Source organism: Pelodiscus sinensis, chromosome 3, assembly GCF_049634645.1.
Source record: "Pelodiscus sinensis isolate JC-2024 chromosome 3, ASM4963464v1, whole genome shotgun sequence".
Taxonomy (NCBI): Eukaryota; Metazoa; Chordata; order Testudines; family Trionychidae; genus Pelodiscus; species Pelodiscus sinensis.
Genome location: NC_134713.1, coordinates 127176557 through 127414326, shown reverse-complemented (window position 1 = coordinate 127414326; position 237770 = coordinate 127176557). Strand labels below are relative to the sequence as shown.

The 237770-nt window shown below is 42.5% G+C and overlaps 4 protein-coding genes across 9 annotated transcripts; 2 read left to right on the top strand and 2 right to left on the bottom strand.

The window, feature by feature from the left end:
• Positions 1–18126: 18126 nt before the first annotated feature.
• HEATR1 (HEAT repeat containing 1) lies at positions 18127–73215 on the top strand. Its single transcript, XM_075924808.1, has 45 exons — positions 18127–18265; positions 18606–18760; positions 21012–21228; positions 22172–22313; positions 22841–22942; positions 24751–24891; positions 25593–25804; positions 27144–27277; positions 28858–28966; positions 29588–29698; positions 33841–33958; positions 34953–35060; positions 35454–35549; positions 36328–36416; positions 36556–36767; positions 37394–37515; positions 38149–38346; positions 39549–39732; positions 40234–40382; positions 42704–42896; positions 43473–43645; positions 45504–45671; positions 47126–47368; positions 47998–48129; positions 48660–48766; positions 50144–50287; positions 51813–51934; positions 52092–52213; positions 53720–53848; positions 55186–55416; positions 56559–56685; positions 58215–58378; positions 60963–61009; positions 62231–62354; positions 63257–63397; positions 63638–63930; positions 64584–64734; positions 65888–66046; positions 67102–67236; positions 67544–67648; positions 67738–67906; positions 69204–69358; positions 70173–70331; positions 72218–72326; positions 72935–73215. Exons 2-45 carry the CDS (start codon positions 18619–18621, stop codon positions 73021–73023), a joined length of 6477 nt encoding a protein of 2158 aa, XP_075780923.1. The 5' UTR covers positions 18127–18265; positions 18606–18618; the 3' UTR covers positions 73024–73215.
• Positions 67900–103442, bottom strand: LGALS8 (galectin 8). 5 transcript variants are annotated; one of them, XM_075924811.1, is made up of 11 exons: positions 100669–100827; positions 97157–97272; positions 95526–95614; positions 94109–94319; positions 87725–87844; positions 84286–84342; positions 84173–84199; positions 83364–83452; positions 76623–76788; positions 76018–76152; positions 67900–68063 (listed from the first exon to the last, which is right to left on the bottom strand). In XM_075924811.1, the coding sequence occupies exons 2-11, from the start codon at positions 97214–97216 to the stop codon at positions 68055–68057; spliced, it is 963 nt and encodes a 320-aa protein (XP_075780926.1). In that variant the 5' UTR covers positions 97217–97272; positions 100669–100827; the 3' UTR covers positions 67900–68054. The 5 variants fall into 5 exon arrangements, with proteins under 5 accessions (XP_075780926.1, XP_025039915.2, XP_025039913.2 ...); XM_025184130.2 differs by lacking the exon at positions 67900–68063 and adding an exon at positions 72721–74457; XM_025184128.2 differs by lacking the exons at positions 67900–68063; positions 100669–100827 and adding an exon at positions 103170–103442 and having other exon boundaries at positions 72721–76152.
• A 7897-nt stretch (positions 103443–111339) lies between these two features.
• On the bottom strand, positions 111340–138572 carry EDARADD (EDAR associated via death domain). The gene is made up of 6 exons (XM_006122070.4): positions 138406–138572; positions 131422–131480; positions 128477–128516; positions 123406–123494; positions 120572–120617; positions 111340–117193 (listed from the first exon to the last, which is right to left on the bottom strand). The coding sequence occupies exons 1-6, from the start codon at positions 138434–138436 to the stop codon at positions 116826–116828; spliced, it is 633 nt and encodes a 210-aa protein (XP_006122132.1). The 5' UTR covers positions 138437–138572; the 3' UTR covers positions 111340–116825.
• A 32442-nt stretch (positions 138573–171014) lies between these two features.
• Positions 171015–221102, top strand: ERO1B (endoplasmic reticulum oxidoreductase 1 beta). Of its 2 annotated transcripts, XM_075924806.1 has the most exons (16): positions 171015–171374; positions 178201–178320; positions 189127–189210; positions 191192–191233; positions 198781–198863; positions 201301–201374; positions 205362–205482; positions 205575–205621; positions 207006–207017; positions 209714–209740; positions 211660–211752; positions 211943–212189; positions 213293–213362; positions 215925–216011; positions 218002–218135; positions 218828–221102. In XM_075924806.1, the coding sequence occupies exons 1-16, from the start codon at positions 171273–171275 to the stop codon at positions 218886–218888; spliced, it is 1404 nt and encodes a 467-aa protein (XP_075780921.1). In that variant the 5' UTR covers positions 171015–171272; the 3' UTR covers positions 218889–221102. The 2 variants fall into 2 exon arrangements, with proteins under 2 accessions (XP_075780921.1, XP_075780922.1); XM_075924807.1 differs by lacking the exon at positions 207006–207017.
• Positions 221103–237770: the final 16668 nt, after the last annotated feature.

The window sequence follows — 237770 nt, the reverse complement described above, 5'->3', positions numbered from 1 at the left end:
AGCTGCGGAGTCCCCCTCTGGGAGTCCCCAGCTGACCCCAGGCTCCATGTGGCATTTCAAAGCAGCAGTGCAGCATGGAGCCCTGGGTCAGCGGGGGACTCTGAGTTCGCTGCTGACCCCAGGCTCCATGTGGGCGCTTTCACTTTGAAATGCACAAGAGCCCCTGCTGGGGACTCTTGTACATTTCAATGCTGGCATGCCATGTGCAGCCCGGAGTCAGCGGGACTTCCTGCTGGCCTTGGGCTGCATGTGGAGTTCCACATTCCTCCTTTGAAATGTACAAGAGCCCCAGCCCACATTTCAAAGGAGGAATGCGGAAGTGCCTATCAACTAGTTGAGTAGTCAATGGAAATTCCATCAACTACTCAACTATAATAAGGATGTTAAGTATTGAGTAATTTACTAAATTAAGGTGACTGCTAAAACAATAATTTAGAAAAAGTCTGTTGGAAAATTCAGCGGGGAAGCTTTTTGTTCTCTGTATGGCACATTGTGAACAATGAAAATGCAGGACTGTACTCAAGATACACACAGGCACATCCCATGCTTCCTATGTCATATAATTTTAATATTCCTGAAGTGGAACACTTCTCTTGGAAACTGGCAAGCAAGTTTACTTTGTTCTTTATCTAGTCTATGTGTATTGGACACAAATCTGTCTTCATCTACAAAGACAGAATGCTCCCCAAAGGTGACCACAAATAAATTAGGTCAGATTTAGGGCTACTGTATGAAGTGGCAAGTGTTCCTTGAGATGCTGAGAGAGAACTGTGAGAGTTAATGTAATATTAGGAAGTCTGAAGCAGACTATAGGCAGTCATCCGAAAGGAACACAGTTTAGAAATATGCACCTTTTTAATATGTTGACATATTCTGTGATAATTATATAAAGTTGGGGGAATCACATGAGCATAAAGCTGGTGTTAGCGAGGGAAGAGTCAGGCTAAAAGTGAAGCAAGTGGTGCTAGAGAGAAGGATGTGTGGAACAGGAAACAAGAACCCAGTAACAGGCAAGATCAATCAGAATGAACCTAGAAAGGGAGGATGAGGCATTTGACTGTGATGTGGAAAGGGACTTGAAGCCAGTAAACAGATTTAAAGTGGAAGCAACACACTTTAGCCATAGTGTGAGCCCAGGGTGGGCAATAAAATGGTGGTGATTCACCAGGGTTAGCCCCCGTGGGCTGCCACTACCATATTTACCTGCAATTTTGCATGTATGGGCAATCACAGCTCCCATTGGCCAGGAATGGTGAACCACAGCCAATGGGAGCTATGATCCCTCAAACCTGTGGAGGCGCGGGTAAATATGGTGGTTTGGGAGACCCCCAGGAGCTAATCTTGGCAGCCCATAGGCTGGTATTTGCCCACCCATGATGTGAGGAGAAGACGATTTTCAGAGTGGTATTTTGAAAATTGGATAAAATGAGGTTCACTTCTGGGAGATGAGAGATGGAGAATGTAGCAGGAAATTGTCATGGCCCAACTTCCTCTCCCCCAATCTTAAATCCCTCCCAGGAAGACACTGTAATGGTAGGATGTGATTGTCACCTCCCTTGTTCCAATGCAATATAGGAAACTAACGCGTTCCAAAATAAGTAAGTTAAGTGTAAAGCCTGGGCATTAACTCAGTCAGCATCTGCTCACAATGCTTCTTACCCATGGAGCATTTCTGAAATTCATGTTATCAAAGGGAAGACATTGGTAACACTGCTTGCTCTCCCTTACATTGAACCTTCTGTGGCGATCTGCATATTGTATTTACATCCACACATTTAAGTAATGATCTTTGTACAAAATATGTCTTGTGAGGAATCATTTGAAAACTCATAACTTGCTTGTTAGTGTTATCATAGTGAAACATATGTAGCAACACTGTATGTGAAGTTATAAGATTCCAATGTTCCATGTTATTAACACATGTACCAAATCCCACAGCCCGGCCCAGGCAGAAGCTGGCAAACACATCTGTCTTTAGAAAAGGAATCCATGTTTTGCTTTAGTTTGCATTTAAGCAGTACACAGAGTCATCATGCAGAAAGGGAGGAAACCTGCATGCAAGCATACACAGGTGAAAAAACCCAGCAGGCAACATCCTTCCATATAGACTCTTTGTCTCCTGGCTCTCAGAAGGAAAAAATTTTCAAGATGGTGACTGAAACTATAAAAAGGAGTTGCAAACACCCCTAGATTCAAGGTTCAAGAAAGAACTAGATAAAGAATAGATGTAGGTTATATCCATCAATACTTATTAGCCAGGATGGAATGGTGCCCCTAGCCTCTGTTTGTCAGGAGCTGGAAATTGATCACAAGACAGGGATCACTTGATGATTACCTGTTTCTATTCACTCTCTCTGGGGCATATGACATTGGCCACTGTTAGAAGACAGGATACTGAGCTAGATGTACCTTTGGTCTGACCCTGTATGGCTGCTTTTATGTTCTTAAGATACATCTCCTATCACTTCCTGTCCATTTCACTCTTTGCACCTGCAAAGACAAAAGCAGCATTCTTTGACTCTTGCGGAGAGATCCTGATGGAAAAAAATTGGTAACACTCATGGAAACATGGTGAGAAACTGTGCTTTAAACCTAATATAGTTTGAAAAGTTAGATGCTAGACTGCTTTTTATCTTTATTTTTCTTATAACCATTTCTTACTCTTATCCCTTGTTACATATACTCATTTAAAATATCTCTCTCTCTCTGTAGTTAATAAACTTGTTTTGTTGTTTTCTCTAATCCATTATGTTAAACTTACGGCATCTGGGAAACACTATTTAAGCTAATAAGATGTATATAAATTCTCTTAAAGAAATAATAGACTTAATATCTTTGGACTGGCTAGGAGAGGGATGGGCAGTATAATTTGTACATTTAGAGTGGGAGGGTGGGAAATCCTGGACTGGGAGGGCTTGTCTACACTACGTGTAAGAGCTACTGCAGTCAATCTTCAGGGTTCAAATTAGCGGGTCTAGTGAAGACCCCTAGTTCAAACTGAGAGGATGCCCCTGTCAGTGCCGGTAGTCTTGCTTCTCATGAGGAATAAGGGAAGTTCTTATTCCTCCTGCTATGTGGATGGCATGAACACACGATTTAAGATCAGTCGACTCCAGCTACATAATTAACGCAGCTGGAGTTGTGTATCTTACGTCAATTTTCCCCTGTAGTGTAGACCAGGTCAGAGTTTATTTGGGTCACCCCGCAGAAGTAAACCAGGTTGATAAAAGCCAGAGGATAACCTAAGCATAACTGGCAGGATGCAGTTACACACAGGCACTCAGGATGTGGCTTGCATGCTCAAAGGCTGTTTGTGAGCAGCCCAAGTGGGAGTTACTGCAGCAAGACATTGAAAGGCACCTAAAGTTGCAGAACAATGATGACACACCTCCTCCCTGGTCTGGATTGCATGCTAGTATGTTCCATCTCCTGACAGTCAAAGAACTGTTCTCACTGAGTTAGATGCAATGTTCACCTCCCTGTACCAGCTTTAAGCAAACTGGCTCATTGTATCATTTTAAATGAAATAGGCATCCTATTTCATGTAACTCATTTTTTTAAATCCTGCTCCGCCTTGCTGAGATTTTTTATTTCCCCCATCAACGTCTCACAGAAAACTTCCAGTGTTCACTAGGCCTTTCAATTTATTTTTTTCCATCCTCTCACCTTCAGAATACTCCCATATGCTATACCTTTGTTTCAACCATAAAACCAAAATCTTATAACCTTAGTCCTATAGATCATTCTTTCAAATTAATCAAAATATACTAAACAAAAAATTAAACATTTCTGCTAAATCAATCACCAATGAAATAGTTAACAGTGACATTTAAATTATTATAATTAAGTTTCAGAGTCAACACCCCAGATTGTTAATGGAGCAGTTCACCTCTACCAGAGCAGTTTCAGGGACGACAAAAGATCCTCTGAAAGTTCCAAAATTTTCCACTTGAGTTGTTAAGGACTCCTGCAGCCACGACAGGGCTTGTCCCTCTCACAAAAACCTGGGCTTCCCAATCTCATGAATTATGGGATTTCTCAAAAATCATAGTACATCTAGGGTAACCATATCTCCCTATGCTGAATTACTTTTATTCAAGTGAGTTCAATGACACTCAATCAGAACTATGCAGTACAAATGTTCAAATTAACATCAAGTTGACAGGAGTCCCTGCTTGTCCATAAATGCAGTCCTCATCATTTTGTGCATATAGTTGGGATTATGTTTTCTAATATGTATTACTTTGCATTTATCAACATTAAACATCATTTGCCATTTTGTTATCTAGTCACCTAGTTTTGTGAGGTCCTTTTGAAGCTCTTCACAAGTCTGCTTTGATTTTAACTATCTTGACCAGTTTGGTATCAACTGCAAATGTTGCCACCATTCGGAAAACTTATCATTTACTCCTACATTTGTTTCCTGTCTTTTAACCAGTTATCAAACCATGAGATGACCTTCCCTTTAATCCCATCATAACTTAATGTACTTAAGAGCCTTTGGTAAGGGACCTTGTGAAAGGCTTTCTGGAAATCTAAGTATATTATATCTATTGGAGTCCCTCTTGTCCACATGCTTGTTGATGCCCTCAAAGAACGCTAGTAGATTAATAATGCATGATTTCCCTTTACAGAAAACCATGATGACTTTTCCCCAGCAAATCATGTTCATCTATGTGTCTGAGAATTCTATTCTTTTAGTTACAGCTAATTTGCCCAGTACTAACATTAGACTTACAGGTCTGTAATTGCCAGGATCACCTCTAGAGTCCCTTTTAAAGACTGGCATCACATTAGATACCTTCCAGTCATTTGGTACAGAAGCTGATTTAAAGCATAGGTTACAAACCACAGCTAGTAGTTCTGCGATTTCACATTTCAGGTTTTTCAGAATGCTTGGGTGAATGCCATCTGGTCCCAGTGACTTGTTTCTATTCAGTTTATCAATTTATTCCAAAATCTCCTTTGCCAGAGTCTTTCACTGTGGAGGAAGGAGGACTCCAGCAGCATACATGCTGAAAATAGGAGGGAGTCACTGCTTGAGCATATGGAGAGGCAAGCAGAGTGTATACCCTTGGGCTACATCTAGACTACATCCCTTTTTCGGAAAAGGGATGTAAATTAGACGTATCACATTTGCTAATGAAGCGGGGATTTAAATCTCCTGCGCTTCATTAGCATAAAAATGGCTGCCGCTTTTTTTCGGCACAGAGCTTTGTTGGAGAAAAGCACCAATCTAGACACTGATCTTTCGAAAAATAAAGCCTTTTTCAAAAGATCCCTTATTCCTCATGAAATAAGGGATTTAAGTCCCTGCTTCATTAGCAATTGCGATACGTCTAATTTACATCCCTTTTCCGAAAAAGGGATGTAGTCTAGATGTAGCCCAGGAGTTAGGTATGTAGGATACTATACAGGGTACACTTAAACTGTGCCTACCCATCCACATTGTCCTGCCTGTTGACAGGGAAAGCAAAGGGGCAATTGCCTCAGAGCCCAATGATACAAAAGGGCCCAGAGCTCTTGGACACTGCTATTGTTGCAGCATCTGGAGCCCCTGGCCCTTTAAATTGCTGCAAGAGTGCTGCATGCCATGCTTTGGGCAGCACTGAGGGCTGCCTGTGGGAAGCACAGTGCTCTGCCAGTGGTGCTAACAGCTACCTATTCCCTTCCACCCTAGGCACCGCCCCTCCCACCCTGCCCAAGGGCCCAGCGAGGCTGTCGGATACACTGCATACTGCTATTTACACCCATGCTAGATGGGTGCGCAGTGTCTGTACTCTACATGCTGCTATGAGCATAAACATACCTGTTTATGAGTAGGGGCTTCTCTGGAGGCAAAAGAAAAAGAGATGATGCCCTCTGACAAATGTGGTATAATTTTTGTGGGTTTTCTCCCATTTTCATCCCTTTTGCAGTGAAATAGAGATGAATTTGAAGACTCAGTAAGACAGGCCTGCAATGAGTCACATAAAGAAAAACAGCTTTGCAACCAGAAATATACAGAGTTTGAATTAAAAAAATGAGTGAACCAAGTTTTGTGGAGTATTTAGACTCTCTCCATCAGAGCTAATCTACCCTAAAGTTAGGTCAGCTTAACTATATTGAGCAATCTAAGACCCACTACAGGCACTGCTGTTTTGAGGGAAGAATTCTTCCACTGATCTTGCTGCTACCTCTTGAAGAGGAGTGTAACGGGGACGCTCCAGCACCCCGCTATGGAGCTGCGCCATCCCCGGCCCTCTGGGGGGAGGCAGCCCTCCGGCCGCAGCCCCGGCGCTGCCGCATCTGCGTCCAGGCCGTGACGGGCAGGACACCGGAGGCTGGGGTAGGACACCTGGGGCAGGACACCTGGGGCAGAGTAGCTGGGGTGCTGCCGGGTTGGTCCAGTGCTGAGGAGCGGCGCTACTGGACCTACCCGGCAGCACCCCAGCTGCTCTGCCCCAGGCGTCCCCAAGTCAGCCGCTGCTGAAACTGACCAGTGGCTGACTACAGGAAGCCAGAGGCAGAGTTGCTCTGCCCCGGGCTTCCTGGAATCAGCCGCTGATCAGTTTCAGCAGCAGCTGACTTGGGGACACCTGGGGTAGAGCAGCTGGGGTGCTGCCGGGTAGGTCCCCGCAGCACCGAGGTGCGGCGCTGCGGGGACCTACCCGGCAGCGCCCCAGCTGCTCTGTTCCAAGCGTCCAGATTCAGCCACTGTTGAAACTGATCAGCGGCTGATTCCAGGAAGCCCGGGGCAGAGAAACTCTGCCTCAGGCTTCCTGAAGTCAGCCGCTGGTCAGTTTCAGCAGCGGCTGAATCTAGATGCCAGTTCCGACTTACATACAAATTCAACTTAAGAACAAACCTACAGTCCCTATCTTGTACATAACCTGGGGACTGCCTGTACATGCCTCTGCCGGGAGAGGCATGTAGTCTAGACATACCCTTACAGAGATCATTGCAGAGTATGGCTCTATATCTTATTTCTGAAATCAGTTTTAGTAAGTTACAGTTTTATTAGTTATGTAAAAACTGACTATTATTTTAACTAGGGACAGTGTGACTTTAAAAAGTGAAATAGAGCATGATTATAAAAGTCTAATAGAAAAACTTTTGAAGTCGAGAAAATAATTTTTGAAAGAAGTGTTGGTAATTTCTCAACACAGTGAGGAGATATATAAAATCTCATATTATTCTTATTAGAAAGAGTTATAATACTTAAGACATGTTTCAAAGTAAAAAAAAACTATATTGAGTATTAGACACGTCTGGTTCATAACAACCAATGTTGTCAAAGGATCCCAAAGTGTTTACAAGCTATATATAGATATATAGGAATAATTTTGTCTGATGCTGAAATACAACCATGGATGAAATGTGGCAGGAAATACTTATAAACTATTCAAATACTACCAAAGCATAATAGCATCTTTAAGAGTACAAAGCAGATGCTGATGAGACTGCAATCAAGTTTTGCCAACTTTCTTGAATGCAGAAGGAAGGTTGTGTGGTCTCAAGCATAGCCAGATTTCCTATCTGACATTGAGCAGGTCACTTAGAGTGACATTTCAAAAGAGCTTGCTTGGTACTGGCCCAACAGCTTCCACTACAATAAGTGATCTCTCTGTGCCTCCATTCCTTCATTTGTTAGACAGGGTAAATAACGCTTCTCAGTATTATTTACTACTTCTCATAATGCAAAAACAAGGGGTCATCAAATGAAATCAACAGGCAGCAGATTTAAAACAATCCAAAAGAAGCATTTCTTCACACAACACATACTCAACCTGTGGAACTCTCTGCCAGAGGATGTTGTGAAGGCCAAGACTGTACCAGGGTTCAAAACAGAGATAAGTTTATGGACTTCAATGGCTATTAGACAGGATGGGCAAGGATGATGTCCCTAGACTCTGTTTGCTAGAAGCTGGGAATGAGCAACAAAGGATAGCTCACTTGATAGTTACCTGTCCTGTTCACTCCCTCTGGGGCATCTGGCATTCACTATTGGAAGATAGGATACTGAGCTAGATGGATCTTTGGTCTGATACAGTATGGCTATTCTTGTATTCTATTCTTTGTCATGCCCTTTTAGATTGTGAGAAATTTGGGGCAGAGACTTCTTTTCACTCTGTGTTTTGTAACTTGCCTAAGCACTACTGCAACACATTATAAAATAAAATAATAAACTGCACTGTGAATGTTGAAAGATTTAATATAAAGGTGTACAAACCCCTTAACAGTGATTGGACATGTTGGAAATTTAGAACTGAGATTAGACAAATATTGTTACTTTTATGAATCAGAGGAATCCTCAGCTCTTAAACTTCTCTCTTCTCCCTTCTAAAATTCCACCCTTGAGAGGCCATTACACCTTGGTTCCATAGTCCTACCTGGGTGACTACAGATGTATCTCATCATAGTGACGTGAAGTGGTAGTCAAAGGGTCTTTGCGTGTATTGGAATTATAACACCAAAGCTGGGAAATTTATATGGTAATTTATACACAGCATACCTAGTCTGTTAAAGTACTATAACTACAGCAGCACTAGACAGACATTACAATGTAATACACATGACGACAGGTGGGAAACTACAAATAGTGTTGGCATAAGATTGGAAAAAATGGTCAGACAGATCCAGGGTTTTAAAAATGATTCAATGATGAGAATGCATGGGGCAGGAGCAGAGGTATAAAATAGCCTATTACAAACTTTCAGAGGAACAGACATGTGTTCTCAGAACTTTGGCTGTGTTCCTGAGTCGTGCTGGCTTAGTCTCAGCTCACACAGATTTTAAATAAGGAAGAAATTACAGTTTTAGAGCAATGCTAAAACCTGTAATAGGCCTATAAAATATTCAGGAATGTCAGCTGATTTTAAAAGTCCATCTTTGAGCTATATTATGGGTTATACCTGATTTATTTGGAATAGTCTCAAAGATGTGCTATGCTGTTGAGCCATGGTTTGGGGTATCATTGAACAAGGAGAGCAGGTATGTGTATCAGGTAACGAGGACATGAACAATTCCATAAACTGTGCTGTACCTAGAATAAATTGGCAATAAATGCTGACAATCAGAATTCCCAAGCAATAACTAACTATGATGGTAATTATAGGTAGGGTTGGATTTAGAATTACTGCAGTGTGATCTAAAGGTTAGAAGTGGGATAGGAGGAAAATCAGACCTAATGAGTTCTATACCCAGCTCATATAATGAATCCCTCAGTGACCTTCGCCAAGTTATGACATCTCTGATCTAAACCAATGCAATCCCACTGAAGTAAATTAGAAGATCACTTGCCTTGAAAACCCAAAATGGATATGATTACTTCTTACATATTCCACAGGGATGATGTGAGGATCAGTTAATGGGCCAAATTCACCTTGGATAAATGCCACGAAAGTCAAATGAGTTACAGAGGGTTGACTTGGAATCATCATCAAGCATTTGGAGGTATAAGGTTTTATCTTCTCTTTGGAACACATATGTAGTACAAGCTGCTGTTGTCCAAAGATGAATTCAGTCTTGGAGAGCTTTGCTTGAACATTCCGCTGTATTCTTTTAATAGTCAGTGGAGAGAACTAAGCAATACTGCTGTGACATGGGGGGATAAAATTTCTCAGGTCTCGAGTTCTCCAATTCCTGTTTTGATAAGCAAAGGAAGATGAGTCAGGAGGTGGCTCTGTCTGTCCAGCACCTATCAGTACCACATTTATCTTATTCTTGTCCCCATCTCAGGAGCACTGGGCAACATATTGCCCTTCCTACTGTCTATTGCAAGAGTGGTAGCTAATGAATTCACTATCCCCAACTATAATTTTTTCATGCAGGAGTCATTCATGACTTTGCTTGTAAAACCAAGCCTTGTCACCTGGTTCTTTATTGGCTTCTCTCTTTCTTAACAGATACTTGGTTTATCTTAAGTCAAAGGAGGAGGGAGAATATGTTATTTGTAGATAATTTCAGCTGTAGGAAGTGGTTTGTTCACTTTGAATCAAATTCATCTCGAGTGTAAATGCACAGAGGCTGCACCAGTCATGAATTTGGTCTCTTATCTGGGGGGACATAACACAGGATTACACTTGGAAGAGAGTGGTGCACACGTCTCCTCAGATTTTGTATCAGAAGCTGACCAGACATTTTGTCTTAGGACAGGTGATCTTAACATCCCAATGGACAATAGTTCCTATGGTTGACCCAGGGTCTACCTTAACATGACAATCATGAGCCTATCGCCAGAGCTTCCAGGCTCTTCACATAAATGTGAGTAAACTCCAGAACTCATTTCTGAACTGAGATGGGGAATTATGGTCATACCATCGTATCTTTACTTACTGAAGTAAAGGAATCATTTTGCTCCCATCAAGAAATGCATTTTGGAAATGCAGATCACTGAGCATATTTGTTTAAAGCTGGGGTCGGGAACCTCAGGCTCATGGGTTGGATGCAGCCCCTAGCTTGCCTGGATCTGGCCCCCAACACTAGTGAGTCCATGCCGGCACTCCAGCCCCTCCCTCCCGCCACCATCCTACTGCAGGACAGAAGCACACAAAATCTACAAGCCTCTACTCCCCTACCCTCTGGTGTGCTAGGGAAATGTGGGGAATGTCTTTCTACTTATCAGTCAGGGGCCACGCCAATGAGGGAACATTTTGTTTCTCACTTATGCATAGGCCCTGACTAATTTTTCTGTGGGCCAGCGGCCTCCAACCCAAAAAAGGTTCCCCACCCCTGGTTTAAATTTTGCATGAATCAAGTATGGGTTCTTCCAAGGCCAGATATAAATTATACATGAATGCAAATCTTACAAACAGGAATATCATAGCTCTCAGGAGAATTTTAATCCCAAAAAAAGATATTAACTTTAAATTTAGTCTTCTGTGGGCCTTTCCATGGTTTTTTGTTTGTTTGTGTAGTCTTTTCAAAAGTGAGCCAATGTGTGAACAGTGGGAAAGGGATCATAACATGTGCTAGAATATATGAAGGACTATATACAGTATATTGGAAACGATCTATCACAAAATATAGACTTTGTTTCTATGTTAATTGTCTTACTGCTAATATTTAAAATCAATAAAGTATAGGGGAAAATTGCACAAATAGGACAAACTAATACAAAAGTATATTTTATTTAGTATGTAATATATGTTTAACTGAATTCCTATATTTGTGGTTAATCTGTTATATTTGCATTGTGGACAATTCCTAAAAATAAAAACCCTTAGGCAAAGATATTCAGAATTAACTGGTAACTCTGGGTGTGTAATCTGAGACATCGCAGATGCGCACAGGATGTGAACTTTATACTTTCTGAACATCATACTAGGTTTAGGAGTGAAGCTGAGCACCCAAAATTTGGGGCACACAGAATTCAGTCATTCTTGAAAATCTTGCCATGGAAGTCTGAATCTGCAACCCTATCTCATATGGGTAATCCCTTACTAACACAGTCAGTGGAACTATTTGTGTAAACAAAGGTTGCAGGACTGACTGAATTTGTTTTGTTTTGTTTTCTACTCTCTGTGATAGGTTTGCAGCTGGACAAATAGCTTCAGCTTCTTGTTCCATGTTTTGAAATACCAGAAGACTAAATTTCTCCATCCCCTCTCACCTTTGTCACCTTACTGGCAAGTTGCCATTCTTCCAGATATGGTAGATACATGCTTGAAGAATAACTGGCTTATTACATGAAGTTTATCTGCAAAGTTTACACATCAAGCAAAGCTAAAGATACTAGCCAATATTTTGGAAAGAGCAATAGAGAGTACATCTGTAACTACTGCTTTCCCCTACAACATATTGGTTGAAAGGAAATAAACATCTTAATTATTCTAAGTACACCAGATAGTGTGACATATTATCATGGAATCATAGAATACTAGAACTGGAAGGGACCTCAGGAGGCCATTAAGTCCCACTTGCATATCCTCTTTCAAAAATACAGCATAGTTTAAATGTACCCTTGCTGTAATTTAAGCCTGTTTCTTCTTATCCTATCATTAGAAGTCAAGGAGAATAATTTTTCTCCCTTCTCTTTATAACACCCATTTAGGTTCTTAAAAGCTGTTATGTCCTCTCTCTGTCATCTCTTTTCTCTTCTCTTTATGAAAGTTGCTCAATATTTACCATAAAAAAGGCCTTGTTTTCAATAGCTTATGACTTCACTAAACTTTAAGCAGATGAGCTGAAATTTTATGCTGGATGTCTCCCTCAGTCTCATTTTCCCCCCCACAAAATTTCACCCAGAACAGTTTAGCCATTTCAAGAATGAGGCTAGTAAAAGATATGCTCTTTTGCCCATGTTAAAAAATTTGGTAAATTCTCTTTGACAACCTCTGGAGACTCATTGTTTGTAGCAGAAACTTTAAACCTGGAAGAGGGGTGCTTTTTTGTCACAGATGTGCCTTCTATTTTCTCTGTGAAAACTGTCCAAATTTGGCCAAGTTATGAGTCGTTGGGGGTAAGTGGAATCAAAGTTCACACATGCTCAACAGAGACTTACTAAATTCCCTCTAAGTTGTTTGCATTGAGCATCTTCCAGCTATTGAGGGCTGAGTGGAACTTTCCCTGCAACTGCAAGCTTTAGACCACTACAAGCCATGCTGAGTCCCCTAAACTTTGGGGAAAGCAGTGTCTATTTTCTGTTCTTAATGACACCGCCACTCAGCCCAATCATCAATCACAAAGTTGCCTGATCCAAAAGTAGAGAGGAAAAGCATCAGACTTTCTGGGACAAGGAGTATGGGACTGGCTGGGCAGAGACTGGGACATAGTCAGACTGTTATAACTAAAGTTCTACCTAATTCATGGTCTACTTTGGTCAATTTCACTGTCATAGGATTTTAAAAACAGTAATTTTCATTCTGTCAAATATTTAAATCTGAAATGTTATGGTGGTATAATTGTTGGGGTTCCGACCCAAAAAGGAGTAGTGGGGAGTTGCAAGATTATCGTACAGGGTCTGTGTATTGGCTATTTTTGCTTTTGTGAGGCTGCTGCCTTCTGAGTTGGGCAGCCAGAGAGCACTGGGCTGCTGATCAGGAGCCCACTTCAGAAGGTAGAGCCACTGCCAGCAATCGTGCTGGAGTAAGGATGATATGGGATAGTATTGCCAACCTTACTTCTGCCTGCTGCTGGCAAGGTGCTATCTTTAGTGTTGGGAACCTGGCTAACAGCTGCCACCTTACATCTTCCCAGCTCTAAAGGCAGTGTAACAGTAAGGCCAGCAATACTGTGACCTCCTACACACAACCACCTTTAGGGTCAGGACTCCCAGGACTGTCAAATGTGTATAATGTAGGCTAAAGGCACACAAAAAGACATGCTTTCACAGTCCAAGATGCATGTTTCATGGCCATGAATTTGGTAGGGCCCTAGTTAATAACTCTTCAGTGGGGCAAACAATAGATACATTCCTCTGTCCTTTGCTGCTCAAAAAGAAACTGTAGGAACCTTCAACAATGAAATATGTTGGGGGCAGGTAGTATCACCTATGCTGCACTTCTAGCTCAAACTCTCTGCTGACCAGTTATGGAAAAGTCTAAATGACAACGGCAGTTGAAGGAATGAGAAATGGTAATAACTTGGACAAGCAGTCTGACAAAAAGGATCATTATTTATATTTAGCACTTATATAGAGAACAGTATTTTTCTTTCATGGAAAGAACTGAAGTTCACCCTAACCCTTCAAAATATCTAGCAACTGGCAAGCTGAATAGTAAATAGAAGCTCAAACAGCTGTGCCCTAGGAATGGACAGTTGTACCATAAGAGATCTGCTGCTAAACCATATGTTGTGAACACGACACATGGTTGGCTGGATTACTGGTGGGAGAGAAAGGTGGCTTTGGGTGCAGAGGGCAGAAAAAACCCTAGAAACCTGAGATGTTATACTACAGAAGACATATAATAAAAAGCAAACTTACATTCTTTACTTCTTTACCTTTAATTGCTGTAATTTATATGTTGTTTCAGTGACCACAAGTGGCATCTTGACTAGTTTCCAGGAAACAAGAGAGATGTATACCAGCTAAGAAAAATAAATCTGCCATTAATCTATACTTACTCGACTACAAAAACAGATCATTAATATTTTAGACACTCATACATAACACAATGTGTGGCAAAACAAAATACATCCTTCAACTAGATGTTGACCCTATCTTGCAAGAAATTTACCAGATACATCAACTACCGAAGGACATGGATTGACTTACTACTCAGTCATACCAATAAGACACAAATGAATGCAAACATGCACAAATGAATGCAAACATGAACTTCTTGCTTTTCTAAAAAATTCTTCATATTTTAGTAACCACAAAAATTTAGAACATAATAGATACTAAAGAGGTTACAGTCCCTTTTACATGTCTTAAAGAGACTTTAAGACCTTATAATTTCCTTGTGATGCGTCAAATTTCAGACACTATGCATGGTCATTTTCAGTAACCAATGGCCTTGGAAACTTCATGGAACATATAATGCTGAGGTGTCCAATATGCTAGCCACTAGTGGCAATTTGGCCAGTTGAGCATGGCTAATTCACTATAGCAGTAACCACTATAGTTGCTACTGCTTCAGAACAAGCTGGACACAATAGATGTAAGGGATACAGTAAGTGGTAAGGATGATTCCTTCTATGTCAGCACTGTGTTAGTGCTCCAAAATAATCTGATATTTTGGGATATTGCTGATGCAGAAGAAACACAAAATTAATCTACTTAATTAAAGCAATCTAAAAACTTCTGACCCATTTCATCAGTGTGGGCTACATATCACCAATATCCTGACCAAATTCTAATTTGGAGAGTTACTTCCTGTTTACTTACTTACCCTCTGCAGTTTTAGCAGAATACATATTCACAGATTCTTCTTTTTTGTTGCCATGCACGGTCATTGCATGTTCTAAAACAGCTGTTGCATACTACCCCAGAAGTGACTGCATTTCAGCTCCAGATGAACAGACTCCCTTTCTATAGTTTGAAAGTCAATACAGTTGGTGAAGTGTTTGGGGAGAAATGGGATCTGTATGAATAAGGACACTGTTACATGTCCTTCAGCAATAATCAAGCATATCCAAATATGAAGGAAATCAAACATTTCCAGATTTTGCATCTCTTAAAGAAATCTTGTCAGACATGGCCTGTGTATTAGTTCTCACAGGGGACGAAGTTAGTCACAAATACAGATACTGTTAGAGAAGAAACAGGCGACACAAGAGTGGATGGGGTACACAGAACTGCTTTATTGCCTATGCACTTTTACCTTGGACATACAACACAACATCTAAGAGGCAACAAATTGGCTTTAGTCAGATGCTTTTATCTATTTTAGTATGTTAATTCACATGTCATCACTACTTTTCCTAAAACCTTATTTAGTAATATTTACTCCCATAAAATGAATAGTAATTAGCAAATAATTAATACAATTATACTCACCCCTAATTACTATTTATATAATTTCTAATTGAATCAACAGTTTCCTATACTACACACTAACAGGTTACAGAGATTACAAGGAATTTGACCCTGAAGATGTTATGCAGAGCCAATGAGGATAATCAAGACACATAAAAAATAAAGCTGCATGCTTATCTATTTTTCTAGGATGCAAAAATGAAGGGAAACAGCATGTCCAAGGGTAATACCTATTGTGGCTGAACTCCTGAACAACTAATATAGAGCCATTTCAGACCTATTCATTTTTACATACCCCAACAGATACTTAAAGCGAGCCGTTTTCTAATTATGAAATCACAAAAAGCACAAAGATTTTAAAATATAAAGAATTGTTTTACCCCAAACTTAGAATTAAAAAATGGCTTATTAGCTGATTTATTTCAGTCTTCAAAAGTGATTAACAGTAACTACCGTAAATTAACGTATATAACCCGCATTCGTGTATAACCCGTGGTTTTTCCTGAATGTAAAGAAAAAAAGTCTTAGATAACCCACGCACCTGTATAGCCCATGGGTTATATATGCTACTTTAAGGTACCTGGTAATTGCACATACCAGCCGCAGCCTCCGGGAGGGGGGAACAGAGAGCGCAGCGCAGGCAAGCTGGCTGGCCTGCAGGAGGGAAGCCGCACTCATTCCCAGGTTCCACGCAGCTGCAGCCAGGCGCAACCCACCCTCCTCCAGAAGGGGGGAACAGAGAGCGCATCACAGGCAAGTAAAAATAAACTTGCATGCCCCGCAGACATGTATACCCCACGGGGGCGTTGCAGGGTTTGTAAAAATTTGTATAACCCGCGGGTTATATGTGCTAAAACACAGTAGTTACAGGCTTAATCTGGGGCATGATAACTTCACCATAACCAATATTAGGGCTATGTATTAGCAGCAAAGTATGAGCAACTAGAAGAGACAGATCACAGAAGGCCCAGGCTTAAACATGAAAAAAGGCCCTCTGAAATTCAAGTTTTTCTCAGGAGTCCTAGTTTAATACAAATAATACAAGCTGAGAAACATCTCTGTTTATATTAAGCTTTACTGTTAGGGAATTACAAATCCAGACAACTTTCCCCATTGTCCCTACATTTGTATATTTCTCTAGCATTCCCTATGATCAACAACACCTCCATATCCCCACAGGGGGAAAGGCTCAGTCAGCTCCTCTTTAAAGTACACCTAATTAATTCCATCTGGGAGTTCTTGAGATAAACTGGAAGCAGCAAGAGTTCAGAATTAATAAAAGAAAACATCAGAGACTACAGGCTCAATAAGGCATTTTTCTAGAGGTACATGAGAAACCTGTACAACTTTCATAATCTGTAACAGAGCACTTCCCATTTGCCTTTTCCAAGCAAGAATATTTGAAATAACCATATTGTTAATAAATAATTGATTTAAATGGTAGGTCCATGGTAAACTGATAAGTACCTTTTAAAACAGAACTGTCTTTTTTTCAAAAAGTATACACTTCAAATAATATGCAAGTTTAAAACATAGCTTTATTAAGAATACAAAGAGTTAAACTATTTTTAGTAAAAGAGGTTTGCAGGACCCCTGTAGAGGAAAAATATGTACATAACAGTAAGCTATGCAGAAAAATGTGAAAGTGGTATTTTGATTTGCATCAGAGCATATCATCTAATATGCCAGAACAAGCACCATACATGCCATTAACCATATAAACCCAGGGGCTACGTCTAGACTACATCCCTTTTTCGTTGACAAAATGGGTGCAGGAGGAGGTTTGATGACAAAATGGGTGCAGGAGGAGGTGGGAGGCAGTGTTTGGCCAAGAGGTAGGGTGTAGGAGTGGGCTAAGGATGGGAGGTAGGGGACAGAACCAGGAGGAGGCGTGAGGAGAGTAGGAATGCAGGGTCTAAGCATGAGGAGAATGGGGGGGAGGCAGTTACCTGGATCCATGCCCCCTGCTGCTCCCAGGCACCACCCCCACAGCTCCCATTGGCAGTGATTCTGGCCAATGGGCAGGGCAGGGAAAGGCTCCTGGCTGCGCTGCTGTCTCCCAGTTGTGGGGAAGGGGAGCGGTAGCGCCCCCCGAGTCTCAGGGCTCTGCCACTCCCAGTACCCACAACCCTTGACCCTGTTTTTTTGATCATTTGTCCCACCGAATTAGTTGCACCCCAGGTCCAGTCACCCCTCCCGCAAGGCTGGGGGAGGGGCTTTTAGAAGTGGGCTTTCAAATAGACCAGTAGTGGGATGCTGGCACTGGTGTGACAATCACAGTGGGGGGGGGGGGTAGATTGGCATGTCAGTGTCAGCTCCTCTCTGTGGGGAACCCCAGGCCTGCGGCCCACCTGCAAGAGGCCGGGGCCCGCGCTGTAGAACCACTGGCTGCATGCGCAGAACCCCCGACGCCATTGGCATGAGCGGGGGCCCCGCGCCAGCACTCAGGAGGCCCAGAGCAGCCCCGCCCGCCCCGGCACAGAGCCAGGGACACGCTCCCCGCTAAGGAGAGCGACGCGCTTATTGGCCCGCCCCCGCGAGTTTGCTGCAGGGCCGCAGCGCCTCCCGCCGCTAGGGGGCGCGCGCCCCCCACAGCCACGGAGAGGGAGCAGGGACGCGCGCCTGCTTCCACAGGCAACCCGAGCGCTTCCGCTCGCCCCGCCCCGAGCGTGTTATTCTGGGGCGCGCATGCTCAGTCCATGAACAGGCGGGGATGCCCGGTTGTGGGTTTTTTTTCCCCCCCGGTCGTTTCAGCCCATCACTTCCGGGTCAAGGGTGAAGTCTCTTTACGCACGTGGCCGCGGGGACCGCTCGCCTCGCGTCTCTGCTGCGTTGCAAGCCGCGTGCGGCGGCGGGGGCTCGGTAGGGACCCGCCCCCTCCAGTCCCCGCGTGCCTGGGCTGCGCCCGGAGACCCCGGCAGGGCACCCGGGGGGGGACAGATTGTTAGGGAGTCGCCGGGCGCGCCGCCGTGTGAACGCGCAAGGACTTGGCATCCCCCCCCCCCCGTGGCACCCCCCTGTGTCCCCGCACGCGCCCATTTCTCGCCTTGCTGCCCCCGGCAGGGCCGTGTCGCTGGCTGCATTGAGTTCTGTAACCTCTGGCTTGGGTGACAACTGGGCAAAAGGCCGTTTGATCCAGGGTTGCTTTATTTGTGTGGGGGTGCGTTGTTTAAAGTTTGTTTGTTTTTTCCCCCCGCCGCAGAAATATTTCAACTATGACATCCCTCGCCCACCAGCTGAAACGGCTCGCTCTCCCTCAGAATGATCCCAGCCTTCTGTCTCGAAGTGAAGCAGCATCCTTGCTGTTTGATTGCAAGGAAGCTGCTAATATTGACCGAGACACCTTCTTTGCAATAGGTAAGTGTTACTGTAGGGGCACCAACAGGTTAAAATCCACATGTCTATCAGAAAATGACAAAGTGATTTGGGGGGGAATTCTGTTTTCCTCTTTGTGCCTTTGAGGCCACTTCAAGTTTAGTAGTTTCTTTTTTTCCATTTTATAGTCACTCTGCTTGCATAAGTCTTTCCCATTGGAATATAGGAGAGTAAAACTTCTTAAAATACAAATGTGTGTACAACATCAATAATTATCAGAGACATTGGGATGCACTGTCCTCATTTTAATGTAATGGTGCCCTTTTTATTCTCTCTCTCTCTCTCTCCATAAATAAAATGTACCATAGATATGTCTAAGGTGCCTGTTAGCTTTATATTTAAGCACCAAGGGAATCCCTGTATTCAGAGCTGGTGACATAATTTGCCAGGCCCTGAGCAGTGTGTGTGTGGGTGGGGGAGAGGAAAGTTTCTGGGCCTCCGACACAAGGAACTGAGGTAGACTCCCCAAGCCAGCCACCACCTAGACCCGTGGTCGCCGACCGGTAGATAGCGATTTACCGGTCGATCTCAAGGGCTCTGAGTCACTCTTGAGCCCTCTCTGAACTGCGCATCTGCTCAGTACATTTAAATTTGATTTCCTCATTTGAGGAGTAGCTACTCACCGAGCAACAACACTAGTGGGAGCTGGGAGGTCGGGAGGGCTGAAACACCCCGGCCAGCTGGCTGTGGCTTTCAGCTGAAAGAGGCTTCCCCGTGCTCCAGCTGACCAGGTGGCTTCTCCTCTGTGCCTGCCCACGTGGAGCGTGGGGCACCGTGGCTGAGTGTCATGGCGAGCTGGCCAGGCAGCTTCCCCTCTGCACCAGCCCATGTGGAGCATGGTGCACTTTGGCTGAGCGCCATGGCCAGCTGACCGGGCAGCCGCTTCTCTTTGCTCCAGCCCAGCTACCCTGCGGTCAGCCCGGAGGGAGAATGGGATGGAGGCTTCCCTCCTTGGCTGGTGTAGGGAACTCCCTGCCCCCAACCTTGTTCCCTCTTCCCTGCTTTGGTTTCCTTTCTTTACTTATACACTGGGGTCTTCAGACGTAGTGGCTGTGTCTAGACTGGCAAGTTTTTCCACCAAATCATCTGATTTTGCGGAAAAACTTGCCAGCTGTCTACACTGGCCGCTTGAATTTCCGGAAAAGCACTGACGATCTCATGTAAAATCATACTATGCTGCTCCTGTTCAGGCAAAAGTCTTTTTCCAAAAGACTTTTGCGCAAAAGGGCCAGTGTAGACAGCATAGTACTGTTTTCCGCAAAAAAAGCCCCAATCGCGAAAATGGCGATCAGGGCTTTTTTGCGGAAAACCGCGTCTAGACTGGCCACGGACGCTTTTCCGCAAAAAGTGTTTTTGCGGAAAAGCATCCTGCCAATCTAGACGCGATTTTTCCGAAAATGCTTTTAACGGAAAACTTTTCTGTTAAAAGCATTTCCGGAAAATCGTGCCAGTGTAGACATAGCCAGTGTGTACTATTTACAATCCTGTTTTACAGTAATGAAATAGTTCTCATGATTTTTACTGTGCTGTAAAAGATAAAACCAATGTATTTGCTATATATGCTGTGCTTTGCATCTTTCGTGACTATATATTTCATACATCAGAAAATAATGTATTGTAGGTTAGTTCTTAAAGGTTTTCCCTTTCATTTTTTATGCTTTATTAGTGAAAAGTAATGCTTTTTCTTCTCCAACTTAAAAACTGTCTAAATGCAGCAAAGCTCTGCTGTTAGATATGTTTACCAGTCATCTATAGAAAATTTTGTATTGGTTTTTCTGCTGTATGTTCTATACGTAGTACATAATATTTCTTACTATAGTTATGGTATTGTGCACCTTTTAACGCTCCTGTGACGCAGGAGCCATAAATATTGGATTTATTGTTGAAGAAACTGAGACAGAGGGAGGGTATGACATGTCCAGATTCACAGGTGACACTACTATCAGAACAGGGATTAGAGTTCTGAAGTTCTTGGTGTTGAGTACTGTGCCCAGATCTCTAGTAAAGAATGATTGCCTGTTTGAATTGTTATGGCTATCTCTAATATGGCAAAATATACTTTGGAAGGGGGAGGGGGAGTTGTAACATAATAGTTCAGTTTGTATGACTCGTTCTGTGAAGGAGTGCAGAAGGAAATATTTCAGATTATTTGTGATGATTCTTGGATGGGAAGGAGAAAAATTTTTGAGGTAGAGAACTGCTGTGTTAAACCATTTTCACATATTTCTCATAGGTTGCACTGGCCTGGAAGAGCTGATGGGGATTGATCCTTCCTTTGAGATGTTTCATTCCACTTTGTTCAGTCTCGCGTCAAAGGGCCTGGAGCGCAGTGTTCAGACTAAAGCAGTAAATGAACAATTGGATGAGAATATTTCATCATTTCTGATTCATTTGTCTCCTTACTTCATGCTTAAACCAGCACAAAAGTGCCTTGAGTGGCTAATTCATAGGTAAATAAATCACATGCACGTCTACAGATAAATTTATGACACAAGGTTTTTTTCTGTAAGCCTAGTTTGGGTATGATTTGGCCCTCGATTCCTTGAACTGAGACTTAAATCCTAGCACTGCCAACTCAATCCTTCCTCTTTATTAGGCAAGATAAGTTTAGTTCCTTGCCAATTCCTGTATGGGTCAGTTGCAGGAGAACATAACAAGGGTCTGTATTCTCTTTGTAGCCATTGAAGATTCTGTGGCATTCTAAAAAAAACTAGGAGTCCTGTGGCGCCTTAAAGACTTAACAAGTTGGGCACAAACTTTTTGTCAGCTGCAGGACATTGAGGCATTTATTTGGAGTGTTATGTCAAATTGCTGTATTTTTAATCTAAGTGAACTCTGAGCAATATGATCTAGTCTATAGTGTAATATTTTAGTATGTGTTAATTATTTTTGAATTCTAAGATACTAAAAAGAGTGGAAGAGAAAATGGACCACATATATTATGATGTCCTTATTTACATAAAATAGTTACACCTTAAGAAAGTGGAAAGTATTTCATACCTCTAAAGTGTGAATGACTGTTACACGTGCTTCCATTGGGTTGCAGAATTGCGCTGGTCTGTGTTATGCCGAAGATCAAACTAGATGATCATAATGATTCTCACTGATTTTAAAATTTGTGGAAATGAGACATTTGTTTCCCTTGAACTAGTTAAGGTAGAACATTTCTTCGATCAGGTTATTCCATAACTGCTGGTTGCAGGATCTCTTGCTGCTTCATCTAAGTATGGTGCTGAATGCTGTTGGAGACTGTGTAGAGGGCTAGATGGACTCAGGCCTGATTCAACATGGCATTCTATGTTTCAGGTTTTTATTTTAAACCTGTGTTGTGAGAATAATACGTATGGACCTCATACTATGAAATTTCTGATTGTATTGGCTTTTTTTTCTTAGGTTTCATATCCATCTTTACAACCAGGACAGTTTGGTTGGTTGTGTGTTACCATACCATGAGACTAAATTGTTTGTGAGAGTTATTCAGCTGTTAAAAATTGGAGACCCAACTCATAAATGGAATTGGTTGCATCCGATTACGGTAAGTAGTTACAGGATACAGTTCAGGTGATGTCTGGCTGAGAAATCATACTATTAAGGTCCTGGTTTTGATATTGTATCTGTTGACAAATTTTCCTACCACCGTTGGCAGCCCCATGGATGTGGGTCTTGGCTAAAAGATTCGGTTGCTGGCTCGAGGTTCCAGTGTTCCCATATTGTTCCTGATCTCTCTTTTTAAAGGAAAATTTATTGTAGTGATTGGTTTGACAAAGGGAAAAATCTGCTTTTTATTGTGCAGCATGTTGGCAGTCAAATTGGAAAGATATATGTAAAAATATCAATTACTAGTAGATATAACTTTATAAAATGAAGGGGAAGAAATGAAGTTCAATGCAAGGACATTACTGCTTATTTTAATTTACATCAGGATATCTGTGATCAGTCTAGTTTGGAAGTTTGGAGAGGTGACTGAAGCTTGTGTGTGTATTTGTATTTGATTTTACTTGAGAATATTCTAATTTTATTAAAATTTAAAAATCTCTTTTCTTTGTTTTTTATCATGGACAGAAACCAGGAGTCCCCCTTGCTAGAGGTGCTTTGATTACACACTGCTACAAAGACCTGGGTTTCATGGATTTCATTTGCAGTCTGGTGACAAAATCTGTAAAGGTTGTTAAATTGTTCAAGTTCTGTCTATCTCTCATTCCCCTCCCTCTTATGTATTTGTGTTATAGTGTGCTGTTCGTGCTCATTTTTTATCTTGTATCACTAAACATTCTCAGTACATAGAAGCAGGCTGATAATCTGTTTTTGAGCTCACTGATTTACACAGAACCTAGCATGAATGAGCAGGGCTCGACAAATGATTAAAGATTTTAAGCTGGCGGGGCCGTGCAGCGCGGTCTGCGCATGCGCAGCGTGCGCTTCCCCAAGCGAATGAGTATAATGTTGTCATTGGGAACAGAATTTTGAAGATTGGATCAGACCATTGTTGGGATGTTAAAATGCATTTATTTGTGTAAATGTGTAACCACTGAAAATTTCAATGGTTACATGTTTACAAAGTGGGAGGAAGCAGCTCTATAGGAGCCATTACATGCTTTGCTGCCTCTGATAGAGAGGCAGCAGTGCATGGGGAAGCCTGCATGTAACCATGCATGTTAACCGATGAGAAATGTGTACATGAGTACACATTCACATCCCTAGGCCACTGGTCCTTCCTCTCTGATATTTTGCTTCTAGAGGTGGCCAGTATCTGAAGCACCAGAAGAATCCCAAGTGGGAGAGACAAAATGAAGTTAGCCAACTGTGCAGTGCTTTGTATACAATGGGAGGAGAGGGCGCTGGAAAAAGTAGGGGCAAAGATGTTTTGGGTGTTTTATGCAGGAAATTGGCTGGTGTCCTAGAATAGCTCCAAAATATGTTTACTGTAATGGTTATGGAGAAAACTGAGTTGCTTTTAGTTGGGGAAAAAAAAGCCATCTAATTCCTGCCCCTTATTGGTAGATAATTTTTGAACTTGGGAACCTCTTCTTATAGTTTTCATGGCTATTTTAAGTGTGTGCTTTAAAATATTAACAATAGTTTTAAATTGTGTATTAGACCCATTGATCTCAGGATGGTAGAATCAATCATTTGGCCAAAAATCTCAACCAAAAAATGGGGTATTAAAAATGATGGATGTAGCTGTTACAGTTTCTTAAACTTCTGGAACATCCCAAAATAAGCAAAATGTACAAACAGTGGATTCCACTTTTTAGGAACTTCTCAGTCCTTGACAAAATTGCTATTATCCAGAAGTTGCCAAATAAGTGGCAAAGCAGCTTTATCAGGATGCAGCCAGGAAACAAAGGCCTGCGATGTGCCAAACACCAGCTATAGGCACGCTTGCAGAGTTGCGGCTAGGAAAGGCATGTCCCTTCTTTTCCTTCCATAGCTGTAGCTCTTCAAACCTGCCAGTGGTCAGGTCTTTATTCCAAAATAGTGCAGTCAGTGGTATGCCATTGCCAATATCTAGCTCTCATTAACATTAAAGTCAGTGGGACAGGACTGGTGCTGGCAAAATGTTGTTAACATCAGAAGTGATAGTAAACAGAATCTACGTAGTAACAAGAACTCTTAATATGAGGCCTTAAATATATATTTTATCTTCAATACTTGAATACCTATTACGGATGTTTACCCATAACTGGTTAACTGGCAGCCCCAGTTACGTGGGCAGGGGGGCAGCCCCAGGCTGGCTGGTTCCACCATGCTGTGGGTGGGGGTCTGCTTCAGGCTGGCCAGGCCCATCTCACCGTGGGCAGGCTGGAGTGGCCCGGCAGGCTGGAGTGGCCCAGCATGCTGTGAGATCCCGATTAACCAGTCAAACTAAATGTTTAACATTCTGTCTAACTAGTTAACTTTTTAACCGAGATTTTATATCTCCAGTAAATACTATTAATTACTAATGGTTAAGTATTTCTCCTTTATTCTAGACCTTTTCTGTACATCGTGACAGCGTTTCTCAGTTGAGAGTCCTGTTTACTTTTTATGCCTCCACCATTGTGTCTGCTCTTGGGGCTGTAGAGAAGATAACAGATACTATAGTCTCCAAACTGCTGCCTTATATACAAAAGGTACCCAGTATTTCATTCTTTTGCATGATATGACATGGCTTATTTTGTAACTAGAACCAAGAGGGATTTTCACCCTTGAATAAATTAGAAGAGGGACTAGATAAACAGAGCCCACCTCACTTTTCTGTCTTCCTTTTGCTGCTTCTGCTAACTATTAAAAATGTACAATATGTCTTGTCTTCATGATCCTATGTGGCGGACCAAAATTTGACCAGGAATGCTATTGTTAGGCTGCCTAGGAAACTGGGTCTGCTTTGCTTCAGTCTGATACACTTGATATAATATGGCACATTGAGGCTAAGGGAGTGTGGATAACCATAGTGTATTGCTATGAGAAGACCTTGAGAGACATGTACACAACCAAAATTGTCGTCTTCATATTATTATGGCTAAGGGTGATAAAATGGTGCCTTATAACTGATTGTGCAGCATAAGGGAATGTCAGTGTTAATGAGCATGTCGTCTTTTTCTCCATTTAGAGTTGAGGTTTAACTAGCTCAATAAGGGCACGTCTATACTACATTCCCCTTTCGAAAGAGGAATATAGTCTAAACATAGCCTAAAGCATAAACATGATGAAATGGGGATAATGCAGATGCATGAATGTTGGTCAAAAAGTATCCTGTACCATTATTTAGACCAACTGTTTTTAAACTTACACGTGGCAGAAATGCACTTTTCAATTCTTTCCCTCTTGGTAGGGTTTAAAATCCTCTCTAGTGGATTACAAAGCTGCAACCTACATGATCATTTGCCAGTTGGCAATGAAAGTGACAATGGAGACCTCCTTGGTGCAGTCCCTGACGTTACAGATCAGCAAGAATTTGACCAAAACCCCTTCTCTAGCCAGGGAAGGGCTCTCCTGCCTGCTCGTTCTTCTACAGAACCAAAAGGGAGAGTGCCTTGGGAAAAAGTAAGTATGTATGAGTTCACCAATAGGACATAGCTAGGTCCTAAATATCTTCATATTAGTTTCCATCTTCAAAAGGATTCTGTCATTACCGTAGGGTGGTCACACCACTGTAGTTGCAACTGCCGTCCTGTATAATAGTATTTCAAAATGCTCTGAAATTTACCTGCATAATCAAGATGAAGATTGCTGTGCTTCATAAGCAGGGTCAAGGATCAAGTTAGTGGTACAAGTTTGTGGTCTTTTTGTCCAGCTGTTCCTCAGATATAGCCCCCAAGGCATGTATCAGAGGGGTAGCCGTGTTAGTCTGAATCTGCAAAAGTGGAGAGGATTCCTGTGGCACCTTACAGACTAACAGAAGTGGAGGAACATAAGCTTTCGTGGCAAAGACCCATTTCGTCAGATGCATGTAGTGAAAATTTCCAGAGGCTGGTATAAATATGCAGTCCAGAATCAGGCTAGAGATAACGAGGTGAATCCAATCAGGGAGGATGAGGCCCACTTCTAGTAGCTGATCTGGAGGTGTGAATACAAAGAGAGGAGAAATAATAGAGATGTAGCCATGTCAGTCTAGTATAGCTGAAACAAAAAACAGGACTATGTAGCACTTTAAAGACTAAAGAGAAGGTTTATTAGGTGATGAGATTTCGTGGTCCAGACCTGCTTCCTCAGATCAAATTGTGGAAGAAAATAGGCATGACCATATATACCAAAGGGATACAATGAAAAAAAGTGAACCTACACAAAAAGGACAAATCAAATTTCAGAACAGGGGAGGGATGTGGGGGGGAGGTAAATGTCTGTGAGCTAATGATATTTGAGGTGATAATTGGGGAAGCTATCTTTGTAATAGGTAAGATAATTAGTGTCTTTGTTAAGACCCCGGTGTAAAGTGTCAAATTTAAGCATGAATGACAGTTCAGAGGTTTCTCTTTCAAGTCTGGTGTTAAAATGTCTTTGAAGCAATATGCAGGTAATCAAGTCATTGAGACAGTGCCCTTTCTGGTTGAAATGGCAAGCAACTGTTTTTTCTTTGTGATACTGTCTGACATCCGTTTTGTGGGCATTGATTCTTTGGCAAAGTGTCTGAGACGTTTGTCCAATGTACATAGCAGACGGACACTGTCGGCACATGTTGACATAAATTATATTTCTGGATGAGCAGGAATATGTGTACTACACTTCGCCAAAGAACCCAGTAATCCCTTTTTATATTTTTTAAACTGAGGCTAAGCCACTTGATGGTATAATACAAACAGTAGAAATTTCTATATAATAGAAAGTGATGGCTGAGCTATAACCCAGAGTGATATTCGGTCTTCTCGTGTTCTCCTTTGTGCAGGCCATTTCGTTACCTATGTAACGTTCCAGACCTGGTTACTATTCTGCATGGCATTTCAGCTGTCTACGATATCACCCCCCTTCTGCGTTACCTGCTGCCGCACCTCGTTTGTTCCATTATTGACTGCGGTACTGGTATGTCTGCATGTGCATGTATACATTTTCTGAGTAGACTGTTGTAGCAGCTTTGCTAGAACTAGTTTTCATTGTTCCTGATAGACTGCTCCAGAGTGAGGGGAACTGCTCATGGTCTACTTTCTGTTAGGTTTGTGGAATAGTTCGGTTGCTATGCTAGGTGCCTAGATATTCATTTGCAGTGCTCCAGTGAAAGCATAAGAATGGCCGTACTGGGTCAGACCAAAGGTCCATCTAGCCTAGTAGCCTGTCTGCCGACAGTGGCCAGCACCAGGTGCCTCAGAGAACTAGGTAGTTCGGATTAGGCTTCTTCGTTACCGTTCCACGAGGAGTAACGGTAGTTCGGAATAGGAAGCCTAGTCTGAACTACCTAGTCCGTGCCGCATGTAGCCGTGGGCACGGAGTCCGAACTAGCGGACATTTAAAAATGGCGGAGCCCGGCAACATGCAAATCAAGCCTGGGAAATTCAAATCCCGGGCTTCATTTGTTACCTACATTACCACCGTAGTTCGAACTAGGGTGGTAATGTACACATACCCTAATAGATTATTAAGACATGATTTTTCTTTACACAAACCATGTTGACTTTTGTCCAACAAATTATGTTCTTCTACATGCCTCACAATTTTATTCTTTACTATTGTTTCGACTAATTTGCCCGGTGCTGAAGTTAGACTTACTGGTCTGTAATTGCCAGGATCACCTCTAGAGCCCTTTTTAAATATTGGTGTCATGTTGGTTACCTTCCAGTCATTAGGTACGGAAGCCGATTTCAAGAATAGATGATCTAGTGAGAACTAGTGTAACCTTATGAAGATCCTTGACTTGTCAAGCGCTACACGTAGAACATCATTTGATAGACTAGATATAACATTGCTAGGGATGTTAAATTGCGGGTAATTGACTAATCGAATAGTCGATATGGCGTCTTCACCTTTGAAGTGAAGAAACAGCCCTAGGGCTGTTTCTTCACCTTTGAAGTGAAGAAACAGCCCTAGGGCTGTTGCTACACTTGAAAGGTGAAAGTGCCATGTGGAGCCCGGGGTCAGCTATGGGCTCCCTCCTGATGCTAGACTCCCGCGGCGGCGGTTAAAAGCGGCAGCTTTTGGTCTAGCCCCAGGCTCCACGTGGCACTGCCTTTAAGTACCCTCTTGGTCTCCTCTCTCCCCTCTTCTGCCCTCCCCTGCTACCTCTTTCTGATAGAGGCAGCAAAGCGGGGAACGGGAAGGCGACTAGTCCTTCACATCCCTCATTTTTACTCCAGGCACATAGCAGTAATACTGAGCAACTCATAACATTTAATCATATCATTTATGTGAAATAAATAAGCTTAATGGACTTGGTTTTACAGGTGGGGGAAGTAGGATACTGCATGTGGATACTAGGCTTGATCAAAGGCATACAGCAGTTTAGTGTTACAGATGGGGAATGTTCCTTTCTCCTAGTTATGTGCTTAGTCCACTAGACTTCTTGCTGTTTGTTTTCTTTCATGGGTGGTTGTGTAATAAGTGTAGAAAGTTTATTTAAACAACTTTTCATCTTTCTTTCAAAATTGTCTAATGATGTGTTTCTTATTAAGAGAGTCATGAGGAATCTGAAGTGGCAGATAACCAAATATTTACAAGTCATCTAGAAGCCATACTTACAAATATAGCCCTGGAAAAGGATTTAGATCGCTTATTGGCCATGTGAGTTAATTTTGATTATTTTCCACACTGTATGTTAATTTTAGCTGCAATAGGCATAATTTGTGACAGTCTTTGTGTCACGTTTATTGCCCCCACATTCATGGTCCTGATCCTAACTTCATCCTGAAAATCTATTGGTGCCTAAACATAGAGTTTTTACCTTCACTAGGATTACTTACTTAAGCAGAATTTAAACCATGGATGAATCTTTGCCAGATTGGAGCCTTATAAAGAAAAATTGGGGGGGGGGGCTGAAATTTCAACTCAAAAGAGAAGCTGTAGTCATAAATACGTGAACCACACAAACTATCACAATGATTAAATGTTATGGGTGACGGGAGGGATCACGTGAGGATTACCTGTTGGGGTCCCTCCCTTTGGAGCATCTGGTGATGGCCACTGTTGTCAGACAGGATACTGGACTAGATGGACCGTTGGTCTGACCCAGTATGGCCATTGTTATCCTGTTGGTCTAAGAGGTGCCACAGGATTTCTCGTTGGGATTTTTTAGATACTAGTTAACACTGCTACTTCTGAGACAAACTATCGTTTTTGCCTCTAATACTGATGATTAGTCTTGTTTTGTTGATATGTCTGTTGCATTTGTGTTTGTTGTTTTAGTAAATTTCTTGAAGGATTTATTTCCTATGGTGTGGAGAATGATTCTGATTCCACCAAATTGACTGTGCTCAATAAACAACTTCTTCCCCTTGTCAGACTTCTTGAAAGAAAGTAAGTTACTTTTTATTTCCTGTGCCTTCTGTGCAGTATGAAAGTATGTTACATCACTTGTGAATCTTTATATTCATTTTAGTTATATGTGTTCATATAGTGTTGACCTAGGGCACCTTTATCTTAATTGTGTCTTCATACTTGTTACTTAGATATGTTGAGGGATTTGTAGAAGCAAAGTCTTTATGGTACTAAAGCCAAATCCTGGGGCATTCCCCATCACCTCAGCTGCTAGCCTCCCCTTGTGTTCCTAAATTATACTGAGCCTTCTCTATTCATAATTTACAATCATGGTCTGCTTATTATTGACCTGTTTTATGAAAATACTTCAGAATTACTTGCTATAATTTATTGGATCAGGCTTTTTAAAAACAAACAAACAAAAAAACAAGTAACAATCATCCAAAGCATAGCACTAGGTGGTGATGGTGAACTTCAACTACAGTAGAACTCCATTAGTCCGGCATCCAATGCTCCGGTACTCCTGATGGTCCGGCACCATCAGGAACCCGGAAGTGCTGGGGCAGCCGGACAGGCTTCCCACATTCAGCTGCTGCTGAAACTGACCAGCAGCTGAATTGGGGAAGCCGGGAGCAGAGCAGCTGGGGTGCTGCTGGGTTGGTCCCGCAGCGCCGAGGGGCGGCGCTACGGGACCAACCGGGCAGTACCCCAGCTGCTCTGTCCCAGGCGTCCCCAAGAGCAGTGGGAGTGCTGCTGGGTTGGTGCTGTAGCGCCGCCCCTCGGCGCTGCGGGACCAACCCGGCAGCACCCCAGCTGCTCTATTGCAGGCATCCCCGATTCAGCTGCTGCTGAAACTGACCAGCAGCGGCTGAATCAGGGACGCCTGGGGCAGAGCCGGACTATCGTAAGGGGGGGGCTATGAGGGGTCTGGGGTGGCATCCCCTCCCACCCTACTCCAGACCCCTCATAGCCCCCCCTTCTAATAGTCCGGCATATCTGATAATCCGGCACCCCCTGGGTCCTAAAGGTGCCGGATTATCAGAAGTTTACTGTACCAAGACATCTGTTGGTAAAATAACCTAAAAGGGCACACAAAGTTCTTGGAATATATTGGAGACTGTGTTTTTGTTTTGTTTTTTGTTTTTATTTATTTTAGAAGGTAGAGAAAGCTACTAAGGGAAGAGGCTGTTATAGGTTTGATTTTTGAGAAATAGGGAGGAGTTTGTTGAGAATTTGAAAGTGGAAGGAAGCTTGGGTGAAAATGATTATGAAAGAGTAGTAGTCATGATTCTAAGGAATAGGAAGAGGCAAAACAGCACAATAAAGGGGGATGCCCAGAAGTCCCCTTAAGAATCTCTGTTTACCTCCTATAACTAAACCTGCCTTTCCTTAAGCACCAGCATTCAAGTTTAAGTAAAAAACTATTACTCTATATTTTTAAAGAAAAATAGAAGAATCTCAGCTACATTATGGCTTATTAGCATTTGTGGGACAGTTTGGGGGCCTAGATAGCATACATAAAATTGTTTCTATGGGAAAATGCCTTCTGAGTTCCAAACAACTGACTTACAAACGAACTTTTGGAAGACAGTTGTTTGTAAGTTGGGGACTTTGTGTAAATGGCAGTGAAAATGAGGTAAGATCAGAAGCTAAAATAGGGGAAAGAACAAGTTAAGATTACCTAGACAAGTTAGATGCCTTTCAGGACATCAGGGCCAGATGAAATACATACTAGAATACTCAAGGAGTTGACTGAAGAGATATCTGAGCCATTTGTGATTCTATTAAAAAAGTCATAGAAGATGAGGGAGATTTCAGAGGATTGGAAAAGGAGCAGAAATAATCCCCATCCATGAAAAGGGTCAGTAAGGACAATCGTAGAGGATTGCAGATCGGTTAACTTCAGTATCTGGAAATGTAATGAACAGATAATGAAGTGACCTGTTTTCAAACACCTAAAAGATAAGAAGACAAGTAACAGCATGGATTTGTTAAAAAGAAATCATGTTAAACCAATCTAATAGCATTTTTGACAGAGTACCAAGCTTTGTGGACAGGGGCCAAGGGCTAGATATAGTATAGCTTGATTTTAGTAAGGCTTTTGATACTGTATTGCACAATCTTATAAACTAGCCAATTAGCCCATCATAAGAAGAGATTTTCAGGTCTCTCCTCCATGTCGGTCTTCTCTCCTGAGCCTCCGGTCTCCTGCTCCGTGTGTCTCTCTCTCTCTCTTTCTCCTACTGCCTCTCCCCCCCCCTCTCAGCTCTCTTCTGCCTCTCTCTCAGTCTCTCTCTCTCTCTTCTCCCCCTCCTGCCTCTCACTGTCTCTCCACTCTCTTCTGTCTCCATCGGGGATGCACGCTTTTCCAGGTCCTGCCCCATGGATGTGTACATCACCGCCCTGCCCCCCTTCACCTCTCGCATGGTGCTCTGCTGACGTCTGCGCTGGTCAGCCAGCTCGCTGCACGGGCGCAAGCGGTGCAATCGGCTCCTCTTTCTCTCCTCCTCCTACTGCCTCCCCTTCTCTCTCTCTCAGCTCTCCTCCGCCTTCTGCCTCTCTCTCCATCTCTCTCTCTCTCTCTCTCTCTCTCTCTCGCTGTCCTCCGCCTCCTCTGTTCTCCTCTGTCTCTTCCACATCCTCTGTGTCTGCTCTGCTTTCCTTCTTTTGAATCCTCACCCGTTCCTGATGTCAGAGATGCACGCTCGTCCTTGCCCTGCCCCTGGCTGTTCCCTCTGGGCGGCGCTGTTGCCTCCCTCCGTGGCAACAGCACCGCCCAGAGGGAACAGCCAGTGTTTCAGCGTTAGTCAGAGACATTGGACTACTGTGTATATGACTAGGGAAATATACCTTAGTGTGCATTGAAAAATGGGTGTGTAACTGGTTTGGAAACCATACACAGGGAGTATTTATCATTGTTTCACAGTTAAGTTTGAAGGGCATATCAAGTGGGCTCCAGCAGGGATCCGTTCTGATGAATATTTTCGCCCATGGTTTAGATCAGTGGTTCCCAATTTTTTGGGGCTGCTGGGCACCTGGGGGTGGGGCCACTCACTCACTGGGCACCGGGGAGCGGGGCCACCCATATGTTACACTCCGGGGCTGGCGCCAGCGCTGCTCCTGTGCCACGCACCCAAGGGCGGGGACGCCCATATGCCGCGCGCCTGAGGCTGGCGCCGCTGCTGGGCCGTGTGCCCAGGAGCGGGGATGCCCATACGCCGCGCGCTCAGGGCCAGCCCCAATCACTCAGTGGGCACACGGAAATGGCCCGGCAGGCAACATGGCGCCCATGGGCACCACGTTGGGGACCACTGGTTTAGATAATGGCATAGGAAGTACACTTATGAAGATTGTGGTTGATACCAAGTTGGGAAGGGTTGCAAGTGCTTTGAAACATAGGATTAAAATGGAATGTTATATGGACAAGCTGCAGAAAGGACAAATGCTAAGTGCTCCATTTACAAGGGGACCATTTGTCCATATTTAAAATAGGAAATGACTGCCTAGGAAAGAGAACTGCAGAAAGGGATTTGGGGTTCATAATGGGCCACATGCTAAATGAGTCAACAATGTAACGCTGTTACCAAAGAGAAACAAAAAACAAATTACCATCATTCTGGGGTGTAGAAGCAGAAATACTGTAAGCAAGACACAAGAAGTAATTCTGCTCCAGAGGGCACTGATTAGGCCTCAACTGGAGTATTATGCCAGGTCTCTGTGCCACATTTCAGGATAGTTGGGCATAAATTGGAGAGAGTCCAGAGGAAAGCAATAAAAATTAAGTCTAGAAAATATGATCAGAGTAGGAGGGAGAAAATTTGTTCTTAATTTCTGGGGGTAGGACAAGAAACAGTAGGCTTAAATGCAAGAAGGAAGATTTTAGGTTGAATGTTAGGGAAAAGCTTGATTAAAACACTGGAATAAATTGCCTTGGCAGGTTGTGGAATCTGTCATTGTTTAACGTGCTTTGAAAAATCTCCAAACAGAGATGGTCTAGGTTATACTTAGTCCTGCTTTGAGTGCAAGCGACTGGAGTAGAAGACTTTTTGGAGTTCCCTCCAGTCTTGTGGTTCAAACAAGCATTCTAAAATTCTGTGTCCTCTGCATGTATTTCTGTTTTAATTGGTGCATAACTTCTGTGGTAATTCTGTATAGAACCTGTTTCATTTGGTTGTTGGCAGATATCCTAAAGCCCTAGACATGGTGCTGGAAGACCATTTGCAAGACGTTGCAAATCAGAGGGAGCAAGATCTTTTCCACCAATTTATCTCTCTCTCTGTGAGTGGCAGTAAATATCAGGTAGGTAAAAGCATAATTTATGGATGTAAATCACTGCTGGTATGCTGCCTCAAAGTCAGCAGTATTTTACTTCCTTCCCATCCTTCCTTTTTTCTCTTGTCACTGATTTCTGTGATTTGTACTTGATCAAAACTGATGTCTACAAACGTAAAAAGCAACTTGAATAAATAAGCATTAGCTTATATTGTGCTGCTTTGGTCATGATCTTTGGTCACAAGGTTGTTATAATCAGGGCTTGACAAACAGCGGCGAAATCTGCTTGCCAGCCATGCACTGTGCATGTGCAAGACCCGCATTGCGCATGTGCGCGCCGCCAGCAAACGGGGTGACCAGCTAAAATCTATTTGCCATGGGCGAGTAGATTCAATGATTTGTCAAGCTCTGGTTATGAAAAAACATCTGTTTTTGTGCAAAAACCTGCGCATCATCCACATTTCAAGCGCAGTTTTGCTCAAGAAAATCTACAGTTAGTTGACAGAACAGAGGGCTTTTTGTGGTGTAGGTATAACGCCTTCTACGAGGCATAACTCCTTTTTGCGCTACAGCTCTTGTGCAAAAAAGGCATGTGTGGATGCTCCACAGAGGATTCTTGCGCAAAAAGAGCCTATCTGAAAAAGCACAGGTGGGGTGGCCATCAGAGCTTTCTTGCGCAACAGCGTCCATGCAGTGTGGATGCTCTTGTGCAAAAGTGATGTGCTTTGAGGTGTGGACACGCTTTTGCGCAAGAGGTTTTTGTGCAAGAACTCTTCCGCAAAAGATTTCTTGTGCAAAAACCTTGCAGTGCAGATGTACCCTTAGGGTATAATTTAGGAAATGCACTAAGTGCATATATAGGGCAATTGTATTATTCTGAAGGTGACATTTTACAATTTGAATTATACAATTTCTATTCTGGATTTATAGTTACCATATTTTTTCTTACTTTATGATTAATACGTATACTATAATTCAATAATTTTCAATATGTATTAAGTAACTGTAATGTGCACTTCAGTTTCTGGCAGACTCGGATACTTCTCTGGTGCTCAGCCTGAATCATCCACAGCCAGCAGTCAGGATCTTGGCTGTTCAGCATTTGAAGGAGATCATTGCATCATCAAAAGTGAGTACCTCTAAGTCTCTCATGGACAGAACTTAATTGATGTCTGTTGTCTTCAAATTTCTATAAAAAGATCTTCGGAAGACAAGACAAACATCCCATTTAAAATATGACAGTCACATATCTTTAATGTTGTTTTCAATCAGTTCACTTAACTATTTCTTTAAACTTGGATTCTGTCATCCAGAATCTCGGATTAATTCTTGTTTATGAAGCTGTTTGTAGTCCCTCCGCGGAGTGACTTGGTGTTTATTTCTTCCATTGATATTGGCAGTTGGCTTCTCCCTAGCTGAGGTTTCTGTTCTCCTGTGTTGTAGTTCATATGTCATGTCAGTTACGCTGCCAAGAAGGCTTTGGAAACTAATGGTCCTTAGCGGCTTTTCTCTTTTTGTACAGGAGGGCTTTGACAAGACCTTCATAGAAGAAGCCATTTTTGCACGACTTAAGGATGACAATCTGGAGGTTGTTATGACTGCTCTCGGTGCCTTGGAGGTAAGTCAGTATTTCTTGGTATGTCAAGTAAGATGTTACTATTTCTCTATATTCAGAAGCAGTCTGAAATTAATGCTGTGCATTGTCATCCTCTCCGCTCACCTCTGGCATTGGTGAGGAGGATGTGTGCATAGCCTTTATTCTTGAATGGGACAAAGAAGCAAAAATCTACCTGACTGCTGCTTAATTTACAATTTTTCTCTCTTGAGGCAGTTACAACCAGTCAGAGAAAAGATTAAACCCAGGATACAGCCTGGATCTAGTCACTAAGACCTATTTTATTTCAGAATTGTTCCTGATGCAGAGTTCTGCTCATCCTACAAGCTGCTCTGTCCCTTTTCTAGAAATAAATAAGGAGCATTTGGCCCACTGCCATAACATCTGTAGCTCATTTTTGGGGGCAAGATGTTTGTCAATATTCATTTTCTATCATGATGCCGATAAGTATGCATTGTTACTTTTTTAATGAAGTTGATTGTAGCCATACTTATTCAAGTCCTGCCTAATATTTCTGTATCAGACAATACTAAGTCTTGGGGGAGAAAAAAATTTTCCCCACTCAAATATGCGTTCAGACCATATTCTTCATGGATCTAGCAAACCCAGTGGATATAAGAAGTTACTATATTTATCTTTTTCCTTAATAATAATCATGCTACCTGATCAATAGAAGTTCACTCAGCAGTGTTTCATTTTTGTACTTAATAGGATCAGTTATGCACTTGCCATTATAGTTTTGTAGGTTGATCATTTCACTTTTGCATTTGTTGATTTGTAGGTTTTCAAGGGACAAATGAGTACAGAAATAATTGTTTCAAGTCTGTTGACTCTCTTTCAAAGAGTTGATCTTTCAAAGGATGGGAAGTGGTATGTGCTTGTATTTTCCTTTCTCTTACCCCAGCTTTTAATATTAATGGCTGGAGCTTTGGTTGAGGGGCTGTTGTCGGGTTGTGGTGATGATGGAATCAAGTGGTGGTGCTTCAGCTTTTTTTTCCCCCCGTTTTAGGCATAAGGCTCTGGAGGGAGCAATAAACATCTTATTCAAAGAAGAAATTCTGAGTGAGAAGGAAGAGCTATTAAATCAAGTAGTAATTCAGTTGCTACCATTTATGGTCGTCATTAATAATAATTCAAAATCTGCAGAATGGAAAATAGCAGTTTCTCTATCACAGTCTGGCTTCTGCTCCCTACATCCTTTATTGAAGGGCTGGCCAGAAGGTAGGCTATTGAAAACAATTGGTTTGAGAAAAGAAAAATTATTGAACATGAGAATTTGATGCTCATATAAGACAGTAGAGATCTCTGGTCCACCACTAAGAAGTTGCCATCCATAATGTGTGCCTAAATGCCTTGGAAAGTAGTTGTTTAATCATACATCAAACTCTTGTGGGGGGGTTTAGTCAAATTTAGAGAAGCATGTTGCTACGAAATGTGTTTTTGTTGTTCAGTGGTGTTAACTGTAACTGATATGAGGAGTCTATTCTTGGGATGTCGGTTTGCCATTTTGAGGCCAAGTCATCTGGACTTTAATGTGGCAAAATTCCAGTTGAACTTAAAGAGAACTCTCAACGATAGATTAAACAGTAAAACAGTGAGTGTGACATGTTGAGTAGTGGGATTCTTTTTTTGAAACAATAGTATGTTCTTAAAATAAGCTCTTCTGATTCAGACACAAGAGAGGGCTCATAGAAAGCAACAATAGTTTGAGTGCTTAGTAGAGAAAAGCAAGAACATTAGTGATAAGAAAATTACTTACAGTGTCAAAATATTTCTAAACATCATCAAGCTTGTCAGTATTTTCACTTGTGATTAATTTATTCACCTTTTCTGTTTTATGGTTATAGCTTTTGAAAAAGTGATAAAATCCTGTAAGTCGGTAGATTTGGCTGGTGAGGCCAACCAGAAAATGATTCTGCTGTTTTCTGATAACATAACTTCAGGGAATCCTGACTTAACATTACAGATGGTAGGTGCACAATTTAAAATGTATTCATTTTAATGGTAGCCCAGACTTATTTACAGATAATTGCTATGGCAGACTGAATGAGATTTGTTAGAACTTGAAATACGCAGTTTGCTACATTTTTCAGCATTATCCAGCTTCTGGTACAATATATTTATGGCAGAGTCCCTTATGTAATAATACATTAAACACCTATTAACTCTCTCATGACAAGAAAAGCCTTCTATACAACACATTAATGTACTCCTATAGGTGCCTTATTAGTGTAACCATAGCTAAACTACTTTGTGAGCATTCTGTGCCCCTAAGCCAATCAGAAAATAAATATATAATGAGTTTGAAAGTCTCTGCACAGTTTGGACAGAGAGATGTCAATGGACAAATGTTGGCATAGCTTATTGCGATAGTATTTTCTATATGGATTAGTATCCATGGTGGAAGAGAAGAAAAGGACTGAATTGGCTATAGAGACAGAACTCTATTCTACTTCTACTGTCTGTGCTGGGACATTGATGGAAATACAGGACTTCACTCTCCCAGACTTCTAGTCACATACCTTTCCACTGTTTTAGATCCAGAACAAGGACATAAAAAGTCTCTTATGCTGCCATGGATGTTTGTGTTTTGTTCTAATAGGTGGAAGGTCTGATCCACATAGCTGAAAATGAATCTGATAGTGTGAGACAGAAAGTAACTGCTCATGTTATCAGCTTTGTGCTTGTCCAGTGTTGTTGTAATTCACAAACGGAAGAAAGCTATTGGTCATTGGCTCTCAGAGTCTTCAGTCTTCTGGAAGGAAAAATTAGAAAACTTGAAGGCAGTCATTCTGCAGAGGTAAGCATTAAGTAATTTTGGAGATCATACTTTTTGTGTGTGTGAGGTCTCTTTCATAAGTGGAGTTGCAAGATCAGCAACTTTGGGATGTACAGAAAAATCTTGTTTCTGTTCTTAAAAATATACTTGTCAACATTTTCTTAAAGTATTAAGACTTCAGAGTTTCTTTTTGTAGTCATTGAAGTGTATGCACAGATAGAATTAAGGAATTGAGCTTTACAATTGCGTATCCTATTAAAATGTAGTGTTCTTAGTATTTTTCTATTAATTACTTCTCATCAACTCCTTAATTACTTTGTTACACTGCTATAAACATTCCATGCTCAAGTAAGTCCCATTGAACTAAATGGGACTACTCCAGTACATGATATTTGTTGTGCATATGAGTATTTGGAGAAATTGGCTGAGTACAGAGTAAGCAAATAGAGAAAAAGCTGCTATTAATTGCACATAACTTCTAAAAGGAGAAATTTGTTCTTTTTATTGGTATAACTGTGTACTGCTTGTAACTGTAGTAATAGTATATGCAGATTTTCCAATAGAAGGTATCAGATTTTCAGCCAGAAATCTTTTATGGCAATACTCCTTTTAACAGGCATGAAATTTTGCCATTGGAAAACAAAGTACTAGTAAACTTTATGTAGCGAAGATAATCTTGTGACTTGTTCTTTTACAGTTTTTGGGCATTTTAACTGCTGCCAATAATCTTTTGTTTGGCTAGCCAAACAATCAGTGCAAGCTTCTGGCATGCCTCATTACCTGCTGCGGTATGAAGGAATTCTCCTTCCCTTTTTTTAAGTGTTATACAAATTAGTACATGATTTTATTTCCCTAAAGACATTTAATTACAGGTAACTTCTTAGGAGTGGATTCCTATGTTTATTTGTGTGTTCTTGGAAATAGTATTGAATCACAGAAGAGACTGTTATCAGAATTCTAATGGTGGCACTTGATGCTATTTTAATGTAACTTCTGGTTGATTTGGTTGTATCAAACAGAATTGTGACTCCAAATGCAAAAACCTGTTGGTTTGTTTTCTGTGCTCTAAGTAGTTAATTTCTGTAATGCTCTGAAAATATCAAATGCTGTACATAAGTGCTACAGTAAGTATGAGCATGAAAAAAGGATAGATACACACAGGTCATTTCATAATAACCTATGGAGTTGTATGGGTGTCCATTTACGTTTGCTTTCATTTTCAGATGATTCCTGCAAAATGGCTTACCGAGTCAGTGCCTGGGGGCTTGGTGTCAGTTGAGCTGTTGACTAAATACATAGAAAAGCTCAACAGTGGCCAGGCTGTTGATGCAGAAGATTCAGCCATGCTTGTGCTTCTGTTGAAAGGCTTTGTTAGTGGTCTGAAGCCTCCTGTATTGTGTCTGAAAGGTAAGCTTCAGAACTCAGATGGCAAACCTTCAGAGACCATGTGAAGTAAGGAAGAAAAACATTCATTTTTTCCCAGATAAAATTTTTTCTTAGAAACATAAACTTTGTTTTATTTTTACATAGATGTATAAACATTTCCTTTCTCTAGACTTGAAAACAGCCCCATTTCTTCAGCTGTAAAGCTGTTGAGGGGATTGTCAGCATTATGGCTAAGTTGGGGGCTTGGGCTTCAGTTGCAGAGCAACATAGTACATACATTTGAGCTTTCAGCTGGAGATTGGACTTTGCGACCCTGCAAAGGAGTTGGCTTCAAGACCTCAGGCTGCATCCTAAGCCCAAATGTGAACATTGCGATTTTTTATGTCCCACAGCCCAAGCTCTGTAAGCCTGAGTCAGCAGACCTGTGCTGGCCATGGCCATGCTTTGGGTCCTTGTGTGGACATACCTTGAATGTACTTACATAGTTTTTGGTTTTTTTTTCCACCCTTCATGTGCCTATAGATGAAACCTGGTGGAATCCTGAAAGTATGAATGACAAGAGCAGAGACTATTTACACCTGCTGTTGGGGCTGTTTGACATCACTGTCTGTAGAGCCAGTGAGGGAGCTGATGCTCTTCAGTTCAGAGCGCTGCTCAGCCTTTTATTCAAGGTATTGTTTGTTTGCAAGTTTGTGCTTAATGAATATTGTGAATTATTTCTTCAATAACATATTTTGAATCCCTGTGTAATCTTTAAAAAAAAAAAAAAACCTGAGAACTGTTCCATGGGATCTCTTGCTTACATATTGATTTGCTTCATGGAGTACTTGAGAGAGAAAGGAAGCCTGTTGGAGCACTGAGGAAGCAATGCATTTCTATAAAAGGTGGTGGGTTGCTCGAAGTCCTTTACTCTTCCTGAATATACTCTTCAGACTAAATATTGAATAGTACAATTCAGAGTGTTTTTATAGCAACTATGATTGCCGGAATGAGGAAATGTTTAATACTGCAAAGCGGACCTGCTCTAGATAATAAGAGAAAAGTAGACATGCTTAACTATGTCCACTCTAGCTAACTAGATTTAATGGGTTATATTAACTTTTTGGTTTTCCATACAACATGCTAAGAATGCATGTAACATTTGCAGAAGAGGAGAGAAAATGAGCTGCTACTGAGTAGGGCGCCTCTTCCCATCCAGTTTTGTTTGTAAGTACTGTATTCCTGTGCAACGTATGGCCTTGGTTAGGGGTGCTCCCTCTCCTCATGGGCAAGAGCGTGGAGTGGGCCAAAGCTGGGACCATAGATGCCTAGACCTCTCTCAGCCCCGGGCTCAGCCTCAGGCTGCATGGTGTGAGTGGGGTGCCAGTGCCGGTGCAGGGAGCCACTATCCTTCCCTGGCTGCAGAGTTTCCTGTAAGCAACCAAGCTCAGACTGTGTGCTCAGTGGCCAGTCAGCGTAGAGGGAGCCCAGGATGTTGTGCTAGGATTGGGAAGAAAAGGCCAGGTTGAGACTGCCCAAAAAGTGGAGCAAAAGCCAGACAGTGTTAGTAGATGCAGGTAGAGGTCACTACCAAATTTCCCAGGCTCCCCCATTTCCTCACTGTCCCTATCTTCTGTCTACTTCCCTACCAGGACATCCCATGTCCAGCTCCTCTTTTCCACTGGGACTCCGCTTCCTTAGCTGTCCCCCACCCTTCCGCCCTCCCCTTTCCCCGTACTTCTACATACACCTTTTTGTAGTGATCTCTGTTATGTAATAGGTAAACTATATGGTGGCACCATAGACCAGTGGTCCCCAACCTTTCCAGGTTGTCGGGCGCCAGGGGGCGTGGCCGTTCGCCGGCCGGGTGCCAGGGGGCGGGGACACTTGCGCCCCAGGGGCGCCCCCCCCCATAGCTGTATGCCCGGGGCCGGCGCTCCCCCCGCCCAGCGCCCCCCCCCTTGGGCCTGCGCTCCCCCCGCCCAGCGCCCGGGGCCGGCGCTCCCCCCCACCCAGCGCCGCGCGCCCGGTGCCAGGCCAGCCCCGAGCACCTGGCGGGCGCATGGAAATGCCCCCGCGGGCGCCATGGCGCCTGCTGGCACCGTGTTGGGGACCACGGCCATAGACGATGGTGCCATATTGTCTTGCAGTACTTTACTCTCAAATAAGCTGTTTGATGTAAGGGCTGTGTTTGTACAGCACTTAGCTCAGTGTTGCCTAAAAGCTGATTCGGAGCTTTGGGCACCACAGTACAAGTGCAGGTTGAACCTCTCTAGTCTGGGACCCCTGGGACCTGACTGATTCTGAAACAGAATTTTCCGGACCCAGGGACCATTGTCTAGCAACATTACCAACTCTTCGACTGCTTACTGGGCTGTTAGAGAGGACATGTAGCGGTAAATTAGAGCTAAATAACAGTACTGAACACTGAGTGAGGACTGGTGGCTGTAAACAAACTTTGAGACTGTGGGAAACATGGCCACATCCATGAAAAGTGGACATCCAGCTAGCTAAAATCATTCTGGATAATGCATGTTTTCAGACTAGAGAGATTCAACCTGTATTAAATAATAATTGTATGTTAGAACAGATCATTGATTTGTGTCATTTAAAAGAGACTGTTTCAGTTTATATTAAAAGCACAAGAACTTGAGAAATCCTTGCATCAAATGACATTGAATTCCATAGTTTCTGAAAGCATAAAAAAACAAGTCTCAACTCTAGAAGTCTTCAGCTGAATAAAACAATAGAAAGCTCTCAGGATGGCATAAAGGATGCTTCACTCAGACAGGGGTTAATTGATGGCAGAAAAAGAATGGAATCCTTAAACAAGAAATACAATTTCTAATGTTCACTTTATATCATGCCCAGCACTTTTAGTATCAATCAAAATGAAGTGGGTGTTTTTGTAAATACCTTTTCATACTAAGTTATAATAGCGAGAGAAAAGGTACGTTGCATAAAATAATGTGAAGGAGAAGTGTAACAAATGTATATAACACTTATTTTAAAGGTACATTTAGAAGACTCAGAGGATCTGTTCAAGTTCTTTTCAGTCTTATGGACCTATAACTATAATCTCTCAAATCAGCTAAACTACACAGTAAATGCAATGCTGCAGACTCGAGCTTTGTATATAGGGTGTGCAATGCTGATGTCACAGGCTGCCCAAAAGAAGAAACAACTGGTGTCGACCTCCTCCCCAGGTACTGGAAAACCATAAACTTTCCATATGCCTAATCGTGTGTTGTTAAAAATATTTATGCTCTAGAACAAGTGCTAACATATGACAAGAAAATGAATGTTTCTTTCTTTCTGCATTATGAATGCTACATTTCTTGTTAAAACTGTACATTTGAATTTCCTGATGTTTTGTCTCTATCAAATCATAACCATAACAGAGCCAGATGTTATTTTGGCATAGAATGTGCATGCAATTGTGCAACAGCCAAGGGCTTTTGAAATTTGACTCTGAGAAATCACACCATGTTTTTTATGTAGAACGGAATACAAATTTAAAAAAATAAAAGGCTGTTGTATAGGCTTACGTTTTTTACTACTGAAGTTTTTCATTTAAAAAAAATACAAAGTATAAGCACGTTGGTGATTAAATTGATGGATTACATGTGGTTCATATTAAATATAGTTAGATCCCTCAAGATCTAAAAGGAAAAGCAGACCCTTCAAATGCAAAGGAATCTGTTGATGCTGCTATAGATAGAATTTTTACATTATTATCAACTGCTCCTTTTTAAACATACTTTTTCTATTTTAATTTTTAGTGGTAATATCTTTGCTGATTAATTTGGGGAATCCTGTGAGTGAAGTGCGAAGGGCTGCTCTTAACTGTCTTCATTCCCTGAGTGGGATAAAGGAGTCTCCATTTCATCCCATTCTTCATAATCTGGTACAAAAAGCAGAGGAGATCATAAATGACCCCATCTATGTGACCCAGGTAACATTTTTGTTGAGGAGCATATTGGCAAAGTAAATTTTCAGGGTCCTACTTGGAATTCCAAATTCTGTATTTGTAGATCCGTACAACTCCACAGCTGTGAACATGGGTAGCCGCAGCTCATTTTTTGTGGATACAGATTAGGGATGTGAACGACTAGTCAACTATCTGATAAGCAAATGCTGACCCTAGTTGATCTCGGGCTCATGCGGTGCTGCCACTTTGAAACGCTGCGGGGAGCACGGAGCCAGCAGGTGACTGCTTGAGTCCCCTACTGGCCCCATGCTCCCCACAGTGCTTTCGCCTTTGAAGTGTAGCAACAGTCCTTACGAATAATTGAAATTGCACTGACTGATTAGCCAAATAATCGAAATTTTACATCCTAATGCAGATGTAAATACAAATTTTGTATCCATCAGAGGCAGCAGGCCTGGAGTGAGGGCGAGGGCGGGGAGACTGCTGCAAAGCAGCCCTGCCAGTGGCGGGCCCTGGCTCGTCGCCATGGACACAGGCTGCTCTTCATCCTGTGGAGCAGCCTCTGTCTGTGATGAGCCTGGGCCCACTGCGGGAAGAGGCCGCTTTGCAGCAGCAGCCCCTATCCATGGGGGGGAGGGGGACCCTTCTCCCCGTGAACAGGGGCTGCTTTGTGGCTGTCCCACTCTTCCCCCCCCCCACACGCACCCCCAGCAGTCTCTGTAAGTGGGGAGCTAGGACTCCCACAGACAGGGGCTGCTGCCTCTGATACAGAGGCAGCAGCGTGGGGAAGCAGGCAGATGGTGTGCTAGGGGAGCTGATTTTTAAACTGGCTCTCCTTGCGGACCAGCTCCCATCTGACACCCTGCACTGCTGCTTCGAATACAAAGGCAGCAACGCAGGGTAGCAGGGGGCTCCCCAGGAGTGTGGGGCCAGAGCACATTGGCTGCTGGCCCCACCCCTGAAGACTACAGAATAGTCAACTAACCACTAAGAAATCATGTGGTTAGTTGACTATTCAATTAACCGATAGCTAACATCCCTAGAGCTCACTTAATACTTGATGATTGAATGCATTTTGTTTAAGCCACTGTTCATATTGAGAAAAATTAAATACAACTTGGAAATCAGTCTGCGTGGCTATTATAGAATTATGTAATTTGCAGATAATTTGTATTTAAAAACCATAATAATTTAAGATCCTTTCAAGAGATTCTCTTTGAATAAATAGCTACACTTTCATGGACAATAATTACTAATAACACTAGATGTGGAAGACAGGATGAGGCCATTGCTCAGAAAACTAGCATTATTGAAAAAATAGGGTTGTTACAGCTCTGCATCATTTTCCCACAAAATCCCAGGCAATTTCTGCTGGGCCATTGGAGAGAAAAGGCACTCCAAAGACTGTTACCTTCTCTAGAAGTTACTCTTGGTTGGAAGAATAAGGAATAAGAACTTATCTGTTTTCCCCCAGAGAGAAGCTGGTAAAGATAAAAGTAGACATTGAAGCCTCTTCCCACAGTCCAAAAGATGTAAAGGATTGCAAAGAAAGACAGTCCCAACAATTTAAAAAACATGTTGATTATGCATTATTCTTTCAAGCAGCAAATGGACTGTGTTGCTAATGTCATTTGAACTTGCTAGATTTTTGTATAGAGCAATAGATTAATAAAAGTAATAAAAACTTCAGTTTGTAGAGTACACAAATTATTTGTATGTGGAGTGTTTATGCATTTGTCATCTAAGAGTGTTTATTTCTGACTGAAGGAGAATAATTAAGAAAGGAAAAAAATTACTTCACATTGCATTCACTTGAAAATATTTCATTTTTTTTAAGGGACTTCTGTGGCAGGTACTTACTTTTTTTTTTAAAATACACTAGAATTTGGGAAGCTTATTTGAGGAGCTGCAAGCACAAAGTCAACAGAAATCCCAACAAAAAAGGTTGTCGGAAGCTTTGGAACACATACTTGACAGTATAAGAGCCCCTGGTTGTCCTTCATATGTTTCAAGAAGCTTGATGAAGATTCTTCAGCAGGTTAATGGTGAGGTATGTGTTGGCTTTCTGGTTTCTCTAAATTTGTTTTATGGATAGAATGTAAGGTATATTTGTGTTTTCTCATTTAAACGATGGAAGTATCTTAAAACTGCATCTTTTGAGTTTTCTACATTTCATCACCAATAACTTTGAGATACTCCTAGATATTTGGGTGAAGCACTATGCTATGCAAAGATTACATGTCTGAAAAATATAATTAAAAAATTATCACAAACATTTCCATGCTCCAGCCATGAACTTTTTCTATTGTAGGACACTGCATTCAAGTCCTTGGACAAATTTAAACTCTGGAATCAAGTCTCAAGAACATTTTTCTATAAAGATTTCACTAGGAAATTCAGTTTGTCATGTAATAACAAATGGCCTGTGCATTTATTCAGTATTTTAGAATGAGATTTATTTTTGTTTATTTTACTCCTTTTTAAGCAGTCTGTTCAGAATTCACTTCTCCGTACTGCTGATGCATGCATTAGTTCATTGTATGTTGATGGATATGATGATGATATATTCAGAGGATTGTAAATGGCATCTGGATGATTGCTATGGTTGCAAGAAATTTTGGTTTGTTAGGAGCTGTAATAAATCATAAATATTCTGAAAAACCAAGCACAGATTTATGCAGTGGTGTTGGATCCTTGTCCTTCTAGGTGGACATTAGAGAGATTAGGTTGGTGAGATGAAAATACAGCCTTTTCTCGACTTACAAACCAGTTATGGACCAAGCAATGGACCCCATTGAGTTACACGTGACCACGCTGTTCGTAAGCGCAGATCGCGTTTGTAACTCGGGGTCCGCCATTTATGACAGCTTTGGTCGTAACTGCGAATGGTCATAAGTCAACGGTTCGCAACTCGGAGACCGGCTGTATTTTATTTCAAGCTCTCTCAGATCTTTTCTTCAGGTCTGGAAGAAAAAGAGCACTACGTACGTTCAAAGCCTCTCTCTCTGTTGTACCAGCAGAAGTTGGACCACTTAAAAGATACTACCTCACCCACCTTGTGTCTCTAATACCATGGCACCAACACAGCTATAACAGCACTACATAGTTCCAGTCTTTCTATTCAGTCTAAGATTTTTTGTGTCTAGCATTATTCATTCATAACTTTGCTAGACACTAAAAATCAGGGACTGGATTTATGGCTTATTACAACATTATGTAACCCCTGAACTTGTCTGTGCCCCAGCTGCCTTTCTCTCTTTTCCTTTGCTCCTTGTTACTGGAGGGGTATTAATAGGCAAGGTCCCCTGCAATGCCACATTCAAGTTAGAAGGTGCATCCAGGAGATAAGGACGTGCCCTGATTATATAGGTATAATACAAAGTAATGCACACTGTGATGTTGGTGATTGATATTGTATTAAAAATTAAACTGTTGTTCTGAAAGTTGGTTAAAACAGCTGTTAAAAAAAACAAAAAACCTTTTGTAAATAATCTTCACTTGTAGAAGATACTGTGTTACCTGTTGCCTGCAATAGATAGATTGCTGGAGAAAGTCCTAAAGGAACCTGAGAACATGCTGAAAGATGAAGTTGTTCTTCTGCATCTCATCCTTGGAAAATACACGGAACATTCAGCTGCCCTCTTGTGCAAGGATCAGCGAAGTCTGGATTTGTTCATCAAAAGTCTGCATATCGCAAAGGAGCTTTACAAAGGAATTCCTACTTTCCAGATCACAGCACTTGGACAGGTAGGTATTTCTGAACAAAATTTTCCATGTTATTGATTTATGTATGTTGTTTCAAATAGAAGATCTGAATGTTGATGAGTGAATTTAAAAGGACTCTTTCAAAATTAGAAGGCCCTAAATTCTGAAGGAAACTTTGTGCCACTTTTCCCAGATCCGTTTAGCTCTTTTGAAGAGTTATCCAAACAGCAGATGCCTTTTAGTTTTTAACATGTTGAAAGGTAAAAACGTGTTTCCTTTTTTGTGGGTATGTGTGTTTTGTTGTTTGTTTTGTTTTGTTTGTTTATTTAATGAGAAGTATCCAGGGTTGCTCCTGGCTGTGGTTGCTGCTCCATTTTCTTTACTTCTCACCAAGCTACTGCAATGACTTTCCATCCGATTTTTGTTTTTTGAGAAACAGAAAATATGTAATTAAGATGAGTGAGAAATATCTTTGCTTGGAATATAAATCAACACTTTGTCTTTCAAATATTGTGCTATAGTCACAAAAGGGGCAGAAATGTCACATTGTGTGCAGAAATCTTACATATACATATAGATAATTTAGATTTTTCTCATGTTTCACTTTTGCCATTAAAAAGTGTACCTCTTTAGGGCTTCGTTAAAAATGCATTTATTTTTTAAATTTGCAGATTACTAAACCATTCTTTGCTGCATTGCCAGATGGGAAGGTGCAACAGAAGCTATTGACCATTCTGTTTGATTTACTATTAAATTGCAAAAATCCACTTTGCGCCCAGACGATTAGCAGTGTTTTTAAAGGGGTAAGTTGCAGTCTGCTAGGACTTTGTAATCTAGTAAGGATTGTTAAGATGACTTGAGGTTAAACTACAGTCAATAATTTAATTTTTATTGCTTGCAGATTTCTTAGAATGATAATCATCACATGCTGGATAAACCATATTATAATGTAATTGAACATGCAAGCATTAAAGATGAATTAAAATATTTTTCCTACAAAAATAAGTATCATGTTTGTATGTATTTGTTATGTTGTAGTAATGAACTTTAGAGGAAGGAGAAACATTCCACTGTGCTTCATGTTTATCTTCAAAAAGTAACTTATTGAAAAACAAAAAATGGTCCTCCAAATAAATTGAGTATCTGTTGCTTTAATATCAGTTTGTTTGTTGTAATACATAAAAACTGTTCTTATGTTTTAATTGACATGAGAAACGTGTGTAAGACAGGCATTCGTAGCTATTATGATAACTGAGGCCAGATAAATACTTGGGTAGGTGGATAGATATTTGTTGCTCATATGTACTTAGTGTTTTCTTTTATTCTACTCTAGATTTCAGTTGATGCTGAGCAGATTAGTATAGAGCTAGAACCTCCTGAGAGAGCCAAAGCTCCAGCTACTGTTCAGCAAACTAGAAGACAGAAAATACAGCAGCAGAGGTAAAAGAGGCATAGAGATGTAAAAGCTACAGTCTTTGTCTATATAATATTAGAAAAAAACACTTGTTGAGGAAAATGTCATAAAATACATAGAAAGTATGAGAACTTCTCTGACTGTGTCTGTAAAGAAAGGGGAGAAATCCCAATGACTTAAGAGTTTTATTCTACTGCTCTCTTTCCTTCCTTTCTTTGGAATCATGAAATTGGTTTCATGATCGCTTTCACTCAAATTGTCTGTCATCTTCAGATTTGGTACCAGTTCCTCCCTGTTCATCAGAATCAAGTCTAAATGAATATCCCCCTGGCTGCTGCTGTTACTTTCTGGAACAAAAAGTTGTCAGTACATTCCAAGAACTTAATGGAAATTATGTATGTTGTCATATTACTTTTTCCAAGAGATGTCCAAGTAAAGACACCCTCCCCCACACACACAACTTCCAAATCTTCTGTTTAGAAATGACTCCTTTCTCCCACCACCTGCTCCAGATTTGTGATCTGTAGTAGGCCCCTATCAAAATGTCACCCTCAGGGTTTTTTTAAATATTTTTCCACGGACTTCCAACTGGTTTGTCTTCCACCTCCTTCCCTTTTTACTAAGCCTGTTCTTCCTGAACAGGCTGTGCCCCACTATACCAGTATTCCAGTCATGAGACTTATCCCAGCACATCTCAGGGATGCTATTCAAGTTATAATTTAGTTTGTGCACAAATGCTTCTAGTTCTTCCCATTTATTCCCTATACTCCTTTCATTTGTGAATAGCTATCTAAAATATTGAGCATATTTTCTCACTGATTTTCCTCTTGTCACTTCTGTGACCTTGCTGAAATTGTTAGTTTCCTTCCTCCAAACATCTAAACCTCAGTTAAAGTTACCTTCTTTTATACTTCATCTTTTTCTGTTTGGTTGATTGGTTGGTTTTTTGGCCTTCTACTTTGAGTCTGGTTTAAAACCTTCCTTATTAGATTAGGAAGTCAGTGAGTGAAGATGCCCTTCCCCTTCTTGGTCAAATATATCGAGTTGAGTCCGTGCCTAGTCAGTAGTAGTTAAAATGAAATTATTCTTCATTGGCTGGAGGCCCAGTGGGTCAGCATCGAGACAACTGATCAATAACAGGAAAAAATTTCAATCACGGGGGCCTATCTCAGGTTATAGAATTGTGTTGGGAGTATGTATCTGTACAGTAGACACACAGTACTTTTACAATTGGATTTGTTTTTATTTTGATACTTCCTGAGATTGATTGATTGATTGTTTGCAAAGGTGTTGTTTGTCCCTCCAGTTTCAACCCAAGTCGTGTTGTTTTCTAACAGCGAGCTGTGCTCATTTCTTTTTCTTTGAATGAATCCATCTTGATTTTCCTAAGTTCTAATCTTTAGGAAATCCCAAGTGCCAGACTCAGTGCAAGAAATAAGCAGTGTGAACTGGCAGAGAGTTACACTCATCCTGGAATTGTTACAGCACAAGAAAAAGCTCAAGCATCCTCAGCTGCTAGTACCTACACTTTTTAATCTGCTGGCCAGGTAATGGAGCCTCATTAAAAATTAGTACGAAACATCAGTCATTATCTATCCTTTCCTCACTAGCAGAGGATATAAACCAGAGCTACTCAACATGCGGCCCGTGGTGTGGTTTGGTTTGGGTTTACACAGGGCTCATCACGTGGCCTGCGGGTGGGATCCTTTGAACATGCCCTCCACTGGGAACACACTCCACAGTGGCGAGTCAATACAATGGTCTTCTGTTGATATGCATTTTAGTAGTTAAATTCCTGAACTGCCATTTTTCATTAACAGTAGTGTCATGGGTGGAAATTGGGTAAATATTGCATTTTATTAATATTAGCAGAACTGACTTAAATGGTGGCTGTGTTATATAGCCTTGCCTTAATCTTTGTATTGATGCTTATTGAGTGTGAAAAACTATTTGCATATATATATTTGCATGTACATGCAACCACGCTTAAGTGGCATGTGCTGTGAGTATCATTGTGTCCTCCAGGGCTTCCAAAGTTGAGTAGCCCTGATGTAAACCATTAAGGCTATAGCTACACAGCAGCATTATTTCAGAATAACTGATGTTATTCTGAAATCACATAGTGCACATCTACATTACAAGCCTTTATTTTGAAATAATGTCAAGCTGGAGGACTTCTTACTCTGCATCCTGGTAACCCTCATTTCATGAGGAGTAAGGGAAGTTGAAGGAAGAGTGTTCTTCCTTCCACTTCCTGCTGTGTAGTCAGTGCCAAAAGCCAAATGAAGCTATTGCGACTTCAGGTATGCATTTAACTTAGCTGAAGTTGCATAGCTTAATTCGACTGTACCCCTAAAATTTGATTTTCTGCATGGCCATGTAGACCTCTGATGGTAGTGACACCACTGACCTTGAGGTTCCTAGTTCAGGCTTGATAAAAGATGATTTACACAACGTAGTAATGTGGCCCTTTTTAAAGCAGCCTCGTGAAATTAGTGCTGTTGCTCTTTTGCCCCATTTCTAGCTGTTTACTGATTTTTTTTTTTTTTTTTACAAGTACCTTCCCAACCCCCAAAAAGCACTCAAAGCCAGATGTTACTCAAATGTATGGTATCTTAGGAAGAGCATTGCTGAATTATCTGTCTGTCTCCATGGGACCCAGTCTATGAAAACTAAACCCCTTTTAACAGATTTGGTGTTTAGTTTTCAAACCTTTAAATTGACTTTTTAAAGTCAAAGGAAGATGAGTACTTCAAAGGGAAGTGGGTGATTCAGTGACGTTAAGTGTGCACTGAAGTGTCATATGAGCAACAGTGATTGTTTTCTTAGAGGCCTATAATGAAATTCTTAGTTTGAAACTTCTGATAGTTTTTGTAAAAAGAATACTGGATTAAATAGGAAAATTCTCTGCATGCTATGAAAGAGTAGTAGATTTTGGAATTCTCCTTCTTGTAACATGAAGACATTATCTCTAGGTTGGTTTTTTTTTTAAACGTGTGACTTGTCCACTAATTTATCTGAATTTTATTTTTCATCCTCCTTCCTGCTCTTGACTATCTCCTGAACCTTTAGATGCCTGGAAACATCAACAACAACAGAACAGGAAAATACGGAATATACAAAGCAGTTAATCCTTAGCTGCTTGCTAAACATCTGTCAGAAACTGTCCCCAGATGGCAGCCGGATCCAATCAGGTGAAAATTTACAGATTCCAGTTCCGAACACAAAAACTTCCCTTAGTTTTTGTATGTTACCTGTCCTTAGGATTGCAATAATATATCAGTTCATGCTTAACACTGGAAATATTTTAAAAAAACAATTACTAAGCAAGGGTTTTTTTTTCTTCTGCAGATGTCCTTGACAAAGAGAAATTCAATGTGGAGCTGGTAGTTCAGTGTGTCAGGGTATCAGAAATGCCTCAGACACATCACCATGGACTGCTACTGCTTGGTACTGCTGCTAGCATGTTCCCTGTAAGTAATGTGCAAGGTGTATTACCAACTCTTGGGTCTCTGATTTTTAAGAGAGCAGAAGATAGAGAGAATTCAGGAGAGAAAACTACTTCCTGAAAGAATTACAACAAAATTACATGTCCCTTAAATTCTTTTGGGTAGATACCCACGCCCATTTATTTATTTAGAAACAGAAAGATACTTTGTCATGTTGTTCTTAATCATTAATTATCAAGGGTCATCTTATTCCTCCCACTGAAAAGCTCATGGGGAAAGGAACACTTATTACGAAAAGGCAATATGGTTAAACATGACATTATTCCCTTTAGGTTAAATGTCTCACCCATCCTTCTCTTGTGTTCAGGGCCTTTTGCACTTCCTTTTGTTCTTTCTCTCCTCCACACCATGCAGCATAGGAGAGCAATGTTTTAAGTGTTTGAAACTGCTTCTGAAATAGTTCTTTTCTATAAGTTACACAAGTAGCGTTGAAGCCTATCAGTACATATACAAAGACATATTTCCCCTGTTACTCAGCCTACCTGATGAGAAGTGGAAAAATCAAGCGCTTCTCCTCACGATTAACTGAAATGTTTTGATGGCTAGTTTTTAATTTTTTTATGGGAACCCTATATACAACGTGTGAACAATTTTTCATCCTTCTTTAATACTGGGCCAGTGACTGGTTTTCGTGTTTTATATAAAGTATTTATTGTTTACCTGGAATATTAAATATCCTTCTAAGCATGTCATCTTTATTCTGCTTATTAAGTCTGGATTGGAAACCTGTTCACAGCCTCTTATCTTAAAAAGGTATATCTACACAGAAGCATTATTTTGGAGTAACTGAGGTTATTCTGAAATAACAAAGAGTGTATCTACACTGCAAGCCATTATTTTGAAATAATGGCGAGCTGGAGGACTTCTTACTCTGACTCCTGTAATCCTCATTTTATGAGGAGTAAGGGAAGTCGAAGTAAGAGTGTTATTCTTTCGACTTCCTGTTGTGTAGTCCATGCCAAAAGCTGAATTAAGCTATTTTGACTTAAGTTATGCAATTGACATAACTCAAGTTGCATAGTTTAATCCAACAGTAGCCCTGCTGTGTAGACATACCAGCAGACTAGAGTCACAAAGGCTTTAGCAAGGTTGTGCCGTTAGCAAGACTCTAAAAAGAACTTCTGACAGTTCTTAAGAGATTTCATGCCACTATGTTACATTAAACTGAAGTTTCAAATTGAATTTGTGTTTTCCTCCCAATCATGGTATGAGTTTATCCTAGTCAGTTTAAAATTGAATGAAGAACCATTTTCTCTAATTTCTTTCAGTTTATAGTAAACTTATATATTATTTATGGATGAAAAATCTAGACAAAGAAAGGGTCAAAAATCCTTGGTGTATGGGGGAATGGCTGGGAATTGAGGAAAAACAACACTACAGACACATATACACCCCTTGCAAGAGTTAGTAGCTTTAGTATCTAAAACTGAAAACACTAATCTTTTAGTTTTTCGGGGAATTGTTTTTCAGGATAAAGTTCTCCACAACATCATGCCCATTTTTACATTCATGGGGGCAAATGTCATGCGTCTGGATGATACTTACAGTTTCCAAATAATTACTAAGACAGTGAAGATGGTTATTCCAGCTCTTATACAGGTGAGATTTGTTTTCTTTCATTAGAAGCAGGAGGGAGTCTCTGAACTAGGATGTCCGCGACTAGTCAGCTACCCAATATGCTTTGGCTTATTGGGTAGTCGAGTTACTATCGACCAGTCACTTCTCCCCACTTGCTGCCTCTGTATCAGAGGCACCAGGGGGAGCAGGAGTCAGTGCTAGGGGGAGCCGGCTTAACAGCCGGTTCCCCCCGCATTGTCTCCATGGGGGAGGAAGAGGCGCAGCGGGTGAAACGATGCAACTCGGGACTGATGTAGTCTCTTGCACAGGTTCTTGACTGCTGCTCCTCTTCCTTTGAAATGTACAAGGGCTGCTGGCAGCTCTTGTACCTTTCAGAGGCAGAGGCACAGCAGGATTACGAGCACCCTCCTTACTGAATAATCTAGTAGTTGACGGAAATTCCAGTGACTACTCAATTAGCTGATTAATTGAAATTTAACATCCCTATTCTAAATGGTGTTTTGTGTATGGGTTTTTTGTTTGTTTTGTTTTAAAGGCACTAATTAAATAATTCATAGCATGTTCCTTGTGATTTCTACATGACATGACCAGCCCCTACGGTCCAGTAAAAAGTATACTGAAAAAGCATCCTCCTTAGCTAATGGAGTGGAAAATGGATTTTACAAGAGATGGAGTGAAAGTGATGACTTGAGTTAAGGATGTTAAAACAATGAACCTATTAAATACTACCACTTACCCAGTTAACCATTTAACTTAGGGTTTGTTACCTGGCTCGCCATGGGGGCCCACCAGCCTCTTTGAGGCCAGGATGCTCCTACCTGACAGAGCTGGCTGTTCCCAGAGTTCACTGACAAGGGCCAGTTAACCATTTAGCATCCCTAACTTACATAGCTAGTATGGAGCATGTTTTGGTGTATAAGTCTTTGACATACGTAAAGGCCTTTAATCAAATCGCTACAAACACCGTATGTTACTAGTTTGCATAACTGAATGTGGCCTGAAATGATGAAACAAAAGTATTTTCTAACTTTATTTATCAAAAAATACCAAATCTGATCTTCCTTGCTTTTGTTGGACTAATTGGAGATCACAGATGTAATACTGCCCTTATCTGATGGTCGTGGGAATGTCACTTCTAATGCCTTTTCTTTTTCTGACCATTGAGCTAAACAAATGTAAACCCAAAACAAACATACACTGTAAGTTGGAAGTCCTAAAAGCATTTATTCCTGAATCTGATTTCACTTGACATTGTCCCTGTTCTCTAGTTGTCCATGGCTGTGTCTACAGTGGCAAGATTTTGCGCAAAAGCAATTGCTTTTAAGATAATTATGTTGTAACTCCTAACTTGTTGATAGGCTGAAGATGGTAGCTCTCCAGAAGCTGCCCAGAATATGGAGGAAGTAGTTAATAAAATCATTCATGTGTTTGTGGATGCGTTGCCTCATGTGCCTGAGCACAGACGCCTGCCCATCCTGGCTCAGCTGATTGATACGTTGGGAGGGGAACGATTCCTCTGGGTTCTTCTGGTGCTCCTGTTTGAACAGCATGTGACCAAAACAGTGACTGCAGTAGCCAATGGAGAAAAGGTCAGAACACAGAGGGGAGAATTGTTTTCCTGTAAAAATGTTGAAACTGAATATAACAGCATGTTTTCAGTGCACAGGTGGTGTAGCCTTGTTGATCCCAAGATATTAGAGACATGATGGGTGAGATGGTTTAGTAAAAGATACTATCTTGTGTAGGTGGGAGACACAAGCTTTGGATTTAAAGTAAGCTCAATGGTTTGGCCCTATAAAAGGTATTATTTTACCTACCTTGTCTCTTCTAGCATGTATTCCATTCAGTTGTGAGATGAGGCCATTGCCTATCCTACACAAGTAACTATCTGTGTAAGAAGTGATGCTGCCAAAACATGAGGAGGGTGTTTTTCATGTGTTTTGTAATAACACAAAGGTGCCCCAATCATAGACTAGAACCCATTCTTCTAGGTGCCATACAGACATGACAAAAAAAGCAGTCCCTGCCTCTGAGAACTTGCAGTCTTAAGTAATTATGTGTGACACAAGTGTGAGGGAAAATAGGAAGCTGTGTATGTTCTGAATAATTCCTTGCTTTTTTCTTTCCAGCCCGTTCCACTGTTCCTTTCCAATACTGTATATTGTCTCTGTTAAGACAATGTTTTAACAAACTCCTCCATTTCTTGCTAGGCCCAGGTCTACCACTACATAATCAGAGAACAAAAACAATCCTATTCATCCTGTGTCTGTCTTTGCACATATACCTTTAGCCTGCTGATAAACAGAAATAGAAAGCCCAGAACTGGCAAGGAGCAAGAGTTGGTAGTTAGGCTGGACAGACTGAAGCCATTTAATTCATTTTTATGAAACTGCAAGTGCAGTTGTATCATATTTGTGGCAAGATTTTATTTTTAAACTATTTTTAAATGAGAAATGTAGTATTGGGTTGTTTAAAAACATAAAGTCTGAATTAAATTTAAAACAGATTTTTTTTAAAATATTGACTTTTATCCACTCTGATGTGAAATGAGCTGTTGGTCTCTGTCCATTCCTAGTGGACATGAGTCCACCAATACATTTTGCTGCTGTTAATAAGAGTCCTCACTGTGACCAAAAGTTCCCTAGCACTGTATATTCACACACATTCAACAATTGAAGTTTTTTCTCTTATCTCAAGAACTAAAAATATTTCCCCTTTAATCCCTGCACAGGATGCTGTTTTGGAGACAGACATTGAATTTTGGATTTCGGTTTGTTGTGAGTTTAGTGTTCAACATCAATTCCAGAGCTTGATGAAAATAATCCAGTACTTAACAAAACTGCCAGAGAACAAAGAAGGTAACGTCAAAACAGATTTGCTGGGCAGAGCCAATAGATGCATATGAATCTTACTGTTACTTCTGATGTTGAAGGTTTTGGGCTGTGCAATTATGCTAATTGCATCTCTCTCCTGGTCATTCAATTACAGCTAGGCTATGTCTAGACTGGTCCCTTCTTCGGAAGAGGCATGCTAATTTCGAACTTTGGAATAGGGAAATCCGCGGGGAATTTAAATATCCCCTGCGGGATTTAAATAAACATGGCCGCCGCTTTTTTCCGGCTTTTCCCCAAGCTGGAAAAAAAGCGGTGGCCATGTTTATTTAAATCCCACGGGGGATATTTAAATCCCCCGTGGATTTCCCTATTCCAAAGTTCGAAATTAGCATGCCTCTTCCAAAGAAGGGGCCAGTCTAGAAGTAGCCCTATAGTTAAGAAGCATATACCACTTTTGTGCCCAAAAATTTCATTTCAAAATACTTTGAATTAGTATTCAGGGCCAAATAGTATTTGTGCTTCACAGAATATGGTAAGAGTCTCCAAAGAAGTTCAACTTAAAATAAAAAGGTTCCAACCATAAGAATTTGTGTGTACAACATAGCATGTGTAATATAGCAGGCTAATTTCATGATGCTGTTCTTGAAAGAAAAAAAGTTACAGGAACTTAACTCAAATTTATAATGAACTTTTTTTAAATGCAGATTTTGGTTGGAGTACCTCTTGAACAGTATGTCATGATGCTTTAAACTAACCATTATTTAAATATTGTAAGGAGTTCTCTCTTCTTTGTTGATGTTTCCATGACACTTTTCAAGAAAGGGAGACTAGACAGGCCAGAAAGCAACATCTCCAAATATGGTCAGTCTAGAATTTTATGAACCAAGCTGCCACCCACATTCCTCGCCAGCAAAGGCCTCTTGGTGCCATTCTGTTTGTGGCCCATTTCTCATACAGCTATTTCACAAGACACAAATGAAAAGATAAAATGTATAAAATTTATGGTACAGAAATGCATGTTAAGATTGCTTGATTCTATTAAAAGTTAATGAAAGGGAGACCTGGTCTCTCCTGTATTTCAGTGTCTTCTTCAGAGTTAATGTAAGGATTATTCTGGGTTTTTTGTAAAATGAATAGAGCTAACACCAAGCTGAATGGAGTTCAGAACCATGCCCCTACTATTATGCTTGAGCCCTTGGCTGCTTGTACAGTATCACTATATGATGATGAAAAAGTTAACAGTGGGAAGTGAAAACTTCAGGCTTTCAGATGGCAAATATCTTGAAAAATATCCAACTTTTGAGCCCAGTCCTTCCATTCTTATACAAGCCAACTTCCTGTTGAAGTCAATGGGGATTTTGCCATTTTGAGAACTGTAGGATTGAACCCTAAATTCAGTTACCAAGTTTACCTCAACTACTAAACAGTTCAGCATGGATTTGCCTCTTTAACTGTTTCAACATTTTATTTAAGTTATAGTAATTGGCAATCAAAAGCCTTTCTCCTGATTATGATTGAGAATAAAACTTTCTGGGGATGGGCTGTTTTATCAGATGATCCAGGACACAAAAAATCAACACCACACAAGATGAAAACACAAGATGAAGTGCAGCTTTTTAATGTGGAGTCTCACACAGACAAACAATTGCGACATTTTAAATTTTTATCTGTCTCCTTCATGGCACAGCTTTTGGCTTCTCAACATTTTGTGAAAAAGGTAATGCAATTTTTTGGTGAAGTTCTCATCTACAGTGTCCTAATTGTGGTATGGTTTTCTTTTTAGCTTTCTGTAGTATATTTGGCTGATTGCCATTTACAGTTACAGTTTGTTAGTAAAAGTTTGTTTATTTTATTTATTTTTGCAATTCTCTTTCAGAGACTTAGGCTGTGTCTAGACTACATCCCTCTTTTGAAAGAGGAATGTAAATGAAGCACTTTGAAAGTGCAAATGAAACAGGGATTTAAATATCCCGTGCTTCATTTGCATAATCGTGTCCAACGGTCTTTTGAAAAAGGGTGTTTCGAAAGTGAAACTGCAGTCTAGATGTAGTTCTTTCAGGGGGGAAAAAATAATTCCCTTTTTCGAAAGATCCCGTACTCCTCATTTTTTCAGGTGTACGGGATCTTTTGAAAAAAAAAAAATCTAGACTGAGGTTTCGCTTTAGAAACACCCTTTTTCGAAAGACCGTTGGGACACGATTATGGAAATGAAGCACGGGATATTCAAAAGTGCAAATGAAGGGGGAATTTGAATATCCCGTGCTTCATTTCCATAATCGTGTCCCAAAGGTCTTTCGAAAAAGGGTGTTTCTAAAGCGAAACCTCAGTCTAGATTTTTTTTCAAAAGATCCCGTACACCTGAAAAAATGAGGAGTACGGGATCTTTCGAAAAAGGGAATTATTTTTTCCCCCTGAAAGAACTACATCTAGACTGCAGTTTCACTTTCGAAACACCCTTTTTCAAAAGACCGTTGGACACGATTATGCAAATGAAGCACGGGATATTTAAATCCCTGTTTCATTTGCACTTTCAAAGTGCTTCATTTACATTCCTCTTTCAAAAGAGGGATGTAGTCTAGACGAGCCCTAGTCTGTGTGATTGAACATTAGGTAAAAGGGTAAATCCTGGCCAGAGGGGTGTTAATGGCAAATAGTCTCAATAGCTGATTAATTTCACACTATCTGGATTCACCAGAGTCCAGCACTGTAACTCAAAGGTATCTTTTGGATTTGGTTTTTTATTCTATATAAGGTATCTGAGTTAATGTTGTGATCTGATGAATTGCACTATGGTAAAACTCATAAGTCAGAGGGGAGAAATTATACTGTTAAATCTTTAAAGAACCAAAAAAAGTTTTAAAAAAACCCTCAGTTTAAAGAAACAGGGTGCTCAGCAGAGAAGTGCATTGATTCAAATCCTGCCCTTGTTTGTAGCATTTTCAATCCATTTCTTTGCATTTTGGCAGCTTATGTGAAATGAGTCAGTGGTCTGTCTGTTTCTAGTGGATAAAGTGGCCAATCACAAATCCACCATTGCAATTGCTATGAGTAGAACGGACACTGTTGCTTAGGGTATGTCTACACTACAGAGAAGATCAGAGCTGCTGCTGTCAATCTTCCAGGGTTTGCATTCGCAGGTATAGTGAAGACACACTAAATCGAACTGAGAGGGGTGCTCTGATCGATGCCGGTAGTCCTGCTTCCACGACGAATAAGGGAAGTAGAAGGGAGCGTGTGCTCCCTTCGACTTCCTGCAGTGCGGACCATAGTTCCCCCCAAGAAACGCACCTACGCGGCCATACACAAAAAATTCTTGCTTCGCCCAGCTCCTCTGGAGAGCTGTGCAGCAGCACTCGTTTGGCTGGCAGTTGCTCCAGTGAGTGGGGCCTGCTGAGACAGCGTGATGAGTGAGCGGATGGGGTGGGGCACCAAGACCTGTGGCAGGGTGGGAAGAGACCTGCTCCAGTGGCCAGGTGATGCCATGTGGTGCGGGGGCCCAGGCCTGTTCCGGTGGCTGGGGCCAGGAACAGGACCTGCCGCATGGCAGGGAGCAGAGTGTCTGTTGCAGAACTCAGGAACAGGACATGCCATATGGCCGGGGAGTGGCAAGAGGGATGTCTACTCCAGCACTGGAAATGGGACATGCTGCATGGCGAGGGAGCGGAAGTTTCTGCTCCGGCAGCCAGGAACATGTGTGTGTTAATAAATTGTGGCACACATCCAAACCGGCACACATGACCTCAATATTGATGCACAAGCCAAAACTCACTCTGCTCATGGTAGAAAATCTTAGAGGAAACACTGGTGTGGACAGCGCCAAAAATCGAGTTGAGGTACTTCGACTTCAGCTGTGCCATTCACCTAGCTGAAGTTGTATATCTTAATTTGACCTTATCCTGTAGTGTAGACATACCCTTACAGTCTCAGCAGAGAGGCCAAGGACTGAAGGGGCATGGAAACTCAACTCCTCTTCTTAGAGATGATCCCTCTAGCTCAGGTTTGAAGCATATTGATAGAATAGAATGAGGTAAGCTTGCGCTGGTGGTGCCACTCCTTGGCTTGCCCTGAGGATGTCAGTTACCTGAGATCTTAATCCAGTGCCATTCATTAGCAATAAATGTACTATAAAAATGTTACAGCAATCTTGAGTTGAGTTTCTTGGATTTAATCCTGTCATTAATGTTTTTATGGTTAAATTACAGCTGTGAAAAAATTCTATTTGAAATGTTCACATACCCTTTATGGAAGTTGCTCTAATGTGTTACTGTAATCCAGTCTTAACAATTTTTTTAATTAATCAGATCGTCGAATGTGATGGAGTTGAAGATCTACAGGAGTTGGAGCAGAGGTACACAAACAAAGAGAAGAACCTACAGATTTCTTGTGTTTGTTACAGTATTGCTAAGTGGGCTCTCTTCAGAGCGTTTGAAAAACTATTTCTTTTTAATGTGTCTCTGGAGGTGAAACACCAAACAGTGTTTGTTAAAAGATGGTTGTTCTCAGTCCATTTAACTGTTGTTTATTCTTGACAAGTGAAATACTTTTTAAAAAAAACTAATTCTGTCTGCTTTGGGTAAGTTCATGTATTTACGTCAGTGTTTACATGAGCATATAGCTTACATGATAGCAGGGTCTCTAAGGCTACGTCTACACTGCACAGTTATTTCGGAATATGCTATTCTGAAATAGCTTATTTTGAAATAGCACATCTACACTGCAGGGAAGTCTCAAAATTAGTCCAAGGCAGGCTACTCTAATGACCTGCTATCTCGATTTAGAGCCCCAGGAGAAATAACTTGGAATGGCTTTGCTGAGGGTCTATTTCGAAATAACAGAAGTGGAGCATCTAAACACGCCTTATTTCAAAATAGCTGTTTCGGAATAGGCGTTATTCTTCCTAGAATAAAGTTTACAGAAGTCGGAATAAGCCGTCCGCTATTTCAAAATTATTTCAAAATAACGGAATTGCTGTGTAGACGCTCGCATAGTTATTTTGGAATAATGGACGTTATTCCAAAAAAACTTCGCTGTGTAGACATACCCTAAAAATCTGAAATAGTATTTGAAATTCATCAAGTCAAAACACTTCACACTCAGGAAAAATCCCTAATCGATGGAAGCCCTTTTGTCAAAATGAAAGAATTATGATCGTCACAGACGTAATTTAAAAGAGATGAATGTAGTAGCTGTTTCAAGGACATTACAATTTAGGTTTTTGGGAGGAGATGTAACTTGCATGTGATGATAGTAAGAAAGAAGGGATGTATGCACAAGTGAAGTGCTACACCCCTACCTTTTTTCTAGGCCTTCATACATTTCCAGAGGTGTGGGGTAGTTTTTGTTTGTTTGGTTTTTTTCCAAAATTATTATTCTGTGGAAACGATGATAAATGATTGGAGGGCTAGATGGACTTCTCTTAATATGTGCTCTCTATTTCATAACAGGGGTTTTGTTTTTTAATATCTAGATCTAATATAAATAGTTTTCTGTAACCCTCATTGTCTGTGAAATTTCCTGCCCTCCAGGAATAAAACTGCTTTGTAAATGTTACTCACGTTTCTCCATGTAGATTATTAGAAGCAGTTATTTGCTACATAAATGTTGTGGCACACTCAGTGGAAGAAAATGCAGACAAACCGACAGCAAAGTTTTGGAGGGCTCTGCTCAACAAGTCTTACGATATGCTAGATAAAGTGAGTTTTCATTACTCCACTTGCCAGCTTTGCTTTTCCTCCTCCTCTTTAGCATGATTATAACATTTCTGTTCCATTTTTATTTTTTTGAGAGAGAAAGTGAGTGAGCCAATATCTTTTGTTGGGCCAACTTCTGTTGCTGAGAGACGGGCTTCTTGTGTTAACACAAAGCTCTTTTCTTCTTTCAGGTATTCGTAAGCTCAAAAGTGTCTCCCAATAAAAGAAACTATCCAGCCCACCTTGTCTCGCAAATATCTTGGGTCCAACACAGCTACAACAGCACTGAATAATGACATTTTATTTTTGTAATATTAGTATGAGGAATTTTTGTGGGTGGTTTAATGTTACATAATTCATTAATACTCCTTTCCAACTAACTTGCAGCCTGATGGATTGTTTATTTATCTTACTACATTTAAAATGCAGAGCCGCAGTAAAGGTGGCTCTTGGAAATGGCACGAGCCGGGGACTGCTCAGTCCCAGCTCAGGCCAGTTCTGGGAGCTACCGCTGCTGCAGCTCTGTGGAGCGGTCATTATCACCTACCATATACTCGATACAAATTGTATCAACTACACGATTAGCCAGATAACTGCAATTTAACATCCTTAGTGGGAATCCTCAAGGATCAAATGAGGCAGAGCAAGTAATAGATGGCTACCCAATTAGGAAATAAACTTGCAGTTCATGTAAGAAGTTCAGTGATGTAGCAGGAACTGTAACTTTCTCTTTTTCCTTTCCTAAACAAAGCACTATCAGTGCATGCTTTCCTTTCTTTTCTATCCCTTTTTTGCTCTCAGACGGCCCATGCTGCTTTACTTTTTTTTTTTTTTTTGGGTGGGAGGAAGGGTGTCAGGATGGTGCGGTTCAGGAAAGAACACTTCTTTTGCTGCTGTTTATACAGGTCAATGGCTTGTTGCCGACGCAGACATTTATCCCTGTCATAAGGGGGCTAATGACCAACCAGCTGCCTTCAGTGAGGCGTAAAGCAATGGATCTCTTGAACAATAAATTGCAGCAGCGCACATGTTGGCAGAAGATCCAGGTAAGGCAAAAGTGTTAAACTCATTGTTTCTGTTGAAACTATTTTCATATTTCAGTTCAAATACAAATGAGATGTCAGGTATATAAGAGGTGTAGAATTTTCAGGTGGAAATCCAAGTCTCATAGTAGTGAAGTACCTTTTGAGTAGCAAAATGTGGTCTGCTAGCCCACAGTAACTTGCAGGATCTGGACCCAGGTATGATTTTTAATTTCATATTTGTGTGTTCTTTTGTTCTCTTAGGTTCAGCAGCTCTTAGAACTAATTCCAGAGCTAATCACTATTGCACAGCATAAAATAAATGAAGAGAAGGAGGAGCAAGCCATCAACAGACAGACTGCTTTGTTCAGCCTCAAATTACTTTGCAGATGTTTTGGCACAGAACATCCAGAACCTTTGGTGCCTGTGCTTAAAGCCTCCATTGATCTTATTTCTTCAGGAAAGAAAGAAGAAAAGAATGTGATGGGAAGTGCTTTGCTGTGTATAGCTGAGGTCACCCATACACTGAAAGCACTAGCAGTACCTCAGCTTCCAAGGTATCGTAATTGTCATAAAAGGATTCAATGTGTCAGACGTATACCAGATCCTAGTAATACATTTAAGGCAGGCTGACACTCTTGTTAAACTAATTGGCAGTCTGTACATGAACACAATGCTTTGTGGAAGTTGATGAAAGGCTTTCCAATGCCTGAGAGTTCTCCTGAGTACTGACAGTGAGAGAACTCTGAAGCAAATGTGTTAATTGTGTAAGAATTGGAGATCATTTAGCTCTTGAAGAATCTGTCAAATGGCCTATGTTATCACTGTAAGCCAGACTGTATTTAAAACATAAAACCCCAGTTCAGCAGAGTTAGAAAATAGCGATAGAGCACTGTTTAGTCCTTCCTTATCACATGGAACTCAAGCGTTTAAACCAACAACTTGTTAAGAATGCCCGAGGCTTGATAAATTCTGTGTCATAGTGAAGTAGGCCCTTTAAAATGAGCATTCTTCTCGATTTAGAAATAGAATAGACAAATGAATCCAAGCAGGCCAGATTTTCAAAAAATAGACTGAATTTGTGCATGTCTACATTTTAAACATGAAAGTTGTGCCTGTAGTTTATAGGCTGGATTGGGGCCTATTTGCCTCCAAATTTACAACTGACAGTGTATTTACCTTTCTGTATGTTACACTTGCTTGTTTTCAGGCTGATGCCGGCATTACTGAAGACCCTGAAACACAAAAAGGAACTCCTCTCCAATGAGATTTACTTACTTAGCGCAGTCACTGCCCTGTTACAAGTTGTGGCAACACTAGCACACTTCCTTAGTCCCTATCTGTTGGATACTTTGTTGCAGGTGAGGTATCATTATCGTAATATGGAGGAAAGGGCAAGAATAAGGAGGCTCAAATTAGGGAGGTCGTGCAGGATTTTGCATGGAATTAAAATTATAATTTTGCCATTGGGATGGCCGGGGAAATCTAACTTCTACTCAGCCTCTTTAATGGAATTATGCAGCTGATGTTTTATTCTAAACATTCAGAGACTTAGCTTGCTACTTTAGGATATGGGTGTAAATTTTGAGAATTTTTCTTTCACCCCAGTCGGTTGATCAAATACATATATTAATAAAAACTCCATCTTCTATACATAGAATGGATGTGATGATTAAAATGGTAATAGACAGCTGAACTAATCAAGAATCCAATATGAGTCAGCTAAGATGTCTTCGTTTTTAATAGTTGTTCTTACCAATAATGTAGTGTTTTTCATTTCCAAAATGCTTTTCCATGTGCTAATTAAACTAAGGCCACCTCTCCACTAGGGGTGTGAATGGGTAACCAGTTACCTAGTACCTGGGAGCAGCACTCTTTCCTCCCCCCTCCCCGCCACACACACACACATCTCTCACTGCGGTTGCTTCCACCTTGCATGAGGCTGCCAACTCCCTGCCTGTGTGCATGGGGGCTGCTCCATCCCAGCCATGGGGGGGAGTGGGAGGAGATGGCTTCAGCAGGCTGGAATCTACCCCCACTGTCCTGCCAGCCCCCATTTAATCAGTTAACCTGTTAAACTTCAACTTAGTTAACAGGTTAACTAATGAAACAGAATTTTACATCCCTAGTCTTCACTTGCGAGAAGATCGACAGTCTATTAAAGACCCACTAAATCGAACGCTGAAGGTGCTTCCATTGGCTCCAGTACTCCTACTCCTCGCAATGAGTGAGGGAAGTCAACAGGAGTATTTCTCCCATCCACCTCCCTCTGTGAGGATGGTGCTGAAGTTTGGCTTAAGGTACATTTATTCCAACTATGTTTTTTACATAGCTGGAATTGCGTACCTTAAGATGACCTTCCCCTGTAGTGTGGACCTGGCTTAAGTATAAGTCTTGTAAAATTAGGTAGGTGTTTGCTTTTTTGGGTTCTAGACTGAAATATTTTTCTGGAAGAGGTTTTTGTGAAATCTGCTCTTAAAAGATTCATTTTACTGTTCTTGGATTTTCTGATAGGTTGTCCGCTTGGAAAGGATTGTAGTGGAAATGGGTCCTTCATCCCAGCTTAATCTCCGTATAACATCACTGAAAACCACGTTAGCTACAAAGCTTGGTCCCAGAGTTCTCTTGCCAGCGATTACCAAGTGTTACAGTGAACTTGCAAATGTTTGGAAGGTTACAATTTTTTTAATTCATTAGTAAAGTGAATGGAAATGTAATTGTAGTTTAAATATGCATTTTTGTCCTGAACCAGAGAAGTTAGAACAGGGGGGAATCCACCAGCCTAGAGTATTGACAGGCGAGATGGCAAGTATAAGAAACAATTCTGTTCATGAAGGCTTTTGATTATTTGCTAGGGACATACAGTAGACTTCTGATAATCCGGCACCTTTGGGACCTTGGTGGTGCCGGAGTATCGGGAGGTCCTGGTACAGCTGCACAGCTTAACAGCTGGCTGGGACACAATCTTCCTCCCTCTCCCCTCCCCTTTCCTCTTCACTTCTACTCCCTGCTGTAACCTGATCCTCCTCCTCCTCCACTCTCCTTTCCCCTTCGCTGAAGCAAAACGCTCTTCTCCATACTGTAACACCATCCCGATCCCACTCCCCTCTCCTCCCCCCCCCCCCCCATGCTCAGTCCGGGTACAGCCTGCACATGTGCTGAGCGGCTGGTTTTTTTAATTCGCTGGACAGGAGTTCTTGACATTTTGATGCCAGACTATTGGAGTTTTACTGTACATTAGAAATCACAACTTTCCTTTGAGCCTTGGTACTATCTCATGTGAGGGCATTTTAAGTTTTGTTGTCAGGACTGGGGAGGGAAGCCAAACTCTATAAAGGGACACTGTCTATTTAAGTAATAAATTGTTTAAAAAAACCCATACATTTCTTGACCCTTTATTGATAGTTCTTTAGATTAGTAGAAGTAGGGAGAGAATTAAACCCTGGTTATTTACATCCTGTCAACATTTTTATTTTTCTCTTGGTTTGGGCAATGAAAATCAGTTTTGTGTTTAGTCAGATGCACCTTTTGGGTTCTTAATGGTGCAGATTCAGAGCTTCTAATATTGTGAATGGAAAGTTTTGTTTAAAGACAATGATTTCTCACCTATATATATATATATATATATATATTTTTTAATTGTGGAAGGAGTTCATTTGATCTGATGATCTATGGATATTAATTCTTTTTAACCATGGGGTAACACAGCTGTGTTTGATCTTGTACAGAACCGTGTGGGTCCCCTTATGGACATTCTTAAAGAGCACATTGCAGCTATGGAGAGAAACCAGCTCATCTCCCATCAGTCTGAGTTGACAGCATTTTTCATGAAAGCCCTGGACTTCAGAACAGAGCACTCACAGGTGGAGTATTGTCAATTCTTAGAGCAAGAATGGGTATAATTATATACTATATGTTAATTTTAGAAGTTCTTTATAGGACTGTGTCATAGGGTTCCTGCTTAAATGCGTTTTCTGCACCTTTTGAGAATTGTGTATTCAGTTACAAGAAAAGTGCAGTGAGAGATTGCTCCTTGTGAATAGAAAATTTTAGCTACACAAGTATCTTGGACCTAAACATAGTAGCAATAAAGTCAAACTTTGTTAAAGGTTGCTCGTCAGAGTGAGTCTTACTGTATAGATTTTGAATTGTATCTTCTACTTGTTCTAGGATGATCTGGAGGAAGTCAGTAGAACAGAGACTCATATTATTAGCTGTTTAATTAGCATGGTCATGAAGCTTTCGGAGGTTTCTTTTAGACCCCTCTTCTTCAAGGTAGGAATTTTGAATATAGCCCATTGGTGTTTGCACATCTGCATTTACAGCTGTGTAAATGTAGCAAAAACTTCTTTCTCTCTCTTCAGTTATATGATTGGTCCAAATCAGAGGGCACCTCAAAAGACAGACTGTTGACATTCTATCGGTTAGCTGATTGTATTGCAGACAAGCTCAAGGGTCTTTTCACCCTGTTTGCTGGTAATTTAGTGAAGCCTTTTGCTGACACCCTGAACCAGATAAACATCTCCAAAACTGGTAAGTCTCCGATTATTATATAATTGTAAAAGAAGGAACAGTTGAAATATAATATCACTGTAAATCTGCGATGTCTGCGTGCTCCCCGCCACCTTGTTTTGTAAAATGTTTTCTTCCTGCTTTCTCTTGCATCTTGCACCATGGTGACTTACTCGTTCTGGGGGATGCAAAAGGACATCTTCATTAGGAGCGTGTGGGACAGAAATCCCAAGGAAGAATATTCTTTATCTAAGGGAAAAGTCATTCCACTCAGGAAATTTCTCTTGAAGTCAGCCAAAGTTGCACTTGTGGGATGAATGCAGGCTATTTCAATCCCCTGCTCTCTTGTATTTCCCTCATTGCCTTCTCTGACATGCCCACATACAACACACCAGCCATGCTCAGGCCTCCAACTTACTCAGTGAAATATCTAGTGCTGGTTTTGTTTCATTTCCCTTCCCCATTTCAAAACTCAGGCTCTAGAAAACCAGCTAGTAGGTCAGTAGTGCTGATTGTCAAGTTCTTTAGCTAATCCATACCCCCTTTCCCACAAGCTTTGTGTTCCCCTTCCTCCCCAGCTATAGTCCACATCCAGCAGCAGCAACAAAGCAGCGGTTCTCAAATTGTGGATTATGACCCCATTTTGGATTGCCAGGGCCGGAATAGTAGACTTGCTGGGGGCTGAGTCCCACTGCCTGGGGTTGAAGCCAAAGCCAAGCCTGAGGACTTTAGCCCAGGGTGTGGGATCAGTTTACAGGCCCAGATCTGAGACCTTGGGGCTCTGGCCCGTCCTCCTGGGATTGTGTAGTAATTTTTTGTCAGAAGTGGGTTGCAGTGTAATGAAGTTGGAAACTCCAGGTTGAAGCACTGTTCTAAACTGCAGTAGTGTTCCCAGTAAACTGCACTTGGGCCACCACCCAGGAGAGGTTCAGGTTCCACCCAGCTGATTAACAAAGCACCCACAGCTGACAGCATTGGTGGTGAGCATTGACACGTGCCTCTGCACATAACAAAATTTGTTGTGCACATGGATGGAAAAAAATTAAGAGGGTAAATTGAAATGCAGTGAGCTAAAAGGCCGAATTGCATATTGTATTTCACAGGGATGTGTGGATTGGATATAATCACATATAATATCCAGGCCATGGGCCGTTTACTTCTCATTTCTTTGAGCGTGATGGTAACACTGCCTGCTAAGTAATCTCTCCCTTCATTATTGCCAGTTCCAGTATGATGAACAGCTAATAATTCTAATTCCCAGTGTTTGCAGAGGAAGTGGCTTCTTCATGGTTTCTTCCCTTTTTTCCCCCATATACAGATGAAGCTTTCTTTGATTCCGAGAACAGCACTGAGAAGAGCTGCTTATTGCTGCAGTTCATCCTAGACTGTTTGTACAAAATATTCCTCTTTGACACCCAGCGTTTTGTAAGCAAAGAGAGAGCAGAAACCTTGATGGTGCCCCTAGTTGATCAGGTACTTACACATATATTGAAAGGACATGATTGCTGGATTATTTAAGTATTGTTTTCCCATTTCATTTAAAATGTGTATTGTTGACTGTTAAAGGTTCATATTATATTCTAATAAGTCATAGATTTGTCCTTATTTGGATTAATCTCTCCCTGTTCCCATTTTATTTTTAATAATCATGTTATTTAGTATTTGTCTTCAAAGCAATTCAGCATGTTACTTAAATAATCCCTGCACCTGTTTTCTCATCTACAAAATAGAAAAATTTAATAGTTACCTACCTCAATGGCGTACTGGCAGGATTAAGTGACTTGCTCAAAGCTCAGGAGTTTCTGGCTCCCTTCTCACTGGCTCATACCTTTTTAAACTGCTCTGTCATGCAACACCACTGCCCACTTGGATGAGTCACTCCTGCACAGTGAGGTGCTTTCTGTCTCCTCCCCCAATTCCTGCATGCCAAGTGCACTACCTCTACAGGCACTCAGACCATATTTATCAGTCAAAGATATGGTGTCTCAATGGACTAACCCTGAATTTTTCACACGCTAGTAAACAGTGGTATTAAATCCTAATCCCAGGAGGGAGTTCATAGCTGAGAATTTAGGAGAATCAGTACTTTTAAAGCTAACTTTTTAGATTACCATCTTTATATTCATTAATACTTTGGCCTTTAAAATCTCACTCCACTAGGCTCCAAATTCGCGTTGAGAAAAGTGAACCTGATGTTGGAGAGTGAGGGCAGCAGAGGTTTTTATACCTCAGTTAAACATTTAGGTGTTTGTGTCTTACTTGCTTTGTGATCGTTTTACTCCTGCAGCTAGAAAACATGCTTGGAGGAGAAGAGAAGTTCCAAGAAAGAGTGACCATGCACTTAATTCCATGTATAGCTCAGTTTTCAATTGCAATGGCAGATGATTCTCTATGGAAACCACTAAACTACCAAATTCTGCTGAAGACAAGGCACACCTTACCTAAGGTATGAAGTTAGATTATCTTGGTTGAATATTTTCAACTGCTGTACATACATAGCAGATTGTGGGTTGGCTGGGTCATTGCTTGACATGAAATTTGCTCTTTATGATAACACGTTGTTGTTAATACAAATGATCCTTTTTGTAGTGTGAATGGAATAGCTTCAGAATGGATGCCAGAAAACAATTCTGGGCAACTGTTCATCAGTAGGGCCCAGCAAATTTGTGGATATCTGCAGCTTATGTTTGCAGGATCTATTCTTCAGCCTTCCATGATTCAGCTATGGTTTAGCATGGGTCTGCTGTGTCTTTTGCTCATGTTCCATATTTATAATACAATAAAAGCTTTTTTTATTTGGCACATTGAGGAATCTGGTGTGCTGCTAAATGGAAAAATGACAATTAACTGAAAGGGAGTGAGTTTGGATGCAGGAGTGTACTGGATCTGAGGGATGCTCACCCTGGGCAGCTATCTGCAAGCAGCAACCTTCTCAGAGGCATGGGTAGGCAGTAACACACACATCAAAATACACAAAGTAAATATTCTTAAACTCTCATGTTCCCATTTAGCCTTTTTCTTTCTTTGCCAATCTGTACATTTTGATTGCCAAAGGAAATAATTTGTTTTCTTTGGGGGAGGGGGGGAGTGTATGGGCTGAAATCTACATTTATGGGTAAAAATCTAATCTATGCCAAAGTATATCGGGCCCTACGGGTGGATAATGAGGTGGGGCAGGCTGTGAGGTCTTCAGTAAATTGATAACACCCAGCTCTACTTCTGGTAGACATGCTGATGCAGCAACTGTTTTGTGTTGAGGACAAACTGGCTAAGGCTGGGCTAGTTTTGATAGGTTGTGGAACACAAATGGAAGAATTAGTAAATGTTGTCACAACTTCAAAAGCTAATACAGCCTATGTAGTCTAAGTCTCATTGGACCCCAATCTAGGATTAGGAGCCCACCTTTCCTTTCTTGTACATAGACCTCTTATTTTGTGTGTGTGAACTTCGTTACGTTTATTTGTCCTTTTTGTTGTGAAATGACTTCTATAATGCATTCCATTTGGTGCTATCCTTGAGACAAGCTCGAGTCTAAAACTGACATGGAATGCAGCAGTTGTTTTATTAAGAGGGCTGATATATCAAGAGCACAAACATCAAGGCTCCATAAACCATGCTGGATGTTTATAGGCCCCCATGATGTGTGTCTTGACACTTAGGGTATGTCTACCCAGGCCACTGAAGTGAGCCTCCCATCCTGAATTGACACTTAGGATAGTGCTCTAAAACTAGCTCTGTAGTGTAGACCGTACTTAAGTTGCAGCTTGGGCCTACACTTGAAGTTCTAAATGATCTGGAATTATTCCCTTAAAAATAAATGTCTCTCTCATCTCGGATTCACAACTGTAGTCCGTAGAAGTGCTAAAACTCAACCGAGCTAATGTAGAGGTGTTCTAGATGAGGATCTTTTCATTCTGTCATTCCCTGTGGCCCAGAATTAACAACCTGCTGGGTATGCTTCAGGACTCACTGCAAGTGGAAAATTTTTTGTAACTTCAAAAAGGAGTTCAGATAACTTTTAAAAATGTCTTCCTGCCAGCAGACCCACCCCCTCCTTTATCCCTTCAAGTAGGCTTAATTCTTGGCTGATTTTCTGTTTTCTTCCATGTGAGGTGTGACTGTATATGTTAGAATGAAATGCATTAGTCTCTCCAGCTCAGTCACTTAGCAAACTTCAGTTCCCAGAAATCACTACACCAAGTAAAAGCCCTGGGCAGAGAATGGAGAAGGAACTAAATTGGTCAAAGATGTATATTAAAAGGTATGTTTCAGAGAATATGGTGTAATGCTTGTTTCCATATATAGTGTTTGTTTGTTTGTTTTTAATTACAGGTCCGATTTGCAGCTTTGCTTACTTTGGTAGACCTTGCAGGGAAACTAAAAGAGAACTATATGGTGCTGTTGCCAGAATCCATCCCGTTCTTAGCTGAGCTAATGGAAGGTAATGTCCTACAATGCTTCAGTTGATAACCAGGAGATTTGCAATGTTCATGCTGAAATACTTGCATAATACAAAACAACCTTTAACAAAAGCAGTGGTCCACCATGGGAAAAAAAATCACTGTTTTGAGTGTTAGTCACTTTTTTTAAAGAATTAAGTTAGCCATCATATTAACTCATTGCATTAATTAGTATACTGAGCCTTGCCATCTGAGGTGCCAGTGGAATTTTAATTTCTTAACTACTGGACACAGCTATAAACTGATGGGAATTCACCTCTGTGCCTTTGGCCTCTGCACCACTTAAGTCTCAAACAGTTACTATGGCACTGCTTTTACAACCGGCTTTTATGAAAGGTTACTACATTTACAGCACTTCCGTAAGTCAAAAAACACTTTACTTCAAAATTATTTTTATTGCACTAGTCTTTAATGCCCCAAAACAGTAAGTGCTTCCTAAATACTATAGACAGTCCCCGCCCACAAATGTATACAATGTGAAAAGACATATACAAAAAACGGGTTGTGTGGAGATCTTACAACATAAAAGCTGTGAGGGTGGAGATGGGCATACATGTTAGTTATATCTTCATTAATGTTTGCTTTTTAGATGAATGTGAAGAAGTAGAACACCAGTGCCAGAAGACAATTCAGCAACTAGAAGTCATTTTAGGAGAATCACTCCAAAGCTACTTCTAAGAAACACCCTTACTTGTTTGTCGTGAAGCCTAAATTATAAGAGGTGAAAGTTTTATAAGAACTAATAAGACTGTCACAAAGTTACTATATCGTTCCAATTAAGAGTAATGTTATAGAATGCTAAGATCTTACCTGTACATTATACAGAGTCATTAAAATTTCCAGAATTAATAAACTGTACATTTTACAAGATGGCTTTTTGTAACTTTGTCTTTGATCTTCTATATTCAGAATTCAGTTTAGGAAAGACAATGGGAGTGAATTCTCATAAAATGTGCTGCAAGGTTTTAGAAGGGACAGACTTTTTTTTTTCCCCCCCTCTTAATAGGAAAAAAAAACTAAGTTCATATTGCAGCTTTTTAGTCATTCATGGTGACAGAGCATTTTCCAATAGCAGAGTCCCTGACTACTTGAAGCTACATTTTTTGTGAGATGTTTTCTTCACAGGGACTAACTTGAATATAAATCACTCATCCTTTATATGCTGTGGGATTTGAGTCTCAATTATACCAGATTAGACATATAATCTCAAATAATAAACAGGTACAGAAAATATTAATTTTGCTTTAAAACATGATTACTCTAATCACCATTATGCCATAAATCCAATATGCCACAAGGGTGTGCACGTGTTACCATGCGAATGTATTAAGTTCTTAAACTATGTGCACACCTATCTATTAGTCAGGCATTCTGTCTATATGTGCTAGTTTTCTACCTGGGTTTCAGATTTTCAATGAAGGATGAATAGACAGAAATTATCTGTTCTAGTCCTGTTCTTTCTTTTTAACTATGAAAGAAAATAAGTGAAGAAGCCAGCAATACTCATTTAAGACTGACCATACTTGAGACAGATGACTGTAAGAGATTCCAACTTTAAAGGTGTTTACAAAATAAGAACTTTGTAAATCCTTCAGTTGGAACAGTATAAAGTCAAACTTAGGCAGAGACTTCAGGAGAAAAGTGAACTGATAATGATGTTCACCTGTTGTTCTTTAGCTAGCCAAGCAATGCCAGTTCTATAACTGCCAGCTTTTCTTAGGGTGAGATTAAATGTTTTTAGAGGAGGCTGTTTAACAGAAGCATGTTTTAGCTGGAATGTACTTTTAATTAAAAGAATGGTGAAAAGTAAACATACATTATATGCCAGTGTAACATACCGTGCAGTATAGGCATTTTTAAATTGGCCTAATACAAAAATTTCCTCAGGCAATGTTGTTAATAGCTTTGGGGATCCATATATATGCTAATCAGCATTTTCTTACAAATGTATGTCAGCATATTATAGTGCAACTTAATCAAAAGTTTAGTTACTATCCCATTGATGAAAAACATACTGAATATTTGCTCTCAGATCAGATTTAATGCATATTATCCATGGATCCACATCCTTTAAATAACCAGATATGATAGCTACTTCTATTCTTGAGCAACCTGAATTAAAAAGGAAGATAAGAGCTCTTTAACATCTCTTCTGTAGTCCGGCATCTCCAAAATTTGAAAAGAGCTAGCAAAATTGCAGGACCGTGATATTTGACTTTGTTCTCAGCTAAAATTACAGAATTCTATCATAAAAGCCAGGACTTTTTGTACGGGCTAACCTTAGGCCACTTGGGTACAGGACTGACATGACTACCAAAGTCAAGGAAAAGGCTTAGAGTATCGTGTTCTAGTACTATAGTGCAACAGACAAGAAAATACCATTAGGAAAGGGGTCAAAATTTTTTAGCCAAGCTGCCATGTTGTGTGAGGTAGCTTCAGTTAAATATTTTAAGCTTGGGATTGAATTATCTATTCAAGATGTATAGAGAACACTAACATTAGCTACTTTAATATAGCTGGGTTCTGATTCACCATTGCATTTCTTCAGGTTTACACTGGTCCAATGCTACTAATTTCAACAGTTAAATCAGCATTTTTAAAAAAATAAAGCACCTAGGCTTGAAATATGCTTTCCCTAAATTAGAGTACATTATTTCTATGTAATTTCCAATTAACTTTGCATATAAACAATGAGGGTTAAAATACACTTAGAACTTGATTAGATCCCTTAAGGGTTGACAATCCATTTTCAGATGTTCCAATCCAACTTTTATCAACAGACAATACTGACTTTATAGTTATTAGCATGTTATAACAATGGTTCCCAACTGCCAGGCCGTAAACCGCTTGCTTCTGGACCACAGCAGCTCAGGGGGCTGGACAACACCACCCAGCACCTCACCGCCTGCTGCGCCTGCTGGGAGAGGCATGACCTGCCCCGCCTCTCAGCCAACCAGGGACAGGATCTCCTCTCAGATGCTGAGGAGGCCTGAGGGGAGGGTTGGATGCAGGGGACTCCTGGGTCAGTAGCTAGTGCTGGGGGGCTGAAGGGGTTAGGGCTGGCACTGGAAGGCTTAAGGGGCTGGGGTGTACCCTATCCCCCAGAGATGCCATAAACAGTTGGCTTCAGCTGCCCCCCACATCGCATGTGCTGGAGCTGAAGCTGGCTGTTTGCAGCAGCTCGGGGGCCCAGGGCTTCAGGCCAACTGGTAACATTATTTGCATTTTCAGTATTTGCATAATGAATGTGAATTTGCAAACATTACCAGTCTGCCAAAAGTTTGTGATTGGGTTTGTTGGTCTGCAGTATAACAAAGATTGGGAACCAGTTTTAGTATACAAAATATTTTGCACTTATTAGGAATACTGTAAATATTGCATTATATTAAGTATAATAACAATTCTTCATATGTCAGGAGATCTATGACTAGTGAAGCAGATAATGTGACTTTAGTTTGCCACAATACTGAAAACTGAGGAAGACTTAATCTAATAGGATTATAACTCCTGGTGCTCAACTTTCTGATCAGCACCAGTACAGAAACTTAGATAGGACAAGGATCTGGACTATTCAATACCGGTACGTACTTGAGGGAGAGACATGGGGGCCGGGGAGGAAGAATTACAGGTTAACATATGGTGAAAATCTGTATAATGCTACCAGCTCCTTACATCCAATAACTGAATGTCTCCAGTAACTTCCAATACGTTGATCTTTTCAAGCTGTTTAAATCTATGTTTATACTCCAGGATGTGCACACCATTTATGGCAACCTTGTAATGATGAACATCACAAAAAAGTAACAGCTGAAAGCAAAAAGAGGGAACAGATTTTTAGTTAGGTTTTAACTTGATTAAAGTGAAGACTGGTGGTCTAATTCAGAAGCAGAGAATCCTGGTTTCTGCTTGTGAAAAATGTGCTTGTATAAAAACACTTGGCTAGGTAGGACCTTAAAGTTAAAAAAAATTAAAATTGCAAAGGAAATAACCCAAGTTGGACAGAGTACAATTTGCTGAAGATACTGTTTACAACTATTAAAGGTTAATTCAGGCACTTTCTCTTTTGTCTGAACATGAGAGAGGATTGAAATTTTTCACAGCAATAAGATTTGGAATCAAGTTTATCTTCAGTTGCTTTTTAGTTTGTCCCAAACGGTTACTGTACCAGTAATTCTAACTCATGCTAGCTACATGAAATTGAAAGGGTATCATTTAACTGTTTTCATTCAATACAAAGACATTGTTGAGTTTTTCTATCCTAATTGAAGTAGCCTTACCTCAAAGTACATTCCTGGACTGAAAGGGAAATGAATGACATCCTTTTCTTCTTCTCCCCAGCTATCATAAAGATAGGAATTTCTCACAAAAACTTTTGTTTTTATTCGGGGATTCAGATGCAATGCAATATCCTTTGAGTCGCTTGATTTCAGATTAACAGCAAAGCTGAAAAACATTAAGATTACATATAGCAACAGGCAGCATATATGCCAGATGTGTGCAGCATATTTAATGAAAAAAAATCTAGGCATAAATGCTAGTTGGAAAAATTGCAAATCTAGTGCCTTGATCTTGCTAGTAACTGAACATGCGCACAACTGTTTAAGATTGCACTCTTACAGTTTTCTTAGTGTACTTCTTTCCTGCTACACCTCATTTATTGTGGATCAGTTTTAAAAGATCACACATTTGTGAGATCACATTTGTCTTCTGTCAGCATCATAGCATCATACTGAAAATGTGTTGCCTGTGACAGGAAAAACTATTTAATGCTGTGTCCAACTGGCACATGTGCGGTGCTTACAGTGTAATAGATTTGTAGCATTTATTGATACTGTGTTAAAGGAAGACATTCCCCAAATCCCATTTTCTCTCTGAAACACTCAGTTTGGTTGAAATATTCCGGGCCTGGTCCTAACACAAAAGGAGAGTAACTAGTCTGTGCAGTAACTTGAGCGCTTCAAGATGTGTGCGCTCGTGTGCTCCACTTAAGGGGTATGTCTAGACTACAGGACTCCTTTGACGGAGCCATGTAGATGAGTTTACTAGACATAGGAAAATGAAGCGGCTCCGATATCCCTCATTTCACGAGGCATACCGGAGCGGTCGACAAAGGCTTCTGTTGTCAACCGCAAAAGGTCCAGACGGCCCCGCTGTGCCGCCAAACAGCTGATCAGCACAGTGTAGCGGCCATTTTGATGTAAATGAAGCGGCGATTTTTTAAATCACCGCTTCATTTTCCTATGTCTAGTAAACTCATCTGCATGGCTCTGTCGACGGAGCCATGTAGTCTAGACATACACAAGGTGTGCATGCACGTCCAGTACTTTATAAGAGTGAGAAACACTGCTCTAAAGTACCCCTTTTTAAGAAAGAGTACCCTCCTCCCCCCCTTTAAAAAAAAAAATACGCCCAGTACCTATAGTTTTCAGACATTTTTTTTCTACCATTGCAACACATTTGTTTAAACAACTGTACCCAGAGGAGTAGTGATTTTTTTGGTGTAAAAAGTACAAAAATAATAAAAGCACTACAAAACTTAAATTTGATTTTCTCCAAATTTCAGTTGTGTTGATGTACCCCCCAGCCTTCTCTCGAGTACTCCTGAGGGTACTCATACCACTAGTTGAGAAACACTGCCTTAGAGGTCTGTCATCCCCGCACCTCCTTGGCCCATGCATGTACCCTTCATGCCCCATACTAAGGCTATATAGGGCTGCATGGGTGAACTCCCTTAAGGTACTTCTATACTTGCTGCCTAGTTTGAGCTAAGGGTGCAATATATAGCCAACCGAAATTGCTAATGAAGCGGGATTTAAATATCCTGTGCTTCATTAGCATAATCTCGCCCGTGCGCTATTCTGCTCGCCAGCTGATTCGAACCAGGAAGTGCGCTCCGTGACACGTTAGTTCGAATGTCACAGAGCGCACTTCCTGATTCGAATCAGCTGGCGAGCAGAATAGCGTACCGGCGAGATTATGCTAATGAAGCACAGGATATTTAAATCCCCGCTTCATTAGCAATTTCGGTTGGCTACATCTGCATCCCTAGCTCGAACTAGGGAGCAAGTGTAGACGTAGTCTTTGTTCCTTCTCTCACACGATCCCGCAGAAGAAACTGATGCAGTGGGGAAGGAGGGGACCTATGCCCTTAAGTGGAGTACCCATTTGGGTGACCTTTCAAACTCCAGTTACTACACCAGGCGAATAATCTCTCCTCCATTGAATAGTGTCCCCATGAGTGTTCCTTTGACAGTGATTCCAGAGCAGTGTCCCCGCAGATGAAATCTCTGGAAGTCTACTACTGAAGACAAAACAGCATTGCTACCTGTAACAACTCTAAAGAGACATGAACAAAGCACAGTAGTTTGAAAAACTATGTACTGAAGTCCAGACAGCAGCTCTGCTTATTTTAGTAATTGAACATTCATGACTAATGCCATGAGACTGTACTGCAACCTTGTATAGTGGGCTAGCAATCTACAAGGGGACTGAAGGCTGACAGTCCTAACATGAGATAATGCATCCAGGGATCCATCTTGAAAGTCTGGGTGGAGATTGTGGGTCCTTTTGTTTGAATTCTAAATAAATCCAACAGTCAGTCACTTTCTGAATGGCTTGATTCTGTCCAAAGAAAAGGCTAATACCCTTATTCCATCCAAGGCAACTTCCTTGTCTGATGCAGTTTTGAGGGACAAAACAAAACTGGAGATGAATGGTCCAACATGAAGTTAGTCAACACTTCAGGTAGAAACTTAGGATGTGGCCCCAAGAAGACCTTTTCCTTAAAGAAGATGGTGAACATGTGAAAGAGAGGGGCGGACAGTAAAGCTCCCAATTCTCACCCTCCTGTGAGTAGTGATAGCCACCAAAAAAGCTATTTTCATGGATAGATCAAGCAACAAACAAAGTCAATGGTTCAAAGTGATGTTGCATAAGAATAAGGTTCAAGTAGGGAATGCTGGGGAGGAGGGGGCACATGCTCCCTTCAAGGTGGGAGGGGCTGGCCAGCCACTGGTGAGGGGACTAGCAGGGCCAGTACTGGCCCGAAGACTACAAACAGCCCCTAACTTGCAGGGAAAGCAAAGCAAGGTAGCCCCAACTCACACTGCTCTCTAGCCATGCCATGCTGTTTCTGGTGATTAGAGGAACGGTCCCACCCCTACCTCTACCCCAGACCAATGTGGCTTGAGAGCAGTGCGAGGTACAGCCACCTTGCTTGAAGGGCTGGCCAGCAATCAGCAGGTGTACTATGGGGTTGGAGGGTGAGCGCCAGCAGCAGGAATCCATGGCCTCCCCGACCTACCAGCACTGCTGCAGCAGGAAAAGCACAGCCAGCTGATTGTAGATCACACTGCTCTAGGGCACTCACTAGAAGCACCACAGCACAGCCAAAGGGGTGAGGGTGGGGTTTTTGTCAGGGGTGTTTTAGCCCTTTGCCAGGCTGGGGGCAGGGTGTATGTGGCCGGTGTCCCCTGGGGCGCTCCCCTCTGGGTTCAAATCCTGTATAGGGAGTATGTTTGTTTTCTAATGTGTAGAAAAAGATTTCAGATCTCAGCAGTCTGAACCCAGAGAATGAGCAAAACCCCCAAAAAAGTCTTCTGCCTGTAAATGAAAGATTATCATAGCTGCTAAGTATACCTTAAGAACTTTCTCCCAGCAGGAGGGTTACCCACCAGGAAAGGTCTGTGCCTACTGCAGGAGAATCTGTACTTTTAGGATTGGATTCCTGAGCAATCTCAGGATCCATATGTAAATCTAGGATAGAAATCAACTTTGAATAGAGGAATCATTGATGAACACATAACAAGAACTCCTAGTAAAAGCTGATTTTTAAAAAAATCCAATGGGTAGTCTAGAGCCAGGGAAAGAGGAGCAGACACTGGAAACGTCTTAGCAGCTATGCCAGAGGCAGTATCTCCTCCCCTTCTGATGTTGTGTGTTTCATGGACTTCTTTCTGGAGTTAACAGCACATGTTGAACAGGAAGTCTCTAACCCAGAGAACCATCAAAGAGCATGCCTGGAGCCACAGAACATCCAGTTTGGGATAAAGGGTCTGTCTGGCATCCTGTGACAACACATGACAACTGATTTGAAGTCAACACAAGAAGAAAAGCAAATGAGACCAGGATAACAAGTTTGTCTTGACCAAGTTGGTGCAATTAAAATGACCTTGGTTTTGTCCTGCTTGATTATGTTGAGAAGTGAAATGAGAAAAGCATTTAGAGATTGTGGATCAAGAGCCACTGTTCATCAAAACTTCTTGCCACTGCACCCAATGCAAAGTTCAAGAAATTTAAAAAAAAAAAAAGTTAGAACTGTGCTAATGAGGACTCATGCATTCAATTCCCACTCAAAATTCTGGCAGAGGTGCTACCATGGTCAACAGTCTTCTGTATACCCAGAAGCTGAGAACCACATCTGTGTAGCTATGCACAAATTTCAGAGTTTTATTACTTCAGCACAAAGTAAGGAGTGTTCTCTGCCCTGTCAATTGGTGTAGAATAGGTGGACCACGCTGTCACAATCTTGATGGATTTGGCTTGAATCAATGGCAGATATGGAAGCATCCTGACTCCTCTCAGAAAGCGGATATGCAGAAGACTCTCCTGTGAAGACCATTTTCCCTGGATTTGCTCTCCCCACTCCAAGAAGGATGAGTCTGAAGTGACAATAGCAGTTGGAGGATCTTGGAAAAAAGGGAACTCTTGCACAGACTTTGCACAACTGGTCAAGTCCCAATGGGGAACAAAGACCTGTCTGAGTCAGCTTATTAGGCTGCAGATGATTCTGAGCCACCTGTGGAAACAATGGCACTGTAGCGTGGCATGCCTGGATCATGAAGACTCATGCTGCCATATGACCCAATGGCTTAAGAAATGGGTCCTGAAGATCAAGATACATAAGTCCATCCCTGGAATCTAGAAAGGGAATTATAACTGCAAGGATCACCATCTTGAATTTGCTGTTTCTGCTAATATTGGCCTTTATCTCCCATTCTTTTTCCAGACCAGAAGGTATTTTGAATAAAACCCTTTGCTGCTGAGCAGAAGTGGAACTGGAATGTGCATAGGAAAGAAAATTTCCTGACTCAGGAATAGGGATGTAAACTCCCATTTAATTGGTTAAACATTGTTTAACCAGTTAACCATTTAAAGAAGGTGCAGGTGGGGCTGCTCATGTTAAAACCTCCAGAACCCATTTGTAAGATGTTAGGTTTTCCCGGGCAGATTGAAATTGGAAAGGGACGGGGGGGGGGGGGAGGGAATAATGCTGCAGTATATCTCTGTGGTTCAGACTCTTGACCAAGCCATCAAAACTCATACTTGGATGACAGGGTGGCTGGAATGAAATAGTTATGGCAGCCGCAGTCTTTGTTGTTAAGTATTCAGGGCTCATGGCTGAGAGCTTGGGTGGCCTACAGAAGCTAGAAAAATGAGCTGGGTGAGATATCTGATGTCTGAGACTAGCTAAACTTTGTTTACAGACATATAAATCCCAGTGAATTGAAGAGCAGCCTTCAAGTCTTTCAAGGTGTGAAAGGAGTAGTTAGTAGACTCCAAAAATCTATGTGATCATCCAAAAGAAGGTCTTCAAGCATATTCTCTACAGTATCTTCATAGGGAAGCCTTGACAGTTGGAGCTGTGGCTTGTTACATCATGATTACAGTGGAAATGGACCATGCAGCAGTATCAGTTTCTTTTAAGGATGCTTGTCATGAGGATCTCACTAAGAACTGACCCTCCTTGCTGCTGATCTTGAATTGCTCACAACGCATCTCTCTCAAATACACAATAAAAGTGTTAAATTTATGGCAGTCTTAGCTTGACGGAAGTGCCTGATCGTTTAGTTGTAAGGATTATCCTCAGCAAAGAGATTGAGCTGCTTCTGGTCCTTATTTTAAAGGGTAGATTTAGCATAATGTTGGCTATTGTGCTCATTTACCGCTTCCATTATCAAAGGTTGGTGATGGATGAGAGAATAAAAACTCTGAATCTCTGGCTCGGATGTAGTATTGTTTTTCAGCATGCTTACAGAGGGTGAGGCTGTCACTGCAGTCAGTGATCTTAGAAAGCTCCAATAAAGCTTCATTGATCAGAGGGCTACATGTGTAGAATAAGTATGCAAAAATGCATTTATGATGGGAATCCTGGACATTTCCAAGATAGTTGGAGAGTAACAATGATGCATTTCATCATTTGAAGTAAATCTGCCCCAGAAGGGAAGGTGTTAGAACTGAAGCATCATGCACCTATGTAGAATAGGGCTTGATGAAGACTAGTTTCCATCACTGGTATTTGGCTGGCTGGCAAATTTTGTCAACACATTACACAACTGATATTTTGTAGAGCTCAACGTAAGTTTTAAACTGATCAGCTATGGCCCGAACTTACACAGAGTGCAGATCTGCTAGGTACAATATCTTTTTTAAGTCACTTGTCAGGGAACAACTCCACTTCAAGCTGACTCTGGAGCAGCGTTTCCTCTGAGCTGCATGGCAACACAGCCCTGCGGCTGCTTAATGAGCCCCGCCCAGGCAGGGGCTCAGGACTTGTGCACAGAGCTGCCTGGCCCGGGGAGGAGGGGCACTTCTCTCTCAGCGATAGCAGCAGCTCCCTGCTGAGGACAGAGCCATGAGTCTTTCCCAATCAGTAAAGAGGGGATGTGTCCCTAGTGGCAGGGTCTCTGTCTTCAGTAGGGAAAAGTGCCTCTCTCCACACTAGGCAGCTCTGTGCACAAGTCCTGAGCCCCTGGTTGGGTGGGGCTCATTAAGCAGCTGTGGGGCTGTTCTGCCATCAGCACTGAAGCAGTACTGATGGCTCATGAGACAACTACATCCAGATCTCTTCTCATAATACTGAGGAGATGTGTCCTCTGGCAGCTGCAGCAGGTAGGGAAGAATCAGACTGGCAGAATAACTCAGATATTAAATTATAGTAGTAATGAAGAGTGACAGAATTACACGTTAAAATGTAAACTGCTATTAGGATGTAAGAACACTCGTATCTATCTACTGACCTGTTTGCGTTTTTATTCACTTCCCCTTTGATGACAATTGTACGTCCAGAACGAAGTGCAGAATTAAGCCTTGCAACGTAAGGAACCACCTGGAAAGGCAACCCTATGCAGTTATAATCTGTGGCTTTAAGTATACATTGATGACCTCTATCTGTCACCTCCCTATTGCCTTTCTCTGCTTTTGTACTTTTAAAATAATCTGAAAAACATGTTAAAAAAAAATCTGTCTTTCAAAGTTGCCATGTCTTTTAATTAATTATTTTCACAAACCATTGGAATGATCTAGTTATGGTTGGAAGGCAAATATGCATGTTCATTTCAGGATCTCTTTTTTTTAATATACATAATTATTTTTAAAATCTTTTGACTAACCAGTGGGATTTTAAAATACTCCAGACAGATACCACAAGTAGTTATATCCAGCAGACTTTCTCTAAGGGCGTTCTCTGCATCCATGGCTACTGCTGGACAGCATAACAAAATAAAGTTTTATTTTCCTTAGCTCAGAAACATGTCCTGCCTGTAGCATCAGCTTGGCGTTTCCCTTCCTGGAATTGATTTGTGCTGTGGACTGAGCTGCAATAAGCTCATGGTTAAAATTACAGCCCTGGAGTTGTGAAAAATGTACCACTAGGCTTCTGATTCTGCAATCAGCCGCCTGTGCTGGTCTGGAGTATCACCTAGATGTCATATAGGCAGCCTCAGCTGCCTGCAAGGATGAGCCAGCAGGGACAAGGTCTGTTGCTTTTAATGATCCAGATGTTTTAATCATTTCACATTTGCAATTTACATATACAAAAGATACTTACAAATTGTGAACCATCAGGAACTTCTCCCTACAAAAAATAACACACACTAAAATTAACTACAATATCAATGAATGGGAAGATCATATAACCACAGTACGTACATACATACATACATTTGCTGAGTTTATCTTTGTTATTCCTAGAGATGATGACTGAGAGCCTTGTAAAAACTGCAGAGAAAAGGTATTTAGAGATCATTGCTCGCATTTACTAGAATTCTTATTCTAAAGTTTGTTAGAACTGTACAAAAAGGGGTGTGGCTTTGGACTACTATGGAAAGCCTGAGACTATGGTTAAAGTTATTCAAAAGACTATTTATGAACCCACATTGTGCTATCTAAAAGAATCTAGCCCTATGTTGGCCCTTCTCTGGACAGGCATGTGACTGGTCACCCTGAATGTTTCTGATCAGGCAGATCCTCAGAATACTGATGTGATTTGTTTGGAAGATACTACATTTAAGTGCTCCTAAATGGAATGAGGAAGGCAGTTATGCAAAAGCTTTAAGGGATAAAATCCTAGAGGACCTTAAGATTTTAGCAATCTGGGGTTTTTTACATGACATATAACTTGACTCTTAAATAAGATGATGTTAAATGGGAACAAGCTTTGACCTAGCCACTTTCAGGCCAGACATAACCTCAAATTGTTTGGTTCAGTGCCCCCTCTCTTCTCCACTGCATAAGATAGCAGACTGTCCCCATTTGTCGTGAAGGAAAACAGAAAAGTGGAGACAATGAAATGGCTATAGTCAGCCTCAAAACAGCAAAAAAAAAAAAAAAATTATGAAAGCACAAAAGCAGAAAATTTGTAATTTCTTAATCACTGAAGTATCAGAGGGGTAGCCGTGTTAATCTGGATCTGCAAAGTGACAAGGAGTCCTGTGGCACCTTATAGACTAACAGATGTATTGGAGCATAAGCTTTCACGGGCAAAGATCCACGTCTACATGCATCTGACTACGTGGGTCTTTGCCCATGAAAGCTTATGCTCCAGTACATCTGTTAGTTTATAAGGTGCCACAGGACTCCTTAATCACTGAAGAAAATGATTGTGTAAAGTTATATGTTTTTCTTTTCGTATTGTACTTTGAGGCAGATGTCCAAATGTTCAACATCTGCTAGCCCCAAAACTACTCCCAGAATCAGTTTTCCAAAACGGAAACCTTCAGCTTCAAGTTAATATTTAATCAGGTTTTTAGATGTTGAGGGCCATATAAGTACCCAGATATAGAGCTACATACATGCTGCATACATAAAAGAGCTTGGTGGACATCTCTGAGTTCAGTCCCTGTTTCTCTCAGGCCCAGGTCTACCTCCCTTCAATACACTTATTACCCTGAGCATTTAAATTAGACTAGAGGTTGGGCAGAAAATAAGGAAGATTAAACTTCAATTAGGATGTAAAAATCCAGGGAGCTCCCACATAGGAAAGAAAAAAAACCATCTGAATTTTCCGAGGAATTTTATTTCATAGGCAAACGGCAGGCCTGACAGTCACCATGTGCCCTGGAGCAAGACATGGCTCCATGCCCCCAGAAGGGAAGGGGACGAGGGCAGAAGAGGTGGGGCTGAGAGTACACAGTGCTTAGTGCTGCCCAGATCACAGTGTGCCCCCCCTCCCAGCCCACAGAGCTACAGGGAGCAGCATTCTGGTGGCAATTCAGTGGGGCCTGAGGCTCCGGTTGCCAAGCTCCGGGCACCAGGGCAGTTGCCCCCTTTCTTCCCCTATGTAGGTGGACTTGTAGGCAGTTAAAAGGAAGCATCAGAGTTGAATATGGAGGCAGAGAGAACCATTGTCCCACCTAACTACATTTCTGGACTGCTCCCCAATCCATTGTGCTGTGCTGCCTTGTTGCATTCACTAGCCAGTGTCTGCACTGGTGGCAGGAGGGACAATTCCCTCGCTGTTTTGCTGATAATCCCCATTCTGCTGTCTACTGCAGCAAATTTAATCTGATTCTGAATAAACATGGAGAACAGTACTATGTTCTAATTATCTCAAAGAATTACAGCACAGCCTCAAAACCTAAAAAGGTACACTCACCATCCAATCAGCCAATTTAGAGTTGTTTTGGTAGGTAAAGTAAGATCACCTCTACAAGTAAAAGCTCTGTAAAGAATGCTAACTCTGTTTTAGTACAAGTGTTTGGAATTAGATTATTCTGAGAAGGATGCTCCAAGAATCATTCTGAAGTACAAGCAGCTGAACGTTCTGGTCTGTGTGTCCAGCTGCGAGGTTGGGGGGCAGGAAATTACGCCTATTTCTGCATATAATTTGATTTTCATATTAACTGTGATGTAAGTTTTCAGTCTGGGCTTCCCTCCCCAACAAAGTAGATTCAAATCCAAAATAGTAGGAAAAAAAAAAAAAAAAAAAAACCATTCTGACACTGAGTAATTTGACAAGACTAGAGACAAGACTCTGACTCGTACAACATAACACTGTTTATCTGACATTTAAGGAAGAAGACATTATCTGACATTAAGAAGACATTAAGTATATAAAAGAAGACACTTCAGTATATAAAATATAGATTTTGCTTCTGTATTACAGGCAGTCCCCGGGTTACGTACAAGATAGGGACTGTAGGTTTGTTCTTAAGTTGAATCTGTATGTAAGTCGGAACTGGCATCCAGATTCAGCTGCTGAATCTGTACACCAGTTCTGACTTACATACAGATTCAACTTAAGAACCCCAGGCGTCCCCAAGTCAGCTGCTGCTGAAACTGATCAGCAGCTGATTCCAGGAAGCCTGGGGCAGAGCAACTCTGCCTCGGGCTTCCTGTAGTCAGCCGCTGGTCAGTTTCAGCAGCGGCTAACTTGGGGACGCCTGGGGCAGAGCAGCTCGGGTGCTGCTGGGTTGGTCCAGTAGCGCGGCCGCTCCTCGGCGCTACTGGACCAACCCAGCAGCACCCCAGCTGCTCTGCCCCAGGCGTCCTGATTCAGCCACTGCTGAAACTGATCAGCAGCAGCTGAATCAGGACTCCTGGGGCAGAGTAGCTGGGGTGCTGCCGGGTTGGTCCAGTAGCGCCAAGGAGCGGTGCTGTGGGACCAACCGGCAGCGCCCCACCTGCTCTACCACAGGCCCCAGGCTTTGCTCCACATCTCCCTGGTCTGCTGAGGGGAGCACTAGCTGCGTCCCCCCCAGCAGACCAGAGAGACGCGGAGCAAAGCGGCGGAGGACCTGGGCCGGACCCGCTGCGCTTCCAGATCAGCTGGAAGCGCCGCGGTCCGGCCCGGGTCCTCCGCCGCTTTGCTCAGCGTCTCCCTGGTCTGCTGGCTCCCGCAGCAGACCAGGGAGACGGGGAGCAGCTTTTCTCGCCCCGGAGGAGGCGGGCGGCGGGACCAGGCGTCCCGCCACTCCAGTCCTCCGGGGCGAGAAAATCCCCGTTCGTATCTGCGGATCCGACATAAGTCGGATCCGCGTAACTCGGGGACTGCCTGTACTTCATTTTCACTGTTGATATCTTACTTAAGAATAGCATAATGTACAGTAGGATGACATAAGGAAAAGCACCCCAAAATCAGTTATCCAATTCAGATACTTACATTATTAGAAACAAACCCTATAGTCTGAATCTGTACTTTTCCATATATCCCGAGTGTATCTATTCTTTCCAGGTTAACTCTGTGGTTGTACAGCAACAAATGGTTTTTATTTACAGACACCTAAAAAGGCAGAAAAAGGCAGAAATGAACTGGTATCTTAAATAATGTATATGCTTGACAAAAGAACACTACTAAACCTTTAATTTTTTCTCAACTTTAATCAATTATGTTCAGAAGCTTTGGGGGGTAGCCAAGTTAGTCTGCTATAGGAAAAAAAAAAACAAAAAAAAACAAGCAAATGGTCTGGTAGCACTTCATAGACTAACAAAACATGTAGATGGTATCATGAGCTTTCATGGGCACAGCCCACTTCTTCAGATGACCGGAGTTATGATTAGAGGATAAGGAAACTCGAAATAAATAGGAGAAGGGAAGTGTGTGGGAGGGAGCGGGGGAGAATGTTCTGTCGCCCACTTCCCCAACTCTATGCATAAAGTCTCAGGAGAAAGGGTGCTACACCTGGAGTAGATAAAGATCAAAGTCAGTGGATAGATAAGGCAGGAAGGATACCATTCAGAAAGTAGTTAGCACCTTCATTGATAAAGGTTCCACCACCCCATATCTTAAGTCCATAATTAATTGAATTGAATTTGCATATGTATTGTAATTCCAAGCTTTCCCTGTGGATTTGGCTTGAGGAACTGGCCTGTGACAAGACCGCCACCTTCAGATCTGTGAGACTATGGTTAGGTAAACAGAAATGTTCTGCCACTGGCTTCTGAGTATTTTCTTTACATATATCCGATTTGTGTCCATTGATTCTTTCACGTAGAGAACGTCCAGTTTGACCAATATATATAGTAGAGGGGCACTGTTGGCATTTGCTGGTATAGATCAAATTACTAGAGGAGCAGTCAAATGACCCTTTGATTTTTGTGGCTAGTGTTGTTTGCTTCGGTGATGAATTGGTCAGTGTAGATATGTGGGCAGAGTTGATATCTTTTCTGGTTGCAGGGCCGGATTCCTGGAGGCTTATGATGTAGTTGTGTGGCATGGTTATCAGAAAGAATACGTTTCAGGTTTGGGGGTTATCTGAGAAGCCCTGGGAGAAAAACCTATTCTTGCTTACAGACAACCCCCTAAACTTCTCCTAATTATTTCGAGTTTCCTTATCCTCTAATCATAACTCCGGTCATCTGAAGAAGTGGTCTGTGCCCACAAAAGCTCATGATACCATTTACATGTTTTGTCAATCCATAAAGTGCTACCAGACCATTTGCTTGCTGTTTTTAATCCATCATGTTTAGTTTTGTTTAGCTTCTTGCTTTTGAACATACCTTTAACAACAAAGAACTTAGGTTTGAATTCATGTTCTTTTCCTTCACATTTTGAAATTGAATTAGTGAACATTATGAGTAATATGACAATTATGGTTAAGTTGCACAAAATCTATTAGTCTCAGAGGGATAGCTGTGTCAGTCTGTATGTGCAAAAACAATGAGGAGTCCTGTGGCACCTTTAGAGACAAAACGGTTACCTACCTCATAACTGTTGTTCTTCGAGATGTGTTGCTTATGTCCATTCCACTTAGGTGTGCATGTGCTGCGTGCACAAGTTCTGGATGCTTTTTACCCTTAGCAGTACCCGTTGGGCCAGCCCGTGAGCCCTCTGAAGTGGCGCCGGCATATTGGCGCCGGACGTTCCGATGAAAAGGAGGTAGTTGGGATTGGAATGGACATAAGCAACACATCTCAAAGAACAACCGTTATGAGGTAAGTAATCATTTTTTCTTCAAGTGCTTGCTTATGTCCATTCCACTTAGGTGATTCCCAAGCCATACCTACCGAGGCGGGGTTGGAACCTAAGGACAAATAGACTGCAGCACCACTCTGCCAACAGCCACATCCTGTCTAGCCTGCATAATGGTTAGTAAAAGTATGGATCGATGACCACATAGCCACTCCACAGAGGTCTAGGATTGGCACCTATGCTAGGAATGCCATTGAGGAGGCCTGGGTTCTGGTAGAATGGGCCATGGAGGGGGGGGGAAGACGGCTTTCCCCTTAGATCATAACACGCCTTAAAGCATGCCATGAGGACAGGCACTGAGCCAACACAGGGAGGCCCTTCATCCTCTCTGTCATAGAGACGAAGAGCTGGGTCTGCCTATGAAACTGCTTTGTCCTCTCCAAAGAAAAGCTGAGAGCCCTCCTGACATCTAATGTATGAAGCGCTTACCCTAAGCTGCACGCAAATGAAAAAGAGCAAAAGACCAGTGGGAAAATCTCTTGGGACATATGGAACAGGGACACTACTTTAGGTAGAAAGGCGGGGTGTGGACGCAATCTCACCCTGTCCTTAGAGAACAGGTTATATGGTGGCACCAAAGAAAGGGCTCACAACTCAGACATCCTCCTAGTTGAGGGGATAGCCACGAGAAAGACTACCTTCCATGAGAGAGGGAACATGTAGCTATTGGTTCGAATGGGGGTCTCATGAGTCCCTGGAGCACTAGAGTCAGGTCCCACTGTGGAAAAGGTTGCCTAACCTAGGGATAGAGCCTATCAAGACCCTGCAGAAAGTGCTCAACCATCACATGGGTGAAGATAGAGCTTCCCCTTCCCCCTGGTGAAAAGCCACAAGGGCTACCAGGTGTATTCTCACCGAAGAGATGAACAACCCCTGTTGCCTGAGGTCAAGGAGGTAGTCTAAGATCATGGGGATGGGGCTCAAAAGGGGTCCCCCCTTTTCTGACTGACTGACTGACAAGTGGAAAACCTCCTCCATTTGGCCTGAGAGGTCACCCTGGTGGAGAGCTTTCTACCCTCCATCAGTACCCATCTGACCAGGTCTGCACAGAGGAGCTCTCTTCCCCCTCAATCACGGATCTTCCAAGCCGTGAGTCTTATCTGGGTCCCTGTTGGTATGGTCTCTGTGACCTGGGATTCAATGGGTGACGCTGGGGAGCAGGGGTGTGGATGCCCAAAGACTTGAACATCACCCTCACGTCCTTCCGACTGCAATTTACTGACAGTCTGCTCTGAGATGAGCCCTGAGCCTTTGAAGGGCAAGTCCTGCAGCATAGTCTGGACTTCAGGCGGGATGCCCGAGACCTAAAGCCACAAGTTCCTCCACAAGACAATGCCCTTGGCCACTAAGCATTCCACAGAGTCTACTGCATCCAGTGTGGCCTGAAGGGCGGTGCAGGATACCACCTTGCCTTCCTCTGTCAAAGCCCCAAACTTCTTCTGCGACTCCTTCAGGAGCTTGGACTTGAACTTCTCAACCGCCACCCAGGAGTTATAGGCATATCTGCTGAGCATTACTTGCTGGTTAGCAATCCTCAGCTGTAGTTTCGCTGTTGTGTATGTGATTTGCCCCAAGAAGTCAAGCTTTCTGGGCTCCTTGCTCTTAGGAGTGGGCCTGGGCTGCCCCTGCCTCTCTTTAGAAAGCAGCATAGGCCACCACCAAGCCCAGGGGCGGGTGGGAAAACAGATGTTCGTGACCTGACTGTGGCATGAAATACCTCCTCTCCACCCCTTACCTCCAAAGGTTTTTCATAATTTTGGCCACCGTCTTAAGGGGGAGGGCAGTCCTAGCAGGAACATCCACCATCAGGACGTCCACCATGGGATCATATTCTTCCACCACTTCCTCGGCCTGCACCCCTAATTTTTGTGCCAACCTCCTGAAGAGGTCTTGATGGGTGCACATGTCCATGGTGGGCATAGCCAGGGACGGGTTTGCCAGAGCCACATCGGAGAAAGAGGACAAGGAGTCCCTCGGCAACAGTGGCTCCTCTGGGTAGGATTCACTGTGGCTGGCTGTCGAGCCGGGAGATCGTGGTCCCCTGCTGGTCCCGAAGGACTGTCCCTGGATGCTGAGGTTCGGGCCTGTGTGAGTGTGGTGGCCAAGGGAGTCAACCTGTGGCCTGAGTACACTGAAGCCAAGGCTGACCCCAACCTCGAAAGCTTCAGTCAGTGGGCTTGTTGATACGCCCAGGGAATCCAAAAGGGCCACTGGGCTAGCGGCTGCTATTGTGAAGGCCATGTCTGAGACGGTGGTGGGCTGACCTTTCGCAAGTGATGCCTCGAGCGGGATTAGTGCCAGGATCAGTGCCGGGACCGGTGTAGAGACCTTGACCAACCTGACCTTGATGATCAGTGCGATGAAGCCCTTGAAGTGAATGACTCTGTGTCTGATTCAGAGGAGTACTCTGACACGAACCTTGGTGGTGCTACCGATGCCTCCTGCTCCCGGTGCTGGCTGTGGTGCACCATGGCCATCGGTTTGCCTCAGAGCAGTGGTGGCGGTGTCGGGGGAGGCATGACTGCATTCTCTGGTGCCAACAGTGCCGGTGCTGACGGAGCCGAAGTCGATGGTGCTGGTGTTGGGATGGTTCCGCTCCGCACAGAACCTGGCTCCTATACCAGGGGAGCCAGTGTCGCTACTACCGGCAGTGGCAGACCAGAATCCCTCACCGGTAGTAAGGAGGGTGGCACCATGTGTGTCGTCGGCCCCATTCTAAGTCTTTGGTGCTCACGGCCTTTATATGGCTTCGCACCGTGCAGTGCTGATCCCGGGGATGAGGTAAGGTCGATCAGCTCCGAGGCCACAACAAAGGTGTCTGGGGTCAACGGCCGAGGACCTCTTCCACTAACAGGTCCCGAACCTTGGGACTACTTGCCCGAGTGGTGCTCAACCTATGCCTGTGGTGTACGGAAGCCTCTCTGCATCTGGGCAGTGATAAAGTCTTGGGGTGTCCCTCTCACGGATGCACCCCCTGGTCCCGCCTTGAAGGCAATCTCCCTTTCCGTGCCTTCTTGCGAGCACTCAGTACCAGGGACTGGGAACAGTACCACGGTGCCGAATGACGGTCCAATGCCACAGAGTGTCTGGGTGCAAATCCCGTACCCTGCACCAACCCTTGGGCACTCCTCACGGACGGTACTGGTGCCACCGGTTGAAGCACAGACTCCATCAGCAGCACCTTGAGTCTGGAGTCGCGCGCATATTTGGTCCTTGGTTTAAAGGACTTGCAGATCGTACATGAGTCTGTCAGATGGCCTTCTCCAAGACACTTCAAACACACCTTGTGTGGATCTCTACAGGGCATAAGCTTCAGGCACCGCACACAGGGTTTGAAGCCTTGAGGCCCCAGCATTCCCCACTCGAGGCAGGGGAGAGGAAAAAAACAACTTACTAAGCACTTCTAATCAACAAGCAACTAGGAAAGCACTAAACTACTGAAGAAGGTGCACTTGCATGAAACAAGCCAAGAGTTCCAGCAACAGTCACAGGCGGTAAGAAGGAACTGAGGGGGTGGAGGACCAGCAGGGTTATATATGCGCCGGTATGTTGGCGCCACTCCAGGGAGCTTCAACAGGTACTGCTAAAGGTAAAAAGCAGCCAGAACTCATGCACGTGGTATGCACACACCTAAGTGGAATGGACATAAGCAAGCACTCGAAGAAGAACAGATTTATTAGGGCATAAGTAACTTGCGGCTTGATTTTGTTGTTTTAATTTGTAATTGCTGACTTCATTTATTTTTCCTAATATATTATGTTTAAATATTCCCTTCTCCCCAGCCACACTCAAACACTTCCCCTTCCATATTAGCACAAGACCAAAATGACCCTATCACAGACCCTCAGTAGTGTTACTTGAGATGAATATGGTTTTCTATTTAACTCAAGAACTACAACAGAATCCTTGAATACAGTGAAAAAAGCTGTACTCCGTTCTCTGAAAAACCCCGAAGATATAACCAATCAAGAGAAGACTAGAAGGACTAACCAGGAATTAAACAGTGATGGAGATGGAAATATTTTCTTCTTCCTCTTCCAAAACAAGAGGAAAGCACACCATGATCCATGGGATTTGGTGGAAAACCAGAAATACTTGCCTGGATAGGTTTCTTTACCAATAGTGTGGAATATTTAATGGCATTCAATCACAAAAGTATATTTACTGCACATATGTACTTTGGGTTTGATACTGCATCACTTATCACATTTTGATTCTCTCAGCACATCAGCATTTGTTGACATACAGACTATAGACTTGTTTCTTTTTAGTGCTTCCTCTGACCGATGCAGACAGAAGGCTGCTGTGTTCAGCAGAAGCCCTTTGGGCATAGGAAAGGGAGGGTCTGGGTAACAGCTAGTATAATCAGGAAGGTATTTACTCACTCAACACACAACTTTCCAGGCACAAGTATATAAAATGAAAGGCCTACATTATTCAACAGTACCCCTCTTTCAGCCTATAGTTTCTCTTTGTAAATAAAGCGTACATAGCCATAAACAATACTGATGCTTCCATAATACTGTGTTTATGGCATGACAAGTGGCTAAATACTCATGTTTCTTAGGAACTCACCTGAAATTTATCCTTCAAAACCATAAAGACAATCTCAAATGGCTTCCCTTTTTGAAAAGGCATCTCATAAGTGATCTCCTCCCAACCCCATCTTTCTTTTTCCAGAGTGTTACAAACTATGAGGCCAGATCTTTTGAAGCGGGGATTGAAGTGAAAGGCCACATCAGCCCGAGGTTTTGTGCTATTGCCACACTGGAAGTCCACCTGGAACCTGATCAGAAATTAAAAACACACATTAGTTCAGCTCATCTAGAAGTGTTCTCTTCTAAAATATTTAATTACGTTTTAATAATATACAAACTTTGTATTAAATCTCGTTATGGTGATTACAAATTAATGACAAGTAAAGTGTTAGATACATAATACTAATTTATGACTAACCAAACACAGGAAGATTGTTAAAGGCACAGTGGGCAGTTATGCAACCAGCTCCCACTGGGAAAAAAAACAAAAACAAAAAAGAAAAAACAATGGAAGTTGGGAGCCTTACTCTCATGTGTTTTCAAAAATCTCCTTAATCTATTACCAAGAAGTAGAATAACCTATAAGTATTTCTCTGGTGCTAATCACCATAGCATCTGAGCATGGTATGTACTTTATTAAATTAATCCTTATTACTCCTTCTAAATAATGCTCATTCCCATTTTAAAGATGGGGAAATAAATTAAATGACCAAATCCACAGTGGAAACTTGTGGAAGAACAGGTAACGGAACCTAGATTTCAATTCTCTATCTTTGACCCCCATCGCCACCAGATTACGATTCCTTCCCCTCATGTGAAGCCTGATTCTTCTGAGTGACGAAACACTTCTATTGTTTCAGATACTGCCCTTAGAAAGGAAAGGTTTCTGGATCATAGGAAGCAGATTATGATCCAAAGAGGAAGGAAACAAAGGGAACCAAGAGACCAGACAAAAAAAAGTGAGCACAGAGCAGAGAGCAAGATGAGGAGTGACTTATCTTCCTTAAATCTCACTTTGAAACCTGCATTTATCCTTTGCTTCCTACTTACACGCACACATTCAGCATTATGTAACTCTACTACATATATTCAGAGCATTTTATAAATCAACATGTCAACAGGTGTCTACTGTGGCAAAGATCAGTTTTTAAATATAAATTCATTACTTTTTCAAATCTGAATTTTTTTTTCTATTAAGGCTGTGGTTTTGCTTCCAAAGATTTCAGTCAATTTCAGTCACACGTCTTGGGGTCTCCTCCAATGTCCATTAATGAGCTTCTCCATTGATAGATGCAGGGTCAGGTTCATAATGCCCCAATTTTATGATGGAAAAATTAAAATATTTCCAGTGAATGTGTATCCCACAAGATATAAAAATCCATTTACCAGCATGGCTCCTTAAAGACTCATTCAAAATATAACCACTTGAGAGTCAGGTGACTTTAGCAAATTACCTGTCAGAATCATCAGGAACATTCCCTCGTATTAAAACTAATTCTCCAGGATGAAGACCACCAAGAATTGTCCCAGTGTATGGAACAGCCTATGAGAAAGAGGAAAACATTCAAAAAACATTTGGGGATGTTTGGGTAAAAAAGAAAAAGAAAAAATATGGTAAAATCCGCCATTCTAACTAATAATATTGAAGGGGAAAATTCTAAATAACCAACATAAGATGACCCACATAGTTAAAAAACAACTTGGTTTAGTGAGAAAGTGAAAGCAACTATAGAAAATAAAAAGTAAGTAACAAATGAAAGAAAAGGGAAATTGACAGTAATAGATATAAAACAGAAACTAGGAATTGTAGAGAGAGACACAAGAAAAATCTATGGCCTGCAGAATTAAGGACAAGAAAGAAGCTTTGGAATCCATGAATCACTGGAAACAGTTCTAACCCTTCCTCATAATGGGGAGTGTAAAAATAAAACAGAAACTAGGAACTGTAGAGAGAGACACAAGAAAAATCTATGGCCTGCAGAATTAAGGACAAGAAAGAAGCTTTGGAATCCATGAATCACTGGAAACAGTTCTAACCCTTCCTCATAATGGGGAGTGTAAAAATAAAACAGAAACTAGGAACTGTAGAGAGAGACACAAGAAAAATCTATGGCCTGCAGAATTAAGGACAAGAAAGAAGCTTTGGAATCCATGAATCACTGGAAACAGTTCTAACCCTTCCTCGTAATGGGGAGTGTAAAAAAACCAATCAAGTTGCTAAAGGTATTAGAAAAAATGAATTTAAATTAATTTAAATGTTATTTTTATGTTAGGGGTATCTCAAATTTGTAACTGCACTGCACTACCCCCGCCATGAAAATCTAAGTAAAACCTTCCATTTCTACATGCAGCATAGAAGTGGATTGGATTGGATTGGATTGGAGAGTAAAAAAATATATTTCAGGAGAAAATATCTTTGAGGCTCTTTCTGGTAGGGGAACCCGAGAAACCACCCCTTGTATGGCACATTCAAGGAGAGATTGTTATGAGAAAGAACTGCTTAATCTTGTTCCCTCTGCAGAGTGAATCACATATGAAAACAGAGTTGGGGGAGAGGCAACTCACATTCCTTCACTTTCCCTGACTCACAAAAGATAACCTAACACACATGCTGTGGGTGAACATAAGGCTGGGGGAGGCAAGCCCTCACCCCCTCCTTCCGGAGGGCCTGCCTTTTACAGAAGCCAAGCTCACTCCCCATCCCCACCGCAGGGGCAGGCCTCAAGCACAGGGAGAGTGGGCAGTGCATGGTGTCCCCAACCTCAGTGCAGCTGAAGACCCATGCTGGGCAAGCTTTAAGCCTAGCCCTGGAGTACAGATGTATGAGTATTCTCTCCTTTTTGGATATACTGTACTTTAACAACAAGATACACACAGCTCCAAGTTCCCTACCTTATTAATAAGAACTGTACTGAAAGCAGCAAGTTATTCTCGTGTGCATGAGAAATGCGGAGATTTTGCAGTAATCCTATCACCGCACAAAAAACACTCGGCTCTGACTAGCTGACATGTAAGAGCAAAGTCCTAATAGGGTAAAATTGCCCACTGCCTGCAGGGAGAAGCTGTTTACATGATGGGAAGTTACCGGTTTATGGGTTGTGTTCTGCAGTTGGTCCAAGGACATCATCTTCCCTCCTCCAGCCATGGATTTTGAATATAGTTAAAGTTCTCACTGTTTTCTTGGCATTGAAGAAAAAATCCCTTTGGAAAACCAAAACTTATTAATTAAAAACATTGAATGAATCAATCCTTGTTCTGTTTTCAAAATATTAAATTACTGATTTTGACATACCTAACGAACATGTTTTAAAAGCCATGTGCTTGCTTAATTTTATAGTTTTTACAAAATTATGTGTTTAGTGGTCCCAATAAGACACATCCATCAATACAGGGCAATGTATAGATAGCTCACTTGAGAACTCTGGGCATGATTGGTGTTCAATAGACATAATCGCTCCCACAGCTCCTTACTGAGGATTGTGGACATGCACAGTCCTTAAGCATGGTCAACCCTTTTGCTTTCTACACAGCTCTCTTGATCTTTTGGTCAGCATAGAAACTGTGAGAGAAGAAAAGAGTTATCATCCCACAAAGACCTGAGGCATAGCTCCTGCACTCAGGAACTGCAGCTGTGCCTGATTCTTACATGGGAGTGCTAGAGGGGAAGGTTCTTTGCACAGTCCTACTTCCTACACAAGAACAAGTTAAAAACCTGGCTTAAAAACAAGCAAGAGAGCAATTTTATTTTCTTCTTTTGTAAAATCCTTAATCTCCTAAGGGAGAGAGTCTGTAGGCCAGTGGTAGGCAACCTGAGGCCCACAGGCTGCACACAGTTCATCAGGATAAACTACCTGCAGCTTCCATTGGCCGCAGTTTTCCGTGCCTGACCACTGGGAGCTGCAGGAAGCAATACAGGACACAGGGACTTGCTGGCCACTGCTTCTCTCAGCTCTCATTGGCCAGTGAACAGCCAATAGGAGCTGTGAGCAGCCCATACATGCAAAACACAAGGTAAACAATCTGTCTGGCAGCCTGCCAGGGGCTTACTCTGACAAGCCATATGTGGCCTACAGGCCTCAGGTTGCCCACCACTGCTGTAAGATGACCTTTGCTTTCTCCTGCCAAATTAAAAGGGGCCAGAAGTTCTCTTACCTTCCATACTATGAAAAGACTAGCAAAAACTACAAGAAAGACGCAAAGTTTCTGTTTTCTATGTCTCTCAGCATACACAATTCCTGGTACAAATTAACAGTTCCAGGACAGTACTGACAGATTCACTGAACAGACAGCGCTGAACAACAATGAAATTTCAGCTTCTTAGTGCAGTGGTTCTCAACCAGGGGTACAGGTAACCCTGGGAGTACACAGAGACCTGTCAGTATCCATTCATTTATTTAGATATTTTCCTAGTTTTGTAACAGGCCACATACAAAGCACTAGCGAAGTCACTACAAACTAAAATTTCACATAGACAATGACTTGTTAGTACTCTATAAACTGACATGCAAGTGCGATTTTATAATTATACAGTAAAAATTATAAAGTAAGCAATTTTTCAGTAATAGTGTGCTGTGACACTTTTGTGTTTTTATGTCTGATTTTGTAAGTAAGTAGTTTTTAAGGGAGGTGAAACTTGAGGGTATTCAAGACAAATCAGATTCCTGAAGAGTACACTAGTCTGGATAGATCGAGAGCCACTATTTTAGTGTATTCTGTACTAAACAGCAATCCCTCCCTTCTTCAGAAAGGTATCCCATCGTGACCAGAATGCAATACCTAAACATTAACCAACAGACAGTAATATTAATAATATTATGTATTGTTCTCTATTATGCAAAAAAAGGCGATTTCATTTAAGCAGATTTAATGGGGCCTACCTTTGCTGCATTGCTGCCTGATACCTGTTACAATATATTTGACCAATCAGAACAAAGTCCATTCTTATACTTATGCATCGTGATTTATCTACATCAGTCTCCGTGGAGGTATGACTCATTGTAACTCTTTAATAATATTTTCATTTTTTCTATATGTGATTATTAAGTGGCAACAACACTTAGCTCTTATATATCGTTTTTCATCCATTAATCACAAAGCAGTTTATAAAGAAATCCAAATATCATTAGCCTGATCTTAGAAATGGGATAAGAGAGGCACAGAAGAGACATATTCCCTGGACAAAGAAGGCTAGTAAGAGAGCCAGAAATGGAACTCAATCTTATGACTCCTAACTTGGTAGCCCAGTGTTTCTCAACCAGTGGTACAAGTACCCTTAGGGGTACTCGAGAGAAGTCTGGGGGGGGGGGGGTACATCAACACAACTGAAATTTGGAGAAAACTTAATTTTTGTTTTAGGTTTTACAGCTCTTTATTATTTTTATACTTTTTACATCCAAAAATTTAATTGCTCGCCTGGCTACTATTAAGTTGTTTAAACAAATGTGTTGCAATGGTAGAAAAAAAATGTGCATTTCTGAAAACTGTAGGTATTGGGGGTACTTTATTTAAAAAGGTTGAGAAACACTGGTAGCCTATTCACTGGACCATGCTGCTTCCCATGAAAGTGTGGTGCATTTGAAATCTTGGAAATGTTGCTTGATACCACAGACAATAAGTCAATTCCATACAAAGAAAGCAGGGCAATAACATGGAGAGAAAGTTGGAATTTAGGTATTTCAGTATTTTAGGAATGAGGGAATGTTGTATAATTGCTGGGTTCTGGATGTGGGTGGGAATTCACTGATAGAAATGCATAGCAGATCCTCTCTGACAAAGAGAAAAATTACTTTCAGTATTCATTAAGCTGATGTCTCCAAACAATACTCAAACTGCTGAGTGCCATTATTTCTATTTCTAAATGTGGAGCATGACTAAAGTTAGAGTTTTCTAAGACTGGTAAACACCTACAGGGGTTCCCCGCCCCCATTTTGTAGCAGAAAAACTGAAATTTAATGTCACTATGTATTATCTCACTAACTCCAAAATATTCCTGGTAATAAACACCAGATAGGCAGAAAATCCTGCCATTCACTAAAGTCAGTCAGATTATCATTTAAGAATTTCTTAAAGAGATGTAGTCAGGGCTATTTAAACACAAAGCACAGATATTATTTTTAAAAAACAAGTTTTACATAATAATGATAGTAAGAGAAATGTCCACCTTTAAAAATAAAGCAGTGCAGTAAAATTAATTTGCTTGGCTCTAAACGTTCCCATGCAATGTCTGTTCCCTGAATTTTCCAAAATTGTGTTAGTACATCAGAAGTAGAAAGTGAATACAGAGTGTATAAAGTGAATGACTCATTTGAGAAAAACCTAAAAAGTAAACAAAAGAAGACCTTCATGAAAAATAAATTAATTTTAAAGGTTTAAATTTTAATGATCAGAGGAGTTTAATAACATAAGACATTTTTAAAATACAATTTTAACCTTGCCATTTTAGTTTTCTTGCTTTGTTTCTTCTGTATGGTCCCCCTCACTGGATTCAATCCTTTTTCTCTGCCTCCACACACACCTGGATTTTAAACATTTCAACTTTTTTTCCAGAAAGGATACTGTCAATCTGTTTTAATCATATTTAATTTATATTTAACTTACCTTTGTAACTAATAACCTCTTCCAAGCTTCAAACTGAAATCTGACTGTAAAGCATATGCATCTATATCCATTTCTGACGGCTTTAATTCAGCTGGTTACTCTGCTTTGCACAGGAAAAATGGTTCCTCCACTTCTACTTCCTAATTCCCATGGACCAACACAATGACATCACCACATGCATGTGGCTCAGAAAGCCTGACTTCTTTCTACCGACATTTCTTAAAGGACCAGTGTAAGTTTCTCAGCTCCCATGCTGACAATGTGGGTTTATTTTTTATTGTGCCTCTGTTTCTGCTAGAGGTAGGTTACTGTTTAAAACTGCCTTTTGAAACCAATTGCATTATTCATTTCATACTTTAATTTCTTTGTATGCACTTTAAAATAGTAGTATGAATTTAATCCTGGGGAAAATTGCTGCCTAGGAGAATGACATTCTTTCTTTAGCTGCTTACTAGCTCTCCTTCTAGCATCCTGCTTGGTATAGAGTTGGGAACTTAAATCAGCCCCATGTCTGTCTTCTGCTACCTTGCTTCCAAAAAATGATCAGGAGGACACAGATTTTGCAGGACACTAGTATCTACAGCAGGGGTCAGCAACCTATGGCTCACGGTTCAGCACCAAACATGGCCTAGTGGAGCTGTGTGGTGGGCAGCAGCCCTGTATGTCAGAGCTGGAGTCGGGCCACGGTGCAGTTGTCTGTACTGGGACAGCTGCACCACGTTCCTGGTTCCAGCTCCAGCGGCTGCCATGCGGTCTAGCGGAGCTGCATGGTGGGTAACTGCCCCGTGTTCCAGAGCTGGAGCTGAGCTGTGGTGTGTCCGCTCCTGGGACCAGGGCCATAGTGCAGCTCCAGGAGCAGCTGCACTTTGGCTCCAGCTCCAGCCTCAGCACATGGGGCAGCCACCAACCTCACCTCTCTGATGCCATCTGGCTGCAGCGTCCTGGCCCTTGCCCTGATCCTGGGGCAAGCCCCATAGTCCAGCCCCCATCTGGCCTCAGGAAGGGCTGGGGGTAGCCTCCACTCCTGCTGCAGCATGGGTAGGAGGGGCGGCCATGATCCTGCTGCGATAATCCTGGCCCAGCCCCTCGTCCAGCCACTGCTGCCCAGGTACAGTAGCCCAACCCCAACCAGACAAGGTAATCCATCCCAAGGGCCCCTCCACATACTCTGTTTCCCACCCCCAACACCTGGCTTGCGTCCTGCATCCCATCCCTGACTCTTGCACCCCCACATCCACAGACCCCTACCATAACACTCCTGCACCCCCCATACACCCCAACCCTGTGCCTTGAGCCCATCATGCAGCCAAACCCCCCTGAATCATGTCAAAGGTACTTTGCGCTCAGGATTGACAGAGGACAGCCTGAATGCATGCATGAGGCTGAATTTGAACAGTTATGATGTAAACTTCAAAGAAATGTGCGAAAAGATGCAGCAGCAGAAGTCCCATTAAATAAAGTCTGTGAGTACAATGTTTCATGTATACTATTATTAATCATCACCAGGGCTTGCCAAACCACGGCGAGCCCCGCTCGCCAGCCACACTGTCCAGCAATCTGCGCATGCGTAGATAGTTCTGCGCATACGTAGATCGCCCAAACCCAGCTCTTCTGGATTACAATCTACTCGCCCGTCGAGCCCTGATCATCACATCAATTATCAATAATATGAAGTTGCATATTTTCAGCCAGGTAAATGAGCATTCTTTGTTGACCACTTGTTCTGAATTTTTTGATGTAGTTTGGCTCTGTGGTTTGAAAAGGTTGCCAACCCCTGATCTCCAGTCTTGTCTTACCAGCTCACCACTGAACTTTTTACAAGTAGCAAGCATTTGGCATCTCTCCCATGCCATCTCCTCAGGCAGCCAGGTAACCCCCCTCTTCATCTGGAGACTGAGACTTAGCTTCAGCAGGACAGGTAAAAAGGCCCCAAAATTGGCCCTAGACTCCCCACCCCTCCCAGGTTTCACTCTATCACAAATCCTAACCCAGTAACCCAGGTACCCAATCCCCTCGCAAAGCGAACTCAACAATATATAAAACATGTTTAGTCTTTAAGGTGCTACTTGTCTATTTGTTGTTTTTTAAGTTTTTCTGTTACGGACTAACTCGGCTACCCCTCTGAAGCTTTTCAGTGATATATGACAGTTTCTTTCCTGTGTGGGGGTCCCTTGTCACAGCTTATGGAGTGCTGTTTGGTGTTTAGTTGCCTCTCCAGAACTCCTTTTTTAAGGTACACGGAGACAAGTGAAAGCTCCAAGCCTGAGCGAGAAAAACCTCACCCAACCAGAAAGCCTGGTCAGAGCCCAGCAGCTCCTGGCACAAGGTGGGATTTCCATCATTTCCCACTGGCATATCAGCTGCAGGAAGCCAGACAGACACAGGCTGCAAAAATATCTGCTACACGTAGTATGTAATGCAGCAGCAGGATAACATATGGGTCCTTGTCCTTCTCCAGATTTCTGTTCCCTGACAGTTCTCTGAATCTGCTGTTAACCTACCTTCATTTGCAGCCTGGGATTGGGGTTGGAAACTGGTGAGCTTTTCCTGTTTCCACTCTATTGCCATGGCCACCAGGGAGCTGTCTGCACTGCAGCTGGGAGGCGTAATTGCCAGTTTAGATTGCTATGGATGTGCTAGCTCTGCTCAAGCTAGTGCAATAAATTAGCAGTGTGGCCTGAGTAGCATGGGCAGGCTTGTACTGGTGACCCTGTGCAAATATTAAGGTGGCTACATATTACCCCCTATCCCACACAGCACTGCTCTCCTGCCAGCTGCACAACTGTCATCTCCAACTGTTATGGAACCTTCTGGCTCTAGCATTCCGTTACTGTTGGAGTGAAATGCATCAAAACGGCCTTTCCTCCTCAGCACTGAAACGTGGTGTTTACACAGGTGCAAACTCTGGCCCCCTTGCTGCTTAATGCAAATTGTATTAATTTTAACAAAAAAATTTTTAAGGTAGATTAGGGAATTGCTGAGAGCCTCATAAATCTGTGTCCATCACAACTCCCTCAGTTTGGGTTGCCAGGTGTCTGGCTTTCCCCTGGCACACCCAGCTGGAAAGGGACAGTGGCAGCTCCAATTAAAAGTCCAGTTGGCACAAAGATGACAGGCTCCCTTCCTGGCTCCTCACAGCTCCCAGAAGCAGTGACCTGACCTGTGGCTCCTAGGGGGAGGGATGGTCACAGAAGCTATGGGGCAGGCAATATGCAGATTCAGGGTTTGAGATGCAGTGTGGCTGCCTGGCCACACTTCTGCCAAGGAACTGAGGTACATGTCACTGCTTCCGAGGAGCCCCCCATGGTAAGCACCACCCAGAACCCACATCTCAAAATCCCTCCCTGTGCCCCAACCCTCTGCCCCAGCCAGGACACCCCCATCACACCCAAACCCCCTCCCACACTCTGAACCCCTCAGACCCAGCCCAGAACCTCCTCCTACACCACAAATCGCTCTTCTCCAGACCCACCCCAAAGCTCCAGCCATCACCCTCATCCCAACCCTCTGCCCCTGTCCGACGAAAATGAGGGTGGGGGAGAGCAAGAACAGAGACAGGGCTGGCCCTACCTTGAGGTGAACTGAGGCAATCGCCTCAGGTGCCAGACTTGGGGGGAGGGGTGCTACTGGGACCCAGAGTGTAGAAAATTGTGTCTGCTGCTGGTGCATATGTAGGTAGCAGAGCAGTACCATGAGAGGAGTACAACAAGTAGAAGGCAGAATTGAGACCTTTCAAAGTTTTGGCCCAAGCAAGGAGGCATGGGGCGTCATTTCAGCTCCCCGCCTCAGGTGCCAAAATGTTGTGGGCCGGCCCTGGACAGAGGGAGGGCAGAAAAAGTGAGCATGTAGCCTCAAAGAATAGAAAAGGCAGGGAGTGGGGTAAGGGTCTTTGGCTTTTAGAAAGTTGACAGTCCAACCCGCACAAACATTCTCTTTGAGCAGGAGCGGCCCGAGGCCAGCTGCAGCAGCTGGCGCCCTAGGCGGAGCGGCGCAATCGCCGCCTCTGCCTGCACGGTCGTCAATGGCTGTGACGTCATCACAGGGTGCATGGGGCAGCGGCACCCTAGGCAACTGCCTAGCTCGCCTAGGCTCACAGGCCGCCCCGTCTTTGAGGCAAAAACTCCTGCCCGCTTTGTATGTTCTTGCAGCCCAGTTAGTGGGAGGCTGAGGTGTAACAGAGAAGAATATAATGAACTTTTAATATAGCTGTTAAGTTCCTGATTACATGGACCTTGCTCTGCCCTAAATTTGTATATTCCATGCCAACATATCTGATAGGGGATGGAAGTATTTTGTGAGCAAAAGTGCCCACAAACAGCATTCACACATGCTGATGGCAACGTGGGGTCTGAAAGAGAAGCAGCATGGGCAGCGGGTATGCTAGGTGGGGCAAGGCATTGCCTTTCCCAACTGCCAGCCTGGGTCCACCCATACTTTGCCTCCAGAACACCTACTGTAGGTGTACTGGGGGGGAGGGGGAAGAGTGTTGCTGCCCCCAAGTGCCTGCCCTCCCTGTGCTCAAGACCTGGGGAGACTTGGGCTGCATGCCCTCTGCCCTCCTCATGTTCTGGGACCAGGGAGGCTCAGGCCACACGCCCTTTGCCCTCCCCCTGCTCTGGGGCTGGAGAGGCTTGGGCCGCATGCCATTCCACTTCCCCGTGATGGGGGATGGGGCCTCGGAAGAATGGGCAGAGCTGGAGGTGCACCTGTTCTGAGGATAATTAGGACATCAGTCTCCACTGCTGTCCAGCTATTAAAATGAAACCTTGTTGCAATTGTTAATTTTTAAAATGGAATGTTCAGAGTAGTTGTTTTTGGTTAATTGGTTTATTTACTTATTTTGGATTGTTCCAAAGTTTGACAAAATATAAGTTTCAAAGAAAAAGCAACCCTCCCTCCCCCCCTGGCTGTTGCTGACTGTGAATGAAATGCACCCACAGGGTTTGAGATGCAGTGTGCTCCAACCCTGTATCCCTGCCCTGGATGCACCCCAGGAGGCAAGGATAAGAGGTTGTAGGAAGGTGTGGGGACATTTTGGGGATGAGTCCCATTCACTGCACTTACACCGCATGCTAACTAGGCACCCCAGCACACGCAACTTCTGGAAGATCAGGGACGGAGGAGCTGGGAGCAAGGGCAGGACCAAGCAGCTGCTCTCCTCAGCACAGCTGGGGGAGGGATGATCCCCACCATCCTGGCAGCCAAGAGCTGCCTCCCACCTTTCAATTTTGCACCCTGCTCCAGGCAAGCTCTGTTCAGCAGCAAGGAGCCAACTGCAGGAAGCTGAGGGCAGATTTTGGGGCAGGCTCCCATTTGCTTCCTGGGCACACCTACCCACGCAACCCCTGGGAGCACAGCAGGGGCCAGAATGTAAAGTGGAGATCTGGCAACTGCACTGAAGGGAGCAACTGAGGCATGCACAGTGGATGAATATAGGGCTGGAGGAGGTAAGACCCCACCCTACTCCTTCTGCCTGTAGCCCCACCCCTGCTGCTCAGGTCCTTGTGGGAGCTAAGCTGCCCCGCACCGTAGGAGCAGGCCACCGTCGTCTCCAATGGGAAGTGCGCATCTCCAGCCCTCCCCAGCCCTGGGAACACATAGGTGTACAGCAAACCAGGGTTTAACACTGTTCTGACTTGTTCCCATTGGCACTGCCAATAGACTACATCAAGGATTGTTGGCATAGAGAAGACTAAGAAATTTGCTCCAAAGAGTCTGGGATAGCAGAAGTCCTCTGTATGTGTCTAAGTCAAGCGAGGGCTGCATACATGCAGAAAAGCCACTGGGCTTGGACCTCCAGCTCTGCAGGATCCAGGAATTCTAGGTTTGAGCCCTAGAGTCAGAGGTGCTGCAACACTTTGTATAGTGGGTGTGCTGAGAGCAGTTGAACCAAACTTGAAATCCTGTCAATATTGGAAACCACTTCAAGCCAGGGGTGCAGAAGCACCCCTGGTTCTAGCACCTATACCTAGATTAATAAAGCTAGTGTGTGGATGCAAGGGAGGGGTGGGCTTGAGTGCAGGCTCAAACATGTGCTGGCTGAACTTACCCTAAGAGTCTTGAAAGCTTTAATTGGATATAATAATGGATCATCAATAATGGATAATAATGGATCATCAATATTGTTATATTAGGAATCGATTAAATAAGTTGATAGCCTATCCCATTTACACACTTTTCTTGGCTGAGAGTTTTTAGTGGCCTCTTGTGATTCTTCTTTGGTAAGTTAATGTTTTAGCCCTGACTAATGTTCTAGATTTGCCTTGTAGATTAGTGATTTTTGAAAAATATCAGTCCTATGAGTCAGACCCTGCACCAACTAGTACAGGTACTTAAAAAAAATGCCCCTGTTACTTCACCAGTTCCAGCAGGCACCATGACATTCATAGCCTCCTCCCATCTGAGAAGGCTGTTCACTGGTATTCCTTTAAACCAGGGGTTGGGAACCTCAGGCCCAGGGGCTTGATGCAACCCTTGGCTTGCCTGGATTCGGCCCCCAAGGCTCAGCTCCTCCCCCAGCATTGGGAAGCCCATGCTGGTGCTCCAGTTCCCCCACCATCCCACAAAATCTACTAGGATGGACACCCCTAAGCTCTAGTGTGTGAAGGAAATGTTCAGAGTGTCTTTTTCCTTCTCAGGCCAGGGGCCACATCAGTGAGGGGTTTTTTGTTTTTGTTTGTATGTTTGCTTCTCATTTGTGTGCAGCCTCCAACTGATTTTTTTTTCTGTGGGTCAGTGGCCCCCAACCCAAAAAAGGTTCCCCGCCCCTGCTTTAAGCATACCATTGCTGTGTTGTGTCAGGTAGTACTAGTTAATTTATCCAATACACATGGTGTACGTAATGCCAGTGTTAGTTCAAGTGAAAGGATACTGAAAGCTGTTTCACTGTCTTACTTTTTAAAATCAATAGGCAACATTGTAATTTATTTTTAAAATCAGACGTACCTGGAGGAGTTCTGATTACAAACCAATGGTATAATAGCTTTTTAATTTTTATTATGGTATTCTGTCTTAATACAAAGAATTAATGGTAAAAATTGTATCTTATTTATCTGCATTACAGTAATACCTAGAGGTCCTGAACAAGATCAGGGCTCCCTTTTGCTAGATGCTATCCAAACACTTAGCAAGAGATAGTCCCTGCTCCCAAAGAGCTTACAATCTAAACAGATATGAGAGACGGGAAATAGTAATAGCCCCATTTTGCCCAGGGGAAACTGAGATACAGTGAGATTGAGTAACTCGTTCAAGGTCATAGAGGAAGTTTGTGGCTCAGCAGAGATTTGAACAAAAGTCTTGAGTCTGAGTGCCATACCATACCTACAGGACCATCCTGTCTTTTGAGTTTTTAAATGTTGCATATCTTCTTGTTGAGAGATTGCTGAAAAATATTTAGCTATTTTTCATTTCAAGAAGTGATCACATTTTTGACTACTGAAGACTAAAAGATTGCAATACCATATTGTACCACGAGGTGGTACGGGTTGTCTGATAATTACTGTCGCCAGATAATATCTGAAAACCCTCTGGGTGTGAAGTATTTCCCAATTTACACAAAAAAGCCGTTTGGAATTAAGAAAATATGTCAGTTTGGGTAAATCATTCTTGTCAATGAGTGAGCCAAACATAAGGTGGCTTGCAAATGTTTTGTGACATGACACAACATTAAGAGCCTGGTAGGAGTTGGATGTGTTCTCCACATCCTCACCCATGCAGTTCCTCTACCAACCACATTGGCCACACACACACCTCTGTTTGACACATGAATTCACATGAATTATCAATTGACACCTACTGAAAAAAGTATCTCCGAATCAAGCAATGTTTGTTTTACATGTTAAGCTATGTATAGCGTTTGCAAAGTGATTTGTCTTCCCAAGCATTTTCAAACATGAAAGTATGTTTTTATGCTTTAAATGGTAACCATTCCTTTTTTTGTACATATGCATACAATTTTATAGCTTGCTCCTTGATTATTGCATCTTGTGGATCTCAAACACATGCAGACTTGTTTGCACCTACAGGTATATCTTATCTATACAGAAGGCTTTATTTCTGGGTTTTTACAATTGAAAACATTGAATGATGTAACTATATGGATTGGGTGTTGACCTAATAAACTGCTTTTCTGCTTCTCAAGAGGAAGTTAACGCCTTGTTCCACCTATGGGTTTCATTTCCCAGTTGAGGCTTTTGAAAGAAAACTTCTCTCTCACTCTTTTCATGCCATTTTTCTGCCACTCAACCTCTGGTTACCTAGCCTTTTGAAAGTCTAAACAAATCAGGCATACCCACTCTTCTTAATGTTAAATTTCCATGAATGAGTTTAATAAAGCTGACATAGTGAGGCAAAATTCATCCTATAAAACCTATATGCTATCTAACATGCTTATATGGCCCTCAATACTATAGCATTTGAGTGTCTCGCCATAATCCCAAGATGAGCAGGGATCAGCTCTGGCTTCCCACAGCATGGCACTGTGGGATACATACCCATTGCTCATGTTGTTGAAGTTGGTGCCCCTAGTGTGTACACGATCCATTGAGAAAGGGAGCAAGTGTGAACACTCTCTGGAGATTTTTGTTTTGCTGACTTTTGGGTGTCGACATAAGTTTTGTTGCCAAAACTTGGTAATGTAGACATACCCTAAGAACCAGATTTTCAATGGTGTATAGATGTCATAAGATGCAGGTAGATATCTAGTGGGACTTACAAAAGCACTTAGACTAGTGGTTTTAAAAAAAAATCCCAGTAGGCATTTATCTGCATCTTTAGGTGCCTGAATACCTTTGAAAACTCTGGCACTAAGTGACTTCTCCATAGTCACATAGGAAATCGGTGGCTGAGCAGGTAACCGAACCCCAGTCTCCCACATCAGAGGCTAATTATCAAATTATCCTACCGTTGTTCCCTTGGATCACTCTTAAGCTGTATCTAGACTACATCCCTATTTCGACAGATATATATTAGACACTTTGAAATTGCAAATGAAGCGGGGATTTAAATATCCCATGCTTCATTTGCATAATTGCATCATGGTGCTCTTTCAAAAAAGTGCAATTTCGAAAGGGAAACTTCAGTCTAGACGTGGTTCTTTCAAAAACAGCAGACTTTTTCGAAAGATCGTATAAACCTCATTTTTTGAGGAGTACAGGATCTTTCAAGAAAGCCTGCCGTTTTCAAAAGAACTGTGTCTAGACTGCAGTTTTACTTTTCGAAATGGCGCTTTTTTGAAAGAGCGCCAGGACTCAATTATGCAAATGAAGCATGGGATATTTAAATCCCTGCTTCATTTGCAATTTCAAAGTGTCTAATTTACATCTCTCTGTTGAAAGAGGGATGTAGTCTAGACACAGCTTTAGATTTTTTTTCTAAGATAGTCAGCATTGTACCCTATTTCTCACACTATTTATAATGACTTAACATATTTTTAATAGCTTGCCTGCTTGAGTCTTCCATTTTCTCAAGTCTTTTGGCTAAACAGTGGCTGGTTCTTGTGACTCACTGTACAACTTTTTTTGGGGGGGGAGGGGGGCTGAGAGATGGTGATAGTACAACACTATTGGGGAAAGCATCACAGAGTAACTCTAATCTATATTTGACTTAATTGACCTTCATTGCAATGGAGATTTACAGAATCTTTCTTTTCATTAAAGGGTACATTAAAATGATGTATGATGGCAATTATTTCACTGGAAGCAGATCTTGGGGAATTCTGCAATTTTACTATGGCTCCAAATGCAGAATCCTCCCATGACTAGTTGGAAGGCATTGGAACATAGGACAGTAACACAATAGGTGCAACCAAATCTCAAAAGTGTCTCTCCAACAGTTGAACAGATTTAATCTACTAAATAGAAAACAAAACAAATTTCTCTTTATGAGCTCAAACATGTTGGGTTTCATCCAAAGTGAACAGTTTTTAGGAATTTCTCTCAGACTCAATTATCGAGTTGATTACCATGAATGCTTTACTCCACAAAAACATGAGACTCATATTAGAAATCTAAAATACAAAAGCAGCTGTAAATTTATTTATTTTATTTTACTTATTTTTACCCCGCCTCTGTATTTAAAATATTCGAGGCAGCTTGCAAAAGTTTTTTAAATGAAATACAATTGGAAAAACATATTCCATGAAATCTCTGGTTACTTTTACCAAACTAAAATGATTTAGCCAGGATCAACAGGTATCATGATTGATGATAAAGTGATTCAACACAGGCAGCTAGAGTAACCCATTTTTAATTTGATGAAATATGTTCCTTAGCCATCTGCATGCATGAAACTGCAGACTGGACTTGCAGTCCTATTATGGATCTCCTTGATCTATTGACAGAGCTAAGGTATGAAGGATCATCTTGCATTTATTAACAAGGAACAATACATTATGGGCACTCCGAGCTATATCAAGAGGCACAGTGGTTGTCATTAAAAAGTCATTATTTATTTTGGTGAGACAAGCTAGATGTGATATCTCTTATTAGATACACTTCTGTTGGTGAGAAAGATAAGCTTTTTATCTGACACAGAACTCTTCATTTATTCAGCTCTGTGTCAGCTCAAAAGTTCACTTACTTTTTGTCGCCTTAATATCTTGGGACCAGCATGCCTATATCACTGCATACCATACTTCAGTTAGTTATCTTAATTACCCTATTTTCTTTTAAAAAAAAAAAACATTGAATTTCAGATGCTTATGTGTGATGTTGATTTTTGAATGATGACTCCTGTAATTTATGCCAGAAGATACACAAAACATGACTATGTCTACACTGCAGAGCCTGGTCAAAGGAACATGTCCAGTTTTTCAGAACAGTTTCCAAAAAAGTGGACGCATTCTTTCGCCATCTCTGTAATCCTCATTGTATGAGGAAGAAGGGATGTGCCGAAAGAGGAGGTTTTTCTGAATTTTGGCCCCATGTAGATAGGCCAAATTTCAAAAACGCTTCTTCCAAAAGAAAAGTGGAAAAAGATATGCAAACTGCAATTTGTGTATCTTTTTCCAACATATCTGTGTAGTCTAGACATAGCCCAAAATACCAGGGGTGATTTGTACCTCTAAAAACCATCTCTGCTTTTTTTATAATGAACATAGCCATGCAGAAGTAGGGCAGAGTGAAACTGTTTCTTTTCACATTATGACTGATTTCTGTTTCACTCTGCAAAATTTCAAGGGCCCATTCCCCATCACTGATCAACTCAAAGTGCATACTTGAAAGTTCAGACAAACCTGTGGAAATATCTATGGCAACATTTACTTGTGTAAAGAGCACACACACATTCTTGGGACTTATACAAAATGCACCAGGTCAAACAGACACAGAAATAGCTGAGGATAAATTCGCTAGCAGATGTACCACAGATTTGTGGCAGGTCTTGAGATGCCCAAGTTTCTCTCCACCCCCTGCCATTGTTTGGATAGAGCAAAGAGTCAAGCATAGAGCACTGGCAGCTTCTGGGGGACAGCTACCATATCCCTCTCCAGAATGGGTGCATTTTGTGGCCTAGGTGAGAGCAGGCTCTTAATATGGTCACAACATAAATAGACAGTGGAAGAATTCTATACTGGATTGACCCAATGCCTGAAACTTGAAAACAGTATTGAACAGAATGATGCTTACTCTTCTTTAAAGAATGGTGGTTTGAGGAAGGAAAATCCATGCTGAATTACAGGTGTCAGTGGTCTGTAACATGTCCTCATGCTTGTTAAAGGACAAACACTTTCTTTATACAGAGATCATCAGTCAAGAGCAATTACTGAAATTGCCAAATACATTTGGTCACAGGCCAGCAAGTTTAGCCAAGTCAAAACTCCTGTGAATCAAATAGTCTCAAGATACATGATGCATCACTTGCATATAGGTTGGCTCAAAATTGGAAAGGGGACAGGCTAAATGGGGCTGTGCAAAACCGTTCTCAGAGTTCCAAGTGGTTTTTATTTGTTTGTTTCACTATAAAAGCCTCTATATATATCTGAGGGGAAGGGACTGTCCCATAGATGCTATCTAGAGCAATGTTTCTTAAACTTTGAGACCACAGAACACCAAACAATAATATTTTTTTATGCGGAACACTTACGAAAATTTTCTTCAAAAAAAAAATTGTTGTCAGACAAAAATAGACAAAAACAAAGAAGAGGTCGCGGCACACCTCGAGTTGTTCACAGAACACCAGTGTTCCACGGAACATAGTTTAAGAAACACTGATCTAGAGAGATTTCAAAAAACAGACTGAAGTTACATTTTATGTAGGTGACTTTTCTGCTTCATTGCTACTGCTGTCAGGCTATCTATCATAAAATGCCACAGGTTAAAGAGGAATAAACTAATTTGCTGTCCTTGAAGACCTATTGGAAAAGGGCTGTCCTGAAGCCACCAGGGTGATAGGGAAGGTAGCCAGTAGCTCTCCTGGCAAAAGTTAAGTTGGCAGGCTCTGACCTTGTGGGGGAGGATAAGAAGAAGGTAATGAAATTTCAGGTCTAGGTACAATGTGCAAACCATTGAAGAGCCCAGGCTCTCAAAACAACTTCTCATATAAGCCCAACCTATGGAAGTTTTACACCTCCCTAGTCCCAATCTAAAAAAGATGCAGCAGCATTAAACAGTCCATGTGTGTTTATCTCCTTATCTCAACTTTCTTGAGAAGAAGGAAAGGGATGCATAATGTTTGCATGATGATACATGCTAATAAGAGTAAGGCAATATTTGTTGCCCGCATAAAGAATCTTGATTCCAAATTTCTGATTTTTTTTCAGTACAAATCCACTTGCTGGTATTTTGGCGGTACACAATAATTGCTGACTTTGAATACATCAACACCAACTATCTATGCATCTGTATTATTTTAAAATTAATTTTACTTACCATAGAAATGAGAACAAACAATAAAATCAAACATCTAAAGTTTGTTTGGTTTTTTTACTAACATAGTATATATTATAACAGAGATATTAAACTTATTCAAAGACTGATCAGGTCAATGTCTTGTAGACTGGATATTCAAGTAAGAAAGTATTTGAAGTGTCTAACCCAGTTCATGCTAGGGATATGAAGGTATAGTTGACTAATCGCTCCCTCCACCCTTGCTGCCTCTATCAGAACGAGGCAGCAAGGGGGGAGGGGGAGCAAAGGGAGGCTTCAGAGCGGCAGCGGTGAGTGGACCCTGGGCTCCATGCGGCACTGCCACTTTGAAATGCCATGTGGGGCTCCCCGCAGCATTTCAAAGAGGCAGCGCCACATAGAACCAGGGTTAGCTGGGGACTCGCCTGATGACCCATAGCAATGCTGCTTTGAAACATTGCAGGGAGCTGGGGAGCCAGCTGGGGACTCCAGCTGACTCCGGCTCCATGCGGCACTGCCACTTTGAAATGGTGCAGGGAGCCCCATGCGATGTTTCAAAGCAGCAACGCCATGTAGAACCGAGGTCAGCAGAGGAGTGCCCAGCTGGACCCCAGCTCCATGCAGTGCTGCCACTTTGAAACGCAGCAAAGAGCAAGAGGCCAACAGGGGACTCAATTCGTCTCCCACTGGCCCAGTGCTCCCCAGATCACTTTTGCCTTTGAAGTGTAGCAACAGCCTTGGGGCTGTTGCTACACTTCAAAGGTGAGGCTCCCTTCTAGACTAATTGAATAGTTGATGCAATTTGCATCGACTATTCGATTAGCCTATTAATCTAAATTTAACATCCCTAGGTCGTGCCATATCAAGGATACAAACATTAAATAAATCCTATTATGTCAACTACAGTTATAATGAGCAACTACAGGTGTAAAAGTTTAAGAATAACCTTTTCAAACCAACGAGCCTAATGTTAAGCTAAATTCATGCTTGGGCTCATAAATAAAAGTGACCTTCTCTTCAGAGGTGCTGAACACATACAGCTTACACTGACTTCAGTGAGAACTGCAAGGGCTCAGAACTACAGCTGGTTGGGAGATGAAGTGCGTGTCCCCTCCATGGAAAATTATGATTAAATGAGATTTGTTTTTCTAAAAAAAAATATTTATGGAAGAACTAGCATGTCTGCTGACAACTGAAATATTTTGATTTGGAAATGCCAATGCAGTACATCATGCACCCATTCTCAAGAAGTCAGGCTTCCAGGTTGGACTACAATGTCCCATGAGAAAACATATTCCCTTTAGGTGAGAATATGACAGTGCCATGGGTACAGAATGCCATGGGAGATTAAGCCTGGCTGAGGACCTCAGCCCACAGAGGAGAATAGCTCCCATGAGGTAACACAGCAACATTTCAGATTCAAAATATTTTAGTTTTCTGCTAAAAGCGTCTCACTTTTTAATCACTCAGTTTTTTCGATTAAAAAAACAAACCCCAGTGTTTTCCTGCAGAAATCAGATTAAATTTCATGAAAATTAGTCAATCCAATTTCTCTTCCAAAAAACGATTGTGATGGAAAATTTGACCCTTACTACCCAGCCTCTGAAATCAGGTTACTTTATTCTCATCTTTACTGAAGTCAATGCAACAACACTGATTTATGATGCCTGTAGATCTGGCCCCTGTTTGAAATGGACAGCTTTTACCTCCAACTACTTTCTAACCACGCCCACTGATATAAAATATACACAGTATAATATGTATTAGGCCTTGTGTTGTCTTGAAGTAGAGATTTCAATGCACAATCCCACTTTTGCTATATACCTCTTTGCTTCTAAAATTGAGTGATGAGTCCTAATTTATGAAACTAAATGGTACATGAGCCATAACCCCATCCTAGATTTAGCCTATGTTTTGGTACATTGTCCACTGTTATTTTGCTATATATGTTCAGGTACAAACTCAAGATGCTTTAGTTAACATAAAAGAATGTCTAAAACTACTGGAATAGTGTTACTAAATGGTTAATAGCATTCTCATAATTCTTATTGTGACACTATAGCAATAAGTGCTCTGTTGTAACAGATTTTTTAAAATAACTTTAAAAAATTATAGGGAAAAGAGCAATATCACTTATTCCTTATCCCTTTTAAAATGTTTTAAATTTAACCATTTAAATTCAAAGGAGCAACAAGATCAAATCCCTAGGGGTGACTGATAAATCTTAAATCCTCTTAAACTCTCCAGTAGTTATCCATATTGACTCCTTTAAGCTATAATGGTGGCTTAAGTGGTACATAAGCCTTGTTCTGTTTTACAGGCAGGAAATAGTCTGAGCGGAAAATGGCTCAGCCCACAGGTCTGTTTTGTGATCTCTTAGAGAAGACCACAATCTTTGATCGGGAAAGTCATTGTGGGTACTGAGGATGCTGAGGGTGACGCTAGAGCTGTTTCCCACTCCAGAACAAGAAGCATTTGAGGAAAAAATAAATAATCCTCCCACTAAATGTTTCCTTCAGAATTCTTGGAACTAATTTTTAATGTAAGACATTTTCTTAATTGTTTTTTTGTCCTCACTCATGTGCGCCTTGGAAATTCTCTCTGAATTACATGTGATTTTCCATAATCAATATGTAATTTTAATGTAGTATAGTACTATATTGTAATATGTCTTTTTTATAAATAAGTATCCAAATTATTTTTTTGCAAAATGGGGGTATTCAGACATTAAATTAATCTAATAATGCAAAAGCAAACTGATCTTGGAAATACATGAGGTGTTCCTATACAAAATATATTTAAACATTTCTAACAGTCCTTTTATTCCTTCTGCTAGACCTGAAATATTACCAAACACCTATTAGGTAGAAGCTGACATAAAAGACAGGAACATGGTCACCAGTGAGGTAAGGACAACAGTTCAAGGGTCTCAGCTGCTAATCAAAACTTTACAAAACAACACCAGTGGGCAACTGAAATGGTTGTCAGTTTCATTCCTTCCAAGGTTCTAAATTGCAAGGGCCATACTGCTCAATGTTATGTTATTTTTCACTCTGCTCCTGCTTGGGAAATATATGAGCATTGACAAAGATTCAAGATGTTTGATGACTCAGGAAGACAACGCAGTATTAGTAATATTCCATTCACATTTGGAAGGTTATCTTTGCAACCAAAAGGGCTTGAAATGCATATATAATAAAAGCTTATATTCTGCGTAAACTGATGGTTTGTGCCCTGCCACTGACAGAGAAAGCTTCCCTTTCGCTAGTGGTAATTAGACAAGTAAATTTTTCAAGCTAACAATTTTTCTGTGATCTAGAAGTGAGTTCCATTCACTCTCTTTGGCCATTCTTCCTCCACCCACTTCAGCAGCACTTTTACAACATCAATTCTTTGATATAATTTGCATAGCTCAATCAATTGTTCCACAGTCCTGTCACTGTTCCGCAACAAAAATTCCAGTGTAGGGCTTTGTTGTTTCTGTTCCAGGAAACACAATTCATCATAGGTCATTCCCCACTTGCTTGCAAAATTTCTCCAGTTTTTTACTGTAGGGTGGCATGGATCCAACTTTAGCCTCATTGTGTACAACAAGTCCTCATCATTGAGTAAGTCACCGATGGTTGGAGCTCGTAACAAGCATAAGGAGCAGGTGCCATTTTCTTTGCAGGACCTCCTCATATCTACAATTATAAATATTACATTGAAAGTTTAGAATATATTCTATTTTCCATGGCTTCTTTTTCTGACACAAACCTTCATGCACTGATGAGGAACATGATGTTGTTCAAAACTACTTCTAAAATAATAATGGGGATTTAAAATATCTTCTCCTACTGAATTAAATTACTTTTTAATTTTTGTTGATGTTTTTCTTTGTTGTACACTGAAGATAAAATCAAAACACAGTAACTTTTAAAATATACACTCATTTATAACAAGGTTGTCAGATTGACTCCACTTTTCACTGTGGAATGTGGGCTACTCCCTGGCCTGAAGAATTATCCCCTTTACTTCATGAAAACCATCATAACTGACACTTTCACAGCCATGAGTACTAAACAGAAAGAAACTCTCTTAACATCTCAACAAGATAAATAGTAGGATTATGTTGGTAGATGTCACAGCCTAGTTTACTGCACTTAAGGTGCCATCTTTATAATAGTGCAGACTTAAGAAAATATTTGACAGTCATATTTCAGTAAAGATTGTGCTAATGGACACACACAAATCAAATGCCTAATATTTCCATTGATATTAATGTGCCTCTTTCTGTTGTATTCTATGAAGGGAGATTATTTCAAATAGATATAAATGAAGCAATGAGGAATGTAAGGAATGTCTTCCTTTCGAAAGAGGAATGTAAATTAGGCAAATTGAAAGTGCAAATGAAGCGCGGAGTTAAATATCCCGTGCTTCATTTGCGTATTCATGTCTGATTGCTGTTTCGAAAAAGAGTATTTCAAAAGTGAAACCGCAGTCTAGACGCGGTTCTTTCAGAAAAAAAAAAAATAACTTTCAGAAGAACCCGTACTCCTGAAAAAACGAGGGGAACCGGTTCTTTCGAAAAAGGTTTTTTTCGAAAGAACCACGTCTAGACTGCAGTTTCACTTTTGAAATACCCTTTTTTGAAACAGCAATCAGACATGAATACGCAAATGAAGCACAGGATATTTAAATCCGTGCTTCATTTGCACTTTCGATCGGGCTCATTTACATTCCTCTTTCAAAAGACGACTGTAGTCTAGATGAGTTGGAATTTTGGTGGCAAATGGGTAAACCTTTAAACTGGCCATATACTGAATAAAGAGAGAGAGCAGCCCACAATGGTCTAACTGACCTTACCACAGAAAGGTGCATAATGTGCACAGCTTATAACTGCTAGACCTTTTAAAAATTCAGTTTACCATACTAGTTTGAAAGAGGAATATAAAACCAACGATATTGAAATTAAGACTGGAAAAAGGGATGCTGCTGGAGGACGTATTGATCAGATGACTGATGGAAACAGTGAGTGCGCAATTTCAAGGACTGGTTACGTTACAATTAGAATAAGAGTAGGGAAGAGCTTATAACCGCAAAAAAGCAAATCACATATTCAGAAAGACCTACTCTCATAGCTATCACACTTGTTAATTCTTTTCTATTTTCAGAGACTTATGCCATCTCACAAATGGATTTTGAAAGTTTTTGAAATAACTTGAATTTGAATCTTAGTGCTAATGAAAATGATCAAGCTGAACTTATCTTTTGTATGCATTTTATCTTTCCAGTTCTGCAAAGAAAGAATATGCTCTTGCTGTTTTTGTGATGTCACTTAATTAGCTTTTTTCCAGTCTTCTTTTTAGCAGGCTGAATAATACTTCTTACAATTTGCAGGGGGTTATAATGTGCAACAACTCAATTTTATGATAATTCATAATTTCCATGGAAGGGAACACACAAGCTCTTGTGACTTGCACCACAGAACTGTAGGGCTAGAAGGGACCTGGAGAGATCATCAAGTGCAGCCCCCTGTGCTGAGGCAGGACTATGTGAACCTAGACCATCTCTGATAGGTGTCTGTCCAACCTTTTCTTGAGACCCTCCAATGACAGGCATGCCATAATCTCTCTTTTGGAAGCTTATCCCAGAAATTAACTACCCTTATAATTACATTTTCCTAATAAAACTTACAAAAAATGGTTCTGTAGCACCTGAAGGTATGTCTACACTACAGTATTATTTCAAAATATCTAATTTCAAAATAGTTATTTTGAAATATCTTATTTTGAAATAATGCGTCTACACAGAAAATGCATTTCAAAATAGCTTTTTGCTATTTCAAAATAGCACGTCCACACTGATTGAACGCTGAATCGCATTTAAGACCAGCCAGAACTGATTCCGGCAGGGCCTCAGGTCAGAAGTTACCTTGTGGCCAGGGCTTCCAGCAGGGCACCTTGGGAAGGGCTGGAGGCCCCCTATTTCGAAATAAGTGTCTACACTGCGCTTATTTCGAAATAGCAATTTCAAAATTGGCGCTATTTCTCGCGGAATGAGGTTTACCAATTTCGAAATAAGCCCTCCACTATTTAGAATTAATTTCGAAATAGCAGTTGGCTTGTGTAGATGCTAGGAAAGTTATTTTGAAATAACGGCTGTTATTATTAAATAACTTTGCTATGTAGACATACCCTAAGAGACTAACCAAAATATATAGATAGTATATTTAGTACAGTATTTTTTCGGCAGTCTAAAAGGTGCTACAGGACCTTTGTTGTTTTTTTAATTATGGACTAACACAGCTACCCCTCTGACCAAAATCTCCCTTGCTACAGATTAAGCCCACTACTTCATTTCTGGCCTTTGTGGATGTGGAGAATAATTTATCATTATCCTCCTTAGAACAGCCCTTACCATATTTGAGGATTGCAATCAGGCCCTGTTGGGCTTCTTTGCACAAGGCTAAACCTGCCCCCTTTTCCTTATAGGTCAGTTTTTCTAAATCTTGTATCAATTTTGCCATCTTCTGGACTCTCTCTAATTCATTTATATCCTTCCTAAAGTGTGGTGCCCAGACTTGGTCACAATACTCCATCTGAGGTCTCAGTAGAGGGAGACATTTCTGCTCTGAGGCATTCCGTAAGCCCTTGCAGTTTTTAAAATAGCTAAATATAAAGGTATATAATTTATACTGCTGTTGTGCTATAATGAAGTCAGTGGGCCAAAATCTCACTTTATGAGCAATGCTAACTCCATTTCACCTAACTGAAGTGCTCGCTGTGCTGAGAGAACATTATTGGCTCTTATCTTAATTTCATTTCATTCTGCTGTGTCTGCTCGGTGAACGGAATGGCATAAAAAAGAAATCAACAAGAATAGTTTATACCTATCTATAGATCAGATAAACTCATGGCTCTGTACCCTGCCACAGAATATTAAAAGCTAAAGAGTGAAGCCTCATACACTCTGGAGTTGCAAGTCCTTTCTAGGTAATTCCAAGCATCATCCTCGCAAAGAATTTTTCTGAAAAAAATTAATAAAAATAACATACATGTATGGTAAAGCCTATACATTACCTGAAAGTGATTCTCCAGTATTGTTTTGACTATCACTCTCTTCTTGCTACAAACAAAAAGTAACCTTGAATTAAAAGCATGTATTCAAATAACACACAATAACTTTATGGGTCTAATTTACAAAGTGAAGAATCTGTTTAGAAATATACTTATGTAATGGAACAGAAAAAAACCTGTTGGGTAGACGAGGGAACCGATCATCAGCAATTCCTGACAATTTGCAAACTTTTTATGCAACAGTTACATTTTGACTTCTGATGAGATAGGGATAGTATTTTAAACAGTTCTCCTTGCACTGACGTATCATTTTCACACTCAGTAGTGACAGGTTTATGTTAAAGTATTTGTGAACAAGAACAGAAAAGAACAGCACCTTGTGTGTAACTGCAGGTTGGACCTCCCTGGTCCAGCACCTTCAGGACCTGAGTGGACCTGAATGAGGGAATATTCCAGATCAAGGGAGGATCCTGCTCCCCCTCACCCCCACCTTTCCCCGCATTCCATCACCAGTCAGCGCCACCAGCTTCCCTTTCACCCCAGCCAGTCCCTTGCCTCAGGCGCTCATAATGCTGGGGCTGCTGGCCACATTGCCACAGGCACTTGGCCCCAGCCAGGCTGCTCGCAAGGCTGCCAGCTCTGCTGTTGCAGGCTGCCACAGGCTCAGGCCCCAGCCCTGCTGACATGAGCTGCCATGGGCTCTGGCTCCAGCCCTGCTGCTGCAGGCTCAAGCCCCCTGACAGTTTGCTGATCCTGCTGCTTCCAGCCCTCCAGCCACTAGGCTCTCAGGGCTCTGTGGTCTAAGAACATCCATAGTTCTACTGGACCACAGATGTTGCCAGACGAGAGAGTGTCAGTTTTGGGAGGTGCAACCTGTATAAATCCATCAGCCCTGGGGTTGCTCCCAAAGAAATTTATGACAACAATGGATAATTGGTTAAATGAAAACATCTACAATCTTTGGGCTAATTTCACCTCTCATTTATGCCAGTACAACTGGAGTAATGCCTTACTGTTACTCTGGTGTAAAAGACCCCAAAACTGTTTCTTTTGATTACAGACATGATGAATGATTCATGTTGATGGACACACTTCACCTCATATATTTGGAATAGTTCACACTCTCTCTCCTACACTATCCAGGCTTGTCTAATTTTCCTGAATGATATTTTATTGATGTTAGTATATTAAGTACTCAGCATCTGAAAATGATTGGTTGGGCATGTATAGAGGTCACAAAGTTACTTCCTAGGACATAGTCATGAAATATTATTGCAGAATTGCAATTAAGAGTCTCCAATGTGCCATAGTCATGGGGTGAAAAGTCCTTAGGACTTTTTTTGTAGAGTACCTACAGCTTTGCAGCGATTCAGATTGTCTGACTTAGATTTCCATGCTCCTTGTTTTTATTAGAGGCTGGGTCAGATCCTCAGCTGGTCCACTGTTAGGGATGTTAAATAGCGGGTAATTGGGTAAATATATAACAGCTGAAAAACTCAGCAGTTACACGGTTGCCTGCACCTGCAGTGCAGGGTGGCAGCCAGCTACTGCCTGCAGCCTCACTCTGATACTGAGGCAGCAGTGTAGGGCGGGAGCCTGTGTGTAACTGTGAATGTCAACCAATACACCCAAGGTCATCAGTTAACCATTTACACAGTTAAACTTTGCATCCCTACTGTCTGTTACATGCAACAAAAAGGGATTATTCCTCTGACTCTATGGAATTTGGAGGAGCTTCTTTAAAAACTTTTGATATGAAGAAAAGAGTTCTAGATAAGGACTGGAATTGAATATTTCTGCTAATTCAATTCTAGCCCTTCTTTCTTTCAAAGCTGTGTTTACTTAGCTCCTTTTAACCTGCTAATTAGATGAGGAGAAAATAACCTAATAGTCTGAGGTGTCAATATACGTTATTGCAACATTTATATTCTTTGAAAGCAACATCTATCATCCGAAGGAAGGCACTGTGACTCTGTGGCTGAGACAAACTGAAATCGTTGATGGAGAAAGAAGTCATAAGTAGCTGCCTTCTCTCATTGGGCGGATGCAAGTCCTTCCTTTTTTTTGAAGGACTGAAGATGAAAGCAGAACGGGTTTTCCCCTTTAGACAAATGTAGTTAAAATAAAGCTGACTTTTGTATAGCATCATTCATCCAGTGTCATTCATCCAGAATTATCTCAGAGCACTTCCCTTGAAGGCTCTGCATGCATATACAAGTAAACTATGTACTTTATAATACATTATAACAAGATGCCCCGTTCTTACTGCCACTTACTGTATCATTAAATCCACTACAAGCAGCTGTGTTTACAAGGATTAGATTATTATTTGTAAATGTCAATTTCACCATAGAGACACAAACTGACAAATATATTTTCACTGAATAAAAATCAAGATTTACGGATAGGCAAAGTAAAAAAAATGCTGCTTGAGCATTTATTCCAGTTTCATTTAAGTATATTTACTTTGTGTATTTTCACAAGTGCTGTTGCCAATCTGGATTTTAATAGTAATAAAGTTTTAACTTTTTGAATCTCACATCTACTGTCATGACATAATTATGGTTTGACCAACCCAATTGTCTGACATACACTCGTAACTTCCCATAACTGTTAACATTTAAATACATAACATTTTAAAAAATGCTTAAAATCATTAATATTGCCCACTAAAATTTTTTTTAAAAATGGTTTTTGCTAAGCCTACAGCTAGTTTAAACACACGCATGCTCAAATGCAATTACTGGGATGGTAAATTTGTCCAAAATAGTCTACCAAAGTTTCCCCATGTTTCCCCTGAAAAAGGAACATTTGCATGTTCTTTTCACTGTTCTTACCTGTTGTATTAGGCCAGAATCTGATGTAAGACTCCTGATGTTAATAGATGCTATCTCCAATGTCACTTTATCTGTTAAGTACTCCTCATCTACGGCAAAGAGATCCTGAAAGGTTGGTCTTTCATCCAAATATAAGCTTAAGTTACAAAACTCTCAAACAAAAATACAACAAGCTTCATAAAAGTCTAACACAAAGATATGATACCATGCGATAATGGGTCATTGGGAAACGTAAAATAGAGGGAAAATAATCTTAAATTCTTAATGACTGGACTGTGAAAAGAGACAGCACTATCAAAGGTTAGGCATCAGGGCATAGTAAAATGTTTCCTCTGCATCTCCAATATCCTGTTACTAATGGCAGGGTTACACTCTTCCTTCAGCAGATATACCAGGAGCAGCACCAACATAGTGTTAACCTAGCCAATGCATTAAAGGTATCTGAAAAAGTGAAATAACCTGACAGTCAACACAATTCTTCTTTCCACTTTGTTTTAGTGACTTTCTAAAAAATTCTAGATATTATGCCTTCTCCTTTCCTCATGTTCAGATTATGCTCATCCTGCTCAGGACCCTTCCTGAAGAACATATACACAACCTAAGATTTTACTCGCAGCAGCTTAAAAGTTGTCTACATACCTTTGTAAGTATAGAGACATAGGTTGAAATTCACCCTTATGCAGAGAGATGGCACAAAGGCCGGTAACCTTTCATGTGCCACTTGGGCCCTCAACATAGGACTTAAGTGATGCATAAACCTTTTGCTGGTCCTGTGCACAGGGTTAAATTTCATTCTGTGATTAGTAAGGCCCTAGTCCATTTCAGCATATGTGTACCTTTGAGTAAATGTGTAAATCCATGTGTTAATTGCTCTGCTGACTAGGGATGAACTGCTGATGTGGGGCTCAAAGAAGGTTATCCTAGACACATCAGAATCCTCTAAGACTTTTATAATATTGAAGGACTTTTTAGGGACCAAAGTGCATATCAGTTATTTGCTCACTTTAGCAATAAGAATCCTTTAAGAAACAGTGCATTGCCCCAACTGTTCTTGTCTTCTCTATTATTCCTGGGAGGGAGCATGCACAGAATTCACATCCCCCAAAGATTTCTTTGCTTTCTGACAGAGAAGCAAAGGGAAGTGCAAGAGCAGTCATGCACCATTCCCTAGCAGTGTGGCTACATTGGTTTGAGCACGTGGTAGAAGAGGTAAATCACCATGTGGTTGGGGACAGCCCAGCCAGTGACACCTATCCTGAGCTAAAATAAGCTTCAAGTTCTAGGCTGGAGAGGATAGGATATCCTATTCCCCTGCAAGGAGTGGCTGGGGCTGTGTCATACTGTCCCCCAGCTGCAGGAAGCTCAGCATCCTTCTCTACTTCTTGCCTCCATCACCCCTCAGCTGTGCATGGAAGGATCGCTGTACCAGGAGCTGTTCCCCCATTCACCCAACCCCTGTACACCTGGACTTCTTATACTCAGACATCCCTGTCAAGCCTCATCTGGTACATCCAGAACCCCTTCGTCCTCTATATCCAAACCTCCACCCACTGAACCTCAGCCTCTGCATCTGGCATCCATCTTCACCTAGACCACCTCACAATGAACTCTTTGCATTCAAACTCCCATACTGATGAGCTCCACACCTCTGCACTACCCTGAGCCGCTACATCTAGACCCCCAGATCACTGATCCCCAACTAGCTGCACCCAGACTCCCACCACATCGAGCACTCCCCTAGTACCAACCCCCACATTGAGACCCCACACACACCCAGACTCCTCTGAGGAGCCCCCAACCACCTACACCTGGAACCCTGCTCCAATGAGCATCCATATCCCCACACACCTAGACTCCTCACTAAGCTACCTGCACTCAGAGGTTCTGCACAGATTCATCTCACTGCACATATGGATACCCCCACACTGAGCCCCTCAACACTTGGATCCTGCTTGGTTGAGCCTGCTTACTCCACACCTGATGTACCTGTCACAGTGTGGCAAGGTCCAAAGGTGTTTCTGGGGCAGACCCAGGCCTTGTTTATGTCAGGGTTGGGTGCAGCCTCACTGCTGAATCTGTATCAGGGTGGGAGGTGGGTTTGTTGCAGGGTGATTTCCCACCTTTATGCAGTCAGGGCCTGTGTTCTCCACTGCCATGCTGGAGCCTCTGCATTTATTTATTGACAAATAAAACGTGTAGAATTTTGCAGAGTTTTAAAATATTGTGCACAGAATTCTTAATTGTTTGATACAGAATGCCCTCAGGATACTCTAGTTAGAGAAACAGGACATACATACTGATAGGGTTGCCAGATAGTTTAACCAAAAATACCGAACACTCCCTCCCCTCCCAAAAAAACACCAGGAAAAAAATTCTGTTGAGAAAGAAAGAAGGGGGAGACCAAAGTTGTTGAGCAAATAAAAATAAAAATCAGCATGGCCCTTTAAGAAGACGCTTTTTTTCCCACCGGCCATTTTGTTTTTCTATTCCAACCGCAAGACAAGCCTCTGCGGAACCAGGTAAGCAGGGGACGGGGGGTCCAGGGGCTGGACCTGGTTGTTGAGTGTGTCATAGTATTTGGTATTTTTGCCTCCTGTCAGGGAAAAAAAAATCAGAAAATACCAGACATTTTAAGTGTCCAGTATTTTCTGAATATTTTTTACCGGACAAGAGGCGAAAATACCAGACTGTCCGGGTCAATACCTGACACTTGGCAACCCTACATACTGACTTCCTTATCTCAGTGTCCCTTTCTGATGTAAAGAGTGCAGCCTTACATTTAGACCAAAAAAAAATTCCCCCTTATTTCCCTTAGAATTTTCCATTATTTATTAGACCGTTGATCCCTAAAATCCAATAGCTTTCCTCTGGCTGCGGCTGTGGTATCTGACACAGGTTCCTTATTGATTAAGTTAGGATTCAATGGCAAAGAATTCAGCTGACATTACAGAACACAACCTCCAGAATTTCTTGATTTATTCTTTTGGCTGTTGCCTCTAATATTTGGGAGAGGGCATAACTAAGTGAACTTTGAGAAAAAAAATATAAGGCCTACTCCTGCAAGATGTTGAGCACCCTCCACTCCCATTAACTTTACTGAACAAGAGGGTTGCGCCCAAGAAAGCTCATGATACCATCTACATGTTTTGTTAGTCTTTAAAGTGCTACTAGACAATTTGTTGGTTGTTTAAGTTTTTCCTCTTACAGGCTAACTCGTCTACCCCTCTGAAATTTATTAACTTTAATATGAGTCGAGGGTGCACAACGTTTTAAGGGATCTGGCCCTAAGATGTCACATGATTTTTAAAGGAGGGCCAGATCCTGTACTCTGTTTAGACAAAATTTTCATTAAAGCCAACTGGAATTTTCCCTAGATACTGACTTAAGACTCAGGCCCTTACGCTGTATGAAGTAAACTCTTGTAACACATTTTATTCACTTAGGGTACATTTACACAGCTCGCTTATTTCAAAATAAGCTATTTTGGATTTTTTTTTCCCTGAAATAGCTTATTTCGAAATAGCATGTCTACAGTACAGAGAAGCCTCAAAATTAGTCCAAGGCAGGTTTCCCTAATTTGGGTGTGCTACCTCAATTAAGAGCCCCAGGAGGGCTCTAATGTTGCTTTTTATTTCAAATCATGTTTAATAGTGATGAAAATGTATGCTCTTGAGCAGACTAACAGGCCAATATCTAAGGAACAATCTAAGGTTAACGTCATTCAGTTTCCAAACCCACAACAGTGGTAGACTTAGCAGAAAATTATAAGAAAAACTTGAGATTGCAATAGTTAACAGGACATTAGTAAGTGTTTCACATCAATTCCCATTCTGAGACAGGAAATACTAAGCTCCATTAATGCTTTTTATATCTTTACATGATGATGATGAAATAGGCACTAAAATTTCCTTTCAAAAGAAAGTGCAACAATTTCCATTTCCCTTTCATTTTACTTAGAATTCACTGCATTAAAACATCATATTTTAAACAACTTTGGAAAAGTTACATTTTTATTTAGCAATCTGATTTTCCTTGGAGAGGAAGATATTCTTAAGGCATTAGTTCATTGTAAGAAAAATACAATTTAGATGGAAAAGCAATAAGGAAACTACAAAAATTTAAGCTTCAGAGGGGTTAATTGCGTTAGGCTGTTTCAGCAAAAACAACAAGGAGTCCTGTGTCACCTTAGCCTTTGAGGTGCCACAGGACTCTGTTGTTTTCACAAAAATTTAAGAAAGTTTAAGGAATATCACTTTGAAGAGGTGAGCAGTCTGCCTGCAACTAAACTGGTTCGAAGTGTCCTTCCTTCTCCCCTCTAATCTATTTCCCTTCTTCTCTTGGTATCCTCAGTGGCACCCCATTTCTATTGCTAGCTCTTTTAAGTCTCCTAAATAATACTCAATCCTCCTTTGGAACCCGTTTTAGTTTACCCAGCTCATTAGTCTTTATCCTAACTTTTTCAGTGGGTCTTCCCAATTGGATCATGAATCCCTCTTCAGGCTTTACATGAGGGGATTCAGAACAATATGCTTGGAAGAGTTCTAAAGCCCAAGACACTCTCAGGGCATTCCTTGGAAGGAAGCCTGCAGAAAGGTCTGGGATGCAGAAAAAAAAAATTAAAAAATAAAAAAGAAGTCAAGGCAGCTGGTATGGTAGAAGGACTAAAGAGTTAATCATGGAATGGTTGCAGCACTCAGGATTTGATCAAGACATGTGACCAGTGGATATTTCTGGGCTCCCAAATGAATTCCTGATTACCTGCAAGCACACAGCTAACCCTTTCAAAGTCACTTTTAAATTATTTTTATTTCCCTCTAATCTGTCTTCTCAATCCTATTTTTCTTTTGTGGTTTTGGCCTATTAGAGCTTACTTCAAAAGGTGAGAAACAAGATCTTCTGTTGATATCATCAGCTTTTAGATCAAAGCTGAGCTCAATTGGCAAACAGAGCCAATATTAACAGCCAACTTTTAAAACAAATTTAACTGCATAAACTTTTACCAGGTACAAATACAAATACAAAACTACCGTAATATCCCAGATTTATAATAGCTGGAATTTGCTGTGCTTACGTTTAGGTAGCCGTGTGTCTTGGACAGGATACTTTTCTGTCTGTTCAAAAAGACAAATGTTTGTTATTTCTGGTATTAGATAAAAAAGTACATTGAAAACCTTATAATTATCACTATGACTTTTTAAAATGGCATTTCAGTTCGCATAAATATAGTAATGAATAATTAGAGATCGGCAGATATTAACACAGTTAGTTTGTGGATTATTTACAATCCGAAACTATATAGTTTGATGTTTTGCTGCAGTTTCTTGAAATACAGTGTGGCTTAGTGGAGTAAGCACAAGACTTGGAATCAAGAAATGCTGAATTTTAATTTTAACACTGCCACTGGCCTCAATTTGTCCAGGTCAGATTCTCAGTTTATTAGTGTAGTGGTTCCCAACAACTGATCCGTGGACTGGTGGTAGGCCGCTAACCTCTGCCTGCCGGGCTGCAGCACTCTGTCAGGCCACACCCTCAGCTGTGAGCTGCAGCTGGAGCCAAGCCACGGTGCGGCTGTCTCTACTGGGGCAGCCTCACCATTGCCCTGGTTCCAGTTCTATGGCAGCTATGTGGCCTGGCCAGCGGGGCCACATGACTGGTGGCTGCTCCAGAGGGTGGAGCTGTTCCTGGGGCAGCCAGACTGCATGGCGGAGCAGAGCTGCCTGGCTGCGCTCAGCCCCAGGAAGTGGCTTGGGGACCTCTGGCAGATGTGGCTGGGGTGGAATAAGGGGCCAAGTCAGGAGAAGCCCTCTGATCCAGAGTCAGCACCCCACCAATTTCAGCCTAGCCTCTCCTGGCTTTGTGCCCCATGTCTTTTCCTTCCCTCCCTTCTTCCTCTTGGTCACAGTCCCGTTTCTCCTGCCCTGCATGCTGTACCCCTTTGCCTGTCTCCACAAATTAGTGAAAACTAGAACTATTCTGCAAAACATCTCATCTGTTTAACAATGTATGCTTTTGATCTTCCCAGCCACACAATGACATGTATTGTGTGCTTGCAGATGCAATGTAAAATAACACGTCACCGCTTAAAACTAATTACCATAATAATCATGCAAATAAGTTAATTACCACAATGAATATGCAAATGTTTCTGTGCCAGTCTGCCAATAGTTTTTGAATGAGTTTGCTGGTCCGCAGTATAAAAAAGGTTGGGAATCGCTGTACTAGTGTGTATCAAGAGTAACTACAGTGAAATCTTTGTTATCCAGCACTCTGTTAACCGGGAAATTCTGTTAACTGGCATTGCCCAAAGCCACAATACTGCTAGGTCTTCAGGCTCCTGTCCAGCTGGGATGTCATCAGCAGGCGCCTCCTTCCCCCTCAGCCTGCCTCCTGCTGCCAGGAGATGGATCAAATAAGCTTTGTCATCTGGCTCTTTCAATTAACTGGCAACCCCCATTCCCCATGCGTGCAGGATAACAAAGCTTTAACTCTATATTGATTTCAAAAGAGTTTTATCTGGGATAAAGCTGGTTATTACAAGCATTCTTTATTACAAGTATTCCTTACTAAAGAACAACGTTCCCTTTTTGAAAATTAAAATTAAAACCTGATTAAAATGCAAACTAAAATACAGCTGATCAATTTATGGATATATCTTCTGATTTACAGCATAGACATTCAGATTCAAGACTCTAGTTTACTAATAGATCTGACATCTTCTTGCCCCCATGGTACCTCTAGTAGCTTCCCTCTACTTTTTATAAAATGCTTCCCTCAGCGTTTTATAGAATTTCTCCTCATTTAAAAATTGATTTGCATTTGTATCAACCAGACATAATAACTGTACCCCAATTAAATATCACACTCTTTAATTTAAACAATCACAAGCCACAGAATAGCCATTCCTTCATCAAGGTCTACTAGCATGGCCCTTTGCAGCAACCCATTAACTTCAGTGAGACTCAGCATGCACTCCTGGGTCAGCTCTAATGGATCGCACTACAGGATCAGGATCTAAATTATTGAACTGTTTTTCCAAAAAAAGCCACAAACTATCCTCTCTGTTTTCTGCTGATACTTCGGTACTAGGCTTCTGAATGGGAAGAGGACACCCCAGGGAAAGGAATATTTTAAATTCTCATTATTCATGTTGCTGCATGACAAATCTGCCATTTACAAATAAGTTAATGTTCATTTAAAAACCCTATGCTGCAACATTTACATGAATATACTCTAGGCTGCATAATCTAATATTATAATCAGCCTCTTTTTTATTTACTATTTCCCAGAGTAAACAACCTAGAGTCAAACTCAAAAAGTCCTCTTAAAGATTACAGAACAGTTGAATATTCCATTGACCCAATATATTCCATGTGCCGACATAAGATTTGCTTGTCTGAATATATTAGGACATACCAACAAAGAAACGCATGTACTGAATGCTAGTCAGAGAAATATCTCTTCACTCAGTTCACCTTACAGCCTTGGTTTTTGTCACATGCTTTTCTAACACATTATCTAGCAATCAGCCACAATTTAAAGGAAGCACATAGGCTGTATATAAACAATATTTAAGTTTCTGGATGAAAATCTCATACCAATTTCCGGGGAGATCACAGTACTATGATGACAGTATTATAACACTACTTAGAATACCCAACAGCAAACATGACCCCATTGTGCTAGGCACTGTATAAGGACATTGTGAGAAAAAGTCCCATCCAAAAGAGATTACAATGTGAATATGGTTTTCACCCATGATTATTTTCTGATGTATTCAAGATATGTTTGATAAGTTTTTTTTTTTTTAATTTACAACTGGTAGATGCTCCCTCCATAAAATTTCAATAAGTACAATGGTGCTAATTTCCTAAAAAATCATGTATGTGGCCAGTTTCAGTCAATCATAATTTAGAGTTTTTGACAGTATCCCAAAATTAAATAACCATAAAAACTATAAACTAAATAATAAATAACAAAATATTAAAGATATATTGGAAGCAAACTAGATGCACCTACCATTTCTAAGGAAAAAGTACTTGGATCTGTATCTTCTATTGGCTCTTTTGCAGCATGATCTGCCAAAAACATATAAGTAAACTCTTTCATATTATGCTTCTCAAACTGTGTCTATTGGGTCACATATGCACCTTCCATCACCATCTCACCAAGATGAAACTGTATAGCAATTACGCAGGAGTTCATTTGTAATGGGAAAACATGTGATAAAGTGCAAAGGATTAGTCATAGGTGAGAGCTATGTAACCGTGCCATTAGTTACATTTAACAACAAGGAGGCACACATAACTATTTTAAAATATTATTTTTTAAAAGTAATTAACAGTTCAACAATAAATAATTAAACCCAGAAAACAGCTAAAATGGATAAAACATTCCTTTCTCTGAATAATATATTTAGTTGTGCATTAGCAGCCTTCTCCAAAGTAGAAAGTAAGGGAAAGTAAAATTGGACTAAAGATGAACTACATTTAACTGCTTCTGTTTTACAGAATTTATTAATTTCAGTAGGGGAGTATTTTTAGCAATTTTTGAACTTTATGTAAATATTCAAAAATTGAGATTTGGGGGACTTTCTCTTTGAATATGCTGTAACATATACTCTATTGAGTAATGTCTCCATAGTGTTATCTAGTGTGGCTTAATGTTGTATTGTTTCAATCAGCACTATGTTAAAATGCACTAAGAAGCCATTAGTATACACCAGCAGGTTCTATGTAGACCAATTAACGTGCAATATTTTAGCGTGTTTTTTAAAAAATATACCCCATAGCGCACATTACAGTAGACAAGCTCCTTAAATACAAGTAACCATTTATGGGATTCTTCTGTTAATTACTGGATGAACACCAATTCTTTTGGGAGTGCTTTAGTGGTGTTTATTGATTAAAACTGAAAATTAAAACCAGAAACTTAATGATTCCTTCACCAAAGTATATGTAAATACTCGGCAAATTAATCCTCATCATCCCCCTGACAAATCATTAACTATCATCCCACTTTTACATAGTGCTAAACTGAGGCATAAGAGGTGCATCTTGACCGAGGTTACACAATAAGTAAGTGGCAAAGCCACAACCTGAAACCTGAATTTGAAACTCCCTGTTCCCCTTTTCAGTCACTACACAACATTCCCTAGGACTGCCTATTCCACTACGCCCAGTACCTACATACTATTAGAACAGGCTCTCTTCTCCTGGCAAGAAGGATGTCAACATAATTAAAAATATTTGAATATACTGTGGTGGGATTTGGAGGGTCAATGGGTGCTTTTCATCCTTCTGGTTTCCCCTTCCCCCAAAAAGACCCCATATCACAGCAATCCTCCTCACCATCAAGGAATACTTGATGCCATGTCGTTAATCTGCCAGAGAAGATTAATTGAAAACAAATACTAGAGGCTCAATTCCTGCCAAACCTAAACATCTGCTCACTCCTGGATACATCTCACAGACATTTGGAAGCAAGTCTTCCGATCCTAGTTTTCAGACTTGTGCTAGTGGGGCTTGTGCTGGCATGCTAAAAATAGCTGTATAGGCATTGCATTAATGTTGCAGCTTGGGCTTTCAGGCCCTCGCAAGCTTGAAAGCCTGAGCTACAGTCCAACCTAGTATCTACACAGCTAGGGTTAGGGTTAGGGTTAGCACACTGGCACAGTCTTTGAACCTTTGCAGGGAGGCTTGCTCCCAGATGAAGTGTAGCCATACCTTTCAAGCCCAGTTAACCTGGGAAGTGAATGACAAAGCTCATAAGATAAACTCTGAGCTCTACATTGGCAACGGGCAGGGTGGTCACTGACACGTCCTCAAAATACCTGACATTTGGATACTTCCAGGAATATTGTTGATCTGCCCTCACCTACATGACCCAGCCTCCACTGCTGTGACTTCCTACATATAATGCCCTTGACAAGTGACAAACTCTTCAAAATGCTTCCTCCATTCAGCTTTGTCTCACTACCAGGCAGGGTGAAATCACAGAAAGACAGAACTATCTGACTTAAAACTAAACAAATGGCCTGTCTAGAAATGTACTGCATGGCTACTAGTCTGTCAGCTTAGTCCAAACATATTTTTAATTAAAAGTGGCATTTCTGGACCTACTTTGACTGCATGTGTGACACTGGCAATAAGGAATTCAGATCAATTCAGTGATTTTACTGGCACAAAGTGTCCAGTGTTGATGAAGTGTAAGAAAATATCAGAGATATGAAGTAGGCCTAAGAAAATTGGTGCCATGGAAAAGGGCTCCTAGGTATTCCAAAGACATAGTTTGTTTTAAAAAAATTATACTCGACAAAAAACCAAGCGCACTTGGAAAAAAATAAGTGCACTTCTAAGTACCATATTGATACTGTTTCATTATTAAGTAGATGCTACTATCATTGGCCTAACCAAGAAGGTGACATGATGCCCTGCACCTTTAAGAGCAGTAGAGAGCCAGGGCCAGCCAATCTTGTTCCAAGGTGCTTCCCCTTGAAGTCTCCTATGCATCAGAGGGCTCCTACTGGCCTTACTTGAGACACTTTTTTTAATTCTTAATGAAGTCATTCTTTGTTTACAAGTCCTCTCATTTCTCCATTTTCTTCCTTCTCCTGTGTAAAATCATGATATACTTGCAGTGCTGCCCAGGCCTGCTACTTGTTGGAAGAATATCATTGCCTGTACTTCAGAAGCCAGATTCTCAGCTGTTCTAAATCAAGATACTTCCCTGTCTCTCAGGGTATTCTCCTTTCCAATGAGAGAAACCTCAAACTCTTGCTTAAGCAGTGAAGCTAACGGACTTGAAATAATATTTCTAGCTTGATGTAATTTCTTCTAATACCATGCAAGATTTAACAAGCATTCGGGAGTCAGGTTCATTAAGCAAGAAGGCAATGCTCTTCTTTTAACTGCACAAGCACTCATTTTGCATTGAATCTGTTCAGACACTTTCAATTAGCTGAGCAAGGTCAAGTTCTAGCTCAGATTAGTATCCTCACTGCCACTATTATTCTTCATTATTTTCAAAACAATAGCATCTGGAGACCCCAATGGCAATGGAGATCTCATTGTGTTAAGTGCTGTACTTCAGGAATGAGCAGTAAATGACATGTCGGCAATGGTTTGCTCACCCCGGCCAATGGGAATTGCAGGAAGCACTGTGGGCTAGGCCATCACTTCCTGCTGCTCCCATGGTCGTACCTGCAGACATGCTGGTAAATAAAGCATCTGATGAACCACCAGGGGCTAACCCTGATGAACCATGTTAATTGGTAGGGGCTGAAGCAGCTACCCACTCGCCGTGGCCCACCACAGGAAGGGGCTGCTCCTGCCAGCCAGCTGAAGTAGCCCTTGTCCATGGTGGGCCTGCAAAAAGGGGCACTAGACTGGACCAGGCCTGCCATGGAACCCTATCCATCGCCCTTTTAGTCGGTTAACCGGTTAAATGATGTTTAACTGGTTAACCAATTAAATGGGATTATACATCCTTAGTTCAGTTTGTGTACTGCTTAATGCCCACCCCTGCTGTACATAGTAAGAAGCAATCACTGTGTGGTATAGTTTGCACTGTACACAGACATTACTATCAGTTATTTTCACAGCCAGAGGAATGCTAATAATGCGATGCGTTATTGGCATAAGTTCTTGCAAATGATGTCAGAAGTCTATTTCTATATTTATTTAGAATTAGAAATATTTAGATTTTTCTACCCATTAGCTCTTCCCAGTGACAGCTTTAAGGTACCTCAGCATTATGAACTGGGTTTACACCTGCAAAGAATAATTGGTTATGTTGACACATTTTTTGTGAGAATTTATACCACAGGCCTCCTTTACTGTTGCTCCTGTTTGGACTAGGATTCTTGAGTCTGATTCTCAGTTACATTAGGCTTTTTGTGCACCATTTTAAATGGGAGTCTTATGGAAATGGGCCCCTCCTTTGCAGCAGGCCTGTCAACCTAGGGTGGGGCAAATGCAGCAGCTGCCCCACGGCCCTGTGATACAAAAGGACCTGAGACTTCCAGCAAGTGGCCAGAGCCCTGGGCCCTTTAAATGGCCACTGCAGTGCTGGATGGCACATTCCAGAAAGCACGAAAGGGCTGGTGGGGAGGGCTATTCCCCACCTTGCTCCTTTCACCCGAGACCCTGTCCCTTCTGGGTGCGCAGAGCTGCCCCACCCTGCCCAAGGGTCCAGCAATTCTGTCTGCCTCCCAGCTTTGCTCAGAGAGTTTTTCTGGCTGGTAGAACTGGCATAGAAATCTACACCACCCATGCTGGAAATATAAGGAATGTATTGGGTGCTGTTATGGTCATGGCAATAGCTTTATTGCATCTGCTTAGAGTCTCCACCAGGATGAGAAGAGTAGCTGGAGTCGACAGGAGAGCAGCCCCATGCTGACCTTACCGCATAGAAGCCACTGCGGTAAGTACGTTGACTTCAGCTATGCTATTTGTGTAGTTGAAGTTGTGTAGGATAGATCAATGCAGGGAGGAGGGAAGTGTAGTGTAGACTAAGCCAGAGAATCAGTTCCATGATGTCTTTCTGACTCACTGACTCCTTAGTTTTAAATATAATCTGAAAACATACCTCCTTCCTTTCTTCCTGCTAATATTTTTTTTTGTTAAACTTGTAGTATTTAACAACGAATTAAGCAATTAAAATTAGTGTGGTCACAAAATACTGTATGAGTCATATTGCACAGCTGGAGAAGTAAGAGTCAAAGGAGAGGAAAGGAAGTGACATATCTCCAAGTACTTTTCACTGAAATCCCCATAACTTTAAAAGTTTCAAAGATATTAAGGTAAGGAAGGCCTATAGATCATCTAGTCTAACCTTCTGTATAACACAGACTATAGAATTTCTCCAAGTTACTCCTGCACTGAGCCCAATAGCTTGTGTAATTTTGGTATCTTGAAATCCTACGGTCTCTGTGTTGGAGAGAGCTCAAGTTTTGTTCACCTACACTACTTCAATGTCTACACTAGCAGGTAGTAAATGTTACACTGTCTTAGCATAATTATCAAATTAAACTGCACTGGTGTTGTAAGCCCCACTTAGTTACACTGAAACAATCTCAGTGTAATTAGACTAGTACAAATAGACAAGCCTGGTGATATATTACCCTAATCAACAATGAGGCTGTGATCAGGCAAAGACCATAATAAACACAATGGAGCATTATGTACAATTATACTACAGTGCATTATATTCTGCCTCTCGATTAACCTGTTTACTTTTGGTAGTACATCTCTCAGTTTGTTACAAATGGTTTAAACTCTGCCACTGACTGGACAGAAGTTGTTGAAGCTGAAATAGTCAAACTCAACAGCCTATTTTAAAGGTCAGTGCTCATCAACTTTGAAAATGTTAACCTTCACCACTTCCTCAAACTTTGGTTTGACTAGGACAGAGGTTCTCAAACTGTAGGCCAGGACCCCAAAATGGGTTGCAACCCCCTTTGACTGGGGTTTCTAGAACTAGCTTAGACTTGCTGGGACCCAGGGCCAAATCCCAAGCCCCACACTGCCCAGGACCAAAGCCAAAAGCTTTCAATCCTAGGTAGCAGGTCTCAAGTTACAAGCCCCCCTGCCTGGAGATGAAGCCCTTGAGCTTCTGCTTTGCTCCCCCTCACCCCACCCCACCCTCATGGTGGAGCTCAGGCTTTGGCCCCCTCACCTGGGACAGTGAGGCTTAGGCAGGCTCAGGATTTAGTCCCTCCTCCTGGGGTCCTAAAGTAGTTTTTCTTGTCAGTAAGTGGTTGTGGTGAATGATGTTTGAGAACCCCTTGACTAGAATAAAACAGATTTGTGTGTGTGGGGGGGGGGGAGTTAGCACATATTAGCTAGCACAAACTAGTCTATATTATAACTCTAGAACAGACAAGGTGTATTTCAGCATATGCTAAATTCCACCAGCTCAGAACAAGCTAAACTGTTAGCTAGCACAATTGGGGGGGGGGGGGGGACGACTCCCAGCCCTTCTTGTCCAGACAAGGCCAGGAGTCCTTGGTTAACTCCCAGAAAACTGATAATATAGTTTAAAATGTTAATACTGCAAGATCTAGAATCTGCAAAAGTTCCCTGAGGCAGACAACTTTTTGGACCTCTTTGTAACAGCCAGCCTGTGTTGTACCTTTCAGGGGTGCTGCCAGGTTTAATTTATTCTTGTCTGAGCATATGAATCACCAAACACCTTCAGGTCCTCAGAGACTATGCAAATGCAAAGAATGATTTTTAATATTCTTCCAAAGCTCTCCTTCATGCACAGTGCTGGGAGAGGAGGAGGGCTTGGGGCAGCCTACCTCAAAAACAAGGCTGCTTGCTGAGCTTAGTTTTTCCTTTTGTTTAAGCTAGACAAACTATGTAACAGTTTAAAGACTAACAAGATGGTTTAATAGGCGATGAGCTTCCGTGGGTCTGGCCCAGGAAAGCTCATCACCTATTAAACCATCTTGTTCGTCTTTAAAGTGCTACATAGTTTTTCCTTTTGTTTTAGCAAGATCAGACTAACACGGCTCCCTCCCTATTACTATTTGTCTAGCTTGAGAGTTTTAATAGGCAAATAGTGATAGAAATGTAGCCGTGTTAGTCTGGGGTAGCTGAAGCAAAATGCAGGACAATGTAGCACTTTGAAGACGAACAAGATGGTTTAGTTTCCTTCGGGAGAAAATCTGCGAGCACTGATCCCATCCCCAGAGTGGTGGGGAGAGCCCCTCGCACCGATCAGCTGTGCGCAGAGAACCCAGCCAGGCGCACGAAGCAAACACACAGGGCCAGACGCAGAGCCCCCTCTCCACTCGCATCTCAAGAGAGACAGAAAAGCCGCCCGGCCCTGAGCAGGGTCAGGAGGCTCTGACCAGCCTAGCCGCCCTCCCGCAGCTCCCCACAGACTCCAGATTCCCTCCTTCTCCTCCAGCCCTGCCCCGGCTGCACAGAGCTGCCTCTCCGCCCTGGCGGCGCGCACACGCCCCCAGACTCCCAGCCGCCGCTCGGGGCACTTTACCTGCAGGCAGAGGGTCCTGGAGAGAAGCCATCGGGTGGGTGCCGAGGGGAGACTGCAGCCGTGCCCAGCGAAGACTGAGGCTGAGCGTGTGTGTGGAGCTGGAAAATCCCCTCTAGGCCGGCCGGGCAACCCCCACCCTAAATCCGAGCGGGCGCTACTGCCTCCCTCTTTCTTCTCCACTTCCTGGTTGGGTGTTGAGCAAGTCGCGGCTCTCTCCCTGGGGAGCGGAAGCTGCAGGTAGAGCTGAGGCTGAAAGCTAGCAGAGGAGTGTGAAAGAGAGAGAGAGAGAGAGAGAGAGAGAGCGGTGTCTCCCCTGCCCCCGGTTCTGGGCCGTCCCTTGGAGAGGCTTTTCCCCTGCCACCAACTCTCATTCAGCCTTCATCTAAACCCATGCGGATTTTATTTGATTTTCAGGTGCATGAGTTTGCTCTTCCTCTATAATGAGCGACAATGTTCGTTCTCCCCTATAGATAGTTGGGTTTTCTTTAGATGTATACATATCAAAATTAGATTCAGGAGAAGTAAGTGTGTGTGTGTGTGTGTGTGTGTGTGTGTGAGAGAGAGAGAGAGTCTCTGTGTACAAAAGTATGCATGTTATAAAAACGGACATATGTGTGTGTATAAAAAATACATGTGAGCATTTAATATTCCAACTCATTTTTCTCGGTTATGTGAAGATAATGAATAAATGTATAGTTGCTTTTTTTAAAAAGCATAATGTATCTGCGTTAATTTGACTATCTATTTTCCAAATGTGCGTCTCTCTGTGTGTCCATCTGTGATTCTGTTTGTTCAAAAACTCCTCCTACATGGCAAGACCACCAAATTTGGTAAGCAGCTTCCTTTTATCTTAACTTAAAGCAAGGGTGAGGTTTGGTTGTGTCAGGACCATAGGCGTGTGCACGGGGTGTGCCCAGGCACACCCTAATGTCTGGGACCAGCCAGCAGCTACTGGAGGAAGAGGGGGATTTGTGACGAAGCGCCACAGCTCCTCACTTTAAATTCCCCACAGCCATCTAAGTGGGCACTGTGGAGCAGAGAGAGCGCATACGTGGCGTCCTCAAACGCCGTGCAACAGGTGAGAGGGGAAACGCTGGGAACTTTAAAACCCAGTGGCCCAGCTCCAAAAGCAGCTGGGGCCCGACTACAGATGGTGGCCTGAGCTATTTTTGCAGCCCAGCCCCCGCCCTACAGCACCATGCTGCGCTCTGGGGGTGCCCCCGCCCATCCCGGCAGCACCACATGGCGCCCATCCCGGCAGCACCCAGCCCTGCTGCACCACGCAGCACCCCAGGGGTGCCCCACCCCGGCCCTGCAGCTTGGGCTGGCTCTGACTCCAGCCCTGCAAGCTGTAAGGCAAAAGCTGAAGGTAAGGCGGAGGGGGAGGGAATAAGAGAGAGGGGTGGGAGAGGAAGGGGCTTTTGTGGTGGGGGAGGGTGGAGGAGGAAGAAAGGGGAAGAGGTGGAAGGGGCTTGTACGGAGGGGGTGGAGAGGGGGAAGAAAGGGGAAGGCACCAAAGGGACAGGGTAGAGGAGACACAAATGCTAGGGGGAAGTGGAGACAATGAGGAAAAGGGCAGGAGGGGAGGTGTCAGTGGAAGGGGGTACAGGGTGATTCTGGAAGAGGAGAGGGTAAGGGCATTGGGGATTGGAGGGGGAGGTGCTGGGAGAAGGCTTGACAGAAGGGGAGGGCATGAGGAAGGTGGGGTTGGAGCAAGTCATATGTGAGGGCACAGGGGCATGAGGGGAATGGGGCAGATGGTGGTGAGGGGATGGGCATCAGGAAAAAAGGGCAAAGGGGGCAGGGGCAGTGAGGGAAGGGGGAGTCACCAGGAGGGCGCAGGAGTAAAGGAAGGTTCAGGTGCCAGGGAATTCTGGGGGTGAAGCAGAAGGGCAGACATCTGCAGGGGAGGGACCAGCACCAGAGGAGAGAGGCAGGGCAGGTGTGTAGAGGGAGTTGTTAGGAGAGGGGATGAGGAGGGGTAGCTCACATGATCAGAGTGGGGCTACTGGAATAGTGGGCATAGGGGGGAGAGAAGGGCTAGTGGAGAGAGGCAGGTCTCAGGAAGGCTGAGGGCAGTGAGAAGGGCAGGAGTCAGGACAGCAGAGGAGGGTGAGGGGTTGTGGGGGGAGCAGGCACCAGTGGAGTTGATGGAGCAAGGGGAGGAGACATGGCAGCAGAGGGAAAAGGTAGAGGTTTATACGATATTTATTAATAACTTGGGTGCCACAATGGCACATCCAAACAAGCCACAGGAACTCAGTACTGGTGCACAACACAAAATTCATTCTGCTCATGGGAGGAAATTCTTAGAGAGAACACTTCCCCCAGCCTCTCCACCTCTGTATTAATGTCACACACATTGGGTTAATGCAATTGCAGGATAGTTGCATAGGGGAGGATTGGGGGGCCAAACTAATCCCTATTGGTAGGAGGATGGTGGGAAAAGTCCTTGTGGGGGGGGGGAGGAGTCACATAACACTTTTTACTTTTGGTCATGTGCCCATCTTGCCCGGAGAGGGTTACCTCCAGAGGCGTGGCTAATGGGGGTCAGGGGCGTGGTTAACAGGGGTCAGGGGTGTGGCTAATGGGGGGGGGGGTCAAAGTACATTTTTTAAAAAATTCTTTGGGTGCACACCCTAATGAAATGTGCTGTGCACGCCTATGGTCAGGACGATGGGGTATGCCTGGAATTCGACTGTTTCTAATCAAATGGAAAGGGAGCAGGAGCAAAGTGACCAGCTGGGGGTGGCACCTGGTGGCTTCCACTGCCCAGGCCAGCCTTGGGGAGACTAGGGTTGCCAAGTGTCCGGTTTTTGCCTGGATAGTCCGGTAATTGCATCTTCTGTCTGGTGAAAAAACAAAACAGAAAATACAGGTATTTTCTGTTTTTCTCGGAAGAAAGGCCAGCAGGGACATTTTTCCCCTGCTGTGTCTGACAGGTCCTTTTTTTTTTTTTTTTTTTTTCTTTTTCCCCCTCAAAGTTTGGTCCCCCAGTGGTCTTTTTTGGTTTGGTTTGGTTTGGTTTGGTTTGGTTTGGTTTGGTTTGGTTTGGTTTTCCCGCTCAACCAATCTTTCCCCCGCAATGTTCAGGATTTTTTCTGAAAGTATCTGGCAACCCTAGGGGAGAATCCAGCTGGACACTGCAGGCTCTGCCAGCCCCATGGAGTCTTTGTCCAGCCAGTGCACCCACTGGCCAGCTTTGGGGAGATGGCAGCTGTGTAGCAAGGCCCCCCCAATCCCTCACCTGACTCCTGTAACCCCCAGCCCTGCACCGAGCCCTCCCCTGCTTTCACTCCTGCTCCTCACACCCCACACACAGCCCCGGACCTGAGCCTCTCCTAGAGTACCCGAGCAATGCTAGGTAACTGTGCTAGTATGATATACAGGCAGTCCCCGGGTTACATACAAGATAGGGACTGTAGGTTTGTTCTTAAGTTGAATTTGTATGTAAGTCAGAACTGGTACATATTGTAGGGGAAACTCTAGCCAAACATTTCTCCAGAGCTCAGTTTTATTCTCCCACACCTCACTTCCCTCAGTCCTTTATTCTCAAGCTGAGGTGTCTACTGAGAAAAGCCGCTCCGCGTCTCCCTGGTCTGCTGGGGGGGGGGCACTAGCTTCGCGTCTCCCTGGTCTGCTGTGGGGAAGCAGCTAGTGCGGGGTTGCCTCACCCCATTTGTAAGTAGGGATCCGATGTAAGTCGGATCCATGTAACCTGGGGACTGCCTGTATATTCCGGCACATAAAACAATATAACACTGCAGATAGGAACTGTAATAAATATATTACACCACACTGTACGATCTAAATATATTCCCTGATCCCTCAAATAAAGTTATTTACAGTGGTAAGTTATCGGTGTAATTTCTGCTTCATAATCATCTGATGAAAAGGGTTTTACCCATGAAAGCTCATGATACTATATATTTTTGTTAGTCTCTGAGGTACCACAGGATTGCTTGTTGTTTTTAAAGTTACAAACACAGATACCCCTTTTAGACTTTTTACCATTCAAGACACTGCACGAAGTGGAAACCCATCAGTTTCATGAAGAAACCTGCATAGATTCAAACAGACATCATCTTCTTTTCCAAGTGCAAGTAGATGAATTTTGGCTTGAAAGTGAACAATCCATTACAATCAACATACTACACAAACTACAATGAGAAATTGTGCCACACGCTCTCAAAGAAACTGAGGAACCATCTAATCAGCATCCTCTATAATAAACACAAGAAAATCAAGAATGAGCTCTCAAAACAAGAGATCTTACACAAAATTCCACGTAACTGGTCTTTACCAAAACAAGATAAGCCATTTACAGTGCTCACTTTACTTCCCTGCAGGAGAAAAAGGGTAACAAACTATCTAAACTCCTATATACCACAGGGTACTACATACAACTATGGTATCCTCAACTCACCTAACAACATTGTTGATCTATCCAACCACTCACTTAGGACAGATTCTTCTGCCAGGCTATCTTGGGGACTCTTTCTGCTCCACCAACCCCACACACATGATACAATTCTGCGGTGATCTGGAAACCTACTTTCAGAATAACTGCCTCCAACTGAAGGAATATTTCCACCTATGATCATTGCATTGACCCATAGGACTCCTCCTACCAACACTATGGCTACATCTACACTGGCATGATTTTCCGAAAATGCTTTTAACAGAAAAGTTTTCCGTTAAAAGCATTTTCGAAAAAGCACATCTAGATTGGCAGGATGCTTCTATGCAAAAGCACTTTTTGCGGAAAAGCGTCCGTGACCAATCTAGAGGCGGTTTTCCGCAAAAAAGCCCCGATCGCCATTTTCACGATCGGGGCATTTTTGCGGAAAACACTACTGTGCTGTCTACACTGGCCCTTTTGCGCAAAAGTCTTTCGGAAAAAGACTTTTGCCCGAACGGGAGCAGCATAGTATTTCCGCAAGAACACTGACGATCTTACAAGAGATCTTACAAGAGATCGTCAGTGTTCTTGCGGAAATTCAAGTGGTCAATGTCGACAGCTGGCAAGTTTTTCCGCAAAATCAAATGATTTTGCAAAAAAACTTGCCAGTCTAGACACACTCTACCAGTATAATTCTACGTGGACTCCTGATGATCGAAATGACAGTCTGGATTTCTACAGTGATTGTTTCCGCAGTTGTGCACAGACTGACATTGTGAACAAGCAATATCATGTGACATTTAACCTCAATCATGCAGAACGCAATGCTATCCACAGCCTCAAAACCAATTCTGACATTATAATCAAAGAGGCTGACAAAAGGGGTGCGATAGTAATCTTTAATAGGTCAGATTACAAACAGGAAGTTGCCAGACAACACCACATTTTGTAGGCCTCTTTCCTCTGGTCCCACTGAGGAATACCAAAACAAACTATACCTTCTGCTCAAGATACTCGCTGCTACAGCTTGGGAACAAATCTACACAAATACACCCTCCAGAGCCCTGACCAGGTATATTTTATCCGCTACCCAAGATCCATAAACCTGGAAATCTTGGATGTCCCATCATCTCAGGCATTGGCACCCTTACAACAGTACTATCTGGCTGTGTTGACTCTCTCCTCAGACTCTATGCTACCAGCACTCCTAGCTACCTTTGAGACACCACTGACTTCCTAAGGCAACTACAGAGCATCAGTAATCTTCTTGAAAATGCCATCCTGGCCACCATGGATGTAAAAGCTCTTTACACCAGCATTCCACATGAGGATGAACTACAAGCTGTCAGGAACACTATTCCCAATGATGACAGCACACCTGGTGGCTGAGCTTTGTGACTTTGTCCTCACCTACAACCATTTCCAATTTGGGGACAATTTATATCTTCAGGTCAGCAGCACTGATGTGGCTCCACAATATGCCAACATTTTTATGGATGATCTAGAACAGGGGTCTCCAAACTACGGCCCGCGGGCCGGATGCGGCCCGCGAGGCCCTCTCATCCGGCCCGTGGAGACCGTCCCTGGGGCGCCGCCGAACGGGCCCTTCTTGCCGCGGTGGGGGGGCCCTGTCAGGGGTGTGCGGCGTGTACTCACACCGCGCCGGGGCAGGAGAAGCGGGCCGCTCCGCTGACAAGCGGCCGCGCGGCGGCAAACGGCGCAGGGGGCGGGGGTTAGCACGGGCGGCGTTCCCCCGCCCAGACTGACAGGGCAGCCGGCCAATCGGGAGCAGGATGGGCGGTGGTGGTAACGCCCGCCCGGCGACGTGCGGGGGAACGTGAACCCCCGCGGGAACTTTAAATCAGGGGTCACCTTTTTAAATCGATATTAAATTCTTTCAGATCTCTCCTAAAACACCAGATCTAGTGCCTAAAATCAGCTTCTAGGTGAGTAAAAATGTTAATTTTTAATGCTTCATTTGTCCCTTGCTCCTTTTAAGTATTTTTCTCACTCTCTGGATTTCTTCTCGCTGGCCTGAAGGGTGAGTTTTCCCCAGTGCATTAATGCAGTGCCCCATAGCATGTGCCTGGCATGCTGCTAATTTGTTTTTGGAACAAGTACAGGCCAACAACTTGACGCACTTTCAGCAGTGCAAGGTCTTCATGGCTGAAGCAACAGCTGAGTTCCCCACGTCTGAAATATGTGAAGAACAATTTGAGAACAAACTTGTCCGATGATAATCTCAGGTCACTGTTGATGTTAGGGACAACAAATCTAAAGCCAGAAATGTCTGCTATTTTGGCATCCAGGAAACAATTTCACCATTCACACTAATACAGGTGTTCATGTGTAGTGTATCAATGTGTTATTAAATAATAACTGAATAAAATAATAGTAAATAAATAATTAAAAACAACATCCATGTTTTGATTGTTTTTTATTTGGACCTCAAGTGTGTAGTCGGCCCCCGAACTGCTGTTTGATAGTTAATGCGGCCCTCGGGCTGAAAAGTTTGGAGACCCCTGATCTAGAACAACATTTCCTCAGCTCCCATCTCCTAACACCTGTCCTCTACTTGCTCTATACTGATGCTATCTTCATTATATGGACCATAGGAAGGAGACCTCTGAAAAATTCCACAGGGATTTCAACAATTTACATCCCACTATGGACTTCAGCCTGGACCAGTCCACATCAGATCCACTTCATTGACACTACAGTGCAAATAAATGATAGTCACATAAACACCATCCTATACCAGAAACCTACTGACCACTATTCTTACCTACGTGCCTCTAGCTTCCATCTAGGACACATCACATGATCCATTGTTTACAACCAAGCCCTAAGATACAACCAGATCGGCTCCAATCCCACAGACAGACAAACAACTATAAGATCTTTATCAAGCATTCTTAAAACTTAAATATCCACTTTGGGAAGTGAAGAAACAAACTGACAGAACCAGACAAGTATCCAGAAGTCGCCTTCTATGGGTCCAACAAGGAAAATGACAGAACACTGCTGGTCATCACCTACAGCCTCCAGCTTAAACCCCTCTGTGATATTGTTTACAGTCTACAACCTATCCTGGAAAATGACCCCTCACTCTCATAGACCTTAGGAGACAGGCCAATCCTCGCTTACAGATAGCCCCCCAACCTTAAGCAAATACTTACCAGAAGCCACACACCATACTACAGATACAATCACCCAGGAACCTACCACTGCAATAAACCCTGTTGCCAACTCTGTCTACATATCTATACACTAGCGACACTAACACGGGACCTAACCATGTAAGCCACAACATCAGGGGCTCATATAACTGCACATCCTCTAATGCAGTGGTTCCCAAACTTTTCGGCATCATGCCTCCTTTTTGGTTTTTGAGAAACCCTCACACATACACCCCATAGCAGCAAAGCTTGTTGAGTAAAAAAGAAAAGGGGGGGAACTAAAGGGGTGGCTGGGTTGCCTTGCGCCCACTCCTCCCTGGAATTTCTTCATGCCCCCCAGTTTGGAAACCCATGCTCTAATGTGATATATGCTGTCAAGTGATAGCAATGCCCCCCTGCCGTTTATATTGGCCAAACTGGGAAGTCTCTGTGACAAAGAATGAATGGACACAAATCCGACATCAGGAATGGTAACATACAGAAACCAGTAGGGGAATGTTTAACTTCCCTGGATATTCAATAATGGATTTAAAAGTAGCCATTCTTCTACAAAGGAATTTTATCACCCAATTACAGAGGGAGACTGCTGAACTAGAATTCATTTACAAATTTGACACTATCAACTTGGGCTTGATTCAAGATATTAACTGGTTAACGCACGGCAAAGTCAATTTTCCCTGCCTTTGCTATTCACATTTACACGTCAAAAACTATGAATGGGATACATCCAGTGCACTTAATTAGCTTCATTAACACTGATCCTACAATTGCCAGGTAACTGTTTTTGCTGTTTTATATACTCTAGATTCTGTAACTTCCACTCCAGCTCATCTGATGAAGTAGGTTTTACCTACGAACATTCATGATATAATATATTTGTTAGTCTGAAAGGTGCCACATGGCTGCCTATTGTTTTAAATATGCCTAAAGTTAGGGCTCTGATTCTGCCTTGTGATCCCTAATATGTGGATTAAAAGGCAGGGTCAGGACTTGATTTCACTTGTGCTTTCTGGGATCTGGCACATCCCCATCAAACTAATTAGTAAGCATTGTTTTTAAAAGGCTTTCTTATTATCAATTGATGATTTTAATGTAATGTATAATATCTCTTTGTTTTAGGAATCTTCAACATTTATTCTGTTACAGCCTATATTAAGCTCTCCCATTTGGCAGAGATTTTTTTAAGTCATATATTGGATTTAATTATTTAGGTCAATAAATATATACATCAGCAGCCAAGATATTTCAGTTATATGTTAATATAGCTTTACATCATTAATTTTTATGATCAACATTTGTATTTTATTAATCTAGAAGATTTACCCTGTGTTGCTCGGGTCCCTAACTCAATTAATTTTTGGTTTTTAAAAATAAAATGAAAATGTACATGCTTCATTTGAATTATTGCTCTGGGCTATGGTTGGGGACGAGCAGTTCAGTATGCAGGCTGTCCCAGGGAAAGAGGACTACCTCAGCCTTCTCTCACTGCAACAGCTTTGGGTCAGGTGAGAAGCTGCTTCATCTCCAGCGGCACAACCGGGAGAGAGATGCGTGACGCCCCAGCTGGATCAGGTTCCGTTTCATCTACCCCCTGCGCTCCCCAACCAGAGTGAGGAATGCAGCAAACTGTGCACTTTCCCCTTGCTCCTTGACTAAGGAAAACAGCCAGCAATGTTCCCATATGCATTGGGGAGGGAAGAAGTTCGGCCCCCCAGCCAGTCCTTTTCACCTGCCTGGTGATTCTGTCTCTTTTCTGTATTGTTTTCTGAGAAGCAATCCTATTCCTGACATGTTCCATTTTCCTGGCACAATCAAACTCTTATCTTGCATTAAGTTATGATAAGAGGAAGCTAATCTGTATACTAAATTTAGTGGTCCTAGCTCTTATCGTTTATGAGGTATTCTTGAAGAGAGAGACAGACAGTCAAACTCTCTCAAGTATATAGTAGATTTTGGGCCAGTTGTACTGTTTCACCAGAATAAATCCACTAATCAATGGATTTTCACAGATGTAAGTAAAAGTAGAATTTGGACGTTAATATACAGCCATACACGGAATTGCATAGTTTTAATTTTCCATATTTCATACACAATAAAACTAAAGAAAAAATAAATGCTCAGTTGTCCTAATTTTCATAAATTAGTTTCAAATACAACATTTTAATCTATAATTTGTTTTTTCAATAACACTTTACATTTCTTAACACTTTTTCTTTTGTCTCAGTTTTATGGATCTGTGAAATTTAATTAAAGAAACAGTTGCAGAGAAATTTGCCTCTGTAATTCCAGTGCATCCTGCCAGGTCCTTTATTTGGAAGGACCAAGATTCCAACCGTCCTTTTACTGATGTAAATGAAAGTTCTGCCATTGAGTTAAATGGCTACAACTTTTGGTTCCTAGAGAGTTCAAAATTCCCTGTTATTAACTGGGGATGTGAATGGGTAATTGGTTAACTAGTTACCTGATAAGCATCATGCTACATGGGTGATGCTTACCGGTATGAGTTAACCGGTGCCTGGGAGCAGACCCCTGAGGGTCAGGAACCACCACCACCCCCCCACCTGCCCTCTCTCTCCTGCATGCAGGGCTGCCCCACTCCACATGGGGGGTGGGCCCTGCAGTGACAGCAGAAGCTGGCCCCTCCATATTCAGGGCTGCCAGTTCCCCACATGAGCTGGCCTCTCACTTGCTGGGCTCCTGGCTTCGCTGCCAGTCCCCACTGATCCGGGGAGGGCCAGGAGCAGAAGCTGCCCCCCGCCCCCCACCATGTGTGGGCTCCACCCACACAGGGGAGGGGCAGGAGAAGAAGCCATCTCCCCCATGCGTGAGGCTAGTCCCCCATGTGGAGGGACGGTTGGTAGCAGCAGCCCAGCATGGGTAGGAGGGGGCAAGAGATTCTGCTTACTGGTTAACTGATTAACCAAGATTTTACATCCCTATCATTAACACCACTTGTGTATTTCTTAGTGATTAACAAGTGAAGGAAAAGTACTTGCCTGAGCCATATAATTTGAGTCTCTTCATCAAATTCCTCATGATACTGTTTGACTTTGATGGTTTTCTGTGTAATTTACTGTTGAAAGTACTCTCAGAAAATGGTGGATTCCCCTTATTTAAGAACCCAGAGCTTAGTCAGCAAAAAAAATTGCTGACTCTGAACCCTTATCCAGATTTCCTTTGAAGTACAAACTTTTTTTTTAGTTTGACCTAATAACCAGACTAAGATCTGGAAAGAAAAGAAAACCTGTTTCTTCAGCACAGATGCATATCAATTCTAGATCAGTGGTAGGAGTCTCTCCTAATATTGTTCCGTGGTAGACAAGAATATACTGTAGCTAAGAATTTTCTAGATTCCAGGTTTGCTAAGCTTATGCCTCAGCAACAGGAATGCCGTGCTGTGGCAGAAGATTTGGTTGCATACTGTTGTTATGCACTGTTCAGTGGCTGCCAATTCCTAGAGTGACCAGATTTCCCATTTTTAAAGGGACGGTCCTGTATTTAAGTCCTCTTCTAGATGTCCTGTATTTTCTACCTATTCTCTCTCATCAGTGCTGGTGGGTCATACTTCTGGCTGGATCCTTGCTCGCCAGCTGCCCACCCACCAGCAGTGAGTGTGGGGAGGTGTCCTGTGGCTGGCGATGGGGGTAAATGTGCAAGGCTGGTGGTCGGGCAAAGCTGCAGCACGTGGGGCCAGCCACTCCCCCTGCTTGTCCATCAGTTCAGTCCCTGTTGTGTGCCAGGTTTTGGCCAGCAGGCTCCTCCTTCCCTGTTTCCAGCCAGCACTGGCTGCTCCCTGCAGTAGCTGGTGAGCGCATGGGCAGGCAGTGACTGGTTATGTATCACCTCTGCCCTTTATTCAGTGGCTCTTTTCATGCTTCCCCTCTCCTGGCTTGCGAACAGGAGCAGCTAACGGGGTTTGGAGAGAGAGTTCTCCAGGTAAAAGAGGAGTAAATATGGGACCCTTGTTGTAAGTGGCTGTCTGTAGTGTGTGTTTGCGTGTGGGGGGGTTATTTGCTGTGTGCTGAGCTTGTGTTTGTTTGTTTGAAGGAGCTTCTAAAAGGTTTGAAATCTAGAAGCCTCTGTTAATTGGCTGAGCCTCAGTCAGGGGGAGAGGCTACCAAGGCTTGATAAGCCTGTGAGTCAGCGACCAGGGAGCTTGTGAACAGGAACAGCTAACAGGAAGTTTGGAGAGGGAGGTTAGAGGGCACTTGTGACTTCTGACCTTCTTTAAACCTAACTTTTATAATCTATATTCTAGACATTTAATAAGTCCAGTTTAGACTTAAACTTATTCATAAGAAAAATGGAGACAGAAGCCCAGCAGCAGAGTGGGGGCTAGCCTGTTTATTGTGTTGAGTGTAACATGTATGATTACTTGCCCTGTGGGCGGGTGGCGTATGTGTGCACCCATTGCAAGGAGCTCCTGACCCTCAGAAATTGAGTTCGGGCTTTGGAGGCCAGGGTGGCTGAACTGGAGGAGCTAAGAGAGGTAGAGAGATGTGTTGATGAGATTTTCTGGGACACTGTAATACTGTCCCACCTCCAATCTGAGAGCCCCAGTGCTCTAAAAGAGTGTAGCGGGGTGACCCCCTTGTCCCCCGTGCGCCCCGCCTCTAGTCTCTTTCGTATGTCTTTGGGGGGGGTCCTCTGCATTGGCCCCCTCCCTCCGCACTCTCTCTGTCGGTTCATCACACGGACATTCCCCGTCGTGCAGCTCGTGCCGTCACTGCCCGCTGTCTGGCCTGTCTCAGCCTCCCGGTGGCCGCTGAGTAACTCCCAGGCTATCCCTGGGGCGTCCCGCCGGGATTGGAGTCACTCCTCTGGGCTCCTGCTGCATTGGGTGCCCTCCACTCTCCCTCTGCCTCGTCACCGCCTGAGGGGGTTGAGAGCACAGCGAGCTCCTGCTCTCTTCCTCCCTCCCCCCGCCCATCTCCTCCCCATCTTCTCCCTTTTGAGCATCCCGCCCGGCGCCCTGCCCTCTCAGGCTGAGCGTGCCAGCCGCCCTCTCCTGGGTCGTAGGGCCCGCCACTTGCGTTCCGGACCCTCCAGCGCCTGCGCTGTTGGTGCGCCGCTTGTCTTCAGCTGCAGCCGCCGCCGCTTTCCCAGGGCTGCCAGCACTCGCCAGATCGCGAGCACCAGTGCGGGGATCAGTAATCCCGTCACAAAGAGGATGAAAGTCTCAAGGGAACAGAGCATTCAATGGGAACAGAGAGAAACCATCCCGTAGTTGGGACCCTCCTTCCAGAGGACGTTGCGGTATTCTCTCGCACTGAGGTTACCTCTCAGGGGGAGGGAATGCCAGTTGGTAGGAAGAGGCAGGTGTTAGTAGTGGGTGATTCGATCGTTAGAAACATAGATACTTGGGTTTGTGATGACTGGGAGAACCATATGGTCACTTGCCTGCCTGGTGCGAAGGTTGCGGATCTCTCGAGGCATCTAGATAGACTTATGTGTAGTGCTGGGGAGGAGCCGGTGGTCATGGTACATGTAGGTACCAATGACGTAGGGAAAGGTAGGAGAGATGTCCTGGAGGCCAAATTTAGGTTGCTAGGAAAGAGACTGAAATCCAGGACCTCTATGGTGGCATTCTCGGAAATGCTTCCAGTTCCACGCGCAGGGCCAGGTAGGCAGGCAGAGCTTCAGAGTCTCAATGAGTGGATGAGATGATGATGTAGGGAAGAGGGGTTTGGTTTTATTAGGAACTGGGGACACTTTTGGGAGAGGGGGAGCCTATACAGTAAGGATGGGCTCCACCTAAACCAGGGTGGAACCAGACTGCTGGCACTAAACATTAAAAAGGCCGTAGAGCAGTTTTTAAACTAAGAGATGGGGAAAAGCCGATTGGTGCGGAGATGCACGTAAATTGGATGGAGACTTCTCTTAGAGGAGAATCCATTGATAACGATTCTCTAAGCTGTAGTCAGAAACAAAGGAGGGGAGAGGACAAACCATGGGCCAGAGCAGACAAACAACCACATATAAAGGAATCCTATGCATTAGGGAAGGGCAGACAAGTAAGCAGTGGCAAATTTTTAAAGTGCTTCTACACAAATGCTAGGAGTCTGATTAATAAGAGTTACTTACTTACTTACTGCCTGTTACGCCAATGGTGCATAGGGCAGCAACAAAGTCCTTCCACTTCTGTCGGTCGCAGGCCAAAGCACCTATTGTTCCCCAAGTGTGATGATGGTCTTTTAATTCTTGTTCTACCGTTTGGCGCCAGGTTGTTTTGGTCTTCCTCTCTTTCTCTTCCTATCTGGTTTTCAGTGGAGAGCAATTTTCGTAATTGATCCGTCTTCTCTTCGTAACACATGACCTATCCATCGCCAGCGTCTTTTCATAATTATAGTGGCCATGTCTTCTTGTTTACACTGAGACAATAGGTCTTCGTTGGAAATTTTATTTGGCCAAACTATCCTCATTATTCTTCTAAGATTCTTGGTATGGAATGTAGACAATTTAGTAAGGTCTCGTTGTATCATGCGCCAACATTCTGCTCCATAGAGAAGCACTGGGAGAACACAGCTGTTGTATAGTTTCAGCTTGGTGCGCACGCTATACTTTGAGGATTTCCAGATGTTATTCATACTGATAAAAGCATTTTGTGCTTTACTCAGTCTATTCTGAATGTCTTGCTTACTTCCACCATCTGGGGTGATGATACTACCCAAATATACAAATCTATCAGTAAAAGGAAGATCGTTGTTATTGATCTTGATGGGGGTTTGTATTATAGTGTTCAGAGTCATGACTTCTGACTTCTTCTGGTTTATCTTAAGGCCAACTTGTGAACTATACTTATTTAATTTATCTGTTTTATCTTGCATATGCCGATGAGTGTGAGAGAGAAGTGCCAAGTCATTGGCAAAATCCAGATCTTCAAGTGTAGAAAAAAACGTCCATCTAATGCTGGTATGCCCCTCCTCAATCGTACGTCGCATCACCCAGTCAATAACAAGATTGAAGAGCAGTGGCGACATTACGCAACCTTGACGAACTCCGGTCTTGACTTCAAACCATATATCGCTTCCTCCAACACAACAGCTATAATTTTTGTAGAAGCTCCTAATGAGCTTCACCATATGATACGGTATTCCATAGGCCCTCAAAATCTGCCATAATCTGTCTCTGTCTACACTATCGAAAGCCTTTTCAAAGTCTACAAAGTTCACGTGAAGTTGTCGTTGCCATTCTGCACTCTGTTCTATGATGTTACGCTGAGCAAAGATCTGTTCTATACAATGCCTACCTTTTCTAAAACCTGCCTGTTCCTTCCTCAGCGTTTCATTAACTGCTGTTTATATTCTACCTATGATGATTTTAGCGAGGATCTTGCTGGGTATTGACAGAAGGGTAATTCCGTGCCAGTTGTTACAATCGCTGAGTGTGCCCTTCTTTGGAATCTTGATAATCACCCCTTTAGTCCAATCCTCCGGTACGCAGGCTTCTGTCCAAACTGTTCTGAAAAGTGGTTCCAGTATTCCAGCTGCTGTCTCTGGGTCTATTTTGAAAAGTTCTGCATTCAAGTTGTCCTTTCCTGGGGTTTTGTTGTTCTTCAGTTTCTTGATTGCTGATATAATTTCTTCTTTGGTAGGTAGATCGATGTTAATATCTAAATCTGTCTCCCTTCCACATATATTAACACCTTCTTCCGATGATTGTCTGTTAAGTATTTCTTTGAAGTGTTCAGCCCAGCGTGTGTCTTGTTCCACTTGTGTTGTGAGCAATTTTCCTTGCTTATCCTTAATAGGTGGGCTGACTATAGAATGGTACTTACCACACACTTGCTTAGTAATTCTATACAGTTGTCCTTGTTCTCCTCGAGCCGCAGCACTTTCTGCCTCTTTTGCGAGGTCGTCGACAAAAGCACGGCGATCAGCACGTACCATTCTCTTAACTATCTTATTGGCCTCATTATACTGTTGTTTATAACGTTCTTGTACTCTTGCTGATCGAGTGCTAATCATCTGACTCTTCAATTTATGTCTCTCCTCTATAACTTTCCAAGTGTCTGGTTGGATCCATTGCTTAGATTTTCTCTTCTCCTTATAGCCCAAGCATTCTTCAGCACTCTGATGGTATGCAGTCTTTATATTATTATAGACTGTATTGATGTTACCAACATTACTTTCTGTAACTAAATCCTGCAGCACTTGAAATCTATTTTTTACTTGTGTGACAAAGCTGTATTTTATGCGTGGGTCCTGTAATTTTTGGATATCAAATCTTGGTTGTATATGAGGTTTGTTCTGTGCCTTCCGGAGTTTAAGTCTCACTATTGCAATTACCAATTGATGGTCACTTCCAGCATCAGCCCCACGTTTCACTCTCACATCCAGCAATGATCTCCTCCACATTCCATTAATGAGCAGATGATCTATCTAGTTTTTGTCTCTATCATTGGGCGAATACCATGTCAATTTATGGATGTCACGGTGTGGGAACAAAGTACCTCCAACAACCAAGTTGTTGGTGTCACAGAACTCAACCAGCCTTTCTCCATTCTCATTCTTTATCCCGCATCCATGTATTCCCATTGCACGCTTGTTATTGGTGTTGTCGCTCCCAACTTTTGCATTTAAATCACCCATGATAATCATCACATCATGTCGAGGTGATGACTTGACTTCTACCTCTAGCTGCTCCTAAAAGAGATCTTTCACTTCATCATCACTGTCGTTGGTTGGGCTATAGCATTGGATGATGGTCATATTTACATACTTCCCCTTCATTCTCACTTTCATCAATCTGCTGTTGACAGGTTTCCATTCTATCAGACACTTTTCAATTCCTTTTCTCAAAATGATGGCTACTCCTTCTTCATGCTGATTGTCCTCTCTTTCCGAATATAAAACTGTCTCCCCGGTTAACGTTGTCATTTGCCAGTACCTCGTATTAAAGGAGGAGATTGACATAATAGGCATCACTGTGGGACTGATTTATATTACTAACCCTGGCTGACAAGATTAAACTAGTAAGAAATCAATTTTATAAACACTAGTTTGGTGTTCTCATTGCTACCCATATTCTAACTATCCTTATTGAGGGTATGTCTACACTATAGTGTTATTTCGAAATATCTTATTTTGAAATAGTTATTTTGAAATAAGATATTTCAAAATAATGCGTCTACACACAAAATGCATTTCGAAATAGCATTTTGCTATTTCGAAATAGTGCGTCCACACTGAGTGGACTCTGAATTGCATTGAAGGCTGGCCGAAACCAGTTCCATCAGGGCACCAGGTCAGGACTTACTGTGTGGGGCTGCTGCCGGAGGCTATCTGAGGTCTGTGCTTAAAGAGATGCCCCCCCCCCCCCCGGACAGCCAGTTCTCAGGTTTCCGTGCTTACGTGTCTACCTTGATGAGGGACAGCAAAGCATTTTGTCTCTGCATGCTCTGGTTGCCTTCACTCAGGACACCACAGCATTCTGCAACATGGAGCCAGAACTGCCCCTGTGTACTCTGGTGCTTCTCTTGGACGTGTTGCTGTGAGCCTGGCTACACTTGCTGCAGGCTGCCATCCAGGAGGTCCATTGGGGGGATGTCAGTATCCAGGAGGCCCTACGGGAGAACTTCCACCCTGAGGAGCACTAAGAGCCTCCCTGGTCTGCCCCACTGGGGACTTGTGCCTCATTCCTCCCTCATGTCTTTCCACTTACTCCTCCCTAACCCCCCTTCCTGATGTCAAATAAAAGACATGTATTTTCATGAACACAAACTCTCTTTATTTAACAAAACTGAGGGGAAGGTAACGAAACTCTGGTGAGACTGGGGAAAGGAGGCAGGACAGCGGAGAAGAGAGGGGAGAGGGAAACCTGGGAGGAGGGAGCTGGAAGGGGGAAGTAAGGGGAAGAAGGGGGAGGGGAAGCTCAGGGCTCAGGGTTGGGGGTCTCACTGGACCAACTTGATTGTCATGCAAACCTGCTCCTGGGTTTGCTTGTGGCCTTTGGTGGCCAGGCTGGCAGCTATCCTGCCATAGATGGCTGCATTCCTCTGTCTAGTGTGGAGATCATGGACATTGGGGGCATCCCCCCCAAACCTGAATAAGGTCTGTGATCTCCATCCTGGACCAGGAAGGTGCCCACCTTCTCCAGGCCCTGGCAGGCTCCTGGGAGCTGGCAGACTGCTCCTGGAGAGCGGTGGAGGGCTGGCTGCCAGTGGCTTGCTGGCTCATGTTTTGGGGCCACTGGGTCAAGCGCAGTGATTGCTGGCTCTGGACTGGCAGGCTTGGAGCTGGCACAGGCACTGAGGCCAGAGTCTACCCCTTTAAGGGCTCCGGGGAGAGGGGAGGGAGAGAAGTGTTCTTGGTTGAGGCTAGAGTGGCCACCAGGGCACTCTGGGAAGGCTGGAGGCCCCCTATTTTGAAATAAGTGTCCACACAGCACTTATTTTGAAATAGCTATTTTGAATTTGGCATTATTCCTCGTAGAATGAGGTTTACCAAATTCGAAATAAGTGCTCCGCTATTTTGAATTTATTTCGAAATAGCGGTTTGGCTGTGTAGACACTAGGAAAGTTATTTTGAAATAACGACTGTTATTTTGAAATAACTTTGCTGTATAGACATACCCTGAGAGAGGTTATTCCTTGTTTTGCAAAATAGTTGCCCTTTCTCCACTCTCCATCACATTGCACTTAGGGTGTGTCTAGACAGCACCCTTCTGTCAGAATAAGCTACACAATTTGTGCTACGCCAATTGTGTAGCTTATTCCGAGTGCAGATCAAAATAGCTTATTTTGAAATTTGACGCTGTGTAGACAGCACCAAATTTCAAAATAAGGCACTATTCTGACAAATCCCTTAACCCTTGTGGAATGAAGGTTACAAGGACCCCAGAATAGCATACCCGATATTTTGGGAAATAGCGGGCACATTTAGGCTGTGTCCAGACTCAGGGGTTTTTTCGAAAAAAGTAGCCTTTTTTCAAAAAAACATCACCTGCGTCTAGACTGCAGCCGCGTTCTTTCGAAATTAAATCGAAAGAACGCGGCTTTTCTTTCGACGGCGGTAAACCTCATTGCACGAGGAAGAATGCCTTTTTTGACGGAGATCCGTCGAAAATAAGTGAGTGTGGACGTGGGGAGGCCATTTTTTCGAAAATACTGGCCTCCAGGAAGAAGCCCTGGTGGACAATCTGGGGCATGGGTTGCATGTCTCTGGTTCCTGTCTGCAGCCATTTCTTAAAGGGACAGGCACCCTCACAGCCACTTGTTGCAGCAAAGGAGCCAGAGCACACGGCTACTTAGGTGCAGCATGTCCCAACCCCAAGACCCTCCTGGCCCTTCCAGAGAGCCTTCTGGGGACCCAGCCAGGGGCTCCAAACGCCGGGCACCATCATGGTCTGGGCCAGAGATCAAGACCCTTCTCAAGCTCTGGGGAGAGGAGGAGGCCTTACAAGCCCTCAAAAGCAGGCGGCGAAATGCGGACATTTATGGCCGCATGGCAGAGGCCCTGGCCCAGAAGGGACACTACCCCCGCACCCAGGACCAGGTGCGCTCCGAAGTTAAAGAGCTGTGCCAAGGATATGTCAAGGCCAGGGAGGAGAGCTCCCATTCTGGTGCAGCCCCCTACTACTGCCCTTACTACAGTGAGCTGGACCAGATCCTGGGTGGTGGTGGTGAAGCACGCACACCACGACGTTTCGTCCAGTCAGGCTTGGCAGAAACCTGTGGTGGACGCGCCAGAGCAGGACCCAGAGCACTCAGGAGACGGGGACATGGTGCCAGAGGAGGACAGTGAGGAGATGGCGACCCTCACCCTGGAGCCAGTCACCCGGACCCCAGAGGCCTCCCAGGTGTCATCTGGCGCAGGAGATGAAGCAGCAGGTGAGTGCAGTGAGGTTGTGTAACACCCGGGGGGGGGGGGAGGTAGGTGGGTGCACAGTGGGTGATGCACAAGGGAAACCTGTCATGCTCAGGCTGATGCCCAGGTCACACACAGTGTTACCTTCAGAATGTCTGATTCCCCTGTCTCAAGGAGAGGACATGCCCTTTTGGACAGCTGTTGCACACATGACTGATTGTGATAGAAATGTAGCTGTGTTACTCTGATCTGAGGAAGTGGGTCTGACCCACGAAAGCTCATCCCCTAATAAACCATCCTGTTAGTATTTTAAGTGCTACAGAGTCCAGTTTTTTAGGACTGATTGTGTCTTCTTCTTTTCCTCCTCAGCCGGACCAGCCGTGCAAGGGAGCCACAGCACCCCAGCCCCACCTCCATCTCCATCTCGGGGACATGGGAGCCGCAGACACAGGCGTGTGTATGCAGACATCCTGAGGCAGCATGTGGAGGCCGTGCAGGAGCTCAACTCCATCCTGCGAGAGAGGGCGGAGGCAGAGGATCTGTGGCGTGACCGGCTGATGGAGGAGCTGGTCCAGCAGCGCACGTCCCTGACTGCCACTCTCAGGGAGGTCTGCGGCTTGCCTGCTCCTGTGCCTGGTCCTGCTCCTCCAGCACCCCATGACCCCGCCCCACCAAACCCCCCTTCCACAACAACATCCCTTTCCCCCCTTGGACCTCCCTCTCCCCCAGCCCCCCCAGTTCCCCAGCCCCTCTCTCCCCCTGGCCCTCCTCTCCCCCAGGCCTCCCCGTCCCAAGAGCACCCTATCCAGCCAACCGACAGGTGCACCACCCGATCCCGTGGCCATGGTGGACCCCGAACATGAGGCCCAGGCAGGAGACTGAGATCAGGCAAGCACCATGCAACCTGATCCCCTTCCCCCCTCCAGGTTTCAAGTCCCCTTCCCCCCTCCAGGTTTCAAGCACCCCCATCACCCCAGTTAAATGACAAAGAAAGTGTTCAACAAAATGTTTATTGTACATAGTTTTTTCTACATCAAAAATGAACAAAAGCTTTTTTATGTTTGCAACAGTTATACTATTTTTTGAGTGATATTTAAAAAAATAAAACAGAACTTATTATTTTGAGACAAACTCTGGTGTTAATGATTTCTCCAAACAGGGTCAGGAGATGGGTTGTGGAGGGAAGCTTCTTTTGGGCCAGGGCCCAGTCCCCAGGCAGAAGCCCCTCAGTAGAGTCAGTCGCCTCCACTTGAGAATTGCTCCCGTAGGGCCTCCCGTATGCAAACAGCAGACCGGTGAGCCTGGCGGATGGCAGCTGTCTGGGGCTGGGCAAAGTGCCTCTCCTGGCCATCAGCACCTGTACCCCACCCTGGTAGGAAGGCCTCCCCTTTCCTCTCCACCAGGTTATGGAGAACGCAACACGCAGCCACCACCTCAGGGATGTTGCTCTCCCCCATGTCTAGGCGTGTGAGCAAGCACCGGAATCTGCCTTTTAAACGTCCGAACGCACATTCCACCTGGTTGCGAGCCGGGTTAAGGTGAGCATTAAACTGCTCCTTGCTCGCATCCAGGTGGCCGGTGTAGGGCTTCATCAGCCACGGCATCAGGGGGTAGGCCGCATCAGCCACTATGCACACCGGCATGTGCACATCCCCAACTGCAAAGTCGTGATGCGGGAAAAATGTTCCTGCCTGAAGCCTCCGGTAGAGGTACAAGTTCCTGAAGATGCGGGCATCATGTGCCCGCCCTGACCACCCAACACAAATGTCAGAAAACTGGCCACGATGGTCGACCAGGGCCTGGAGAACCATAGAAAAGTAGCCCTTTCTGTTAATGAATTGGGCTGCTCGATGGGGCGGTGCACGGATTGGAATGTGTGTCCCATCGAGCGCTCCTCCACAATTCAGGAAGCCAAGGGCAGCAAAGCCGGCCATGACACTGTCCAGATCTGGTAGACAAATGAGCCTGTTGAGCAGCTCCGAATTGATGGCCCTCACCACCTGCAGAACGAGACAGACAACAAAATGTTAGAAGGGGTGCCTTATCTCTTAGGAGGAGAACCCACCACCCACCTTCCCTCTCAAACACCCCGGGAATCCCCTCCTCAGAACCCCCGCCCCCCAACAATTCAGGGTGAGTGGAGGAGCTCCCTCCCACTCACACTCCACTTTGCCCTTCCTGACAGTCTCCCTTCCCCCCACCCCAAACTGTGACTGTCCCCAGACAATGACTTGCCTCCATCAGGATGGATCCAACAGTAGACCTGCCCACTCCAAATTGGTGTCCCATGGAGTGGTAGCTGTCGGGGGTTGCCAGCTTCCAGAGGGCAATGGCGACCCTCTTTTCCAGGGGGATAGTGGGCCGCAGGTGGGTGTCTTGCCGTTGCAGAGCAGGGGCGAGCCAGGTACACAGCTCCTGGAAAGTGGTCTTTCGCATCCGGAATTTGCGTAGCCACTCTTGGTCATCCCAGAGCTCCATCACGAGCCGGTCCCACCAGTCAGAGCTGGTGTCAAGCCTCCAAACACACCTGTCCACAAAGAAGTTTGGAGGCAAGGGCAGTGTGGCTGCTTGACGGACGATCCCTTCGTACCTCTGGTTTGGGTCCAGATGGGGAAGTAGCCTCATGACTGTGTCATGCAGATGCAGCAACACTTGTAGTATGATGGCGTGGGGCCATCGCCTGCCCAGGGGCAGCTCTGGCTCCATGCCAAAAAAATGGGTCTAAAACAGAAAAACCTCTAAACAAAAAACCTGCTGGGGTGTCCCAGGAAGCTGAGCACTCCAAACCAGCACTGCAATGCCTTGCTTACCTCCTAGAGGGACAGCAAAGGCAGCTGCAGAAGCAGAGCAACGGGTGTTCAGGAGTGTCCCTTTAACCACGTGTCTCTGCAAAGGGCAGGCAGCAGCACCCGGAAGGAAATGCTGCCCCCATGCCCTGGCAGAAGCGGTTCCGGGTGGCTTTTCATTTCGAAAGAGCGTCCAGCAGTCAGGACGCTCTTTTTCGAAAAAGCGGATCGATTTTCCGATCCGCGTATTGTAGTCTAGACGCGCTCTTTCGAAAGAGGCTCTTTCGAAAGATACTTTCGAAAGAGCCTCTTTCGAAAGAGGCTTGCAGTCTAGACATAGCCTTAAAGACGCGGCATTGCTATTTTGGGAAACTTCCAGTCTCCCGAAATAGAACAGCACTCTAGACATACCTTGAGATTTTATGGATTTCCAGAGGGTTAAAAGTTATGTTCCTGTTTTTCTCCCAAGTGTCCTCTATAACTTTCAAATGTTGGCAGCCTTTGCATGTTGCTAGACCTGTTCTATGAAAAGGTACAAAATGTTTTTGAGTACATATAATTACCAGAAAGGTTACTTTTTTTTTGCTGAGTGCTCACATGTTCACAGTATATTATTATACGTTTTCTAGGAATGCTACAACATACACAGTTTTAGAAATGGAGACAAATAAAAACCATTACATGCAGTTATATCGTTTTATGTAGCTCTCAGAATAGATTTCCCATTTTCTGCATGGGCTAGGAATGTAATCTATATAGCATTGTCCCAGTTCCTTTTCCTGTATGGATGTCCCTTCACAGGCAGGATGTCAGAGAGTTGTAAAAGGGAGGTACTGTTCTTTGCCCCCAGATTTCCATTCAGAAATCAGGTTGGGAGAGAATGCATCATGTTACTGTCTTCTTCTAGGTCCTTAGCAAACATAGAAGGACTCATCAAAGCACCAGCCATCCCTACAAGACAGCTTCTGTCTTTTAGGGAAAGGGGTTTAGTTCCCTGAGGTTCTCTAAACTCATTAAGGTTGGAATGAGGTGGGAAACTCTCTTAATATGCACATCTCTCTCATAAAGCAAAAAAATTAAGGAGAACTGTGTTACATTCTGAATTTTCCTCTTCCTTTGGTTCTGCTGTGGACAGAGTCGTTTGGCTATACACCCTCCTTCCCTTTTGCAAATATGTACCTATGCGAAATACGTTCCTTCTAACAACCATGACAGAAACTCCTTTCAATGGTTATATAGCACAGTGATGTGAAAGCTAATGTTCAAGGGAAGAGGTATGCTGGCTATAGAGACGGCAGAACACTTATAGCTAGATTCAGCTCCTTCTGAATCTCCTCGGGTTTCTGAAAATACCAAAATGAAATCAAAATCAAAACTTAGGCTCCTAGATACATACTTTGGGCCTGATCCTGCACCACTGAAATCGATTTAAGTTTTATAATGGAAAACAGGATCAGAGCCTTAGACACCTATATAGAGGTGGCCTGATTGTCAGAGAGCCTGACCACCTGCAGCTCCTATTGACATCATTTGTGGGTACTTAGTGGGCCATTTTAATTATGGATTTAGATGTCTACGTTCAAAAATGTTGAATTTATTGCATGCTGAGATATAACTCAGCATTAATCCAATATTCCCATATTAGCACTTCTAAATTCTATCCTTTCAATAATGAACACTTCTAAAGGAAATTATAGTAAGATTTCCACAGCTGTTCTAGCTCTGTTCTCCCTAATATTAGGGCCAAGGACAGCAGTTATGCACCACATAGTGATGCCTGTCAGCATTCAATATAACACACATGCAGAATGTAAGAGCATAGAATTCAACTGTACATCTCTTCAATTCTGATTAATTTTTCAACACCCTTCTCATTTCAACATGGATCTTTCTTCTTCCCTTATTCCCTCTCTGTACACTATTATTCTTTGCCTCTTTTTCTTCACTCCATTTTTATTGTCTCCTGTTTTCCATACTTGCTTTAAAGATCTAGTTCTATGATTTTCATATATGTGGTTTTTCCCCCTTCTTGTATTGAATCTAACCCCTTGTTTTTCCATATTCAGCTTAAGAACCTTTCCACACAAGTCCCTCTTTGTTTGAATGAATTTACATTTCTTTTTCCTTTTACTATTTCTGTCTTTTGAAAAGTGGACTTCTAGTGTGATTTTTCTTGAGTCCTTAGTAAATGCTGTGGTTTTAAAGAGACAGGTACCAGTGGGGAGAGCAGGATATTATCACAATATCTGCTCTTACTCAACAGCCTCCATGTTCCCACCATTGACGTCTGCTAGTTTGCAAGAGGAATCAGTAACATATTGATTCTGCTAGTTTACTTTGCTAACTTTAGAAATGAGAACCTCAAATAGGAAAAAAAGTTCAAGGGCAGAAGACTCTCAAGTCCGTATGTGTGAGATTCTGAAAATCCACTTTACAACCTTGGCAAAGCAGCTGTGACATACTACATTGAATTGTGAAGCTGGTTATCTTTTTCAGCTGTACAGTAACGTCTTCCTAAATTAAAACAAATAGTATGTGACAAACTCTAAACCAGATACTGAATGCCAATGTTGCATCCTGTGCACAGTCAGAATATATGAGCTGTGTGCAAGGGAAATATGTTGGAAAATGAAAAGCTGGTCACACAGGCTCAATGAAGCCACTACTCCAAAAGCATCAGTGTGGCAGTAGCTTCAGTGGCAGCTTTACCTCTCTTCTGCTTTACTGCAAAGAAAGGTTTGTATGTAAAACTTCATGGGCCGCACCACACTGCTTCCCACCCAGTTGTAACTATGCACAAAAACAGGGAGCATTGCTATCACCACCAGGTTCAGAGTGATGCAGATTCCCTGTGTAGGTTTCTCGTTTATTGACCCATTCACTAGCATTGTAGAATTGTACTGGTTCTGTCACACTCAGAGTCTTTCATGCTTGCTGATGGTAAGAAAAAGATGGAACTTGCCAAAATTATTTCCATTTTTAGACTAATATTATGATATAATTTAAAATTTTATATCTATGTTCTTGTGCCTAGCAGCACACTTTACACATTCAAAAAATAGATATACAACTAAATTATCCCTATCAACCTAGTTGGACACGCTATATACCGTTAAGGCAGAAGATGAGACTCTCTGTCTCTTCTCAGTAAGAGCTCTAGGCAAGATATTATAATGTTGCTGCACTCTTCCATGAAAGAACCAGGAGTAATGTACATTACCAGCCTTATACATTTGCCACAAAGACTGATTTGTATTTTGCAATACAGCTCTGTTTCCTGTAAGGTCATTTCATTAAACCTATAAACCACAGGCCCTGGCTACACAAAGGCTATTTTTCAAATATTTCCCACCATTGGGTGTGGTTGAACCAATGTTAGCAACAGTAGGAACTCCAGCCTGGAAACTTTCCCTCGCCAAGATTAATGTGCCAGCTTCCTGCGGGGGAGTGGGGAGAGGAGAAAACCTCAAGGCTTCTCCAGACACGTCGTCGTCCTGCTGTCCCTGCCACCTCCACCTCAGCCTCGGCTTTCCTTCTGCAGCCAGAAGGCAGTCCAGGGGGGCAGGCTGGGGCTGGTTGTGCCTGAGGAGAGGAGGGAATGGGGGGTCTGAGAGGCTGGGGAGAGCGATGGGGGGGGGGGCAGAGAGGAGGCATGGGCTGGCTGTGACCGGGAAGTGGGGAGGACGACAGGCCAGGGGGAGGCAGTAGAGGAGGATGGGGGGCCAGAAGAGAGGTGAGGGCCGTCTTCAACTGGATAGGAAGGTGTGGGGGGCTAGAGGCCGGGGCTTGGAAGAGAGGCCAGGGAGAGAGGTGGAAGGGGCAGCAAGACTGGTGTGAGAAAGGGGGTGGGAGCTGAGAGAGGCTGGGGAGAGGCAGGGGGAGGGGTAGACATGGGGGAGGCCAGGGTTGGCTGCAGCTGGGGTAGAAATTGGGAGGGCTGAGAGGCTGGGGAGGGGGATGGAGGGGTGAGAGGCCGAGTCTGGTGCGGCCTGCCTTGCTCTACCCTCCCCAGTGGCTGGGTCTGGCACATCCCCGGCTCTCCCCTACCCTGTGGCTGGGTCTAGCGCAGCCTGTGCCCTCTCCTCCTCAGTGGCTGGGGTGGGGAGGCAGGGCAAAAGGCTGGGGCTGGTGCAGCCCCTGGCTACCAGGAGGCGAGACAAGCTTGCTTATCCCCAAAGACAGGGGGGTTGGCGAGCATAGTGAGTATGGGGCATTGCTTCCTAATATATTAGAATTACAAAAAAGTACAGAGAATGGCAATAAAAATGAGTAGAGGTATGGAACAACTTCTCTGTGAGGAAAGATATAAAAGACTAGAATTGTTCAGCTTGGAAAAGAGACAAGAAACAGGGGGCGGATATGATAGAAGTCTATAAAATCATGAATAGTGTAGAAGAAGTGAATATGGCAGTGTTATTTTACCCCTTCACATAACGCAAGAACCATGGATCACAAATGAAATTAACAGTCTGCAGGTTTAAAACAGACAAAAGCAAGTACTTTTTGACACAACGAACAGTCAATTTGTGGAACTCATTGCCAGAGGATGTTGTGAAGGCCAAAAGTACAAGTGAGTTAAAAAATGAATTAGATAAGTTCTTAGAGGATAAGTCCATCAATGGCTATTAGCTGAGATGGTCATGATACAACCCATTGCTTGGGGTACCCCTAAATCTCTGACTGACAAAAGCTGGAACTGGACAGTGGGGGATGAGTCACTCAACAATTGCCCTGTTCTGTTCATTCCCTCTGAAATAGCTAACACTGGCCATTGTCAACAAACAGGATATTGGGCTAGATGGATGCTTGGTCTGACCCAGTATGGTCGTTTTTATGTTCTTATGAAATCAAAAGCAACATTTGCATTGATTTGTTGTGTGGGTAGAATTAAGTCCAATCTGAGTTAAAGGTGAATAGAGTTGTCTATATATATAGTAGAATAATCTGGCCTAACAACCAAATGAGCAACAGTGACTCAGTAGGTACTTTGTCTCTAGTTTCTATTAAATAAACAGACCTCCATCTATAAGGCAATTATTTGGCACTTCAAATGATTGCATCATTGTGAGTTTTTCAGTTGGTCATAATAGTTCTCCTGTCTTCATTTAAGTAAAAAAAATAAATCCTTTACATTTGTGAAGAAAACACTCATAATGTTATCTCAGTGTAAACTGATGAAGTGGTCATTTTACAGTCAGCCTGTATGAAGTGTAAACAGCCTTTATTAAGTACAGTGGAATGTTGACATTCAAGTTTAAGGATGGCAATGTAATTGTCACCATTAATCGCTTTACCATTAATCCTAGATAAAACAGTCAGTAAATGTACTGGTTCTCTGCTATAGGAAGTGTAGACAGATTCTGGAGTGGGATGAGATTAGAACTTGCTATTAAGGTTTCCTTAGGTGGGAAATATATTATTGAACCCTCTGTTCCTGGAATTCATGGTCTCCACTGAAACTACCTAAAAGAGGAAGAGAAGAGCAACTGCATCCCCTCTCTTGTACAAAAATCCCCTTAAAAGCCCTGCCTCCTACGTAGTCACTGGTATGACATTCTCAAATGCCGCCTACTTATCTGTCAAAATATTATCTTAGGATAACTTCAGCAATGTAGTTGTATGTACAACACCAAAATCTGTGGTACACTGGCATATTTTGGGGGGAGAGGGCAATATAAAACAAATTTGAATTAATATGAAAATAAATAATATTTGCCTGATCAAAAGTCCACTGAAATCATCTGAAAGATTTGCACTGATTTTAAAGGGCTTTAGATCATCCTTATAAGGGATATTCTGTGAGATTTGGGGAAATTTGGGAGTGGGATTGAAAACTGAATCATAATTTTAGCACCTGTGCACATAATTTAGGCCTTATGTGAAACAGCCCACTGGACCTCATATATAACTAAGGAGCCATTCGCAGAGTTTTACAAAATGCAACCATTCTGTAAAGAACTTCTAAGGAATAAAAACTCATTTTTTTATGAATATGGGAGAGGGATTCTTTAGCCACCAGAGCCCAGCATATCTGTGAAGTAAGCATTGCTCTTGAAGTCTGTGCAGCCCTCCTTTTTGAACACTAAAAAGATGAGCTCTTGCAAACATTGGCAATGAATTACAGACATACACTTAATTGTCTGGGATGAATGGTTGTCCTGAGCCAACTTCTGGGCATTTGAATAAGAAGAGAATAACAGCAGAAATAATGTTCTTATTGCAGTTCCCAAGATTGGTGGACCTCTGAAGAACAATGAGACAGGAAAGGAGCTTCAATTTCAGTTGGTTGTAATACATGGACCTGTGTGAAAGCTTCTTTACAAGAGAGTCAGGCTATAAAGAAATCCTGAGGACGGAAGCATGTTCCTACATTTCCTTTAGTTACAAGGGAGAGATCATGCTGACATCTATAGAAATGCCTCTGGTGAAAGAAACTGTGATGAGAAAATAAAGGTAAAGGAAAGTTTAATGTGAAAGAAAAAAAGCTTTTAATGAATGAATTTTAACTATATAAAAACTTTCAACATAACTTTAACACATAGTTTTGAGTATTTAACAGTGGTGGTAAAGACAAACAGAGTTAATCTTTAAATAACTTTCTGTTTCCTGTGGTGGGAAGAACACCTCAGCAGTCCAGCACCCTGGCATTTAATTTCAAAAAGGAGAATTACACAAAAATGAGGAGGTTTGTTAAACAGAAAATAAAAGGCACAGTGACTAGAGCCAAATCCCTGAAAGCTGCATGGAAACTTTTTAAAGACACCATAATAGAGGCCCAACTTAGATGTATACCCCAAATTAAAAAACATAGCAAGAGACCTAAAAAAGAGTCACCGTGGCTTAACCACCATGTAAAAGAAGCAGTGAGGGACAAAAAAGTATCTTTTAAGAAGTGGAAGTCCAATTCTAGTGAGATAAATAGAAAGGAACATAAACACTGTCAAATCAAGCATAAACATGTAATAAGAAAAGCAAAAAAAGATTTTGAGGAACAGCTAGCCAAAAACTCAAAAAGAAATAACAAAATGTTTTTAAGTACATTAGAAGCAGGAAGCCTGCTAAAAAGCCTGTGGGTCCCCTAAATGATCGAGCTATAAAAGGAGCAATCAAGGACGATAAAGCCATTGCGGAGAAACTAAATGATTTCTTTGCTTCAGTCTTCACGGCTGAGGATGTTGGGGAGATTCCTGAATCTGCACCGTCCTTTGTGGGTGCTGAATCTGAGGAACTGTCCCGGATTGAAGTGTCATTAGAGGAGGTTTTGGAACAAATAGAAAAACTTAATGTTAACAAATCTCCGGGACCGGATGGCATTCATCCAAGGATTCTAAAAGAACTTAAATGGGAAATTGCTGAGCTATTTTCTGTGGTTTGTAACCTATCCTTTAAATCCTAATGACTGGAAGGTAGCCAACGTGACACCAATATTTAAAAAGGGCTCTAGAAGCGATCCTGGCAATTACAGACCAGTAAGTCTAACTTCAGTACCGGGCAAATTAGTCAAAACAATAGTAAAGAATAAAATTGTGAAGCATGTAGAAGAACATAATTTGTTGGACAAAAGTCAACATGGTTTCTGTAAAGGGAAATCCTGTCTTACTAATCTATTAGAGTTCTTTGAAGGGGTTAATAAACATGCGGACAAGGGGGATCCAGTAGATATAGTATACTTGGATTTTCAGAAAGCCTTTGACAAGGTCCCTCACCAAAGGCTCTTGTGTAAATTACATGGCTATGGGATAAGAGGGAAGGTCCTTTCTTGGATTGAGAACTGGCTAAAAGACAGGAAACAAAGGGTAGGAATAAATGGTAAAGTTTCAGATTGGAGAGGGGTAACTAGTGGTGTACCCCAAGGGTCAGTCCTGGGACCAATCCTTTTCAACTTATTCATAAATGATCTGGAGAAAGGGGTAAGCAGTGACGTAGTAAAGTTTGCAGATGATACCAAATTGTTTAGGATAGTCAAGACAGAAGCAGACTGTGAGGGACTCCAAGAAGATCTCACCAAACTGAGTGATTGGGCAACAAAATGGCAAATGAAATTTAATGTGGATAAGTGTAAAGTAATGCACATCGGGAAAAATAACCCCAACTATACGTACAGTATGATGGGGGCTAATTTGGCTACGACAAATCAGGAAAGAGATCTTGGAGTTATCGTGGACAGTTCTCTGAAAACTTCCACACAGTGTGCAGCGGCGGTCAAAAAGGCAAATAGGATGCTAGGAATTATTAGGAAAGGGATAGAAAATAAGACCCAGAACATCTTACTGCCCCTGTATAAAACTATGGTACGCCCACATCTTGAATACTGTGTACAGATGTGGTCTCCTCACCTCAAAAAAGTTATTTTGGCCTTGGAAAGGGTTCAGAAAAGGGCAACTAAAATGATTAGGGGTTTGGAACGGGTCCCATATGAGGAGAGGCTAAAGAGACTGGGACTTTTCAGTTTAGAAAAGAGGAGACTGAGGGGGGATATGATAGAGGTCTATAAAATCATGAGTGGTGTGGAGAGGGCGGATAAAGAAAAGTTATTTATTAGTTCCCATAATAGAAGAACTAGAGGACACCAAATGAAATTAATGGGTAGCAGGTTTAAAACTAAGAAAAGGAAGTTCTTCTTCACACAGCGTGTTGTCAACCTGTGGAACTCCTTGCCAGAGGAGGCGGTGAAGGCTAGGACAATAATAGAGTTTAAAGGGAAGCTGGATAAATTCACGGAGGTTAGGTCCATAAAAGGCTATTAGCCAGGGGATAAAATGGTGTCCTTGGCCTCTGTTTGTCAGAGGCTGGAGAGGGATGGCAGGAGACAAATCGCTTGATCACTGTCTTCGGTCAACCCTCTCTGGGGTACCTGGTGCTGGCCACTGTCGGTAGACAGGATACTGGGCTAGTTGGACCTTTGGTCTTACCCAGTATGGCCGTTCTTATGTTCTTATGTTATGTTCTTATGTTCTATAGCTTCTTATCTCCAAGGCTCTCAATGGACTTTAGCAAATATTATTTGAGACTCACATTTATAAAAGTAGGTAACTGAGGCTGTGTTCTGTTAATAATATTGCAGGGAGGGGATACTGAATAAATCTGGGTTCTTGACAGAATTTCAGTATAATTAGTAGACATGAGGGAACCTGATTCATTTTTGATAACAAGCAATTTCCAATCATTACAACTTGTATAATAGAGGTTGTATTGTATGACCATGTTGCAGAAGTCTCAGAGGGGTAGCAGTGTTAGTCTGTAACCTTAAAAACAATTAGTAGTCCTGTGGCACCTTAGGCTGTGTCAACACATTCTCATTATTTCGGAATAACTGATGTTATTCCAGAATAACAAATAGCGTGTCTACACAGCAAGCCATTATTTTGAAATAATGGTGAGCCAGAGGATGTCTTACCCTGACTCCTGTAACCCTCATTTCACAAGGAATAAGAGAAGTCGAAGGAAGAGTGTTTTTCCTTTAACTTCCTGCAGTGTACACAGAGCCAAAAGCCGAATTAAGCTATTGCAACTTAAGCTATGCAATTGACGAAGCTCAAGCGGCATAGCTTATTTTGACTTTTGCTCTTAGAGACTAACAAAAAATTATCATCTATTTATCTATCTATATATGTGTGTAGTTGAAAGAAGAGCGCTCTTCCTTCAACTTCCCTTACTCCTTGTGAAATGAGGGTTACCATGAGTCAGAATAAGAAGTTCTCCAGCGCCACATTATTTTGAAATAAAGGCTTGTAGTGTAGACATGCACTATGTTATTTTAGAATAATGTCAGTTACTCTGAAATAATGCTGCTGTGTAGACATATCCTAAGGTGCCACGGGACTACATGTTGTCTTTCATATTCCAAAAGGCAGAGACAGAGTAGAGTGAAGTGCCCCAGCTCACTTAAATCACTTTCTAAGAAGTCAGAGGTCCTCTTCACACCCATGCCATGGTCTCAGCACTAGATGGTGTTGCCATCACCATGGTGGTTTCCTACAATTGTCAAAAGAGGGCTATTTTTATTTTACCAACACATTTTCTAATTTTTTAAAATAATATTTTCCAGTACGTCTGCATAGAAGGAACTCCCCACAGCCAAGCAGGGAAACTGAGCACAAGGGAAACAGCCACTGAAGCGCTTGCCCCTACGATCCGAGCACTCAGCAGAACACAGGGACGCGAACTACACCGGCCAGCTGTGCAGAGTCTACGTCACGGAAAACCCGCTCGGACGCCCTCTAGCCTCATGCGCACAGAAGACGGGAGGGGGGAGAGCGGAGCAGAAGGCTGCAGGCAACCTTAGCTCCGCCCCTTTCTGACTCCCCGTGAACTGTCACCTCCTCTTGTTTTGAAGGTGCGCGTGGTTGTCTCTGATTGGCCACTGCCCAGGGCCCCGCCTCCTGTAGTCCCAGACCCCGAAGCGGGTTAGAAAGAGCGGCCGATTGGACTCGACTTCCCAGAGTGCTTTGCGCGGCAGAAGGCGGTTGTGCGAGGCGGCAGGCGGGGGGACCGGGCCGGCGCGTACGGGAGCGCGGCTGAGGCGAGCGTGGCGGAGCCTTCGCCTGACAGGTGCCCGGCAGCAGCAGCGCGGAGAGTGTCAGTTGGTCCCTGCGACCCCCCCCCCCCCCCTCCGCGTCCATCCCTCTTCCGGGGCCGCGCGGCGGAGCGGGGCGCGCCCCCCCCTAGGGTGGCGGGGCCAGGTCGGAGCAGCATGAGCAGCGGCCGCGGAGCCGCCCGGAGAACAGCGGCGGGGACGGGGCTGGCGGTGCGGCTCCTGCTGCTGGGCGGCATCTGGACTCCCGTGGAGGCCCAGGTGAGAGGCGGGCCCCGAGAGGGGACGGCGGCTCCCGGTGTGGGGGGGGGGAGAGGAGGGGCTGCCTCGGAGGAGGACGGGGGCTCCGGCGGGCCGCGGGCGCTCCTCCCTCGGCCACTCTGCAGCCGGGCTACCGGCTCACGTGCGGGCAGCGTTGTCTCTCTGTTGGGCGCTGCAGCCCGCTCCCGCTGGCCCAAAGAGGGGGCTTGCTGCAGATATTCGGCAGCTTGCGGGGCCACGCGCTACCTGCTCCTGTTCCTTTCCACTCGCTGCCTTTTGCTCGCAGGGGAAGTTGGATTGAGACGCTCTTTTGGTCGCATCTGCGCACAGTAATTGAGCAGCTGGTTAATGTCGCTGACTTGTAAACGTGCCGGGGGGGGGGGGGAGCGGTATGAAAATATGAATGCTCAGAGAAGTTCTCTGTTTCAGGATATAATCATACTTTCTGCAAAGTTGCAGGCATTAAGTAGAGGGGTTGCTTCATTCAGGAAGCAGTGCTTTGTATATCTACTGCAAATTTCACCCTTAATAATCCCAGGGTGCTTCACAAAATATGGCTTGTATCATGCCATTCATTTTTATGCAAAACTCTTGACTTCTTGAGGACAGTTAATGGGAGGTAATGTGGTCTGTTGGTGATACTTAAGGACCTGGGAGTTAGGAGACATGGGTTCTATTCCCCACTCTGTTACTGAGCTGACTGCTGTATGTCCAACATCACCAAAGAACTTGTGCTGGTGAAGGTAATGCTTACTTTTTCTTTTTAAGTGTCTTGAGAAACTGAGAGCTTCAAATTCCAAAAATATGATGCAACTTAAGTGGAGAATCTCTTATTTTTATTCATCAGAATGAAACACATATCTAATATAGCAGCTGTGATGGAGGGTGGGGGACTGGGGAGAGGCAGGTGAAGCTTTGGCCAAAGAGGCTAGGGGAAACATAGGGAATCCTTAACATCCATATAGAGCAAGTAGATTCTTGTTGTCTCTTAGTACTTTTAAATATATATTTACACTTTTAAGCTTTTCATACCCTAAGGCAGGTTTCAGAGTAAGTGACCATCCAAGGGACTGTCAACAAGTAAGATTACCTTTTATTTAAGAGAAGCAAAGTACTCCAGCCAGGCAAATTCAGTTAGGAAGTAAGGTGCATGTTTTTAAGTGAGAGTGATTGACAATTGGAACAAGCTCCTTGGAGAAGTGGTGAATTTTGTTACTGGTACACTCAAACTATAATTAACAGCGGATTCCTTTTTGAAAGTTGGTTCTGGTCAAACATGAGTTAGTAGGCTCAATACTGGGTGAAATTTAATGGTATCTGATATATAGGAGGTCAGAGCACATGATCTGATGACTTCTTTTGGCCTTAAACTCCATGAATCTGTGAAAATTGTTGGACATGTCGTGGGATATATTATGTGATCCATCCATATCCAAATTCAATTGCCTTTAAATCACTTATGTGGGGGAGATGCTAACTTTTTTTCTGGTGAGCCCTTAATGCTGGCATGATAAATATGAATGCAGGTTTCATTGTGTTTTATCCATAAACTGTGAGGGATATTAATTTATTTTAAAACAAAGGCTTATATATAGCCGTGGTTCAAATTCTAGATATCTGTTGTACCCTAGTTCTTTAAAATGTTGTGCCGACTATTTTTCTTTCTCTCATTTTGCAAGGAGCAAAACAAGGCATCCCAGTTGGCTTTCTAATGATGATGCATGTTTAAGCAATTAAAATACAGCCACCTGATAACATACCTTTTTAAGATTGTAAAGGTGCTAAAAATGTTACTACGTTCATGTAAAACATACAAACTCTGAATAGAATACAACATAACAAACGTCGAAATAAATTTTTCTGCAAATTCCATATTTTAAATGCATATGACTTGGAATTTAAATAATGTTTAAAATTTTTAATAACAAATTTACTTACTGGAAAACAAGTTAGAGAATTAACAGATTATGGGCTACACGGGATGTTATATATGCAGCAATCGTTTTAACTGAATACACTTTATGGAGACAAAAGATTGTGAGTTAGTCACTTTTGATCCATATTATACAAATAAAATTAAAAGTAGCAATTAGTGTTTTTCAGTTTGAGCCTTGTAGTTAGACAGTGATGAGACAATTATACATGTTGTGGTTATATTTTACTGGTCTGTTTGCCACTTCCTATAACACACATGAATGTAACAGTTACAATTGCAAAATAAATATCAACATTAATAATTTAAGTGCTTTGTTACATTATCTAGAAGCGTCTCATGTTTCTCATTAGTTTTATATATTAAAAAAAACCTGAAACCATACTTTCCAGGGTAGCAAGTAGAATATTTAATGAGTTATTGTAGGTGTAATTTTTGTAAATAGACTTTTTAAAACAGTTTTATGAATCTGTTAGCACTATAAATGTTTTCATTAAACTGTTACATTCCTATTGAGTCCAAGTCCTTTCCTCCAAAAGCAGAAATTAGTTACAGTACCGAAAGTAAAAGTACTACATGAGAAGCAGAAAAATGCTATGAGCCAAATTTGTCTGTGGCATAAATTGATGCAACTCCATTAAAACCACTGGAGGTATGATAACTTATACCAGGGCCGCATTTGGCTCTATACCTATCAAGTGAACTAAACAGTCTATTTTGATTGTCAGGGGTCAGTGGGAGGAAAAAAAATCCAACACAAATAATGAAAAGTAATAGGCTTTAAATAGTACTTATTCCAATAATGTTTTAACGTAGGACCTTTTAAAATGTAATTCTTTTCCTGACAGCATAGTAAGGAGGGAGAATTGTTTTCAGACAAATATCCAAATGCTAATAGAGAAGATGCAAAAACCTGTTGTTTAATTTACTGAATCAGAGTACTTTGGAGTAAGGGAAAACTGTGTGTGGAATCCACACTAGTAGAACAGCTCTGTAAATTTAATGAGTGGCTTGAAATCCCTTACTCTGTTGTGCTGATCTTTCATGTTAAGGGTTGTATCGCCTTCCATCTAGCATTGTGCTTTAACTTGGTGGTTTTGAAACTTCTTTTCTCATGACCCAGTTGAAGAAAATTGTTGATGCCCGTGACCCTACATGATGTGACTAGAGTGTGGGCTTTGGGATGGGGCTGAGAATAAAAGCTTTGGGGTGTAGGAGGAAGCTCCAGCGTTGGGGGAGTCAGGGCTGAGGCAGAAGGGGCTTACCTTGAGTGGCTCCCTGTCAGTGGTGAAGTGGGGGAGCTAAGGCAAACTTGCTGCCTCTCTTGGCACTGCAGATGCCAGAAGCAGCCAGCAGCAGGTTCCCAGCTAATAGGACTGTACAGTTAGGGTACATCTAGACTACAGGCTTTTGTTGACAAAGAGGGTCTAGACTACATCCAGTTCTGTCGACAAAGCAAGCTGCTTTGTTGACATGAGAGTATAGATGAAAAGGACAGTGTAGATCAGTGGTCCCCAATGCAGTGCCTGCAGATGCCATGGCACCCGCCAGGGCATTTGTGTGCCCACCAAATCATCTGGGCCGGCCCACCCCCGGCATGTGGCGCATGCGCGGCCCTGGGCACACGGCACGTGTGGTGCTGGCCCTGGGCACCCGGCATGTGGGTGGCGCCGGCCCCGGGCACGGAGCACATGCGCGGGGCCGGCCCCGGGCGTGTGGGTGGCCACGTCCCCGGGCGTGCGGTGCGTGAGTGGACCCATCCCTGGGTACCTGGCAGTCCCGAAAGATTGGGGACCACTGGTGTAGATGCAATAACGCCTTCTGTTGACAGAACTCTGTCAACAAAAGGTGTTATTCCTCATGGAATGAGGTTTACCGCCGTCAACAAATCTGCCGAGTTCTGTCGACATTATGTTTTGTTGACAAAACCCTGTGGTCTAGTCACACCCTTAGTGTTCAGGGCTAGGGCAGTTCATGGAGCTCCGTGTGCTCCTCCTCCTCCATCTAGCAGCTAGACCTGCTGCAGGCTGCTTCGGGGGTGCAGCACAGTCTGCAGTGCCATGACAGGCAAGTAGCCTGCTTTACCATCCCCACTGGTCATCTGGTGACCCTGCAGCAATGAGATGCAGTGTCTGACGTTCCACGACTCAGTACTGGGTTGCAACCCATAGTTTAAAAACCATTACCTTAACTCACAATATGGACCACTAAAACACCTTCAGAGAGTTTCTCAATACAATTACAATAGTATTTAATTTAAAACTTATACGTTGGGAAGAGGTTTTTTCTATTTTATATATAAAAACTCATGTTTGAAAATATCATCAGCGACAAATAAGAAACAGATTGTGTTGTAAACACTTAGATATTTTTTGTACTCTTAAAAATGGATTCATCTTTAGACTCAGGAACTTCTCTGGGGTTTTTTTTTCCCCTTGTTTTTGAAGGGCTCCTCTTTTGTCTTCAATGTTTTACTGCTTGCAGAATAACTCTTAATTTTGTGTTTTGGAAGACACAAAATGCAAGGATGGTACCGTATTTTCTGGCGTATAGGGCAACTGGGCGTATAAGACGACCCCCTATCTTTTTAATTAAAAGATAGGGTTTCATCTTATACCCCAGCGCCCCTCCGCCTCCTTTGCTCCCGGTGTCCCTGGTCTGCTGGAGATGGTCCCCAGCAGACCAGAGGCACCGGGAGCAAAGCCGCCAGGAGCGCCTGGGCTGCCCCCGCCGGAGCCCCTCGGCGGCTCTGAAAGCCTCGGGGGAAGCCGGCGGGGGGGCATCCCAGGCGCGCATGGGCTGCCCCCCCCGCCGGAGCCCCTCCGCGGCTTTGAAAGCCTCGGGGGAAGCCGGCGGCGGGGCATCCCAGGCGCGCATGGGCTGCCCCCCCTCCGGAGCCCCTCCGCGCCGCCGCGGAGGGGCTCCGGAGGGGGGGCAGCCCATGCGCACCTGGGATGCCCCCCCGCCGGCTTCCCCCGAGGCTTTCAAAGCCGCAGAGGGGCTCCGGCGGCAGGGCATCCGGCGTACAAGACGACCCCCTATTTTTGGGGGATGTTTTTTAACTTCAGAGGTCGTCTTGTACGCCGGAATATACGGTAAATGTAGTTTGATTCTCTAACGTACTACCTGAAAGTTATGGTACAAACTTCTGTGAATCCTGTTTTCATCATCAGGTGCTGGAAAGCTAACCTGTCAAAGACGAAGTTTTCAATAACTTGCCATTTTTTAGTTTGTTTTTAATAAAAGGGCAGTAGCCCCCCCTTTTTTGGGGGCTAGGTTTTTGTCTTGAGTTATCATTTCTACATCTTGCACTGCAATAGGTAACTTGAGCTTTTTTTAAAGCTCCCTGTTCAATTATGTAATGCCTGAAGTACAAATTAAAAACTTTCAGAAGTATTCATGGGGGAAGTCCAAATGAAATGCCTCCTTTCCCTCCCTCCCCCCCCTTCCTTGAGTCCAGAAATGGATTGCTCAGAGAATTGTTACTCTGGACCCATTTCAGTAAAAACATTCCAGTTAGGCACATCCTTAAGTCTGTTGAAGAAAGTTCATAATAAAAAATATTTAGGTTTTGTATTTTATAACAACTCTTTTCAGTAAAAGATAATGTCTGCATGAAATGAAGGTTTGTGTCACAGTAAAGAGTTAATATAAAGGTGAAAAAATTATTTCACATATCTTACGCTTAGTGATCTGCAAAGAAAGAATATGTTTTTCAAGAGAAGCTAGTCTTTGAAAGGGGTATTTTATTTGGGGCTTTTTTTCTTTTTCACAATATTAGGATTAGAAAGTCTGATTTTTGTCGTTTTGCTGGAGCTCTTGGTGGTCCTGTACATGGACCATGAGCGATCTTAATCACTATATGGACTCTAACAAAGCCATTTCTTTCCTGTTTGTTCAGACATTGAAGCTGTTTTGTTTTAAGGAGCCTAAGTAAGTTATTCTTCTCAGGTTTGACTTGACAAGAGGCATGGGCCGTGTCTTGGGTGGCAGAGCTGGGGCTGAGGGCTTGCCTCTCCTAGCCCTAGGTTCACCCACCACCACCCATGTTTAAACTCAATGTCTACACTGCAGACTTCTTGCGCAAGAACTGTTTTGCGCAAGAGTTTCTGCACACAAATTCTTGTGCAAGAGCGCGTCCACGCTGCCATGTGCTTTTGCGCAAGAGCGTCCATGGCAGTGTGGGCGCTCTCTTGAGCAAGAAAGCTCTGATGGCCATTTTAGTCATAGGAGTTCCTTGCACAAGAAACCTCTGTTGCCTGTCCACACTGCCTTCTTGCACAAGAAGGCTTATTCCTCGTGGGGAGAGGAATAACTCTTGTGCAAGAAGCCCTCTTTTCTGATGCTTTACTGTAAATTTACTTGTGCAAGAATGCGCGTGCAGTGTAGACGCTCTGCAAGTTTTTGTGCAAGAATGGTAATTCTTGTGCAAAAAGCCTGTAGAGTAGATGTAGCCAAAGTGAAGTATTCTAGTTTACAAGATAATGCAATATTTTTATGTACATGAGTGGCTCAGTCTCACAGGTTCGTAAACAATTCCTGTGCCCATACTAAGCATCTCAGAAAATTGTCCTATCATAGTGTATCCTCCTGGTTTGGGAAATGTAGACCTTTCAGGCTGCCATATGTCCATAGTTGCTACATTAGAATAGTATTGCATCACAAATTAGCTGCTTGCACAAATTAAGAGTAGCTGTTAAATTAATTGGTTTCAGCAAGTGTTTAACCAACTCGTAATAAATTTAAATAGTTAACTGTATTATAATTATGTATGCTTATCATAACTTCTTTTCACCTTTCTTAAGAAAAATCCTCTAATTTTTGTTTAACAAATATTTTTACTACCTTTAATCTTGTTTAATAAAGCAATATAATATATTTTGTTTCTTGTAGCTCACTGGAGTGTTGGATGACTGCTTGTGTGATATAGAAAGCATTGATAACTTCAACACTTACAAGATCTTCCCTAAAATACAGAAACTGCAAGAACGGGACTACTTCAGATATTACAAGGTATAGTAAGAATGGCACTTTTGGACATAGCTGTCCAATGAAAACCTACAGAGTATTTGATCTATGGACTAGCATTGTCCTGATTTTCTTTTTTCTGAAATTTGATGAATTTCTTTCTTAGCAGCCCAAAATTCCCTTTTATCCCTTAATAGTGTTTAGTTGTTTGATTGAAAATTATACTAATGTTACCTATGGTATATGCCACCTGTGGTATGTGCCATAAACTAATGTTGTCTGTGGTATATACATGGCTGAATACAGGAGTAAATCACTAAAAATGAAGTCCAATGGACAAATGATTTTTTTACAGTTAAATATTTTTGAATACCTATGTGTAAAAACTGAAATGACATACAGGCAGTCCCCGGGTTACGCGGATTCGACTTACATCAGATCCGTACTTACGAATGGGGCTTTTCTCGCCCTGGAGGACGCGGGCGGCGGGGACCACCCAGACGCACCGCGGTCCCGCCGCCCGCGTCCTACGGGGCGAGAAAAGCTGCTCCGCATCTCCCTGGTATGCTGGGGGGCCCGTCCCCCCAGCAGACCAGGGAGACGCGGAGCAAAGCCACGGAGGACGCGGGCGGCGGGACCACCCAGAGGGGACCTACCCGGCTGCACCCCAGCTGCTCTACCCCAGGTGTCCCCAAGTCAGCTGCTGCTGAAACTGATCAGCGGCTGATTCCAGGAAGCCCGGGGCAGAGAAACTCTGCCTCGGGCTTCCTGTAGTCAGCCGCTAGTCAGTTTCAGCAGCGGCTGAATCTGGACGCCAGTTCCGACTTACGTACAAATTCAACTTAAGAACAAACCTACAGTCCCTATCTTGTATGTAACCCGGGGACTTCCTGTACTTACTTTCCAATAGTTGACAGCGCTTGTTTCTTGGCAAGTCATCAGGTCTCAATCTTCATCATATTATTACCTTCTTTACTCAATGCCATCTAGATAACTGATAACCTCTTTGGTATTATTCCTTTTAAAAAGAGATAGGAATCTCAATTTTCAAATAGTGAGAAATTAATTATTTATTCTATCGTGGACATTTTGTTTCCATAATTACGCTTGTATTCGATGATGATCAAAAGTACAAGATTTTAGAGCATGAGCTTGACCTGTTTTATTAAATATCTTCCATGTATTGGTTGTAGAAAAAGTTAATACAGTAAAACTCCAGTGGTCCGGCATCCAGTGGTCCGGTACGTCTGATGGTCCGGCACCAACTATAACCCGGATGTGCTCCAGCAGCTGCTTCAAGTTGTTAGTCAATTACACTAACTGCGGCTGGATCTGCAGGCGACAGACTTGCAATTTATCTTTGCTCTGTCTATTGCCTCTGGGGAGGGGGAGGGGAAAGGGAGAGGGAAGGGAAGGGGACGGAGGTCAGCAGCAGGGGCGCCAAACTCTCCGTCATGTTGCAGGGTGGTGGAGAGGGGGTAAGAGGCAGGCAGCTGCTTGAGGAATTTCTAGTCAATTACACTGCCCCGGGTTGGATCCACAGCCGACAGGCTCTCAGTCTACCTTTCCTCTCTACTGCCTGGGGTAGGGGGTTGGCGGGCGGGGGGTGCTGAACCCTCCCTCCTGTTGCAGGGAGGCAAAGCCTGCGAGCGGCGGAAGGGAAGAGGCGGCGAGAAGCAGGCAGCTGCATTCAGGAAGTTCTAGTCAGTTACACTTACTCCGGCTGGATTCACAGCCGATAGGCTCTCAGTCTACCTTTCCTCTCTACTGCCCGGAGGGGGGCCAGGAGAGGGTAGGGTTCGGCGGGGGTGAGCTGAACCCTCCCTCCTCTTGCAGGGAGGGAAAGCCTGCAAGCGGCAGAACGAGAGGGAGGGAGAGGCAGGCAGCTGTTTCAAGAAGTTCTAATCAATTACACTGCCCCGGCAACAGGCTCGCAATCTACCTTTCCTCTCTACTGCCTAAGGGGGAACGGGTAGATCCGTAGGTGACAGGCTGCTGCTGAAACTCACAAGGGAGGGGAGATGATCTCTTGTGAGTTTCAGCAGCAGCCTGTCACCTGCGGATCTACCTGTTCCCTCTGTCCCCCTCCCCCTTAGGCAGTAGAGAGGAAAGGTAGATTGAGAGCCTGTTGCCGGGGCAGTGTAATTGATTAGAACTTCTTGAAACAGCTGCCTGCCTCTCCCTCGCTGTCTGGTTCTGCTGCTTGCAGGCTTTGCCTCCCTGCAGCAGGAGGGAGGATTTGGCACACCCCCTCCCCCACCGACCCCTACCTTCCTTTGCCCCCCCTCCTCCAGGCAGTAGAGAGGAAAGGTAGATCGAGAGCCTTTCGGCTGTGGATCCAGCCGGAGTAAATGTAACTGACTAGAGCTTCCTGAATGCAGCTGCCTGCCTCTCACCGCCTTTCCCCTTCCTCAGCTTGCAGGCTTTGCCTCCCTGCAATAGGAGGGAGGGTTCAGCACCCCCGCCCACCCGCCAAGCCCCTATCCCCCGCCCCAGGCAGTAGAGGGGAAAGGTAGATTGAGAGCCTGTTGATCCAGCAGCGGCAGTGTAATTGACTAGAACTTCTTGAAGCGGCTGCCTGCCTCTCGCCTCCTCTCTGCTTCCGCAGGTCGCAGGCTCCGCCTTCTTCTAAAATGGCGGAGGGTTTGGCCTTTGCGGCGCTGTTCCCCTGCGACGAGACCCACCCCTGCCAGAGTACCTCCTGCTAGTCCGGCATTTCTGATAATCCGGCACCACCTGGACCCCAAAGGTGCCGGATTATCCGAAGTCTACTGTACCTTGGTGGTTGTTGGTTTTTTTTTTTTTTTTTTTTTTTTTTTAACTGAGGGGCAAATTTGAGTGCCGTATTATTATCATAGCAGATGTAGCCAACTTTTTTTTTATTTCGTGGAGGTGTGTTTAGAATTAGTAATATATTTACAATAGTTCATTATTACGGTAATGGGTAATTTTGTACACTGGTTAAATCTCTCATCATAAAAGTAAGGTACATGAGTTTCTGTTCCAAACATTTTCTCCTGTATTCATTAATGCAATTACTCCCAATTCAGTAAGGGTTTAAAATCCATAATTGTCTAAGCCCAGGTATAGGCAGTTCTAATTGCCATGCTCCAGAGGAGCTAGTTATGCACAATTTAGGTGGTGAAAATGGGACTAACTGCTTGAGCGTATTGTAATTTATTATGGTGCCTTCGGTTGGTCTAATAGAAATGGAACAAACAAATCTAAAATAGCCAAAAGTAACTGTCTAATATAATGAGGCATCCTGTAGCACCTTGAAGACTAAGATTTGTTTGGGTATGAGCTTTGGTGGATAAAACCCACTTTGCATGTACTGCTGTGTCTCATATAAACATTGAAGCCAGGATCTTACATTGAGGGCCTATCTACGTTTTATGTTAGCTTGCACCAAAGAGGTGTGTACTAGTGTGTTGCACACTGACTTGCCTGGGAGGTCCCTACTGGCATGCACTAAAAATTCCCTTATGGACATCTTCAGAGTCTACATGAGCCAGTGAGTGTGCATTTGTATTTACACTTCTCTGTGCAGTTCAACAAGATATACAAGCATTCAGCCTTCTAAAAAAAAATGCGCTACAGCACTGCCACTCTGAAAACACATGGCCTCTCTTCATTGCAACAGTTAGGCTGAGTTACTCCATTTGAGTTCTTTCTCTTTACCCTCACTTGAGCTATAGCACTAGAATGACCACAGTGCAAAACACTCCAGCTATTCAGTGATTTGATTAGCAGTCCAGCATAGGGATGTAAGGGTATTGTTGACCTACTCACTTCCCCCCCCCCCCCCCGCTTCCTCTGTGTCAGACAGCAAGGGGGGAGGGGGAAGCAGTAGCTGGTGCTGGGGGGAGCTGGCTTAAAAGCCGGTTCTCCCCGCTCCCCATCCCACCCCCAGCACTGTCTGTGCAGTGCAAGGGAGAGGGAGGCAAAGTCTCAGTGGTCCCACAGTTGGGGTGAGCTAGGACTGCTTAGTTCCAGTTTGTACCGGCCCCAGAAGATTCCCTTGCTGTAGCTCTGCAGTTTAAATGTTGTAATAGCCGGGGCTCCTATTACATTTAAACTACAGAGCCGCAGCAGGGGTAGTGAGCCCCCCTTGTCAGCTAAAGATATATCTACACTTGTACCCTCTTTCATGAGAGGGATGCAAATCAAGACATTCGAAATGGCAAATGAAGCCGGGATTTAAATATCCCGTGCTTGATTTGCATAATCGCATTATGGTGCTATTTCAAAATAGCGCTATTTCAAAATAAAACACACTGTGTAGACACATTATTTTGAGAGAGAACCCTTCTCTCAAAATAACTGTTAACCCTTATTCCTCATAAAATGAAGTTTATTTCGAGAGAAGGATTTTCTCTCAAAATGTGTCTACACAGCGTGTTTTATTTCGAAATAGTGCCATAACGTGGTTATACAAATGAAGCGTGGAATATTTAAATCCTGGCTTCATTTGTAATTTCAAATGTCTTCATTTTGCATCCCTCTCTTGAAAGAGGGTGTAAGTGTAGACATACACTAATAGAGTAGTCAATGGAAATTCCATCAACTACTTGATTTAGCTGATAATCTGCACTTTAACATCCTGTGTTCAGAATGATGTAGCAGCTGCTTCATCCCCGCTGTATTTCTATCTTCAGCATCACCAAACACTTGACCTTCAATCCATAGCCAATAACAGGCTAGCTAGTTGGAATGTAAAGAAATACTTATGCAGAAAAATCTCCAAGTTGAGTAATAGGGAGGTTAGTGAGTAAAACTCGTTTGTGGCTATAGTTGACAATGCATTGAAAACAAGTCCTTAGAAAATAAAATAAAATATAGTGTAAGTGCTTCTGACGTTCCCTGAAAACATTTGGCTGAGAACATGACTGTTTTGCAAGGAAACTTTTCGGTGGAAGGGTATAAGCAACTTTTGTACTGGAACATTTTGATTTATTTAAAGACGATACAAAGCCAATTAAGGAATGTAGAAGTCCAGGCCATTACTTACATGTTAGTAACTTGATAGATACCTGAGTAGTCAACTATATCTTTTATGCTAGAATTGTGACAGGATGTCCAGTAATGTTCTCTAGGGATAACATCAGTCGATCTGATTGTAATGCTAGAGGCTACAAGGATGACCACGAGACTTCTTGATAAATACTTTCTGGCTATTTCTCCCCCATGTAGTGTTTTGTTAATTTGTGTGATTGCATAATACATGTATTTTCAGGTGTCCCTTCTGCAAACATATTAAATGTAATAGTTTCTAATGCTTTTTGTCTCTCTTTGGAATGTGGACTATCTCTATACTAGTCTGTTTTTTATGAAATAGTCTGTAGTTTAAGGTTCTTTAGCAGTCTTTTATCTACAGTATCCAACTATACGTGGGAGATGTCCTGGTCAATTATTTGACACCTGCATATTCCTGAGAGTTATTGTTCCAGTATTCTAAAGAGATTTTTGTAACAGGATCCTTTTTGTGGAAATCTAGAATAGAAAACCTCTCTAAACACACCTTTCTGTATTCTTGTCTTTTTTTCTTTTTTTTTGTAGTGGGGATTTTGCACTGTATTCTGCTCTTCTACTTTGATCTCAACATACTTAGCAAAAGAAGACACCACAGAGTTAACTAGATTCTCAAGTTCTGAAGCTTTTTTTTTTTTCTTTTGCATTGCTCTTCAGGGATGGAGTTTTTAAAAAGGAAGGGAGTACTGAGAATGGGAAAATGCCTGGTAACTTCTGATAGTTGTTTTAAGGGTTCTGCCTAAATACATCTGTCAGTTACAGTTCACATGACTAAAAATATAGTTGTAATTGCTCTTTTATATTTATTAGCCCAAATGAGTTATTGAAAAGAAAATTAAATTGTATTCTGTGCACTACCTGTCTCTTTTTTCACTGAGGAATGAATTACTGATCTACTAGACATCAGTTCCATACATACAAGATGGGAAGCGACTGTCTAGGAAGGAGCATGGCGGAAAGGGATCTAGGGGTCATAGTGGACCACAAGTTGAATATGAGTCAACAGTGTGATGCTGTTGCAAAAAAAGCAAATATGATTCTAGGTTGTATCAACAGGTGTGTTGTAAGCAAAACTCGAAGTCATTCTGCCGCTCTACTCTGCACTAGTTAGGCCTCAGCTGGAGTACTGTGTCCAGTTCTGGGCGCCACATTTCAAGAAAGATGTGGAGAAATTGGAAAGGGTACAGAGAAGAGCGACAAGAATGATTAAAGGTTTAGAGAACATGACCTATGAAGCCAGGCTTCATGAACTGGGCTTGTTTAGTTTGGAAAAAAGAAGATTAAGGGGGGACATGATAGCGGTTTTCAAATATCTAAAAGGGTGTCACAAGGAGGAAGGAGAAAATTTGTTCCTCTTGGTTTCTGAGGACAGGACAAGGAGTAATGGGCTTAAAGTGCAGCAGGGGAGGTTTAGATTGGACATTAGGAAAAAATTCCTAACTGTCAGGGTGGTCAAATATTGGAATAAATTGCCAAGGGAGGTGGTGGAATCTCCCTCTCTGGAGATATTTAAGAACAGGTTAGATAGACATCTGTCAGGGATGGTGTAGACAGAGCTTGGTCCTGCCTTGAGGGCGGGGGGCTGGACTCGATGACCTCTCGAGGTCCCTTCCAGTCCTATTATTCTATGATTCTGTGATTCTAAGTTTAACACTCCAGAGTGTATTCAAGGAATACAGTGTATACACGATTATCTGATATGCAGGGAGGACATGGATTTTATTCATATAATCAGAAGTTCCTATAATCAATGACAGAAGTCATTCAGTAGTGAGGTGGTTTCCCCCACAGACAAGGAGGACAGTGACAATGCCTTGCAATCCAAACTTGGGGTCTCTTTTGTGATGCTCAATTCTGTGACAGTAGGGTTGTAAAGGACTCCATATGCTAATGCAGGAGCTATTTGGCAGCAAGGTAGACTCCATATTGTCATTATGGTTATCCTCCTCCTCTTCCACTTCCTCTCTGGCCAGAGCTATCTGCTTTATTAGCCTAACCTCCTTAGTACCCAAATCTCTTCCATGCCCTTGGTAGCATGAATTTCATGCTGGGGAACAAGGAACATAGGTAATTCATAGGTAGGTTAATAGAGTTTTGGTTAAGTGGAGGTATACTATACAACCAAATGGATGAAATTTGTTTTTCTCTTTTAAATCTGTTTAGCATGGGCCATTAGGGGAGGGACCTCCCCTGGTCCAGCAAATCCCCTTGTCTGGGACCAGTCGGGATGCCAGACCAGAGAGGTCCAATCTGTATTCATAAGTAAGGGATATCTTATTCCTCAGTCTATAATGAGGATCAAAATTTTTTTTTCTTTCAGTAAGAAATGCAGTTTGCTTTATTAAGAACGTGAATTGAAACACTGTATTTGCCTTTCTGCTAGGGATGTTAAATTGCGTTTAATCAACTAATGCCAGAGAGGGGATCATCCCTGACATAAGCATATGCTTATTGGATAATCAACTAGTGTCTTGACTATTCGCTCCTCCTCCTCCACCTCCCCACTTCCTCCCCCCTCTCCCCTCCACTATTAGAGTCAGCAAGGGGCAGGGAGCAGGAGCCAGTGCTGGGAGGAGCTAGCTTAAAAGCTGGTTTCCCCCAGCACCATCTCCACAGGAGAAGCAGAGGCGTAGTCGGGGACTGGGTGTGTGCCAAGAATCAGCTGTCTTGGCTCATGCCTGGTTTCTCCCCCCAACTGTGCTTTGGCCTTTTAAATGTATTAAGAGCCGTCAGCACAGCACAAGCAGGAGTGACTAGATGCAAGCTGGGACAGCTGATTCCTGGCTTGCGCCAAGTCTCTCTCACCCCCCCCCCCCCCCCCCCAGCTGAGCTTCAGCCTTTTAAATGTATTAAGAACTTGTTGGCTCTTAATATGTTTAAAAGGCAGAGCCGCAGCAGGGTTCGCTCCCAAGCTGGGAGCTGACCCCGCTGCTGATCTGAAGTTCCCCCACCTTATCAACTAGTCAATTAGGGATGTTAAATGGTGTTTAATCAGCTATCTAAAACAATAATTATCAAAGGTTTCTAATGCTATTAAGGAGTGGTTGACTTGTGGTACCTGTGTTCTCTGTACTCATAGTCTACTCGAGGACTTGGGAAATCCAGGATCAGTTCCTTGCTTCTATGCAAACTTCCTGTGTGACAATGGACAACTTACTTAACTGTCTTTGGATACTTAGTTACATTCCATAGAGAGTAATGTGCATGCACTGTCTGTCCAGAGCTGGAGTTTATGAAAATAATATACTGTTTGACAGTCTGCATGTGTCCCTGCATTGCCTTGTAGTTTCACCTGGGTGATAGGGGCCATTAGCATCTCCAGTTCCTTATCACCACTGCATGATATAAATCAGAGATTCTGTCCTCTTGCCTCTTTTCTTTTGTGGCATGTTTTCCAAAACATGTAAAAAAACTCTTTTTATTCTTGTGCGTAGTTAAGATGTTTTTGTTGTAAATTTTCTAATTTCAAGGTTTTTTGTAGGATTAGAGTATGGAGTGCTTTGATAGATATTTAAGAAATAGGCAGTGATGGAGCTTTTGTTTTATGAAAAGAACATACTTGGGTTTCATTTCCTGTTGGAAGTCTTCAGAGTCTGCATATAAATGTTAAATTACTTAAAAATAATTCTGACATCAAATATGCTTCTCAGGGTTTTAGCTTAAGTTTAGTATTGAATTTTATTAGGAGGTAATACTGTCTTGCATTATTGGATTAGTTTTGCTGCATTCCAGAAAAGTAGCTGAGTTTTTATAACGTTTGGAGCCTGTGTATTTGACAGCATGATTAAGTCCCTTCCTCTTATCAGTTTCAAAGTGGTACTTCACTATTGCTTAACAAGATGTTAAAGTTGGATAGCACTGGATCTAAATACAGTACGCCAATCCACTGGGTGCCTCTGAGTAGTATATATTCACTGAGGGAACATTTGTACAAACCACATTAAAAAGAAGAGCAAAATGATGAGGTCTTAAAGTATATGTATCAAAGACATAAAAGAGTTAAATGATCACTGTTTGTTTGTTTTTTCCTCAGAAATCTGCCATTTTTTAAGCTTCAGGTATTTTGACAATCATGTACAAAGGCTTGAGAATATACTGATTTATTTTTCAATTGGAAATAGTGTTTGATTTCAAAGGTCTAATTTTCAGGGGGCTTGTCTAAATGGGAAAATTTACTGGTATAATTATACTGGTATAATTAAACTGCTAAATTTCTAATCACAAATAAGGTCTGGGGATTGAAGACAAAAGACTTAGTGAGGTAAACAGAGGGCAGGGGCATAGTTTCACTGCTCATCAGTGTGTTTTTTGGCTCAATCAAAGGCAAGAAAATGGGTTTTTTTGTTTTAACTTGCATTGTTAAAAAGTATAATATCAGAGTTGAACAGTTCTGAATCTCTTGAGCATTTTTATCATTGTAATATTTCATACTAGGGATGTTAGTGATTAATTGAATAGTCGTGTAACTGCATCAAATTATTGGCTACATGACTGTTTGATCATCTCTGGGGTTGGGGGCCCCCTGCCACCCTGCGCTGCTGCCTCTGATACAGAGCTCCCTGCAGACAGTGCGATGGTGAGCCTGGGCCTGCTGCGGACAGAGGCTGCTCCATAGCGGACAGAGGCTGCTCCCTTCCCCACACTGTTGCCTATGATAGAGGCAGCATTGAAGGAGAGCGCAGGCAGCTCCCGCCTCACACTGGCTCCTGCCTGCCCCCCCATGGCTGTCTGTGGGAGGCAGCAAGTGGGGGGGGGGGCGTGGCTCCGCAGAGCTGGCACATATATTGGTTCCTGCCGCCGCCACCTCCCGATAGAGAGGCAGTGGCGAGTGGCTTGCATGAGCCCATACACACAAGGAGCTGGCTTAAAAGCTGGCTTCCCGCTCCCACCTCACTTCCTCTTGCTGCCTCTGATAGAGGCAGCAAGGGGGGGATGTGTGTAGTCGATAGATTAACCAATAAGCCCTGGCTTATTGGTTAAATAGAAATATCCCTGTGTAGTGGAATACCCGATTTCATAGCAAATAGCAATCTGTCAGAAAATGCCATTCATGTACACCATTCATCAGTTGACACTTCTTCACTACTACTGCTTACACTAGCATAAATTTCATGTGCTTTTATTTTAAGTGTAACCAAGTATTATGCTGTGCTTTGGTAAGTCTTTCTAAATTTCCAAATAAAGTAAGTACATGAGCTCTTTGGTTAAGAAAGCATTAGTATTCTGCTATTTTTGTTGACTATATTTCACAATGAATCAGTGAAACAGCTGTTTCTCAGTTTGAATTCTGAAATTATGCTGACATGCTTTGTTTAAACTTGTAATAGTTTCTGACTGGTTTTATCATATATCTGATATATTGGCCTTAATAAAGAAATGCAAACTTAAGTGGATTAAAATCAAGTACTATTTACAGGTAAGAACTTGCTTGTTTTTTAAAGATATTTGTGTTCTGAATGCAAAAACAACCCAAAATCAAAACTCAGTCATAAGTTTTAGAAGGTCAGTTATTGCTACAAAATCTTTTTAAGTACATGGACAAAATTCATTTGTGTGATCTTGGGTATTATAAATTAGGCTGAAGGGGCAATCTTTGTGAAAGAGTTCATTGGTTATCTCTTAATCAATCCTCCCACTTTCAGTATTCATTTCTTGTTAACAATTTTAAAAAGTTTAGACTGTCTAATCATTAGAGTCCTTGTTCTTCACACCAGCACAGTCTTCTTGCTGAAGAATGAAGAGTTTTTTTTTCTAGATCTTCAAGTAGCTCTAAATCAGTTGGCTAATAACATACTTCTCTTCCTGTCTTTTTATTTTTAGGTCAATCTTAAGAGACCATGTCCATTCTGGGCTGATGATGGCCACTGTTCTATCAGAGATTGTCATGTAGAACCTTGTCCTGAGGTATGGATCAAAGTAAAACAAGAAATCATTATTCTCTCACTTCTTCTATGGTTTATCTCCTGGTGTAAATTAATCGCTTTTTATCTCCCATGCAGATTTTTTTTTAAAGATTTTATACTTCAGAACTACTGCAAATGCCAAACTTTTCAATTTCCAAACCTTGAACATGCATAGTTCAGTTAATTCTTCTCATTTGAAGTCATTATTTCCCTTCATAGTGGTCTTATTTCATGACCAACATCATTAGTGAAAAGGGAAAATGATTACTTAAAGCACTATCCAGATGTGTAAGTTAAACAGTTTTACATTATAGTAATCTTTTGGTTTTACTTAACAATAGTTGATAAAAATGTTCATGAGGAAGTGTGATCAGGCTGTATATCTTTTTTAAAATGCTTCAGTTTTTGTTTTAAACTTCTAATAGTTGTGCATTTTTTCCTTTTCTAACAGATGACAGCGTAAAGCATTACATTGATGTGTAAATATTGGTATAAGATAGTTGAGCAGTAGTATATGGAGTGGAATGCATAATTCTTTTTAAGTTATTGATGCAGTACCTTATATCTGTTCTTGTACAAAACTGGCTCAGCTGCTGCAGTGTAGGTTTTATACTTGGCATTTTTTTATTACAACTTGTTTTCTGCTAATCATCCAGAGATCACCAGGATTGTATATGGGAGAGCAAACATCCCCATTTTATACATAGGGAACTGAGGGTGACAAAATTTAAGTGGCTTGACCTAGGTCATAGTGAGGAGTTTGTTCAGCCAGGAAAAAAATCCAGGTCTCCTGGCTCCCAGTGAGCTGTACTGTCTCACCCTTAATTGTGAACTATGCTTGGTACTTACCAGATGGTGATGTGAAATAAATAAATCTATATATCTAACTTCTGTGAGATTTTTAACTAGGCTTTGTTGCTTAACTTATGGTATAGACTTTATATGATAAGCAGTTTCATATATGAAACTATAGATTTAACCAGAAGAAAAGAGTATAGACAATTGAACGTACATGAAACATGGCCAAGTTAATGTTAAAATATCTCAGAAGGGCAGCTGTGTTAGTATGTGTCTTAAATGAGTAGTCCCATGGCACTTTAGAGAAGGGGTGGGCAAAAGGGCCTCTGCAGGCCGGATCCAGTTATGGTTTGGGAGTGGGGAAAAGCATTCAGGGCAGCCCAGGGCCAGTTCAGAAATTTTTGAAGTGGCCCCCGGCCAAAAATGATTGCTCAACCCTGCCTTAGGGTATGTCTACACTACCACCCTAGTTCGAACTAGGGTGGTTAATGTAGTCATTCGAAGTTGCAAATGAAGCCCGGGATTTAAATATCCCGGGCTTCATTTGCATCTTGCCGGGCGCCACCATTTTTAAATCCCTGTTAGTTTGAATTAGGCTATCTACAACGGGGATTTAAAAATGGCGGCGCCCGGCAAGATGCAAATGCAGCCCAGGATATTTAAATCCCGGGCCTCATTTGCATCTTCGAATGACTACATTAACCACCCTAGTTAGAACTAGAGTGGTAGAGTAGACATACCCTTAGAGATTAACCGAAAACACTTATATATATTGTTAGTCTCTAAGGGATGTCTAAACTGCATCCCTCTGTCGAAAAAGGGATGTAAATTAGGCAAATCGAAAGTGCAAATGAAGCAGGGATTTAAATATATATTTAGGGGTCAATTAGAGCTAAATAACAGCACAGAACAGAGAGACAAGATTGGTGGCTGTAAACAAACTTTATGGGACTGTGGGAAACTTGGCCACACCCATAAATGGACATCTGACTAACTAAAATCATTCCGGACTAGAGAGCTTCAACCTCTGCCATAAATTTAGAAAACAGGGAGCTATTCCAGGAATTAAAGGTGTCAACTTGCAGAAAACAGTTAATAGTTTGGTTAACTATGAATCTTACAGGCATTGTGGCATGATCACTTGTGACAGTGCAAAAAGTGTTATTTTGTTTTTTTATTTTTAGAGTAAAGTACCAGTTGGCATTAAAGCTGGAAGTTCTAATAAAGTAAGTAATGTCACTTTATTTTCCAAGCTGTTTTTCTATTTAAATAAATTAAACCCAAAGTTATAAATACTTTGTATAGTTTTTATTGCACACTTTCTTCCTGAGATCAGTGATAAGCTTTATTTTGTAATGTCATCTTGTGTCTGTTTTGCTTATTAAAATCCTTTTGTCTTTTCTGTACTTTGTGTGAAAATTGTGGGTAAATAAAATATTATGCATGTGTATTTTTCTTCGGTATTACAGATTTGCCACAAGTTTTAATCCAACATTCCGTGTTGACAGCATTGAGTCTCAACAGACTTTGTGTTACATCTAGTAAAAGGCAAGTTGGAATGGTGGCTCTGTTACGGAATGTTGTAGGACCATCTGTGGGAATCATAGTTCTTGTAAATACGCTCCTTGTCCTTCCTCAGTTCTGCGGCGCTCTATTGTGAGCTGCCTTATTGGTCCCCAGATATACAGTATGGCAGGGGTTCCAGTATGTTACGGCTACACACAGCCCACAATGATGAACATAATGGAAGAATCTAATCAACAGAATTTCAGGTAAAGGAGCCAGAATGATTTGACTTAAATGATGTGTGCCACCTATTCTGACTGTGTAAATACTGAGCTGTCTCCCTTCTCTCCACATGGTTTTATTTTGAAAATGAGTAACTTTCAGCTTGATGAAGCCACACTCTTTTCTTGCTTTAAAAATCCTACTTTAGCTAGAGAAGAACTAGTAGCTCCATATACACAACACTTGAGACATTTTAAGAGGTCTCACCAAAGTCCCAGATGCTGGCACCTCTTGTCTTTTTCCTGATCAGCTGTTTGTCGGCTCAGCGCGGCAGCCATGTAAATTTAAATGAAGCGGTGATTATTTAAATCGCCGCTTCATTTTACTATGTCTGGTAGCCTAATCTACATGCCTCTGGCGACAGAGGCATGTAGTCTAGACATACCCTTAGACAGCAGCAATGGACTCTTGCTATTTTGGTTGCATAAGCTCCTTATGTACTTGTACCTGTAACTTTCAAATACAAGAAACAATCTAAACAATTTTATGCTCTTCATATGGTGGTAGTTCTGAGGGTACCCTGGAGGAGTAATGGGGTGACTTGCAGTCCTGGGTAGCCTGAGAAGTATCCCAAGTACAGGCCCATATGCAGGAATTTCTGGGGGAGAGGGTGAATTTTTGAAAATGTGGACTGCAATTTTTTAAAATATAAAGGAGTTCAAAATAGTCATGCAATGAGAGTGCATAAGAGAGGTTAATGAAAAATTTGAGTGGAAACAGTGATTGGTAAAATGATTTTTATTCACACACATGTGCGCTCGTGCGCGCGCTCTCTCTCTCTCTCTCGCTGTAGCTCGTGCGACTTGAGTATGAGATTTTAAGTGATGCACAAAGCCAAGCGAAGGCCCAGCAGCCACATAGGTTGCTGCCTCCCAGTGATCCCAGGAAGCTATTTAGTTGCCTGCCCCACGGAAGCAGCTGCAGTCCAGAGAGCAGTGAACCCAAGCTCGCTCCCACCCTAGGAAAAACCTGCATTCCCCCACCAGGCACCTACCTTTACTAGGACACTTTGTGCCCAAATGGTTGCTTCTGCTTTTTCAGCACTGCTCGCTTTGCAGCACTGCGCCCAGAGTGCCCCCAGACCCGCAAAGTGCCTTTAACCAGCACTGTGGTGCAAAGGGAAATTGCCCCTCATTCTAATCCCAACCCTGAGGGGTTTGCTGAGAGCTCCAAAGGAGCAAGCGAGCTAGGACAGGCAGGGGGTAATATGCCTCCTTTCGGACAATGGCTGTGGGAATGTGGGGCCTGCTCCCCAGTGAGCCCACTAGCGCGCTTGGAGCTGGACTCTGCCTTCCTGGGGGAGTTGGGTGTGGCACCCAACCACATGCGCTCCAAGGGGCGGCAGGAACCTGCAACTTAGTGCTCACTGGCTCCCTACCCCACCGCATGGCAGGCAGGGCTTGGGGGGTGCGTGTGTGGTGGTACCCCAGAGACTGGCTGCTGGGGGTTTTGCTCTTCCCTGGGCCGATTTACAAGGCCACTTCAGTAAAGTAGGCTCTTAATGCCTTTAAAAGGCTGAAGCACAGCAAGGGGACCTGGCGCAAGCCTTAAATGTAAAAGTGTTAGAATGTAGTGGGGGGGCCCGGCGTGAGCTGGGAATCAGCTGTTCTGGCTCACGCCGCGTCTCTCCGCTGCGCTTCTGCTTTTGAAATGTAACAGCTGGCAGGCTCTTAATACATTTTAAAAAGCAGAGACTCCTCATCTGATACTGGGCGTGAGCCACGAATCCGCTGATTCCTGGCTCGTGGCCAGTCGCTGCTATACTCCTGTCTCCCCTGCCACTGTAGAGATGGTGCTGGGGGAACTAGCTTTTAAGGAGGCTTCCCCCCTGCTCCGGCGCCTGCTCCTCTCCCTCTTTGCAGCAAGGCAGGGTAGGGGAGAAGCAACTAGTCCAGCTTTTGCTTACTGTGGCTACGTCTAGACTACATTTCTCCTTCGACAGAGGAATGCAAATGAAGGACTTTAAAATTGCAAATGAAGTGCTGATTTAAAAATTTCACGCCTTGTTTGCATAATGGATTCTGATCACTTTTTCGAGAGGATTTTTTTGGGGAAAAAAAGTGGTCTAGACGCAGTTCTTTCGGGGTGGGGGGGGGGGGAACCCTTTTTTGAAAGGACCCTTATGCCTGAAAAAATTAGACTTACAGGTTCTTTCGAGAGAGGATGTTTTTCCACATCTAGACTGTTTTTTTTTCCCAAAAAATTCTCTTGAAAAAGCGATTATACCTATACATCTCATAGAACTGGAAGGGACCTTGAGATCATCAAGTCCAGTCTCCTACCCTCATGGCAGGACCAAATACCATCCCTGACAGATTTTCCCCAGATCCCTAAATGGCCCCCTCAAGGAGTGAACTCACAACTCTGGGTTTAGCAGGCCAATGCTCAAATCACTGAGCTAACCCTCCCCCCCCCATAATCAAATTCATTATGCAAATGAAGTGTGAAATTTGTAAATCAGCACTTCATTAGCAATTCCAAAGTCCTTCATTTACATTCCTGTGTTGAAAGACTCACATAGCCTGTGAGTTAAATCTGTTAATTTTCAACTGTAATTCATGCTAAAATTCGACACTCTCTGCGGGGGGGGCTGAACAAAGACCCCAACTACCTTACCCATTACAAAGAGAGCTTCCCCAATTATCACCTCTAATACCATTAGCTCACAGACATCTACCTTCCTTCCCGCCCGCATCCGCCTTCTGTTCTGAAATGTGATTTGTCCTTTTCAAATGTATTCATTTTTTTTTAATTGTATCCTTTGGTATATATGGTTGTGACTATTTTCTTCCACTATTTGATCTGAGGAAGGGGTCTGGCCCACGAAAGCTCATCATTTAATAAACCATCTTGTTAGTCTTTAAAGTGCTACATTGTCCTGTATTTTGTTTCAGCTACTGGAGACAAGATATCATTACCAGTTGAAACAAAATACAGGACTATATAGCACTTTAAAGACTAACAAGATGGTTTATTAGATGATCTTTGTAATGGGTAAGATAGTTAGCGTCTTTGTTGAGACCGACGCACGCGTGGAGTGTTGAATTTTAGCATGTATGACGGTGCAGAGGATTCCCTTTCAAGTGCAGATTTAAAAGGCTTCTGCAGCAGGATGCAGGTAATTAAGTCATTGAGACAGTGTCCTTTCTGGTTGAAATGGCAAGAAACTGTTTTTTCTTTGTGACCCTGTCTAATATCTGTTTTGTCCGTCTGCTTTGTATATTGGACAAACGTCTCAGACACTTCGCCAAAGGATCAATGCCCACAAAACAGATCACAAAGAAAAAACAGTTTCTTGCCATTTCAACCAGAAAGGACACTGTCTCAATGACTTAATTACCTGCATCCTGCTGCAGAAGCCTTTTAAATCTGCACTTGAAAGGGAATCTTCTGAACTGTCATTCATGCTAAAATTCGACACTCTACGCGTGCCTCGGTCTCAACAAAGACGCTAACTATCTTACCCATTACGAAGATAGCTTCCCCAATTATCACCTCTAATACCATTAGCTCACAGACATTTACCTCCCCCCGCCCCCGCATTCCCCTTCTGTTCTGAAATGTGATTTGTCCTTTTCAAATGTATTCATTTTTTTTTAATTGTGTTCTTTGGTATATATGGTTGTGACTATTTTCTTCCACTATTTGATCTGAGGAAGTGGGTCTGGCCCATGAAAGCTCATCATCTAATAAACCATCTTGTTAGACTTTAAAGTGCTACATAGTCCTGTATTTTGTTTCAGCTACACCAGACTAACACAGCTACATTTCTATCACTTTTACCAGTTGAGAGATTCTCTGAAATGCTGTCCAATAGACCAACACATAAAACTTCTGACTCCAGCTCTCCTTGAGCTAAGTTTGCATTGGGAAAATCTGAAATTAAATGTACAGAGTTCTATGTTTTCCCTGGACACATGTCAGCTTCTATACTGCTCTTTTCTAGCGAGAGAAATCTGTGTGCAAGTGTCCTTCCAATCTAGACATACTTTGCCATTTGCCTATATCCACCACCAATGCTTTAGACCTTACATAATTAATTAGGGTTCCCTCAGAGATCTCTGTTGGGTCATGAGTCTACAGTAGCTTCATTAATCTGGGCTGATAGGGGGCTTGTATTTGAATTTCCCTTATTGAGAACAATCGCTTTTCATGTGCTCAATGGACCCACATGAGTAGCACTTGGTTTCCTGTGCTTATGTGTAGATGTCTTACAGACCATTTTTCCATTAGAATAATGTGGAAGGCATTTGGTTTAGTGAGATTAAGTCTAAGGTGAGATGTTGCAAAGAACAGGGGGCTCTTTGTCAAGGGATTTTTGTCACAGTATTTTTATGCATTTAATCTTTTTTGCGATGAAAACTAACCACAACAGTGAGTTTTGTAAGCTTAAACAAGTCTCTAATTATTTGTAAGGTCATGAGCCCACTGCTCGCCTCTTCTTAATTTATCCTTTCCAGTTCTCCAAAATCTACTTCTTAAGAAAGCTGTACATTGTCTGATCTCAGACTCTGAATTCCAGTAACTGCCTGGATGGTCTCATCACCATCTCACTCAAACTACTCATTTCTCCTTTTCACTGGTTTGTACTTCTTCTGCATTATATTAAAGATCCTTTTCCCCTCCCCGTTAGGGCTTTCCGTAATCTCTCCACTGCCCACCTCTCTGCTCTGATCCCTCTTATACTTACCTTGATTGTTGTCCTTGCTGCTATATCTTTCTTTTCTCAGTCTTAGTATATTTTCATGCTGCCCCTTTGCTTGAGCACAACACCTATGTATAGTACATAGTTTGGGAACCCTGGCCACAATTAGGGCTCTGAGATGTTATCAAACAGGAACCCTGTGTTGGGTGCTGTATAAACACAGAAGAGAGACTTTTTCTGCCCCCAAAGGACTTCAGTTGGGACAATAGATGAGGGAGTACAAGAAAACAATGAGAGTTTCGGCCAGCACGATAGGCAGTGGTCTCAGAACACCAAATCAAACCACTTGCATGAATATCATTATACAATGCTGATCTGAAGTAAAAGTCCATCATTTTCTATTATAACCTAGTATTCTAAATGCTTTATAATTTATGCTGTGTAAACTTGCTGTTTGTTAGTTATTATTGCATTCTGTAAAGTTTTATTTATAAAATGATTTCAAATTGCAGAAATAAAAAATAAATGCTAGTTTGTAATGTTTTTATTCGTGTAACATTCATTGTGAAAAACAATTTACATATTTTATAAATATGTATGCACTAAAAATATGGATATCATGCTGACTGTGTGCAAATCTCTTTTCCTTCTGTTGCCTGAGAGCACTCAGGCATTGTTAAGCAACATTATTTTTTGTAGATTAGGATGGCTGCTGTGTTGGTGCGTGGGCTGCAGATGGAACAAAAAACTTTTTTTTAAAATAAATATACAGAAAATAGGAAAGGAAGTTTAGGAGACATTTTGACCACAAAATGAGCTCAGAAATTAACTGTAACATTTCTATAACTGCTTATCTAACCATTTCTTCCTTGGGCTGATTTCTCTTAAAGACCTGATCAAAACCTCTTTAACTTGATTCTATTTTTAGCTTCTAGTTCTGGACGCTGACATCACATATTGCATAATGATACAGTATTTTGATACACCTTCCACAGAAAGCCTTTAATGACACCAAACATAGTGGATTCTTTACGTGGTTTGACAGCATTATTTGCATGATGATTTTGGATATGCCTACACTCCAATGGAAAAACCTGCAGCTGGACCATGCAAACTCTCAAAGCTGAGGCTGTGGGTCTGTTTCATTACAGTGTATGTTTCTGGGCTCGGGCTGGAGCCTGATCTGTGAGATGGGAGGGTCCCAGAGCTCAAACACCACTACGATCCTAGAAGTGTATTCTGCAGTGAAACCTCGTGAGCTCTAGTCAGCAGGCATGAGTACCTAGTTGCAGTGGAGGCATACTCTGAGACCCCCACCTGAATAATAGTTCATAACATCAGTTCATGGATTTGTCATAGGGTGGGTAAGAAGGCAAAGGGCATGGTAAAGCAAAAAGTGGAAAATAACAATTACTGCACTGAGTTTAAAATGAGCTCAAAGCACTGCTAACCAGCTTCCAATATTCTAGCAAAGCAGGAAGAAAGACAAGTTGTGGAGGATGTGGCTTAAAGTGTCTGTGAATGCTTGTCAGTTTTGACAAGCTGGTTGTCTTCCTTCAGTGTTTCTTCTGATTTGGGAAGGCTGCTGTCTGCCCTTCTTAACGTAGTCTTACCCTGATACTGGGCGTCTGGAACACGCTTATGAGGATCAAGGGGAATTGTGGTGGGGAGCGGGGGAAAGGGTGTTGTCATCTTGCTGTGTCAGTAGGAGCCACAGCCCCTTTCTCTGCACTTTAGAGAATGTCTTCCTTTAAATTCACCTCCAGTTTCTCTTTGAGGCAACAATCCTTTTTTAACAGTGTTTGCACTGGACACGTGCCACACTTACTTCCGAAAGTTGCAACATTTTGACTTTGCCTATACTGAAGGATCCATAGCCTGCTGTGGGGAAGGCAAAAAAAACCACCTTGCTCCTGCCAATTTGATAGTGAAAGGAAAAATTACTTCCCAGCCTCAAATGGGAAAAAAAAAGGCAACTAGAACAACAACAGCTTCCACTGATCAGACTGTCTGTGTGGGTTTTTTTTTTTTTTTTTTAAATAACCCAATGTTTGTGAAAGGTGCCATACTCATTGCTATTCCTCAGCTGCTGATACCCTCTAATCTGACAGATATAGCTCTACCCTACACCAGTAGGAAGTAAGAGTAAATTTTGCTTTCAGGGTTAATTGATGGAATAATCCACTGAAAAGGGGGTCTAACTTTGATTCTGGAGAAGATTCCATTGCATTTTCCGCATCAGCTGATTTGTATTTACTGCACAACTCTCACTTCTCTAAGAAAAGGGGTGAAAGACATCTCCCATTAATATTGGTGTATTAAATGCAACCTTTCTTACAGTACTCAAAAAGAATAAACAACACCAAAGAATTAGAAGACTGTGAACAAGCTAACAAACTGGGAGCAATTAACAGTACTCTAAGGTAAGCCATGCTTAGAGTAAATACTATCAACAAAACTTTGGTCCCTTGTCTAACCACTACTCCCTGATCAGCTGCATCCTTGCAAACCAATTGAAATAAAACAGAAATAGATTTGATTTGAAATAAGAAAATACTTTTCTATGGTGCTCAAAATGATTTGGGTAAGAGGTTCTTAAGTTAGAGCCCACTTAAAAACTGAGTGCGTAAACAGTTTCAGAATATAATGTTTTGATATTTTGTAATACCCATCCTCCCAAAAGAGATAGAAGGATAAGAAACACTTTAGAGTCTTTTCCTAGCAGAGACCTACTACTTTCGGGGCCCAGTTTTGGCTAGTTAAATCTGACTTATAAAATGTTTACGTTTCTTCTTAAGAACAACATCTTAAGAATGTTGGTATCGGGAAGTTCAGTGTAAGCTATAGTAAATCAGAAGACTAGTAAGATTCTTAAGTTGCAGCTTTTATTTAAAAAAAAAATATCAGCCCCTCTCTGTCTGTCTCTGCCTCTCTGAAGAAGAAAGAGCCAAACTGGACTGTCTGACTTTTTTTCCCCCCCAAGAAAAACAAAGTTAAAGAGAATGTGAAATGCTTTCTAAATCTCATGGAGTTGAGAGAGTGGGCAGCTGGCATGTATGCAGAGATTAGTATGCTTCTTGGGAACATGGAGAATGAACATTTAGTTGGGGAGAGAACAGGAAGATAATTAAAGAGCAGTTATGGGGAGGCCAGAAGGTATTGGCCTCCCATGCAAAACCAGTAGTACACCATTTAATGGCTCCTATATTCTGTCTGTTTGGCTGAATTTAATCAAAATGAGGTTGCCTGCTTGAAAAATACAGGAAGTTGACTAGAGGGGCATGGCTTCCAACAGGGGAGGGCAAATGGGACAATTGCCAAGGTGTCTGAGCAACTTAAAAAGGCCTGGAGCTCCTGGGTGCCACTTCAGCTGCAGTAGTGATGGCAGTGGTTGGGTGTAGTTTCCTGCTGCTTTTAAATTGCGGCAGTTTAAATTGTGGTAGCAGTAGTGGGGAAGCCCTGGGCTGTATGGGGCTCCCAACTGCTGTTAAATCACGATAGTGGTGACAGTTTGTGTGTGTCAGCTGTCACCCATGGTCCAGCTCTGCACCCATGTGGTGACACCACACTGGGACAGCAGCAGTGTTAGGCACCCAGGGCTACCGACGGGGCAAAAGAGGCAATTACCCAGGTCCTTTAAATTGCCACAGGAATTCTGGGCGGAGCAGGCTGGGCAGTGCTGAGGGGCTGGATGGGGGAGGCTAGGCCCCCATACTGCCCCTTCTGGCAGCCCTCAGCCAGCCCTCCACATCTGGTCCAGGGGCCCAGGATTTCTGTTCTATGCCTTGAGAATGGGGGGGCTCCTAGGAATAGATCTTCTCTCCACGTGATACACATTCAGGTTCTTCCTGCTGTCTCCAAAAGTGCAGGGAGGGCAGGGGTAGAGTGATCCATGGATCTTGTTGAACTGGGCTCTAGGTTTGTGAAACTGAGTTTGGGTTAACTTGGCCAAAAAGAGTGGGTGATTGAAGGAATTTGTTCATTACTTCCCAAGATACCACATGGTTGCTGTCAGAGGTAGTTTATTTGGGGTTTGGTTTTGAAATGCTGTAGTAAATAAACGGCTTACCATTGTTTGCTAAAGCTCAAGACCCAAAGATTTGAGTTTATTACAAATACTAAAAAGGTCATTGGAGAGGAAGAGTTAGGGAAGTGTGATGATTAATTTCTTGGGGCGGGGGAGGGGGGGGAGAACCCAAAGAGGATCCTCCTATAAGAAGAATAAAGATCATTGGCTTGTCTCCTATTGTACTGTAGAATCTGTTGTTAGAGATGGGGCAGAGGAGATCAGACCTACATTCACCTTTTACCAACGCAGGGTTTCTTCTACAGTATATAAAGGCTTGTCTATTCAAACACATAGTTCTTGGCAAGCTTGTGTCTACTGCGCTCCCCCCCTCCCCCCAACACACACACACATACTGAAAGTTCCTTAGTTTGCTTTAACCTACACCTATTTCAATGCACAGTAGACTAAAGTGTACTAGGGGAACATTTAGTGCACAGAAGTATGGCCGCATGGCACTTAGTGTGTGGGAAGCTAGCACAGATTAGATTTATGCTCCAGCTTGGCATGAAAAGGGTGTTGTAAGTTTGAACACAATCATTTGTGTTCTTTCCCTTGGGATAAATTAACACATATCTAACAGGCAATAACTCATTGATATGTTCCAGTGTTTTGGATGTAATCATTTTAAATTTAAAATCAGAGATTTGGCCTACCATCAATTCTCTGTATTCAAAATTAATTTATGTAGATTTGACTGCTTATTTTGACATGCTTCATGGATAAATTTAAAAAATAAAAATGTTTTTACAGGTCAAATTCAATTAACTGTATTTATTTTCTCTCTTTCTCAGTAACCAAAGTAAAGAGGCTTTCATTGACTGGGCAAGATATGATGATTCACAGGACCATTTTTGTGAACTTGATGGTAAAAATAAATATGGAAGTGAATAACTTTTTAAAACATGTTTGCTTTACTCTGTCAGTAAATAAGTTTAAAGGTGTTTTACCGATGACTTAATGATTGATTAATATATAAAGGAGAATGTTTGTGTGCTAATAACTTGGGCACTATAAGCGCTACTGCATCCAGACTTTGCATGGGATAACTTTTCCTCCAGGAGAAGGTTTTAAGGTACTTTTGGCAGTGTGGGGAGAAGTGGCTTCCCCGGAGAAGTGGTGGGGACAATCACTAAGGCCAGTGGCAGAGGCTTGAGGGGCAGGGCAGGGCAGTGCTCCGAGCGGCAGCTGCCTCACTCGCCTCTACCAGGCTGTTCCACTTCACAGGCACGTCTGGGGTGGGGGAGCCCCTTCCTCCCTCCCTCCCGTGATGTCATTTGGCCCTGGTCCTGCCCCTCCCTTCTGGCGGCTGAGGGTTGCCGAGCGGCGGGCTGGAGCTCACGGCTGCCGCTAGGGGGTGGTTACAGGCGCAGGGGGGCGAGCCCAATAGGGAGGTGGCGGCGGTGCTGGGAGCAGCCTGGGATGTGGCGCAGCTTACTGGTCGTGTGATGGGGAGCCCAGCACCTGCTCACTGTGGCCCACAGGAGAGGGGAGCCCCCGGCGCAGCTCCTGGTGCGGCAGGTAGTGGGGCAAAAGTTTCGGGATGGGCGGTGGGGTTGTTGCCCCCCACTGCACCTGCAGCCCCAGGTGCGAGCTAGGCTGCTCTGCTCATACTAGGTCCTGTGCTCGCTCCCACCGCTCACACGGGGCACCCCTGGTAGGACTCCACCGCCTGCCCCGACCAACAGCAAGTGACTCCAGCTAGCATGCTGAATAAAAGTCTAATACCATCTCGTGTAGAAGGAAAGCTCATAAGAGAGGAAAAAAACAAAATCTAGGGCCATAGGGAGCTAGTTTTCAATTAGTACTGACATCTGGTGTGTGTTTTATGGACATGCAAATGAAACTGTGCATAACTAACTGTTGAAGATGCCAAAATCCTCCTTCCACACTGGGGCAAGCATAAACCTGATTGCTTGAACCTATGTCTAAACAGCAAAACAAGCAAAAACAAACTTCCTGGAAGTGTTAGAGCCTAGTGTAAACTGACTTGTGCCCCAGTGCTCATTCTATATGGCTAAGAATAGAAGTGTAGATATTTGGGCTTGTGCTAGATCCTGGGCTTTGAAACCTGGCGAACAGAGAGAGTCTCTGAGTTAGACCCAAATATTTATGCTCCTGTTTTTAGCCTTGCACCATGGGCCCTACAAGCCAGCTGATCTGAGGCTAGTTGTTCATTTTTCGGTTTCTTGTCTTTTGTTGTGTCAATAAACGACTAAGAGTATAATTAATTCCCTTGGCTAACCTTCAGAAATTGAGCATGGAAAGAACTTGTTTCTTCACAGCCTGGCTTTTTTTCCTTGTCCCTGGATTGAAGTTATTCTCTTTTCCTTTTGATAAGTAAAAATTGGTCTGGTTTTTACATTTATCTTCATCTGAGAACATGGCTGTTGTTTCTGCTAAATGCTGTAGTAGTTATGATTATTGTAGCTTATTTTAGTTAACTTATTTAAGAATGATACAGATAAAACTATAGAGCACATAAAACATTTTCTGGCTTGTGTGGATTTTTATGGAAAGGAGATTGTAGTTCTAGAACTCATAGTCTGCATAAACTTTTCTTCCTCCTTTCATCGTTTCTGCCTACTGCATGCACCTTGCCTGTTCACCTTCCCAAGCCTTTTGACCCCTTCTTGAGTGACTCTTAACTGTTGTTCTGATGGCATTCTTTTTTCATTGCTAGTAACTTTTACTTTCTACTATGGTTGCTCATCATTCAGTATTACAAAAGTAAGTGCACAGGTGCTTCTCTGGCATACTTTTGTCATAGATTAAGGGACACAGTCTTGACATTAGGTTGCAGTTTTTGACATTTCAAATCAGATTTATTTTATTTGTCATTGTTTCCAGTTTTTACTTATTTTAAAAACTGAAATACTACTCCCAAGTTATCTTTCACAGTTGATTTAAAAAAAACCACTGAAAAATCTATTTCAATGCAGTCCTTTTGAATTCATGTTGAACTTAAATAATATAAGTTGAGAAAAGGAGAGCGATTAAAATGCTCTGTTGTGATTTATAGCTTTTTCTGGCTTAAGTAAAAGAACATTCTTTAATGCACTGTAAAATATATTTCTAGTTAGCAGCATTGAAATTTTTGACTAAAGCATCTGAAAATAAATCTTACAAATTTATTTTAGCTAATTAATAAAATGTGATAACTACAACTTATAAAAGCAATCATAACTTTATAAAATTAACCACAGATTTTTAGAAGAAGTTGAACATTGGACAGTCTTGTTTTTATCATTTAGTGTTATTTGTTAACATAGAACCCTAATCCTGAAAACAAGTTGATGTGCTAATCTATAAGCATCTGAGTAGTCCTATTGAAGTCAGTGGGACCATTTGCATGCTTAACTTTTAAGCTAGAGCATACGTGTTTTCAGGATTCGAGCTAATATTTACAATAGTCACAATCTGTGATGCAAACTCCCACAGGAGCAAAGGACTACCACTGACCTCACCTCACCACCTTCTCCACTGTAAATACATAGAAGCACGCATGATGTTTAAAAAGATAAAACACTATACTTGCATACACAAGTCTTCTCTTAAAAACAATACAAGAGTACCACTCATGCTACATGTTAGTCTTGTTGTACAGGCAGTCCCCGACTTACGTGGATCCGACTTACGTCGGATCCCTAGATACGAACGGGGTGAGGCAACTCCCGCACATGCGCAGCAGCATTCCCGGGGCTCGCTCACCTGGGTCCTAGGATCCTCCTCCTCCTCGGGCCGGCTCCGACTGGGGTCCCGCAGAGCTGCCGGGCAGAGGAAAAGTGCCTCCCCACGCCCGCTGCCCCTCCACCCCCCTGCCAGCAACAGGCTGCCCCCTCCCCTGAGCAACAGGCTGCGGAACAGACAAAAGCAGCCTCTCTGCCCCTCCTCCCCTCTATACATGCCTGGCTCCCAGAGCGCAGCAGCGTCCCCGGGGCTCGCTCACCTGGGTCCTAGAATCCACCTCCTCCTCCTCTTCGGCCGGCTCCAACTGGCCTCTGCCTGCAGCAGCTGGCCACAGGGACAGGGATCCCGCAGAGCTGCCGGGCAGAGGAAAAGTGCCTCCCCACTCCCGCTGCCCCCCCCCCCGGCCTCGCATCCTGCACGCCTCCCCCCTCCCCCCCGCCAGCAACAGGCTGCCGAACAGCAGACAAAAGCAGCCTCTCCGCCCCTCCTCCCCCTATACATGCTGGGCTCCCTGGGCAAACAAAGACTCCACCAAAACAAACAAAGTGCTGGCCTCATTGTGTTAGCAAAAAAAGGACCCTCCTCCTAGAACCCTGGGTGGTGTGTGGAAATAAAGCTATTAGCTCAAAGCATGGTGCAGAGCTGTTTGGTATTTGATGAGTTACTCCTTTAGTCCTGAGTTTGTCACAGGGACAGAAATAGATGTGAAATCTTCTGAACAGGGGAACAGACAGCAAAACAAACATTAGAGGGGAGTTAACCTTTCCCTATGCTATCCAAAACTAAAAAAAATATGTTTGGCTAGAGTTTCCCCTACAATATGTACCAGTTCCGACTTACATACAAAATCAACTTAAGAACAAACCTACAGTCCCTATCTTGTACGTAACCCGGGGACTGCCTGTATAGTGCCCTACTTAAAGGTACTCAGCTGCTACAGTAATGAGAGCAGTACAAGAATCTGTATAGAGTGAAGCAGATCTTTAAAGTGTATAGTACTGAATAATATATACAGGATATCTATACTAGTGTTTAAAATCACATTGGAGGATAAGTATTTATGTCAGATCTCACTTTAATTTAGTTCTGTATAACTTATTTTTGTGAAATTCAAGTCCTTTTAAAGTGATCGGTTAGGATATGTAACAAAGGGTTTCCTGTTTAGATGAACGATCTCCAGATGCACAGTATGTGGATTTGCTGCTGAATCCAGAACGTTACACTGGATACAAAGGACCATCTGCATGGAGAGTGTGGAACAGCATCTATGAAGAAAACTGCTTCAAGTAACTGGGGAGGGAGGAAAATGCAGTTTATACTTTGAACAATAGCATTTCCTCAAAATACAAAAATCATTTATTTTTTAACTTTTTTTCAGGCCTCGATCTGTCTATCGTCCTTTAAATCCATTGGCACCCAGCAGGGGTGAGTCTCTTAACTACTTTGTACTTATTAATATGCTTTCAAAGGCAAACTTGGTAAAGTTTCCAGTCCAGATGACATAAATACTGTCCTATGCTGTTGTATCATCAGTTGTTCACTTAGTGCCATATAAAGTGATAAAAACTAGATCATGAAATACAAAAATTGTCCCTACAGTATCAAAAACGTAATTAGTTTAAAAAAATAGTACTCTGATCATGTTAAATTGCATACATGCTTAATATTATACATGTCAATAATCTCATTAAAGTCAACAGGACTACTTCTGTGCAAATTTAAAGCACATCTGTAAATGTTATAAGACGAGAGTCAAAAGCACATATGAAAATGGGTGGGAGTTAGAACCTTACCCCAGTATCCTAATAAGTCAGATCTTGTATTTGAGTTTTTTTCCTGGTACATCTAATTTTGTCACTTCAATATGTTTATTGGCGAACACAATGCACAGTAACAACTTTTGTTTCATAGTCAAGTTTGTCATAAACTGAGCTTTCGTGACCGTACGTTCATTTCACTACTGTGCAAAGTGGGCTCCATAAGCTTCATGGGAAAGATGTATCTTAAAGATGGAAGTTTAAAAAGCAGTGTTAAGTAGGCACATTTTCTGCTAACAGAATTTAGGTTTTAAAAATTCCAAATGAAAATAAGTTAGTGTTTATTTTCTCAATGAATCCAAATTGAAGTCTTCAGTTTCCCTACTGACAGTTGCCTTAGTTCCCAGAACAATGAAACATTCAAAAACAGACTTTGGATGCTGGAAATGAAGGAAGACTCATTTTGCTGTAAATGAGGACCATGGACGAAATTGTAACCAGACTTTGTTTTTAAATGTCACTATTGTAATCAGTTTAAAAAATAACATAGTATAGCCCTATATCTTATCTGCATCAATGCAGGAGGAGTCTGTTACTCCTGCTAGTACTTCCTTCTGTGTGTTTTAATTTGTCTTAATTAAAAACATAGCTGTCGTCCTCATAGTACAGTGATGTTATTAACAATTGGCAGCTGTCAGTATATTTGAATGATGTACTATGCTAATTATATTTAAAATGTTAAGCATGTTTTATAATGTAACATGTACACTTAAATGATTATAAGGTCAAGAAAGGGCCATTTACACATTTACTCAGACCTTCTACATGACACAGGCCATAGGAGCTCATCCTGTAATTTCTCCAAGCACATAGGCTGTAGCTCAAACAAAAGCTATTTGTAAGTTTCCTGACATGAACCAAAGAAGCATTTATTGCATCTTTAATATCTGTGTATCAGGATATATGTCATTTTCCATATAGGGTGGAAGAATTTTTTTTCTAATGTTCCTAGATTTTTTTATATACAATTTTTTTCTTTTCTTTTTTTCCAGGGGAGGACGAAGGTAAGACTGATTAATACATTCTCAATAATAATTAAATATATAGTAGGAGTTATAGTGGATGTTACTTTGGTAGCTGTGATTATTTACTTGTTGCATAAACTGCCTCACCATTCTAAAGAAGAAATAATTTTGACTCATTCAACCAGTGAGGCTAAAAAGAGGCAAGATAATTGCCCTCATTATATAGCTTATTCATCTGTCTTTTCCCCATATAAATATTTATTGATTTGCTGCTGGAATAAATGACTAGCAAGAAGATTGAAGGTGAGAAAAGGAAAGATTACAAAGCATTCAATGAAAATCTTTTGGGGCTGAATTGCATAGTGCTTGGAGTATCTCCTCTTTTCCGTTGATAGCAGATGTAATATTTTTATTTTATTAGAGGAAAATAAAAGCTTTTTTTTTTTTAACCTGGACAGCTTCTTTATAGGTGAGGGTATTTTTGTCCCCCTCTTTTTTCCAGTGTATGATAAGAAATGCTTTGATAGCTGATTTCTAAAAAGATCTACGGGTCCTTGTGGACAGCTCTATGAACATCTGCACAGTATAATCAAAATTTTCAACTGTCAAGAAAGGGTTTGAAAATGTTGAAAATATGCTAGTGTATAAATCAGTGGTTACACTCTTAACTTGAAGACTGTGGTGAATTTTGATCACTCTAATTTTTGAAATGGGGTGATGTCTACACTACGCCGCTAGTTCGAACTAGCGGGGTAATGTATGCATACCGAACTTGCTAATGAAGCCCGGGATTTGAATTTCCCGGGCTTCATTAGCATAAAGCCGGCGCCGCCATTTTTAAAAGCCGGCTAGTGTGAACCCCGTGCCGCGCGGCTACACGCGGCACGGGCTAGATAGTTCGAACTACGAGGAGTACAGATAGTTCAGAATGGCTACGTAGTTCGAACTATTTAGCCCGTGCCGCGTGTAGCCGCACGGCACGGGGTTCGCACTAGCCGGCTTTTAAAAATGGCGGCGCCGGCTTTATGCTAATGAAGCCCGGGAAATTCAAATCCCGGGCTTCATTAGCAAGTTCGGTATGCATACATTACCCCGCTAGTTCGAACTAGCGGCGTAGTGTAGACATACCCTTATAGACAGGTTGGACCTTCCTGGTCTGGCACCCTCAGGAACTGACAAGTCCCGGATGAGGGATTTTGCCAGACCAGGAGAGGTCATTTCTGCCCTCCTACCACCATTGCCCACCTCACTTCAGCCAGGTGGCAGCGCTACTCCTGGCCCTGTCACTAGGCAGCCCTGCAGTCAGCTCTCAGCCCCACTGCTTCCCAGTCCCATTGGGCAGATGCACCGTTAGGCAGCAGCAGGTCTGCCAGGCTTCTGGTTGTGCTGCGACAGGGCAACCCCACTACCGGGTTCCTGGCCCCACCACCAGGCAGCCCCGGTATCTCCCGACCCCGCTGGGTAGTATTGCCTCCAGGCTGCAGCCTTGCTGCTGGGCTTCCGGTTTTGCCACTAGAGGACAGCCCCACTACTGGGCTTCAGCCACTTCGCAGGGTCCCCACTAGCTCTCCGCCAGGCCCCTCTGGTCCTGGAACACCTGAGGCTCAACCTGAAGTAGAAATAGCAATGACCCAGAGAAAATAAGTGGAAAACTATTAAAGACACTAGGAGACTTTCATATTAGCAAAGAGTAAAAACATTAGGAAAATTAGTTTGCAAAGGAAACAAGTGGAGTTGTTGTGTGTGAAATAATAAGTGGTGTGGGCTGCTCAAAAATAAGATTCTTCCTTAAAACATTTTGGAGAAATCTTAATTTTTCACTAATGAAATGAAACACATGTTAGATACAATTTTTGAGACTTCATTTTTGGGTCCCCCACTTCTGTTTTGCTTTTACATCATTGGCAAATTGAGTGAAAAATGAAGGGGGGATCTGGGAGGTGATTTTTTTTTTCAATTTGATAGGGAAAATAGAATTATTTTAAGATATGAAAACTTTCCACAATTTTCATATAGTTCAGAAAGTCCGTTTTAGTGTAAGTTCTATAAATAAAAATGCCTTTTGAACATATATGAACAGTTCTGACCAGCTTTATGAATGGTGTTGTGTAGGTCATTCAGGCCTGTTTTTTTCCTAATACAAGAGCCAGGTAACAATCAACTAAATTAGAAGGCAACAAAATTAAAACTGTGATACTGTTTTATACAATGTATAATTAAACTCTGAAAAAGCTCTGCTATAAACCACTGAGGGGGATGGGGGGGGGGGAAGCTACTCCAAAGTCATACAGATCTCATGTTTATAGAGCTAAAAATATCATCTTTATGCTAGCTAAACTAAAAATTAGAAAATCTCAATTCTTAAGCTTCAGGACATGAATCAATCAGTTGCTACCCAGAGTTAGGAATGAACTTGTACCTTAGAAGTGTTATTGGAAAACTGTCTCATGTGGATTTTATTTCTTTCTTTGGTACTGTCCACAAATGGATTCCCCAATATATTAGTACAGTTTTACCTTTATTCTTCAGTTTTGTTTCTGACAATTAGAATAATTCCCTTTCTTGCAGGAAGAAGGGAATTAGTTAACTCAACTTAATTTTGATGGTATTGCTCCAAAGCATGCACTGCCTGAAGCTCCTGACCTCAGAATATACAGTGCACGTCTTACACATGAAATATGTTAATTTTTACAGATGAACACTGATGGGTTTACTGTATGTTTGTTTATTTTCAGGAGAATCTTTCTACACATGGCTAGAAGGTAAAAGAAAAGTTGGTATGATGCCTAAAATTAATGTTAGTTGCATTAGAAAAAAAACAAAAACCAGTATTATTTCCCAATTTCTTACCTCTACTCACTGTCAATCGTATTTGGTTGGTGCCTGGAGTGTGTGTATGTCTTCACCTCAAAGTCTGAGTCTGATTCATTAGGAAACAGTTACAAAGGGGTGGTTGTGTTTATCTGTAACTTTAAAAACAGCAAGAAGTACTGTGGCACCTTGCAGACTAACAAAAATACAAGTAGTATCATTTTGGGAGCAAAACCCTCTCCAACTCATCATCTGACAAAGTGGGTTTTGCTCACAGAAGCTCATGATATTATATACATATTTTTGTTAGTGTCGAAGGCCATGTCTACACTATGCAATTATTTTGAATTTACTAAGTTCGACTTCTGGGCACCTAGTTTTACAAATATGAAGTTCAGTGTCCTCAGTATGGGGAAGAATCAAAAGTAGTCAGAGGCAGGCTCTGTTAACGTGGACACATTACCTCTGACTCGAAGCGCCAGGAAGCACTCTGGGGAGCTGTATGAGCCCTCCCAGAGGCCAGTTAGTTCAAATTAGTTCAAACGGCATTCACACTAACGTTATTTCAGACTTACAAGTTCTAGAATAGCGTTATTCCTCATGAAAAGCAGAACTACAGAGTTAAGATTCCATGACCCCTTCTTCCAGAACATTCAGAGATAGCATACATAGCAGTTTGCTTTCTCTAAGCTGGGGAAAACTCTGCTTATTGACCTCAGAAAACATGTTTTTTAGTTAATTTGACTTTAGCATATTTTCTTCTAGCCCCCTTCTTCTGTAAGTGATTCTATGTCCTTTTCTTACAGCCATCTATTACTGTGTTGTCCTGTATTTTCTTGTGTGTCATGCAACCACTACTGTCATCTTCAGATTATTCCTCAAAAAATTTTTCTGATTTGCTTCCCAGTGAATACTTATACTTCACCATTTTTCCCCCTTTAATTTGATTTTGGTCCCTCAAATATCTTCAGTATTTTGTTTCAATTTTCTAATATTTGAACTAAACATCATCTTTTGGGTCTTCAGCTCACTGAGTAACTATAGAGCTTTTCAATTAAACCACCTCATACGTGGTGTCAGTGATCATGCCCTACGGTGTTTGGACATATGCCTGGATCATCACCTTTTTTGTGATAAAATTGTTCTCCTTATTGTACCAGGAAACTGCTTTTAATCTTGTTTTTCTGCCCTTTTTTTCTTAGTTTTTCTTACGTAACTTTATTTTTACGTTATTATAGTTAAAAAGTAGCCTTGAGTCTTCCACTACTAAGTTGCATTTATTTTGGCTAGTTTTCTCAACGTATTTGTTTTACTCTTGCCATTTTTGTGCTTTTGTGCCTGAGACCAAAAAGCAGATTCAAATGTTTCTTCTAAATTTGTGCATAAAATATCAATTGCGGATATCAGTGACCATTAGGTTAATTTTTTTTGTTTTAACTTTCTGGATGGTCACCACTATAATTGTCTCTGTAGCTGTTGAGGCCTAAATAGATAATTTCCAATCTGTTTCACCCAACTATATAAACATGACACGTTTTGTTTTGTTTTTGCATGGGAATTTTGCTCCGGACTTTTTTACCAAATACTTAAATGCTCCTTTCTGGGTGCTGACAAAAGCCTTACACTAATGAACAAGTGTGTTTGTTATGGAGAAAGAGCCAGGGAGAGGACCTGACTGTGATGGTAGTTTTGAGATTTTAACTATTCTGACTGAAAACAATAAGCATTTTTTAAATGACACTAAATATGTGGCATTTTCATTAATTCTAAGTCTTAACGCTAAAAGATGCAAGATTTGCATTGTTCATCACATTTTTGCTGAACATTATTTTTAATATTAATACTGTTTCTAATAATCATTTCTAACCAGGTCTTTGTCTGGAGAAAAGAGTATTCTATAAGCTCATTTCTGGACTTCATGTTAGCATCAATTTACATCTGTGTGCAAATTATCTTCTTGAAGGTAATTTATATTTTTATGTAAGAACTCTGAAAATATTTGTCATCTTAAATGGTCATTGGAAATATTTGTTTGTGTGTGGAGGGGTGTGTGAAGCCTATCAGATGTGTGTATGTTGGAAACACAGTTTGTGTATTTGTGCAGTTTGTGTGTTTGGCTATAATGAAAATTCATCTTTCCCTTCTTTGCTTAGAAACCTGGGGGAAGCCTCGTTGGGGACATAATGTCAAGGAATTTATTCATCGCTTTGACCCTCTTGAAACAAAAGGAGAAGGACCAAGAAGGCTAAAGAATTTATATTTCTTATATTTGATTGAGCTGCGTGCTTTGTCAAAAGTTGCACCGTACTTTGAGCGTTCAGTTGTAGACCTTTACACTGGAAATGTCCAAGAGGATGCTGACTCTAAAACCCTCTTACTAGACATCTTCAGAGATACAAAGTGAGACATGAGATTTTACATTAGTATTTCAGGAATCTTCCAGGAAAAGAAGTGACTTTTGGGTTAATAGGTTTGGGGAAGCCAGATAAAGAAAATGATGGACAAATTAATGAGGAAATGAGTTGGAAGGGTGAATTGGAAAAAAGGAGGGGCTTAAAAACAAAAGGAGGAGAAAAGGTTTCTTGTTAGAGCCAGTAAGAAACATTTTAAAAATCCGACCCTCATTTTTCCATGTGTTGTTCAAAATAGATTTGTTGGTGTTGAATATAAAATATACATAATTATGTTGAAAATTAGAAAAATGTAGCATCTAATCATTAGCAAAGAGCCTGCTGCTTAACCCAGTTTTCACAAGTAGGTTATCCCCTGTTTCTCAATTTCCTCTCCTACTCTGACTGCTACTTGGGATTTCCCTAACCACCTAACCCATATTTTCATTGCTGCAAGTCACCTCCTTTACACTTCTGTTATGTGACTCAGCCTTCTCTTTCATTTTGCTTTGCATTGGAAAAGCTCACATTGCTATTCATTACCTAAATCTAGGTTGCGTCTACATTACAACAGAAAGTCAACTTAAGCTATGCAACTCCAGCTACATGAATAATGTAACTGGAGTCACTGTACCTTAATTTGAGTTAGCACGGAATCTGCACTGCGGGGGGGTTGGGGAGAGAAACTCTCCCATCTACTTCCCTTACTCTTCTTGTCTAGGGTAGAGTAACAGGGTAAATGGAAAAGTGATCTCTGGTTAATTGGGCTTCTCTTAACTAAACCCACTAAATTGATCGTCAGTGAATCAGTCTCTGAGTGTTGATCCAGGCTGTAGAGTAGATGTAGCCTAAGATATTTTAGGCTATATATTAATACGGATTAATGCACACTTCACATATGGAAAAAGATTTTGATGGGGGGGGGGCTTTGTGATTTACTATGTTCATAGTATGCATTTGCATTAATCAGCACCAGCTGCACAGGCTCTTGTATCATATCTTAAATGAACTAGAAACTTCCGAGTAATTATAAAATAGTAGAGTGATACTGTAAAGATAGATGATAAATTGTAGTGTATGCTGATTTTTCTTTATAATTTTCTGTTTGAGCAGATCCTTTCCAATGCACTTTGATGAGAAGTCAATGTTTGCAGGAGATAAAAAAGGGGCCAAATCTTTAAAGGTAAAGTCATAAACACATCCTTAATGTACGTTTTTAATTATTAAAATCCAGGATATTATTTACTTATGTAACCAAACTTGTAATAAGCTTTCACAGGAGTGTAACTGGAGTAGATGCAGAGAAAGGATGACCTTGTAAAAGAACATTACTTAGATAAACCTCTAACAAATTGATCTAATTTCATCTGCTTGGCAATAAAGAAGATTGTGACAAATCAAAAAATGATTTTTAATGCTGCCTACATATTGCTTTGCTCTTGTATCCTCAGCCTGGCAGACTGAAATCTCTACTGGAGTGCATTGCTCTGACACACAAATACTGCGGCAAGATAAATATATGAAATCAGTATTAGTAATAGAAACAGTATAATTTTTTAAATAGGATATTTCCCATAAGGCATTATCTTGTCTTTAATCAAGGTATAATACAGTTCTGAACAAACTTAAGTGTGATTTTCATTATAGGAAACTTTGATTCCTAGAGGCAGCTGATTAATCTTAAGGATGTTAAGGGCTAGTCAATAGTCCAGTCGATTTCTCCCTCCCTTCCCCCCTTGCTGCCTCTATTATATAGAGGCAGCAAAGGTTGGGGGAGAGGGGTTACTTCAAAGAAGCAGTGCCGCCCGAGCCCAGGCTCTGTTTGAAACATCTTGGCAGCATTTCAAAGGGGCAGCACCGCATGGAGCTGACACCAGGCTCCATGTGGCGCACTGCCCCTTTGAAATGCCACCTCAGTGTAAAGCGGCAGTGCCACGTGGAGCCCAGAGTCAGCTGGGAACTCCCTAGCTGACCCCAGGCTCCCTGCGGCATTTTTGTGGAATCCGGGATCAGCTGGGGAGTCTCAAGCTGACCCCAGCTCCGCGTGGCATTGCAAACCGGCAGCGCAACATGGAGCCTGGGGTCAGTGGGGGACTCCTGCTGACCCCAAACGCCATGCAGATGCTTCTGCTTTGAAATGCACAACAGTCCTCGCTGGGGGCTCTTGTGCATTTCAAAGCTGGCATACCGTGTGCAGCCTGGGGCCAGCAGGAAGTCCTGCTGGCTCCTGGCTGCACGCGGAGTTCCACATTCCTCCTTTGAAATGTACAGGAGCCCCAATAGGGGCTCCTGTACATTTCAAAGAAGGAATGCAGAAGTGCCTATCAACTAGTCGGTGGAAATTCCATTGACTAGTAAATTAACTGCATTAAAGTATTGTTTGGCCTTTTGTTCAGATTTGATTTACCCACACCATATTGTTAGTTGAGGCAGAAACGCGGATCACTGAATTAGTGAACAGTAGAGGTGCAAATATGTTCATCATATGATTGTTTCACTTATATTGTGGTGATTTTTTTGAACAGGGGATGTGTACAAAGCTATTAGAGCAGTCAGAAAATTAGTTAGGCCCAGCAGCTACTAACTTGATAAAATGCTGGGTAGATATGGATTCTATTTGTGTTCTCTACTAATTTTGTCTCAAGTGAGTTGACAGGCTGTCTACTTACACTGTGACATACAGTTAGCTGCATATTCATATTTTCTGCTGACCATCTGTTTTGTAATTCTTTTCATAAAATATATTTAGAGAATTGGAGTTGTTATTCCTAATCTTGTTTTCCCCATTTCCTCATCTCAGTAATAATACTTGACACACACATGGTAGACCTCTCTGTAACTGGATATTTAACTGGATGTTGTGTGTGCAGCCCACCTTACTGAGTCCTGTGTGCTTTTTCAGATGCTTGGACCTGATCGGTTGGTATCTGTAGGCACACACTCAGGCTGCAGATCTTCTGCTGGGACCTTGCTGTCCAACTGCCTTGCCCCTGAGACTACTGATCACAGTTCCCACGTTGCATACCTTGCCCTTTCCCATAATTGCAGCCACATGTTTTACAATTTACATTATTAGGGGCATGTGATATTGAAAGCAAACACACATAGGCTTTCCTCAGTTTCCCAGTCTGGAGTGTTCTTTGGCGTTTAAAGTTCTCTAGGTGTCCAGGAGCTTTCTGCTCAAATCCCAGTCCCTCTGCAGAGTCTTATAGCCCATCTCCTGCTCTAGGTAACCTAGCTTTTCCTGACATTTACTTGTCCCACAGATAAACAGGTCACCCTTGCTACAAAAATATGCCCCTCTTTCTTGCTCAAAGCTTCATATCTTGCTTTGTGAATTTCTTATGTCCCTTAGCAACATCTGGTTTCTTCCTTCTGCTACTGAGGATTTTCTACTTTATACTCCTTACAGAGAAGTTAGAGGAGACCGCTTCTCTTAACTTTAGCCAACTCATTGTCCCAAGGTATTTCTTCCTGATAGGCAAACATTAATGTTAAATCATTTACAATTATCTCTGATCTGGCAGAGACATGCTATAGCTCTTGTTAGCAATTAAGGAACTCCCCATCCATGTAGAGACATTATATGATGCAATTTTATTTCATAACTGCTTCATAACATCAACCAGAATTCTTTAGATTTCCAGAATAGTAAATTAGGAAGCCTGCTTCTTGCTAAATTGATAAAATACAAGACTCCTTTTAAAAGCTTAACTTAGCATGAAACTTTTTTTGTGTTTATTAGGAAGAATTCAGATTGCATTTCAAAAATATATCCCGCATAATGGATTGTGTTGGATGCGATAAATGTAGATTATGGGGCAAACTGCAGGTAGGTTGTATTTTGATTTCCTGTGTATGCATATCTTTTTTGGGAATCTAGAAATTTATGGGCTGTTACTGTTCAGTTCTCTGTATACATGTGCTATTATTCAAATCTATAGTTCATGTTCAAAAGAAGTTCTAGAAACTATTAGCATTTGCTATAGTTATTTTGCTGATAAAGATGTATAGGAGCCCGATGTTATGAAACACAATTTTCAGGAAACCTCAAAGGCAAAATTTCATGAGTGATGACTTTTATTACCATCATCAGACTGTGGTCTAATATGTAGTAAATTAACCTTGTAAAATCTCCTTTTGCAAACAGGGTATAGAAAGATTTCTTGGCATGTATAACAAATGTAGTATTGCTATCTACATGCATTCAGAAATCATCAGATTGGCTTAAGAATACTGCTGTCTGTGCTTTCTATTTTCTGCCTCTTTAGGGTGTCCTCCGCACTTCATGATTTCACACTTCTCTCTGCAACCATAAGTGTCAGAACCTTTTTTTAAATGCAAGCTGAGGTTAGCATGTATTCTTTAGCCTTCAGAAACTGCAGCTTAAAGATAAGCCAAATGTTACTAGACTCTCAATAAAATTGCAGGAGTTGGCAACGCTTTCAGAGTCTTGATTTCTGCAGATTTAATTTTAATTAAAAGAAGAATCTAACATTACTAGTGCTGAGTGTTAGAGTCTCTAAAATGTGAACTAAGAATAACCAATACTATCAGAGCAGTAGCTGGCATCATACCACAAGGCACATAAAAGCTCCATTCAGCCTCTTTCAGCAAAATAAGTGGAAGAGCAAATTCAATGGCCTTTGCTAATTCGTTAGGACTCCCTTCCCCCTCACTGGCTTTCCTGTGCTTCTATTACCCTTTTTCTCCTCATGAGAGTCCAATTGAAGCCAGGTACACATTCCTACTATCCCGAAGGGGACAGCTATAAGGGGATGCTTCCCCAGGCCATCTAAGTGGGGGGAATAGAAGATAATGGGCACTTTAGCACTCTTCAGAATCTCTAGTAGTGACTTTCTAGGCACTAGGGCTACGTCTACACTGGCCACAATTTCCGGAAAAGGGATACAAATCAGGTAAGTCAGGATAGGGAAATCCGCGGGGGATTTAAATATCCCCCGTAGATTTAAATAAACATGTCCGCCGCTTTTTTTCCAGCTTGGGAAGCCGGAAAAAAAGCATCTAGACTGGCGCGATCCTCCAGAATAAAGCCCTTTTCCGGGGGATCTCTTATACCTACTTCGAAGTAGGAATAAGAGATCCTCCAGAAAAGGGCTTTATTCTGGAGGATCGTGCCACTCTAGACGCTTTTTTTCCGGCTTTTCCCCAAGCCGGGAAAAAAGCGGCGGACATGTTTATTTAAATCCGCGGGGGATATTTAAATCCCCCGCGGATTTCCCTATCCTGACTCACCTGATTTGCATCCCTTTTCTGGAAATTGTGGCCAGTGTAGACGTAGCCACAGAGAGAAGTAAAAGCAGAAACCTTTCCCTGCAAAGGCTAACTTAATAATACTGACAGTGGAGCAAAACTTGTTTGGTGGGGGAGAGGTTTTTGAGGCAGTCATGAGGATGCCTCATTAGGGGAAAGGGGCTGAAGTGGCTTTAGCAGCACTGAAGAGCTGCCCCTTTATCATAGTAGATTTGGTGTGGCAGAGAAGAACCCTTGAATTTGGAAGGAAGTGGCTAGGGAGAGGTAAGATATAAAATTTGATGGTGATGGGAAGAGATTCATAAATTTGAACCTGGGGGGTGTGCATAAGAGACAGAGGGTGAACTTGGTATATAATTGGGGGAGTGCATGCACATTGTTAGATGTGTACTAATACATGTGGGAACATTTTCAGGCATTAAAGAGGAAAGTAGAGTGTTGTCTGTAGACTAGATTTATGCCTGAACAAGTACATTTCTCTTGGAAATTTTGCAAGGGTAAACGATACCGTTTTATTAATAGTTAAATAATTCTGCAATTTCTTTTAGACTCAAGGTTTAGGAACTGCTCTCAAGATTTTATTCTCTGAAAAAGAGATTCAGAACCTTCCTGAGAATAGCCCATCAAAAGGTTTTCAACTCACACGTCAAGAAATAGTTGCTCTTGTAAATGCATTTGGAAGGTAAGTTACCTTCAAACAAAAAGGGTACCTAACCTACAGACTACAGATTTTATGGTTTATTGTTAATAAAATTGGGGGGAAAAAATAGATACTTTTGAGATGACATTTTTTGGGGGGAAGTGGAGGAGGAAGAGAAGTAAATGTATAAGTATCACTAACACCTTGTGGCTAACTATTTGAGGTAGTGACGATGACAAGTCTCAAAATGTTCATATTTGGATAAATATCCAAGTACCTAGTTATCAGAAATTAAGTTGAGAAATTTCGGCTTTGAATCTCTTCAAGCTTTATCATGATATTTCTGATATTTCCTTTTTCTTTCTGAGCCAGGAATGCTATAAGTGAAGCTTTTTTCTTAGTAGCAATGCGCTTTGTGCACACGTGAAAAATGCGGCACAAGTGCAGAAGTGATACCTTCCATGCACTTTTGCACTGGAACTTGGCTTTAGCAGATTTGATCATCTTTTAAATAAAATAATGAAGTAAGGAAATTATTTTGAAATCCTTCTAACCTCTCACTTAAATAGAGTTGAGTGTCTTATAAGGCAGATTTTTTGAGAAATGTTAGTTTCAAATTATTTAAATCTCTAGTTACTGCTCTTGAGCAAACACTGCAATTTTTTCTTCCATTTATCTTGGCTGTTTTCAACATATACTAATACACTGGGGGGGGGGGGGTGTTTGTTTTACAGGCTTTCCACAAGTATAAAAGAGTTGCAGAATTTTAAACTTTTATTACAACGTACTAGGTAATGACGGTTTTTACACATCCAAGTAGTGATGACCATTAAATGACTGCATCAAGCAAAAAGAAATCAATCCTTACAGGACTTGTGTGGAAAATCGATTTAACAAAAATTAACATTTCAGATATCAACTTGAATATTTATGTTTAAAATAGGATTGGTTATTAATTAAAGATATTTATGAATGAAATGTATAGTTTTTAAACATGTAAATTATGCTGATCTCCTGTCTGTCAAGTTTGTCTCCAGTCATTCTTCAGTTGCATTGCCATTTTATATAAATTTTCTTTATTTCACTGTTGTCTTTGATTCAAGGATAATTGTTTGACATTAAATTACTATCCCTGTATCTTAACTGCAATACTGATGTGAACAAACTTGCACTGCTTCAAACAAAAACAGTGTTTTTCCTTTTAAATATTGTCCATCAGAATATTGTAAGGGAAAGGGAATAGTCACTGCTTGATTCTAACTGACATAGAAGAAAATCCCTTCTTTTATTTTTTGTTTTTCTTCAGTTTTCACTTTATTTCCTATATGGAATAACTGTAAACAATGGAAACTTAATTAATGGAAGCTTTATTTTGTGCTTTGAGGTCCTTGGCACCTCGTTGATGCCAACTGTTTTTCACCATTATCTTGTTTTTAAACTTTCTTGATACTCACATGCACACTCACACATTGTCATAACTGCCTTCTCACCGACAGAATAAGGATGAAAATGATTCCTCTAGAGCCTAAGGCTGGGTGTACCCTAAGGGGCAATGTCAAACTAAAGTACACAACTCCAGCTATGTAAATACCATAGGTGTCGACATACCATAGTTCAACTTACATCAGCATCCCCACTGGAGGGGGTCAATGGGAGAATCTCTCTCGTTGACTTCCCTTACTTTTCTTGCTGCAGTGAAGTACTGGAGTCAATGGGTGCACGAACAGCAGTTGATTTAGTGGGTTTTTACTAGACTCACTAAGTCAACCCACAGGAGATCGATCCTCACAGCAGTAAGTGTAGACAAGGCCTAACTCTGCAACCTTGGTCTACCACAGGGGATTGTTAATGAAGCACTGCCTTCTTTGGTCAAACATGCCCTCAGGCCTTCACATTTTCGTCTCCTCCCATAGAATCCACAGGATCAGACTTCAGGAAGTGTTTTTAGCATTACAAAAAGTTAAAATCGCACTTCTTTCTTTCTTGGGACAGCAGAAATGCTTTAAGAATGGATAAAGCATGGATTGGATTTAAAGGGGATTGTTTGTTGAGCTATATGAAAAGTTCAGTGCAAAAAAAAAAACCAGCTTGTTTTGATAAACTTTTAAAATATATTTTAAGGCAAAACATGTTGACATTTAATATTTTATCTATGCAATCCCTAACCATATCTTCTTCAAAAATATATTCAATGTATTTAATGAAACGGGTACATTATAATGCATCTTATGTAAATTGATTGTTAATTGCCTTCATCAGGTTTCAGAAAGTACTACTGACCAATAGCAACCAACAGTGGTTTACATTTAAAACTGAAGTGATAAATATAAATAGTATTTTTGTACAGCATACTTAAGCTGTGGTAAATGTAATATTTAATGAGATTGTCTGAGTGCAGTATGAATGTGCATAATGCTGGAACAATATATAGATATGTCCATTCCATATTTTACTTTTAAACTTAAAACAATCTTCACGGAATAAATAAAAAGTGCTCTTAAATCTTTCTCATTCTATCAAATCTTACCCAGTCTTATTGTTTATGGAGCTTATAGTATTATAACTATTGGTCATGTTAAGGTGTGTTAGATTGCATAATATTGCTTTTTACAGTTTAGAGAGGGGGAAACATTGAAAGTGCTATATGTACTGTGTTCTTCTTGTAAGCCTCCTAGCCCATAAGCAAAACTACTACCACTTCCATTTGATTAAAAAGGAAAAAGGTTCTCCTTCTCTTAATTTTTACTTTGGAATCAAACTAGTGAAAACTAAATAACTCATTTTAGTTTCTGATAAATGAATTAGCATTGAAGCTGATATTCAGTCATTTTACATTATTATTTATCCTTGCATAAAAATGGTATAACTCAATAGACATATGGTGGCAGTAATAGAGTAAACTGATGAGAACCTCAAAATGTTAATGTAGGGTTTCCTTGCCCGCTAATCGCCAATATTTTTAGTTCTCAGCCACTAAGCAATAAAATATATATTTTTACTGACTTACTATAGCTGAATGAGACACATGCCATTATTAACCTTTTTGTCATTCTCTTGGCTTTTGGATTAATCATTAAGGGCTAGAGTTGAGTCCTTAGGCTCAAGTGAGGGGTGGTGCACACATGAGATTTAATTGCAGAGTTAATGATGTGTTACTAGGGCCTATCCATGAATAGGCATCTTTTTTGTTATATTAAAATCAACATAAATTAGCTGCATAGCAAATTAGCTCCTGAAAAGAGTTAAACCTTGTTACATTTTCAGCTCATGTTTTTTCCTTGCTTGGAAAGGAAAGTGCTTCAATCCCTTTTGGGGGTATAAATTACTGCCCGCTCCCCGAGTTACGAACGAGTTACAGACCAAAGACTTGGCCATAATTCGAAGTGTTCGTAACTTGGATCCCATAGAGTTACATGGCGACCGCGCTGTTCGTAAGTGCGGATTGCTGTTCATAACTTGGATGTGCATTTACAACTGTTTTGGTTGTAAGTGTGGATGGTCGTAAGTGGAGGTGGTCATAACTCTAGGAGCGGCTGTACTCTTCTTTTCCTCCACCAGAGTTTGGCCAATGTTTATGGACATTGGCACCGTTGCTCTGTACCCACTTCATCCACTTGCTCGTATGGGATGGGATAAGGGATCTTATTGCTGCTAATCTACCCTCATACCCATAGCCATAATCTACATAAGGCTATGGGAGCTGTAAAAAACAGAGTTTATTTCCTCTATTCCTACATGTGGCTGGGTAACACAGAGGATAAATGAACCTTAGAATTCTGCCTGAGATATTTCTGTGGCATTGGAAGATGGAATTCACCTTCTCAATAACCTAGCAAGTACATTTTAATTTTTATAAGACGGTGGTTCTCTTTTTTTTTTCTTTTTTTTTCCCTGGATCACTTGAAAATTGCTGAGGGTCTCATCAGATCACTTCATGATCTTTCCAAATGCTGTTTGTGCTGTTAGCTAACTATTGTAAAGTTCTTTGGATAAAAGTGCCATATAAAAAAAAAAAAACCTTAATGTCACTTTTCTGTTGTACAAATACAAGCACACAATTCATATTTTAGTATCAGTAGGGATCTCTCCCCTGCCACAGAGCTCTGACTGGGAAGGAGGACCATCTCTCCCCCAGCTTCCACAGCTGTGGAGCTGCAGCTAGTTGCCTCTTTTCTGTGGCTGTTGCAGCCTTGAATGTCCCAAATTCCCTCCACCCCTTTTCTCACCCCAGTGCCCCCCACTGAACCTCCTCAATGCCACCATCTCACCTTACATGTCAAGGTCCAGGGTTCAGGTACCTAAATCAGTAGAGCTGCATCAGTGAGACACTAATTATGTAGGCAATTCTTCATTCTCTTGTGTATGGCTGCCCAGGTGCATACCTTTAAAGGGAGTATCAACAGATCACCAGAATGGAGCTTGCAGACAACTGGTGGTCCATGGATTACAGTTTGAGAGTCTCTGTATTAGAGTTATATATAAACTAGTTGAAACAACTGTCCTCTGTCATACCTTTTTAACTATATTTGATGTACATTCTTTAAATGTGTTGCTTATGAAGTTTTGCCATGTGAATCAGATGACATAGTTCTTTCTACATTCATTTAAATTTTAACAACTAAGACTCGCTTTTGACTAAAAATGAGTGTTGCATTGATACTCACGAATTGTAAACTATTTTAGATTGCAGGTAAATGCTGATTAGGACTGGCTTGTCAACACTGGTCTTGCCTGCCGTTAGCTTCAAAACAAAAATATGTTCCCTATTGTAGATGATAGACAGATTGTAAGAACATGTAAAGAAAAAAAAAACCTTAAATTTTTTCTTCCATTTAAATGGGACAGTAAAAAGCTTTGTCTGTACATTTTGAAAGTTAGACACTCTGGTTGAATTTGGTATTCCAGTGCCTGAGGTGAAGATATGAACTTTGTAAACAAACACAAACAACAGACTGAAATGGGAAAAACATTTACCAAAATAATTTGCATGTCAGTATATTTGTTAAATTCATTACTGTATCTGCATGAAATGCCACACTGTACTATGCTTTCTAGAATTGTGTTCTAATGGTTGGAAGTGGAAAGTCTATCTTACATCTGACTTTTATTGTGTTGTGTTTTTTCTAAGTAATGGTTTTAATACATTGTAAGTACTGTAGACTGTTAATAAGCAAAAATATCTACAACACCTAAACCTCAGCACTTTGCAGTCCCAGGATGTGCAGTGCATCTAAATTTTATCAAAATATGTAACATGTTTATTAAGTCCACAATTCACAAGTAATGCTGCTTGGAGCCACACCCATTTTTTATTTTTTTTAATCTGTATCAGTATGTAAAATGCAAATTAAATAACTGTTTCTCTAGCACACATCTTCCTTCTGTGGGTATAACTTTATGGGTTTTTTTAATTGAAAGTACCATTTCTTTTAAGACTTGATGTGTATTATATTTTTATCATCTCTCCCTTCCACAACCCCCTCAATAATTTCTAACACTGAAAAATTTCATTTTAAAACTTAAAAGTATCCGTTCATCTCTTATCCCATCCCCAAAACTATTAGAAGAAAATGAGCAGGCTGTCATTCTTTTTTAAGAAATCCTACTCAAAAGCAAATAATGCATTACATTATACAGAGTTTTAATTATAAATGTTAACACCACCACTGTTTGTTACTACTTAAACTGTATTGTGGTATATGATGCATGCAAACTCTGAGTTCATAGCTGTACTTACGGCCAAATTCAGTCCATTAAGCTTCATGAATAGTTTCTATAGTCTTCAGTGAGTGGCCATGAGCTGGAATTCATTTGCAGATTTGACACTGTTACCCTGGGCTCGAATAGAGATCTTAACTGGTTGACTCACTACAAAACTAGTTTCCCCAATTTCCCCTGCCTTTAACATAGCAGGTCATTCAAGGATGTAATTTGGCAACAATGCCTGCCTGGAGTATTCTTGACATGAACTTTTTTTAAACATGAGAGATTTTTATTTTTGTATTCACTAAATTGGGCTATTATTATGAAACTAGCCAATTAGCCTGTCATAAGATGGGATTTTTCAGGTGTCTCCTCCATGTCGGTCTTCCTTCCTGAGCCTCCAGTCTCTCCTCCTCCTCCTCCTCCCCTCCCCCCCCCCCCCCAAGCTCTCCTCTGCCTCTTGCCTCTCTCTCTGTCTCTCTCTTTCTCTTCTTCTCCCCCTCCTGCCTCTCACTCGGAGGACGGTGGAGCCCAAACGGCCATTTGGGTTCCGCACTCCTCATGCCGCATGAGGAGCGCGGAGCCCAAACGGTCACTTGCGCCACTTGCTCCCACGCGGTGGCCTGGCTGAGCAGTGCAGAAGCCAGGCTGCCGCGGGGGAGCAAGCGGCCATTTGGGCCCCGCACTCCCCATGCAACACGGGCTGCCCAGAGGGAACAGCCAGCATTTCAGCGTTACAGACTCTCAGACGTTGGGCTACTATATATATGATTATCATATGTAAATAAAGTAAAAAACCTGTCATTTAGGCGTTTTCCCAGAGCATTTTATATCACAAATCTGGATGCTGATACACACTGAACTACATAGACCAGAAGCTTTAGGGGGTACCCAAGGTAGTCTGTACAGGTAAACTGAAAAAACAACAAATAGTCTGGTAGCACTTTATAGACTAACAAAACATGTAGATGGTATAATAAGCTTTTGTGGGCATAGCCCACTTCTTCAGATGACCGGAGTGTTGGATGCCCCACCTCTATATATTTTGGACAGGCTGGAGAGTCCCTACATAAAAGAATACAGGACTATGTAGCACTTTAAAGACTAACAAGATGGTTTATTAGATGATGAGCTTTCATGGGCCAGACCCACTATTTGATCTGAGGAAGTGGGTCTGGCCCACAAAAGCTCATCATCTAATAAACCATCTTGTTAGTCTTTAAAGTGCTACATAGTCCTGTATTTTGTCTCAGCTACACCAGACTAACACGGCTACATTTCTATCACTATTCTACATGAAAGAATTAATGGACACAAATCCATAAAGGGAACATACAAAAGCCTGTGGGGGCACACTTTAATCTCCCTGGGCATGCATTAACAGATCTTCAAGTGGCTGTTTGTTACAAACCAATTACAGGAGCCAAATACACAGGAAAGGACTGGAGTTTCATCACATTCACAAATTCAATTCTCACACCTCTGGATTAAACAAAAATACTGGATGGTTAGGTCATTACCTACCTATGGAACAATGAGGGCGACAATGGTTCTTTGTCTTTGAAGAATTTTATGATCCCATCTAGATATTTCATCATTCTTAAGTGTTTTCTGATTCTTTGTTGTTTGCTAATTAATGGTTCTTATCTGCCCCCTTTGACTATCTAGTCTTTAGACTTGGCTTTCCCTTGATATATATATATTTTTTTTACCCACTGCCTTTTCTTGTTTTTCCCTTCTTCCACCTTCCCATCCCCCCTTCTGTCTCCCCTATTTATTTTGGGCCTAGACATCCAACACTTGGGTCATCTGAAAAAGTGGGCTGTGCCCACGAAAGCTCTACATGTTTTGTTAGTCTATAAAGCGCTACCAGACTATTTGTTGTTTTTTCAGTTTAAATAGATCAGTTCAGGTTGCTAAAAGTGTCTGGTTAGAGGCTTTTTAATAAATAAATGGTAATGTGATTAAAGTTGAGTCTTTTAATATTACTCTTCATTTGCTTCTGTGGCGATACACAGGGATTAGAGATTCATATTGTTCAGTTTGTTAATTTACCATGGTTGTTAGCTGTTTACAGTACAGCTACAAATGTATATAGCCAATAGATTGATGAAATTGGGGTAATTCCTATTGATTTTACAGTAAATCTTGAAATACATTTGTTTAAGCACCATTAGTAGATTTCCCAGGCTGTTCTGAATCTGTCCTGATATATCAGTATTATATACTGGTTTCTGAGAAGGAGCCTACATTAATGCATATCTCAAAATGGATTAATATGCCTGTGATTGAAAAAGAAAATACTAAAGTTGTGCACCTACCAACTCTAGAGAAAGACATACCGTATTTTCCGGCGTATAGGGCGACTGGGTGTATAAGACGACCCCCTATCTTTTTAATTAAAAGATAGGGTTTCATCTTATACCCCAGCGCCCCTCCGCCTCCTTTGCTCCCGGTGTCCCTGGTCTGCTGGAGATGGTCCCCAGCAGACCAGAGGCACCGGGAGCAAAGCCGCCAGGAGCGCCTGGGCTGCCCCCCCCCTCCCGCCGGAGCCCCTCCGCGGCTTTGAAAGCCTCGGGGGAAGCCGGCGGCGGGGCATCCCAGGCGCGCATGGGCTGCCCCCCCGCCGGAGCCCCTCCGCGGCTTTGAAAGCCTCGGGGGAAGCCGGCGGGGGGGCAGCCCATGCGCGCCTGGGATGCCCCCCCGCCGGCTTCCCCCGAGGCTTTCAAAGCCGCGGAGGGGCTCCGGCGGGGGGGCAGCCCATGCGCGCCTGGGATGCCCCCCCGCCGGCTTCCCCCGAGGCTTTCAAAGCCGCGGAGGGGCTCCGGCGGGGGGGCAGCCCATGCGCGCCTGGGATGCCCCGCCGCCGGCTTCCCCCGAGGCTTTCAAAGCCGCGGAGGGGCTCCGGCGGGGGGGCAGCCCATGCGCGCCTGGGATGCCCCCCCGCCGGCTTCCCCCGAGGCTTTCAAAGCCGCGGAGGGGCTCCGGCGGGGGGGCAGCCCATGCGCGCCTGGGATGCCCCCCCGCCGGCTTCCCCCGAGGCTTTCAAAGCCGCGGAGGGGCTCCGGCGGGGGGGCAGCCCATGCGCGCCTGGGATGCCCCCCCGCCGGCTTCCCCCGAGGCTTTCAAAGCCGCAGAGGGGCTCCGGCGGGGGGGCAGCCCATGCGCGCCTGGGATGCCCCGCCGCCGGCTTCCCCCGAGGCTTTCAAAGCCGCGGAGGGGCTCCGGCGGCGGGGCATCCGGCGTACAAGACGACCCCCGATTTTTGGGGGATGTTTTTTAACATCAGAGGTCGTCTTGTACGCCGGAATATACGGTACATGCTCTGAGCTCTGCCCTGGGTGCAGCATATTTCATATACCTGCTGATGTCTTTGAACTTACTAGTTAATTGAAGAAACCTGTTAACTTTCTGTTGTGTATATTCTGAAGTTGTTATCATGACTGGCTAGATTGCAAAATATGGCCTCAAAAGGCAGGTTTTTTAAAAAACTTCCACACTTATTGAAATTACTGAAAGAAGAATATTCATTGCCTTGAAGGATCAATGTCTTCTCAAGTGTTTTGTCAAAGTAGTAACACACCCAAAAATTAAAGGTTTGACGCAATTTTTCATCTGACATGCTCAGTCTTGTGTCAAGATTCCGTTTTGATGTAGTTCAGCGGGAGGGAGCTGCAGGAAATAGAAGCATGCCCTAGAAAATCAAGGTAACTTTTTAAATTCTAAGTCAAACTTGACTGGTTTGGCTCAGCAAATGGATTCTAGAGATCTTGAAAAGATATTTTGTGTATCTTTATTTCTGAAGTAACTTTAGCTTGTTCATAGTCCAGAAGAATTGCACTTTAAAAATCTTCCCAGACTCTAGAAAGGCTGTACTGAATATGAAATTGAACATGTTCGTTTTTGTAATACGTGTATGCACTTCTGCACCATTAATAAACTATATACAGTAGTAGTGCTTTCTGAGTGTTCTGTTCTTCAGCAGTAATGTAGGGTGTAGTATGTATAGTATGTGTTTTAGGTATTGAGACTTGGGGAAGCATGCCACCTTGTCTGGAAAGGAAGAGGACAGTCAGGTAAAAAGTTGAACCAGCAATCTGATCAGGTAAACCAATGAGTCAGCAAACTAAGCTAGTACTAGCCAGTAAAAGTGTTCATTCAATACAAGTTATTTAAGGCAAGCACCTGAATGTGGGTGTGCACTTGCATTGCATTTAACCGTATGTTGGGCCATGTTTCAGTGGGCTGAGAGTGAAGCAGCAAACAACTGCCATATTTTTTTCAGCTCAGGTGTGTGTCTGAACCTGTATGTTCTGGATTGCAAGTAAAGAACCTTTCAACAAGAAATGAGCGATTCAAAGAGGAAAAAATGGAAGATGATGGCCTGTCTAAAAGCTGCACCATATAGGCATGCCAGAACGCCATTTTTATTGGCATTCTGTGATCTCTAGATTTTTTTTTTTTTAGCTTGTTCATGCTTAGCACTTTTAGCTATAAGCTAATCTGACCTCATTTCATTTTAGTTTCAAGTTGTGTGTAGCAGTGTCAGATTATAATTTACTTTTATGGTGGATATTGTATTAAAATTAATGTGTTTTCAGATTTTGTGTTTTTTTTTTTTTTATTTGAAGGTGCTTATTGCCAATGCTTAAGCTTTCTGATGAGGCAGTATTAGAATATACAGGTGAATTATTTATAGAGCTCATTCAGTTTCTTTTGTAGTGAGCAGACTTACAGTGCTGCCTAGTAATCTGTATTGACAGCAAGCCATGTTAAGTTCTTTATTGTACAATGCATTCCTACTTTAGGTCTGAAATTGTGAATGCTGGGTAATTGTTTGTAACTACTCTTGAGATGAGCACAGAATAAAAGCATTCATACCTAAACAGTAAGCAACTATACCATGTTGCAAAGTTGTCTTTGGGACTAGAATAATTTTGTAAACTTTTTTTGCTGTGAAATTAACTTGGTTCAAATGTCCTTTCTTGTTGTTAAATGTCAGTGGATAACATGTTAATGTGATGATAATACTGTTAGTAAACCAAGAACATTTTCATTTCCTTCCCCCTAATTTTTCAAAGTCTTTATATAACAAGCAGCTTCACTTGTAGTACAACTAACTACTGCAAACAAATTAGTAAACTTAAATGACTAAAATAATTCCTTCGGGGTGTCTTTTATTTTCAGTTAGCTAACGTTTCTTTTTTTATTTCTTCAGATGGCAATTGAGAAGTATATTTATATTCTCTTTCATCTAGGTTCTGTTGTTGATCTTGTGGACACCCTATTATTATTTATTTAAAATAAAATCTCGGCTGAATGTGTCTTGTAATGTAAAATTTTAAGTATGTAAGAATTTTCCAGTACATGTATCAAAAGGCTTCTGTTTTTTTATTAAGTAAAAGGATGACTCTTTTAAGTTATGAGACACTCTAGCAATACCCCAAAGTGGGCTTGTTTATTAAATATTAAATCACCAAGATTGGTTTGATTAAAATAGCTAAGATGTAGGAATGGGAAATATAAATAATAAAGTGTTTATATTTAAACTAGAAATAATTTGACCTGTTAGCAAAGGACCATCTGAGGTACTTCAAAAACTACTTCGCAAAGTTTCTTTCTTCACAGTAGGATATAAACTTGGTGGTGCATCGCTATGCTTTATACAAGAGAACCATTTTCTCAAGCATGATTGAAGTTTCCAGTGATCTTTGATTTCAGTCCCTTTGAAGCTTCATGCATTTATTTTAAAAATGTCATTACATCTTCAGACAGAATTTACACCAAATTCATCCATTGGACTTTTGTGCAGACATGGCTGGTGAAGGAGTTTTCAGATCTGCCAGATATGCTCAGTGTTTTATCTCATCCCTGTGCTTATACATAGTTTTCTATTGAAGATTACTGTAGGTATCATATTCCTTGTTCTAGTAAACGGATACACAGTGGGCTTCCCTATGTTGCTTCACAAAATCTACGGCAATGCATGATGCCATATTGACTGTGGTATGAAAAGACTACTTTCAGGTGAAATGGTGGGGTCCATTTATAGGCCACCATGTACAGTACAAAATAGAGATGTCTGGTGCTATGAAATGTTTCTTCTTCGAGTGGTCCCCATGGGTGCTCCACTCAAGGTGTCGGGTCCCGACCCGGCGCTGCTAGTCGGAGATTTCCAGAGCCATAGCTGGGCCGGACCGCGTATGCCTGAGAGCAGCGTGCGGCGTTCGCGCCTTTGCAACATCTCGCGGTCCGGCCCACCCCCTCGTCAGTTCCTCTCAACCGCCTGTGGTTGCTGGCGGAGCGCCGTTTATCTCCTCAGTGAAAAAGCCGTACAAAAAAAAAATTACAGAGATTTAAAATCTAGTACCTTTAATTAGTTAGCAGTTCAATTGTTAGTTTTCTTCAAAAAAAAAAAAGTTTATACATATTGTTCTTAGTTTATTAGATTACTTGTATATAGTTAAGTTGTTAATATCATGCCCGGCTCACCGGGGTTTAAACGGTGTGCGCAATGTAAGGACGCGATGCCGGCAAGGTTGAGGACCTCCCGTGTGACAGGGTAAAATTGTTTGCGGAAAAGACCAACGAGGTACTTCATACTGGCAAAGATTCAAGAACAACACTCCATACGGTGGGAATGTATGTCCCACCATTCCGTTGTCGTCGTTACTTCCCGTATCAAAGATGGTACAATGACCAGTCTCGTAGACAACAAAATCGCCCGTTTGACCAGTCCCGGCCTAGACAGCGGCCTCAGTGAAGGCGTCCACCACCGCCTAGAGTGTCGGGCACATCCGCCTCAAAACAGCAAGTTTGACTTCTTTATCGAGGGCAAGCGAACTCTGCCAATTGTTGTTGCGCACACAAATCCCAATTTCCACCATCGCTTACTACCCTACTATCACCAATGGGTCAAAATAACATCGGACAAATGGGTACTGGAAGTCATAAAGGTAGGCTTCACCATTCCCTTCACTTCCATCCCCCCCACCACCCTGCCTTCCCCGTCCCTTTTCAAGGACCCATCTCATGAAGATCTCCTGCGACAGGAAGCTCATAGTCTCCTTGCCATCGGAGCGATAGAGAGGGTCCCAGATCAGTTTAAGGGAAGAGGGTTTTATTCGAGATACTTCCTAACGGAAAAGAAAACGGGGGGACCCATTCTCGATCTACACCACCTAAATTATCTCCGCAGGCAGCGCTTCAAAATGGTGACCCTGAATTCAATAATCCCGTCCCTCGATTACAATGATTGGTTCGCTGCTCTCGATTTACAAAACGCGTACTTTCACATTGCAATACATCCCGCTCACAGACGTTTTCTACGATTTGTGATAAGCGACAATCATTTTCAGTATCGGATTCTGCCGTTCGGTCTCGCTTCAGCACCCAGAGCTTTCTCGAAGACCCTTGCTGTCGTAGCAGCTCATCTGCGTCGGCTACAGGTGATAATATACCCGTACCTGGACGATTGCTTAATAAAAGGTTCCATGGAGCAAGAGGCGTCACAGATGGTGGCGACGGTCGAACAAACATTCGAATCCCTTGGTCTTCTCCTGAACAAGCAAAAGTCAACACTTACTCCGACGCAAACTATAAAGTTTATAGGGGGCAAACCTTGATTCTCGCACGGCAAGGGCATACTTACCACAGGAAAGGTTTCAGGCAATCAAAGATCTCGTTACCATACTCAATGGGAATGTGAGTGTCTCGGTTCACAATTACCTCCGTCTCCTGGGACACATGGCGGCTGCCACCGTTGTAGTTCCTCATGCGCGGCTTCATCTGAGAAACCTCCAGCACTGGTTGTCCACGGTTTATGTTCCCGTGAGGCACAACATTCACAAGGCAGTATGGCTACCTTCACATGTTCAAAGATCTCTGCGTTGGTGGACGAAAGCACGAAATCTTTTGTTGGGAGTTCCATTCCACCGACAACAACCATCGGTACAGATAACATCGGATGCCTCGCTCATCGGCTGGGGTGCCCACATGGGCAACGAATGAACCCAAGGCAAATGGTCTCTCAACGAGAGGCACCTTCACATCAATTGATTAGAGCTCCGGGCAATTTTCTATTTATGCAAACATTTTCTCCCGCATATCAAAGGTCTTACAGTAAGGATACTGACGGACAATGTAGCAGCAATGTATTATGTGAACAGGCAGGGAGGAGCACAATCACGCTCCCTATGCGCCGAGGCGGTGCGGTGTTGGAATTGGTGCATACAGAACAACGTAACCATAATAGCATCATACTCACCTGGCACCGCCAATGTAATTGCGGATTCCCTCAGCAGACGCTTTCCCACGGACCACGAGTGGGAAATAAGGGCAGATGTAGTTCATGCGATATTTCGTAAATGGGGTATGCCCCTAGTAAACCTCTTCGCAACGACCAACAACAAGAAGTGTCGCCTATACTACTCCAGAGCAGGGCTCGGCAAGGGCTCCCTCGGCAATGCGCTTCTGGTCAGATGGAAGAAGGCACTTCTGTATGCCTTTCCCCCCACGGCCCTCATCTCCAGAACACTGGAAAAAATCAGAGCAGAGGCGGCGACTGTCATTTTGCTAGCACCAGCCTGGCCCAGACAAGCCTGGTATCCATTTTTACACAAAATGTTGATACAGCCACCATATCCCCTTCCTCTCCACCAAGATCTTCTTTCTCAGGAACGAGGCTCGCTGTTACATCCCAGACTCGAGGCGTTACATCTGACGGCATGGCTCCTGAGTGATTAAAAGGAGACGAAAACCTGTGCTCTGAACGGGTCAAAGTGATACTTCTACATAGCAGGAAAGAATCTACATGGAATACTTACCTTGCGAAATGGCAGAGATTTTCTAAGTGGCACCTTCAGAATAACATACAGCCTCTTTCATCTCCTCTGCATCAGGTTTTTGACTACATCCTTCATCTACGAAATTCGGGACTTGCACTATCATCTTTAAAGGTGCACTTAGCAGCTATTAGTGCCTTCCACCATCCAGTAGAGGGTTTTCGCTCTTCTCTCATCAAATTACAAAGAGGTTTTTAAAGGGGCTCATGAATTTATACCCACCACGAAGGGCGCCTCCCCCTTCTTGGAATCTCGACCTAGTGTTGGATACCATTATGTACCCTCCCTTTGAGCCTTTAGCGTCGGTTTCCTTACATATGCTAACCATGAAAATGGTCTTTCTACTCGCAATTACATCAGCGAGAAGGGTGAGTGAACTGGGGGTGTTGAATGGCAAGCCCTCCTTTCACGGTTTTTTTCTAAAGACACGGTAAGGCTACAATTACACCTGGCCTTTATCCCCAAAGTCTGCTCTCCCTTTCACATTAACGAGCCTATTGTCCTCTCAGCTTTTTACCCTAAGCCTCACTCTTCAAGTAAGGACGCTCTTTTCCACACACTCGATGTCCGACGTGCACTTTCTTTCTATATAGATAGAACCCGCCAATGGCCGTGCACCGACAGGCTGTTTGTATCAACGGCACAGATATCCAAGGGCAAGGCACTTCCCACTCAGTGCATTGCCAAACTGATTACTCTTTGTATTACAAATTGCCATTCGATTCGGAACAAACCTCTTCCTTCTTTACCTCGGGCTCACTCTACGCGAGCAGTAGCAACCTCCACGGCTTTCGCAAGGGGAGTTCCCCTTGCGGACATCTGTCGCGCGGCTACCTGGGTGTCTAGTGTAACTTTTGCGTGTTATTATGCCATAAGTAGGAGGTGGGCTTCGGATGCTATGGTGGCCTCTGCAGTTTTATCCACAGTAGAAAATAACTCATCCATAGATTCATTCATAGACTTTAAGGTCAGAAGGGACCATTATGATCATCTAGTCTGGCCCCCTGCACAGTGCAGGCCACAGAATCTCACCCACCCCTCTTAGAATAATCCTCTCACCTATATCTCCGATATTGAAGCCTTCAAATACTTTGAAGGTCCCAAGATGCAGAGAGTCCTACAGCTGTGATCTGCGCCCCATGCTACAGAGGAAGGCGAAAAACCTCCAGGGTCTCTGCCAATCTACCCTGGAGAAAAATTCCTTCCCGACCCTAAATATGGCGATCAGCTAAACCCTGAGCATGTGGGCAAGACTCACCAGCCAGACACCCAGAAATTCTCTATAGTAACTCCTATCATCCCTTCATTGACATATTTCCCACTGAAAATGAATGGTCAATTAGTTACCAAGATCATATTCTCTCATCAACCCATCCCCTTATCATAGAATCTAGAACTGGAAGAGATCTCAGAAGGTCATCAAGTCCAGCCCCCTGCTCTAGGCAGGACCAATCCCATCTAAATCAACCCGGCCAGGGCTTTGTCAAGCCGAGACTTAAACACCTCTAGGGATGGAGACTCCACTACTTCCCTAGATAACCCATTCCAGTGCTTCACCACCCTCCTAGTGAAATAGTTTTTCCTAATATCCAACCTGGACCTCTCCCACCACAACTTGAGACCATTGCTCCTTGTTCTGCCATCTGTCACTACTGAGAACAGTCTTTCTCCATCCTCTTTGGAACCTCCCTTCAGGAAGTTGAAGGCTGCTATCAAATCCCCCCTCACTCTTCGCTTCTGCAGACTAAACAGACCCAACTCCCTCAGCCTCTCCTCATAAGTCATAATCTCCAGCCCCCTAATCATTTTGGTTGCCCTCCGCTGGACCCTCTCCAATGCGTCCGCATCTTTTTTGTAGTGGGGGGGGCCCAGAACTGGACACAATACTCCAGATGTGTCCTTACCAACGCCGAATAAAGGGGAATAATGACATCTTTGGATCTGCTGGCAATGCTCCTCTTAATGCAACCTAATATGCCATTAGCCTTCTTGGCTAGAAGGGCGCACTGTTGACTCATATCCAGCTTCTCATCCACTGTAACCCCCAGGTCCTTTTCTGCAGAACTACTACTTAACTAGTTGGTCCCCAGCTTGTAACTATGCTTGGGATTCTTCCGTCCCAAGTGCAGGACTCTACATTTGTCCTTGTTGAACCTCATCAGATTTCTTGCAGCCCAATCCTCCAATTTGTCTAAGTCACTCTGGACCCTATCTCTGCCCTCCAGCGTATCTACTTCTCCCCCTAGCTTAGTGTCATCCGCAAACTTGCTGAGGGTGCACTCCATCCCCTCATCCAGGTCATTAATAAAGATATTGAACAAAACTGGTCCTAGAACCGAACCTTGGGGTACTCCGCTAGAAACTGACCGCCATCCTGACATCGAGCTATTGATCACTACCCGCTGGGCCCGGCCTTCTAGTCATCTTTCTATCCATCTTACCGTCCATTTATCCAATCCACATTCCCTTAACTTGCTGGCAAGGATATTGTGGGAGACCGTATCAAAAGCCTTGCTAAAGTCAAGGTATATAACATCCACTGACTTTCCCATGTCCACCAAGCCAGTTACCTCATCATAGAAGCTAATCAGATTGGTCAGGCACGACTTGCCCTTTGTGAATCCATGCTGACTATTCCTAATCACTTTCCTCTTATCCAAGTGTCTCAAAATGGATTCCTTAAGGATCCCTTCCATGATTTTTCCAGGAACCGAGATAAGACTGACCGGCCTATAGTTCCTTGGATCGTCCTTCTTCCCTTTTTTGAAGATGGGCACTACATTTGCCTTTTTCCAATCATCCGGGATTTCTCCCAATCTCCACGACTTTTCAAAAATAGCCAAAGGCTCCTCAATGACAGTTGCCAACTCCCTCAGCACCCTCGGATGCATTAAGTCCGGACCCATGGATTTGTGTACGTTTAGCTTTTCTAAATAGTTCCTAACCTGTTCTTTACCCACCATGGGCTGTCCATCTTCATCCCATCTTGTGTCACTTAGCTCAGAAGTCCAGGAGCCGACCTTGTCCGTGAATACAGAGGCAAAGAAAGCATTGAGTACTTCAGCTTTCCCTACATCATCTGTCACTAGGTTACCTCCTTTATCTATTAGGGGCTGCACACCCTCTCTGATCACCTTCTTCTTGTTAACATGCCTGTAGAAACCTTTCTTGTTATCATTCACATGCTTAGCCAGTCGCAATTCCATTTGCGCTTTCGCCTTCCTGATAATCCCCCGGCATTCCTGAGCTGTACATTTAAACTCCTCCCTGGTTTTTTGTCCAAGTTTCCACTTTTTTTATGCTTCCTTTTTGTGCTTAAGTTCACCAAGGATTTCCCCTGTAAGCCAATCCAGTCTCCTACCATGTTTGCCTCTCTTGCTACTCGTCGGGATGGTTTCTTTCTATGTCTTCATTAAGGCTTCTTTAAAATACTGCCAGCTGTCCTGGACTCCTTTCCCCTTCATGTTAGCATCCCAGGGGATTCTGCCCATCAGATCTCTGAGAGAGTCAAAATCTGCTTTTTGGAAGTTCAAGGTGTGTATCATACTACTCTCTTTCCTTCCTTTGGTCGGGATCCTGAAATCTACCATCTCCTACGCAGCCAAGTGGAGGCGGTTCTCATCTTGGGCATCCAGAAGAGGAGTGCACCCTCCTGTGCACCTGTCCTGTCCATTCTGGACTACCTTTGTGAACTCAGGTCCAGTGGCCTCTCTACCTCTTCTATCAAAGTCCATGTGGCATCACTCTCCGCCTTCCATGTTGGATTGGCAGGAGTCTTTCTATTCTCTGACCCTGAGGTCAAAAGGTTCCTTAAGGGTTTGGATAAGTTGTACTCCTACGTTAGACTCTCTCTCCCCACATGGGACCTTAACCTTGTGTTGTCTAGACTTGTGTCACCCCTCTTTAAGCCGCTGGCCACGTGCTCTTTGAAGCACCTCTCTATGAAGGTTGTGTTCATTGTAGCCATTAGGTCGGCTCGCAGGGTCTCTGAGCTGAGGGCGCTAACTGTAAACCGGCCCTACCTAGTGTTCTCAGAAAATAATGTGAGGCTCCGCCCTCACCCAGCCTTTCTTCCCAAGGTGGTGTCACCGTTCCATCTGTCCCAAGAAATTTATCTCCTGGTTTTCTTTCCAAAGCCCCATGCCTCTCCTAGGGAGCAAGTGCTCCACTCCCTAGATGCTAGGTGAGCGTTAGCCTTTTATGTCGCTAGATCGAAACCCTTTCGTAAGCCCACGCAACTCTTTGTTGCTTTCTTGGATAAAATGAAAGGGCTCCCTATCTTGACCCAGAGGTTGTCCAATTGGGTCGCAGGGTGTATCAGGGAGTGTTATGTCCTGACCGGGAAGGTCCCGCCCCGGGTTACATCACATTCCACCACGGCACAGGCATCCGCTGTAGCTTTTGGGGCGCAGGTTCCAATTACTGAAATCTGCAGGGCGGCCACGTGGTTGTCAGTGCATACCTTTGCAGTGCACTTTGCTGACACAGTAGTCCAGGGAGGACGCAGGTTTGGGTTCTGCGGTTCTCAACTCTGTGTTGTAAATGTTAGTTTTTTTCTCTATACCACATTGCACTTTTATTCAACAGTTCTCTGTGTTCTGTAACTTGAATAAATATGTTTGGGTTGTTCAGCTTTCGTGGACTTCTCTTTCTGGGTGCTCCGACCCCTTCTCCGTAAGTGGGGTTGGCTTGGAAGTCACCTGATTCAAATGGACATGAGCAACCACTTGTAGAAGAAAAGAATGGTTACTTACCTGTAACTGTTGTTCTTCAAGATGTGTTGCTCATGTCCATTTGATTCCCCCCCCCCCCCTTCGTCGGAGCATTCGGCAAGAAGGAACTGAGGTGGGGGAGCGCTGGCAGGGGTACTTACGTTCTGCCATGGTGGCACCACTCCAAGGGGCACCCTGCTGGCACTACGGGTACCGCTAGGGAAAACGCTCCGGAAGACGCGGTACATACGGTGCGCATACCTGATTCAAATGGACATAAGCAACACATCTCAAAGAACAACAGTTACAGGTAAGTAACTGTTCTTTTACATGGCAGCACTTTTGAAAATTGTTGCTATGTTATTGCAGCAAATACTGTTCTTCACTGTGCATTACATAATATGGCAAATGATGTGTTT

Excerpts from the sequence above, each read along its gene's own strand:
- HEATR1 (XM_075924808.1), top strand. The coding sequence starts at position 18,619 with ATGACATCCCTCGCCCACCAGCTGAAACGGCTCGCTCTCCCTCAGAAT. Across the intron at positions 53,849-55,185 it reads TTATTCCAGCTCTTATACAG|GCTGAAGATGGTAGCTCTCC; the intron begins GTGAGATTTGTT and ends ACTTGTTGATAG. Across the intron at positions 70,332-72,217 it reads CAAGGCACACCTTACCTAAG|GTCCGATTTGCAGCTTTGCT; the intron begins GTATGAAGTTAG and ends TTTTAATTACAG.
- LGALS8 (XM_025184128.2), bottom strand. The coding sequence starts at position 97,216 with ATGGCTGGAGGAGGGAAGATGATGTCCTTGGACCAACTGCAGAACACA. Across the intron at positions 95,615-97,156 it reads AGAACACAACCCATAAACCG|GCTGTTCCATACACTGGGAC; the intron begins GTAACTTCCCAT and ends TCTTTCTCATAG. Across the intron at positions 94,320-95,525 it reads GTTCCTGATGATTCTGACAG|GTTCCAGGTGGACTTCCAGT; the intron begins GTAATTTGCTAA and ends ATTTCTGATCAG.
- EDARADD (XM_006122070.4), bottom strand. The coding sequence starts at position 138,436 with ATGGCTTCTCTCCAGGACCCTCTGCCTGCAG. Across the intron at positions 131,481-138,405 it reads CCAGGACCCTCTGCCTGCAG|ATCATGCTGCAAAAGAGCCA; the intron begins GTAAAGTGCCCC and ends TGTTTTTGGCAG. Across the intron at positions 123,495-128,476 it reads AGACACACGGCTACCTAAAC|ATGAGGAGTACTTAACAGAT; the intron begins GTAAGCACAGCA and ends TCTTTGCCGTAG.
- ERO1B (XM_075924806.1), top strand. The coding sequence starts at position 171,273 with ATGAGCAGCGGCCGCGGAGCCGCCCGGAGAACAGCGGCGGGGACGGGG. Across the intron at positions 209,741-211,659 it reads TTTCTACACATGGCTAGAAG|GTCTTTGTCTGGAGAAAAGA; the intron begins GTAAAAGAAAAG and ends ATTTCTAACCAG. Across the intron at positions 213,363-215,924 it reads AAGGGGCCAAATCTTTAAAG|GAAGAATTCAGATTGCATTT; the intron begins GTAAAGTCATAA and ends TGTGTTTATTAG.